Here is a 278,224-nt window from a genome sequence, read left to right as displayed (position 1 = left end):
ACATCCCACATATTTCCTGTAGTTGCTGTTAACAAATTACTACAAATCTCCTGCCTTTAAACAACACAGACTCGGGGCGCCTGGGTGGCTCTGTCGGTTAAGTGTCCGACTCTCGAGCCCGGCTCAGGTCATGATCTCACGGTTGTAAGTTCGAGGCCGGCGTGGAGCCTGCTTAAAAAAACAATAATAAAATAAAATAAAAATACACAACACAGTCTTATTCTCCTTCCATTCCGGAGACCAGAAGTCCAAAATCATCTTAAAGGAAGGAGTAAAATCAGGGTGTCAGCAGGAGATTCCTTCTGGAGTCTCTAAGTGAGTGTAGTAGGCTGGATGGTGCCCCCAAAAAGAGATGTCCATGTCCTAACCCCCGGAACCTACACAGAGAACCAGATACGGCAAAAGAGGGAATAGCAAGCACCTTTTACAGAAATGCATGTGATTAAGTTAAGGACCTCGAGAAAAGCTTCTCTTGGAAGTGCAATCCCACGTATCCTTATAAAAGAGACACACAGATAGGAAGACACAGAGAAGGGAGAAGGCACTGGGGGCACAGAGGCAGAGCCTGGAACCGTGTGGCCATAAATCAGTGTCCACAGTCACCGGAAGCTGGAAACAGCAGAGACCGGAAGCTCCCCTAGAGCCTCCAGAGGGGCTTGATCTCAACACCGTGATTTCTGACTTCTGGCCTCCAGAACTATAAGAGAAGACATTTCTGTTGTTCTATGCCACAGAGTTGCGATGATTTGTTACAGGCGCCCCAGGGAACGAATACAGCAAGAATCCGTTCCTTGTCTTTTGCTGTTTCTAGAGGCCACCTACATTCCTCGGCTTAAGGCTCCCTCCTCCCTCCTCACACACCAGTGGTGTGACATCTTGTCTCTGACCTGCCTCCCTCTTATGAGGATCTTTGTGACCGCACTGAGCCCACCCGGGTAATCCAGGAGACTCTCCCCATCTCGAGATCCTTAGCTTTATCCCATCTGTAAAGTTCCTTTTACCACGTAACATACACACAGGTTCTGGCGATTAGGACGTGGACATCTCGGGGGTCCATGGAGACATTATTCTGTCGCCCACACTCAGGTCCCCGGCTTCAAGGTGTTTTCCAAGCATGGTCTCCAGGGGTCACCGTTAGGATCTGAGAGTCCCCCGAACCTGCAGAAAGATTCAGCAGACTGTGCATGCCTTCTCTTCCTGCCGTAAGACTTGGTCTTCTCCCTGCATCTCGCGGGGCCCCTCTGGGTTGGGCGGTAGAGACGCTCATCGGCCTTCAAACCCTCCAGCTTGGAACCCACAGCCCTAAGAGGCCATTCTCCTTGGCTCCTTCCCTTCCATCTTTCTGCAGCACCACCACACTCTCATTTCCCCCAAACTCTGCTAACCCTGCCTTACCATGGTGGTGGCCATGTTTCCACAAAGCTCACTCAGAACCACTTTCAGCGGTGGCACTGAGTGAGGGCATAAGTGGCCCGCTGTCTTTGGAACAGGACAGTCAACACAGCCCTTGTCACCCTAGGCCACAGTCAGCTGGCGTCAAAGGGATGCCCAGCGAACAAGTGATTCCGGCTCAGCGGCAAGCTCCACCCTTCTTTGGAGCGCCTACCTTGTTTCTAAACACCCAGGCCACCCACTTTCTCTCCACATCATACGCTGCTGCCTGACCACCGCCTCCCGGGTCTGTGACTTTCGGCTGGCCAGACCCCAGCTTGCTCCAAGCAGCCATGATGTGCAGGGGAGGCTGCGGTCTGCCGAGCCCCACCCAACCCCTCATGAATTTTAATTGGTCCAAAGCAATCGAGGTGACTTCTCTTGCCAAATGATTGGTCAGGCAGGGGCAGGTGAAGCCATTCCAGCCAATGAACCTGCAGAGCCTGTCTGGTGAGCCCAGGGGAGGAGTCCAAGATGGCAGACAAGGGAGCGGGGCAGAGGAGACGAGCAGCCAGCCTGAGTCCTGGGGGGTGGGGGCGTAGACCTTGGAATTAGCAGCCTTGGACTCACAGGCTTCCACGTGATTGGCCCCTCTGGAGCTGGGCTTGTATTTCCCATGGCAAGCATCTCACCGGTTCTGTCTTGCAGGTGGCTTCTGCTCTCTTTTGCTCTGTCAGTGCGCACCTGTGGACCTCGGGGCCCTGTTGGTTGTCATTCTAGTAGCAGCTGCTGCTGATCCCTGTTTACAGCCCCCACCACACACACACACACACACACACACACACACACACACACACACACACCCCGCACCGCCCCCATACTGGCGTTTTTGTTTTTGTTTTTGTTTTAAGATTTATTTATTTTATTTTAGAGAAAGAAAGAGAGCAAGCACCAGCAGGAGGGGTAGAGGGAGAGAGAGAGAATCTCAAGCGGATACTGTGCTGAGCAGAAGCCCGAGGTGGGGCTGGATCCCATGACCCTGAGATCATGACTTGAGCCAAAACCAAGGGTCGGATGCTTAACCGACTGAGCCACCCAGGCATCCACCACCTCCCCTTCCTGGCTCTGACATTACAGTGAGGTTCCAGGTGTATACACCAGGCATGAAATAGTTAAGCTTGGCTGCCAGGTGGGTGGCGGGTGGGTGGGTGAACTTGGAGTTGATGGCACCCTGCACAACGGGAAGAACTTTTAGTTGTCACTCAAGTGGAAAGTCAAGGTGGTCCTCGCAGCCCCTGCTGTGGCTAGGAGTGGTGTGGAAACAAAGCAAAGAACCCACCCCCACCCCCCACACCTTCCTGCCCCATCACTGGAAGCACAGCAGGGCCTGGGAGAGAGAAAACATTTCCTGCACTCATCCATATGGGCCAGGAAGAGCAGCCCAGAGCATCAGAAGTACAGTAATGGAGCTCTGCAGATAGTGAAGTTTGGGTTATAAAAAAGTCAGTGCCCCGAGGCTAAGGGTCTGCTCTGTGCTTAGTGTGACCCGCTGGGACCAGAGAGGAGGCTCTGAGAATAACCCAGGACTGGGATAACTGCATGGAGTCTCGGGACAGCTAGGCATTTCACAGTCTCCATTCCAAACCACCAGCCTTGACTCACCTTCCTGGTCTCTCAGTTCCCATTTGTTCTACCCTTGACAGCCTTGTCCTACCTGAACCCTGGGTGGGGGGGGGGGGCACTTGTCTTGACCAGGCAGGACTTTAAGAGGCCCAAAGAGACCAAGGCCACCTCCCTTCTCAGAGGGGCTTCAGTCTGTTATTTTAAAAATCAAGGAATACCAAAACAAGCCTTCTAAAACTATGGCATATTTTGAATGTTATAGTTCTTAAATTATTACTTTTGATGCACATACATGCAAGCAATGAAATAGTTCTCTGTCCCAAAAGTATAAAAATTGATGTTATTTTGAGGGATGCAAAATGTCGGAACTTTTGCAGCAAAATTGCATCAATTTTGCATTTCCAGTAAGACAGAATATTATGCTAGTTAGGACTGAATGATGACTCTGTGCCACTGTATGACCATCCTGTCGCTGCTGTAGCAAATGACCACAGCGTGGTGGCTTCATTCAACGGAACTTCTTCTCTCTCACTCCAGAGGCCAGAAGTCTGAAATCAGTTTTTACTGCTCAAGGACCTAGGGGAGAATCCATTTCTTTTTTTTGTTTTTTTTTTAAGATTTTATTTATTTGAGAGAGAGAATGAGAGAGAGAGAGCACGAGAGGGGGGAGGGTCAGAGGGAGAAGCAGACTCCCCGCTGAGCAGGGAGCCCGATGCGGGACTCGATCCGGGGACTCCAGGATCATGACCTGAGCCGAAAGCAATCGCTTAACCAACTGAGCCACCCAGGCGCCCGGGGAGAATCCGTTTCTTGCCTCTTCTGGCTTCTGCTGGCTTCTAGCTCCCCGGCCGCATCACCCCAACCTGCCTCTGTGGCCCCATGGTCTCCTCCTCTTCTTGGGAAACATGTCCTCCTGCCTCCCTCTTATGGGAATACCTGTGGTGGTATTTTGGGCCCACCGAGATAATCCAGGATAATCTCCCCACCTCAAAATCCTGAGCTTAATCACGTTTTGTGCCACAGAAAGTAACCTTTACATGTTCCAAGGATTAGGACTTGATTTCCTGGAGACCCTTCATTCAGCCCACCACACATTGGTGAACTACAGACTTCAATCTCTTAAGACTATCCTACACTAGAACAGTGCTCTGCACAGATAGTTACAGGACTTGGAAACAGTGTTCATTCAAGCAGGTGCTGTGGTTCAGGGACAGAGCATCAATTCGAGGCTGTACGAGAATCTTCCAGTCCTGCCGGTGCCTCTCTGCTTCTGCATGGACAACCTTGCTTAGAGAGACCATCCCAAATCTTCATGTGAGGCTTTCTGGAAATATGATGGCCTAGCCAATGGCAGTCTGCCATCCCTACCCCACGTTCGCCCAATGATAGGCCCTGTGGCAGGTGCATTGTGGTGCCACAACTCCCCCAGGCAGGGAGTCCATTTGGAGCCCCACTCACATCCTCATCCCAGACTTGATGCTTTAAGCCCCCACATGTTTGTCTGAAGAAGGCCTATCCTCTTATTCTTATTGTGCCAAAATACATCTAACCTAAGTGTTACCATGTTAGCCGTGGAAAAATGTGCAAATCAGTGGCATCAAGGACATTCACAATGTTGTGCGACTACCAGCGTTAGCTAGACCCAGTCACTCCCTGTACCCCCTCCCCGGCTCCTGGCAACCCTAATCTGCCTTCTGTCTCTATGGATTTGCCTAGTCTAGATATTTCCTACAAAGGGAACTGTACCGTGTTGGTCCTTTGTGCCTGGCTTCTTTCACTTAGCGCCATGTTTTCAAGGTTCATCCAGATGGTGGCACATTTCCGTATTTCGTCCTTTTGATCCTGAATAATATCCTGTTGTTTGTATATACTACATTTTGTTTATTTCTTCATCAGTCGATGGACGTCTGGGTTGTTTTCTACATTTGGCCATTCCTGACTGGAACCCCAGAGCCCACGAGACCCTACATACATCACCCCTGAATTAGGGCAGTGGGCTGCCTCTAGGTCCGTGAGCTTCCGTGCCAAGCCAAACAGGACTTGACCTTAATCCAACACAAAGAATGTGGCCATGATAAACTGGGTTCCTTAATGAGACACACGCCCACCTTCTGGTCTCCCCACTCCCTCCTTCAGCGAACAGCCACCCTTCTTCCAACCCCGTGGTCCTCGCGGGCCTGCTGTGCTCTCCCAGAGTCCTACTGATGCGGAACTCCGAAGCTCTTCCACCCCTACTCCTCGTGTTATTTAGAGGGTAACAAAGGGGACCCTGCAATCGGTCACCATGTACCCAGAGAACCTCCCCGGCTGCTGTCCAATGTGACCTTGAAGGAGGCCCAGGCCGGGGCAGGGTGGCTTCTGAGCCAGCCGGTCTTCAGGCCCGTGGGTCCCAAATGTCGACCTCTTGGGCCCTGCTGGGTCTTGCCAGGGCCTTTCCAGGAGAAGCCAGGGCCTGAAGCTGGGTATTGACACTTCTGAGGTGGATTCTCTGCCAATGCAATTGCCTTTGATCAGAGACCCTCTCCGCCTCCCCCTCGTAACAAGTTGTGAAATCAGAAAGTATAAGTCTTCCCTTTAAAGATGAGAAGGGCAGAATGACAGTTATAGAAATTTCTTTTGTTTAGTCTGCTTTAAAAGGGAACAATGGACCAAGCAATTTCCATGGCATCACCCCAGAAAGAAGTATTGTGGTTATTAAAATAGTGTGCTTACTTTGTGCTAATGAGAAAAGCTGGAGAATATTAATGAACTCAGAGACTCTACAGAGCGCTAATTATCTGACTCATCAGGCAAAGGTCCCAAGTACCATTACAGAGACTCTTCTCTGGCCTCTATCATTAAGAAACTTTGACTGTTGTCCCACCACTCTATTTAAAAAGTTGAGAATTTTCTTGTTGTCCTTTTTTTTCTAGAGTCTGCTTTTCCTCCCTTCCTTCCTTCCTTCCTTCCTTCCTTCCTTCTTTCCTTTCAGTAGGCTCCACATGGAGCCCAATGCAGGGCTTCAACTCATGACCCCGAGATCAAGACCTGAGCTGAGATCGTGGGTGGGACACTCAACCGACTGAGCCCCTTGTTTTCCCTTTATAAATATAATTCTTTTTTTTTAAGATTTTGTTTATTTATTTGAGAGAAAGAGAATGAGAGTCAGAGAGCATGAGAGGGAGGAGGGTCAGAGGGAGAAGCAGACTCCCCGCCGAGCAGGGAGCCCGATGAGGGACTCGATCCCGGGACTCCAGGATCATGACCTGAGCCGAAGGCAGTCGCTTAACCAACGGAGTCACCCAGGCGCCCCTATAAATATAATTCTTAAAATCTCTGTACATCAGTTTCCTCATCTGTAAAATGGGAGAAGTAGGGATTCCTACTTACTCCATAGGAATATTTTGAGGATTTAAGAACCAGAAATCACTTAAGAACTGTACCTGGAACTTAGAAGCAATAAAAATGTTTGTCATTATCATTACCATCATCACCATTATAAATATCAAGATTATAAAACACATTTTAGATAATTGTCTGAAATCATAAAGCGTGGATAGGACGGGATGCAAAGATTGTTCATGAACTACACCTACTGTCCATCACTTCAGACAGAAAGAAGCTCAGGGAACTCACTAGATGCTTTTCTTTCTTTCTTTCTTTTTTTTTTTCCATCTAAACTAGCTTCCTTTGTTTCACATACTAAGAAAGATGGAGCAGAAAAGTAATTCAGTCTGCTATTGTCTGCAGATACCCGTTTTAGAATAAAGGTGTCTCTCACCATTTCTGAATGTTAGTGAAAGCAAAGCCTTTATTTCTCTCACCCAGACCCTGCCCAGGCTGCTGGGGCTGGAGCCACGGCGGGCATGGAGCTGCTGAAGGCATGGGAGCTCCGGGGAACAACATCCCTGACTCTGCTGCCAAGCTCTTCAGAGACGCCCCAGCTGCTGCCACTCAGGCTCCCTTCACCGTCCTACCAACAGAGGCCCCTTGTTCTGTTTTGACCAGTTTGAGCAGATTCTGTCAGACACCCCAACGTTTCTGGGGCTCCACAGAGACGAGAGAAACACTATCACCATTCGCACAGCCCTACGGCCCAATAGCCAGCCTCCTCAACAAGGAGAGAGGCCCGGCCTTAAGTGGCAGCCACGGGGCCCCCAGGGGGGCTGGGAAATCCGCTCACATCTGTTCACATCTGCACCCCCTGGTCTTCTCTGAGCTAGCCCCACCAAGGGTGATGTCTTTTGTGTGTTGCTGGGGATGGGACATCACAACAGGATCCAAGCACAGGTGTACCGTCACTTTGGAGACAGCTGGTCCTCAGCGAGGTCATTGTTCCAGGTACGAGGAACTCAGGCCATCTTCAGAGGGCAGACGGACCATTGTATAGGGCCCCGGCTCCCCAAGATGGTACATCAGACCACCACAGCCCAGTCACCCGAGGCACGGGACCTGGCTTGTGCCCAGTGAGATCAGCACTGTTCCCCAAACATTTCCACATCTGATAGAGGCTGGGGAGCCAAAAGTGCTGAGTCAGAATAGCTGGGGACGGAAGCTAAGAGATCTTGTGGCCTGCAAGCTTTGGGGCTCCCTGTATTCTCAGGCTAAGTTAATGCTGCAGTAAACAAGCCCGAGAATGATAATGGCATAAACAGAGTGGGGTTAGTTTCTCACTCACATAAACAGTCCCAGGCGGGCCCAGTTCTGGTGGTTGGTTGGAGGTGGAGATCTTCAAATACCTGGGCTCAGTCACCTTCCACATAGCTTCCAAGATCGCCCTGATGTTGACATCCAGTAACGAAAGGGGAAAGAGCGTGAAGAACCACACAGGTGAGGAAGACTTTTATAGTTATAGCAGGCCTAGAAAAATGGGCATATTTCAGAGGCTAGAACCCAACTGCACGGCCACATCTAACTGCAAGGGAGGTGGGATGCGGCCTGGCTGTGGGTCCAGAAGGACGAGGGTACCAATCTGGAGAGCAGCTGGCCATGCTTGTCACACCATCCAACTGTGGTGGCCATGGATCTGAGGTTCACTTGGGTGCAGCGTCCATGGTCCCGAAGTCCAGAGCCACCTGGAAGCCTCCACGGGGTGGGGGTGGGGAGCTCCTAGGGAGCGCCAGACTATAAATTCCACAAGATGTACCCCCCCAACCCCACCCTCCCGGCAAAGCTGGCTCCTCAATGCTCGGTCATCAGAGGGCAATTTTGAATGGCCCTCCTGCATTCTGGATGCTCTGCCTTTCATGCAGGACCCAGTCGAGGGCTTGTGACCCTTGACCCAAACTGAGAGCCCCTCTAGGGAACCATGGCTAAGGGTTTTCCGGTGAGACTCGCACCCACACTCCACCGCCTCTGTGCCTATGTCACCGCCCTGAGAGCACCCCCCATCCTCACCCTGACCCCCACCAACCTCCCGCCAGTACCACTTGCCCTGCAGAAGCATTTTCTCTCCATGAATGATGCAGCCACCTGAAGTCACAGTTCCTACCCCAGGTGGGACAAGCATAGTCCCCCATCCACTACTCACCACCCAATAACCAATGACCAAAGAGAACTTCTCAACCACATCCTTCAGGAGTTGGGGCAACAGTAGGATGAAGCCAAAAAGCTTTGGCTACGAGGAGTCCTGACGTCAAATGCCCTCCCTGCCACTCCCTAGCTGGGTCTCTCAGCTCAAGCTGCTTACCTCGCCGAACCTCAGCAAAATGGGGGGAATAATACTTCTGTGTGGAATTCCGGAATTCCAAGAGTCGGAGGGGATGGTGCGCACCGAGTCCTAGCATAGGGCCTGGTGCGCAGGAGGCCGGCAGGCTTGCTTGCTGTTGTAAGTGGGGGCTCCGGGCTGGTGCGGCGCGCTCTGGCCAGAGCCGAAGTCCCCAAGGAGCTGCGGCTCCCACTCGGCCTGAGAGCCCTACACTGTGGGTCTTCTTCCCCCTCCTCCGAGGGGGCGCTCCCCCCCTTCTAACGGCCATGTAAAGAAGGTTCCAGCCGCCCCCAGCCTGTGACAAGCTGGGCACTCTGACCCCCACTCTGCTCCCATCTCCCAGTTGCCAAACCCAGAGACACTTCACTTCTTACCTGACTTCTTGTGTGCGGCGTCCACTGCTGCTGACAAGCACGTCTGCCCAAACTGCCCCTTCCCGCCTTCTGAATACCTGCCTTTCTTTCCTTCCTTCTTTCTTTCCTCCCTCCCTCCCTCCCTTCCTTCCTCTCTCTCTCTCTTTCTTTCTTTCATAGGCCCCACACCCAGAGTGGAGCCCAATGCGGGGCTTGAACTTATGACCCTGAGATCAAGACCTGAGCTGAAATCAAGAGTCAGATGTTTAACCGATTGAGCCACCTGGGCGCTCCCTGAATGCCACTTCCTATCGCTTCCAGACACTCCTGCAGCCTCCTTGCCCAGCCCCTCCTCCTCTGCCTTCCCTTTCCATGCTGACATTCCTAAAGACACGTCCTTGGGCCTCTTCTCCTCTCCGTCCTTGGGCCTCTTCTCCTCTCCGTGCATCTCCCCAGATGATCCCACTCCTCCATGGGATTGATGGCCACAGGCAACACTGACGACTCCCAGATCATTCCCAGTGCCCAGCAGCTTGCCCACAGCAGCTGGGATGACCTAATTCGCAAACTGGATCTAGTCTTTAAGCCACTTCAAACCCCTGCATGCCATCCCATTGCCCGGAGAGGATTCAGACCAGACTCCAGGGTCCAGGAGTCCTCCTCATCTGGCCCCGCCTGTCTCCTCCTCCCTACCGCACCCCCCACATTACGGGCCCCGCCCCTCACTTTGGCTCTTCCAGCCTTCGGAGTGATTTGCATCCTTGAAGGCACCAGGATTCCCTGGGTCTCCACTGCTTGACTTCCAGGAGAACCCCATTCACCCCTCAGTAGTCATCCCAAAGGACAGCTCCCCACCGCTCCAAGCCTAGCTGGGGCCCCTCCCCCGGCCCTCCCTCCTAGGGGAGGGTCTGTGGTTGCCCACCTCCCTGCTCAGTGGTGTCTGCAGTTGCAGGGAAGGGGGGGGGGCTCTGAGGGGGAAGGGAGATGCCAACGTCCAGAGGGTGTTCCAGACGGGGTCTTGTTAGGGAAGGTCAAATCAGCTCATGGAGTGTGTAGGCTGAACTGTGTCCCCAAAATGATATGATGACATCTTGACTTCCAGTCCTCGGAATGTGACCTCACTTGGAAATAGGGTTGTTACAGGTGTAATACGTAAGATGAAGTCATACTGGAGTAGGGTGGCCCTTCATGCAGGATGACTGGTGTCCCTGTAAGAAGAGAAAAGAGACAGACACATGAAGGCAGAGACTGAGGTTGGTTTTTTGCTTGTTTGTTTGTTTGTTTTGCACCAAAGGCATATCCTAGCTTTATTAAAGGGCCGCACCGCAGAGTCAATATAAAAACACAAAAAGTCCCATCAGTTTAATAACAATAAAAAAACCCCAAAAATGGAAAACTGAGGGGGCAGGGAAGAAGACCCTGGGCCAGGGGCATGGGGAGCCCTGCTCACCGCCCCAGGCCTGGCAGCAGGGCCCCTCCCCACCCCCCACCGTATTGCTGTTGCTACGAGGTTGGGGGGGCAGTGATTGTCCTGTGGGAGCCACCGTTCACCTGGATCAAGGACCCTTACTTCTTCTGGGCTGTGCTCAGCTTCTGCATGGCCCGGGTCTTGTCCAGCAGGCCAGAGATGAAGGCCTCAGCAGGTTTGTAACAGTCAACCAGCAGCTCCTTGACCCTGGCAGCCCGGTGTCCTCACTCTCCATGTCCAGGAGTTCGTCCACATCAATCTCCAACTCCGGGATCTCCTCTTCCTGGCAGTCGTAGAGGCGAGTGAGCTGCTCCAGGATCCACTCCTCCAGGCTGAGACGCTTCCGTAGCTCCTTGTGGTCGTACTTGACCGTGACCTTCCCTTGGCGCCTCACTGGGCCCTCACGGTCCGCGTCGCCAGGGCCCTCGCCTGCAGCCCCAGGGAGGCTCTGAAAGTAGAGGCAGGGCCCTGGGCCACCACCGCCCGACCCCAGGGGCCGGCGCCGCCAACGCCGCGCCCCTCGAAGGGCCGCTGTGGGCCGTGGCGGCCGCCGGGGCCCCGTGTGCGCGTCGGGCCCCTCCCTGTGCCCCCGCCTCCGGGACGCCCTCCGGTTGGCTCTGGGCCACTGGCTCGGGTTAGCTCGCAGGCTTGGCTCTGCGACGAGGGGCGGTGGCGGGGGCGTCCGGCAGGGACAGCTGCAGCATGCAGAGCCACCCCCCCCCCCCCCCCGCCCCGGGCCTGGCCTGGCCGCGCCCCGCCCCCCGGGACTGAGTTTTGCTGCCAAGAGCTCAGGAACGCAAGGAGGGCCGGCAAGTCCAGAAGGGAGGAAGCGGGAAGGAAGGATGCTCCCCAGCAGGATGCAGAGGGAGCTCGGCCCTGCCAGCACTTTGACCTAGGAGTCTGGCCTCCAGAGCCGTGAGACGATACATTTCTGTTTGTTGACGCCACCCTGGGAACAAATACACAGGGCAAAGGACAGGCCTCAGATTTGGGGGAGAAGTCTATTACCTGCAGTGATTTTTTGGAACCTCTGAGGACATTCCTGTCTCCAGTTGTTTTTCTCATGAGGCCAACAGCAACAAAGGCCAAGTAACAGAATTGCCCGGCAGAGTCTGGGGACCCCCCCCCCACTCCTTGTAAGAGGAGAGGACAAAGCCAGCAGTGGGCAGCCCAGGCCAGCATCTTCTCACACCCCCAGGCCCAGTGCGGGCTCTGCCCCAGCCGCTCTCACGGACCACCAGCTGTCCCTTTAGAACTGCCCCATAGCATGGGCTTCGGATTCAGGCGGGCCAGAGCTCAGCCCTGCCCGTCTCCAAGCTTCGGTTTCTCTCCTGTGTTTGCTCCAGCACCGGAGGCCCCCAAGTCTGCTCCACCTGCTGAGTCCAGACATCCCCTCCTCCTGCATCCTCCCCGGGGCCCCCTCTCCTGGTGTCTTCACGGTGGCAATGCCTCAGACAGCTGAAGAGGCCCCACCCTGTCCTGTAAAGAGAGCAGGAGGAAGATCACAGGCACTTGCCTTCAAACCCGGGCTCTGCCATATCCAGCTGTGTGACTCTGAGCTAGTTCCTCCCCACGTGTCCCGTTCCTTCCTTGCAGAGCTGAGATGGCTGCAGGGCTGGGGGAGGTAGCTGATCGAGGGTGGTGGAGGCTCCTTCCCTGGCTCCTGGGCCAGCCTCAGGACGTCTACGAGAGCACCGAGGCTGGCGGGACAATAGTGTGTGCCTGCTGCATGCATTGCTCTGAGGGGACGGTCCTTAGCCTTTCTCTGGTTCACAGAGTGGGCCAGAAGTCGAGACCCCTGCATAAATCCCTGCACCCAAGGCCCTCAGCACACTGCCCACTTGGCGCTGAGCATCTTTCCCGGGCTCCCCGCTCCAGCCCCGCATCGTGCTCTGAGTTGTGGTGGCCTGTCTCCCACACCCTTTGAGGAGAGGGACTCGCACAGGTACATCCTGTTCACCGTGCCGGACCCAGGGCTCATTCTCTAAATAGAGTCTTAAGAGTGTCCCTTCGCTGCCCCCCACACTGCCCTCCTTCTCAGCCTCCTTTGCCGCCGCTTCCCTTTGCCCCCGCTTGGAGCACCGGTGCTCCCCAGGGTCCTGCTTCGTTCCCTGCCCGCCTCCCACCACCCCTCTCCCTAGACCAGCTCCGCAGCTTCCATCGCTTCAGCCTGATTTCAGTGGAGGGGATTCCAGCCACCCTGACACAAAACCCCAAGGTCTGACAATAGAGGTGCCTTTTTCCCCATAAAATCCTACTGGCACCGGGTCCCGCAAAGCCATCAAGGAGCAGCCCCCTCCATCTCTACTACGGGGCTTCCAAGCGGCCTTGGGCACCCGCATGCAGCAGCTCGGAGAGCACACGGAGAGGGACGAGGGAGGTTTTATGGGTCTTTATGAGACATATGTCACTCCCACCACCTCCATCCAGCCAGAACGCCGCCTGTCTTAGTCTGTTTGGGCTGCTACAAAATACCAAAGGCTGGGTGGCTTATAAACAACAGACATTTATTCTCACAGATCTGGAAACTGGCAAGGCCAAGATCAAGAGCCCCCTGGGGTCTCTCTCTAAGGGCACTAACCCCATTCACGAGGGCTCCACCCTCACGACCCAATCACCTCCCAAACGCCCCAGCTCCTGAGCCCATCACATCAGGGGTTAGGACCTCAACACATGAATCTGGGGCAGGGGAGGACACAAACATTCAGCCCACAGCTGATGGCCACATCTGACTACAGGGAAGCTAGGGGACGCAGTCGTGGGCTACAGCTGACAGCAGAGGGCTTAGGTTGGGTGAGCGGCTAGCTGCTTCCCACCCCAGGCTCCCCATCTGGTCACTGATGAGCCATCCCCCTCTCCTTCTCCTTCACAGAGCACACCCATCACTCCCCAGAGAGGCAGCCGAGTCCCCTGCCCTCACTGTCTGCTGGGACCTGCGCCCCAGGCCGGGACCCCCAGGAGGGGCGTGGTTCTCCCTCTGGGTCCTGTGTGGGTCCTTGGGATCTGGAAACTATAAAAGGACGAGTTATGCACATCCTGCCTTCCTCCCAAGGCCCCCAACACACACAGTACTGGGCCGTCGGGTTCGGACAGAGTAGCCACGATACAACGTCCCAAGGGGAATGGGGTGAGCGGAGGAAGATGTGCGCAGGTGCTGGGGGGGGCACGGGGGGAAGCCCCAAACAGGAGGTTCTTTTTTTTTTTTTAAAGATCTTATTTATTTATTTGAGAGAGAGAATGAGAGACAGAGAGCATGAGAGGGAAGAGGGTGAGAGGGAGAGGCAGACTCCCCGCCGAGCAGGGAGCCCGACGTGGGACTCGATCCTGGGACTCCGGGATCATGACCTGAGCCGAAGGCCGTCGCTTAACCAACTGAGCCACCCAGGCGCCCCCCAAACAGGAGGTTCTGCTCTCTGGGACCCCTGGCTCCACCTTCCAGAGCTTGCCATTTTGCTCCAATGGCCCATTTGAAGTAGGTGTGTCGGGGATGTGCCCCTCCTTGGGGGCGGCTCATCTTTTGCAGGCTCCGGTGCCAGTTGGTAAAGGTTGTGAGGCCTCAGGTTAGGTTGAAGGCGCAAAGGGTTAAAGGCTCGAATTTGGCTCAGGTCTCTGGCGAATGTGACAATACAGTTCCCTCAGAAGCTGAAAAGGCTTCTTATCCTGTCGTTTCCTGTCAGCGTCAGGTACCAGGGACCACGCCCAAATTCATTTTGAGACACAGTTCTCCAGGCTGATTTTTTTTTTTTTAATTGTTTTGCTCCCTGGCCTCGGGCTCTTCTCTCTCAATGTACTAATAGTGATCCTGAGACTCGGGCCGGGAAGGAGGACGCTGCCTCACCCTGACCTCGCACAAGGCGGAGGCTTAAGGGGCTTTCGCAGCTCAAAGCCTTGTTCAATATGATTTCCTTCTGTTTGGCATCTAGAAGCGGTCAACTTTCCCAACCAAGGCCCCACATTTTTGGAATCGTTCTATTTCATTTTAGTTGTGCTTGCAAATCAGCCAGTTCCGGCCGGGGTTCCTCTTAGCCTTCTCAGCCCTTCTAAATGCTGCCTGTAACAACCAAGCCTCGCTGTGACAATCTGTGTCACAGCCTCTTCCCTGGGAAAGACAGGCTCCTTGGCAGCGGTCCTGCTTACCTCAGGCCACTGCCTACGCTAGGTCTCCTCCCTTCCAGACCCCGACTCCAAACCAATACCATACATTTTAGATTTTCATTATGGCAACATCCGGCTCCTGGTACCAATTGCTGTCTTAGTTAAAGTAACGCTAACTTCTATAGAGAGAAACCCCCAAATTTCATTTGCTAAACACACTCTAGGTTTTTTTTGTTTTGTTTTGTTTTGTTTTTGTTTTTTTTTACTCACATAAAAGGCAGAATGGGGGCGGGGGGAGGGATTAGGGCCCTCTGCTCCTTACAGTCCTTTGGTGACTCAGACAAATTGAGCCTGTGCCATTTTCAGTACACGGCTTCTAAGGGATACCTGAACCTCAGGTTCCAGGGACAAAGAGACAAGAGCAGAGCAGGTGTGAGACTGATTCTGGAGCAGAACCAGACCCATCCGTGTACATATGACTTATGGCTACTTTCATGCTACAGGGGCAGAGCTGGTCCGGTGCGGGGGAGATGGTATGGCTCCCAGAGCCTCAAGTAGTTCCTTATCCAGCCCTTTGAAGGAAACATCTGCCAAGCCCTGCGGGGGTGGGGTGGGGGGGAGACTGGTGCTCTGAGGGGCCAGGGGCCAGGCCTGGAAGTGCCGTTATGATTTCACTCTTGTTCCATTGGTCAGAACTCAGCCACGTGGCCCCTCAGCCGTCAGGGAGGCTGGCAAGTGTGTTCTCAACGTGCCCCCGGAAGGCAGGGGAACGAGGCAGAGTCATCGCCTGGCCAGTCCCCGCCAGGGACACCCTGCAGGCCGTGTGGCTTCTGACTCAGCATGCTTTCCCACACTGCAGATCCATATTCCTAGCCAGGTGCCCGACACCGCACGCTCCACATCCTCCAACAGACCTTGATCCTTCCTCCTCCAAATCTGTTTCCCCTTCTGCAGTTCAGAAATCATTCACCGAAGGGCCCAAACCAGAAGCCTCAGGATTGCCTGTGACCTTCGCATTCCCTCGGCCCCATCGCCACGCTCTCCACGTGCATTTGAACTTACATCTCCCCAGTCTGCCCCCGTCTTCTCTGTAGACTGCTGTGCCACTTGCATTATAGCCTTCTGACCTGTGGCAAGGACCCCAACTACCCCAAAGCCGGCACACAATGCTCCGAGTTGGCTTCTTCAAAATCTGGTGTGCCTAAACCACTCCCCTGTATGAACTCCGTGCTGTCCCCAAAGGACACAGACATGCCACCCATCTATGCAATGGCAGAACTGAGGTGGGAACTTTGGTTTATGAATCTTCAAAGACCCGTTGCTCCACTCCCCCATTCTTTGCAGGATAAACCTCCGGGAAGCACAAAGAAAATTCTTTGCATAGCAGAAACTCTCAAACCAGCACAAGGGGAGCGGCCCCCTTTGCACACTCAGAGAAGAATTTTACCATGGTCTGAGCTGTGTTGCTCTGCAGGGATGCAGCCGTGTACCTCTTATGGGTTCTGTCCCCTTGCCTCTCACTTCCACCTGTTCTGTCTGTCAGGGATTCCTAGTTCGCATAGCCTGATACCCAGGACATGTTCACAGAGGGAAGCTGCCCCAAGAGAGGCTTCCTCGAGGGCAAAGCCCTTCCCAAAGACCCCTGAGGGTCACCGCAAGTCCACTCCTTCCTCTGCCCCTGCTCATGACCTTTTGAGGGACAAAAAGAAACCAAAGTGGGCCAGGGTCCTCCTGGAGAATCTGGGTTTGGTCCTCAGTGTGGCCTGGATGACCATTTTGTCTAATTGTGACTCCCCTGGTCACTCTCTGCCACTCTCCAGGGGTTCCCTGTGGCACCCTCCTCTGAAATGATCTTATCTTAAACATATGTGGGCTTATTCATCACCTGTCTCCCCACCAGAAAACAAGATACCAAACCAGAGTGATAACATTGTCCCTCTTTTCCGCTGCTTCCCCAGCATCCAGGAAAGTGTCTGGTTTCTCCTTGGTGCTCAATAAATTTTTGCTGATGAGTGAGTGAGTGAGTGAGTGAGTGAGTGAGTGACTGGATGGATGGATGGATGGATGGATGGTTGGATGGATGGATGGTTGGATGGTTGGATGGATGGATGGATGGATGTTTGGATGGATGGATGGATGGGTATAGTTGGATGGTTGGATGGATGGATGGTTGGATGGTTGGATGGATGGATGGATGGATGTTTGGATGGATGGATGGATGGGTATAGTTGGATGGTTGGATGGTTGGATGGTTGGATGGTTGGATGGATGGATGGATGGATGGATGGATGGATGGATGGTTGGATGGATGGATGGATGGATGGATGGATGGATGGATGGATGGGTATAGTTGGATGGTTGGATGGATGGATGGATGGATGGATGGTTGGATGGATGGATGGATGGGTATAGTTGGATGGTTGGATGGTTGGATGGATGGATGGATGGGTATAGTTGGATGGTTGGATGGATGGATGGTTGGATGGTTGGATGGATGGATGGATGGATGGATGGATGGATGGATGGGTATAGTTGGATGGTTGGATGGTTGGATGGATGGATGGATGGATGGATGGATGGATGGATGGGTATAGTTGGATGGTTGGATGGTTGGATGGATGGATGGATGGATGGATGTTTGGATGGATGGATGGATGGGTATAGTTGGATGGTTGGATGGTTGGATGGTTGGATGGTTGGATGGATGGATGGATGGATGGATGGATGGATGGTTGGATGGATGGATGGATGGATGGAGGATGGATGGGTATAGTTGGAGTAGGTGGATGGTGGAGGATGGATGGATGGTTGGATGGATGGTAGGATGGATGGGTATGTTGGATGGTTGGATGGGATGGATGGATGGCTGGTGGATGGATGGATGGATGGGTATAGTTGGATGTAATGATGATTGTTGGATGGTGGATGGATGGATGGAGGATGGATGGATGGTGAGTATAGTTGGATGGATGGATGGATGGATGGAGGATGTTGGAAGGTGGATGGATGGGAATAGTTGGAATGGATGGATGGATGGATGGTTGGATGGTTGGATGGATGGATGGATGGATGGATGGATGGATGGGTATAGTTGGATGGTTGGATGGTTGGATGGATGGATGGATGGATGGATGGGTATAGTTGGATGGTTGGATGGATGGATGGATGGATGGTTGGATGGATGGATGGATGGGTATAGTTGGATGGTTGGATGGATGGATGGTTGGATGGTTGGATGGATGGATGGATGGATGGATGGATGGATGGGTATAGTTGGATGGTTGGATGGTTGGATGGATGGATGGATGGATGGATGGTTGGATGGATGGATGGATGGATGGATGGATGGATGGGTATAGTGGCTAGTGACACTCTGATGGCCTCTTGCTTCCCCCATGGAAGGTGGGGTTCCCCCAGCCTCCCCACCTCCCCCTCTCTGTCACTCCGCATTTCCAAAGACCCTTTGCTCCTAGGGAATTTTCATATCCAAGGCTGAGCCCCTCTCCTGGCTCCCATCCAAACAACAGCGACCCCATTTACCCACCTGTTTAGCAAAATCTCCGTCCTTTTTTACTCTTGCCTCCCTTTCTGCCAACGCGATCCCGTTGGGTCTGTCTTCCAGGTATATCCTGACACCGACCACCCCCCATGGCGCCCATCACCACCACCAACTCCCCTTGACAACCGTAACAACCTCCCACAGGGCTCCCCGCTTCCCTGATGGAGTGGCCTTCAGGGAGGGTAATTTCGATGGCCTCACCCCCTGCTGGCCACCCTCTGCCAGCCCCCTTCACACCTGGAAGGTGTGTGCTGGCCAGACCCACAAAGCCCCCGGGGCCGGCCCTAGTTGACTCCATAATCTTCCTTCCTCCCTCTCTGCTTCATAGGCTCTGCTCAACTGCCTGGGCTTCTGGCTGCTCCACAAGCACGCCAAGCGCATCACGCACATTCAGCCCCCGCGCCTTTGCACCTGCTATTGCCCCGGCTTGGAACCCTCTGCCCCATACATCCCTGCAGCTCACCCTCTCACTTCGTTAAGTCCCAGCCCAAACATCTCATTAGCAAGGGCTTCTCTGGATGCTCTGTCTACAATAGCGCCCAACCCTGCTTCCCGGTTCTTCATAGCACCTCCCGGACTTTGTTTCTCCCATTTACTGTGTGTCATAACCTCTAAAGCCTAATCTCCCCAAACGCAGGAACTTTGTGTGTTGCTGTGTCCCCAGCTGCAAATGCCAAATAGACAGTTGTTAGGTGGGAACAAAACAGTGACTGAAGGAGAGATCCTTGAACTCCCTTTGCACCAGAGGGAGGAGTGGGATTCGGAGTTCGGGTCAAGTGCACAACAGCCCGCACCCGCACCTGTCTTCCCTCCTTGCCTCCTCACTGTGGGCCACCTGTGCTCCCAGTGCCCGCCCCCCTCGGACTCAGTCTCAGCCAGCAGACAAGACAGGAGCAGAGAGCCCCACATTTCCTTCTGCTTGTGCCCCCTGCTGAGCTGGGAGAGCACACCTGGGCAAGCCTGCAGGATATGAGAGGCCCCATGGGTGTGTGGAGTAGAACATTCTGGGCCGAGGGAAGAGCCAGTACAAAGGTCCCCAAGATAGGATCTCTCCCAGGGTGTCTGAGAGAGCGAAGGGCCGGCATGGCTGCAGCCCAGTGAGGAGGGGGACAGCTGCAGGAGGTCACAGGGGCCAGACCACGGAGGGCTTTGTAAGGGACTTTTGGAAGGCACAGACTATTCCTCTGGGTGAATTGAGAAACCGAGGTGCTGTGATCTGACTTATGGATCTGACCGGATTGCTTTAGTGCTGCTGGGAGGCAGATTCAAGGTGATGCAGAGCAGGGAAACCAGGGGGCCGGGGATGTCACACTGAGACCAGGGTGGCCACTGTGGAGGTGGGGAGAAGAGGCTGGATTCCAGCTATGCTGGAAGCTTTGAGCTTGCAGGGTTTGCAGAGGGACTGAAGGTGGGGGTGAGTCCATGAGATGCGGCAGGAGTTCTGAGCTGAGGACAGCCCAGAGACCCTGCCTGAACAGCCTTGAGGTCCTGCCCAGAGGTTCTCCACTCTCTCCCTTCCACTGCACTGGCCTTTTTTTTCCTTCTTCAAACACATTCAGTTCTCCCCTGCTTCAGGACCTTGGCACTTACTGTTGCATCTTTCCCCTTGGTCTTTGCCTGGCTAAATCGCATCAGGGGTCACGGCTTAAAAGCACTTCATTGCTTCTTGGGAGACTTTCTTGGGACTTCATTCCACCCCTCTTTATAGATTGTCTACCCTGTTACTCTTCTTCCTTCCTCCCTGCTCTTTCCCTTTCCGGTACTCGTTGTAATAACACACATAACCCTGTGCTTACTGGTTTGATGTCTGTCTCCACTGGACCACAGAGAGCAGGGCCCCTTCCTAGCCAAGCTCCAGAGACAGGCTGCCTGGATTCAAGTCTCTGCTCTTTCCATTTAAACCGGTGTGAATTTGGAAAAGCTACTGAACCATTCAGCCTCAGTTTCCTCCTTGAAAACATGGCAGCAAGTTTAAGGGCAAGACCCAGTGAGATCATTGACATAGAGCACTGAGGTTGGTGCTCGGGCCTTTGTTCAATAAACATTAGTTATTCTGCTAGCCCTAGAAAGAAGCCTGGTGTAAGAATTATCTAGAAGCACATAGTCTGTTTACATGATTTAACTATATTTGGCAAGCTCTCTGAGTGGCATAAACAAGCAGCACTCCAGGTATCAGACTGCCTAGATGAGGCAGGTTTGAAACTGCCTCTTGGCAAATGCACATTTGGGGAAATAAGAGAGATGTATGACATTTGTTGTTTTGGTTGCTTAGCATCCAAATACCCATGGGAGGGGCATGAATCCCTAGAAGGGCGGGAGGCGGGTTCCCCTACAGAAGCCCAGTGGGGCCAGACTCCCTCTCCCAGATCACTGCAGAGAGAGCGTGGGCACTCAACCTGGGCTCATCCCACCCAGGACTTTGTCACCAATTGAGGGTCACGGAGAAGCTGGGACCATTGAGATGTCACTCCTCTGTTGTCAGGGCACCAAGGGGCAGGGGGTGGCTGTCATTCTCATTAGTCCTTCCTGTGCTTCTGCTTCCCAGCCTTCTGCGTCCCTGCCCAAATGATGAGCCAGGCTCTCCAGCCTATCCTGTGATTCTATGGGCCACCCATCATCCTTCCAGAAAATTCCTTTCAGGCTGTCATTAAGTCGAGTTGTTTTCTGTTGTTGCAAGCAGGAACTCTGACTCGTCCACCCTCCCAAAATGGGCTGAGCACCAACCCTCAGAAAACCTCCACCATCACCCTCGACTCCACCCTACCCATTGCCAGGAGCACAAGACTCCCCTGGAGGCTCCAGGCCGTGAGTCAGTCTGTATAGTACTCAGAGTACCAGAACGCAAGGGCAGAGGTGTGGCAGGCTGATATTTGGAAATATCAATCAGACCTCTTTCCTGGTACATCATCCCACCCTGCCCTGCTGCCGACGGTAGGAAGGATGTCTCCAGGGCAGGGCTGTTCCAGGAGATGGGAGAGAAGCGAAAGCAGCTAGGTCTTGAACCTTGAGCTTCCAAGCGAGGTCCTTGCCTCAGGACATTAGTAACCCTGCAAGAGTGTTTTCACCCCACCCCCACTCCATCCCACTCTCTAGGCCGGAGTGGGGGGCAGGCAGAGGTCAGGCAGGAGAGGGGCCCGCTGCCTGGGTGAGGGCGTGGAGGTGCCACCCTCTCCGAATGCCCAACATGTATCTACAAGTAAAGCAGACGTGGTAGCGTGGCTTGCCTGGGCAGAGAGGGCCTGAGGCGGCCCCCTCCCCTGTTTCCCACAGAAGTGGCTGAGAGAAGGTTCTGGGGCCAGAAGAGGCCAGGAGTCTACAGGATACAATGACAAAGGAGGTGGGATGGAGCACAGGCCCTGGTGAATGCTGGCAGGTGTGGGCACCAACAGGGCTGGACACCAGCACGGACAGAGAGCAGCTAATACCAGCCAACGGGGCCGAAGCCCATCGTGACAGAGGCCTCGGAGTGACCTCTCCTACTGACAGCACAAGTTGGAACCCTGGGGAGGAAGGGAAACTTGAGGAAACCCAGAATTCTTTAAGAAAATGTTTCCACGGGGGGCGCCTGGGGGGCGCAGTCGGTTAAACCACCCACTCTTGGCTCAGGTCGTGATCTCAGGGTCCTGGGATCGAGCCTGGCGCGGGGCTCCACCCGGAGTGGGGCGTCTGCTGGAGATTCTCTCCCTTCCTCTGACCCTCGCCCTGCTCATGCGTGTTCTCTCTCTTTCTCTCAGATAAATAAATAAAATCTTTTTTTTTTTTTAAGTCAGTTATGGAAAATAAAAATGTCCACACATCTGACTGCAAAGTTCCCCCCCACACCCGAGGAACCCCACCACAGTCACTGCCCAAGAGAACAAAGGGTGGATAGATCTTCCCGTGGCCTATTCAAGGAGAGCTGTGGAGACATTCGATGAGCTTTGAAGTGTTGATATAAAGCCTTGCTTGTATTAAGCCCTTACTGTGTGCCAGGCACCATGCTAAGCACTGTCCATGTTATTTCTGAGCGAGGTGGGAAAGCATTCCCATTCTACAGGTGAGAAAACTGTTGGCACACGGGTCTTGAATGAAAGCCAGGATGCGTCGGGCTGATCTCCCACAGGACGGTTTTCGGCGTGGCAGCTGTGAAAGTGGGCTCCTCGGGGAACCTGGAAAACTGCTCTGGGGCTTTAAAGCCGGAGGTGTTGCTGGGAGATGGGAGGCCTGGGAGGAACGAGGTAAAGTGCAAGTTCTTGGAAGGAACTCAGGCAGGAGCGGGGCGGCCCCTGGTGGACGTAACGGGAACAGCAGCCCGGTGGCTCCGACCGCGCCCGGGGCCCGTGCGGGAGTAGAGGGAGGCTGAGAGGAGTCGCCGAGACAGGCCACATGTTGGTTGCTGTGTGGGGTCTGGACATAGTGGCTACTCCAGGGGGGCCCGGTCTGGGGAGGGGCGTTCTCTGACGACAGACAGGAGGAAGGAAAGCCACCTTTGCTGAGCGCTGACCATATGCTTAGATACACACGCACGGGCGAACCGAAAGAAAACCAAGATCATGACCTGAAGATCAAAGTTGAATTCAACTCAGAAAGAATTACAAGGGATAATGCTGAGGGGGACAAGACCCCAGAGGACGCACTGTGCACCAAATAACATAACATAAAAACGTATGTCCATCAAGATAGTGAAAGGCAACCCACAGGATGGGAGAAAATATATGCAAATCATATACCTGATAAGGGACTTGTATTCATGATGCGTACAAAAATCTCTTACGACTCAACCATGAAAGGACAACCCAATTTAAAAATGGGCAAAGGATTTGAATAGCCATGTCTCCAAAGAAGATATACAATGGCCAAGAACAGCCGATGCTCAAGGTCATTAGTCATCAGGGAAAAGCAAAATCACAAAGAAGACGACCACTTCACACCCACTAGGATGGCTCCGATCAAAAAGACAGGTATGAACAGGTATGAGCGAGGACGTGGATAAATCGGAAGCCTTTTACTTTGTTAGGAGCACCGTAAGATGGAGTGGCTGCATGGAGAACAAGCTGGCAGTTCCTCAAAATGTTAAACATATAGCGATCTTATGACCGGGCAATTCCACTGCTGTGTATACACTCAAGAGAGATTTAAAGAATATATATATTTTTAGGGGCGCCTGGGTGGCTCAGTCGTTAAGCGTCTGCCTTCGGCTCAGGTCATGATCCCAGGGTCCTGGGATGGAGCCCCACATCGGACTCCCTGCTCTGCAGGAAGCCTGCTTCTCCCTCTCCCACTCCCCCTGCTTGTGCTTCTGCTCTCACTATCTCTCTCTCTGTCAAATAAATAAATAAAATCTTTTTAAAAAATAAAAATAAAGAATATATATATTTTTTTCTGAGACAGAGCGCCCGCACATGAATGCACAGACGAAAGAGAGGGACAGGGAGAGAGAGAATCCCAAGCGGGCTCCACGCCCAGCGCGGGGCTCTGTCTCACGACCCTGATCCCCTCTCCCAGCCCTGTTTGCGCACGCACGCACGCACTCTCTAAATAAATGAATAAATAAAACCTTTCTTGAAAATTAAAATAAAATAAACGTGTCCACACAAAAACATGCACAGGAATATTCACAGCCGCACTATCCATAATAGCTGAGACCTAACAGGCGCTGGTGGTATAGTCGTGAGCATGGCTGCCTTCCAAAATAGCCAGAAAGTGGAAACAACCCAAACGTCCACCAACTGATGAATAAAATGTGTCATCTCCGCCCAGTGCAAAATTATTCAGCAATAAAAAGGAATGAGGTGCTGATACCTTCTATAATATGGATGAACTCTGAAAATATTACACTAAGGGAAAGAAGCCAACCACAAAAGGCCACATAGCACATGACTTCACTTAAAAGAAATGTCCAGAATAGGGGCAACCACAGAGATAAAAAGTAGATTAGTGGTCGCCAGGGACTGGGAGAGCGAGAAGCAACTGCTAAGGAGTCCCGGGTCTCTTTTTGTAGGATGAAAATGTTCTGAAATAAGACTACGGTGATGCTTGCACAACCTTGGGAATATACAAAAACAAAAACAAAACAAAAAAAAAACCTGAATCGTACACTTTTAAGTGGGTAAATTTTACAGTATGTGAATTATATTTTAATAAAGCTGTTACTAAAAAACATATACAAAGAAGAACTATAGAAAATGTATGGAAAATCGACAAGTGGAAACACTTCTCAACCCTTAACAGATCACATATTTGAAAAACAAAGAAAAGAACATGCCTCTCAGAAATTATATGTTGTAAATATGTTGCAAACAATGAATACCTTTACAAGGACCACCCATCCACTCCTTTTTTTTTAACTTTATTTATTTATTTTTTAGTCATCTCTACACCCAACGTGGGGCTCGAACTCACAACTCCGAGATCAAGAGTTGCCCACTCTTCCGATTGAGTCAGCCCCCCTCATCCAGTCCTTTATTCAACAAATTTATATTGAGCATCGATCATGTGCCAGGTATCAGTCAAAGCCCTGGGCAGTGCGGGAGCAGGGGTGGGGGGCAGGGGGGTGGGACGGTGGTCCCTGCTCTGGCACCGCTTAGGTTCCAGAGGTAATGTAATATTTATAAACATTTACAAAAATTGACTTGAGCTGCAAAGGAAATCTCAATCGATTCCAAAAGAAATAGTACAGACAAGCTGCATTGTTTATCACCACAACTGAATACATGAGGAATAAATAATCAGAGTAGAAATAAAATCCTCCAACTGCTTAGAAACGTTAATGCTCTCTCGTAAACAACCTTATGTTTGAAGAGAACATTAAGACCCCATTGCAGAGCGCTTGAGAAATGAGTTTATACATAAAACATGCACATACATATCTGCGGGATAACAGTTTTTCCAAGGACACTGCTAACGTCAGAGCCAAAAGGGGGCTCCTCGTGATCACTGCTGTTACTTAACATTTTCCTGGAAGGAACGATCAATATGATTCTACAAGAGAACGAAACCACAAACAGCATCAGACTGGCAAAGACTGGAAAGCTGAACTCTCACTGCTGCCGAGCACAGAGTGAAGCCTTCTCCACCTCTGGTGCCTTATCTGGCAAGGGCACAGTTTAGTGCAGGCGTGCCCTGGCTTCAGTTCAGCAATCCCACTTCTGAAAAGTTTCCTGCAGAAACACACAAGTGTTCAGGTGGGCCTCTTGCAAGGGACTGACAACTCAGCACTGTTGACAAATGAGCTAAAAAATTGCACAACCACACTCTGGAATACTCTGAGACACAGCCAAGAAAAGAAGTAGGTCTCTACATCTGTTGTTCTCCAGTGGAGGCAATTTTGCCCCCCAGGGGACATGTGATAACACCTGGAAGCCTTTATTATTATGGTATGGTAGAAGGTGTTGTACCTGCGTCTGGTGGGCGGAAACCAGGGATGCTCCTCGTCCTGCGGAGCACGGGACTGCTTCCAACAAGGACTGATTTGACTCTGAATATCCATAGTGCCAAAGCTGAGAAGGCCTGGTATAAAGTAACAGAGAGAAATACCCACAAGGAATTGTGTTCAATTTTTTTTATTTTTATTTTTTTTAAAGATTTTATTTATTTATTTGAGAGAGAGAGAATGAGAGATAGAGAGCACGAGAGGGAAGAGGGTCAGAGGGAGGAGCAGACTCCCTGCCGAGCAGGGAGCCCGATGTGGGACTCGATCCCGGGACTCCGGGATCATGACCTGAGCCGAAGGCAGTCGCTTAACCAACTGAGCCACCCAGGCGCCCGTGTTCAATTTTTTTTAAAGTTCAGAACCACACTTATATCATGATCCCATGTTTTTTCTAAGTATATTTATGCAAGTATGCACATAGAAAAAATATTGGAAAATTCATCCCAAACTGCTCATTCATTCATAATTCTGTCATTCACTCAGCAAAGATTGGGCACCGGGGGGTTCCAGGCACCGGTCTGTCCTATGGCCTGGGCACGCATCAGGGAATAAGGCGGGGGAAATGTCTGTGCGAGCCCCGGGGTTCCTGGGAAGTGCCTGGGAGGACTGAATTTTCTACTCTCCAGGCTTTCGAGGTTTTGGCTTTTTTTTTTTTTTTTTTTTTTAAACCAGGAGCGTTATATACTTTGTCAAAAAAACCAACAAATACCATAGCAACCAGCACACACACAGATGCCGAGGGAGGACAGGACTCGGGCAGGGAGAGTCCCACAATTCAGAGCAGCAGGTGGGCTGGGCAGGTGTGGGGACGCTCACCCCCAGCTTTTCCGGCTGCCTATCCAAACCTCCTGGGGTGAGGGAGACACCCACCACCCAAGAGAAATGCAACATGTGCCACAGCATGGGGAGAAGCCTGCAGAGGGCCTAGAGTTCTCTTCTGACCCGCTTAAATGTTGTCCTGTGATGGCTTTGTGATGGACAATCCTGCCTCCCCAACGAGCTAAGCTCTTGGACAGGTTCTTGTTCACTGCATCCTAAATTCAAATCCCCATGTCCTGCAACCACTCTGGGGCCTCTGCTCTTCCACCCACCCTCGGGGTTCAAGCACCACAAGGTAGCTAAACAGCCCGCATGTCTGTCCCATACAAAGTCAGCATCTTTTGAGCCTTCTTGCTGATTCCAAGACCAAAGGAAAAACCTGTATCGCCACAATCATGCCCCTTCTCCTCAAGAAGAAGACAAAACAAAACAGCTGAGGGGGAGGTGGGGCCTGCAGGTAAAAGGTCTTTGGAAACAAACCGGTCCCCGGACAAATGAAGGGCCCTGTGCCCTCCTGCCCCCTGGCAGGTACCCAAGGCCTTCATTGGAATTGGCTTAGGGCCACTAGGACGCCAGCCAGCGGTAACAATAGCCAACAACAGATATGGAAGGTATTTGTGCATATTCTATCCTTGAATTGTCCCTACAAGAGCGGGAATCATGATTAACGCCCATTGTATAAATGAAGAAACTGAGGCTCAGGGAGAAGTTAATCATCTATGCCCCCCCCCACAACTAACAATGACCCCTCCTCCCACCCCCTCCTCGGCCCTCCCTTCCCAGGGCCCACACCCTTTTTAGAGAGCCAAAATGAATTTTTAGCTGGGTCTCCAATCCTAGAAGCCAGCATGGATTTTTCCTCATTGATTTGACAGATACTTACGAGGGCCTACTAAGGGCCAAGTACTACTTAGTGGGGGCCACAGTCTTGTCCCCCAGGAGCAGGCGTGTCCTGCTGTGAGCAGCCGACCTCCGGCCCTGGATTAGTGGGCTTGGTTTCAGCCTCCCGCTCCCTGGCAGCCTCAGGTCTGTTCAGCTCCAGTGGAGGCACAACAGCCCTGGGTCTTCTGGGGTTCCCGGGAGCCCCCCACTGTCTTTTCTCCATGGCACACAGGTATGGCGGAGGGGGGGGAGAAGCTCCATGAGGAGCTTCTACTTTGATACCTTCCTCTGCCATTAAAAGTGTTTCTTCTTTTTTTTCAAAGTAATATACACAAATAATTAAAATAATAATAATAATAATAATAATAATAATAATAATAAAACAGCTTGCAAAGGAGGATCCCCAACCTCAGGGAACCAGAATCTTTTAGAGTGGTCAGCAGGCCGGCCTGACCTTTGTCCCCAAGGAGTCATTATCTTTATTATACTGGGCAGCAAACCCGCCCTTTGCTTTGGAGAGAGACACTATCTCTACCTTCCAAGATCGGTCCCTTTACAAACGTCCTTGAAAAAGTCCCGACAAAGACAGCCAACGCCCATGCTCTATCCACCGCAAGCAAGAGACCTGTGAAGACTTCCCCAACGCTGAGAAAAGCCTAGTGAATGATAAAGCCCAGACAATCGAAGAATGCAGACCTGGCAGGGTATCAAGCTCCCACACTCGGGGTCCCTCTCCACCTGCCCTAATCAACCCCAGGCTGGGGAGCAGACAATTAGGCCACCCCTCCCTCCACCCCGGAGCCCAGGGAAATGTGCAGTCCTTCACCTGCTTAGCCAGGCTTGCCATGAAACAAAGGCTCCGTCTCTGCCTCCTGACCCTGGTGCTTCTCCGTGCCGGTCCCGTGCAGCACGCCTTGCTACTCGCCTTCCTCTTGGGAGCTCTCAGTAACTCTGTCTCCTCATCTCTGGGCCTCACCTCAATAATCATAAAACCTACATTCCAGCATTCATCTCTTCCTGTCTGATTGGCAGAAATAGCAAAGCTTGACAGCCCTCTGTTTGGGAGGCCACGGGGAAGCAAGTGCTTATACAGGTGGCTGGTGGGAATGCGAAAGGATTACGTGTTCATGGAGGAAAATGCGGTCGTGTCTAACAAAACTCCGTACGCATTTACTTTTTGACCCACCAACCCTACTTCTAGGGATCTACCCAGAATATACACCTTCGCCAATAAAACATACATAGGCAGATTACTAATTACGGCATTGGTGGTAATTACAAAATATTGGAAATATGCTGAATCCCTGTATGAAGGCAGTTCGTGGACTAGGACTATCGAATGCCCACCTGGGGAGAGGGGGATCTCTACGAACTGATATAAAATGATTTCCAGGGGCGCCAGCCCAGCTCAGTCGGAAGAGCACGTGACGCCTGATTTTGGGGTCATGAGTTCGAGCCCCATGCTCGGTATAGAGACTACTTGAGAATGAAATCTTTTAAAAATAAACAGATAAATAAAATAATTTCCAGATGGATTGTTTAGTGAATAAAAAGCAAAGTAGAAAAGAATATATGTGCTACCTTTTCTGTAAGAAAAAGAAAGAGTGGGCGCCTGGGTGGCTCAGTCAGTTGAGCGTCTGCCTTCGGTTCAGAGCATGGTCCCAGGGTCCTGGGATCAAGCCCCGCATCGGGCTCCCTGCTCTGCAGGAAGCCTGCCTCTCCCTCTCCCACTCCCCCTGCTTGTGTTCCCTCTCTGTCTGTGTCTCTCTCTGTCAAATAAGTAAATGAAATCTTAAAAAAAAATTTAAAAAGAAAAAGAAATAGAAATAGTAAGAAAATAGACATCTATCTGGTTAATTCTGCAAAAAGAAACCTAGAAAGGATAGCTCAGAAACCAAGGAGATTAGTTTCCTACAGGAAATAGATGAGAGCAAAATGGAAGGGGCAGAAATGTTGGATGACACTTCTATGAATATAAACTTCTGCATAATTCTAACTTAGAACCATGTCCGTGTTGTTTTTTTTTTTAAGATTTTATTTATTTTATTTTAAAGAGAGAGAGAGAGTAGGGAGTAGGGGCAGAGGGAGAGGGAGACTCTCAAGCAAACTCCCCACTAAGCACAGAGCCCAACATGGGGCTTGATCTCACGACCCCGAGATCACAACCTGAGCCGAAACCAAGAGTCAGATGCTTAACCGACTGAGCCACCCAGGTGCCCCACCCAGAAATGCTTGTATCTTGATATGGAAGAGAATATTCTTGATACTAGAAAATACAGTCTGAAGTCCTTAGGGATAAAGGAACATGATGCCTACAACTTACTCTCAAATGGTTGAGGGGAAAAATGTGTATGTGTATATTATATATGCACATATATATGTCTGTACTATTTAGAATATTAAAGCAAATGTGGCAAAATGTGAACCATTGGTAAAGCATATAAATTCTTTCTCGCAACTTTTATGTCAGTTTGAAAGCGTGTAAAACTAAAAAGCTACCCCTCCACACAAAAAAGCTAATACATAAATAAAAGGGCCCACTAGGTGCCCAGCGTGATGAATGAAAAAGACCCCCACCAAGGCCTGTGTGGCTGCCTCCCCAACAAGCATGTTGCCTTCTTCCTAGCTAACAGGCCCTGATTTTGAGCACCATTAGACAGTTTAAACTGGAGCATGTAGGGGCGCCTGGGTGGCTCAGTCGTTAAGCATCTGCCTTTGGCTCAGGTCATGATCCCAGGGTCCTGGGATTGAGCCCCACATCAGGCTCCTTGCTCGGCAGGGAGTCTTGCTTCTCCCTCTGCCCCTCCCGCTGCTTGTGGTCTCTCTGTCTCTCTCTCTCTATTTGACAAATAAATAAAATCAACGAGAGCATGTAGTACTTTGCTTGAAAAAAGTTAAAAAATAAGAGGGGGGCGCTGGCTGGCTCAGTCAGTAGATCATGGGACTCTCAGTTTCGAGGTTGTAGATTTGAGTCCCACATTGGATGCAGAGATAACTTAAAAAATTAAAATCTTTAAAAATGAATTAATTAAAAGGAAAAAAAAGAGGGAAAGAGACCACCAAATGAGAAGAAAACTTGAGTATCGTTGAGGGACTCCACAAATGAATGAACCCGTGAATGGGGAGTGAGTGAATGAATGGGCAGAGCAGTGAGTGAGTGGAAACAGCCAGAGCCCTCTGTCCATGCCTTTTCATCTCAGCCCGATGCATCTCTAGGCCCCACGCTTTCAGGTGAGGAGGTGCCAGCCTGGCTCTTTTTATGTCTGACCACACCCTGGGGGCCCCACTGGCCAAAGGGCATTTCCTTCTCAGGAGCTGAGGCCAGGCAGGTCCGACTGCTTCCTCCTCCGCTGGAGGCCTACCTTCCTCCATTCCTGGCAGGAAGGGCACCGCCGCACGCCGGGGAGGCAGCGTCAGGCTGGCGACCAGGGGGCCCGGAGCCAGCCCCAGGCCTGCGGCCGGCCACTCAGGTGCCCATCAGTGAGCATTTGCCTTCCTTGGGTCTCCGCTCTGTTCCCCGCTCTGCCCCTGATGCAGTTTGATCAAATCAGTGGTTCTCAACTTGGGTCACACATTCAGATTCGCTGGGGACCTTTCAAAAATTCCAGGGCCCAGATGGCGCCCCAAACCAAGTATGTGGGACCCAGGCACCCACGGTTTTTAGGGTTTTCCGGGTGATTCCAATGCACAGTTAAGTTTGAGAACCTGTGAGCTGTGACCTCCTTGGCCCCCTCCAGCTTTCTGATGTCCTGTCTGTCCTGTGTTCTGTCACTGGAGGGTTAAATGAAATGTGAGAGCCATCCCCGGACCTGTGGGCTCCTATCCTCAGCACCCCCTGCGCACTCTTCACCAAACCTCCTGTTCCAGCCCCCGCCCGCCGTCTCCATTCTTAGGTTTGAAATCAAGGGATGTGGGATCATGGCCAAGGCAGAGTCTCCCAGGTATGGGTTGGGGTCTTCCTGCCTCCTTGGCGCTCGCAGCTGCTGAAGAAGGGGTTGGGAGAAAAAGGAGGTAGAACTGGGGAGGACAGAGAGCCTGTTCAATCCAAGAACCTAAGTGTTTGGCTTTTCCTCTCCCTGTTGTAGGAGCTGCTAACCTTTTCCAAGGAAAGGTCTAGCTGGGTGCCAGCGGCTGAGCCTCCTGGGGGCGCGTTCCCTTGGGTAAGCCCTCTTAGCGGCCCGTGTCACCTGCTGGACACAGCCTGAGACGGGAGGAAGGAGCCTTGGGCGAACTTCCCTTGCATCATTTGCTGAACACCCTGCGGCACCCCCGGGAGTCTTACTCTGCCCATCTGCACAATAGGCACCCCCTGGCCTCATCTCACCGGGCCAGTGACAGTCCGACCACATTGCTGTTCCACGGCACCCAGATGCACTGAGCTTTTGGAGGTGTTTCCTATGTAGTTGGGAGCTTGTGCATCCATGCAAGAGGGGTACCGATCTGACGAACAACAGAGCTGACCCATGGCCGAACCCCAACAGGACATGAGGGAGAAGCCGGCAGGTGAGTCTGGAAGACCTGTTTCCCATGTGGTCTTCAAGGATTTGGGTGGGGCCTGAGGAAGGTATGGGGAGGGGGGGGATGCTGCCGCCGGTAGGGCCAGGGGCCCTCCCCAGCTCGGCCACTGGTGGTCAGGAACAGAGCGAGCACCGAGTGTCCCGTAGGGGAGAAAGTATCCGCAGCTGTGATCAACAGGAGCAGCCCACGATTCCGGGCGCTCACTTCTTTGCTTCTTATAAACTTGCGAGGTAGAGATTATTAATCTCATTTCCCAGATCAGAAAACGGAAGCACAGAGAGGTTAAGTAACTTGTCTGAGGAGTCACTGCTACAGCGGTAGAGGAAAACCTCAAACCCAAATCTGCCTGACTTCAAAGGGCATGCTTTCTGACCTCTAACGAGACCCGGTCTGCACACAGGGGATCTTAATCCGACAGGTTCAGCAGAGGAAAGTGCTATTATCTGCGGTGGGCAGCAGGCCAAGCTGCGGAGGGTCCTGTGCTCTGTCTGCCTGCGGTGAGTGGTGGAGGGGTGCAGAAGGCATCATTTCAGGTTGGGTACCGGAGGCTCTGAGGGGCTTCCGGGGACAGGTGCTCGCTCCGTGGCCCAGAGCGCAGGGCAAAGACGGGACTGCAAGTCCTGCTGCCTTGGGAGGGGCTGGGGAGGGACTGGGCAGTGTGGCGAGAGTACTTTCTGAGCCAGAAGCAAGGCTGGCTTCTTGGGCCTGTGATCACAGCAGCTGTGCAGAGCCCCTCATTCAGAAAGGGTCCCACACTTGGGATTAAATGCTCTGTGGTCGCTGGCTTCACATTTTAAATAATTTTTTTTAAAGATTTTATTTATGGGGCGCCTGGGTGGCTCAGTCATTAAGCGTCTGTCTTCGGCTCAGGTCATGGTCCCAGGGTCCTGGGATCGGGGCTCCCTGCTCAGCAGGAAGCCTGCTTCTCGTCTCCCACTCCCCCTGCTTGTGTTCCCTCTCTCGTTGTGTCTCTCTCTGTCAAATAAATAAACAAAATATTAAAAAAATAATAAAATATTTTATTTATGAGAGAGAGGGCACGAGCAGGAGAGAGGAGTAAGGGGAGAGGGAGAAGCTGACTCCCTGCTGAGCAGGGAGCACAATGTGGGACTTGATCCCCAGGACCCTGGGCTCATGACCTGAGCTGAAGGCAGATGCTTAACCCACTGAGCCACCCAGGCGCCCCATTTTAAATAATTTTATCTTGAAGTCTATTTTGTAAGTGAAGTCAGCCGGGCCAATGGAGCGTGTGCTGGGGGGTTGGGAGCTGGGAGCCTTGACCCTGTGTGCGCGAGGCCCCACTCCCAGCCCACTGCCCCTTCCCCACCAGAGTTCCTCTGTCCCCTTCTGCCCCTGGCAGGGACTCAAGCAAGCGTTGGAGTTGAGGCAGGCAAGGCAGGGCATGTTCCGAGGGTGGTAGGCAGGGAAGAGGCAGGAAGCTCTCCCCCACCCCAATCCAGGTACAGATGGGTGCAGCTGGGAGGCTGTGGTACCTGGGGGGTCGCCCTTCTGCCCTGGGTTAGGAGTGCAGCTTTGGGGAAGCTGTTTTGCACACCTTCCTTTTGCTCCAGGCTCCACTGATGTAGCTGGCTCTGGTCACATCCCGGTCCTGCCATTTACTCATGGAGCAAGCTCAAACAAGTTACTTCACCTTTCAGCCTCAATTTTCTTGTCTGAAAATGGGAATGTCAACACCCTATAGGATTTTTTTTTTTTTTTTGAGGATAGTGAGGTTTTGTTTTGTTTTTTTCCGAAATGCAAGTCTGATTATGACAGCCTTGGGCTGAGAACAGTCTAATGGCTTGGTGTTGTTCTAGAATAAAAACCAAAAGCCACCCAGACAATCTTCACCTGTCTTTTTTAAATGTGGCTACAAGGAAATTTTTAAATATGTGGTTTACAGGGGCGCCTGGGTGGCTCAGTCGTTAAGCGTCTGCCTTCGGCTCGGGTCACGATCCCAGGGTCCTGGGATCGAGCCCCGCATCGAGCCCCGCATCGGGCTCCCTGCTCGGCGGGAAGCCTGCTTCTCCCTCTCCCACTCCCCCGGCTTGTGTTCCCTCTCTCGCTGCGTCTCTCTCTGTCAAATAAATAAATAAAATCTTTAAAAAAAGAAAAAGACAGGTGAAAATAATTTTAATATATTTACTTCACTCAATATATCAAGATTATCATTTCAACATACAACCAATATTTAAAAAGGAAATATTTTACATTTTTTCCTGTCTTAGAAATTGTATTTTATGTATTTTTATGAAATGAGTGTATCTCATTTAAAGAACTACAATTAAGGCCCTCCATGCTCGCAGCCCTGCAGCCATGTTGGATTGCCTCTCCTTCCTCCAAATCTCCACTCCATCCACACACAGTTTCCTTTTGCTGTTTCTAGCCCTGGGAAGCTCATCTGCCTTTTTTCCCTCTGGATCTAGTTAAGCCTACTCATCCTTCAGATGTCAGCTCAAATGCCCAGCCTTCAGGGCGCCCTTCCAACCCTTTCCATGCTTCCATGTTATTGTGTCTCCGGCCCTCGCCAGCCCCACGATTTAACTTCACATTTACTTGAGGCCACTTGATCAGGATCTCTCTCCTCTAGTTCGCCAGCTCTAGGACAGAGACCACTCTGGGTTTTTGCGGTGGCGGCTTGAATCCTGCCCCCAGGGCTTAGCCTGGTGCAGAGCGGGGTCTCAGGGAGCAAGGCAGATCCTGTGAGACTGGGAAAGGCCTGGCCCCTGGAAAGCACTCTAATGCTTACTCTCCTCTCACTTCCCTCTGGTGGAGAAAATGCCTTTATAAAGGGACTCTGCTAGAGAACTGGGGACACGAAGCACAGTGCCCAAAATATTTAAGTAGAAACTTGAGTTAAGCACACAGATTATAAATATTTCTTCCCCAGATTACAGACCACTTAAAAATAGCGTCTCGGCTCCTTTTCATGATTTGGGCCGTGATGACGGAAAATGACTCTTCGAGTCTGAACATAATTACTGCCCTTTTCGTGACTTGGCTTTTCCCTTGAGGAGGAGGCGGAACTGGGGAGCAGGAAGTGAAGAGGGGGCATCATTTTCCTTGTTTAACTGGCAGATCTGGCAGAGAGGCAGACGCCGAAGGGCTGCCTGCCATTTCTCAATGCTTTTTCTTTTAAGATTTGAGAGAGAGAAAGAGAGAGAGAGCACGTGCAAGAGAGCACAACCGGTGGGGCGGGGGCAGAGGGAGAGGGAGAAGCACACTCCCAGCTGAGCAGGGAGGCCCGATTTGGGACTTGATCCCAGGACCCTGGGGTCATGACCTGAGCCGAAGGCAGATGCTTAACCGACTGAGCCACCCAGGGGCCCCTACACTTTCTTGTTCTAATTCTTCACCAGGTGAATATAAACAAGGCTCCAATCCACAGCTGCCAGCTGACCCAGGGGATGCCAAACCTGAGGACACCTGTGTCGGTGAGGACTCAGTCCCGAGGCCGTGTGGGGTAAAGCCAAACACACCGCTCAGGTTCTTCTACCTTCAGTCCCTAACCCTCCTCCTTAGGACAGTGAGTGGGAAGAACTCATTTGATACCACTGTCCCCCCCGGCAAAAGATGGTACAATTATGCTGTTTCTCGGGGCCTACCTGTCACCTTGAAGTCCCAGGGAGCGGTGCAATAGGAATCACACAGAATCACCTGCACGTCTACACAACAGCTTCTCAAGGATACAGAGCCCCAGGGCTCAACATTTCCTTGAAGCTTTTCAAATAAACAAGTTCAAACACCATGTACTGCTCAAGGGTGATACATTTAAATATTAATTTTTTCAATCCTAGCCCGGCTTCTAACTGCAAGCTTTTTGGTGAGTATAATGGGGCATACATCCCAGAGCACCCCAAGAAAAGCCCATACACCAATAAAAGCCACATGTCTACCTATTATGCAGTTCTTGAGATGCCCTGTGCTGTGAGAATGGATGATGTCAATTGAAAGGCTTTAAATCCAGTATTTTTTTTTACAATTGAATTTGCAGGTGATCTAGAGCTGGTGCTTAAAGTCAGAATTCAGAGTCCCAGAGAAAATGACTTCATTGAAGTTGAACTGAACAGAGGAGAGCTGAGTTATCAGAATCTACTAAAAGTCAGTTGCTGTGAACTGGGGATTGAACCAGAGCAAGTGAAAACGATCAGAAAGCTACCAAACACACTGCTCAGAAAGGTAGGGTTTGCAAAGTGTCTAAATGCAGACGGGGTTCTAAGTGGGCAAAACTGATGTTCTGTGAAGCTGATCACTTAGCTTTTGCATTTCTAATGTGAAAACAAATTTAAGACACTGGGAAATTCCGGCTGCAGGACAGCATGGTAGCTAGGTAATTTTCAATCTGGTGCTTTTACCGATTTGCACACCTAAATTCATAAACCCTTTAAAATGGTCTGAATTACATTAATGCCCAATGGAAGACTCAGTTCAATGCATATGGCCCCTTCCACCTCTGCAAACCTGGGTTAACAATAGGCAGCATGGTCCCCGGGAAGGAAAAGACTAACCCTTTGTTTGCTTACAACAGTTCAGCGTTTGTAATTTCATGAAACAAAATTGTTTTGCATTTCTATAGATTTTCCAGATTCAAAATACAGTTCTCTAATTTCAGAAGAAAAATCTCATTTCTTTGGGCATATTATTATTTTTTAAAAGCTTTCAAAATGCCTTAACAATTCTCATTGGTGCCATGGCTAATAATAGTATATTCTTTGTAAAGGACTGGCAGGATGATCGTATTTTCTAGATTATTTTTTTTTAAGATTTTATTTATTTATTTGACAGAAAGAGACATAGCGAGAGAGGGAACACAAGCAGGGGGAGTAGGAGAGGGAGAAGCAGGCTTCCCCGAGGAGCAGGGAGCCCGATGTGGGGCTCGATCCCAGGACCTTGGGATCACGACCCAAGCCGAAGGCAGACGCTTAACAACTGAGCCACCCAAGACGCCCCGAATTTTCTAGATTTTTTTTAATGCCCTTTTCTGGATTTGAAATAATGTACATACAATTACTGGTACATGATAATTTCTTAATAAATAAGCGCTATAATTATTACTTGAAAAAAAAAGAGCCCTTTCTTCAGCAGTATCAGTTTGGGACTATAGTCGTCCCCTTAGGGACCTACAAGAGACCAAAAAAAGAAAAAAACTTCTCAACTGCTACCTTAGTTTACCAGGACAGAGAAACCAATAGAGAAATATCCTGAGTTTAGGCAAGAACCCAAGATGCTGGTCATTAAGAGTTTTTAATCTTAATAATTTCACAGGCTATCTATAAACCACTCTGTGATTTCTTTTACATATTAAGGACAAAGACATTCTAAGACTATGGGACTTTCAGGAAATAGAACTCATCCTAATGAAAAACAGAAGCTCTGAATTGGTAGAATACACACCATCCCTGACAGAGAAGCCCTGCTCCAACAGCAATGCTGCGAAACTGACCTATTAGAAAATCCCAGAAATGAAATACCGGAATCATTGTTTTGTAAATAACCAAGTCGGAATGCATGTACTGGTTTGCTAACTTCATGTGTGTACTTTGGAAAATTGTTCCCTCATCTCAAACTTCTCTGGGCAGGGAGAAATTTCAAAGTGCTTTGACAAAGAGCTATTTTTTAAAAATTGTACAGGGGCACCTGGGTGGCCTGGTCAGTGAAGTGTCTGCCTTCGGCTCAGGCATGGTCGCAGGGTCCTGGGATCGAGCCCCGCATCGGGCTCCCTGCTCGGCGGAGAGCCTGCTTCTCCCTCTCCCTCTGCCCCTTCCCACCACTCGTGCTCTCTCGCTTGCTCTCTCAAGTAAATAAAATCTTTTTTAAAAAATTGTACAGGATACTTACCATGGCAAGTTTATTTTGCAGCACTGTACCTCAATCCTGATTAGGCATAGGTACGCACTGAGGTTCAGTCAGGATGAATAGCTGAGGTCTGTTCATGTAACTTCCAAAAAGGGCAGGGTAAGCTGAGCGAACTGGGAAAGCGAGGACCCCCTTGGCACACTGGTTCAAGCAGTGCTCCATTTGATTTTTAAGATTTTAAGTAATCTCTACACCCAATGTGGGACTCACAACCCCGAAATCAAAAGTCACACGATCCACGGCCCGAGCCAGCCAGGTGCCCCAACCCCAGTGCTCCATTTTAAGGTAAAAGTATGTCACACCATAAGAGCACCTGGGTGGTGCAGTCGGTTAAGCATCTTGGTTTCAGCTCAGGTCATGACGTTAGGGTCCTGGGATTGAGCCCTGCATCAGGCTCCCTGCTTAGCGTGGAGTCTGCTTAACATTCTCTTCTCCCGGGGCGCCTGGGTGGCTCAGTTGGTTGGGCGACTGCCTTCGGCTCAGGTCATGATCCTGGCGTCCCAGGACCGAGTCCCACATCGGGCTCCCTGCTCGGCGGGGAGTCTCCTTCTCCCTCTGACCCTGTTCCCTCTTGTGCTCTCTCTCATTCTCTCTCTCTCAAATAAATAAAATCTTAAAAAAAAAAAAAAAGATTCTCTTCTCCCAGGGCACCTGGGTGGCTCAGTCGTTAAGCGCCTACCTTCGGCTCAGGTCATGATCCCAGGGTCCTGGGATCGAGCCCCCTGCTTCTCTTCTCCCTCTCTTGCTCCCCCTGCTTGGATTCCCTCTCTCGCTGTCTCTGTCAAATAAAATCTTTAAAAAAATAATAAAATCTTCAAAAAAATAAAAGCACGTCACACCATCATTTCCTATTTACACTTTTAAACTTGCCTATAAACTGGCATGCCTTAATATGACTTGAGTTACCTTTGAGGTAACTTTTTTTACTTTTTTTTTTTTTTTTTTTTTGACGGAGAGAGACACAGCGAGAGAGGGAACACAAGCAGGGGGAGTGGAAGAGAGAGAAGCAGCCCTCCCATGGTGCAGGGAGCCCAGTGTGGGGCTTGATCCCAGGACCCTGGGATCATGACCTGAGCCAAAGGCAGGCACTTGACTGAGCCACCCAGGCGCCCCTGCCTTTGAGGCCATTTATAACACTACTTGTAAAACAGCAAAGGCACAGCCCACAGCACTCAACTCTGCTAATCAGATGAAAAAAACGAAGTCAGGGGCGCCTGGGTGGCTCAGGTCATGATCCTGGAGTCTCAGGATCGAGTCCCGCATCGGGCTCCCGGCTCGGTAGGGAGTCTGCTTCTCCCTCGGACCCTCCCCCCTCTCATGCTATCATTCTCTCTCAATAAATAAATAAAAATAAAAAAAAAAAGTAGGCACCCTTCCCAACAACTAGCTCAAAGCTAGCCTCCTCCTATCACACTACCTAGAATCCTTCTGGGTCAACTCACCCAAACTTAGTTAAGAACTACTCGTACTTTGGAAGCACTCGGTAGGTTGACCTCATTTACCCACCTAACCCCACACACTGTCACTTTTCCCAGCCATTACTCCTGGACTCAAATTCATGGAACTGAGCTGTAGAACACCAGAGCTCCTTCCGCCAAGCAGTGTCTTGTCTCCCCCAGCACATTAATAGGCCACCATGACGCCTCTGAAAATTCTATCTCGGCTTTGATGAAGGGTGGGGGACAAACACTACACTACACTACATTTCACTCATAAAAATGTGAAGGGCGCCTGGGTGGCTCAGGCAATTGAGCATCCAACTCTTTGTTTCGGCTCAGGTCATCTCAGGGTCAAGATCAAGGCCTGCGTCTGCTAGTCCCTCTCCCTCCGCTCCCTGCCCGCCCCCCACCGGCCGCTGGCGAGCGCTCTCAAATATATAATCTTTAAATTAAAAAAAAAATGTGATGAGTACATGAGACTTGAACCTGCAATTTGCTTAGTAGCCATGGACCTCTTTGGGTGGGAGCATGTCTGCTCGAAATTGTAAGCTCAGCATCCACATCACAGGTCTTTAAGAGCCAGCACAGCCCCTATCACAAGCCAATTCCATGCAGCACCGTTCCAGTGCCACAGGACTGGGGAGATGACAGGGGATCAATCCCCAAGGGCCAGTTCCCCTGAGGTAGTCTCAATTTTGTTTTGAATAAGGAAAATTTGGGCAGGAGCTCAGGATTGGCTGTTAATGGCCCCAAATCACCCTTTGTGGGGAAGTGAGGTTTTAGGTGGTATTTTTTGGTGCATATGGTAGAATAAATTTGGAAAAAAATGTTGGGAGGAAAGCTTACACTATGATAACAGAACCTACAGTATGGCCTCATGATTAATTACAGTAATTCAACAAGGGCAGCAATTTATCATGAGACTGTTGAGCAAATTCAATATCCATTCCAATAGTTTGCATGAAAAAATTGTAAAAACTTAATTTCCTATAACATGAATAGTCTTAAGGACGAAGATTAATAAAAACTGAAGCCTCAAGAGTAATTTTCATTGTAATTTATCCTTCATGCAGAGATTGTGGAAACTAATTTCTGAGGAAGGTACAATTCCACTGACTTTTATGCCAACTTAACGTCATCTTAAGATTTTTAAGTGGTTGAAACAAATCAGGTACCAGGATGCCTATCCTGAAATGTTCCAGAACACATGTAGTAGGTTAAAACAAAAAGATGGAATGATCTAGAGAATTCTTAGTCGTTCACAACCTAACGTTCATTTATAATGAGGTGACTGGTCACATAGCAGCGCCCCCTTCCATCCCTCAGAGCAGAAATTCTTCCTGTACAGCTCACAGGCCTGACAGACTCCACTAGAAGGTGCTGTTCCTACTTTGCTCACTGATCTATCCGAAGTTCTCACAACAGCACCTGGCACACCAGCACTGTGGATACAGGTGAATTTTATGCAACCGCAGGTATATTTCTACTTTCAGTCATTTCCCTTTTAAAGAGTGAAAATCTAACGCTTCATGGTGCCCCTCATAAAAGTATTACAGGTCAAAATGGAACAGTCCCTCTGATTTGACAATCTAGTTTGAACAGGGGAAGCATGTGCTGACCACCAGCCAGCATTGCTCTTCTCACCCAGCAGTTCCCTTTCTGGAAGGGCGTGAATTTGCAAGAAATGTACAGCAGAACAGCAGCAGCAGCTCCCTGGCTGACACCCAAATCCCAAATGAAAAGTATGTAAAGATAAAAGTAAGCGATCACAAAGAAAACATCCACTTAGGCACTGCTTCTAAAGAGCTACAATTAAGGCCCTAAATTTGGCACTCAAGAAACCATACCTTTTATACCTGTCACTACAAGAAGGTAAATTTCATTAAATAACGGTATACTTATGTATCTATTAGTCACTACCTACACCAAGGCCTTTTCCCATTTTTTAAATTTAAATTTTATTAAGAAATACCATACATACAAAAGCACATAAACATACAGTTTAAAAAAGAAACCGCCCACCCAGCTTTAGCAACAAAGCATTGTCAGCAGTTCCTCCGAAGGCTGTTCCTTGCCCTCCACGGTCTCCTCTCCCTCCGTCCGTCCATCCCTCTGATGCAAGAGGTAACACTGAATTTCATGTTAATCATTTCCTTGCTTTTCTTTCATTTACCATAGATTTAACAGCTTGATTTTGACCTTCACAGAAATGGAACCATAGTGGATGTATTCTTCTGCAACTTGCTTTTCCAACCACCAAGATCCATCTGTGTTCACACGTGTAGCTGTAGCTCAGTCTAACTTCTGTGCAATTCCACTGTAGGAACAGGCCACGGAATCTATCCAGTGGACTGCTGAAGGACAGGCGGGGTCTTTCCAGTTTTTTGTTTTCCTTTTCTTCCTATTACAAACAACGCTGTTATGACATTTTCACATCCGCGTCCTGACACACATGTATAAGAGTTTCTCTAGGGTATGTATCTAGGAGTGCAATAGCCACATGAGAAGTTAGGGCACGGCCATTTATGCCAAACTACTTCCCAAAGCCGCTGCTTCTAAACATTCTTAAATCTGCTGACAACTGAGCTACTTGGGAGGGCTGAGAAGAAACAGATCAACTATGACTCTCAAACTGCATTTTCAAAGTAGGAAATTTAAAAATCTGATACAACAATGAAAAACACATTGACTTCTCTGCTTTGGTTTACTTGAAATGTATTTTTAAAAAACTACATGTTAAAACTTAAAAGGGCAGTCTCCTAGATCTCAAATGTTTCTAAATATACGGAGTGAAAACAGCAAGATTCAAAACATATGGTGTACTTCATATATAAAAAAACGTCTATACATATATGCTTACATCCCCCACCACCCACCTCCCTCCAGAAAGAATAGCTGTTAACAGTAGCTCCTGGAGAGGAAGAACAGAGGGACAGGAAAAGGGACAGAGAGATCACTTAACACTTCTGTTGTTTTTTGAACCATGTACAAGCATTACAATTATAACATAAAATTCTTTAAAAGTAGTCACCTGTGGTTCTTTCATAAACAACTAAAAATCAGTCTGAACTCACACGTGAAAATAGGCCCTGAACGAAGTCCCATCCCACAGAAAATATACACAATTCTCAAGTGTTTTCCTTTTGTTTCATGCACTTTAGAATAATGCTTAAAAATATTCACACAGCCCATCTAAAAGGTATTTTTAAAAGCACAGAATGGATGCAAGCTCAAAACTCCCACCCTACACTGTTCCGTTGTAACATCTCTAGAAACTAATCAGAAGGTGGCTAACAACCTGTATGTAGTCAGTTTTCTCAGGCCTTGGAAATAGGGTGGTTTGTCCTCTGTGACACTAACTATATACTGAAGAAACCAGACAGATTGCCTGCAGGTGTAATGTATAAGGAGAGAAGATAAATATCGAAGCTGAAATATGACTAGTTTATTATAACCTAAAGAAGGCAAGAAATGGGTTTTAATCCAAACTGAAAAATACAGCTGACTCTTGAACATGAATTTGAACTGCATGGGCCCACTTATACAGGGATTTTCTACAGCCAAGTACTATAAATGTATTCTCTTAGGATTTTAACTTTTTCTCTAGCTTACTCTATTGTAAGCAAGCATGCAGTATGTAATACATATGCAAAATACGTATTGACTATGTTATAGGTAAGGCTTCTGGTCAACAGTAGGCTTATTAGTTTTGGGGAAGTCAAATATAGGTGGATTTGGCTCAATGGGGGTTGGTGGGGGGAGGCTGGCACCCCTAACCTCCCTGTTTCAGGGTCAACTGTAAATATACTGTGATCTGTCTGAAGGAAAAATGTGTTAACAAAACAGGAGGTGATGCTACGCAGAAGGGAGGATGCCAGAGCAGCAGACTCATTACCTGGTCCCCTTGAGACATACAATGGAAAGTAAGCTACCAGACCAATACTACAGTTGAGGACTCCAGCCAATTAAAAGTTCATCCCATTTATTTTCATTAATGAACTTGCTTAATTTTTTTACTTTTAGAAATACATGCTGAAATATTTACAGATTAAACAGTATGTCTGAGACTTGCTTGAAAATGATAGGCAGGGGATACATACACACATGCACATACACATATAAGACTGGCCATTGAATCTTACTAGTGGTGAGTTTATTTAATAGAGGCTAATTATACTGTTGTTCTGCATTTATGTAGGTCTTAAGTTTTCCAAAATAAAAAGTTAAAAAAAACCTGATTGCTCTGATCCCATTCCAATCTTACCAAGTAATCTTCTGAGTAATAAAATCTTATGCCCCTCAAAGGCTTTTCACAGAGAAAATACACCTGACCCTCTGACAACTGTTTGTTTGGCCCTCAAGGCAACGTGTATCTCTCATAGTAAATTCAATTAGCACACAGCCTCTATATTGGGTTCTTATGAGCTCGGTAAGAATCATTTCCTCTTGAACCTGGTTAAATTTGGGGTGTTGAGGGCAACCCAACTTGGATCTCCAACTAAAACCAGACCTTAGTCATGGCGACCCTAAGATGCCAGGCCTCTCCCTCAAATCCTACAGAACTTCAATCATGATCAACCCACCGAGGTGTCTGCACAATCATGAAGATGACAACTTTTCCTGAACTTACGTACTGTACCTCACTGACATAAGTTAGCTACTGACTCTAGATGAGGCAGAACAAATCTGGCATTTTAATTCCTTAACAATTCAGTGCCTTAATACTTCAGCAAATTGTTTTCTGTTCTTCTTGATACTGAATAATAGAATATGGCAAACTAGCACTTTAAGTCCTTTTACTCTTACAACCACAATCTTGTCAAACTACACAAAGCCATGCTAGGCTGACCTTGTGTTGGATTGTTTCACATCTCAACTTAATCCTGACAAAGTCAGAGATAACCCATTCACCTCCTGCTGCAATCTCCAGGATCAACTGGTAAGCCAGGAGTGCTCTATGCTACCTCTGAGGTGGTAGTTTTCATTACTTTCCAAAGCTTGGTGGAGGGTATTTTAGTAAATTCTGTGACAGTTCATCATGTCCATTAGAATGAATACAGTGGCATAATAGTGAGGCACTGGACCAAGAGGCAGAGACCCAGGTTCCACGGCCTAGCTCTCTTATCAACATGGAGCATTGTGACCTTGTATAAGTCATTTAACCCAATTACCTGGTTTCACTACCTATAAATGGACAGCAAGATTTGAAAACTATAATTCACAAAGAATTGCTATGATACATGTAACTGGAGATACTTTTATACAGCCGCTAAAGCTGACTATAGATAGAAACATGCTGCCAAATTAGCTGTGTGTGGAAAAAAAAATTACCTGCTTAAGCATTAGTTTTTAAGATAAATCCTTATTATGTGTATTACACACCCCACACACAGAAATGAATACATCTGTAATCTGACAAGACCAGGTTAAAAGAAATCTTGATACAGGATTTAAAACAAAGACCAAAAGCTAGTTAAAAATTCCTGAATGCTCTTCTACATCATTATTTCACTGCTAGAGGATAGTGTTCATCAGAAGGATATTTTGAATTTTCTACTACTAAAGGAATCTCTCAGGGATGTAAAAATATATTCTAGTTCACTGTACACCTTTGCTATTAAAAGCAGAATTCAAATTTATTCATAACCACCCAAAATTGAAGCACCATTATTTAAAACATTTAAACTGCGAAAATTCTATAAAAGTTAGTCTTAAACAGAACAATCAGATAAAACTGTACACCAACACCTCTAGTAACAGTGCACCTCATATTTAAAACAAGGGACTAGTTCAGAGTCAATAACTTTATTAGAAAAAGATTAATACTAAAACTTTTCAATGACAGAGACAATCAAATTTGTAACAGAAAGTCAGAGATACTTTATTTTCACTTCTAAATCCAAAGGCTAGGTATAGCAGAGTTGTAAAAATGGAATCCCACTTAGTCTGATTCACACAAATACTAACGTTTAATCCTGTTTTCAAAGTCCAAGAATGAAAACTTGCAATTAAACACTGAGCAAGCCACATGTTTAGGTGATATTTCTTAAAAAGTCTTAAAGGAAAAAAAATATGATACAGGACCTAAGTATTCAGTGGCATATATATACTATCAACACATGTTCTGAAATCTGGTAAGGTCACATCAGTCCTGAATTAATTTTTAATAAAAAAAAACAAAAAAAAACAAAAAACAACTAACTGAGCATTATACTTTTTCTATGCCACTATAGTTTTCTTTCACCTCATTTTAATGTCGATCTTCACTTTATGCCGTTTTTCAGTTTTCTTCCAAAAATCTTCCAACAGTAGTCCTACAATGCAAAATTTGGGGAAAAATGATAATTAGACAACATGTAAAAGGCAAATTTTTATGACTAAGTGTTGGCCCAGTCACTAACTGCTAATTAATATATGTATATGGAATGTTTGTATTCTTCTTAATTCTCAAGGCATCAGTGTGGACTTAAAGCCTTGTGCCTGTGTATGCTTGCCTATGTGTGAATGGCTCACACACGGAACACTATATTGCTGTCCTAGGAGAAGAAAGACATTGACAAACCAACTAATTGGTACTCCCTTTCATTTATTTATTTTATCCCAAGCCACTAGCCCAAAGAATGAATAGTTTATAGGTTTTAAGAACTCTTATAAAACCTAACTTTTAATAGTTCTTTAAAAACCCAAATTCATTCTATCCGATTCATCAGTTCTTGGTGTTTCAGAGATTGAAGGTATCTGTCCCTGCTACTCACTGCTGCTTTAAACGTTATCAGCCAGTGACTATGCCTACGTACCTATGGCTGACTGCAAATGCTCCTACACCGTAGGAAATATTAAACACATACCTCTTAAAGACTTGAGAATTGCATTGAATGTAACAAGGCGAATAATATGAAGTGTTTATTGTATTTAAAATTCTTTAAAGATATCTAATTCTGGGCACCACTGCATCCCTACATACAGTTGAAAAAAAATTCCATTCTGTTAACATATGATTTATTAAGTTTTCACGCAATACACAAAAAACCCCTCTGTGCTTCTTGTAAAGAACAAAAAAGATACACAACAGTTAAGCGTAAAGATCACAGGCAATAGCATTCAAACATGGATGTGGGTAGAGAAAGGAGTACCTGGCATGAGTACCTGCTTAGTTTGACTGAATCCTTGATTTTTAATTTGGCTTTTCATGGGCCGCTCACAACACCAACGCTGTGTGAGGTATGGTAGTCAGCTGCAATAATTCATAAACCCTACACTTCCATCAATCCAATGCTACTGGCTCTCGAGTTACAGAACAAACTGCATTAGAATGCAAGGCAATAAAGCAAAAAACTAGAAACATCCTTGACAAATAAATACTAGCAGTTTAATTAAAACAAAGTAGTCCAACATGTGCCTCAGAAATATTTAAGTTTTTAAAGCATATGTCTCTGCCAATGTACCAACACAAGATGGACTTAATACCAAAAAGAAAAAAAAAAAAAACAGTTCAACCTTTTTATTAAAAAAAAGAAAAAAAAAGAAATGACAGCAAAATCCCTAAAAAAAAGGATAATTAACTTTCAATGGCGACTATATTACAAACGTGGGCAATAATTTCCAAAGAGGCACACTAATGGGGGCACGAGTCTGCTACAAAATAGCTGAGACAAAACAATGTACCTCAAAATGTTTTGCAGGACTACACTGTCTTTTCCTTCAGAAGATGCTTTTGTATGTCTTCTTACTCGGCTTAGCTCCATCTTCATCTGTGCATACTTACGCTGCACTGTCAAACAGTAACAAAAAGCCCTAATCAAAGTGAGAAACAATACACTTACCTCTGTCTGATCTGAGGTCTTATCAGATCAGTTTTAATTGGACTGAGTGTCACCTTCAGATTTAATGTCTTCACTGGTCCCATTGACCTCATTCTTAGTATCACTTTCCTTTGATTCAGTGTTTGTGTCTTCACTCTGTTTTTCTCGACTACTGGACTTCACACTACTTTTTTTATCATCAGATCCCCTCTTTTCTGCCATAAAAGAAGACATTGATCGTGGATTTTAAAGTAAAATACAATACATACATGACATTTTGAAAAGTGAAACAACTGAGAGATGAAAAGACAATTATTTCCCACAGACTGCAAGTAACACAGTTTGATGAGTTAGAGGGATAAAATTTATAATTTATGAAGGAGGGAGAGGACCGTACAAGGAATTACGAGAAAGCAAGAGGGGAAAACAGTAGGCATATTCTCTCCAACTAGTGAGAAGCTACTAAGTACGGGCCACTCCAAATCACCACAGGATCTAAGATTTAAGTAAGTTTCATTCTGGGTAAGGAACATCAAAAAGCAATGGGAAAGGTACGAAGATAGTACACAAAAACTGTGTTCACATGAAGTAAATTATGAAGATAAAAAGTAAAAACAGTAACTGCAAAGGGTGAAAAAAGCTGAACACTTAATAGGCATGTTTCTCCAACTATAGATTTTTTTAATGCAAAAGATTACTTACATATGTACATATTTGAATACCTAAGAGGAACAAGCCCAATGAAAGAAAGTAGATCTCAGATCTCAATCCAAGTACTGAACTTTGGTGCTTTGCTAAGAAAAGTAATATATATGCCATCTCAGAGTTGTTTTTCCAAAAGGAGAAAATTAAAATTCAACTCAACTGCGAATTAAGAATGGAAAAAGTAAATCTCAACTTTTTCTCCTGTTTTCCTTGGAAGGGTAAACCTCAGACTAGGGGCAAAAAGTGGTACATGGGTCAAGTATATTCCAGCTTTTTTAATTCCAAGTATTGCCTAACAAAAGATTTCTACAGAAAATGTTAATGCAAACTACAAGCTTTGTGGAAAAATTATTTTTCCCTGTAAAACTATGTTAAGAATAGCTGGTCTAGCAGAGTAGTTCATAAGACAGAAAAACATTTTAAGAGAAGCACAACCCTCTACAGATTCTGGACAAAGTTAAGACACAACAGCAAGTAACTGGGAGAGGGATGGTAATGAAAACAAAATATGGCGGTGACAGGGGCACTCATTCAAAGAATGGAACAACTGAAGATCGATCATATGTGAGCATATTCAGTCCATAAGACTTGCAAAATGCACACGAAGCAACGTCCGAGTAGCTGACTGCAGGACTTGCGCCATGTCTGTCCGTCGACTTATGAGAACTGTGCCAGTACAGTGTGCTCTAACTGACCTTGCGGGAAAGTCCTCCCTTTGTGCCTTATGGGCTTCTCCGGTGCACAGGTAGCTTCAATGAAGAAGAGTCGTCTTGTTGCCCCGTAGAGGACTAGTAGTCAGTCCAATAATCTTATCTTCTGCCCTATGTAGATATGGTAGATCTTAATAGTCCTAAGGACATCCACAAAGTGTGGTGGATTTCAGGGCTACGGATTAAAAAAGGAAACTCTCTTGACAAAGAGAGAACCCTAAATCGGTTAAGAACTATAGGTCTGTGGAAGAAACCACTTTCCACCGTGGAACTGAAGTGTTTCCACTGCAGCACGCTGAGTAGTGAACTCTGCTTACTCGTGCCATTAAATGCTGTTCCTACTCACAGTTCAGGCCTTCATTCATCTATATACCTAGGAGTGCCTGAATGGCTACATGGCATTTTCAAAAGCCAATAAATCGTATCACTTCTAGAAGAGATCCCCAAGTTTAAAACAAATCTGTAATGCATTCCCAATCTTTCAAGGTGGACCTGATGCAGCTTTCTCTGAATCAAATCTTCTCTCCTTCCTCCATACCTCACCAGGAAAATCCTGTTTGTCCATAATCCAAATACAATGCAGCTTATTTACTTAAGCAAAAGTTTTATTAAATTCTCTGATGTCATTATCACAATTAGGATTTTTTATATAGCTAAACAATTCAGGACATCTTTTTGCTCTACCCAGAAATTACACAAACATGTCCTGTTTTTAGTCAGACCATTGCTCATTGTTGATCCCAGACAGTTATGAAGGCTAGCTAGCTTTTGTCCCAAGAACCAATCCAACTATTTTAAGTGACACGAAGTATGATACAGCAAAGAGCTTTAATTCTCAAAGAGAAGTGACTAATTTGATCTCTGACAACCATTATCTGGCTCTCGAGATTGGACTTGTCCCCGCAAAGAGACACTACACAAAAAAAGTCTTGCAAAAAAGGTTGGGTGAAATTTTAAAACTAATATAAAATCAGGCAACGATCCTTTGTAACAACTGCCAGTTGAATCACAGAAGTAATTTCTGAACTTAAAGCTCATGACAGATTTAAAAAATTGTCCTTGTTTCCTACTTTTTAACATTTGCTCCATGTTGTAGGAAAAAACCCAATATATGTAAATATTTTTTAAAAGGTACACCTTTTAAAATGAAAAATGAAAGCCTAAGACCAGAAAATATGTCCATTGTTTGCAGTGCTAGTTCTCTAACTCAGTCTAACAAAACCTGAGTCTGGCCCCCAAAAAACCCACAAAAAACAAACACTACAAAATAGTTCCAAAAAAGAAAAGAAATGAGTGTCAGATAAAAGTCCAGTTTAATAAACTCAAAACACAGGAGCACATATGTTGGGTGATCAAACATGGACACAGACAGGCAGAACAGGATGGAATAAGCAGAGCCAAGAAAATTAGAAATTGGCCCTTGCTCTCATTCCTAAACACCATGCAAAGCAGAACAGCCCAGTCAATACAAAATGAGAGATGCTTGAAGAATCTAAAGAAAATACAGAAAGGAGACCCTGATGATTTAAAAGAATTATCTTTCACTAAAGAATAAGCTAAAAGATGAGAATATCCAGGTGAAAACATGCCAAAGACAAAATGAAAAAGTCCATTAACAGTGCAGTGAATAGTGCATTTCAGCCACTGGAATGCCGCTGAAAACCAACGGGAGAAGTACAGAGGAAAAGAGCATATTGTTTCAATAGAAAACATGGTTAAGACATAGGTAAGGTATTCAACTTCCGTAAACTTAGAAGTTAATTACGCAGGTAAATGAAGGCTGCACATGAGGACCAATGCAACACAGCACACTTACTCTGCAAGACATACTATGGAACACGCAGCAGATAAAAAAAAGTATTGCCAATAAACAAGCTAATAAATTCTACAGCCTAATAACCCTGAGAGGTAATGCAATACTTGGAAGAATCGAGACGATAAACCTTTAGGTGAATAACTGAAGGATGTGGTTTTAACATGTTCTAAGAAAACACCAGGTCAACTGTCATTCTCACAAATCAGAGGAAGAAAGGGGAAAATACTGCTGGTCTACTGAATGGTATTCGCAGTAAGTAAAAAAGAATAGAAACTGAAATGGAACTCTGCCTATGTCCAAAGAAATGTGAGTGGGGAGAAAAGAGTGTGAAAATACTCTCCTATTAATGAATTAAATTCTCACATAAACTAACCTTTCTCCTTGGATTTTCTATCTTGTTCTCTGTCCCGACTTTTGCTCCTGTGCTTATAGGACTTTCGATCCCGGCTTTTTGATCTTCTTCGATCCCGGCTACGAGATCTATGCTTTCTTTCTGATCTATCATGGCTTCGGCTTCTTCGTCGCTCTCTACTTCTTCACAATTGAAAACAAAAGGAAAGTAACTTCAGCTGACATTACAATGAGAAAAAAACTTGAAAAATTATACACTGTTTGGGGCGCCTGAGTGGCTCAGTCGTTAAGCCATCTGCCTCTGGCTCAGGTCATGATCCCAGGATCCTGGGATCGAGCCCCGCATCGGGCTCCCTGCTCTGTGGGAAGCCTGCTTCTCCCTCTCCCACTCGCCCTGCTTGTGTTCCCTCTCTTGCTGTGTCTGTCAAATAAATAAATAAAATCTTTAAAAAAAAAATTATACACTGTTCAACAATTAACAAGATACAAAAGGCAAATGAGTAGAATCCACTAATATCTACAGTAGAAATCTTAAGAACTGGAAATTATTGAAAATCTAACTTCCATTTTTCAAATAGTGCTAAGACAATCAACATGCTTTTTTTTTTTTTTTTTTTTGAGAGAGAGAGAGGATGAGCGAGCACACACGGGATGGGGGTGGGGGTGTTTAAGCAGGCTCCATGCCCAGCACAGAACCCAATGCGGGGCTCTATCTCATGACCCTGAGATCATGACCTGAGCTGAAATCAAGATTCGGACACTTAACCAACTGAGCCAACCAGGTGCCCCTATCATCATGCTCTTTAAGACTCCTCTTCGGGGCACCTGGGTGGCTCAGTCATTAGGCGTCCGCCTTCGGCTCAGGTCCTGATCCCAGGGTCCTGGGATCGAGCCCCATATCAGGCTCCCTGCTCAGCGGGCAGCCTGCTTCTCTCTCCCACTCCCCCTGCTTGTGTCCCTCTCTCGCTGTGTCTCTATCAAAATAAAAAAATAAAATATTAAAAAAAAAAGACTCCTCTTAAACAGAAAAACTGTTATCTTTTTTGGTATTTTTAAAGAATTAGTTATGAAACACTTTATATTCTGCATGATGTCATCCAAAGCAAAAGTAAGTAATTCTACCAAAATAACTTATAATTTAAATGTCTTCTTAAAAATCAATGAGAAGAGATGCACTAAAGAGACCATGTAATAACACGGACTTCCTAGGAAGAGTGCCTCAAACCTCCTTAGACTGGTGGGAAATAGCAAAGAAGTTGCCTTTAAGATGGACTGGCTCACTGATTCCACTCTCATAATTCATCTTAGTGCTTGATGATACTTAAGAGCTTCCCAAGGACCAAGGAAATAACACTAGCAATTGCTACTGCATACTGCACACTGCACACTGCCTCATGCTCTATACCTGCTTCGCCTCCTTTCTCTACTTCGTGATCTTTTGTGGTCCCGAGACCTGCTGCATCTTCGGTCTGAGGTTCGGCTTGAATGCCGACTTCGAGAACGACTTCTCTTTCTTCTTTCTCTGTCTCTAGCCCTTTCTTTCTCTCTTTCTTCCTCTTCTCTCCGTCTTTTCCTTTCTCTTTCTTCTCTTTCTCTCTCCCGTTCTTTTTCTCTTTCTTCCCGTTCTTGCTTCTCCTTTTTTAAACGCTCATCACGATCAGGTTCTTCGGTTCTTTTTCTTAACTTTTCCTAAAAGAAATCAAGTATGATTTTTATAGAACTATACCCTTAAAGACACTATCAAACAAACCTAATATAAAGCATGTGTAGATCAACATATGGAATTTGATGCCCTAAAAGAAAAATGTAGAAATTCCAACACCATGTCTGTATGCAAGGTAGTTACTTGACTAAGTCCTCAGGGATAGTCTTTCTCCCAAATTCCTGGCACAGAAGAGTGAAGAAAATAAAGCCCTTTGACAATTGATGAATAGAAAAATTTTATAGGGATTGTTATAGTTTCAAATAACAAACTATCAAGAAGCTAAATGTGATCAATTTTTACCCATACTAAAATAGAGTATTAGCTGTGGCTAAAGTGCATGCTTGAAAGAAGCTTACTTTTAACTCCTCTACAGTAGCTTTAATTTTGGCATAGCCCATGTGCTGCTTTCCCATCAAATGGTCATCTACCCGGGACTGGGCATCTCCTACTATCAAAAAGGCTCCACACACTTCACAAACTTCCATTTGTTTTTCTTGGGCAGCAAAACTTTCAATTGTCTGAAATGACAAATCAGTTATTATAAGAGTATTTGAGGAAGAGAGAAGAAACAAAATCCAAAAAAAAGTACTTACAATCTAGAATAGTTTTCGAATTTTGTGAATTTCTCCAAAGCCCTAATACTGAACAGCAACTGGTCAACTTTTAGAGTAGGGAAGCAAGGCAACAGCAACCAACTTTCCATATCACAAGGAAGTGACGAGACCCCATCACTCAACTATAACCAAAGAATTGTCCACATTACCTTGAAAAATGTTAACTACCTTCAGAAAGCTACCTATTCTAGTCTGAAATCATTTCTTAGTTTCAACAGGCTAAAGGTGTGGCCTCCATATTAAAAATATTTTTCAAGGGGCGTCTGCCTTCGGCTTAGGTCATGATCCCAGGGCCCTGGGATCGAGCCCTGCATTGGGCTCCCTGCTCTGTGGGAGGCCTACTTCTCCCTCTCCCACTCCCCCTGCTTGTGTTCCCTCTCTCACTGTGTCTCTGTCAAATAAATAAAATCTTAAAAAAATATGTATGTATGTTTTTTTTTCCCCCCAAGAGGTGCCTGGCTAGCAAAGTCAGTAGAGCATGTGACTCTTGATCTCAGGTTGAGTTCAAGTCTACAATGGGCATAGAGCATATTTAAAAAAAAAAAAAAAATTTTAACCCTAAAATGCTTAGGGAACTATCTTACTGAGTATAATCTGTACATATCTTATTCAGTATTTGGGAACCAAAGGCCAATTATATTCTACCACCAATATCTAAAACATGGGGGCGCCTGGGTGGCTCAGTTGGTTAAGCAACTGCCTTCAGCTCAGGTCATGATCCTGGAGTCCCAGGATCGAGTCCCACATCAGGTTCCCCACTCAGTGGGGAGTCTGCTTCTCCCTCTGACCCTCTCCCCTCTCATGCTCTCTCTCACGCTTTCTCTCAAATAAATAAAATAAAATCTTAAGAAAAAAAAAATCCAAAACATGTATGTCACATTCTCTAATTAATACAAAAAAGTAAAGAGTATACCAATTTTGAGCTAAGGTAAGTATATATGGGGTACTTTATCATAACAAGAAAGTTAAGGGGTGCCTGGGTGGCTCAGTCAGTCATGTCCCAACTTTTGATTTATATGATCTCAGGGTCACAGGATTAAGCCCTACATCGGGCTACCAACTCACTGGGGAATCTGCTTCTTTCCCTCTTTCCCCACTTGCACGCATGTTCTCTTTCTAAAAATAAAAAAATCTATGGGCACCTGGGTGGCTCAGTTAAGCGTCTGCCTTCGGCTCAGGTCATGATCCCAGGGTCCTGGAACTGAGCCCCACTTTGAGCTCCCTGCTCAACAGGAGTCTGCTTCTCCCTCTCCCTCTGCTCCCTCCCTGTCTCAAATAAACAAATAAAATTTAAAAAAAAAATAAATAGTAAGTAAATCTTAAAAAAAAAAAGGGGGGGGTAAGTAAAACCCAGGCCCCAATGAATAATCATGATCTAAGGCATGGGCTGACATGCAGAAGCCAGAAGCTTGTTTTTGTAAATAAAGTTTTATTGGAACACAGCCACATCCATTTGTTTATGCATTATCCAAAGCTGCTTTCACAATATAAAGAGAGCTTGGTAGCTGCCAGGGACCTTGTGGCCTGCAAACCTTAAGTATTTACTGTGTACCCTTTAAGATACAGTTTGCAGACTCTTGATTTAGGACATTAGGAAACTGTTTATTAAGATTCTCAAATAGGAATAGGTCCTAGTAATTCACAGTGAACAGCCTGGATAAGTCAAAACGAGGTTGCTACTCACCGAGGTTGTGGACCTAAGCAATTCTCTCTCTTCTTTTAACTGTTCAACTAATTTCATCATCCCCTGGGCTTCTTCTACTTTTCCTTCAGATCCTAATTCTTCAATCTAAGGGGGATTTAAAACAAACAAACAAACAAACAAACAGCCAAGCAGTCAAGACTCCTTTCTAACCAAACTATCCAAGTATTCTTCTGTTCTTCCCTAAGCTTCATTATCATTTCATGGTTGTTTTGGGTCTTTTGTTTGGTTTCATTTACTGAAGCCTCTTTGGGTTAAATTTACCCTATCAATTTTTTTTACAGCATTAATAAAGTATATTTTATTGCATATTTTTAAGGTGCACAATCTGAAAGTTTTGACAACCATGAAACTAACACCTTCACCTAGGTAACGAACACATCCATCACCCCAAATTTCCTTTGTAGTACCTCCTCCCCGAACAACCACTGATCTGCTGTCACTATAGATCAGTTTAAATTTTCTAGAATTGTATATAAATGGACTTATGTACTTTTTCTTTTTTTAATCTGGCTTCTTTCACTCAGCCTAATTATCTTAAGATTCACCTACAGTGTTAAATGCAGTTGATTTGTTTTATTACTGAGCAGTACTCTACTGCATGGATACATCACAGCATTTATCCGTTCACCTACTGACAGACGTCTAAGCTAGTTCCAGTGTAGGGATTTTGCCAATTACAAACAAAGCTGCTATGAACACTGGTAATACAACTCTGTAAACATATGCTTTTGTTTCTCTTGGGTCAATATCTAGGACTGGAATGACTCACAGTGGATCTTTAACTTTTTAAGAAACCTACGATTTTCCAAAGTGGTTATAATTTTACATCCCACCAGCAGTGTAGGATAGTTCCAGTTTTCCCACATCTTCATTAATACTTGGTATGGTCTTTTTAATTTTAGCCATTCTGACAGATGTACAATAAATATCTCATTGTGGTTTTAATTTATAGTTCCCTAATGATTAACAACTTTGAGCACCTTTACATATATGTATTTGCCACCCTTTTATCTTCTTTGGTTAAGTGTCTATTCCAAGTATTTCGTTATTAATGTACACAATTCTTACCTGCTGTAGGAGTACATCAATTTTATCTGTTAGAACCTGAATTTTTTCTTCATTTTTGCCTGTTGGGCCAGCTGCCTATTGAAGAGATAATAAAATGTATTATCAGTAAGTAAAAAACAAATATTCAAGCACTCACATACATAATATTTGTATTTAACAGTTAAATGTTGAGTTACAAGGATAGTAACTCAATTACCTTCAATTCTTGCTACCTAATTACATATTTGGTCAGTTACTGATAACTAGGAGAAAAATCTTAATGAGGAGCAAAATGAGTATTACTGATAAAGACTGAAAAAAATTAATGCCTTTTAAGTTTATGTCATTCTAAGAGAACACAATGAACTTGACCACAAATTTTCATACTAGGGAGATCTCTGGGTCTCCAGAGAACAAGGACACACTTTACAAAGACTACAAATTAATTTCATACTCACCCCAGAGGACTGCTGGTTTTGAGATAATGCCAAACGAGCATGGCCTCGTCTAATTCTACGTTCTACTTCTGCAAGTAAGCTCTGTAGGTATCGCAGAAAATCTCTCTCATAGCCAACCTTCATAAAACGAGAACTCTTTTCATACCTGGTTAAGAATAAAAATTAATAAGCATTACTTTCTTTCCAAATCTTTATCCATTACAACTCACATATTCTATCTTAACTAATCTTATAGATTGTTGCATTTACTCTGAAGAGTAAACTGGGTATGTAAGAAGTCAATTTCTAGTCTCTCATCCGGGTAAAGGGAAGACAAGTACTTAACATTATGTTTGCTTAAGAGAACCACCCAGGCGCCCAAAAGCATGGACTTTACAATATTGCAAAGCTAGGTGCTTGAACGCCGGCTCTACCACAATATTGGATCTGTGACCCTGGCCCCAGGACAAGTCTCATTTATAAAACCAGGACTGTTAAAAAACAAACAATACAGAAAAAAAGCTAAGGATTCAATAGTATTTACGCATAGAATACACACTCCTATATGGTGGCTGATCGTATCATTTTTGTGGCTATGACTTTCTACCATCCCACCTAATGAATAGAACCCCAACAAGACATTCATTTTATACTAATTCTAATTTTCTTCAATCTTTGTCCCCTTTAAACCAAAGAATGACCGAGCAGGTAGAAATGACTGATAAAGGTAACTTACTGTTTTCGAAGGTTTTCATCATGAATTTTTTCACATGGACCTGAAAAAAAAAAAGAGAAATATGTATAAATTGATAACCACCTTTTCTCTTGCCAAATCTAAAAGTAGCTCTTAAAAAAAAAAAGGGAAAACAAAACCCATTTTATCACAGAATAGTCTGTACACACCTAAATTGAGCCTAATGAATTACAAAGTAATGTGCCCAAGTAAACACATGAAAATTGTTCTCCTTAATCTTCAAGATCAGTATAATGGAGAGCAACTACATGCTAAGAAAAGAGAAGAAAAAAGAAGAGGGAGTTGGAGGAAAGAGAAACTGTACCCAGTGCCACCCAAGAAAACCATAATGAAGGCGAACCACTGGTCTACCCCTCATCTTTTACTAATTTGGGGGACCTGCAGATGAAGCCAGAGTTTAAGAACGCTCAAGTCCTACTCCTTCCTACCTCCAGAAGGCAGCCGATTCAACCGTGTCACCTATGCCTTCTGGAATTTATTTCCGTATTTCTAAACTATTTTGCTTTTTCTTAGTTTACCTTAGACATCAAAATTTTAGATCAAAAGAATTTTAAGTTAAATAAACACTTTATATTTTGACTATGCAAGTACTGTTACCTGCTGAGCCTAACAAAAGGGGCATTATGACGACTTAGGATATACTTCACATTTCTGTTGGAATTTTCATTTGTTTAGATTTCTGTATTTCTGAACTCTTCTCAAACACTTTAAGTCAGCTACAGAAATTCTTTCAAGATTCCAAATCTATCAGATAATCAGCTTCAGTTTTGCCCCCGAGCTTTCTGTTCTGCTTCAATCTGGGCTGCTTATTTTCTAAGCTCACTAATAAAGAGTTGTCATCCTGAGAGGTTCCTTTTCTGGTCTGGATTGGATGCAGTTTACTGGATCTCTTGTTTTTCACCTTGATTTTATACCCATGTGTCGGTGGAGTTTCCAAAGAATCGTGGAGATCAATTTGTTGAGATCTTGCATGTCTGAAAATGTCTTTTTTTCACTCTCATACTTTGAAGTTTGGCTATATAGCTAACCTAGGAAAAATATTTTTTCACTCAGAATCCTGAGGGTGTTTCTCCAGAGTCTTCAAGCTTCTGGTGTTGTTACTGACAAATCTGGGGCCATTCTGATTCATGATCCTGTGTGCCCCTGCCCCACTCCCACCATTCTGAAATTTCAGTGGTGTGCCTCTGAACGGATCTTTTCTCATCCAGTGTGCTGAGCATTTGAAGGATGCACTCAATCTGTAAGACGACCGCCCTTCAGTAGTGCAAAAATCTTTGATTTCCGCCCTTCTGCTTTCTCTAGAACTCCTTAGTACTGTATTGATACCATTTTTTCAAATTTTATTAATCTTTTCTGTCCAATCACCCAACATTCCAGCAAATTTCCTTGGTTTTATTCTCAAACCTTAACCCTGATTTTATTTCAGATTTCTTCAGTCCCAATTTCCAAGAGCTCTTTTTTGGTTTTTCAAAAGTCCCCTTTTTATATAGTACCCTATCCCTGATATCCTCTCTCATTTCTCTGAGGATACTAAATTTAGTTAAGACTTTTAGTATTTTAGGGCACCTGGATGATTCAGTGGATAGAACATGCAACTCCTGATCTCAGGGTTGGGAGTTCCCCCATTGGGTATAGAGCTTCCTACTTCAAACAACAACAACAAAGTATCTTTTCTTCTGCTTTCGCCATCATCTCTAATTCCACTAAACTCCCCCCCACCCCCCGCCCTGCTGGTTTTGGTTAATCTATCGTGTTGAAGGTTCTCCTCACGTGTCTAACTGGTATTCCTTGGCTGGCAAAACACTTCCAAAATCTAACTGGAAGTTGGTATGCACAGGCAGGGTTTGTCAACGAATGGGCTTTACCACAGGAAAACCAGGCAGCAAAATTCTTTTAGGAGATTCCCCAAGGGTCAGTACCTGTAGATCACTTCTCTGGAACTGTTCACTTTCTCTAAAGAATCCTCTTCTCTTCTGCCTGGGGAAAAACATCTGGCTGTATCCTTCTAGGAACAGGGCAGAGGAAGGGAATGGGAAAACCCCACTATTAAGAATATAGACTTAACTCTCTTAATAAGTCTCATTTTTACTCATTACTGCCCTGTGCTGTGTCTGGAATCCCAGTATCTAGATTCGTTCAGCCCTAATGTGCTTCTAAAGCTCTAGGGCAAGCATCATGCTTAAATAATTAACTTCTCTTTTATGTTTCTAGAATGATACTAATTATGTACCATCCTGAAGAAAAGTCACTCTTTTTTTTTTTTTTTTGGCATTATGTGGTTCAGATGGAACTACAGTCTCGTAGGTCCAATTTCTCCAGAAAAGAACCCCCTACTGTCTCCTGGGATACAGGGGTGGGAGACAGAGAATCACCAGATGCACAGGTTTTAAGAGTCCCTCCAGGGACATTTGGCAATGCCTTTTTAGTTGGAGATGTTTCTGGTTTTCACAGTTGAGGGGTGCTACTGGCATCCAGTGGGGAGAGGCCAGGAATGCTACTAAACATCCTACAGTGCACAGGATAGCCCCCAAAAACAAAATTATCCAGCTTAAAATATCAAATGTCACAGTTGAGAGACCCTTAACTAGACTAATCTTTCATTTTCAGCCCCATGACTCAACTCTGCCTTCTATGGTACCTGGTGCCTCCAAATGCTCAGCCTGTCCAGGGTTCTGCTGATCAAAACTTCCTTTTAATATCCCCTTCTGCAGGCTTTTAGGGTACAGGTTTCTCTGCCCTGTTGAGTTTGCTGCTACTCTTCCATCCACTTGTCATCTTCCAAAAATTTGTTGGTATCTATAACTGTTATCTCCTCTTCTGTTTATACCTTTTTTTGTTTTTAAATTTTCATTTTAGTGGAGGGTTTTGGGAGGGAGTGGAAATAGACATGTATGTTTACTTAAGCCACCATGTTTTAACTAGACTGGCATTTATTAATATGCTAAAAAATCTAAGCCAGGAAAGAAATTATCTTATCAACAAACTTTAAGAGAAAACTTCTTGGAATTTATGAAGTACCAGTTTTTATTTTAAATCATAATTTGATAAAAGCTACATAGAAAATTCACTTACCAAGATCAGAACGAGTATTGGTGAACAATTCCGCAGGACAAAAACCACAGAGATAATATTTACAAACCTAGTGAAGAAAAACAAAGGTACTTTAAAAAATTGTTCAGCTTTAAAACTATACTGGAAAAGAGTGCCAAATTACTATTTTTCTCATTTCTTAACCTTCATCTTTCAACCAAATGAGAACAATTTTATTTGTTAAACCCACATCAGTTACAGTAGTGACTTTCCAACTCCCAAATTTCAGTAAAAAATGTGCAGGAGAGAGTTACCAGTACTTCCTACTATCTACTTTTAATCACCGCTCTCCCGACATAGCAACAATATGGGAAAGATTTCTAGAAGAACAAATTTTATTAAAAAAAAAACAAAAAACTTAAAACTGTTATTATCATTCTAACTTTGTTAAAAAGACCAGAACCAATTTACAGATTAGGATTTGGGAATCACTGTCTAAATTACAAATAACATTCATTTAAAGCGATCTGGATCGGTAGCTTCCCTTAAGAAATCCTTTAACTCTAAATGTACTGGATATTTTCACATACACCAGCACTTTACTGAGCAACTGCTGATGGGCTCCTATGGTATGAACAAAGACTATTACAGGAAACACTTTTAATTCTCTCCATCAGTACTTTAGTAACTCCTTCAGATATATTTCAAGACTGCTCTAGCTGATACTTATTCTATACACTGCAAACCAAAACCTGTTGAGCAATATTCCAAAGTGTCTTTCTTACTTCATTGTTATTGCATAATCAATGTAAAACTAAGACATATGAGAAGAAAACATGTTAAATTTAAGATTGAATGAGAGTTCTTTGTCGATACTTAGGACTGGATGTTAAATCTGCAATCAATTATTTTCTTCCTTAAAAGTCTTTTTTTTTTCCTTTTTTCTTTTTTAAGATTTTATTTATTTATTTGTCAGAGAGTGAGAGACAGCACAGGTAGGGGAATCAGCAGGCAGAGCAGGCAGAGAGATAAGCAGGCTCCCCGCTGAGCAAGGAGGCCGGGCGGGACTCTGGGGTTGATCCCAGGATCCTGGGATCATGACGTGAGCCAAAAGCAGACACTAAACCAACTAAGCCCCCCAGACGTCCCTCAACTTTTAAAAAGCAGTACCTATGGGGCACTTGGCTGGCTTGGTAGAGCATGCAACTCTTAATCTTGAGGTTTTGAGTCTGAGCCCCACGTTGGGAGTAAAGGTTACAAATAATCTGTACAACCATTGTGGAGCTCAAACTCACAACCCTGAGATCAAGAGTCACATGCTCTTACCGAATGAGCCAGCCAGGTACCCCAAAGATCAGCTGTTTCACACTTGAAGTAATATAGTTCCATAAACATTGTCCAGAAGAATTAAGGTCATAAAGAACAATTAAGATTAAAAAATCATAAAGATTTAGTTTTATATCAATATTAACCTGTTATACATAGAGTATCTCTGTATAATTTTCTTTAGAAGTACTGCTAAATACTGGATTTTTAAAATTATTCTTTGCAATTTAAACATTCTTACAAATAAAGTATTAAGAAAACTCCTATATGCTCACAGTTAGTGTTTTTTCAAATTATTTCCAAATTCTCAGTGCTCATGTGATATTTTAAAATGCTATATACTTTTCTAATTATCAAAAAGTCTGATTTGTTTCACTTGGCATCCACAGTAAGTGTATCACAATAAAATACCAATGCCAACACTCAATCTTAAAAATAACTAGGAATCTTTTATTTGAGGGAAGGAGAAGAGAGACAAGTATGCCATTTATCTTTCAGACCATTAACCCTGGTTCCCAAGGCTCAAAATTTAACAAATTTCCAATAACTGTAATAATTACATATAATAGCTTAGTAAGTTATTGGCAGCATTTACATCGAAAAATTGTACAGTTATATAATTTAAAAATAAATTTAGTACGTGGCGCTCATAGATATGAAACTTTACTATTGTGCATCTTACTTTGATTTTATTATTTTTAATATAATTTCTATTTATCATCTTAACTAATAAAACATAAGACTGGGGTGTCTGGGTGGCTCAGTCGTTAAGTGTCTGCCTTCAGCTCAGGTCATGATCCCAGAGTCCTGGGATGGAGCCCCGCCATCGGGCTCCCTGCTTGGCAGGAAGCCTGCTTCTCCGTCAACCACTCCCCATGCTGTGTTCCTCTCTCGCTGTGTCTCTCTCTGTCAAATAAATAAATAAAATCTTAAAAAAATAAAACAAAAAACCCCATAACACTACTGTTCCTTTGTTTAAACTGGGTCAATCTCTATGATCCTCAAAAAAGGCTCATCATTAAAACAAAATAGGGGTGGCTGGCTGGCTCTGCCAGTAGAACATGTGACTCCTGATCTCGGTTGTGAGTTTGAGTCCCACATTGGCTGTAGAGGTTACTTAAAAAAAAAAAAAAAAAAAAATCTTTAAAAGAACAAAAGGAATAAACATTTCCATGGTCCCTCTCCTGACTCTAAAACATAAGCCAATACAAACTTTCTCTAAGAAGGAAATCATATAATTCTTTTTGGTAATGAAATATCAATATAGTACTTATTGAATCTTAGTTTTAATAGTATTTTTCACTGAAATCAAACTCACCCAGATCTGAGTTTGGGCTTTACCATATATCGCACGGCTTTCTGTAAGACTGGTGATTACTACTAGCTTCAAGGTTTGTCATAAACTGTCTGTTTTATTTTATTTTAAAACTAAAATACTTGTGATTTTCCACAGCTATGTAGTTTTACTCTAAAACCTAAGCCTTATTCATATAAATTAGACTTTCTAAAAAACAGATTCTTGGGGCACCTGGCTGACTCGGTGGAACATGGGACTCTATATCTCAGGACCATGAGGAGTTCAAGTCCCACGTTAAAAAAAAATAAATAAATAGACAAACACAGATTTTAAGTGGTCAAAACTTTAAATGTACTATGTCAGTTTTTAAATAAAATACAATTTCAAAACAGTATTTTCAATTAAAAATAAAATGAACACACTCTCAAATCTAGTATGTACTGCATGGGATTTTAATATAAACTGGCACTTAGGGGGTGCCTGGGTGGCTCACTCGGTTAAGCATCTGCCTTAGGCTCACCTCATGATCTCAGGGTCCTGGGATGGAGCCCAGCATCGGGCCCCCTACTGAACAGTGAGTCTGCTTCTCCCTCTCCCTCTGCCTCCCACCCCCGCTCATTATCTCTCTCAAATAAAAAATATTTTAAATCAATCAATCAATCAAAAAAATAGAGTGGCACTTAGGGGCACCTGGCTGGCTCAGTCAGTGGAGTCTGCAACTCTTTCTTGACCTTGGGGTGGTGAATTTAAGCCCCACGCTGGGTGTAGATTACTTAAATGAGTTTTTAAAAGAACCTTAAAAATTAAAGTGGCATTTAATTTTAAGTGACATTTTAATTTTAAAAGGTAGAAAATGGCACTTCAACAATCACTTAACACTTAACATGTGCTAAAACAGTGCAGGAAATCCAAGAATGAGTAAGACCCACTCCTCAAGAAGATCACAGTCTAATAGAAGACAGTCAAAAGCAAAAAACAGAGTGTACTAGAATATACATGCAACACTAGATACAGAAGTGATTTTAGTCAGGAATGTCAGGTCATCACAGGTGATGAAGCTTGAACTGGTTCTTAAATTCAGAAGTAGAAAGCCTGCAAGACGTTCTAGGCATAAGGAAAACAACATGTGAAAAAGACCTAACAATATGAAATGGGCTAGTGTAAACAGGTATGCTTGGAGAGAGAATACAGTGCAGTCTGAATCTTGGCTGACACCCACTGTGAACTACAGACTTTAACTCTGCCTTGGTTTCCGCATATAAAAAAAAGGAGACACTATTTCACAGTGAGATTTTTTTTTTTTAAGATTTTATTTCTTTATTTGACAGAGACACAGCGAGAGAGGGAACACAAGCAGGGGGAGTTGGAAGGGGAGGGGGAGAAGCAGGCTTCCCGCCAAGCAGGGAGCCGGATATGGGGCTCAATCCCAGGACCCTGGGACCATGACCTGGGCCAAAGGTAGAAGGTAGACCCGCAGTGACTGAGCCACCCAGGCGCACCCACAGTGAGATTTTAACACTTAAATTATATGTTTGTTACATTGGGAGAGAGGGGCGAATTTGTCTGACTTTTACAATACTAGTTATTTTTTTTTTAAATGGTTTTAGGCACTATGTATGCCAAGTAAGACATGCCTGCCAGTGGGCTAACCAGGTGCTTCTTACAATTCAGTCCAATCATCCCATGTAAGACAAGGGAGAGCAACCACATGACCTGCCCTAAAGGTATCTAGTTATTTACAGAATCCAGATTAGAACCCCCTTTCTTAATCTGGTTCTGTATGTTCTTTCCACTCTTCAACTCTCCTTAAGATACACTGTAACACAATGGCACATCAAAATGTTACTCTACCCATTAATCCCCAGGGACTAAGGATCTTTAAAAATACTATCAGTCTGATAACCAAAGGTGGGAGGGGTAGGTACCAAGACAGTAGGGTGGCCAGAATTATTGTGATTTATCCTCTTGATAAAACTAAGGCAACACGACTGGCCAGAAGAGTTCAATCTCAATATCATCCTTTATTGAAGTCACCACCAGTGAAGAGAAAGCAGAAATACAATCTTGGAAATCTGACTCAAATATTTTAATTGCAAGTTTCTATCATATTAAACAAAGGCAAATTGTCAAAAATTAAAACAATTATCTGACCTGTGATATAGTGCTGGGAAAATGACACTCCAAACAATCCTAGAGGGCTGTGAGACAATTTGGCAGCATCATCAAAATGTAAAACGTGCATTCACCTTAGCCATTATCCTTCTAGGAACCCATCCTACAAGTGACCCAGCTTTGTGTACTAGAATGTTCACTGCAGCTTGGCTGGTAATGGGAAAAGAATTAGATATAATCTATATACCCACTACAGAACAAAAAGTTAAAAAAAATTAAGGTAGATTTATTATCTTTTTTTATTTTATTTTTTTAAAAAGATTTTATTTATTTATTTGAGAGAATGAGAGAGAGCGAGCACATGAGAGGGGGGAAGGTCAGAGGGAGAAGCAGACTCCCCGCTGAGCAGGGAGCCCAATGCGGGACTCGATCCTGGGACTCCAGGATCATGACCTGAGCTGAAGGCAGTCGCTTAACCAACTGAGCCACCCAGGCGCCCCTATCTTTTATTTTTTAAAAGATTTATTTGAGAGAATGTGAGGGCACAAGTGGGGGGTGGGGGCAAAGGAGGAGAGAGAAGCAGGCTCCCTGCTGATCAGGGAGCTCAACGTGGAGCAGGACCCTGGGATCATGACCCACACTGAAGGCAGATGCTTAACTGTCTGAGCCACCCAAACGCCCCTTTATTTTTTTTTTAAGATTTTTTATTTAAAAAAAATTTTTTTAAGATTTTATTTAAGCCAGCACGTGAGAGAGCACAAGGAGGGAGAGGGGCAGAGGGAGCAGCAGACTCCCCACTGAGCAGGGAGCCTGATGTGGGGCTTGATTCCAGGACCCTGGGATCATGACCTGAGTTGAAGGCAGATGCTTAACTGGCTGAGCGATCCAGGCACCCTTACATTTTTTTTTTTATTTTAAAGTAATCTCTATACCCAATGTGGGGCTCGAACTCACAACCCGAGATCAAGAGTCACATGCTCTACCAAATGAGCCAGCCAGGCACCCCAACTAAGGTAGATTTACATGTACCCAAGGAAAGATGCCAGAACAGAAATGAAAGTTGTTAAATATGTATTTACACATTATGTAATATTACATTAAGCTATCTATAACTTTCACTTGTGTATGTGTATATGTCTGTAAGATATTAGGAAAAAGGCTCAGAAACATACCAATTTTTAAATTTTCTAGAGGGATTTGGCAATGGGGAGGGGAGGCAAGCACAGACTTTCATTATTTCTAAGTTAAATTTTAATTTTTTATAGCAAGCATGTCTCTTTTGGTAAAAAAAATAATAATTTTAATGGTGCTAAACTCAGAGGGAAAACATAAAATAGTAAAATCAATCCCAATATATTAATGGAATCAATCTTTAAGGGAAAGAAATATTTAATGCAAAGAAGACAACACACACTGGGAGACTTTAGCAAGCATGTAACTCAAAATATGCTGAGACTTCCACCTTAACAAAAACAGTCCTGTTTTTTTTTTTTTTTTTTTTAGCATTCAGTATTCGCTCCTTCAAGGCACAGTCAATTCTGGTCATTGATTTAGATCATTTCTGATCACAAAAGTACATTAAGAATACCTTACTGATTTTTGTCTTTCTACACCCACTCGAATCAGTTAAGAGAATTCCCCCTTGAGCTAATCAAATATTTTCAAAGCCATCTGCATTATTTGTTAAACTGCTTTCCCTAAGTCAGTGTATTCCTAGTTGTTTCTCACCCCAACAGTCAGGCCAGCTAGTTATTATTTACAGATAGTAAAGCCCTCAAATCATTAAAGGACATATAAACGTCTTTACAGACAACTATGAGTTTTTTTGGTTTTCTAAGTTACTAACAACCTTGGATACATTTTTGGTTCCATGAGATAACATGTTCCATTTTATAAACAAATCATAAAAAGAATGTATTTATTCAATTTCTATTTCTGGTCATCTAAATACTGGCATTTAAAATTCATCATGTTGGCAACAATCTGATATTCGATCTGCTTAGAATTGTTTCCCAATGTAATTTTAGTCCCAACTTTTCTTTCTTTTTTTAAGATTTTGTTTGTCAGACCGAGAGAGCGAGAAAGCACAAGCAGAGGGAGTGGCAGGCAAGGGGGAGAAGCAGGCCTCCCCGCTGAGCAAGGCGCCCGACCTGGGACTTGATCCCAGGACTCTGGGATCATGACCTGAGCCAAAGGCAGGTGCTTAATGGACTGAGCCACCCAGGCATCCCTAGTCCCAACTTTTAACAAGGTTTATAAAAACCATTCAAAACCAGATTCCTGCCCACCTATCCACATGTCCCCTTCCCCAACAAAAACAAACAAGAGCTCCAGCTCTAACATTATTCACAATTTTTCAGGCCTAAGATTTTCTCCAACCCCTAGTAACATGTCTTCTCTCCCATTCCCTCAGGCCAATTCCTACTAATCCTTCAGGTCCCAGTATTTAAGGGCCACTTTAAGAGGCCTTTCCCAAGTACCCCAGTCTAGGTTATTAGATGCTCCTCTCACGTGTGCTTTTCTAGACCCTATACATTTCCTACTGTGGCACGTACCAAATTGTGTTACAAAAGCACGTTTACTCCTTTACATCTGCCACCAGACTGATGGTTCTCTCAGGCCACGTGCCATATCCACACTATTACGGTGCTACATTTTTGTTGAATAAATGAATACAGGAAATTTCCCCAAGTTACAACTAAGAAATGATGAGAAAATTGGGGCACCTGGATGGTGTAGTCCGTTAAGCAGCCGACTCTTGGCTCCCACTCAGGTGGTGATCTCAGGGTCGTGAGATGGAGCCCCGCGACAGGCTCAGCACGGAGTCTGATTAAGACTCTCTCTCCCTCCCCCCAAAATAAATAAATAAATCTTAAAAAAAAAGAGAGAAATGATGAGAAAATTAAGCATATTTCATAAAACAATGAAGCACTATTACTAAAAGTTTCTCCCTCTGTGAAGAAATCAACTCTAATGATACACATTTTTCCCAAAGCAAACAAATACTAAAGAAATACCTTAGTATTTTCAATGTGATGGTAATATTGTGGTTATGCCTTCTTGAAGTCCTTATATTTTAAAGATATATAATGATGTCTTTAAAGCTTAAATGATAGAATTACTTCAAAATAAAAGAAAGGATAGGAAACATAGAAGCAGTAATACTGGCAACGTGTTGGTAATGTTGCATTACCTCTTATGTAGAGAATTCACTCTATTTCTGTATATGTTTTGGGAAGAAGCAAACAGCAGTTATGTGCACATACAACACACAGACTGCTGCCAATTTGGAGAAGCCCAACATTTAGCACGTACTACAGAGTAGGACCGGAAATGCCTACATTTCTGACAGAAAAAACATTTTGGTGACACTGAACTAAAACTATCCAGTAAAATACTTAGATATCATGCACTATAAGTACTAATTTTTGTTTCCAAAGTTCACAAATAAAAATGTGGTTTTAACTTTTCTTTTCCAAACAGCTTTCAGTGTCAATGAAAATATTTGTTAACATTCTGAAGATTTTAGAAAAGAGCATTTAGTTCAATTCCCTCCATAAATTATTAAACATTCACTGAACAGGGGGCATACCTGAACTTGATAAATGATCAAAGAAATCCCATTTTGGGTATTATTAGAATCAGAGTTAGGCCAACAGTTAAGTAATTTCACTTCTGGGTTCAGATCTACAACGTAAAAATCTCAATTTGGAAATATAAAGTTCCTGTTATAGTATACAAAAGATAATGAAAACTCTAGACCAAAGCTTAAAATCCCCTACAAAAAAAATTTAAAAAATAGGGGGCGGCTGGGTGGCTCAGTCGGTTAAGGGTCCGACTCTTGATTTTAGCTCAGGCCATGATCTTAGGGTTCTGAGATGGAGCTCTGTGCTGTGCTCCATGCTGGGAGTTCTAGAACCTGCTTAAGATTTTCTTCTCTCCCCCTCTGCCCCTCCCCCTTCTCTTAAATAATTAATCAATGGGGAGGGGAGATCCCCTACAATCTTTTCAGATAATTAGAAAGCTATTCATGCCATCTCTAGCAAAGACTGAAATCTCCCCATGTGCACACTAAATGAAAGGTGCTCATGCTAGGCAGTCGCAAATCATATGCTTTCCTCGTCTCTGGTAGTTGTTTAGAATTAACAGAGCAGAGCAAACAAACTGCTTAATGCAAAAATACTAACCTCAAGGAAATGTAAAATATTAATAAACGAGGCAGTAGGATATATGAATGAATGCTTGGAATGGTATTAAAACTAATTTGACTTTAGCTGAAAACTACTTTCTCTCAGATTGAGATAGCAATCTACAAAGAAGTTGGAAATGCTGTAAAACCTCAGTAAGGCACTTTCCAAGATTCAACCGGGATAGTGGTTACACATACACCACTAAAAACAAAGGAAAGGTCGATAATTTACATCACCAATGCATCCTTCACTTAAAAAGGAGCTTCAAGTGCTACTGGTTCACAATTAAAAACCCGACTAATCAGGTGGGTCAAGAAGCTATAGTTCACAAGCTTTACAATTTGTAAGAGGCCATTTAAAGAAAACCCAGATTTCTGGGGCTTTCCCTCAGACCTACAGATCAGAATCTCTTCGGGGGAAGTACAGAAATCTGCATTTAAAACAAATTCCACAGGTCTGTCAGATACAGACATCCAAAAACTACCTTTACCATTAAGGTAAAGTTTCCATTTCAATTGTTAAACAAAAGAACCCCACCTGGCTGAAATAGCTTTTCCCATCTAGTGCAAAGGTAGCAAAGAAAATTTTCCAGATAGAATGGGAATGTAAAAATATTTTGAAATATCAGGTTGCAGTGATCCTGGAACCCTCAGAGTACATGCTGGGGCTGTCCATTTTTTCCAGGATTTTACCACTAACAACCAACAGCATAAGAATATGCAAATAACCCGGAAGTGATGCCGTGAGCTTCCACAGCTTTATTTTACCCCAGAGTAATTCACTCTTATTTAGTAGAAGAGGCCATGTGCTTTGTTCCAGGTCAACACCAACCTTCCCCCCCCCCATATGAATCTGAAATACCAGTAACTGACTTTTTCAAATCCCTGGATTCCGAATGAAGTGCAATCTGTCATTAAAGGCATAAAGAATCCTGGTGACAAGCACCGAGAGTTTAAATCAATGAGAAACACTGTAAGTGAAAGATTATAGCTGAGATGACATAAAACCTAAGTTGCAATTCCCAGAGCCCCATTGCTAACTATAAGCCCATGGTATAGAAAGCAATGTGGCAATATACCAGCACCAGGAAAACAAAGTTTCTTCACAACACGTGTTCAAAAACAAGGAGGCAGTAGACTGCTCCAGTTGATAAGCAGGCAATGAAAAGCAATTTTCTCTTTAATCCAAAATACATTATGTCCAAAATGTCCTATTTGCACATCAACTAAATCGTAATGTTTTTTGTGTTTTTTTTGCAAGGCAAGACGGAAAGATTCTTAAGTAGTTTAAGAAAAAGTGACTTCACTATGACAAATGCCTAGAAAGAAAGAGGGTCAAAACAAGCGACCAAGTTACTCAGCTTCCTATTTAACAAGCAGGGGAAAAACCGCAACGTCTAGAAGAGAAGAGAAAGAAGAGACAAGGCTTTCAAAAAGCTTCCCCTCTCTTGAGGTCAATGACAAATGTGTGAATCTGACCCCACACAATAAATTCTACCATAACCCTTCATACTACTTTGGAATAAAGCAACACCCCAATACAGCTTTCCACTTACTTGTTAAGATACCGAAAGGACTCATCTAGAACATGCTTATTTTCCTGCATTGCAAAAGAGAAATTTTACTCTGACCAAAGCCTACCTTAAAAAAAAAAAAGCGCAACTAACTTTTTTAGAAAGCGTATTTGTTCAACTATACCTATTTTGATTAGTAACTGCCTTTAAATTATCATGTTGTTTGGTTATAACTGCAAGCTAAGTAAAATTAAAATCTACATCTGTTCTTCAGGTTAAGACCTAACATAACACTGCATGTTCAAAACACTTGAAATACACTAGTATCTGCAGAGTCAGTTTGATAGGATTGTGGAAAGTGACCAGGACTACAAAGATTAGGTTTAGTTTCGCCACTTAACTTGCCAAGAGACCTTGGGTAGCCTCTCAAGTCTCATCTGTGAAACTGGGGTTGTATTTACCCTTACGCATAAGGTAAAAAGGACCAAATGAGTTTTGTTTTATTCAGGTATAATCAACAGTGTTTTATTAGTTTCAGGTGTACAATATGATTCAACAATTCTGTGTTTCTCAGTGCTCATCAAGATACCTGTACTCTTATCAAAGTCTTTTGTGAAAGAAAAAAACCCTGACAACCATCTACATGAAGGGCTTACTAAAACGTACTGCTATCAAACATATCTGTAAATCATCACGGGAAATCCTACCAAGTTATGACCTCTTAAAATTTTATTTCCTCATATAAGCGTCGAAATTGAACCATTCTTGAAGTAATACAGTGCCACGATTTTTACCACTAACCCTGGCCAGAAATTTCAGTCTAAATACGACGCTCAACCCAAATAACGGAAAAATTTGCCTTTTTCCCTATCTCATAATGAGGTGAAAACTCCAAAGCCTCTAGATGTAATAAAATCCTTTCCCGCGTTTCCCTGCCTTATTAAGGTGCTTTTCAATTCGGCCAAGGGCCCTCTCAGACTTACTCGATACTACAACAACAAAAACAAATCCCTCATCCCCGGACCCGGGCGGGCTCCTCCCTCCCGCCACAGAATCAGACACTCGACCCTGACGCGGCCCGCGCCCCAAATCGCGCCGCGGGCCGGATGGGCCCCAGCCCGCGCCGCTCCCCTCCCCCACGGCACCCGGGCACAGACCCAAGGCCCGCGGGACTTACGCTCTCGTGGTCCCACCGCACGTTGCTGCGCTTCTCGTCCGGGGCGAGGTTTCGGTCCCGGCCCATTAACTCATCCAACAATTGCGCGGCCGAAATCATGGTGCTTTTCTCGGGCTGCTGCTGCCACCAGCCCTGGCACCCGCCAAAGAAAACGCCGGCGACACAGTCGCCAACCCCTTCGGCCCACTCGCAGGCCGAAAAGCCTCCTCTAAAGAGGAGCCGACAAGACAAAATGGCCGCCGCGCGGGCGCCTTCCCATCATGCCGTGCGCGCGCGTGCGCCCGGGGGGACACGCCCAGGTCTGGGAGGTGAGGAAGAGCCGGCTTCCGCCGGCCCGGGGGCGGAGCCTGCCGAGGCTGGGCTCGGATCCAGCCAGGGTCGGGCGGCCCCGCCCTACTCTGAGCTTGACGGAACCGATGGGCACGCGGGTCGGTAACGCTGCACGCTTTCCTGCCCAGGCACCGGTCTTTCCCGAGCTCTTTCACTGGGAGCCTTCGTGTTGAAGCTTGGACTCCTCTCCGAAATGAAGAAGGGGGTAGCGTAACTCCGCACCACGCGGTGCAGTCGGTACCATCTTCCAGTGGAGGAAGCTGAAGATCTGCACTCCCAATTTTGTGTTCCGACCCCCTCCCTGTTCCTAGTCATTTGCGCTAGCCTCCTTTTCTACCCGCCGGTCCTCCCACCCCAATTCCCCTGATTCACTGGGTGGGAAGTCAAGCAGGGAGAGAGAGAACATGGTTTCTACAAGGTCAGGCAGAGAGTGAGGAGATTTTTTTTTTTTAATCGAATTAGTCGAATTTTTTAAAAATTATTCATCTATTCAACAACTGAGTATTTACCGTGTGCCTGGTAAGCCCTTGAAGTTTGAAGCTAAGTCTTTGCTCCCCGAGACCCTGAGGATTATTGAGGGAGACAGTCACTAAAGAAATGAAATGTATCAATATAAATTGTGGTAAAGTTCTCCATCACAATTAAGGGTATGGACTCTAAAGCCAGATCAACCTGGTTTGGTAATCCCCGGCTCTGCCGCTCGGTGCCTTCTTTTTTTTTTTTTTAAGATTTTATTTATTTATTTGAGAGAGAGAATGAGAGAGAGAGAGAGAGCATGAGAGGGGAGAAGGTCAGAGGGAGAAGCAGACTCCCTGCCGAGCAGGGAGCCCGATGCGGGACTCGATCCTGGGACTCCAGGATCATGACCTGAGCCGAAGGCAGTCGCTTAACCAACTGAGCCACCCAGGCGCCCCAACTCGGTGCCTTCTTTACCCCATCGGAAAAATGGGATTCATGATAACGGTCCTGTTAAAAAGAAATAATAGGCCCCACATTGGAGTCACTGTTGATAAATTAACCTAAGACTTAATATGTAACCTAATTGCAGTTTTAGCCTATCTCAGGAGTAGAATTTAAACCAAAAAATCTGGAATTTCCTGATCAGCTCTAGTGAGCTGCATGTTAAGACCCCTGTCTTACCCTGTGGGAAGGTAACCTTGCTTGAAACAGTGCACGCTTACCTTCCTTGTCCCAAGGGCCTTCTACCTATAAAATCCTTCCATTTTGTACAGCTCCTCAGAGCTCCTGTCTACTTGCTGGATGGGATGCTGCCCCATTCATGAATTCTTGTCATACAGCCAATTAGATCTTTAAATTTACTAGTTGAATTTTTTTTTCACGGTCCCCTACACACAGGATGTTATTGTGAAGGTTAAATGGATTGGTACAATGCAAGACATGTAGAACAGACCCAACACATTTTAAGTTCCATTAATCATTAGCTATTATCATGATAAGGGGGAAAAGGAGGTATGGGTTAAGGGAGGCTTTTTTAAAATGGGAAATTAGGATATGTTTAACGTCCGAGGAAGAGGTGGAAGATAAAAGTTGTAAGTTCTTTTTTTTTTAAGTTTTATTTTTATTTAAATAATCTCTACACCCGGTGTGGGGCTTGAACTCGCAACCCTGAGATCGAGAGTCACATGCTTTGCCAACTGAGGCAGCCAGGGGCCCCAAAAGTTGTAAGTTCTTAAGAAGGTGGTAGTAGATGGGGCTCCTGGGTGGCTCAATTATTAAGTGTCTGCCTTCGGCTCAGGTCATGATCTCAGGGTCCTGGGATCGAGCCCTACATCAGGCTCCCTGCTCGTCAGGAAGCCTGCTTCTCCCTCTCCCACTGCCCCCTGCTTGTGTTCTCTCTCTGTCAAATAAATAAATAAAATCGTTAAAAAAATAAAAAGGTGGTAGTAGATCCTCTCTGTCTGCTAGATGGGATGCTGCCCAATTCACGAATCATTTAATAAAGCTGATGAGATCTTCAAATTTAAAAAAGAAGAAGGATGTGAGGGTGCTCTGTCTGTGACATCTGTCACCGCATTGATCGCCAGGGTTGATTTAGTTGATCTGGCTGGCTAGGCGAGTGTCCCCTACCCCCCTCACCCTCACCACTCCATGTGCATCCCTCTCCCCACCCCCCCAAGTTATGCACTTGGTCAAAGAGGACGACCTTCCCTGATAGAGGAGGACCTTGCTTCGGTCAAGGTTATACGAGTAGCTGTGTTCTCCCGCTAGAACCTCCAAACAAGCTCTCAAGGTCCGTTTGTAGGAGAATGTAGGGTAGGTAGTCAAACTTTATTATTATTATTATTTAAGATTTATTTGAGAGAGAGAGTAAGAGCAGGCGATCAGGGGAAGGGGCAGAGGGAGAAGGAGAAGCAGATTCCTGGCAGAGCAGGGAACCCGACTTGGGGCTCGATCCCAGGACCCCGAGATCATGAGCTGAGCCGAAGGCAGACACTTAACCGACTGAGCCATCCAGGTGCCCCAAGCTTTATTACTTTTTTATTTTATTTATTTTTTTAATTACTTTTTTAAAAAGAAAAAGGAGAAGATGGTAATGGTGGTATAGGCTTCAGGGCATATTTGTAGCTATTGGCCTTTGCTACAAGAAAGGACCTTTCTCTACTGAAACAAGAAAGAAAAAAAGACATCAGTTTGTAGATGTAGCAGTGAGATGAAAGAGTTCTCAGCTGATGACTACTCTGCTCAATGAAGCACTTTTTGAAGGTTCACCAGTGCCACTATCACCAAAAAGGGAGAAAACTTACACATCTTGAACTGCAAAGAGTTCTTATAAAACCTGAATGCAAAGTTACAGCTTCTACTCGCTAAAACTTTTAAATCTAATTCCCTCATTCATTCCACAAACGGGTATATGTGCTCCATGCCAGGATCTGTGCTCTGTGCCAAGAACTGGATTAGTGGCTGGGAATGCTAAGACAGTTGTAGAAGACCGTTTTCCCAGGGAACTCCTGATCAATAGAAGACCAAAAAAAAAAAAAAAAAAAGGAACAATAACTTGAAATGAAAATACTAAATGCCTTTGGATCTTACCCAGTCACACCCTCAGTAAGTCTTATGCTACAACTCTCCTTTCCCTAGACTCTAAGGGCAGACAAAATTCCATGTGCATTACAAGTACAGATAATGGATTCATTCATCTCTCCTACATTAATTCAACAAGCACCAGTATCATCTGCTTCAGACTCTGCTGGACGTCAGAGACTCAGAAATAAAAGTAGTCTTTATTAACATCACAATGTCCAGTTTACCGTTACCTTCTACAGATTATATGAATTGGTTGTTTCCTAATGATGAGAAGGGAAGCGACTTAATCTTAGCAGCCAGCAGTCTCCAGACCCTGTTCCATACATGTCACTAATGGAAAGTATTAATGGACTGAATTGTGTCCCCTCCCCTGTCAAATTCATATGTTGAAATTCTAATCCCCAGTATCTCAGAATGTGCCTATATTTGGAGATAGGGCCTTTAAAGAGGTGATTAATTACCTGGGTGGCTCAGTTGGTTAAGCATCTAACTCTTTGATCTCAGCTCAGATCTTGATCTCTCAAGTCTTAAACTGGGTGTAGAGCCTACTTGAAAAAAAAACTGATGATTAAGTTGGAATGAGGCTGTTGGGGGATGGAGGGGTGGGCAATCTGATATAACTGGTGTCCTTGTAAGAAAAGGAGATTTGGACACACAGACAGTAGGGAGGCACACACACACAGGGAAGACAGCCATCTGCAAGCCAAAGAGAGAGGCCTCAGGAGAAGCCAAACCTGCTGATACCTTGATCTTGGACTTTTCACTTCCAGAACTATAAGAAAATAAATTTCTGTTGTTTAAACCACCTAATCTGTGGTATTTCGTTATGGCAGCTCTACCGAGCTAATATAGAAAAGAAACCATAGTTATTATGGATCTCCTAACTGCTTCCCAGTTTCCAGCGTGGTCCCCATGACTCCGTCCTCCATCTGCATGCTGCCTCAGTCATCTTGATAAATGTAAATACGGTCGTGTCTCTTTCCTGTTTGAAATCCTTCAATGGCTCCCCATCACCCCCACCCTAAAATTCAAAAGCCACAAGGTCACCCATGATCTGACCTGCCTAACTTTGTCTGCTACTGGTCCCCCACACCCTCTAAGCCCGTTTCCCACCACATTACACTATGTTCCACTACTCCAGGCTTGGGATGCTCTTCAGCAACGACCAGCAACTACCACCCCCATCTTTCTCAGCTCACGGCCCAAGCATCATCAGCTCTATGAAGCCAGCCTGGACCCTCACCGTCCACCTGCCACACACAACTGATCACCCTCTTTCTGTGCCACGATTTTACCTTAAACAAACTTGCATATTTTGGGAGTGGTCACACAATATTGCAAATATGAATCTTTACCTTTAAAATGAAAGTTCTTGGGGCACCTGGGTGGCTCACTTGATTGAGCATCTGCCTTCGGCTCAGGTCATGATCCCTGGGTCCTGGGATCAAGCCCTGTGTCCGGCTCCTTGCTCAGCGGAGAGTCTGCTTCTCCCTTTCCCTCTGCAACACCCCGCCCCCCGCAACCGCTCTTGTTCTCTCTCTTGCGCTTTCTTTCTCACGTGTGCTCTCTCTCAATAAATACAATCTTTAAAAATAAATAAATAAATAAATAAATAAATAAAATGAAAGTTCTTTTCGGTCATATGCCATCTCTTATTCATCCCTGTATTCCCAGATTCCCACACAGTATATAATATGTAGGAGGTAGTTTCTCTTCACTCCTAACCCCATGACAGCCTGGCTACCATCCCTATGGGTCCACTGCCACTTCCTTCTCCAAGGTCACCAGCACCACCACCTGTGGCTAAATCCATTCCACACTTTTCAGTCCTTTCTTGCCCTTTCTACAGCATTTGACCCTGTGGGTCATGCTCTTTTCTCCAAATTTTCCCGTTCCTTGCTTTTCCTTCTACTGTTCCAGCTGCTTCTCTTCAGTCTCATTTGTGGATTTCTCTTCTGTCCATCGTTAAAACGTTGGGTGTTCTTTAGGGTTCTGTATCTGACTGGCTTCTCTCAGCACTCAACACTCTGTTGGGGCTTTCCCTGCTATTCCCATGACTGCAGCTAGCACCTCTTACTGACGACTACCAAATCCCAATCACCAGCCCAGAACTCCTTTCTAAATGCCACACCCATTGACACAACTCTTTATGGGCATCTCTACTTACACGAAAATCAGAAAAGAAAGCACGGGCTCTGTAGTAAAACTGCTCTAGTTCAAAGCCTTGCTCTATCACTAATTAAGCTGTATGGTGTTGGGCAAGTTACCTCTCTGTGCCTCAGATAGTAATGATGGTTCTACCTTATGGGGTTGTCGTGAGAATTAAATGAGATAATCCGGGTATGGCCCTTAGGGTAGTGCCTGGCAGTGAATAAATGTTGGTAGAAACAGTAATTAAAGATCTTCAGAAGGCTCAACTCAGCAGATTCAAAAGTCAATTCATCGCCATACCTGCAATCTTTTCTTCCTTCTTTGACTTAAATGCCAGTAAATGGCACCATTATCTCCCCAGCCAGAAACCTGGGTGTTTTCCTTTCCTGACCACCGCTGCCTTCCCATTCTATCAGGGGCTCTTCCTTTTTTTTTTTTTTTAAAGATTTTATTTATTTATTTGAGAGCGAGAGGAAGAGCAAGCGTGAGAGAGCGGGAGGGTCAGAGGGAGAAGCAAACGCCCTGCTGAGCAGGGAGCCCGCTGCGATGCAGCACTTGATCCTTGGACTCCAGGATCATGACCTGAGCCGAAAGCAGTCGCTTAACCAACTGAGCCACCCAGGTGCCCTCAGGGGCTCTTTCTTGACTCGACTTTGCCATCACATACCTAGGATCTCCTGAGCCTTTCCAATGTCCAGACTTTACACATTCATCCAATCGGTAGAACAATCCTGCAGAGTAGGTGCTATTATTATCACCTCCATTTTGCGGATGCAGAATTTGAGAATTTGAGGCACAGAAAGGTTAAGTAACTCATCTAAGATTATATGAGTGGCAAAAGCTGGGATGCAAATCCATGCAGTCTGCTTTTAATCTTCATGCTCACAAACACTGTGCCATGTGCCCTACTGCTTCTATTGTAATACTTAGCACATTCTATTGTTTGTCTCCTCTCCCCTGCCAGACTGTGTTCTTTGAAATCGGGGACTCTTGATTTGTTTGCAGCAACACCTTCAGTGACTAGAATAGTGCCTGGCAAACAATGCACGCTTAATACACTCAGTGAGTTAGAGACAAAACAAAGTATAAACAAATAGAGGTAAAAGAATAGCCATCAGATCGCATTCAGTTATGGCCAGGGTTAGAGGTTTTGTTTGTGGAGAAAGTTTTTTCTTTTTTCTTTTCTTTTCTCTTTCTTTCTTTCCTTCTTTTTAATGTGAGGATAACAAGAAGATTGGAGTCAAAGATGAGCAGAGGTTGAGTTTAAGAAGATAATAAGATCCACTGATTTAAGAGTTATTGCAGGGCACATGCTATAATCCTTTTAAGGAAGGATTCACAGACACTACCAATTGTTTTAAAAATGCTTTTTTATTTATTTTTATTTTTTAAAAAAGATTTTATTTACTTATTTGAGCGAGAGAGTGAGAGAGAGAATGAGCAGGAAGAGTGGCAGAGGGAGGAGAAGCAGACTCCCCACTGAGCAGGGAGCCTGATACGGGGCTGATCCCAGGACACTGGGATCATGACCCGAGCAGAAGGCAGATGCTTAACCAACTGGGCCACCCAGGCGCCCCTAGAACTGCTTTTTAAAAAAAGAGGCCACTACCTACTCCCATGTCACTCAAAGTATGTTAAAGGACCCAATTCCAGTGCTGTGCAAGTCAGCTTCGGATGGAGTATCATGCTGGATCTGAGAATTAAAATTTAAATCGGGGACACATAAAAATGTAAGCTCAAGCTGAGTTCCAATTTGCCTTGGGGTCAATTGAAGTGAGCAGTTTATATTCAGCACCACCCGGTGTGCACTGAGTACTGTGTGAATTACTGCGTCATAATAAACAAACAGACATGGGTATTTCTTAAACAGTAGCAAGAAAAATGCTTGCTGTGCAGACCCTGGGCAAGCCCCCAGAGAGGGAAATGAAAACCCCATGCCTACATTTGTCCCTTCCTATTTCATCTCCTCTCTTTGTTCAGGCCTTCCTCCTTTCCACCCCAGGGTTATTTCCTTAATCCTCCTGACCCCATCTGCAAGGTTCCATCCTGTGCCACTTTGGAAGATCTCTCGGAGACACCTGGGCTCAGCAAAACAGTATTCTGTTTTTCTCCCCCTGGGTAGTAAACCAGTGCCAACCCAGGCTCTGAGCCTGGTTAGGTTGATCAGGCAAGAGTCAGGCAAAATGCTGTGCACATACACACCATAGCTCTCCCCAGAGATCCTAGCATCAGGGCCAAGATAACGCCACAGCCTCTGTGGTGTTCTTCCTTGCTCTCTTTTATCCTTGCATGGCCTTCATGAAGAGTAATCATGATTTATAAGCAGTAATAAATTACAGTTTAGAGACTCCAGGCACAATATAAATATTTTCCCTGAAGGCCAAGAAATCTCTAAAATGAGATGTAAAACAACAGCGATTGAAATAAATATGCGAACCGGATGGTCCCAAGCACTGTCGAAAGAACAGCGCAATCTACCTCTGCAATTATGGGCATATAATAGTAGGATCGTTTTCAGCCCGTCTCCCCCACCCTGCTGGGCAAGCGTTGGCTCAGATAAGGAAAAAGAGCCAAACAGACTTGGGTGGTGGTGATGAAGAAACACCAATTATTTTTGAGGCCTGGTAAACAGCCTGCGCCAGAGGATAAGGCTTTTCTGGCTCTCAGCTATGCTTTCTTCTCTTTCCATGTGTCTGCCCTCCTCCCCTGAAGCCGCCGGGCGGGGAGGTCTAAAAATAGTCCGTGAATCACCGCGGATCACGTCGTGCGGCAGTTACATAAACAGCCAGCCGGGCGCCCGGGCCGAGGGTAGGAACGGAAAATATCTGGGTCAGGGTTGTCACTCCGAATAGGGTCCCCCGGAGTCGGCCCGCGGGAGGCGCGGCCGGGGCGGAGGCTGGGGCCTGCGGCCGGGCGCAGCCGGGGAGCGGCGGGCGGCGGCGGGCGGAAGCAGCAGCCCCGGGCCGGGCGCGAGCAGGCCGGGCGAGCCCCGCGCTCTCCCCATGGCGGGGAGCGGGCCGCGGCGGCGGCGGCGCTGACGGGCCCGGGGCGGGGCGGGCGGGGCAGGCCGGGCGGGGGCCTGGGCCCGAGGGGAAGATGAGCGCTCTCCTAGAGCAGAAGGAGCAGCAGGAGAGGCTGCGGGAGGCCGCGGCCTTGGGGGACATTCGGGAGGTGCAGAAACTGGTGGAGAGCGGGGTGGATGTGAACTCCCAAAATGAGGTCAACGGCTGGTAAGTGGGGAGCGGGGGAGGCCTAGGTCAGAGCAGCCGGCCGGGGCCCGGGGCGCGGGGCGGGCGCCCGCGACCGAGGCCCGGCGCTGCCCGCGGACGCCCGCCAAGGCGTGGCCCGGCGCCGGGGCCTCGGAGGCCTAGCGCTCGCCAGGCCAGCCCGGGCCCCCCCCACCCCCCTCTGCGCCGTGCAGTCGGGAGCGCGGCCTGCCCCAATCCCCGCCCACGTGGGCCTCCCGGGGCAGCGCCCACCCGAGCCCTGGCCCCCCTCCCGCCCCGCCGAGCCCCGCACCCCCCACCCTGGCTCCGCTGGGGCCGGAACCCTGGCGGCTACGAATTGATCACGCAAGCTCGTATGGAGCTCACCCCAGTTCGAGTGTTGAATTATTTTGCCCTAGGAGCTTTTGGAGAACACACCTGTGCAGAGCAAAAAGCATAAGCAACCGAGCAAATACGAATCTTATAAATTAGCAATTTCCCAAGACCGGGGGAAAAAAAATCACTCGCATCACTATTCTGTCTGTTGTCTCACTGCCCCAGTGATTTGCTGCTGCCTACGGCTGCCTGTTGAGGGAAGACTTACTCGTTTATCCCATGCAGTGTTTTTGCTTTATTCATTTACTTTTTTTAAAAGATTTTATTTATTTATTTGACAGAGAGACACAGCGAGAGAGGGAACACAAGCAGGGGGAGTGGGAGAGGGAGAAGCAGGCTTCCTGCCAAGCGGGGCTCGATCCCAGGACCCTGGGATCATGACCGGAGCCAAAGGCAGACGCTTGACGACTGAGCCACCCAGGCGCCCCATGTTTTTTTATTACAATCTTAAATATAGAATTTGAATCAAGACTCTAGATGCCTGCCAGCAGACTGAGCCCTTCCCAATTAGATAGGGAGTCTCATTTTAGCATGTGCTGGTCAAATCTTTAGTGTCAAGTTCCCGAATGTGGTGTTATTCTGTCCTCTTCACACTTACATTTAAATTTTTATTTGATCCAAGGAATGCTTAACCCGCCTGTTTTGCTAGCTTAGACTTAAAGTGAGCTTGGAAAGATTTTATTTTTTAAAATGGAATCATACATTTTGGAACTGAGAGGGACATTGGAGATGGATGGGTCCAACCACAGACTAACCCTAGGTCACACAGCTATTAATATGATAGCTGGGACCACAACCCCAGTGGTTTTCTGACTCCCCCGCAAAGTTATCTGTCTCCTAAAGGAAACAGCCTGGATAGCTGTCCAGAAGGCCAGGAAACAGTAGCTACTGCCTTTCTGTTTTGTTTTTCCTTTAAAAGTGTTTGCAAACAAGCTTCCTGTTCTGTGTGTACCTTCTCTGTGGTTCCACAAGCTGGGACTCACTGTTTTGGCAGTGGGAGGCAGTGTTGTGTAGAAGAAGGAGCCTGGCCTTTCCCGCAGGTTCTTCTCCCTTCCTGCTTTAGCTAATACCACCTTGCCTGAGTCACTTCATTTTCCAGTTGTTTAAAAAGAGTGTTGTGACCACTGAAGGATATGAAGCATAGTATGAATCGCTAACATTTACTGAGTTCGTGACATAAACAAGGCTCTAAGAGCTTTGCCTCATTATCTCCTTCACAACTACTCCAGAACGTCGATGTTCCTCTCTCTGTTTTACAGATGAGGAAACTGAGGCCCAGCCAGATTAATTTTCCCCAAGGTCATAGAATTTACTAGAAAGGAAGCCAGCATCTGACTCCAGACCCTACTTTCCTAACTATGATGCCTGCCCCAAAGTAGGCTCGGTCTATAGTAGTTGAATCTGAAGCAACATGAAGAGGCTGCTCATCAATCAGGGAGGCTGTCTATTAGGCACCTCATGTTGGAGGTTCAAGGTTGCATTCCTGATCTCCCCTCATCCCCCAGGCCTGCTCCTCTGAGTCCTACTCAGCTTGGCGTCTGAGGTGCTCAGGCCAGAACTCTTGGTGCCCTCCTTGCCTCCTGTCTTTCCCTCATATTCCACATCTGGCCAGTCGGCTAATTCTGCCGACTTTACCTACAGCTGTGGTCAGAATCGGACCACTTCTCAGTAGCTCTACCTCTACACCTCTGGTACCCAGCCACCATCATCCTGTTGCCCGGATTCTCGCTGCAGCCCCCCAGCTCGTCTCCTTGCTTCCATCCTTAATACCCTGCAGTCTTTTCTCGGCGCACCAGCCAAAGGGATCCTGTTGTAAAAAGTAAGTCGTAAGTCGGATCGTTTCACTCTGCTCAGAACACTCTGATGGCCACCATCCCACTCTGAGTAAAAGCCTGTGGTCCTAGAGTTTCTACTTCCTGTCTGCACCGTCCTCTCTCCTTACCTCTATGCCTCATCTCTGGATTTGCCCCCTTGCTCCCCTGGCCTGCTGGCTTTTCCTGAAACACCAGGCACGGCCCTGATGCAAGGCCTTTGTGTTTTTTCTTCCAAGTCTACTCCAGAACATCGATGTTCTTCTCTCCATTTTACAGATGAGGAAACTGAGGCCCAGTAAGATTAAGTAATTTGTGCTTTTGCTCCCTCGCCTCCTTCAGGTATTAGCGTAGATGCCACCTCGGTGAGCCTCTCCTCGGCCCTCGATTTAAAATGGCACCTTGCCCCTCCCCTGCCTCTGGCACTCCCTAGTCCCTTCCCTTGTTTTATCATCCCTGTAACGCTTCACCACCACCTAGGGTACTGTTTGGCTCATTTATTTGCTGACTGCCTCTATTTCCTTTTCTGGAAAATGGGGGGAATGTTGATAACAGCACTTAACTCATGGGTTGTTCAGAGATCGAATGAGTTAATACACGAGAAGACTTTAGAACAGTGTCCCCCCATGTAAAAAGCATTATATCTGTGTTAACTATTGTTTTCTTCTTATTAAGCAGTGTGCTGGGTAATGGATATAAATCTTACCCTCAAAAAACGTAGTCTCTAGCATAGAAAAGCAGAATGATTACTGCTTTCAATTTGTAGTTGCTCAATAACTACAATTTCAGCACCGATGAATGATGGCCAGTGCTTCTGGTCTGAAATACTTCCCCGGACTAACCAGATATTCTCACTGCAAATTTAAAGCCTAAAGAGTTGAAGTTCAGAGATAGAGTTCCCACATCAATTGTAATTCAAGCATGTGCATACCCCTTGGCTTTAAGGAACAAGTATAATGGCTTGTGAAGAAGTTGAAAATACTCCCTGGCTGAGTTATGGCTGTCCAGAGCCACACAGGTCTGGGCTGTAAATGATTATCACTCAGGGCACGGGGTTGTGGGGACCATGCCATGTTGACTTAACCCCACATTACATGGTGATGCTTTAGCTAGTTGGTTTTCCCGGAGTGTCTCAGACCCACTGGCAGTAAATTAGCTTCTTCAGTCTCAAGCTTGTCATGAACAAGTGATTTACTACCAGCAAGTGAGTACTTTATTTCCAAAAGGGAATATATTTTTCTCATCATGCTCCATTCATTTTTGAATGCTTGCTTATCATTATAATTATTCACTTTTCAAGCCTGTGCCATAGATACACACACACACACACACACACACACACACACACTCAGCTGCAATTTGCCCACAATCAAGGATGTGTTGGATCCTTCCACTCTGAGCAATGTTCACCTTGTTCTTGGTTCATTTGTTTGGTGATTAAGTACCTGTATGTCCAAGCAGACACTTCCTTATCTTCATGAGCTTATGTTTCAGGAGCCGAGATCGAGCCTCTTCCTTATTTCTCCCAAATTGACAATCTTTTCTTCATAGAGAGTATCTTAAAAGTACCCAGATAATCTAATTCTAATGAATAATAGTGCAGGATATCACTCTGAAATATCAGTGGAGTGGCTCCCAGCCAGCCAGACAAGCTCGCTTTCTGTAAGTCAGAAATATTTAGGAGGCCAGGGCAAAGCAACGTCTCCCTTGAACCAAAGGAACTTTCTGGATAGTTACACTTCCAGGTTAGTGACCTACCCCTCAGTACTGAACATATTGTTCTGTTCTTTACCATATTGTATTTGGCTATAAGCTCTGAAGATATTTACCTCTGTTCCATTAGAGAATTGGTGATTGAGGACATTTCAGAACGGAGAGGAAAAAATATTTTCCTTCTTTAATATCAGTCAGCTTTGGCAACTGGGGATGAATTTAGTTACTCTGAATCCTTTCATTTCTGTTAAGATGGAGTTTTTAACCAGCATGCTAATTATATTTCTATGCAGTGTTAAAATAATAACCCTTCAGAGTATGCATAATCCTCTCCTATATGTACAATGGTAAATAATCAGTTTTACTTAAATGAGTCTAATATGTTAGAAGAGTTTGTTCTTGAAAATTTTGGTCGTTGGTGTACATTTTTAAAGTGCCTTAGGAATTAAAGTGTGCAGCGCTGTACGTTTAAGCAGATGAGCCTTATGGAGAGAACTAGAGAAGCCAACTTTTTAAGAAATGGAAATTCAAAACCGTGTGTGTGTGTGTGTGTGTGTGTGTGTGTGTGTGTGTGTGTGTGTGAAGGAAGGAAAAGGAAAAGAGGGAGCAGCTGAGATTCAGCTGGGAATATCTATAGCAATAATAATTTTAGCAGCAGAGCTGTAGATGATTATTAGCCTGATAATATTTAATCTTCATGTGTCATTTAGTGCATATGAAGCAAGTTGCCATTACCCCTGAAAAGGAATGTGGCACTATAAAAACATTTTAAAGAGACTGGGACAATCTAATGAGCATTACTGATGGAAGACCACTCAGCAGTACCATTAGAGTTAGCCAGCCAGCCAGCTTCGTGGAAGACATTGAAATGAAAGCCCCTAGAATAAATTGGTTTTTCCCAAGGGCCCATAATGAAATTTAGAAATAAATTTCAAGCATACTAAACATTTTGATCACCTGCTTTCTGAAAAGGAAAGTTGAGGTTGCCAGCCTGGCTTCCTTGTTCTAGGCTGAACTTTTTTTTTTTTTTTAAGATTTTATTTATTTATTTGACAGAGACACAGAGAAAGAGGGAACACAAGCAGGGGGAGTGGGAGAGGGAGAAGCAGGCTTCTCGCTGAGCAGGGAGCCCGATGCAGGCTCGGTCCCAGGACCCTGGGATCATGACCTGAGCCGAAGGCAGACGCTTAACGACTGAGCCACCCAGGTGCCCCATCTAGCTGAACTCTTAATGGGCTTGCATATATTTCTTGATTAGCATGTGGAATTTGAAATCCCAAACTACCTCTCCTCTTTTAACTCACTCTTTTTTCCTTTTCTTGGGACAGGACCTGTTTACACTGGGCATGTAAGCGCAATCATGGTCAGGTGGTCTCTTACTTATTACAATCAGGAGCTGACAAAGAAATTCTTACGACAAAAGGAGAAATGCCAGTGCAATTGACATCAAGGAGGGAAATCAGGAAGATCATGGGAGGTGAGTCTGTGTTTGGGGGCAACCTTTGATTTTGTCAAACTAAATTGAGACTTGTGGGGTTATTGGCCACATTCTTGATGTCAGTCAAACCACAAATCTGTTTTTAAAAGCAAAGGTAATATTACTGTGCCAAGATAGTAATTCCACGTGGTTTCCAGACAAGTCGGCATTATCAGGTTTTATTTTTTAAAATTTATTTATTTATTTTTATTATTTTTTTAAGATTTTATTTATTCATTTGAGACAAAGAGATAGAGAGAGCATGAGCAGGAGAGAGGCAGAGGGAGAGGGAGAAGCAGGCTCTCCGCTGAGCCAGGAGCCAGACATGGGGCTCCATCCCAGGACCCTGGGATCATGACCTGAGCTGAAGGCAGACTCTTAACCACCTGAGCCACCCAGGCGCCCCCAGGTTTTATTTTTTTAATCTGTAAAATTTAAGGTGATAAAAATGGTGATCATAAACCTAATGAAACGCTCTTTGCTCTTCTGATTGGAAGAGGCAGTGAACACTGAACAAAATATGTCACATACCAAAGGACACTAGCTTTCACAAGACACTCTTCCTGGTGATTTTTAAAGGGCTGTGTAAATGTTATTCGTTTTCTTCTTTGTAAGTGGAAGAAGATGATGGTGCCGACAGCCTCCCCCAGCTGAAGAAGGAGTCAGAACTGCCCTTTGTTCCCAACTATTTGGCCAACCCAGCCTTCCCTTTCATCTACACCCCTGCGGCAGAGGATCCAGGCCAGCTACAGAACGGGGGCCCCTCCACACCTCCGGCATCGCCCCCTGCGGATGGCTCTCCTCCCTTGCTCCCTACGGAGGAGCCTCCCCTGGCTGGGGCCTTTCCACGGGACCACACCTCTTTGGCATTGGTTCAGAACCGGGACGTGTCTGCCCCCTCTGCCATTCTCCGAACACCAGAAAGCACAAAACCAGGTCCTGTCTGTCAGCCGCCAGTGAGTCAGAGCCGCTCACTGCTCTCTTCTGTCCCGCCCAAGCCACCAGTGTCTCTGGAGCCTCAAAATGGGACATATGCAGGACCAACGCCAGCATTCCAGCCGTTCTTCTTCACGGGGGCATTTCCATTTAATATGCAAGGTAAGCCTGCAGTGGGAAGCAGCTGCCACTGCAGGGCAACCTGTGTCCAGGGGTCAAGTGATGCCCTTCCTGGTTGTGGGGGCGTGGAGGGGTGCGATGGGGGGTGCGGAGAGGGGTAGGGTGGGCGCGCAGGCTTTATGTGTGTATTGAGACTCTAATCACAGACTTAGGGAAATTTTGCCAGACTAGTATAAGGAGCTGTCTTTACTCAGATTCACGAATTTTTACCTTCTGCCCTTTTGAAATAGTTAAGTGTGTATTTTCCAAGAACAAGGATGGTCTCTTACATAACCACAGTCCAGTGATCACGTTTAGGAAATGGAACCTTACTATAATACCATTTTCTAATCCGGGCCATATTTAGATGTTGTCAGTTATCTCCCTGGTACCCTCTGCAGCTCTGTGCGCTCCTTCTACCCTGCTCCCATGCCCCCCCGCCCCCCCGCCCGGGGTCACCCGTCGCGTTTGGTTATCCTATGTTTCCGTTTTCCTTTCACCCGGAAGGTTCCTCAGCCTTTCTCTTATCATTTTGGACCTCAATAGTTTTGAAGAGTCCAGGCCAGGTATTGTGTAGAATGTGATCCCCCACCTTTCTCTACATACTAGTTGCTATTCTGCTGTAAAGAAGGACCTTCCCTTCTCCTCCATACTTTATATCAGTATGAATTCGTAGATTCTTTACATTAGGTTATAATTCATTACTGTCATCATCTTGATGTTCAAATTACACCAGTCCAGAGGAGCCCCTTCAAGCCAGTTCTCGTGTCACTTGGACATGTCCCATCATTCTTGGAGCGTGTCCTTACTTTCTGGGGCTGCAAGAAGGTCCAGGCTCCCAGTGTAATGTTCCCGGCCCCAGCCCCGGAGGCAGCCGTTTCTCCAAGTTCTCCTGGTTCTTTCTGGCGGAGAGTGGTGGTCAGACACAGGGCTGTGGACACTGCGTACACTTAAGACTCCAGCTGTGTCATACCTTCTAGGTCTGCATGGAGGACAGAGCCAGGAAAGAAATATATTTAGGTGCTGATAACCTTGGCCTTGGAGTGCCATGAAGGATTCATATGTAAGGAGCAAAGCAGAACCCCCAAACCCACATCGGTGCTGGCGTGGGCCATCTTGGCAGCCAGGCTCAGAATTTAGGGGCAGACGGCTCAGATCCCAGACCCTTGAATAATAGCGGTTATTTACGCCCAAAGCCCAGACTCCTCCCGTGCTGAGGTATACTGCGTTCAGATCACAGTTAGACTGTCTTTTTTTCTTAGTAGCTTATCTTTCTGCTGTCGCACTGTGTTTATTACAAGGAATTTCATCATTCACAGATACCTTTCGATTCATAGATTCACAGTTATTAAGTCCTTTTGGAGTCACACCCATCCCATACCTTGCCTGTGCCTTCCTTTCATCTCTCTTCCCCTGCCCTGCTCGTGTGTGGTTTGATACCCAAACCCGCTCATATACCTTGACCTCCTCAGCTCCAGCAGCAGAAGTAAATCGTCCTTCTGCACACTGGATGGTTGTCTCTCCCGACACACCTCCCTTTTACTTTGTGAACCCCCGTCTTCGATGTAGGGAAGACAGTGCAGGAAAGTGTCAGCAGGGCCAGCAGTGGGGCTGAGCTAACGCTGCTGACAGGGCGGGTTTTCTTGGGGGCGGGGGGGACCGTGCAGGCCTTTGGCACAGGGCATGATTATGTAGACCGGTCTTCTGGAAAAGATCTTAAATTACATCGGCTGCCGGTGCAGGCCCCATCCATTAACGTTTCTCCCTCTTTATTTCTAGAGCTGGTACTCAAGGTGAGGATTCAGAACCCATCTCTTCGAGAAAATGATTTCATCGAGATTGAACTGGACCGACAGGAGCTCACCTATCAAGAATTGCTCAGAGTGAGTTGCTGTGAGCTGGGTGTGGATCCAGATCAAGTGGAGAAGATCAGAAAGTTACCCAATACTCTGGTGAGAAAGGTAAGAAAGGTCGGCTAAGCATGAGTGGTTGGCGGCTTTTTGCATTTGGAAAATACGCAGCTTCCTCCTTGGCTGTATGAGTCATAGTAGAGAACCGAAAAGAGACTAGAAAAAGGAGCAAAGGGTGGTTTTCCAGACATTGTCATTGAGCTTTCTTCCCTCTACTGCGTCTACAGGGACATGACATTTTTGAAATTTGTAGGATACCAGAGAGAATGTTCTGAATTACCAGTCACATGTACCTATTTTTGGTTGTTTGTGTAGTGATATGTAAGGATCACGTCAGTGTACTATCAGATACGGCCTGTGTTAAGAACCAGGTTAAATGATAGGGCAAATCCGCATGGATACGTGTGTGGTCCTCCCAGCATCCGTGGCTTCTCAGGGCACCTGGGGAGAATGGATCTGAGTAGCCTCTCGCTTCAGGGGGTGCTCATCCTGGAGCAGCTGCTGTTAAGGGCTTCCTTCCGCCTCTGTGCCAACCCCGCTCACGCCCCGGGGGACTGCCCTGCACTGTCACTCCGACAGCCTGCCACCGGGGTCTTCCTCCTCTCTTCCTCCTCCTCCTGCTTCTCCTCCTCCTTTTTCTTCCTTGCCTTAAAATGAGCTGAGATACTGGTATGGACACAACACACCAAACATATAGAGACAAGTTACTCCCCTTAATGCGTTCGATCTGTTTTGTTTTAGGACAAAGACGTTGCTCGACTCCAAGACTTCCAGGAGCTGGAACTGGTTCTAATGATAAGTGAGAACAATTTTCTGTTCAGAAATGCTGCATCCACACTGACTGAAAGACCTTGCTACAACAGGAGAGCTTCCAAACTGACTTACTAATGCAGCAGGGACTTTTATTGCTGAGTGTTGTGACAGTGCGCATCCCCTCTGGGCCAAGGACAAGCCATGGATCGAAATGCCTTGGGCGCCACCGTGTAGTATACACTAACATCGTTCTGCCAAGGTAGGAAGCCCCTGACCCCCCCCCCCCTCCCCAGCAGCGGTGCCACTCTTCCAAGCCTCTTGGTGCACAATAAACCTATTGCTTGAAGCTGTGAACAGCTGAGAAGTGGTCTGGAGAGGCAGAAGCCGGCCGTTCTGTGTTCGTGTGCCCCATGTCAGTGAGCTGTCCAAGCAGACGCGGAGAGTGCGGAGCCTGTTTGCAGCCACTCCTGCGGGTGGTGCACCTGCAGGGCGGACATGCTCTCTTGGTGTCGCCTGCTCCCGCCCCCCCCCACCTCTCCTGAAGCAGGAGCTGGTGACAGAGGAAATTGGGGAAAGCACAGGTACTGGGCAAAAGAATTTTAGCGTGACTAGTGGCTGTGAGGTTTCACATACCATATTTATAAATGTTACTCAGGTTCAAAGTATTTAAGAATACAGTTACCTAGTTGTAAGTATGCTGTTAACCAAAAGAGCTGCCCCTCCTCCCCCCTTTCTCTTTTGTGAGCCCCCAAGCCTGCTTCTGTCTCTAGTCCGCCATTGCCTGGACAGTCATTGCTGCATTAACTCTGTGGCCACTAGAGGGCTCTCTGATGCCTTCCAAAAGAGCAATGCTTTTTTTTTGTTTTCTTGCTTTTTTTTTTTCCACACTTTTTAAATCTCCAAAGCGATTCCTGTCCTCTCCATGTTTAATTGCACCGTCTGAGAAGAGCACAAACATTGCCGGCCCGTGTTCTCCACTTTCATTTCCCACTAGAAAAGAAAAGCAATTTTTGAAACCGAATCTGTTGCTATTTTAAAGGTTATCGTGGGAAACTGAGCTAAAGGAGTTAGCATCTTTATTTTTGTATCAAAGATAAGGGTTATTTTGAAATTATTAGGATTTTTACACAACTCTGAAATCTGTTGCTTTTTGTATAAACAAATTGTTTGATCCTAGGGCTCCCCGACTACCACCACCAGTCCACTTAACAAAGCCAGTTGTGAGTTTCCCAGGCTTTGTTCTGGAAGACACTGATTAAACTCTTGAGCATGGCATACAAATGTTTTTAAAGAGCGCATTCAAGAATTCTTTTCCTTTCCTTCCGTGTCATTAATGTTCAAAGAGCCACTGTCTTGTTGAGACAAACAGCGTAACTTTAGAAATAAGAACGAGCACAGACAAACAGGAGGGCAGGGGTTTGAAGCTGGCTGTTGAAGAGCGTCCCTGCTGTCTTAAGAAGCTTTTTCCCCATAGTGCCTATAGTTTCCAAAGAAACTGAACTTCCTAACTGTGTTAATTTTATTGGAACACTGCGACGACTGAGCGAGAACATGCAGAAGCTGTCAGTGGAAGAGAGTGTTGTGCTGAGCTAATGGTCTCCTGCTGCTGCTTGGTGCTGAGCTGAGGTTGAGGTGTTTTCAAGGCCAGCTTCATGGGGTCACTCCGTTTGGTGACTTAACCGTCTCCCACCAGTTATTGATGGTGACTTACTCATCCTTGTACAGTGTTTGCATCACTGAGTAAAGGTTACTTATTATCCCTTCTCTGAAGTGCTTGAAAGGAAACCTCCCTGTGTTTCAACCAATCAGAAGCTAGTTTACCTAGACCTACTAACCTTTTTTCCTTCCCTTTGGGAAAAGTTACAATTTACTGATAACACGAAGGCTAGTTGTATCCCGGAGGAAGTAAGTCCAGTATTAATTTTTGTCTAAATCACTGGGGTAAAAACTCTTCTAGCCATCTAGATCAATTAGAGACTCAGAGGCAGTGGAGGTCCCCAGCCCGGAGGTGGCCTATGGAGGAGTCGCTCCAGGGCATTCCCCTGCCCCCGCCCCCGGCTTAGAGACGGAAGTTATAGGTGGAGGTTGGAGCGGACGCTCGGGCGAGGGAGGGGCTGGGCATCTCAGGGGAGGGCTGAGCCCTCCATGGGCCTCTCTTCTCCTTTCTCAAGTCTTCTGTAGTCAACTGACTCCTGCATCTGGCGGTGGGATGAGCCCGCACAGTTGATGGTAGGTGAGTTTAAAGTCTTAATCTATGCATTCAGAGAAATATTTTTATATGCTTTGTGTAATTTATAACAAGGACTTTTTTTTTTAGCTTTGTTAACTGTGAATTCACCCCTCCTCCACTGCATATTTAAAGCATGTGTTCACACGGTGTGTAAACATTCACTGAAGACTTTTTTCTTTGTGCATTGCCGACTGTTCAGACATAACGAGTATTATTAAAATCAAATATTAACGGACTGAGCCCATCTTCTTTCGTTTTGGCCTCCTAAGCAGCACGGCACTTCTAATCCCAGGGGGTTCAAGTTCCTGGACGGTCCTAGGGACACAATGCTCCGGAGGAAAAATAGCAGGGAATGTCCTCCCGACCTGAGCCGCCTCCCTCCTGCAGCTGCTGCCCATGGCCTGTCAGTGGCACCTGGAGACATATTTTGTGCAGTGCCTTTCCTCCCGGTTCACAGCAGTGAGCTTCATCTCCTTGGAGTTGCTGAGCCAGCTAGATGGAGGTCATCCTCTATTAACCGCAGCTTTTGATTATCCTATTTACTTTACACAACTGAACCTCTCCTTTGGGCTGTCAGCACCTGTCAGGGCCTCAGTGAGCTCAGAAAGCAAACTCCCAAGGCAGGAGAGGAAATACAGCCTCACACCGTCAGATCTTTAGCTGAGCACGCTGCTGAGTGAATCTGCGTTTCTGTTAGTTTAGGGTGGCTGCAGCCTCACAGAGCAGACGTCATGCCAAATTGGCCTAATAAATCAGGGAGCACAGTAGAGACCTTTTCTTAGCACCAAGGAGAGGCAGAATAATTTGGGCATTTGTGCCTTCATACTCGCTTTATCACAAGAATGGAAGTCGTCTTCCATACACTCATAAACATCCTGGGCAGAAACAGGCTGCCAAAAAAAAAATGTGATTAACCTTTAACAAATGGCCCTGCAGCACAGGCCGACCTGATACATAGAGGAGAACCAGATCAAAGGAGCCATCTCCGCACCTACCACAGACCGTTTAGGGAAGAAAGACACACCATCACCTCCAACCAGTCCCATCAGAGTAGAAAGGTCAAGGATGTGAGAGAGTCAGAGACCAAAAAACTCTGTAAGGTAACAAAGAAGAGAGCCATTCCAAATAGAAGGCCTTATGCCAGATGGACTCTGACCTGTAGAAAATGAACGCTCTGTTGGTTTGCTTGGGACCAAATTTAATTTATCACCTCAAGATGTGTTTACCAGCCCAGGACTGGCGGGGGAGGGGGTGCAGACCCCGGGCTGCTCTTTGCTCCCACTTTCAGCTTTGGCCAGACGGAGGAAGAGGAATGGCTCAGAGGCCTCGCTGGTTATGGGGACCTGTCTGGAACATTGTAAAGGAGCAAGGAAATGAAGCACCATGCCTGTCTCAGCCCCTAGGGGAACAGGCTTGGAGGTCTGAGGGATGACATAAACGTGAAGGTGTTCACGGCAGCCTTCCCAGGAGGCGTCGGGTCAAATTTCAGGGCCTTTCTCGCCTTTTTACAGTATCTGCACAGCAGAGCAGGAACTCCCCAGTGAATTTTGGCTGTGAAGATGACATTTCTAGCCAAAAGCTCTCAAGTCTGAAGTTTTCAGATAATTCCAGCCATGTGGATATGTATAAAGTCTACCTCCACCCCTCCCCTTGCCTCCCCCAAAGGTCCTAACACCCAAACCTTGTGAACAGGCAGAGAAAGGCTACATTGGGGCATACATATTGTTGACCATGTAGCTTTATTTCATCAGTGCCCCGTTTTTAATGGATTCAGGCCAGCACCCCAGAGTACAGGACTCCGTTCCTGAGGACGGCCTGACCCGGCAGTCAGCTGTTTCAGGAGGAAAAAGCTTTACTTTAAAAAAAAATACTTCACAGTAGAAAATATGAAAAATCTAGAGTAGAGAGGTCATTCCATGAGATGATTGAAAACAGCACAGTGTGGAAATAACACTAGGTTGGGAATCAGGAGACCCGGGCACCAGTCTGGGCTCTGCCTTAAACCAGCTGTGACCTCAGGCACGTCAGTCACCTCTCGGGCCTGCTTCCTCATATAAAGCATTTAGCACAATTATTCCGGGAGGCACCTGACAGGGCATAACGCCCAACAAACGCCCCCGGCATCTGCCATCAAGTCCATCCTGCAGACGTACATGGTGTCTTTTTCTTTCCCAATGAAAACCAGGAAGGGCCAGGAGGAAGTCCCAGGAATCTATTCTAGGCAAGTCCGGCGTCTCTGGCCATCCCGTAGAAGATGCCCCTGGCTGCAATGAGGTTGGCCGGAGAATCAAATTCAGCTACCATCCCTTTATCCAGGACAAGGACCCTAGCCAAAGAGAAGAAGTGGTCAGGGCTCCATCAGCCTCAACCTGGCCTTTGAGTCCACCCCTCCCCTTCCGGGGACCGCTCTGGTCCTGTGGTGACATGGCAAGCCTCCTGCTTCAGGTGACCCACCCAACACAGCCCTAAGCCACACGTGCGTGCGTGCTTACAAGGCTGCCTATTTTAGCCGTTCCCTTTGCTCTCCTGGCAGATGAGGCAGTTTCTGGGATCAAACACAAGGTTGCTATTCATCTCTGCTAGTCGGGGCCCCGAGAATCTTCCCTAATGAGCCCTTCCCTCGCCAGGGTCGCAGGACCGTGCCCAGGGAGCCATGGGCCTGTGCGCTGGGCCCTGTGCGCTTCCATCTGCTTTGTGCCAACTCACAAAGGCACACGGCAGGAAACCAGGCTGCGCTGAGGCCTGACACTGGAATCTGGGACTTTCGCTGTAAGTCTGGTTGCTGCTGATGGGTGGATCTACACACACGCACGCACGCACGCACGCACGCACGCGCGCCTGGGCTGGGGCGGAGCAGCCTGGCTTCCAGGGGGAGGCAGGAGCGGAAAGGGCTCTCCTGAGCCCTGGGGAGATGCCCTTCGATGGGACCACGTGGCCATACTCTGTTTCCTTACCTACAGGGCTCCTGGAAATGTGTCCTGGGGAGGAGTGTGTCTGTGCACATCTTTGCCTAGCCAGTGCCCGAACTGGAGCCCAGGAGACTGCCCCTTCTCCTTTCAGTGGTTTCTCACTGTTCTTAGGGTAAGGACGGACTGCTTTACCACTGTCCTCGAAGCACAACATAGTGGGGCCTGTCCCTCTCTCCTTCTCATCTTGGTTCTACTGCCCCTTTCACCCTGTGCACTCCAGCCTCTTGTGCCCTCCTACCTCAGGGCCTTTGCATGTGTTGCATCCATTGCCTAAAATGTGTGTCCGTACCCCATCTCCTCACTCACTCCCCAACTCTTACTCATCCTTTAGGGCCTGGCTGATACTTTCTCTTCTTAGGGGAGATAGTGTCCTGGCTGCCCTGTGTGGATTGGCTTCACCAGTCGACACACATGGACCCCTGCTTCCTCCTTCCAGTCTCTGATTACACGTTCAATACATGATTATCTGATTCATTTCCACTGGTCCCACTAGAATGAATGAACTCCCAACCTCCAAGGCTGGTTTGAGCCTTCTACTCTCAAGGCTGCTGTGAATACCATTTTCAGTTAGGCCTGGGAATAGATCCTCTCAGCCCATCCTGACCCTTGTCTGGACCCCGGGCCTAGCACCTCCTGTCCACCCGCTCTTCTCTCAGTGGGGTGCTGGATGGGAGTGGGGGAGAGATGGAACAGACAGATGGTGGCATCGGGCACTCTCAGCTTGGTTCTCAAGCCCCTGGGGGCCAGGTGGGGTCGCTTCTGAGACAGGGCCAAGGTCTGCCCCATCGTCCCGTCTGTCCGTGGTGTCCTCCCCATGCCCCCCTGATGTGGGTGTTTATGTTGTGAATGAAGGCCTGTTGATGAGCTCCCCCCACACTCCTTCAACAGAGATTGGCTGCAGCTTCCTCCCCCTCATCCCTCTGAGCTTCTAGTCTCTGAGGGGGCCAGTCTGCCAGGCCAGCGCCGGGTCACTTCCATGAGGCTTCTGACCCCCCCAGCCCCTCACCCTGTCCTCCAGCACCTCACCTTAACACTGGACACAATGAGGGAATAGGTCCCAGGTTTTCCTTTTGGCTGAGTGGCTGCCTCCCTAGGGAAGGCGTAAGATCTCGAGGGCAAGGCCCCTTCCCTAATCCTTAGAGGGTTACAGAAAGGGGCTGGGGAGGAAACACTTCCCAGGCTCACCTGCACTTGAAACGCTTCATTTTATAGACTTGTTACAACAACCCCAAGAGAGAGGTTTGGCCCACGGGCCAAGGTCACAGGGCCGCCAGTGGCTGCGGGGGCTGGGACTCAGCCCTCTGCTCTCTCATCACAGAGCATCTGCTCCTCACGGTGCTGTCAGGGCCCGGCCCCCCACGGGAGGGACCTGAGCATCACGCACTTCTCTCAGCGGCTTCCTCGTCTGTACGCCCGGCTCAGACTGCGGGAGCGAGGTACGAAGGGCTGGCCTCTAAACTCCGGGGCCCCGGGACTGAGCATGTTCACGAAGGACCCAGCTCCACCTCCTAGCATTCACAGAAGGCTGGAGGAAGGTGGCCTGGGCACAATTCGCAATGCCTAGGGAGCCCCAGTGTGCCCCTTCCCTGCACGTTGGTAACCTGAAAGTGTCCCCTGTCTCAGAAAACGTCGCTGGGCCCCCCGAATGCAGATGACTCCCTTAACTTGGGAATCCCTTCCCCTCCCCGGGCCCTAGACAATCCCATGAGCTCTCCTGTGTCCAGATCACCTTAATCTGCCTTCCCAGTGGCCTAGGTGACCACACCAGGTTCCCCCTGGCTGGGTTCCGGTGCCCCACCTGGTGTAGTCCATGATGGTGTTGAGCCGGTGGGCGATGGTCAGCACCGTGCAGCTCTCAAACTCAGTGCGGATGATGGCCTGGATGAAGTTGTCAGTCTCCAGGTCGATGGCTGCCGTGGCCTCGTCTAAAACCAGGATTCGGCTCTTGCGGAGCAGGGCTCGGGCCAGGCACACGAGCTGGCGCTGGCCCACGCTGGGAACGGGGAAGGCAGGCATCTTGAGCCCAGCACCCCCACCTGTCCCCACCCCGCCCAGGCCTCGATCCCTGAACTGCTTCTGTCTCTATTCCTTCCCAGTGGCCCAGGACTGGCTTTCTGTCTAACTGCTCCCATTTCTGCCTCAGCCCAGTCCTCCCAGAACATGGAGTCATCGAGATCTGGACCCCACAGGGATGATGAGGGGCCTGGGGTAGAGGCAGTGTTCAACAACATTGTGAAATCCAGTCTGTCACTGGCACCCTCAGCCTCCTCTTTCTGTGCCTTTTTCCCCTGTCCTCGGCTCCTCAGCTAGTTCCATGATGTTTCTCTGCTTTACTCCATCAGTCATTTACACTCTAGAAAGAACACACTTAAATGGCACTTCCTGGATATAAGCACGCGTTATGCCATCTTGCTGAGTTTAATATCACACAATTCAGACAGGCATCTCCCAGCCCCATGGGAGGAATGCAGGCCAGGGCTCTGCTGTGGGAACAGGAAGGGGCAGGGCAAGGGAGGTCATGGGGACTCCTGTGTCTGGTCACTGGGGAGGTGGAGGAGAGGTTGGGCCGCATACCTTCAACCTCTTGCCTTGGAAGCCAGAGCCGGTGAACAAAGCAAGGCTGTGTTCCCAACTACAGAGGCTGTTGTACCCCCACACCCAAGGACAAATACCTCAGCCTTTCCCAAAGGGGTGAGTCACCACAGCCCAAGTGAAGGCCAGGCTCTCTCCCTGGCCCATTCCCGCAGCTAATGAAGGTTTTGGCAGCAGAGTGAGCTTCCAGCCAGAACTCAGGGCTGATTTATGGTAGGACTGGCACAGGATGCAGTTTATGCTTATTAAAGTGGCTACAAGCTCAGTGAAGGAGGAGGGGAACCGACCTGGATCAGAGCCTGGCATATATGGAGATAGAGGAAATGCTCTAGAAGAGGTGCAGATAGCAAGCAGGGGTAGGAAAATGGAGAAAAATCAGCTATGGAGTGTAGGGTCTGGAAGCTTGTGCTTGTCCACCAGCCACCCCAACATGGCTGTGTAAGTGAAATCCAGCTGAAGGGCATACTCAGTCTCCCAGGACTGCCTGGCAGTTGGGGCGGGTGTGTGGCGGCGTCCCGACCAAGGTTGTGATACAGTGAGGAAGGGTTTGGGGCAAAACCCCCTGCTCCCCTGAGCCCTTGCCCCTCCCTTTGCTAGCTGAGTGGCTTTGGACAATAATTTTATACTTCGGAGCTTCGTTTCTGGCCCACAGGACCGCAGCAAAGATTAAACAAGATAGTGGATGCCAAAGTGCTTTGAACACTATTAAGTGCTGAGCAAATGTAAAGGTTTTGTTTTTGTTTCTGAGGTCTGGAGAGAGTCCATGGGTGTGGACTGAGCAGAATAATACAAATACAAATAAGAATAAGAATAGCTAAATATCACAGGAGTGTGTTCAGGCTAAGTGCTTTCTATTTCATCACAATGACCTAAAGACTGTTCTGTCCAAACGACAACCACTGGCCATATGTGGCTATTGAACACTTGAAATACAGCTAGTCTAAATTGGGAGGTACCGTAAATGTGAAAATACACATGGGAGCTCAAGCTTAGTATGAAAAAAAACGCAAAATATCCCTAATAATTTTTATATCAATTACTTGTAGAAATGATAATATTTTAGATATATTGGGATAAATAAAATACACTATTTAAGTTTACTTCACCTGTTTCTTTTTCTTTTTTTAATGTGGCTACTGGAAAAAACTTCAATTACATATATGTGGCTCACGTTATATTTTTAGTGGGCAGCATGGTGCAAAGAGGTATGGGACTGTTATTGTCCCCATTTTAAAGTGAAGGAAGAGGTAGAACAGAGAGATCAAGCAACTTGCCCCAAGTCACACAGCTAACACACGTAGGGGAATCTCAAGCCTTTGGACTTAGTAAGAAGCGACTTCTGGCCCTCCCTGTTGAACAGCCCAGTGGCTGGGGATGTAACACTGGGGCTGTAAGAAAGCAAAGAAGGCCTTGGAGAGCTTACTTTGCTCACTCCTAAGCTACAGATGAGATTGCAGAGCCATTTTGGGAAATATCTCTGATGTCCCTAACGCAGCACAGATTTCCTCTTACCTGATCCACAGGCACAGTACAGACCCCCTACCCCCACCCCAGGCCAAGCACAGCGCTGACAACCTCACAGGATAGGACTAAATAGGGCTTTGGAAGCTCCTGGACCTGACTCAAATCCCAGGCATGCCTTCCCCCAGCTAGGTGACTTTGGCTCTGCCTCAGTTTCTTCCTCTGCCAAGTGGGGCCATCACCGCGTCTGGGGCTTGTGTGAGGAGTCAGTGAAATAGTGCACCGCGCCTGGCACACAGCATATGTTCAAAACGAATCGACGCTCCCTAAGCACACCCAGGCTAGGATGGGAGTGGGGAGGGCCAGAGGGGGCTGGCCTGGACTCTGTGCATCTGATGCTAGATCCTCTAGCTCCTCAGGGTGCGGTTCCCGACCCACCGAATCCCAGCGGTTACCTGAGATTCTCCCCTCCCTCAGAGCACTGGAAGTCCAGGCCTGCCGGCTGTGAGCTCACGAAGGTGTGCAGGTGGGATAGCTCCAAGGCCCGCCATATGTCTTCCTCCGAGTAACGCCCAAAGGGGTCCAGGTTCATACGCAGGGACGCAGAGAACAGGATGGGGTCCTGGGGACACGACAAGGCCTCGGAGGAGGGCAGCTCAGGCCCCAAGAGGAGCCATGGGCCCCCCAGGGCCAGGGGAAAAGCAGGGGATTAGGTGGCAGCACTCCCATTCTGTCCCCGGCCCTCCAGGAGGGAGGCCACCGCCAGATACATGCCTGTGGGGAAGTGCTAAACCTCAGCTTTGCCAATCACGAAGTCCTCCACCAAAGCAGAAAGCAGAGCGGCTAATCTGACTCCAAAGGGTCCAGTCAGCAGGAAAAAAAAAAAAAAAAAAACTCCAGAGAAGCCAGAAAGAGTGATAGGTAATTCCGAGCTGTGCAACAGGGAGACCACGGCAGAGCCTCTCAGGGGGTGGGGTGCTTGAAGGGTCCCGAAATCCAGGTCTCAAGTGGTGGCCCTGGAGGTCGGAGCGCAGAGGCTGACTGGGCCAGGACACGTTGGACCCTTTCGGATCCATGACAGATGGCCGCTCTGTGGCTCTGCGCCTGCTGTGGTCAGGGGTTCCAGGCCTGGACCCCAAGCTCCAGAGCAGGGTTGGTCAGCGTGGCCAGCCCACGTCAGGCTCGTACCTGCGGGATGATGGTCAGCTGGGAACGCAGGTCATGGAGGCCGATGTCTGCCACATTGACGCCGTCGATGCGGATTTCACCCTCCGCCGCCTCCAGGATGCGGAACAGGCAGAGGGTCATGGACGATTTGCCGGCCCCCGTGCGGCCCACGATCCCCACCTGGAGGGAGGAAGGAGGGCCGTGAGGGGGGGGGGGGAGGAGTCGGCGTGGGCAGCGCCAGGGCTTGCACCTGCTCGCCCCCGGCTGCTGGCCACCGTCCACGCGCACCCCCAGCCCACGCACACCTTCTCGCCACCGCGCACGCGCAGACTCAGGTTCCTCAACACCAGCTCCAGGCCCGGACGGTAGCGCGCGGAGTAATTCCGGAACTCCACCTCGCCCTGCAGGGGCCAGCCCGCCGGAGGGCGGCTGCCCTCCACCACCCAAGGGGCCTGGTCGGGAGGGGAAGATGGGCCTGCGTCAGGGTGGCACCTCTTCCCCAGCCTGGCCCTCTCCCAGCTTTCAGTCTGCCTCTCTCTTGAGGCCCCCTCCATCCTCACCCTCATCATCAGGGTCCCTGGGGGAGAGCCCCTGATGTCCCCTGTGGCCCAACCCTGTGGTTCAGTGAATCCTTTCTGTCTCTGCCTTTATTCCCTACAGAGCTCCGAAACCTTCCCATCCTGCCCTCTCCCACTCTCTCCTCGGAGCTTGAGCTGCCCTTCCCTGCCTGCCCTAGCCCCCTCTTTCACCGTTCATTGACCGGCTACTCTGTGACAGGTACTGGGATCACAGTGGTGAACAAGACAAGGTCTTTGCCTCCCTGTGAGGCTTACATTTAGTATGGCGGGGGTGGGGGTGCATACCATCAACAAATAAGCAAATCTATGTAATACAAGAAAGTGATGAGTGCTGAGAAATGCTTGGTGTTGTAGAAGTACAGGGTGGTCAGGGAAAGCTTCGTGGAGGAGGCGATATTTAAAGAAAGACCCTTAGGAGGTGAGGCAACAAGCCAAGTAAATATCTGGGGAATGGGCATGCCAGGCGGAGGGAACAGAAACTGGAAATGCCTGCCCAGATGTGTTTGGAGCACGATGACAAAGGGGAGAAGTAGGAGACAGATAATGGGTAGCCCCATCATGAAGGGCTTTGCCGGCCATTTTAAGGACTACGGGTTTTTTACTCTAAGATGCAGAGCCATCAGAGCAATGACGTGATTTGATGTGTTTTTAAAGGGTCCCTCTGGCTGCTATGAGGGAGAAGGGAGCGGGGGTGATGGAAAACAGGGAAGCTAGTGAGGAGGTTCTTAAAATAAGGGCATAAGATGATGGTGGCTTTGAGACAGGACCAGCCACCATTTGGGAGGCCCGGTGCAAAATGGAAATGTGGGGTCTCTTGTTCAATAATTATGAAGAAGGTCCAAGTGGTGACAGCAGAACATTAAACCAAATGTAAGGCCCTTCTAAGTGTGGGGACCTATGTGACCATGCGGATTGTGTGAAGCCGGCCTGCTTTGAGACAGGGGAAGCCAGACTGCCACCAGTCAAAAAGCAAAGCAGCCAGTATAGACCATTCTCTCGAGGAGGTGTCACACGACGGGCAGCAGGATTGGGGGCAGAACTTCTCAGGCTATGGCGACAGGATCTGGTGTCTGGATGGGGGAAATGGGAATGCTAGATGCGAAGAGGGAGAATTTGAAGATCCAGACAGTGGAGGTGAGGGGGGTGATAGGAGATGCCCAGAGAAGGCAGGGGGAGGTAAAGGGGGGGGCCAGACTGGGAGGAACAGGGAGGCCAGGGACTCAATGTAGACTGACAGAGGGAGAGCCCAGGTCACAGAAGCCAGGAGGGAGGGCCTTCCAAGAAGAAGGCAGGGGTCATTCTGTCTGAATGTCGCTGAGAGGCTGAATTAGATGAGAACAGAAATGTGTCCCCTGGGTTTGGAACTGGGCAGGTCATCGGAGGAGTGACAGGGCCAGAAACCAGACCGTGGGAGGCAGATGTGATAAAGGGTGATAGGGAAGTGGGGAGAGCATGTGGGTTTTAAAACAGGCTTCATGACAAAGAAGAGCAGAGAAATGTAGGGGGAAGAGCGGTTGGTTTGTGTGTCTAGAATGGAAGCTACGAGAGCTTATGTTTGCCGGTGGATGGGAATCATCCAACACAGGGAGCAGGCTGTAGGAGTGGGAGGGTGTAGTTAGGGAGGAGAAGTCTGAAGAGGTGGATTTTGATTGGAGGAGAGACACTTCCTGCTAAAAGAGGAAGGAAGAAGGTGAACGGGCCACAAGCACGATGGAAAGTCTGGAGGCAGGAAGGTTGAGGGAGTTTATATCTCATACCCTGTTTTCTCACTGGCAAGTCATGCAAGGTCCATGGCTGAGCCAAGGGGAGGAGATGGGGGGGTCGGAGGAAAGACGGTTCAAAACAGATCTTTCTGGAAGTGGGAACACATGCTTCTTGGGGAAGCAAAATGGGAATACGCAGCAGTGGTGTGTGGTCATAAACGTGAAGTAAAATTAGTGATTCTTCTCCAGCAGTGTCTTAGCTGCTGAATGCTAGCATGTAGAAGGCAGACAGAGGGGCTCGACTGGGGAGGGGTTTTGTAGGTGAGGACTGCTGAGAGAAGGCAGGGCAAGGGAGGCGGGAGCACTGGCACCAGTGGGGCACGGAATCCAGGCTAGGTGAGCTAGTGGGCAGAGGGGCAAAGGTAGGTCACGGGACTGGGGGTCCCAACGAGGACAAAGTTCTGGAAGACAGAGGGTTTGGGGCATGTGAGCTGGGAGGGCTGGGAAGGGTGGTCTAAAAGCTTGGCTTGAGATCTCAGAGATGGTGCAGTTTCTGGGCTTGAAGAGGTCTGGGCTGTGACTAGGGGAAGAAGTAAGTGGACAAAAGTCTGCACCCCCCTCCCCGTAGGGAACACTCCCTTTCCCCAACAAAGGGCACACTACCCCACTGCTGTTCCTTCAACCAGGCTGATCTCTGGCTGGAATTCTCACCCTCCAGCTGATCACCCCAGCTGAATGACTCTCCCCTGTCTGCCTTGTCTGGGGCGTCACCCCAGAGTTCTTGTCTTGTAGTGCAGAGCACTCGTCTTACCTCACCCACCACATCAGAGTCTGCGTGAGGATAGACCCTGCCTTGCTCAACTCTGGACCCTCTATACCTGCTGGCACAGACCTCTGGCTGACGCTCAATAAGGCCATGAGTGGATGAATGAATGAATGAATGAAGAGCCCCCCAAGTGAAGAGCTGGCCTTGGAATGTAGGGATGATGGGTCACCAAGCACCCTTCCCCAGCTCTTCCAGAATCACCCTGCCCCAGGCTCATCCCAGTACCCACCTCGGTCTCTGTCTTGGAGTACTCCTTGACTCTCTCCACGGCCACAATGTTAGACTCCAAGTCTGACATCATTCGGACCATCCAATTCAGAGTCAATGTTATCTGGCCAAAGGGACTAGGTCATGGATACGGTGATCTCCGCTCCCCCCACAATAGCTGTGGGAGGAGTTCTGATTCCCTGATGAGACTCCTTGCCTCTACAAAGCAGGAGGACCCCGCCAAACCCATAGGTGTGCCACTTGGGGCTCTAATCACAACTGTATCTCAAGCAGTGACCTTGCAGACTTGACCCCGGGCCACCTGGCCCCCATATCTCTCAAATTTTACTATATTATGAAAGACTTCTTAGGGAATCTTGTTAAAATGTGGTTTCTGATTTAGTAGGTCTGTGGTGGGACTTGAGATTCTGCATTTTTTTTTTTTAAGATTTTATTTGTCAGAGAGCGAGAGACCGCGAGCCTAAGCAGGGGGAGTGGAAGGCAGAGGGAGAAGCAGGCTCCCTGCTGAGCAAGGAGCCTCAGATGCTTAATCGACTGAGCCACTCAGGCGTCCCTGAGATTCTGCGTTTTTATTTTTTTTTTTTTAAGATTTTATTTATTTATTTGACAGAGAGATACACAGAGTCAGAGAGCACATGCAGGGGGAGCGGCAGAGGGAGAGGGAGAAGCAGGCTCTGCACCAAGCAGGGAGCCGACGCAGGGCTCGATCCCAGGATCCTGGGACCATGACTGGAGCCAAAGGCAGACGCTCAACCATCTGAGCCACCCAGGCACCTGAGATTCTGCATTTTTAACAAGCTTCTAGGTGATGCTGATGCAACCCATCCCTGGACCACACTGTGTACCAAGGGGTCCTGATAGACATGCAGAACGCTGAGCCCCATCCTAGCCCTGCTGTATCAGAAACCACATTTTCACAAGATCTCCAGTTGATTCAGTAACAGGAAAGTTTGAGAAGACTCCTTTGTCTAGATTGTCCTTTGTTTACCAAAGCATTCAAGGCTTGAGCCCTCTGTGGCATTGAAAATGCGATCTGAGTCACAAAAACGCCATGTGTAGTTATTTAAGCCTTTGACAATACAGGCTGATATCGGGGTGACCGGCCTGCCCTCCAGCCCAGGCTCCAATCACCTTCTCTGTGTACTTTCTCTGCTGGCCTGTGAAATGAGGTGTATTCCAGCCCTACACTTCCCTGTCCCAGGACCACTGTCAGAGTTGACCTTCTATATCCTGCACACAGGCAGGACGAGTTCTGTTTATCTTTTGGGGCCAAGCGCCAAGATAATTTCTCCAACACCAAAACCCAAGGTAGAGACTCTCCTCTGGATTCTTACCACATTTTGGTCCTTCCTCCACAAAGACCTGTTCACCCTGCATTATAATCCCGTTGGTGGGACTGTCTTCTCTGTGCTCGACTGTGAGCTCACAGTCCTGGTAAGCAGAACCTGTGGCTGGTCCCCAACTGGGCAGAGCAAACGCTCAGGAGAGGCTTGTGACACCTGTGTGTCTCTGCCCCAGTTGCGGCCCTGTCCTGGGGGCCCAGACCCCTGTGTACCTGTAGGGCGTAGGACACAGAAAGGCCCACCAGCCCCGGACTCAGGCTGTTTCTGCCAATCACAGCAAAGAGTGCAGCAAAGAACACAACACAGTTGCCCACGAAATCCACTTGGACCCCCAGCCACCTGTGGAGACAAGACAAGGAGGAGGTGGGGCAGGTGCAGGAAGGAGGCAATTCCCTATATAGGGGGAGAGAGGAAGTGGGACCCCGAACTTCAGGGTCTCTCCTGCAGAGATCCTGGTAGGAACTCCCGGAGGGGGAGGGGGTGAAGAAGGAGGCTTCTGACCTGTTGGAGGCAATGTAGGCATAACAGCTCCTCTGGTTGGTGTCCACCTTAGCATCACTGATGGCCTTGAAGTCCTGGCTGCGGCCGTAGGCCCGAATGACGCTGGAGCCAGTCACCATCTCCGAAAAGTGGGAGTAAATGGGCGAGCGGCTGATGGATTCTAGCCTCTTCAGTTGCCGTGATGTCGCCACATAGAAGCGCTGGCAGAGGATGGAGAAAGAGCTTGAGGTCAGCACCGTGGGACCCCTAACTCAGTCCTGCATTCCCTTTGAACCTATACGGGCCTCCTCCCAGCCACCCCACTCCTCCATAAGACTCTGCTTCCTTTCTCTACCTGATGTGGCTCCATGAACTCATCCCACCCTTTCCCCCTGGTCAGCTCTGCTGGGTCTTCCAGGCCACTTCCTCCATGAAGCCTTTCCTGATTCCCTCTCAGCTCCTGATCCTCTCACCCCCTGGAGGGGCCTGGATTACAGTACTCACTTTGCTAGGCCTCCTAAATCAGTGACTATGCCTTTCTCCTCTGAGGTGCCCCAGCAATGTTCTTATACAGTCAGAATACCACAAAATTTGCAAAAATAAGATAATTTTGCATTCTTGTTCTTAAAGAGCCTCTCCCCCACCTCACCCCCAGTTTTCTAAACTTCAGCGCCACAAAAACACAGTCCTGCCTCCAGCTTCCAACCTCTAGCCCATGGGCCCCAAGATGGCCGGGGCCGTACCAGATGGGTATCTGAGAGTCCCCTGTCCCTGCACAGAGCACAGCCCAGATCACCTGAGCTCTCAGCCACTTTGTGGATTACCTTCCGCAACTGATTAAACTCCTGGCCGGACAGGGGCTCAGCAACACAAGTACCCTTTACCATTAGCTGTATCTGAATGTTACCAAGTCATCTATGTTAAAAACATGTATGCACATGTATGTTTAGATATGTGTAAAGGAAGGGAAGGATAATGTCTCGCACTGTTAACAATATTTTATTTAAAAGTAGGCAGCAAGGGGTGCCTGGGTGGCTCAGTCGATTAAGCATCTGCCTTCAGCTCAGGTCATGATCCCAGGGTCCTGGGATCCAGCCCTGCATCAGGCTCCCTGCTCAGTGGGGAGCCTGCTTCTCCCTCTCCCTCTGCCACTCCCCCTGCTTGTGCTCTCTGGCTCTCTCTCTCTGTCAAATAAATAAATTAATTAAATTTAAAAAAATAGGCGGCAAGAAGGAGTTCCAAGGTCAGCCACAATTTACAAGGATTTCATTTTATCCTAGCAACAACCTACCAAGTAGATTCAATGATTATATTTTACAGGTGGGGAAAATGAGTTTCAAAGACGTGAAGTAACTGACTACTGTCCCTAACCAAATCCAGCGGCGAACTGCGGTCTGACCTCCCTAGGTCCCAACCCAGGTCGACTGTTCACGGGAGAGCCCCGCCCACAGAGAGCCCCGCCCACACAAGCCCCTCGCCTACAGCGAGCCACGCCCACGCCAGCCCCCCGCCCACACGAGAGCCACGCCCACACCAGCGCCTCACCTACAGAGAGCACCGCCCACACCAGACCCCGCCCACACCACTGCCGGCCGACCTGCATCAAGACATAGAAGACCGCCAGGGGCAGGGCGACCACAGTGAAGAGCGGCGTGCTGGCCACGATGACCACGAGGGTGGCGAGGGAGCTGTAGAAGGAATTCATCAGCATGAGGATAGTGGGGGCCAGAACCTCATCGATGACGTAGACGTCTTTGGAGAAGCGGTTGAGGATACGGCCTGAGGGCGTCGTGTCGAAGAAGGACTGTGGCGAGTGCATCTTGTTGTGCAGCAGCGCCTGGTGAAGCAAGCGTGCAGCATGGACACTGCCCACCGCCTGCGTGATGGCTGCCAGCATCACCAGGAAACCTGTTGGAGGAGGCAGAAGGGTGTTCATTCACGGCGGGGTGGGGGCATGCAGGGCTCAGGGCGGACAGGTTAGGAGATAGGGGATGGCCGCGGTGGCTAGGAGGTTCAGAGACAGAGCGCCGCTGGGATGAGCTCAAGATGCCCAGAGGCAGGTGGACTCCTAGGGTGGCTTCGGGAGGCACTGGGGCAGGGCAATGGCTGTGATGATGGAGGAAAACTCAGAGGCAAGGGCATGGTTTTGGGGATCCAGCGGCCCAGATGTGAGGAAAATACCTTCCAGCTATCTCTGCCGCTCACCTTGCAGAATTCCCAAGGCAGCGTAGACACCCAGCCTCATGGAGGTGTTATTCTGCCGGCTGTCCACCATAGCCTCATTGGTCCAGGCACTGAGCCACACATTGGCCCCAGTGGCAGCCGCGGTTTGACTCGGGTATAGGACACAGATGGCTACTGTGGTATAGAGCCCCATGGCCTTGGCATAATCCCAGAACACACTCAGCTTCACCTGCATGCCACGGCGGTCAAGGACAGAGGACTCTCGTGAGCCCTGGGAATGCTGGGGGGCCTGCCCACCCTCTCCAGCCTTCCTTGTCCATCCTACTCACAGTGCCCATCTCCGCCTTCTCCTCCTGGATCAGCGCCCCCCTTGCCTTCGCCTCTGCCGCCTGCACTACCTTCTCTGCTGAGCCCAGGTGTCTCCGGGACACAGGCCGGCCCTGGCCCTCGCCTTCCGAAGACATGACGCTGAGCTGTCTGTGGAGGCAGCTGGTCAGGCCCAGCGAGGTAGTCTCCAACAAACCCACAGGACAGAGCCCCAGGGGGTTCAGGCTGTAGCTGGAGGCCCAGGCTGTGAACGGCAGGGAGATTGCCCACCCATGCCCCCACCTGGCAGGGCTTAGGGAGGGCGCCGAGAGCTCTCAGAAGCTCACCTCATAAACTGCTTCTGGACCTCATACATGACTGGCTCGTTATCCGTCAGGTCTGTGTGATTGCTCAGTGTGTCTTCAGTCAGCAGCACCTCATCCTCTGTGTCCTCCAAGGCTGCAGCAGGGTGGGAGAAAGGAGAAAGGGTAGGCTAGCTCGCCCTGCAAGCCGCTGGTGTTCCCCAGTCCCCACACCCGGGAAGACGCCCCAGTGGACATGCAGGAGAGAACATGAGAGGCATGAAAGAACAGCAAGAACAAGAACAAAAATAAATGACCAGTTTTTTGCTGGGGGAAAAAAAGGGGGCAGCAAGAAAGACTTAGGTTAGACAAGGAGAAAAACTTCCCATCAGGGACTATGGAGAAGGTCTCAAATATAAGGGTCAGGAGCTTGGGCTCTGGAGGCACACTGGCTGAACTCAAATGCCACTTCCTCACTGCATGACTTTAGGCGGGCATGTAAAATGGGGATAATAATAGTACCCACTTCATGGTGTCATTGTCATTGCGAGGATTAAAGGAAAGAATATGTGTCAAGTGCTTAGCAAGGGGCGCAGCACTTGGTACATATTCAACACACGACAGCCGTATATGCAACAGTGGGCCAGAGAACTCAGAAAAAGGTCTGTGAGCCAGAGTTTGGGGTTGGGGAGCCAGGACTGGACAACAAGGGGGATCTTAGGGGCCCAGAGACTTCAAAACACTCCCTGAGGACATGGAATTTTCCACTTGTTCACTGCCATCTCTCAGTGCCGAGAGCAGTGCTACGACATAGTAATTACTCAATCTTTGCTGATGACTAAATGACCTTTCCAAGCACTGGCATATTTACCAAATGACTTATCTGTGAAACAGTCTTGCCGTACAGACTGGGCCTGGGCCCTTACGCCCTTTGGATACACGGGAAGAGTGGGGCTCTGAGGCCTGAGCTGCCGATAAGTTCCCACATTTAGGGAAGAGGAGGGAGCAGCACTTGATGACGAGTTCCTCGGAACCTCCCTTATATGACCCTGGGCCCATCCAGAGACACTCAGAGACCCCCAAGACAGGGGAGATTCTGGGAGGGCATGGGGATGTGGAGGGTCAGCGACGGTGGATACCGGTCCTGTTGTCCTCCTTCAGGCTCTCCTTGTCCTCATCGCGACCACAGTTGCAGAGGAAGTTGGCAAAGGAGTCACTGTGCTGCAGCAGGGCTGGGTAGGAGCCCACCTCAGACACCTGCCCATCAGCCAGCACTATGATGAAGTCCACCTGGGGCAGGAAGCTGATGCTGTGTGTCACCAACACCCGTGTCTGGGGAGAAGACAGCCGGCTACCATTTCCACCATCCTTGGCACATACCCCTGGCACGGGTACAGGGCCATGGAGTGAGTGTGAGGTGCCCATATCCATGGAGCGTGGACAAACACGTCAGTGACTCACCCCATGCTCACCGCCACTGGCTCAGTGTCTCTGGGGTGGGTCCCCCCTGCCACCCAACCGATATTCCTTCTTCTCAGGCCTCCTACTCCTCCAGGTCTCCTCCGAACCCCTTGGCCTCCCACCAGCTCTCTCCTAGGGTCCTAGGTCTCACCTTAGCCCCCTTCCCCAACCTCCTGGAGGCCTCACCTTGCCTGCCAGCACACCTTCTGGCCCGATGACTCGATCAAAGATATGCTTGGCCACATGAGAGTCCACGGCTGACAGTGGGTCATCCAGCAAAAAGAGGTCAGCTTCACTGTAAACAGCGCGGGCCAGACTGACCCGCTGCCGTTGGCCCCCAGACAGGTTAATGCCCTGGATGGAGGAGAGAGGTGGGAGGTGCGTATTGGGTAGAAGGGAGTCAGACCGGCACCAGGGGACAAGGGCCCTGTCACCGTCATTCAACAAAGCAGACCTCAAAATTCTCCCTTGATATGCCTGGGCTTGTCCCTGTGAAGCGCTGAGGCCACAGAGCAAGAGGTGGTGGCTCTCAAGAGTCCACGTGGGGCAGGTGAGGACATCCTGCCCCCTTTGCTCCACTACCCTTCCCAACTGGTTTCCCTGCCTGCTGCCTTTATGCTCTGAAAGCCTGGAAATCCCCAGGGAATCCTTAATAGACCTTTTTTTAAAATTTTTTTATTGTTATGTTAATCACCATATATTACATCATTAGTTTTTGGTGCAGTGTTCCATGATTCATTGTTTGTTCATAACACCCAGTGCTCCAGGCAGAACGTGCCCTCCTCAATACCCATCACCAGGCTAACCCATCCCCCTACCCCCCTCCCCTCTAGAACCCTCAGTTTGTTTTTCAGAGTCCATCATCTCTCATGGTTCGTCTCCCCCTCTGACATACTCCCCTTTTCTTCCTCTCCTGTTATCTTCTTCTTTTTCTTTTTTCTTAAAATATGTTGCGTTATTTGTTTCAGAAGTACAGATCTGTGATTCAACAGTCTTGCACAATTCACAGCGCTCACCGTAGCACATACCCTCCCCAATGTCTATCACCCAGCCACCCCATCCCTCCCACCTTAATAGACCTTTTAATCTCCCACCGCCCATCCAGTTTGCAGATGACTTTCATAACACTGGTCCCATTTGATCCTCATAACACTGGTACCATGGGATTTAGCAATTCCATATCTGGGTATATGCTCAAAAGAAATGAAAGTAGAGTCCCTTCAGGGAGGTATCATCGGCCCCACTTTCTAGGTGAAGACATTAAAGCCCAAGTTGTTAGTGGCTTTGTCCAAGGTCCTGAACTATTCAGGGCAGAAGCAAGAATGGAAACCCAGCACCAATTCCCAAAATCGACTCTGAGATTGTTCAGGAGCCAGAAGAGAGGTAAGATCTCTCCCTAAACCCATCATGGGGAAACTAAGGCACCTAGCAGCAGGGCTGGGTCTAGAAAGCAGACCCCAGAGTTGTACCCTGCTTTCCTACCTGCAGCTTTCCTCATTCCCTCTGGAACAGGGCCCAGCTTTTTCAGGTACCCCGAGCAACTGAGCCTGGGGTGGGGTGGGGTGGGGTAGCAAGTGTGGGATGGGAGTGGAGCTGCTGGGAAAAACCAGGGGGTGGATGTGCAGCTGTAGTGACCGAGGCACGTGAGCATGTCTGCATTCAACCAAACAGTCCTGAGTGCCTACTATGTGCTCAGCATAGTACTGTGTTCATATCGAGAGACATTCTACAAAATAGCTGGCCTGTACTCTTCAAAAGTGTCAAGGTCCTGATAGACAAAGCCTAAAGAATTATCCAGATTGACAGAGAATAAAGAAATGTGACAAGTAACTCCAACTCAGAATCCTGGATTGGATCCTCGCCCAGAAAAGAAAAGAGTGAAAAAAGACATTTACTGGAACAAACGATGACATGTGAATACAAACAGCGAATTAAATAATAATAGTGTATCGATGTTAAGTTTCCTGATTTTGATTATTTGACTATAGTTACATTAGAGAATGCCTGTTTTGAGGGACTATGCCCCAAAGTCATTAGTATAAAAAAAAAAAAACCCAAAGACTTAAAACTATAAAACTCTTAGAAGAAAACACATGGGAAAAGTTTTCATTGGATTTGGCAATGATTTTTTTCGATATGACATTAAATGGACAGGCAACAAAAGTAAAAAATGATATACCGGATCACGTCACAATTGAAAGCTTGCTTTTTAAAAGATTTTATTTTTAGGTAATCTCTACACCCAATGTGGGGCTCGAACTCACAACCCTGAGATCAAGAGTCACGTGCTCTTCCGACTGAGCCAGCCAGGTGCCCCAAATTTGAAAACTTTTGTGCGTCAGAGGACACTATCAACAGAGTGAAAAGGCAACCTTCAGAATAGGAGAAAATATTTGCAACTCGTATACTTGAATAAGGGGTTAATATCCAGTATATATAAGGAACTCCTACAAGTCAACAACAAAAAACAAAAACAGCTGGATTAAAAATGAGCAAAGGGCTTGAATAGATATTTCTCCAAAGAAAATACACAAATAGCCAACAAACCCAAGAAAAGACGCTCAGCATCATTCCTAGTTAGGGAAATGCAGACCAAACCCTCAATGAAATATCACCTCACACACATTAGAATGGTTGCTATCAAAATCCAAAACCAACCCCCTCCCCCGAGAAAAGAACTGTGTTGGCGAGGATGTGTAGACGGTGGAAGCCTTGTGCACTGTCAGTGGGAATTTAAAATGGTGCAGCCATTATGGAAAACAGCATGGCATCGCCTCAAAAAAAAAATAGAATTACCATGGGATTTAGTAATTCCATTTCTGGGTATATGCTCAAGAGGAATGAAAGTAGAGTCTCCAAGAGATATTTGCACACCCATGTTCATAGCAGTATTATCCACAATAGCTAACATGTTGGAAGCAACCCAAGTGTCCACTGACAGGTGAGTGGATAAACAAAATGTGATCTATACACATAATAAAATATTATTCAACTTTAAAAAGGAAAGAAATTCTGACACATGCTGGAACATGGATGAACCTTGAAGATATGATACTAAGTGAAATAAACCAGTCACAAAACAACCCAGATACTGTCTGATGCCATTTATATGAAGTACCTGGAGTAGGTCAACTTCCTAGGGAAAAGAAGGAGAATGGCAGTTGCCAGGGCCCTTAGGGGGAGCAGGGGGGTAATGGGGAGTTGTTTAATGGGTACAAGGTTTCAGTTTTGCAAGATGAAAAGAGTTCTGGAGATTGATTACACAACAGTGTGAATACACTTAACACTACTGACCTTTACAATTACAAATGGTTAAGATGGTAAATTTTATGGCATCTGTGTTTGGCAACAATTACAAATAAATTAATTTAAAAACAAAAACTTTCACTGATGCCCCATGGTTCTCAGGGCAAAGGCAAAACCTTAACCAAGGTCTTTAAGGCTCTGCCTTGTCCTGTACCCACCTCTTCCTAACCTCCAGTTACACCAAATTGCACCAGAATGCCCGTCCACTCACTGTTCCTTGGCTCACGCCTTCCAAGCCTTTCCATCGCTGTTGGTAAAAGCCTGTAAGGCCCTACATGACCAGGCTGCCTAAACACCTCACTGGCCTCATTGACTCCTCCTCACCCCTGCTCACTCCACTCTGGCCGCACTGGCCTCCTTGCTGGTCCTGACTGCTTCAACACATTCCTGTCTCAGGGCCTTTGCACTTACTGCTCGCTCTGCCTCAAATGTCCCCAGATAGGGACCACTTCCTCACTTTGTTCAGGTCTCCGATTCTCAGTGAGGCTTTCCCAAGGCCCCTTAACAATACAGCCTTGCACATATTCCTCTACTTCCCTGTTTCATTCTTTCCCCTTAACATTTATCTAATCTACTATATATGTCACATATTTATCTTGTTTATCATCTCTTTCCCCCACTAGAATGTAAGTGATATGAAGGCAGAGAGTTTAGTCTGGTGTATTTGCTGCTGTTTATAAGATTGCCTGGCATATAGTAGGCATGTAATAAAATCTGATAATGAATGAATGAATGATGAGCTCTCTTTCCTCAGCAGTTAAGATTCAGCTGAAAAGTGATGCCTTTCCTTATGCAGCCCTGCCTTCATCGCCCTCCTTGCCCCCTTGTCCCGGCTTCCAGCTGGCCCCCAGGGCATTCTACACCCCCTACCTGTTCATAAGTCGGCCTCCCCCAGTCATAGATCTATTTGACCAGTGCCGAGCGCAGAGCTGAGTGATTCACATGAATGTGGGAAGGGAGGGAAGGAGGGAGGGAGGGAGGGAGGGGGGAGGGAGGAGGGATGAAGGAAGGAAGAAGGAAGGAAGGAAGGAATAAGAAAGAAAGGGGCGCATCTATAGACCTCAGCTGGGCCGAGGTGGGCAGCTGTATGTGCTGACCCCCTAGAGGATGGGAGGGGGCCCTGTACCTTCTCTCCAATCTCTGTCTGGTCCCCGCCAGGGAGCATCTCCAGGTCGGCTAGCATGGCACAGGCTTCCAGAGCCCGTTGGTACCGCGTGGGGTCCAGGGCTCGGCCAAACAGTACGTTTTCCTGAAGTGTGCAGTTCTGGATCCATGCCTGCTGGGGCACATAGGCCACGGAGCCCTGGCCAGAGGAGAAGTTACCTCGGGGTCCACCCAGGGCCTGGCCGAGCAGCCCTTCCCTGGAGTTCTGCCCTCTCTCACCTTCACACACACCGTGCCTTCCAGTTTCTCCATCTCTCCCAGCAGGGCAGACACCAGCGAGGACTTCCCACAGCCCACGGGCCCCACCACGGCCACCAGTGCCCCTTTTGGCACCTGGATGTCTAGGCTGAGGGCAAGGAGGCCAGGAGCCCAGTCAGAGGTGGGGATTGGGATTTTGGTCCCCCAATCTTCCACCTAGAGAGCCAAGCCCTCCTCCCTTTCAGACACTACCCTGACAAGCGGAGGCTCTCCCTGCTTTCCAGGCCAAAGATGGGGGCTGCGGGTGTGGGGGGGGGACAGGGTTCTGCTACCGATCCGAACTTTGGCCCACTTCAGGCAGCTGAGAAGGGACAGGAGAAACTGGTACCTGTGCAGGGTCGGGGGCAGGTTCTGGGCCCAGGTGAAGGTGCCATTGTGTATGGTGACAGCGTAGCCTGGGAGGACCAAGGTGTACAGGGTCAGGGTCAGGGGGTGCAGGGCAAGGTGGGGAGGATTCCTGGGGGGAGGGGCCCAAGGGAGAAGGCAGGGAAGCTTGGGGTGGGGGAGGGGCGGGGAGCCCTGGGGCAGAGGCAGGGAGCCCTAGGAAAGGAAGAAAAGCGGGGGAGGCTTGGGGGAGGGAGGAAGTAGACTGCAGGAAAAGCCCGGAAGAGGGAGAAGGTGGCACTGGCGGGGAAAGAGGAAAAAGAAAAGGCAGTCACAAGAGACGAGTCAGAAGCTTAGAACAGAAGATTTTCTAGAGCAGGGGCCGGGGCAAGGGCGGCCCAGGTAGAGGGTGTCTGGACCTGGGGTGATGGTCTTTCTTTCCACACACTGGGGGTCAAGTTCATCTTGGTTCAGGAAATGCTGGATCCGTTTCAGAGACACACTGGTCTGCAGGAAAGTGAGTCAGCCCTGAAAGCTGTGCTCCTCCCCTCCTCTCCCCACTTCCTACAGCCTCCCCCACCCCTCCCTGACTTCCTGGGAGAGGCAGGGCATCCTAAGGGCCCAGATGGGGTGCTGGGGCCCCTCCCATGACTGAGTCTTCTCTGGTTCCCACTGCCAAAGTTAGGGTCTAGGTTGGTAGGAGGAGGTTGTCTTCAGAGCTCAGGTTTCTGGGGACCTCACCTGTCCCCCTCTGACTCCAAATGACCTCTGATTCTAATGGCCTCGTGCCAAATACCTACCCCCTCAATTCCAGGCACCCTCTTTGATTATCCCCTGACCCCAACAACCTGCCAGAACTCCAGCAGAACGCCCAGTTCTACCCAAGCTTACCTGGATCAGGTTGCTGATTAACTGGGGCAGCATGTTGAGGGGAATCTTTAAAATATTGAACAGGGACACGGACACAAAGGCCTTCTCAGCATCTAGCACGTTGTTTTGGTCCACAGACACATACACCCCAAGGGTGGTCAGGGTCACCTGGGGAGGGGGTGGAGGGTGGGTGTCAGAATGGAGTCTGTTGGGCCCAGAGGGCTGGGCTGGCCAGGCGGGAGGCAGAAGACCAGCCCTGAGGTGGAGAGCCTCACCAGGAAGGGGGTGCAGACCCAGGTGAAGGTGGAGATGGCTTGGAGGTAGGCAGACTTGCGCAGCAGCTGGAGCTCGTCCTCCCGGATGCCCTCCACCTTCTCCGAGAAACTGGGCTCCCAGGCATACAGCTTTAGCACCTTGATGCCAGCCAGGATCTCGCTCATCAGCTTGATGCGTGAGTCCTTGAACTTCATTTGCTCTACCTGTGGAAAGAGTGGCAGTGGGGTGCCCTGCTCCCCTTCCCAGACCTCTACCCACAGGGGCTCCCCCCTTCCATACACTCACAATGCACTGCAGCGACTCAGAAGGCTCCCGTGCCTCCTCCCGCCTCCTCCCACCTCCTGCAGGGCCGGTGCTGCCCCTCAGCCCCGGGTGCCCCTTCTCCTCTGCGCACGGAGTCCAGCTCCAACTTCCGTGCCTCCATCACCGACCCTCCCAGGCTGCATCCTCTTGTCACCTTTCCTGGGTTTCTAAGCCATGTTGTTCTTTCCTATCATTCCCGTGGAGATCCCCGTGCATGCCTGACTCCACCATGAGACCGGGAGCCTGCTGAGGGTGCAGATCCCTTACTTGTCTCTGTTTCCCCAGACCCTCACCCAGGGCACAGCACACCAAATTGATGATCCATTCAACCCGATTTAGTGAATGCCTACCATATGCCCGGCCACTATTAGACAGGCAGCACATAATGATGAAGAACTCAAGCAAGGCCCCAGCCATCATGAAGCTGACAGTCTGAGGGGGGAGGCAGATAGGAAGCAGTTATCTGAATAAATGCTTAGTAAATCCATGTGTGTATTCTTTTTTTTTTTAAGATTTATTTATTTGAGAGAGAGAGAGCTCGGGGGGGCGGTGGGGAAGGACAGAGGGAGAGGGAGAGAGAGAGAATCTTTAGCAGACTCCCTGCTGAGTGAGCAAAGAGCCCGATGATGCAGGGCTCCATCCCATGACCCGGAGACCATGACCTGAGCCGAAATCAAGAGTCAGATGCTTAACCAAGTGAGCCACGCATATTCTGAAGGGAAACAACAGGATTCTGTGAGAGAGTAATGGGGTGGGGACTGGGAAATCAGAGATTATGCTGGGGAAGGAAGGGGAGGAGTGAGCAAGCAAGGAAGGGCTGAGGTGCGTTCCAGGGAACAGTGTGTGGGGTGGCCCAGAGATACACATAGCTTGGCGTTTTGGAGAGAAGAAAGAAGGCCAGAGTGGCTGCCACTTGGCCATACTCCAGGGGTTGAGGGCTGGCAGGGGAGCAGGGGCCTGGTGGATGGTCACAGGGAGTTTGTCATTTATTCTACACACAGTGGGAAGCTACTGAAGACTCCGATAAATATTTGCAAATAAAGGTCTGGATGACTGGCTCTTCACACTGGGCACAGTGTGGTGGGAGGAGGCTCTCATGAGACCAGAAGCCCCAGGTTTGAGTCCCCACTGGGCCTGACTCTGGACTGTCTTCATCTCTTTGGGCTTTGGTTGCTCAGCTGCAAAGTGAGAATGTTGCTAAAACCCTCTCGGGTGTTGTGAGGATAGAGTGAGCTAAGGCTTGTGGAAGCGGCTTACAGCCATCCTTACTCAGTAAGCAAGGCAACTGAAGGGCCCAAGGTTAATGAACGGCCTTCCCCCGCCCCCCACCCCGCCCTCCAAGCAGGCGACGAGGTGCTCCAGGCAGGATCAGCAAACCCATGAGAGCCCTTACCTGGAAAGCACGCATCTTCATGGCCACAGCTCCATTGAGTGGGATCAGCAAGACCATGAGAGCCACCCCAGCCAAGATGGAGGGACCCAGGTTCTGAGGAGGCATGGGTGGGTTGATAAGACAGGTAACTAAAATATGTGCACAGAATCCCACAGACAGACAGAAGCCTATTGCTCAGAAACACGGAGTTGGGAAGGAAGCAAAAGATGGTAGTCAGCCAAACGGATAGCGAAAAGCAGGCATACAGAGAAAGCCCAAATGCTGAGAACACGGCCAGAAGCTGCCAGCCAACAGATAATGACAACAGACAGGGACAAACGGGCAAACATAGAAGGGTGTCCAGACACACAGGAAGGCCAATACAGACCGACTGACAATGACAGCCAGACTCGCACCCACCCTGCCTCCAAGTCCCTCTTTCCTCCCCTGGCATCTGAGAAGGCTAACCACAGAGGCTGGAAAGACTCAGTTGCAGACACCAGCATCCTCGCAGTCCTGTCCTTGACCCAAATATCTAGGGAAGCTCTTGTGTCCATTATGCAGCCCTCTGTTGACCCCAGATTTGCCCTCTCTTGTCCTTTCTCAGCAGGGTCAAAGTCAGAGGAAGGGGGCAGAGGCCAGAGCTCAAGAGTCACCTGCCAGAGGAAGTAGATGGCCAGGATGATCTGCAGGGGTGCGGACCACAGCAGGTGGAGGAAGGGAGCAAGGTCCATGAAGCGCTGGGCGTCCACAGACATGAGGTTGATAATTTCTCCCACAGACGACTCCCGCTTGGCTGAACTGGTGATAACCAGAGCCTGCAGGTGGACAGCAGGGTGATGCACTGGACCCGCGAGCCTCTCCAATGCTCCCCCCGAGCTGGCCTCTAGAGCCCCCCGCTGCCCTGTTCCAGCTGACCTTCCTATAGATGACACCTATGATCGCCATCCGAAGTTTCACCCCCATCACAAAGATGAGGTGGAAATACTGCTGTAAGATCACAGTCTGCATCATGGAGCACACGAACATCAGCCCGGCCACCAGGAAGCCCCACCAGGTGGGGGCCATGGGGTTGGAGATAAACCTGATCAGGATGCTGCAAGGAAGGGAGAGAGGCATGAGGGTGGGGAGGCTCCCCCAGGCTGCTCCCTCTACGACCACTCTCCCCTTCCGCCTTCAGCCTCCACTCTGAGCTGCCTCCGAAACCTTCCAGGCGGGGGCTGCTGGCCCCCCACACCCCCACCCAGACCCCACCCCCCACAGCCAGACTCAGCCCAGTGCTGCCTCAAGACCATGACCCTCCAACTTTCCTCCCTTCTGTCCTGCCCTCTTTCCCTACCCTCCATGGCCCCAGTGCCCGCCCCCATTGCTCTCACTGCCAGCCTACCTGCCTGCCTTTCTTGCCTCTTGGACCACACGGTGGGAAGAAATGCCACATGTCCACAGATTAGACTTTCCTGCATCTTCTCCTTGGCCGCTGAGGGCCCTAGAGCCTACCACGTGACCCCACAGACTCTCCCCGCCTCAAATCCAAAATCCACCCTCTCCAACATCAGTGGCCCCCAGGGCCGCCTGGTGACCTTCCCCAGGGTCCTAACCCACCTCTTGTGCCCCAGCTCCCTTCACCTCTGTTCTCGTGCCTTCCTACTGCCCCCACTCCCCACCCTGCTCGGTAGCTGCCCACTTATGTCTTGCCACTGAGCCACCCACTGAGAACTCCCTGCCAACCACAGCCTTCCCTCCAAGCCCTTGCTCTCTTTCTCCTCTGCCTCAGGAGAGCAGGTGTCCCTCTGGCTTTCCAAGCCCGGTCTGTCCTGCTGAGCCTTGACCCCCATCCACCTGCTCAGGAACATGCTCCATCAATGCCCCCCTTTCTCCTGATCATCGATTTAGCCATCTCTGCCGGCAGCTCTGTACCTTCACCCATTGGCATGACCAAGTCTCTTCCGTGTTGGGACAAACCTCCCCTTGACCCCATGGAGCTACCCCCATAGTTGTAGCCAGGCCTCTCCTCCTGCTGTGTGTTGACTGCATCTCCCCCAAAAATGTTCAAGTGCTAACGTCTGGCACCTGTGAATGTGACCTTATTCGAAGACAGGGTCTTTGCAGATGCAATCAAGTTAAAATGAGGTCATACGGGAGTAGGGTGAGCTTTAAGCCAGTGACTGGTGTCTTTATGAGAGAAGAAAGGGATTTGCACACAGAGATACAGATGTAAGTGCATGCACACACACACACACACACACAAACACACACACACACACACACACACCGGGGAGAATGCTGGAGGCAGAGATTGAAGTGATATGTCTACAAGCCTAGGAATGCCAAGGATTGCCAGCAACCACTAGGAACTAGGAGGCCTGGTACAGATTCTCATTCAGAACCTCTAGAAGGAGCCAACCCGCCAACAACTTGATTTCAGACTTCTGGCCTCCAGAACTGTGAGAGAATAAATTTCTGTGGTTTTAAGCCCCCCAGTTTGTGTCAATTTGTTACGGCAGCCACAGAAAATGAATACATTTCAGCTACAGGAAGTTTCTAGATCTCCATGGCCCCTGCTCTCCAAGGCAGACCCCCTGCTCTAGGCCCTTCCCCTCTGTCTCAGCCTCCAGTCTTGGCGCTCACTAACAAACTCCATGTTGCCTTCCTCAGGCTCTGTTTTACTGGTCAGCTTGCTGCACTGGAGGCCTGCCTCATCCCAGAAGCATTCTCTGTGCTTGCTCCACGATCCGTTCTTTCCCCAGCTCTGGCCCTTCCAAGCCAGCCTTCTGCTCACCCCTTGCCTGTCACAGTTCCCTAGGGCTCTGGCCGGGGCCCCTACATGAGCCCTCTGGGAGAGCCCAGCCACAGATACGGGACTCTGGGCTTCTACCTGATGGCTCTGAAAACGCGGTCTCCAGCTAGCTGGAAATGTCCCCTTGGGGGCTTCCGGCACCTCGGCCCCAACAGTAGCCAAGTCTCAACTCACCACCTTGCCCGGTGCCCAGCCCCTTCTTTCCACTGCATTCATAATCTCAGTGAAAGAGATCCGTCGCCCTCCAGTTATCCAAGTCAGAACCCAGGTGGCGCCCGACCCCTCCCTCACCCTGCCACACACCCATTCCCCAGCAGTGCCCGAGTCCTATGTCATTCCTGGCCTGGACCCTCCCCTGACTTGATCAGCCCCTTTCCATCCATCAAGCCCCTCCTCACCCCCCCACCCCCGCAGGACTGGCAGGGAGATCCTTCTGAAATGCCAACCAGATGCCCCTGCCTGGCTTCAAATCTTTCAAGGATTTCCTTAGCTCTCCCTCTCTCCCCCTCTCTCTGGTCACCCTTTCCTCCAGAATTCAGAAATACCTGGACCTCTTGAGTCATGTCGGTTGAAGTCTTAGTGATTTTGCATGGGCTGCACTCTCCCCTCCTTCCTCACCTAGTCAACTAACACCTACCTGTCCTTCCAAACTTGATGACCTCCCCAGCTAGCAGGGACGTCCCTGCTCCTGCTCCTTCCCAGGCTGGCTTCCCTGCCCCTCCTGGGGATTGCAGGACACCTGACTACACCTCGGCCTGCACGCCACTCTGATGGGTTTACATGTCCGTTTCTCCTGCAAGACTGTAAGACCCTATCTTATTTATCTCCGGATGCCTCGTGTCTGGCTCCGTTCCGGTTCACTGGGGGCTCAGTAAGTATTTTTTGAGTGAGAATGCAGACACGCACGAATGGAGGGGCAAGGCATTGGGGGGGCTCAGCTGCTAGGCAGCTCTCCTTCTTACCCCCTCACTTGAGAGCTCCTCCCAGTCCAAGCCACCCACACAACAGATCACAGAGCCTATCAACGGGAAAGCACCACAGCTGGAGTTCAGAGCCCTGGACTCCAATCCATCCCAACCAGCTGTGTGCCCTGGAACCAGCTCGCCTCTCTGAGTTTCTGCTTCCTTGTGTGTTTGTTTTGCTTTGAGGCTTCCTGCTTCCTGCTTCCTCTCTTGTAAGATGGGAAGAGGGTCACCTCTCTGTAGGATCGTTGGGGGGATTTAAAGACAGCTTTTTTTTTTTTTAATGTGAATCGGGAAACTGAGGTGCAGGGACATTGTCACTTGCCAAAGGTCACACGGCGAGCAGGGACAGGCCCCTCGGTCCTGGTCTAGGATTGATTTCACTACGTGTTGTCCCTCTGGGCTCAGTCCTCGGGGACATCCAGCCGCCCCCCGCCCACCACCCAGGGGAGCGTGGCAGCCAGAGCGCGTGTGGTCAGACCTGAGCAGCTGTGGATTGACGAAGGAGAGCAGGTCCTGGATCACCTTGAGGCACATGCTGATGAGGATGCTGGAACAGAAGGTGGCCAGCAGGGCCCACAGGAAGGAGGGCTGCTGGGGCCTGGGCTGGCCCCCCAGCAGCACCTCATCCTCACCGGACACTCTCTTCCCGGATGCCGCCGCAGCCTTGCGTCTGGTTCAGGGAGGAAGGAGCCGTGGGTAGAAACAGCACGTATGCCCCAGGAGCCGAGCCCCAGCTGGGGCTGGCGAGGAGCGGGGGCGGGGGGCGGCTTTCTGGGCTCTCAGGACTGGGAGAGGGATGAATTCCCACGAGAGACTCTATCTTCAGGTGCCCGGGCTGCCCTAACTGCTAGCCCAAGGGTTCTAACTCCAGCAAGTCCCAGCCCTCTCCCTACCTCTGCAGGGTGGCTCCAGGGACGCTGACAGAGAAGGGAGACAGGGGCGGGGATGGAGAGTGATCAAGTCAGTGGGGAGCCGAGCAGCGAGGGGGGAAACCTGGCGTGGAGAGGAAGCGAGGGGGTGCAGCCTACAGACGGGGTCTCTATGTCTTCTCCGAGGCTCCAAGCCAGGGAAGCCGAGGCACTGAGGACCAAGCCCAGGACCCCGGCTCCTCCACCAGCCAGGCGCCAACTAGGGGCTCTGGGCTGAGCAAGCACTGAAGTCCTAGGCCCCCCGGTTATGGGTGGGAGGGGAGGGGGTTCAGTCCTGGGGTCAGAAATGGGGAGGGAAGGAGGACCCTGAGCTCCAGCTCTCGGGTTGAGCAGTTGGCCAGACAGGTTCCTTGTCCTCAGTGCAAAGCTGCCAGGGGGGAGACCCTTCAGCAAGAGGGTCATTTCCTTCAGCCCCTGCTCCAAACAGGAAGAGGCAGGATTGAGAGGAGAGACTGGCCTCAACCTTCTTCCCCTGGCCCCTTTCCTTTCTGCGGGAAGTCCCTGGGAACCACCTTTCAGGCTGGGCAGGGTAGTGCAGCGGGACGAGCCAGGGGCCCAGACACCTGGGTGTGATGGCAGCTCTGCCACCAGCCACTAGGGGACGGTGGGTGCATTGTGCAACCTTCATTCCTCCGTGTCCGCATCTGTAACCTGGAGAAAACTGAGCCTCCCCTGCAGGGCTGTTAGAGATTGACTTCATCTACACATTTAGGGCCATGCCTGGGACAGACTAAGGGCCACAAAAGTGTCAGCCACTCTCTGGAGTCAGTAGAGCTGGGGAGAGCTGGCCCCATTCCGGCCTGAGTGTTCCACCTCGGGACCCCCTGCACCTGCTCTTCTCCCCACCCCCACCCCTGTGATCACCTCAGGGCTAGCAGCCTTCCCTGCAGGAGACGTGGGGTGTGTGTAGTGGGGTGGGGAGGGGATTGGGGACCCCTGGGAGGGTCTCACCCCGCGTCCTGCTTCTGAAGCTTCTTCCAGGCCTCCAGCAGCCTGCACACCACCTTCTGCGAACAGTCCTCCTCCTTCAGGGACCAGAGGTCCTGCTCCTCCAGGGGTCTCCGGTAGCCAAGGATGGCCATCCTGGGGCAGGCAGCAGCCCCACACAGGGGCAGAGCTTAGCAGCCTCGAGCTGGGGACCAGGGTCTCCAGAGGAGGGTCTCCCTAAGGTGCTCTGGCCAAGGGCTGTGTGTGTCCTTTATTCCCCTAGGCAATAGGCGGGAGGTCACTGCCTCCCATGTCAAGTTCTTACCTCGGGCCCTTCTCCCCCTCCTCCCCAGGTGCCCCGTTGACCCTCGGGGCCTGGTGATGAAATTCACACTGACTGGGGCCCCGGGAGAAGACAAGACCCGGTGGATGGAGTCTCAGACCCAGGTGCCTCCTCAGTGCGGTGTGGCTAATTAGCTGTCACCCAGATCACAGACACAATTATCCTGCCCAAGCCACTCGGAGGGGCAGCCAAGAAAATGACAAGCTGCTAGCTCATCCCAGACCAAAGAGTTGGGTACTCATTCCAGCTCCCCTCTAGCTCCCTGGGCCTGTTCCTGTGATGTGACAGATGCAGGGCTGGCCTACAGCCTGGGATGGGAGCCGGGCCAACCCAGCCTCTGCACTCAGCCCCCAGCCCAAACAGACAGGTGTGCCCAACCTCGCCTGCCCGCAGGGCCCTATGGGGCCAGGGTTTGGGGGAGGGGGAAAAAGCCAGGCTCAACTTCTGGCCTGCTCCCCCTTCCTCCCTACCTCCCATGTCCTCCTCCCTCAGGCCCAGGCTGGAGGAAGAGCCAACTCACTTTGTGAACCACCAGAAAGATAGGCGGGAGAGGAAGCCAGCGCTGAGTTCTGGACAGGGATTCTAGAAGATGAGAGGGTAGGACAGAAAAAATCCTCTCCAAGCAGAGCAGAGGGAGGAGGAACCCTTGTTCCTTCCTGCCCCAAGCCCCAGCTGTGCGGATGACATGGGGGTGGAAGGAACTAGAAGGGATGGGGGCTGCTGGTAAGGGCTGGGCTGAGGCGTGGGCTGTGGAACCCCCCTACCACCCAGCCTCCATGGAAAACTCACAGGGTTGACATTCTTTGGGGAGAAAAATGGTGGCTTCTCCCTGAAGCAGGACAGGATGAGAGCAAAGAGCACCAGGGCGAAGTAGATGTAGAAGGTGGTGAAGCGGAAGGGGTCTGAGATCTTGCCCTAGGGGGAGAGTGGGGAGGGACATCAGAGGCGTGGGGAGCTCTGGGCCTGCAGTTCTGCCCCGAGGGGTCCTCTGGGGCATCAGAAGTCTCTGGGGTAGGAGGCAGCAGCACCCAGGCGGCACCTGGGTCTCCCACCCAGAGGGTTCTGAGAGATGGGGAAAGGTCACAAGGGGGCCACTGTTCAGTGAGGACTTGCTAAGCACCCCACCTCCATCACCTTGTCCAACCCTCCCTATGAGGTAGGAAATCTTAGGATACCCTGTTTACAAGAGAGGAAATGAGCCTCCCAAAGGCTAAGCACCTTGCCCAGGATCACAGACACAGTAAGCGGAGCATCCGGAGCCTGCCCTTTTGACTTTCATATTTGACTGCCTCCCCTTGACATGGAGAAATACCCCACCCCATCACCGCAGCGAAGGTCAAGACGAAGCCCAGACAATTGAAGGGGAAGGGAAGAAAGGGGAGAGCGGGATAATGGGACTTTCAGGTAGGACGCAACTCTTCATGCGTGTCTGCACCCATGTGTTCCTTACCCAGACGCTGGCCGACACCCCGTCAGACGCCGCACTCGGTGGTGGCAGCTGGGGCTGAGAACGGCCCCTTGCAGGCCCATGAACATCCCACAGGGGCTGTGTCTGGCCCCATTTCCCCCTATTACACGGGCCCTCACTGCCAGGTTCCCAGCCTGCTTCCCGGCAGAGATGCAGCAAGTAGGGGACGACGCAGAAAGAACGGAACAGAAGGGGAGGTCCTGGGAGCAGGGGAGGGGCAGACCGGGACCCAGCAGTGACCTTGAGCCCGGAGGCCATCCTCCAGACAGCGTTGCCCCCGCGCAGGTTCCCCTCCCTCTCCTTACCTTTGCCATGGCCGAAAGGATCTTGGAGCGGAAGGGGACGATGGCACAGACCACACATAGAAACCAGAAGATGATGAGGACCCACGAGGACTGTACCCCCCGTAGCCGGTCATACTGGATTAGCAGGGTGGCCAGCAGCTGTGTAGGGAAGGCAAGGAAGGCTGGGCCAGAGCACCCACATCTGGACCTGCCTCTGTCTTCCCCACCCCCACGGCCAGATGTTTTTGCAGTCACCCCATCCGCTTCTCGCTGCTACGGTGTCCAGCCCTCCCCCATCACAGTCCCACAGCCTGTGGGACTCTCCCCACTGGAGACCCTCCCACATCCGCTTCCTGGGCCCCACACTGACCATGGTGATCCCCACCACCAAGGGGGTGACAAAGAAGATGGGGGCAGGGGCCCAGCCGTGGGCCAGGCCGTGGAAGGAGTAGAAGAGGTCAGCCCAGGAGACGCACCACAGCAGGACGCCCAAGGCCTACAAACAGGGCACGTATTGGAGACTCCATCTCCAAAAGCAGGGACAGTTCCCACCAGAGAAGGGCCTTTTATTCTGAAACCACCAGGCCTGCCCTGGGTCTGGCCCCGGAAGCTAGGCTGGGCACCGGCCAGAAGCTTCCCAAGGGTGGGGAGAATGTTGCCGGAGAACTTTCTTGAACTTCCACAAGCAGAGACTGTCTCATTTGACCGTAGACCCAGTTGGCAGGGTGCCACGGCCCTGAGCTGCAGGGCAGGTGTAGCTAGGAAATCCTGTCCAGCCACTGACGGTGGTTTTGGCGGTGGGGGTGGGGGGGTGAGGGGGGAGGGTATGTGAAAAGGAGAACCTTCCAGGTCAGTCCCGCCCGCAGAAGATCCCTGAGCCCCTGACCGTCTTGAGCCTGGAGAGTTGGGAGAGGACGATGTAGCCTCGGTCATGGTGCTGAAGGTAGAGCAGGTAGCAGGGCAGGGCGGCCCACAGGTAGATGCAGGGCGCCCAGGCCAGTAGAGAGTTCTGGAAGCAGAGAGTGAGGTCCGGGTTGTTGGTGTGCACAGACAGATTGGAGTCCTGGGAACAGAGAGGACAGTTCAGTGGTGTGGCAGTCGGCTGGAGAATGGAGCCCCTCCCTCCAGGAAGGTGGCGGGGCGGAGAGGTGCTCCCCGAGCTCTGGGGGTCAGAAGGCGTGAGGATGACGAACTGTCAGCGAGCAAACGAGCAGGTGCTGGTGGAGTGCACACTCGCCTATGGGGCCCTGGTCGTCCCTGTTTCTGCATTTTCCTCCCTCTCTGATGGAGGCATAATTTAAGTACAGTAAACTGCACCCGTGTAAAGTGCACGATCCGAGGGGTTTGGTGCTTGTAGGCACTGGCAAAGCCTCTGCTACAGGACAGATACAGAATATTTCCCCCAACCCACGAGCTCCCTTGTGCCCCTTTGCAGCCCGTTCCTCCCAGGCAACCACTGCTCCGCTTTCTGTCATTCCAGATTTCCACTCTTTTTTTTTAACCGATGTTTTATTTTCTCCAGATAATCAACTGATGCATATGGTGGGAGAGCCCACTTCTCTAAGCCTCTCCCAGGGAAGGGCTAGGGAGCCTCTCTGAGCTTTCTTTGCTTCTCCTTTAAATTCAGGAAGGCCGTCTATCACCCCACCTACCTCACCGAGCAAAAGGAGCTCAAAGGAACAAAGGGATAGAGGGCGAGCTTTGTAAATCACAAAGCCTCAGGTGACCGACCAACCATCCCCGGTCGGCACTGTCCTGGTTTGAGTGCTGAATATCGTCTCCTGTCTTGGGGAACCACTGGTCTGGACAAGACCCCCTCCCATCTTTGAACATAACTCCACCTACCAAGCCTCTCAGAAGGAGATGGGGGAATACATTCAAACACGCATTTTAGTGAGATTCTGTCTTCCACGGCCCCAAACGAACGGATCTTTTTTTTTCTTTTAAGATTTTTATTTATTTATTTGACAGAGAGAGACACAGCGAGAGAGGGAACACAAGCAGGGGGAGTGGGAGAGGGAGAAGCAGGCTTCCCGCGGAGCAGGGAGCCCGATGCGGGGCTCGATCCCGGGACCCTGGGATCATGACCTGAGCCGAAGGCAGACGCTTAACAACTGAGCCACCCAGGCGCCCCCAAACTGATCTTTTATTCCCCTCTCACAAAGCATTAGCCGTCCTTCCCAGAAAACTCAGAAAATATAAGCAAGTAACAACAACAACCGAAAAAACCACCCACAATCTCACCCACGCGGGACAACGGTTAACTCAGGAGAGTATAAAACTCCCTACTTCCTAACTGCCCGTTTAAATCATCGCCATTTTTTATTTTTGTCCACGTTATACCTTCAAAACTTAAAAGTCAAACCACAGAAAAGAAAACGGTACCCCGCCTCATCACTCCCTACCCCAAGTTCAATTTCCAAGGGTAAATATGTCCACATTTGTTAACTCTGTCCCGGCATCTGTTTCCAAAGTTTAAAGCAATTTGTTCTTACTATTTTTGTTTGATTTATTGTTTGATAATGAGGCCGCACCCGTCCTTTCCTCCCCATTTGAGTGTCTTCATCTTCCCGGGGTAGAAACACCACAGGCTTTTGTTAAACAAATATTCAGAGTTGACACTTTTTTTACTCTGTCCATGTTTTGTGTGACATCGGGCAACATGCTTAACCTCTGCCTCTCTGGGCCTTGGTTTCTTTGAGGGCAGCGTTGGGATGATACCATCTCCCTCTGGTCCCTCCCATCCTGGCCCTGCAACCGTCGTTCTAGCCCAGGCCCTCACCTCTTCCTGAGCAATTTCCTTGGGTTCTGGTCCCTTCCCTTCTGCATCCTAGGAGCCCAGAGCCCTGCCCACACAAGGAGTCTTTCCCTTCTTCCTGGCTGATTCCCCCTCTTGGCATGGGAGTACCCCAGGGCTGTTCCTCCCTCTTCTGCATCTGCCCCCCCGCCCCCCCTTCTGCCTCCCTGTCCCAGCCACCCATCCAGTCCCTCCTACACGTCAGTGACTCTCCTTACCTTCTCCGCTTTTCTCGATAGCACCTGTCACCTCTAACATGTGATATGAGTTACTGGCCTATGATGTTTTCTCTCATCCTTTCCTGCTGACATGTAATCTTTACTTCATTTATTGATGTGTCCTAAGTACTTAGAACAATGCCAAGCACATTGCAGGTGCTCAGAACAAAACGTGGTTAAATGAGTTAAATGAAATATTTGTTGAATAAATGAATGAACAAAAGGATGATCTTGTATCTTCCTCTTAAACCTTCAGTGGTGCCCTAAAGCCTAGAAGACAAAGTACAACCATGTTACTAAGGTCCTCGAGGCCCCCAGCTGGCCTTGAATCATCTGTCCATGCGAACTACTGAACTATCTAGGTGCTTCAGTTCTCCCATCTTCAGAAAATATTCACGGAGCGGTCTGCACACCCTGCCTCCCCTACCTCAGCTCCCCTTCCACTCTTTTTCTTTTTTTAAAAAAGATTTTATTCATTTATTTGAGAGATAGAGAGGTAGAGAGCACAGAGGGAGAGGGAGAGGGAGAAGCAGACTCCCCTTCTACTATTTTATTATTTTTTAAAGATTTTATTTATTTATTTGACAGAGAGAGACACAGCGAGAGAGGGAACACAAGCAGGGGCAGTGGGAGAGGGAGAAGCAGGCTTCCCGCTGAGCAGGGAGCCCGATGCAGGGCTCGATCCCAGGACTCTGGGATCATGACCTGAGCCAAAGGTAGACGCTTAACGACTGAGCCACCCAGATGCCCCTCCCCTTCTACTCCTGAATTCCATCTGGGTCAGCCCTCTGCCCCATGATGTCCCTGGCCATAGCCGAGAGAGGACTCTTCCTGAAAGGAAGCTTTGTGTCTCTTGCTTCATGCCCACGAACCTGCAGTGCTTCAGACTGCTCATGGAGCCAAGTCCAAGCACCCCACGGGCTTTTCTTCCCACTGCCCCTTTCCCCTGCTGCCAACTCACCTCACTCTAAATCTGCTCCGAGGGTCCCACTCCTACACCTTTGCTCAACCTGCTTTCTCTCTCTCCCACCTGTCAAAATCCCAATAACTACAGGGAAGGGGTTGGGGGGGGGTCAGGCTTAGGAGCCATGTCTCCCATCTGGTACGCCCTTCTTCTGAAGTCAGCCCCTAATGCAGGACCCACCTTTCTGGAGCATCGGTTTTCCACTCAATGAGGCTTTGTTGAGAGTATGCTATGAGTCAGACACCGGGCTAGGTGCACCCATGGCAGACCGGTCCCTGCCTTTGGAGAGCATGAGGTGCAGGGACATGCTGCCTGGGGGTATTATATTCAAGCCGCTGTAGGCAAAGTTCATCTCACATACATCTTGTACTCTAGAGCCCAACATTCCATAGTCCCTCGAGCAATGTGAGCTAAGGACCCATGAACTCTTGCTGAGCAGCGGGCGTGCTGGCCCAGGGCTGGGTACTGGGTCACAGAGCTGGGCCCCCCGTTGGCCTGGTCAGTCACCCCAGGGGGAAGGGAGGCAGACACATCTAATCTAGCCCTTTTCTCTTTTAAAAACACTTCTTGGGGCACCTGGGTGGCTCAGGTGGTTCTGGGTCTGACTCTTGCTTTTGGCTCAGGTCATGATCTCAGGGTCGAGAGATCGAGCCCCGCATTCGGGCTCCGTGCGCAGCAAGGAGTCTGCTTCTCTCCCCGCCTCTCTCCCTCTCCCCCTGCCCCTCCCCAAGCTCGCATGTGCACTCTCTCTCTCTCAAATAGATAAATCTTTAAAACACTTATTCAGGGCGCCTGGGTGACTCAGATGGTTAAGCGTCTGCCTTTGGCTCAGGTCATGATCCCAGGGTCCTGGGATCGAGTCCCGCATCGGGCTCCCTGCTCCTTGGGAGCCTGCTTCTCCCTCTGCTTCTCTCTCTCTCTCTCTCTCTCTCTCTCTCCCCACCTCTGTCGCTCATGAATAAATAAATAAAATCATTAAAAAAAAAAGACTGCAACATCCTTTAAAAAAAATAAAAAATAAAACACTTATTCAACTTACAGAACACTCATTATAAAATTACAGAAAAGTGCACACATTTTAAATATATACTTCGATGGATTTTCACACACTGAACACACCTGTACAAGCAGCACCCAAATCAAGAAACAAGACATTGCTGGCACCTAGCTGCCCCCTCCTCGGGCCCCCTCCCAGCTGCTGCTCCCCGCAGGGGAATGCTGTCCTGGCTTCTAACACATGGACTACTTTTGCCCATTTGGGGTCTTCCTATAAAGGAAATGATACAGTTTGGATCTTTCATGGCTTGCTTCTTTGTGGGTGTCATCCTCAGGGTGGAGTGTGAGTGGGGATTCTCCCTCCTCATCTCTGCACGGTGGCCCGTTCGGACAATGGGTGTATCCATTCTGTGGCCCATGGGCAGCCCCCACCCTGTTTTAAACTTAGTAAGTCCATTAAACCCATCCACTCAGTCACTATCCAGATAGCCTGCCCCATGCCCCCCCTAACTCAGGCAGTCAGGTGTCCGGACGTGGAGTGCGTTTCCCACCTCGCTGGGTCCAGCCTGAGCTTCCCTTCCTACAGGAAGCCTTTCTGGGGCACCCCTGCCTCTGACAGGACTTTCCCTTGCTTTATTCTGCATGACCTTTGCAGCCAGGTAAGTGACTGTTACCTGAGAGTGATTAAGGCACCTTATGTCCCAGCGGCCTTTTATTACCGCACTTACGTGGTCATTATCTGATCGTTGTTTCAGAACAACTTCCAGAAGCAGAGAGGGGGAACAGTCTCGGGCCTGGCTCATGAAACAGGAAGCAGGCTTCACCTGCTCTGGCGACAGGTCCAAGGACCTGGCCATGGAGAGCTGGGACAGACACCCAGGCCTCGTGACACCCAGCCTGGGTTTCTCCCTACCTCCGCCACCTGCACCTGTGAACACATCCCACCCTCTGTTCTTTTCCTTGCTGGTCCCAGCCCCTTCGGCCCCCATACCCAGCACAAGGCTGGGTACACAGGAGCTGCCCGGATATGGGCTGGGTGGGGACTGACAAGGGAGTGTGTATGTAGCCAGGATGGAGCCCGAGTTCGAGGCCCCGACAGGGAATCGCTGTATGAGTGGGCAAGTGGGTGGCATGACTTTCTGAGGCAGGTGGGGGTATGCTTCATGCCCTCAACCCCTGTGAGTGCTCCTTCTCATGGAGGTCCGCCCTGACCTTCCTAATGAAGACTGAACTCACCCCCGCCCCCACACTGTTCCTGCACCCCATCCCTCTTAGCCTGTCCCATTTCCCCCGTAGCCCTGATTCCCTTGCGGCATCCTATAGAATCGAGTGATGTATTGTGTCTATTGCTTTCCTGTCTGCTCCCCCTGGAACATGTACTCTGTGAGGACCAGGGTATTCCCCACAGCCCGGAACAGTGCTTGGCACAGAGAAGGTGACTGTCAGACGCCTTCGGTAAACACAAGAATGAGTGAGAGGACAAAGAAGGAAGGGCGCCCTCTGAAGCTCAGTTTCTGCCGCTGGGTGCCCGGGAGTACAGTATGCTCTCTCCCTGACACCAAGGCCCACAGCTCTTGGCACCCAAACAAAGTCAAGTGCGAAGGACAGGGTTGGGGGAGGTCATTCCTGGACTCCATGATGCTCCCTGCGGTCCTGCTGGGCGGGATGCACGACCCCCTCTCCAACTACTACCACTCAGCCATTCCCGTGGGGAAGACGAGCGCCGGCTGGGCTGGGCTGGGCTGGGAGCGCGGCCCCACAGCCCCTCCCTCGCTGTGACCACACAGTTTCCACGGTGACAGCAGCTTCCTTAATAATGCGATTCAACAGCTGGACGGGGCTGATAATTCTGACACCCAGAATGGACCGCACAGAGGAAGGCCCTCTGTGGGCATGGAGGCTGAAATCCCTGGGGACCCAAGCAGGGGACAGGTGGGTGGGAGGATGGCCCCAGCTAGGTCACAGCCCTGTCAGGGACTTTCCAGCACTCCCCCAACTCCCCCCCACCCCTCCCTCTCGGGGCCCCAGGCTTGTTGACAGCCTCTGTGGTGGGAAGAGTAATTACTTCCTTAATCCTGTGCAGGAGGGAGAAGCGGGTAGGAAGGGATCAACGGACAAGTTCATTCATCTCCGCAGAAATGGAGGTGCAGAAGGGGCAAGGGCCTGCTCCGACCCCAGTTCTCGCTCACTGCCCTACTGTGGCTGCAAGAGCAAGCTTTGCAAGGGCCTCGGGGTGGGAGAGAAGCCCGCCGCGGGGCGGTGGGGGAGGCCGTGGCCCCCCTGTGCCGGAGGATTATCACCTCATGTTCACAACAGCTGAGGCCCACGGCTGGCTGGGGAGTGACTGCCCCGGTTCCCATGGGCTGGCCGCGGGGCTTGGACTCCGGCAGCCTGGCTTCCGAGTCCCCATCCCAGCTCTAGGGCACTTCCTCTACACCCTGTAGGGCTCTGACATGACATCCCACAGGCATCCAGAGCCGCTGAACGTTAAAAAATCTCCTTTCCACTAGTGCAGCCCACCCCCCAAATCACTCCCTTGCTGCAGTTTCTTCTCACTGAGCTGAGGGGGCGGGGCTGCCATCACAGGGTCTCAGACCGACGGCGGTTCTGGGAGCCACTGGCCTGGCAAGCTGAACGCCCAGTGAGAAGGAGAGAGATCCAATCCAAGGGTTAGGCCCTTCTTAGCACCCCCCAATGCTACCTCCTGGCCCTGGCCCTGGAAACAGGAACAGCTCCAGGCGGAGCAAGGGAGAGGCCCAGCCAGCCAGCAGGGGCACCTAAGTGTCACCCCCCCCTCAGGGATCCTGCTCCACCTGTTGCCCCCGGGACAGCCCCACCAGGGAGACAAGCCCCAGGCACTCTGATCCTGTTTCCTGTATGGGTCCACTGGCAGGCCCTGCGGGGCCCTCTCTCCCTAGGGAGGCCAGCCCTGGGCTCTAAGGCCATTTCTCAGTCTGGGGGCCAGCAGACAGTGTGGCAAAGTTCCCTCCCAAATGCTACTTCTGACTCACTTCCTTCCCTAAATCTCTGGCCCTCAAGACCCAGGTCCAGGGGCTGTCAGGGACTAGCAGGGCTGGGGAGAAGGCAGCCTATGATCAGAAAGGACCGCAGATCCTCCCACAGGAGCCAGGAGCTCAGGGGCTCAAAGTGGCCCAGCCCCAGCTTTGCTGTCCCACAGCTGAGATGGAGGGAGGGGATTCTAGAGGCCCTCACCTGGCAGGGAGGACTGGGTTCTTAAGGGGAAATGCTGGTGCTCAGTAGGCTGAGGGGTACCCACCTCCCACCCACCTGCCTACCTCACAGCTTTGCAAGTCACTACCATCATTTGAGAGTCAAAGTACATTGAAATCAGAGTCCATTACTCCTGTGCTCTGGTAATCGCCTACTCGGTTGGGCAAAGACCCAAGAAGAAGCCTGAGACTCTAATACCCTAATGGGCTATTTGGAAGGCTCTAATCATGGCCAAGGCCCTGAGCCTAAGGATCAGCCTCCCAGAACCAGCATTGTGAAACTGGACGTGAAGGGGGCCCCGGAGCCTGCGTGAGCTCAGCTGGAGCCCAGAGAGGGTGAGCGATTTGCCAAAAGTCACAGAGCTAGTGAGTGACAGGATGGAACTAGATGGACCAGAGCAGGAGACACAGGATGAGGGCTTTGCCTCTCCCTTGGGTGGGAGACAGCCAAGGGAACAGTGCAGGTGCCGGTGCCTGACCAGTGGCAGACTCATAGGTCTCTACCAAGAGCTGCTGCTGGGCAAACTCCATGTCTGAAGTAGAGAGAGAGCCAGGAAATCTCAGAGAAGGAACCTGTGAATCTTCCCTTGGCCACATCTTCCCTCGTCCTAGTCGGTCACAGAATTTCAGAGTGGGACACCAACTCCTTCCTTGGCTTGAATCTTCTCTCCAGCATCCCTACAAAGGGGTCACTCACCATATGCTTGCATACCCTCAGTGTTGGGGAGCTCACTCCTTTCTGGCACTCAGTGCCATTTTTGGGCCGTTCTCATGGTCAGGACCTTCAGATTTCTGAGTCCACATCAGCTTCCCCAGCACTTCCTGGGACATCAGATCAAGACTAATTCTGTAAACAGGTCGAGACCTCCTGAGGCACTTGTACTCTGCTTTACCACTTGAGTGCGCTCTTGTTTCCACTGCTCATCACAGAAGGTAATTCTCCAGTAGGAGGCAATGGGCCAGCAAAGAAAGGGACACTACCACCTCTATTCTAGAAGCATCTTTGCTTTGACCTCATTAGCCCTGGGCCCTTTGGTTACAGTTCATTCATTTGGAATTTATTTCCTCAAAAACTCCCAAGGCACACTCGGAGATGCTGGAGATCTACCCCAACGTGGCAGACGTGAGAGAGTGATAGAGAGGGATTGTTCACCCAGTGAATTGTGTGTGTGAGCGCCCAGGCATGTGTGCACAAGTCCAGGGGCTCATGGACCTCCTGGACTCTCCTGCCTTCTGACTTAGCTGGGGCTGAGGCCGATGGATTTAGCCACAAAATCCCAGCAAAGAGCTAAAATAGGAGCTCCTGGCCCCTCTCTTCTAGGCCTTCCCAGACCGAACTCCCGCTTCGAACCTCATTTCTCTTTTGCTCCCCTCATTTCCAGGAATATCAGGACCTGTCAGTCACCCACGGAAAGTTTTGTAGTTCTCAAAATTGTTTTCCCTTCCCTACTCATGTGACCTCCTCAGCAATCTTGGGAGGTGCTTAGGAGATGGGTTATTCTCCCATTTCACAGGTAGAGTAACTGAGGCTGTGTGGGTAAGCTAAAAAAGGCTTGGAAAACAAGCGGCCCGACAGGCCTGAACCATGCCAAGTCCCTCCACCCTCACCTCTTCACTTCCGGCTCAGGGACTGCCCTGAACCACTTCCCACAAGGTGGGTCACCCGCAGGCCCCTGAGATAAAAGATTCGGGGACAAGTCTACCTGAATAAGATACAGTCCAAATGAGATGCAAACTAGCCCACCATGAATGGAGGCACTCAGTGCTCTGGGGCCTCAGGCCCTCCCTGCCTCCTCCCCACCCCACCTCCTGACTCCAACCACGCTGGGTTGGGTGCAGCCCGACACGACTTTCAGGAGCCAGAAGGTCATGTGGAAGACGGAAGGTGTTTAGACTGGGAGGAGGAAGAGGAGTGATTTCCCTGTCCTTTGAGGTATCAAAGCAGAAACCACAACAACGGGTTCATCCCTTGGACCTAAAATAGATAAACGGACTCCCATGGACCCCGAGGTCCCCAGAGGAAGTACATAAAGCTCATGAGCAGCAAGGAATCTCTGGGACAAGGGGCCTACTAGAAGGCCAAGAACACACAGTCAGACAATGGCCAAGTTGGAACCATATCTCAGGGGTCCTGCTTCCCAGTCCAGCACTCAGCCACTTACTGTTACGTGACCTTGATGAGTCCAATCCCTGCCTGGCTCTCAGCTTCCCAAGCTCTGCAGGAAGGGGCTGGGCTAGCTGCTTCAAGCCCACAAGTTCTGTGGAATCTCTTAGATTCTGCAATATCATGTAAAGGTAGAGCCAAAGGATCTCTAAGCGTGGAACAAGAAGGCGGTCAGGAGTTCCTCACCTCCACTTCCTCAAAGCCTGTCTCTGGGCAGTCCTAGGCTCTTGGGATTAGCTGTCCATCCAGGCACAGGGCGCCTTTGGCACTTGCGGCTTGGGCCTATTTGCCCCTTTGATTTGCATGTCCTCTGCCTGGCTATCTGAGACATTGTGACCTTGCTATGGCCATGCCAGCTAGGCTCCAGTGAGCTATGAAACAAGTAGACTCATGAGCCAGAGGCACAACCTCTGGACTTGGCCATCAGTCATCAGTCCAAGCTAAATGACGGATGTGGGTTTCTGTGCGAATGGGCAAGACGGTTGCACCATCTTTGATTAGTGACCCAGGGGGAAAAAGAGATCCTCAAAGATACTGTTTTATAAGTACTCCATTTTATAGGTCCCAAGTTTCAAACAGCCTGAGAACACTATGTACACACACATGCATGCATACCCACACAGAACACACCCACAGGTTACACACACTGGGCCCACAAACATCGGGCATATAGGTACAGATACTTAAAATGAGAAAAAGATTTAGATATTGAAAAATCATAGGCCCTCGGGGAGCCTGGGTGGCTTAGTCGGTTAAGCCTCTGCCTTCAGCTCAGGTCATGATTCCAGGGTCCTGGGATCGAACCCTGCATCAGTCTCCTTGCTCAGCGGGGAGCCTGCTTCTCTCTCTCCCTCTGCCTCTTCACCCCCCCACCCTGCTTGTGTTCTTTCTCTCTGTCTCTCAAATAAATAAACAAAATCTTTTTTATTTATTTATTTGACAGAGAGAGAGAGAGACAGCGAGAGAGGGAACACAAGCAGGGGGAGTGGGAGAGGGAGAAGCAGGCTTCCCGCAGAGCAGGGAGCCCGACACGCGGCTTGATCCCAGGACCCAGGGATCACGACCTGAGCCGAAGGCAGACGCTTAACGACTGAGCCACCCAGGCGCCCTAAATAAACAACGTCTTAAAAAAACAATCAGAGGCCCTGGATTTGAGGCCAGCCTATGCTGGGCATCCTTGCATGACCATGGACAAGCCCCTTGAATCTGAGACTGTTTTCTGAGCTCTGTTTTCTTCTAACTGGGTGACTTCGAGCAAGTCCCTTCCTCTCTCTGGGCCTCCCTTTCCCCATCCATGAAAGAAGAGGGTTGGGACACCCAGGTGGCTCAGTCGGTTAGGCATCTGCTTTCGGCTCAGGTCATCCTCCCAGGGTCCTGGGATCGAGCCCTGCATGGGCCTCCCTGCACAGCAGGGAGTCTGCTTCTCCTGCCCCTCACTCTCTTGCTCTCTCTCCCTCTCTCTCTCTCAAATAAATAAATAACATAAAAAAAAAAAAAAAGGAGAGGGTTGGAGAGGGACTCCCTGCTTCCTAGCAGCTCTTAACACCAGAGGAAAGAAGGTGGCAGGATTGCTTTCCAAGAAGAGCAGAGCCAGCTTCCCGAACTACCTGCGTGCTTGAACGGGCAGGTACTCTGGATGCGGAAGAGAGGGAGGGGGCAGGTGTAAAAGTGGACAAGGGAGCCCTAGTCCATGTGGGAGCATCTTCTGATTCGTGCCTCGTTTTCCCAAACTCTTTCTGCGTCGGGGAGGGCAGGACAGGTCCCGGAGGACCCCAGGATCCTGGCTCAGGGCGGCTATGGCCAGACCTCCTCCCGCCGTCGCATCGCCCCGCCCCCAGGGCCCTCGCAGGAGCTCGCCGGTGTGCGCCCTCGGTCCCGGGACACCTCCTTACCCAGAACTTGGAGCCGCACAGGGCGTCCATGGGGTCGAGGCGCCGCGGCCAGGAAGGCGAGTGAGGCGGCCTGCCCAGGTGGGACCCAGCTGCGCCCCAGCCGCCTCCGCCCCCTCGAGCCCCCACCCCCCCGCGCTCCGCTCCGCCCCGCCCGCCCGCCCCGCCAGGCCCCGCCTTTGTCTCTTTGGGTGGATTCTCTTGTCCTGGCGAATTACGACAGAGCTGCCCCGAGGCTGCGGCTCCGGGAGGGACTTTGGGTTGGGGCGGGGGCGGAGTGGGGGCCATTGATACAGTGACAACTCCTTCGAGTGGCCAGTGGGCGGCGCCGGAGAGATGCCCCTCCAGACACCGAGGCTGGTGGGACTGGAGCAGGGTCTGTGTCCAAGGGGCATAACTCGGCCGGGCCAATAAGTCATAGAGACGTGGAAAGTAACATAGCAAGACGTCCTCCGTGAGTATATCCCCGATGAGGTCCAGGTCATCTCTGGACCTCAGTCTTCTCATCCGTGAAATGGGAATGCTTACAGGCCCAGCCCATCAGGAAGTCTACCTCTGCCCCACCAGTTACCTGAGAAAGAGCAGAAATCAGCACATGAGGAGCTGGTTGTGCGGTGTGCCTAAGTACAGGGGGTGGGAGGGGGGCCTAGCATCATACAGATGGTGGCTTCCCATAGTTCTCTTAAATTGCGGCCTTCCTGAGCATCTGTGGCTCCCTGATCTTGTGCCTGTTGCTGCAGCACCACTCCAGGCCTCTGCTTCTGCTTCTGAAAAACAGGGATAATCCGAGTTCCTAGGCTTACTACTCTGAGGAGTAACCGGCATCAGGCGTGTTGCCTGGCACACTTCGTAGGCGCCCCACACGGGTTAATTTCCCCCACCCTGGCCCCGTCGGGGTGAGGGATGGGCAGGCAAGGCCCCAGAAAGAGCTCCACATTAGCACACTGCTAAGGCTGAGTCTTCACATTCTCCATCTGTAAAACGGATTTGGCGTCAGTGGGCTTCTCCTGCTTGCCCCAGCTTGGCCATGTTGTGTCCCTCCATCCTTCTATCTCTCACTCCCCCAACAGGATCACAGGCCCAATTCACCGCCCCTTCTTGGGGCTGAGAAGGAATTCCCCCCACCACCACCCCCCACCCCGCCCTGACCCCACCTCCCCCACCCCTGCCCCATCTCTCTCCTGCCCTCCACATCCCCAACCCTGCGGGCTTGGCTCTGTCTTCTGGGTCTGCCAGGTTCACCCCGGCGATCCCTTCCCTGGCACCTGTTCTCAGGAGGTGTTTTCTTCCTTGGCTGCTTAGCAGCAGACGTGGGTGGGCCAGCAAGATAACGCAGATGCAGCCAGCCATGGCCTGTCCCTCTGGGCTGGGAGGAAGTGACTAGAAGGAAGTCTATGTCACGAGCTATGGGAACAGAGATCTGTGCTGCACTGGACAGAACAGGGTGGACAAGGCTCCCCCTTCCCAGGCAGAGGGATGGGGGTGGGGGTCCACTTCCCCTCCACTGGGCAAGCCCTCTCTGCCTTTTGTCTGCCCCCCTCCCCTCTACTGACATAGTCACCCTGCACCCCGGCCCCCATCTCTGAGCCCAAGACTTTCCAGAGCTTTCACATCTTGTCACAGAGTGCCTTGGGTTATATTTAGTTATGAAGAGTCTGTCTTCCCTGCCGGTCTGAGAGGTCCCCAAGGGAAGGGATCGACTAAGTCACCTCCAACCCCCCCTTCCCGCCTTGGGCAGTAACTTTGTATACCGCAAGGCCCTTGCGGTCTCTGGGACATGGTTTCTTGAACAACTTGGACAAAATGCCATCTAAGGTCTCTTCCAGCGCTGGTGATCCAGGCTTCTATGGTGAACGACTGGGGCTCCTCCTCCAGCCCTTCCTCTAGTTCGGGGCCAGGACCCTTGGGACTGAAGCACTCTCCCTTTGGCACCATCCCATCCTGCCATTGGGGAGCCCTTCCCGGGCTCACGGCATTGGGTGGGAGCCTCCGGGATCATGGGAGGGGACCGTAGCAAACCTCAGCCTCTCCCATCTCTCTTGAGGTATTCACTGGGGTTTTGCTGTTTTTGGTCCCTCTTGGAATGTGAACCTTTCCCGCACAGCCCTTGAATAATAACCATAAAACTCCTAGGACATGATTGTTTTTGCTCCACCAGAGCAAGAAAACTGAGGCCCTGAGTTGTCTTATCCTGGCAGGGGTGGGAGGAGCTCCCCGTCGTCTGAGTGCGGGACTGTTTCCATGCAGCTCCTTTGGGCAGGATGCATTTCCGGTGTCCAGAGCTGTTGCATTCATGTCCCCCGGCCCACCCTCCAGATTGCTCAGCATAATCCCCTCCCTACACCTCACCTCCCTTTCTGCACCTGGCAAACTCTACCCGTCCTTGAAGATTTCGCTCAAGCCCCACAGCCCCCCCCAAAGCCCTCCATAAAACTCCCTTGCCCCCATCCTGGGCTAAGCACCCTTCCTCTGCACTGTCTCCCCGCCCCTATTGTACTCACTGATTGTCTTGCTCACCTCCCCCAGGAGACTGTGTACTCCTGCAGAAGAGGGACCGAGCACACTTGTTTATTATCCTCAGCACCTGGGACAGTGCCTGGCAAAGTAGAGCCTCGGGAAATATTTGTTGACTGACTAAACAAGTATCTCATGTCCTTAGAAGAGGTTGTAAGTAGTGACGCTACTGTGCTCTCAGCCACAGTCCCAGCAGTAGGCACTGTCCACTCTGCTTTCACCTTTCCAGAACCAAGATGTTTCCAGCTGGAGGCTCCTGAGACCTGCTGGGCTGCAGCAGAGACAGGGGCTGCACCCGCCCCCCAGCTTTGGGGCCCCAGCCCCATCCTCCCCTCCAGCTGGGGATGGACAGCTCCAGGAGGGACAGACAGAGTGTGTGCTCTGCCTCCCCCACCGGTGAGCATCCCAGGGGAACTCAGCGGAGATTTTCTGGCAGGGAGATGGAAAGATAAGATAATTGCAAGGTACAGCTCTGAGCGGGAATGACAGCGGAGAGAAGAAAGGAGAGCAAGGCAGGGGCAGGGAGACCCAGGGACAGGAAATGCTTCGAATCAGGAGAGTCAGGTCGGAACCAGGGCAGGGAGGGGTGTGGAGTAGCAAAGGCTACTCTAGTTCTCCCCTTCACTCATTGCCGGAGTCTTTTGAGCCCCTTGTGGTTCCTTGAAGCCCTGGAGCACCCCCAAACCAGATCCAGCCCAAACTCCAGCCTCCCCACTCTGTCCTCCCAAGTGGTGGGGCGGAACTTGTTTTGTCCAGATTCCAGACTGGTGAGGGCCGCACAGAGCCCCCTCGTGGCCTCCGAAACCTGCACTTGATCTGATTTGGCATGCATGTGACCCCTGGCTGCCTCGCCCCGTTCAGTTCTCAGAGCAAGAAGAATTAACTGGCTCCGTGCGCCGCAGGCAGCAGCTCCCACACCTGGACTGGGGCTCAGACAGAGTCCTGACGTTCTTAGCAGATTTCCCTCCTGGGTGTTTACCGGAGCTGCCACTCCTTGGCCTGCCTTGCTGTGTCCTCAGAGTAGGGAGCCAGCCTACAACTAAACTGCTCCTGGCAGTCACTGTCTTGGATTAGTCCTGGGTCCCCTGGCCTTAGGCAGGGATCACTGGGTACTGTGGGCTCTGCACTCCCATGCCTGGAATTCTCTGTGCACAAATGAGTCCTTCATTGGGCCTGTGAGCGTGTTTCCTCCTTTGGAGGGCTATGCAGAGCATCCATCTGTGGAAGGTGTCCATCAGTGTGGTGTCCTCTCCCTGGCTAGGTCCCTCTACAGAAGGGTCATCGTGGGTGGGGGGCACGGCGAGCAGGTGAAGGCGCTTTGTGCTGCCACCTGGTGTCTGATGTCCTCGCTGCACTATGGTGCCCAGCCCCCCAGGTCCGAGCTGGCCCAAGCAAAGGGAGGAGAGGAGGCCGTGGGGCACCAGAGTGTGATGGGTGGGGACTAAGGGTGCCGATGGATGTGAAAGCTGTTTGGAAAGTGGGAGAGGCCTGGGTGGGGCACGGGGAGAGGACAGGAAGGACAAGCGGGTGGGAGGAGGGGGACGGTGCTCTGTGGTTCAAGGGCAGCATTATGCCAGGGAAAGGTGATGCCTGGGAAACTGGGTGATCACAGAGCCAGCCTTGGCCAGCTCTTGGATGAGCATCTGGAGCTGAGGGATGCCTTGTGATTAAACATCTCTCTCTCCTCCACACAAGGTGAAGGGCTGTGGGTTCCTTCAAGCTTCTGAGTATGCCCAGCGGGGAGCCCATTTCTATGAACACAAATGTGACTGCCTTGGAAAAGGCCTCCCCAGTAAGTCATTTCATGAGCAGGATTCCTTGCACCATGCCCCATTTTCTCCACAAGGAGAAGAGGCTGGGCTGTATGAAGCCAGTGGGCTAGAGGTTGGCCAGACCGAGAATGAAATCCCAACTCTGCCATTTCCTGCCTGTGTGGTCTTGGGCAGGTCACTAAACCTCTCTGAACCCACTGCCTCGTGAAAAAATGAAAGCCATGCTATCCTCCTTGTTAGGGTGCTGTGAAGAGTAAGTGAGATTGCAGAAGAGCCTCAGATTTGTTTTTAGCACCAGCTCAGCTCTCTCTTCTTCCTAGTCCCCACCCCCCACCCCCAGGCAGACCTTTTCCTGGAGTCTTGGGCGGGAGGAAGCAGAAGCAGACAAGCCCGAGGTGGGGGACCGTCGCTGTTGACACAATTTCCTTTGAAGCCCCCAGGAGAAGGCTGAGAGCAGAAGTGCCAGGGTAGATGTTCTTATCTCTAAAGGCCCCCACTCCCCTGAAGCTCTTGGCCAGTTCCAACCCTGCCCCCCTCCCCAGGGGGCCTTAATCCAAGGCCTACTTTGCAGCCACCAGCCCCTCCCCATTCCAGCCTCCTTCAGGCTCCTCCACTTCCCTATGTACCCTAGAGCAGATAACAGCCATCCAGAGAAACATCGTGAGGTTTGCAGCATCTTATCATTACTGTTAATAAGAATCAGCAGTGTTGGGGCATCTGGGTGGACCAGTTGGTTAAGCATCTGCCTTCTTTGGCTCAGGTCATGGTCCCAGGGTCCTGGGATTGAGCCCTGCATCGGGCTCCCTGCTCCGCGGGAAGCCTGCTTCTCCCTCTCCCACTCCTCCTGCTTGTGTTCCCTCTCTCACTGTGTCTCTTTCTGTCAAATAAATAAAATAAAATCTTTTTAAAAAAAATTTTAAAAAAGAATCAACAGTGTTATTATTTCCACTTTTTTATTTTTTAAGATTTATTTATTTGGGAGGGTAGAGAGAGAGAGAGAGAGAGAGACTTTGTGTGAGTGGAGGGGAGGGACGGAGGGAGAGGGAGAATCTCCAGCAGACTGCCTGCTGAGCACAGAGCCGACCTGGTGCTTGATCCCATGACCCTGAGATCATGACCTGAGCAGAAACCAAGAGTCAGATGCTTAACCAACTGAGCCACCCAGGCACCCCTATTTCCACCTTTAATGAGATACAACAGTTTCCATCACCGATAAAGATTTTACATTGTTGGGGCATGATTGTTGGGGGAAGATAGTTAGGGGAGAGGCCACAATTCTGTTCACGAAAATATCTACTTTGACTCTAGGGGTTCCTGGGGGCAGGGGTAGGGGGGAGCCTGGATTTGAGGAGAAGGGGTTATAGCCAAGCTTCCTGGCTTCATCTTCACCCAGAATTGTCCAACCATTAGAAGAAAAAAGACCCCAGAGCCCCCTCCCCAACTGTCACACCCTCATTAGGGAATAGACAGCTATAGAATTCTACAAAAATATAAAAGCTTAATCTGCAGACCCAGGTGGACAAAACTCTTGGAATTTTGTTCAGTTTTGCTTTTTTTTTTTTTTTTTTTTTAAGGCAGCTCCTACAAGCGCACCCAAGGAGGTCCGAGGAAAGAGTTCCACACTATTGCACACCCCAAGAGGATAAAGCCAGGTGTTTTCTTCAAGAAGAAGTATATTTCTGTCCAGAAGAGCAATTAGAAAAACTTTCACCAGCTTAGAAAACGGGATGGAACCAAGCCTCCGGGTCCATCTGCCCTGCAGCCTGGCACCCCCCCATCCCAGGCTCATCGCAAGTTCAGAGAGAGGCTGATGAGGGGCTGGCCAGCCCACTGGAGCTGCCTTTGAGGTTTCAAGGGTCCTGGGGTTTGAAGGTGCTGGAGATGAGGGGGTAGGGATGTTCAAAGGAGTGGGGTTGGGGTGGATGTTTGGGGTGGCTGGCAGGAGAGAGGCTGACTGAGCCTGTGGTTGGTGCCTGTGGCACTGCCTCTTGGCACCGGGGTTTCAGACAAGAGAGTGTTGCCAAGGTAGCACCAGAAAGGAGGTTCTGGGCCACCCCAACGGCCCCTCCTCTTCTCCCGCGCCTCCCCTCCCCCTCCCCCTCCTCCTCCTCGCTGCCCTCCAGCCCTCCCTCGCCGCCTTCACTCCCGTCCGCCTCCGCCGGCTCCCACTGGGCGGGCAGCAGCAGACCATGTAAACACCTTGATGGAGTTCATTCATCTCCCCCCCGGGGGCCGGCTCCACACTGCGCAGCCCGCTGCCCAGCCAGACCTGCTCCACTGGGAGGTCGCCTTTGGACTTGGGGGTGGGGGGCCTCGGTCTCAGGAGCGAGCAGCCCGCTCTGTTTGTGCAGCTTAATCCCATGGCCAGCTTGACGGAACAGTGCCCACAGCGCCGGCCAGCAGGACCCCCAAGGCGGGAGGCCAAAGCCCAGCCGTCCCAGGTCACAGGGGCTGAAGGCTGGGGAAGGAAAACCCAGAAGCGCTGCCCCCACCCCCAGCAGCCCGCAGATCCCGTCGGCAGCAGCTGAGGCTGCCTCCCCCAGTCTCCATCAGCCCCATTAACCAAAACAGCTTCATCATGCCAATTTCCAGCTTTCAATGTGCGGCTGATAGCTGTCAGCAGAAATAAGAGTTAATCTGGAATTACTCACATTCACAGAGCTGCCTGGCGTGGAGGAAGCGAGAAAGCTTTGGTAGAAGCAGTAGACCCTGCTGGCCTAGACTTCCAACTCCGCCCTCCCCCCCCCCACCCCGCCAGGTGAGGCTGTAAGGTGGCAGCCCTCCCAGGAGAGGGTTACGTTCTCTCCCCCCCAGACAGACAGACAGACACGCACGCGCGCACACACTCATGCACAGAGAGGCAGCTCCGACCCACTCCCTGCCCGCTGCCCACTCCCCAGCTCCAGGGACGGTCTTTCTCCAGTGCCCCCTGGAAATGCCTAACTCTGTCCCTTTTGCTTTTACTCTGGATCGGGATTAACTTTTATTTTGGAAAATTACTTTATTATAGATATAGATATAGATATGTATGTATGTATATATATAAAAAGGTTCCATTTCATTTGTAAAATCTTATTTTTCTCTTTTTCTCTTTTTTTTTCCTACAGAAAATGATGGCGAGGTTAAAGGAGAAAATAAGTTACATTACAGTTTCCAAAGTGGTTCTCACTCTCCGCTGAAGATGGGCCACCGGCAGGGCTGAAATGCACTCTCGGTCCCAGCTTGTGCTTTGCAAGAAGAGGGAATATAACTAGACTGGTTATTTTAGGTTAAAATAGCCAAGAGACAGACGCCTTCGCCTCAAAAATATTCTGAGACACATACAAGTAGAAGGAAACAAGTCTCTTCAGTCACAAAATGTCGTACATCCCGCATATACTAGATTCAATTAATTTAATAAAATAGAATATACATAGAGATTCTGCACAAACGTATTGCTTTCTCCCAGTAGCTCCTGGTGTTGGGAACCTCAGCTGCACTGGGCCTCTCTCTCTCTGCCTGGGCCCAGGGTGGCCAGGGCCGCTGCTCTGAGCGTTCTGGAAATTCTGCTTGTGGGTTCCCAGCGCCACTGAGGCGGGGAGGAGCGCCTCCTTGGAGTCCATATGGAACATTTTTCAGGAGCATAGCCCAGGAGGAGGAGCTAGGATTTGGCACCCAGTGGAGAAAGGTGAGTGGGGGCGTGGGGCAGGACTCAGGGCTCCAGGTCGGCTGGGTCAGAGGCTAAACCGGAGAGACTCAGCACGTCTTTCTTTGGGGGGGGCGAGGCAGCCATGCTGTCAGGGGGGCCGGAGGCCGAGGGATCCTTGGAGTCGCTGGACGGAGCCCTCCGCCGGAGGCAGACGCCGGGGCTGGGCGGTGGCCGAGGGCCCTGACTCTCTGGGGGGTCTATGGAGATACTAGGTGGGCTGAGTTTTTTCTTGGGCCGGCTTCCAGGCCCCCCAAGAGGCTGGCCCCCAAGGCTAGAGGGGTCAGGGCCCAGGCCGGGTTGGGAGGCGCTGTCCAGGCAGCTGACCGCAATGGAGTGCCTTCTCTGCTCATCCAGCCAGGACGCAGGCCTGCGCTGGCAGCTCCGGGCCTCCACGCTGTAACACTTCTTCAAGTCCCGTGCGCACGGGGGCACCTCCTGGCTGCCCACGGTCAGGAGGTCTCCTGAAATCCAGCTCAGCTCCGTGTCCAGCTCTAAGCTGCTTCTGGTCTCTGGGGGGCCTTTGCTCCAAGTGGGTTCTGAGCCTGGGCAGGGGGCCGGCGGGGGCCTGTGCTTCGAGATCGTGCTCTGACGGCGGGGATGCTGCTGCACCTGGGTGCCCAGGTGGCCCCAGAAGGAGGAGGCGCGGACCAGAGGCGGGGAGGGCCCACTCACCTCGGACAGCAGGTCTTCCCGGCTGCCCAGGCCCTGCACGTCCAGGGAATCAGTCCTTATTGCTGCCTGTGTGAGGTAGGAGGAGCGCTCAGCCCAGGGGCTTCCATGCCCCCGCCCTCCCTCCGTGTCCCCCGCCCCCCATCCCTGTCAAGCCAGATAACCCCGTCCTCCCCCTGCAGGCCCACCCTAGGCAGGAGGGTCAGTGTTTGGTCTTGTTGGGAGACGGGGGCCACGTGCACCCTGTTCCCCCTGCCCGCCCCGTCCTTCCCCGACGCCGGCAGCAATGGCTGTCTGGAGCTCCCAGCCCCTGGGGCACAAGAAAGCACTGGGCCAGCTCTGCTCCCAGCGCTTTGCACAGGCTATTTCTTTGGCCTTGAAAACCCTTCTCGAATGACAAGCACCCCTCAACTTTATGGGCTCGGGTTCTCTGTGACACAGTGCCTGACAACTTTTACCCCCACGTGAGAACGAACCCCTTCCTCCTCTTTGCTCCCCACTGCACCACACACACGCACATCCCAGCAGCTGCGTCCTACTGCCGCAGGGGTCTGATGGCATTTATGTCTCTGGTTGGCCTGTGAGCTCCACGGGGCAGGGGCTGCCTCCCCCGGGCCCGGCACACAGAAGCTGCTCTGTGAATCTTTGGGAAATGGACGAGGACCGGGCCTGCGTCCTCAAGTGTGCGGCATTGAGCAGATTCTCATGTGGCCATGATCACATGTAAGGGCACACGCGGCGCGGGCTGTGGCCTTGTCACTCTGGGGACAGGTAAGCCTCCCCTGGCTGCCTGAGCCTCAGCTCTGTGCCCCTGGAAGGTGGGCCCTGGGCTTGGCCAAAGGCGGAGGTCCTTAAAAACGTGCCTTATGTCCCTTAGCTTAGTTTAGAAGTACAGAGAATAACTGGGAGGCGCCTCTGGGCCAGGGAAAGGGAGTCCAGAGACGTGGGTTCTGCTGCCAAGTTGACCTGCGTCCCTAAGCCACCTGGTCTCCAGGCCTCCTCAGGGAAAGAAGGGAGAGGAATATAAACACCGGAAGGGCCCAGACCACTTCCGCTCCATCCGGGACTGTGTCCCGGTACCCAGAACTGCCTCTGGCACATGGTCAGCACGCAATGCACGTTTGCTGGAAGCATGGACGTGGCAACCTGGTCATCACCAACAGCTTAGGGGTCCCAGCAGAGGAGCCAGGCATGCCAGGCCCCGGGCCACCTCCCCATACCTGCTCACCTGGCGCCTGAGGGGTCTCTGAGCCAAAGGGGAGCGGCCTGGTGGGGGCAGTTTGGGGATGGTGCCCCAGGGGGGCGCACCGTGGGGCCGGAGCAGGTGGGGTGTGTCTTTGGGAAGCTGCAGGATGTAGCTGGTGTCTGCTGGCTGGGAGTGGACGGACAAGACAGAGCCTGTGGGCAGAGGGGCGAGGAGGAGAGAGAAGAGCTGGAAGGTCAGTGGCCTGGCTCTCACCTATCCCCTCCCCTCCCCTCTCCTCCCCCCCCCCCGCCTCTACCCGCCCCAGACCTCTCATCCTGGATTGAAAGCCACTCTTCGTGGGCTGGGGGTCCCTTGGAGGTCAGAGAGACCTCTCTTGCTGCCTCAGTGTCCCCCCCACCCCCAGGTAAGGACTGGGCTGAGGCAAAGATGGGGTCTCCCTGTGTGAGCCAAGGCGGCCTGCCTGAGCCCTGCTACCTGACTTAGCTTTGGGGAGCCCCCAGCTTCTGCGACCTAGGGACCCCTCAGCGCTGCTTCCATCCCGGCACATGTAGCTGTCATTGGGTAGGGAGTGCGTCCGGCTGACCCCAGACTTCCGTACTGTCAGCAGGTCTGGTCCCAATGCCAGGGGCATCTCCTTGGGGTGGGGCTCCATCTGCAAAAGGAACAGGGGAGGGAGGGAGGAAAAAGAGGGGGCATCCGGATTGGCTAACTGAGGCAGAGCTGGACAACAGAAACCAGAAGCCACCCCCCACCCCCCACTTGGGCCCCATCCCCTCCCCCGACAAGGCGGTAATGGGATGAGTTAGTTGGTGGGAGAAAAAGGGGGCAGACACATGGATGAGCCCTCCAGCACAGCAAGGAAGCAGGTGGGGGGAGTCCCTGCCCCAGAAAGCTATCCAATACTGCCATACTGCATCACCTCCCCGGAGCCTCCTGGTGGGGATGGCGGAGGAGTGAGAAGGTGTCCAAAAAAGGGAGAGCAGCTCCCAGGCCCAGCCTGGCAGGTGGTTCAAGAGGTGGTTCCCGGGGCCCCATTAAGAGGCTCTGAAGCTGCACAGCGGAGGATGGAGGACAAAAAGCTAAAAGCACCCCCCTATCCCTGTGCTGGGGCTATGGGGGTGGGGTGGGGAATGGGGGGACCCACCCAGTGAGCAGGGCCTGCTTACAGAGCAGAGACCGCCTCACTGCCCAGGGCTTTAAGACAGCGCCGGGGGCCCAGCACTGGGCGTGAGCTGAGTTAATGTGGGTTCAGTGACAGGTGACCACTGGGGAATGTCAGCTGGCTCCCCTACCTGGCTCCCCCCTCCTTTTGATTACTCAATGACCCTGGCAGGTGGCAAATGGGAGATGGGGGGGGCAAGGTCTGAATACCTTGAAAACCATGGACTCGGCCTCCCTTACTGGGCAGATTGGGGTTGGGAGTGAGTTTTTTTAATTTGTTTCAAAGAAAAGCAGTAATCAGCCTTTGACCCCAGCTGGAGGGAGCCAAGGTTTGTTCCCAAAAGATTTCTCCATCTCCCCGTGATCCCCTTCCTCCTTGGGGGTCCCCTGTACCCTTCATTCCTAGTTCTCAGAGAGGCTGGAAGGGCCATGTCCCGACACAGGCCCAGCAGGTTAAGGAGCCCCAGTAGGGGCTGTTGGAAGAGTCTGGAGTCTTTGCTCCCCCCTCTCAGCCCCAGGCTCCACTTCTGCCAGTCACCCCAAGACCCCTAGGGACCCCCAGCCTGTGGTCAAAGCTGGACCCCAGCTGAGTCCTGCTGTGAGGAAGGGGCCCCTGTCTCTTAAGTCAGCAGAGGAGGGGGCAGGCAGGGCGGAGGGAGCTGCTAGCAGTTGGAAGGGGAAGGGGAGCTGGGCAGGGGTGAAGAAGCTGTCCCAAACACAAAGACCGCCCCCCCAGGACATGGGGACACACAGGGACAGCGACAGAGGAGACAGGGACAGCTCCCCAGGCAGAAGGGCTGGTTGGTAGCAGCAGAGATGGAGGTTTCACCCACTAGGAGGAGGGGGGAATGGCTCATGTGGCGAGGAGGGGGGAGGGAGGGGAGCGGGGAGGGGAAGGGCTGGCTTGCACAGGCTCCAAATACAGAGAGTGACTCCGCATCCAGGCAGGCCCCTTGGTTAGCTGCCTGATGCCACCTCTGTTTTGGGCTGTGTTACTCCTGGATGTCTGGGTTAACTCTTTCACAACTGTGCCCCTGGGCCCTTGAGACCCCAATTTAATCTCATCTAATTTCTTTGTCCACAGTGGGGAACTGGAAAGACCTAGGGATGCCAGGGGCACGGAGCGCGCCTGCTGGGGAATGCCTCTGGGTGGGGCTTGGTGGCAGAGAGAGGGAGAGAGAGGAGGGGAGGGACCTGGAGCCCTGCAGCCAGCCCAGCCCCTGGGGAGGCTGGGGGAGCAGTAAGGGTCCGTGTGTAAGTACATTGCTCTCCAGGGCACTAAGTAAGAGTGTGTGAGTGTCATCAGGCAAAGAGTCATCCGTCAGAGCTAGAGAGCAGGATGGTTCAGACACAATCTCTGACGTCAGAGACAGAGCCTCCATCTCAGCTAGAGGGATCTAGACAGGGAGAGAGATGATCAGGCATAAGAAACCAGGACAGCGCGCGCGCGCGCGCGCACACACACACACACACACACACACACACACACACACACACAGCTCCCCCACCCCCGTTCCCCCTTACCAGGAAGCACGGGGGGGGGGAAAAAGCCTCTCTTCTCTCTCCCCACCCCTCTCCCAAGTCAACTGACAGCACCTCCCCCCCTTTCAAGCCCCTCCTCTGATCTGAGACCCTGCGGCAGGCACCAAAGAGTGAACCCCAAACCCCGACAAAGCAGAAGCAGAAACTTATTCTAAAGATACCCCAAGAACCTGAACGGCCCCCTCCCACACTACCACCACCCAGGGAGGAAGCGGGGAGCAGGGAGCACTTTCAACTCTCAGAAAGATGAGACCAGAAAGAAAAAAAATGAAGAAAGGCCAGCAGAGCACCTCTCTACTCTCCGCACAGACAGAGCAGCGTGGGGGGCGCTGGGGACAAAGCCGCCAATCTGATGACTGTTTTCTGCCTATTCTGTCTGCTTCCAAAAGCCTGGCAGGACTTGGCCTGCCCCCAGATTCTGGCTTCTCCCCTCCTGGGCCCTCCTCCGCCTGCCGGCAGCTTGCCCGCCCTCTTTAGCTTGGGTTCTGGGAGATGCTCTCCTCCTGCCGCCATTCTGAATTGAGTGCACTGGGGTGGGCCGCCACGCAAACTGGCTGGCTCACCAGGGATCTGCGGGGGGGATTTCAGTGCCTACAGCACCCCGGGGGAGGGGAGGGCCATCCCTCCCAGATGAGCCATCTGCCTGATCAGCCCATCATGTCCTCTTCTCTCCCTGCACCTCCCCCTCTCCCCGCCCCCCCCCCCCACCGCCATGAGCCTCCTTCAGGATGGGAGGCATCGGGAAGGGATGTGTTCTCTCACGGATCATTCTAGGTCATTGCCAGGTTGAAGTCCCTACAGCCCATCTGAGACTGAATTCCAAGAGGGGATTCAAGAGGTCAGGAACCCTAGAGGCAGGGTCCCTTCCTATGTGAGGATAACTGTTTATTTCTTTGGAACTACAGGTGTCCCAGGTACTGGGAAGCTGCCTTCCTTCCCCTCCACCCAACAGGGCCTGTGGAACAGCAGGCTTTTCTATCTCCCACTAACACCTTTTTCTTGCCTCCACTCCAGGCCTACTGGGGGCTTCCCCGCAGCGCCTGACCCAGGAGAGATGGCAGGGCGCTCTGCTAAACAGAGGGGGTCACAAGGGGGGAAGAGGTTGGTAGGAGAACCCCAGGAAGCCGAAGAGCCGTGTTTAGATGGGACTGGGAGAGAAAAACACAGAGCTGTGGAAAGAGACCGGGCTTATGGGGGACACCTGGTCTTATTTCACAGCGAGGTCCCCAGAATCCACTCTCAGCCGAAACCTTCCATTTCCTCCCAGGACCAGGTCAGAAAGCACTGGCTGCTGAGAGCACTCATCATGTCTAGTGGGCTCCATGGCTAAAAACGCCACCGAACAGAGGCTTTGGGGATGGGCGCTGGACAGAGGGAAGAAGCAGATGGTGGCCTAAGACATAGCCCTCCATGGGTCCCCTGGCCACCTGCACTATCCTCAAAAGCCCTTCTCCCCTGGATTTGGCGCCTCACTCCCTCTGCCCACTAAGGTCCCACTGCCAACTTGTCTTCTGCGTGCCCCCCCCCTTCTTGTCCAGGTTCTTTCTGACAAATGCCCTCTGTAAACCCCTCCTCCATCCGTCCTTCCTCCCTGGAAGTGCAATCTCAGTGTCCCCACCACCTTCCAATTATGTGTTCCAAGGGTTGATCTCCGCTTGTAAGAATCCCCGGCGGCCTCCTGCCAAGCCCAAAGCTCAACTGAGGCCCTGAGGCTGTTCTTTCTCCAGGTACCCAGTGGGCAGGAGACACCCCCGCCCCCCCGCCTCCCCAGAAGCACGGCGCAGCATGGCACAGCCCGGCACAGCACGGGGCACAGTAACCTGTGGGTCGGAGCCGCCCAGGCTGCGGGCGGGAGGGAAGGCAGAGGGCTGGCCCCCGGGGCCTGCCAGCTCGTCCATCAGCTTCAGCTCCCCTTCCAGGGAGCTCTGGATCAGCAGGGATATGGTGTCAAACAGCTGTCTGTCCTGGGGAGGACCAGCCCAGGAGGAGCCGGAGAGTCAGGGGAGCGGGGTTCAGAGGGGCAACGGCGGGAAGTGTCGTGGTGGCAGGGGATTGACAAAGAGACACAGAGGGAGAAAGAGGAGGAGGTCACACGCGCACGCACACACACACACACACACACACACGCACACACACGCACACCAGCAACAAAGACACAAGAGAAGGAGGAGGAGAGAGGACAGAGGAGAGAGAGGTGTGGGAGGGAGGAGAACAGGAGCCGGAGATGAGAAGAGCTCACAGGGAGGGAGGGAGAGGGAAAATGAAGGTAAGGAAAGGATTGAGAGATGGAATCAGGCAGGTTGAAGGGCGGGAAGGAAAGAGGTTTGGTAACCGGGCAAGGGTAAGAAAGAAACAGGAAGGAAACAGAAAACTTAGCCTTGAACCTAAGAGCCAAGAAGGGGAGGCCGGCCGACTGGGCTGGAGGCGCAGGGCGTGGATGAGACAGCGCACGTGCCCGTGGCTTGCTGGGGTGGCCCCTGTGCTTCGAGGGCAGGGAGCCATCTCTGGGGACGGGCAGGGGACTGCTCACCCCTCAGCATCCAGGCAGGAGGGGCAGAAGGATCCAGGCGGGGCCCTGGGGTCTGCCACGCTGCCTGCTCCCTGTACACCACCCACCCAGCCACTGGCCACAGGTCCCACGCCCCTTTCGGCAGGGGTGGCCCTCTGCTCACCGTGGGGTGCTCCAGGGAGAAGCGTGAGGCTGCTCCAGCATGGGCCGCAGTGTGCGGGACCCCAGGCTTGGGGCTGTCAGGGCTGTCGGGGCCCTCGACCCCCGGCCAGAGGAAGGGGCTGCCCAGCGGCGAGTGGGGCTGTGGGCTGAGCGTCTTCATCTCCAGCTCCAGCTCAGCCTCCAGCTCAGCCTCCTCTTTGGCCTCCTTGTTGCTTTCCTCCAAATGCTTCATCAGCACGGCGATCACCACGTTGACCAGCACAAACTGGGCCGTCAGCACGAAGGACACGAAGTAGATGGGGGAGATGACCGTATTGTAGCAGGTGGATTCCTGGTCACAGTCCCGGAGGGTGTCCTGCGGGCAGCAAAAGCATTACACGCTGTCCCGGGGAGCGGGAGTTCTGGAGTGTTCCTGCATAGGGGAATCCCCTGCTTTTATTCACAGCCCCTCATCTTGCCCAGGAATCTGGGCTCAAGGAGTGGGACTGCCTCCCCGGGGCCAGGGCCGGCCCTGGCAGGGCCCCCGCGGCTGTGGGCGCTCACCTTCATGATGCCGTTCCAGTTGTCACCCGTGGAGACTCGGAAGAGGGTCAGGAAGGCCATGCCAAAGTTCCGAAAGGTGGCATGCCGGCCCAGGCCCTCGCAGGGGTGCGTCTCGTCACACTCTAGGGAGGAGGGCAGGAGAGAGAGGCCCGAGTTAGTGCGGGAGCCCCTGGGCCTCAAGCCCTGGCTCCTCTACCCTCCCCACCCCGACTCACCCAGGTCTCCAAAGAGTTCCACACCCAGAGCTGCAAAGATGAAAAACAACAACATGAAGAGAAGTCCCAGGTTCCCCACCTGGAAGAGAGGAAAAGAAATGGGAAAGGTGCCACTGGGTCTCCCAGCCAGCTTCCCTGAGTTCCCTACTGCCCGTCCCTCCGGAAAGCACCCCCTCCCCCCAAGAGGGCCCCTCCCCCCCACGCCCCCTCCAGCTACCTGGGGCAGGGCCTGCATGACCGTGTCCAGCAGCGCCCGCATGCCCACAGCCATCTTCAGTAGCTTTAGCACTGCAGAACAGGACAGAGCGGTGAGCCCCTCCCGCTCTCCGCCGGCTCCACCCCTGCCCTCGGCTCCACCCCTGCCCTCGGCGCAGCCCCCAGCCCTCCCCTTTGGCCGAGGCCGGGGCCGGGAGAGAGACCCGTGGGAACACACGTGCGTGAAGTCCCTGGCCAGCCACAGAGCCACCCCCGGCCGTTTCCCCCCTGGGCCAGTCACCCAGGGCAGGTGGGTGGTGGGCGAGTAGCCGGGCACTGACCTCGGGCAATGCGCAGCACCCTCATGATGCGGATGATGGTGGGGTTGATGGGCAGCGAGGCATTGACCTCGATCTCCTCCAGTGTGATGCCCATGATGGACAGCAGCACGATGGCCAAGTCCAGCTGGTTCCACCTGGAAAGAGGACACAGCTCCCTGAGGGGGGGAGCACGGCAGAGGAGGGGGCAGGCGTGGCTATCCAAGTGACTACAGAAAGGAGGGTGGAGGTCAGCCAGTCCCGCCTCTCCATCCTGTGGAGAAGGCGTGGCTTGACTCGGGTCACAAAGGCACAGGTCGGACTAAGACTTGAGCTCAAGGACCTCTGCTTTTCATTTGGTGTATTCATCCTTTTTTTTTTTTTTTAATTTGGCACTTATATGCTGTTTACTAGAGGCCAAGCACTGTTTTAAAGGCTTTACAAATAGGAACTCATAATCTTCACAGTATTGTTTCTCCTTTTATAGATAAGGAAACCAACATACAGAGAAGTTTAGTAACTTACCCTAGGTCACCAGCTTCTAAGCGGTGGCGCCAGGATCCGAATCTGGTCCGGGCAGTCTGGCTCCAGGCTCTGTGCTCTTAAGCCCCAGTCTGGGCCACATCGATTTCCAGCTGCCTGTTGTTCCCCCAGGCCCTGGATGCCCCTCCACTCCCCCTTGCTATCAGCCCTTGGTGGGTCCGAGAGTGGAGGCTGAACCTCAGGAGTCCAGAAAGGTTTTTCAGGCATTTCCCTGGGAGACATGTCCTTTCCCCCACTCTCCTACACCCCACCGCTCTGTTACCTGTCCTGGAAGAACCGACGGAAGCCAAAGGCCACGAGTTTAAAAACTGACTCCAAGACAAAGATGACGGTGAAGATGTAGTTGCAGATCTTCAAGGCCTCATCCAGGATCTGGCAGGGATGGGGGGCAGTCTATGCAGGGTCTCCTAAGGCCCAGGGGGGATGCCTGCCCCTCCCCCTCCATCAAAATCCCGGATCTGGAGACAGGGGAGTCTAAGGGGACCTTTCTTTTCTGTCCCTGCCATGATGGTCGACCATTGGTCACCACACCAGGATAGAAGAGTGTCCTTAGGCATGATCCGAACTTTGTGCTAAAGGCTCTCTCTCCTTGACGGATGGGGACGAGACCCCATGAGAATGTGCTGGAAGGCACAGAAGGCTACAGCCTGGAAAGGGCCTTGTGCATTACTAATTTGACACCCCCATTTTACAGATGGGGAGCCTGAGGCCTGGAGGACAGTGACGGTGGCTGATCTGAGGAGCGGCAAGATCGTTGGTGAGTTTGGAGATGGACATTCACTAGAGTCGAAACCCTGAAAGGGCAGACACTGGTCTTCACTGGTCTGCCTTCTTTACCCTCAAAGGGTAAAGAAGCCCATGGCAGGCACTCAATAAATATTTGCTGGGTGAAGAAGTCAGGTCCTCCATTTCCTAGCTATATGACCTTGGTCTAGTCATGGAACCGCTCTGAGCCTCAGCGTCCTCATCCGTAAAGCTAAGATGATACCCACTTCCAAGAGTCGCCGCAAAGTGTATGCAAGGAACTCCCGTAGAGTGCCCAGGAGTTGCCCGACGTACCCCAGCACAGGTGGGGTTAGCTTCACCCTGCAGTCCCACGGCTGGACACAGGGCCTGGAGGGCCGGTCGATCGCTCCTACCTGGGGCTGCTGGTAGTGCTCCATGGCCATGGTGACCACATTCAGCCCAATGACACCCGTGATGAAGAGGTCCAGATAATGGCTGGTACACAAGTGGTGGACGAGGAGCCGGAAGCGGGAGTAGTCTGAGTAGTAGGGCTTGCACTGGGCCTCTGGTGGGGCAGGGGGGAGAGCAGAGCAGCCGTCGGGCCCCTGCCCACGGCGCCCCCGCCACCCGAGTCCCTCACAGCCGCCAGCCTCTAATGCCAGAGCCGCAACATTCCAGTATCCTCTTGCATCCTCACCCTCCACACACTGCCTTTCTTGGGGGGGGGGCCGGGGGGCTCCCTCGGCGTCTGCCCTCCAAGCATCTGTTCTACTGGCTACAGTTGGGTGCAGAAGGGGTCAGGACATGCAGAGCTCCCTACCCACATTAGACACCAGGTGAGCCCCGTCCCCAAGGCAGCCTCCAAAATCCACCAGCCCCTCATAATGCCCTTGACTTGGTGTCCCTCAGTAAGTCCAGATCAATAAGATGGAAAACAGCCGGTCTTATCAGGCTCAGAGGAAACTCCGCCAACAGAGAGGCAAAGGTCCTTGCTCCTTTACCACACTCAGCCGCTCGCGGGGAGCAGAGCAGATTACCCAGAGCTGGGATTTGGGGATAACACCGGAGATTGAGGACATCTTCTTGGCTGGCCGCACTGACCCCCCCTGAGGGCCTCCGGAGGGCCCTCATGGGGTGGGGAGGGCGGGGTGCAGAGGGGAGGCCACAGGGCTCTGCGCTTCCCAGACTCATCTGGGGGGGGGGCTCCACCTGAAGGACTCACCCAGTTTCTAATGAGGCCATGCCCCGCCTGCTCCTGGGTGTCAGGGCAGCGTCAGACTACAGGCTAGGCTGGAAGCACTGTCTGAGATCTGTCAGAGGCATATTTCTCTTGTAATTAGTGAACCACTTAGTTATAAAATCATGGGGCCAGAAGGTTGGGCTGCTAAGCAGGCAGAATGAATCTGGGGGCAGGAGATGGCAGGGGGCCCCTCCTCCGGGTGCTGAGGAAAGGCCAGGCCAAGTTGGGGATGGATGTCAACTGGAGGCGGTTGACAGATTGCCACAAAGAAAGAAGAGGCTCCCCACGGGGAGGCTTGGGGCAGCCTCAGGTCCCAGACAGCCCTTCTCCCTCGGAAAGTCTAGGGCAGAAGCCAGCCAGCAAGGGCTGCCGCCTCTGAGGCCCGTGCCAGGGGTGGCTGGCTCAGGGGCAGCAGGAAGCTTCGGGTCCAGGCCAGCTCAGATATAAGTGTCCTTCCCCATGCAGAGGACTATGGAACAGAGAGGTAAACCGAGGCAGGGAGTGGCCTGGGGTGGGCCCCCACCGAAGGCCGAAGGAAGAAGAGCGCCCAAGAACTGCATGTGCAGCCTCACCGGATGCCACTCTCCAGCATCGGCCTTGATGTATGGATAACCAAGAGGCAGAAAGTCCCGAATGTTCTGGTGCACCATGGAGTGCGTTAGGCCATCATTTGTTTTCAGAGCTGGGCCAGCCAACTCTGGCTTTGTTAGCTCAGATGGCCCTCTGCTCCCCAGGGCGGGGGCAGGTAGAGAGGCTCGGGAAAGGGGACAACATGAGGCCACAGGTCATCCACACTGCGATTGTGGAGGGCGGACCAGGCGAGCCGGGTCTCTTCCTTCCTTCCTTCAGTACCCACGAGAGCCAGAGGGCGCTAGTCGCCCTGCGTTGCCTTAGCAGCTGAACACTGTCTCTGCATTAATCTCCGTAAGTGCTGAGAGCACCCGATCCCATTATGCTAAAATATGAATGGAGAATTAACTAAAATGCTTGAATACAATTAGGTTAGAAAAAGTGGCTCCTTATTAGCCCCGTTATTAGCTGAGATAATGCAGGGGAGGGGTGGGGAGAGCCCCCCCTTCCCTGTCCCCCTAGTCTGACTGCGTAGGCGGGCCCCAGGCCAAAGGGAGCTGCTGCTACTGCTACCACCTCTGTCTTCTGGCCTGGCTCTAGCTGTCTGAAGGCAGGCGGGCTGGGATTAGCCTGCGACCCTCCTCCAGGCAGCCCGGAGCAAAGGGGGCGACAGGGCAGAGGCAGGGCATGTTGCTCAGAGTGACAGGTGCTGGGCCCCTGAGGTCTGCCCCTCCAGCCCCGGCCCCCACCCCAGACCAGCGGGTGCCGAGGCTGCCAGAAATCCCAAGGGTCCCAGCGCCAGTCTGATCGGCATGCCCTTGGCCAACCCCTTTGTTTTACACAGGGAGGGAACTGAGGCCCCGCACAAGGGACTTGTCGCAACATTGTGAGGCTGTGACGGAGCCAGGACCGGAACTCCCAGCCCGCATCTCCCGCCAGCCACCTGGTGGGTTTAGACACGAGGCCTTGAGGCCTTGTGGCCTTGCGGCCTTGCGGCCTCGCCCCAGAGAGGCCCTTCGGAGAATTTGCCCAAAGGCTCTCGCTCTTAGGCTTTGGATGATGCCACCCCCCTGTGGCTCCTCAGGCCTGGGTTCTCCAGGCAAGCCCCTGAGCTCAGAGAAGTCGAGACCTCCCGGAGTAGCCTTGGACGGGGCTGCTCCTCCGAGGGCTCCGGCCATAGCCCATCTCCCCGGCACCCACCCGTAGGACCTGCCTTAGGCAGAGCTGGAGAGTCGGGGGAGGGGCACCCCCAGGACTGCCCAGCCCCCAGCCAGGGCAGGAGCCGGGAGAGGAGAGGGGACCGCACAGCTGTGAGTGAGGACAACAGGCGCAGGCAGTTAGTGGAGCCCAAGGCACAGCCAGGGCAGAGGGTTTGCAAAGAAGAGTGGCAAGGAATAGGCGGAAGGCAGGGGTCGCTCCCAGGGACGCAGGCCCCCTTGGCAGAGGCCACACCTTCAGCTGCCGTGGCCAGGCCTGATCACGGGGTCCGGGTGGAATGAGAGAGGGTGAGGGGACGTAAGCGCCACAGGGGGCCGACAGGGGCGCACCTGATCAGCCAGTGACCCCGGTCCCTCCCTTCGCCTGGAAGCTGGGCTGGACCCAGGTGTCCTGTCAGGCCCATTCCCCTGATAATCAGTGAGTCTTTGCTTCTCTCTTTCCCCGGGGTCTGGCTGGCCCCCTCCACTGGGAGCAGTACCGAGTGGGAGTAGAGCTGGCCGGGAGGTGTGGTGCACGGGGTGGGGGTGGGGGGTTCATTCTAGCTGCCCCAGACTAGGGGGTGCGACTTCATACCCATCACACAGCTGGGTAGACCACGCATCATCATCACCATCCCCTGGCAACGGATTGGAAATGCAGATGTTCAGGTCCTCCCCTAGACACTCCAGGAGAATTTCTAGGGCGGTGCTCAGGAATCTGTGTTTTAATATGTCCTTCAGGTGGTTCTTAGGCACACAGCAGTGTGAAAAGCTCTACTAGAGACCACACAGAGCACCAGGTTTGGGAAAGAGGGTTCTGGGAGTGGTCCAAGCCCCTGCGAGGGGTCTCTGAGTCTTCATCACCAGCTGGAAAGGTAAGACACACTATTGTCATCAGGGGACGTGCCTGTAGGTGCCAATGGGAGCATGGTGGAATGTGCCCAGAATGGGGGTGCAGCGTGAGGATAGCACAGATGTGGGGCATTGAGTGGGTGTCTTGGGAGGAGACCTTGGGGCCAAGAGAAACCGAGTGTGTTAATTCCTGGTGAAGAAGCTTCTGTGGACTAGCCCTACGCTAGGGTAGTATCGGGATAAATGAGCAAGTGTGGACACTCCAGTCTTCAGATCAGGTGACCCCATAAGGGAAAAGCTGAAGCTACTTCCTCCTCCCCTCCCCGCCCCCCTAACACATCAGGAATTTGCGTACAGCCTGACACAAAGACGTGGGACCCAGGCAAGACAGACACGAACCTGCAGGAACCTCCTGAACCCCCAGACAGATAGATGGTCTCTCAGTGCCAAACACCAGAGCTCGGCACCATGGGGACAGGAGACATCAATCCTCAGGGATGACCTCCCAAATCAAGGCTCAGGGATTCCCCGAGCCCCCACAGATCAGGCAGCCCCACACCTAGAGGGCAGCGTCCGCCAGAGTCTGGCTTCTGGGGGAGCGCAGAATAGTGGGGAAAGGTGCAGCCCAGTGGTTCCCAGCCTGAAGTCCCAAGTGCTCCGCAGCCCAAGAAGGGCAGCCACATGGGGGTCCTTATGTCCTTTTCAATACTTCTAAAAGCTTAAAAGAACTCATATCTAGACCTACGTTAAGACCCCACAGACCAGCTTAATGGCAAAAGGGTCTTTCTTTGCTATTGTTCCGTGTGAAACCTTCCACAGCTCAGAAGCTCTGGTGAGCAATTAGATGTGCCTTTGATTAGCAAACGCAGTGAAACAAAGTCATTACTGAGGTGCACCTAACTGCAAAGGCAGGCTCTTAGAACATGGGGTCTGCTGGAGGAGATGCTAAGGGGTGCCCTTGGGGATGAACAGATTGGGAACCACCGGGCAAAGACATCAGATGGTGGAACGAGGCTCCACAGCCCTGTCCCAGGCACCCCCGAGCCTCTGACCCTCTGCCCGGGGGCTGTGTTGGGGGAGCAGTGGCCTGAGGACCAGGAGAGGGCGAGCAGGACCAGAGCCTTCCCAGGGACACGGCTCTCAAAGACAAGGACCCAACTCACCCCCGAATCTTTGGCTTTCTTGGGGGGAGAAGCTTGTGGCTAACTCAGGCCTTCGATTCCCAATCCTGCTGTTTGTAGCGATGACGTGGCCACCGCGATTACTTGACTATTAATGAGTCTGTTCAATTATTCATTGTTACATTTTTAAAACAAATCCTTTCCCTCTCTGCTCCTCTCATCCCGCTTGTTTGGATCAAAGTCTCCCCTTCAGACAAAAGGAGACGGGTGAGATTTGCAGCTCTAATAATCTAACGGTGTGACACGGGGGAGGAGCAGGAGTGGGAAGGGGCCACAGGGGGCTGGGCAGCTGGGCCCTTGGAAGCCCTGCAGGGAGAAGGTGCGTCCTCCAAGAGGTGTGGGAGGAAGGAACGTGCAAGACCCTCCCCTTCCAGTCCGGCGTAGCACAGGCCTAGAGGATGATGCAGAGCCCGGCGCCCCAGGGACCCTCACTCCCTCACCCCAAGAAGATGGAATCAATGAGCCAAGGAGGGGGGAGCAGAGAGGACATCGCGGCACGCATGAGGCGGGCCTGGGGGCAGGTAGGGCCTGACTGCCCCCGGGCCTCGCCCTGGAACCCACAACCCCAGACGCAGTACCTGGCGCCGCGCTGGATGAGCTGCCGGAAGCAATTACATCGTCCAGCATTAGATCTAAAAGAACGAAACACGACATTGGTCACTGGCTGGACCAGGTGGGCTGGGCAGGGCCCCCTCTAAGCAGCTTGCTCCCCCTCCGTTCCAACCCTCGCTCCGCCTATAAATGGGATGCCCCGAGCATGGGTGGCTGGTCCTGAGTGTCCAGCCCCAAACTCTGGGCCCAGGGCACTTGAGGAAGATGAGCCATTGGGCCAGCTCCTCAGGGTCACAGGGGCAGGGAGACGGAGTCATAGGGAGGGGCAGGCAGCCTGTCATCAGAACAGATGTCCACTCCTACCCGCACCTCGGCCTGGGCAGCACCTGAGATAGCTCCAGACCCCAGAAGGGGAGCCAGCTGGTCAGGCAGGGCCACAAGTGCCTCCTGCCAAAAGAATTCCATCTGGAGAGGCTCCGCCACTGAGAAGGCAGACTGCAAGGAGGGGCGGGGTGGATGGAGCAGGGGTGCTGGCGTGGCTGCTGGGGTGGTGCACCTGCTCAGCTTCAGACATCCATTGGGAGAGCCCGGATGGGGCCCCTACCCCAGAGTCAAGCAGGGGGCGTGGGGCGTGGGCGTTGAGGAGGTGGGACATGGAGAACTGCACCACCCACCACTGCCCAGAGGCTAGTATCTCCTCGCCATCGCCATGGGTCCTGAGGTCCTGCCCCACCTCCCCCGGCACAGGGAGCTCTGGATCTGTCCCCCCCATACCAGCCCCAGCCCCTCCCCACCCCCTCCCCTCGGTCCAGGTGCCCCCCACAGGTAGCAGGAGATAGGGCCAGGGGCAGAGTGGAGGGAGAGGCACTGCACCCCCTAACCCCTTTGTTGGTACTCACATTTCAACAAACCAAAGGGAAAACTCAGAGTACTGCACACATCTTATCGGCGTGAGGAAGACAATTTTTGAAAGGGCAGAGAGAAGGGAACCCCGTGGACCAAACAGACAGACACACAAAGCCTTAGAGAAACCCACGCACGAAGATACTCAGCGAGACGTGGGCCGTGACTGAGGGAGAGTCGCAGAGATTATGGAGTACCAGACAGACGGACAGGGACCCGAAGACGGGGAGACAGGTGCAGACACACCTGGAGAAACAAAGGGGCTCCCGCGCCTGTTCCTTCTCTCGAATTCTTCCTGGAATCTGTGTCTTTTCCCTTAGTCTTGGCCTACCCCTGGCCTAAGAGCATGAGGAGGGATGGGAGGGGGCCTCCCCCAACCAATGCCAAGAGATGTTGGAGATCCCAGGTGAGGGGGCTGAGGGGTCTAAGGCCAGAGAGTCGTGAGCTTAGAGTTCCTATAACCTCATACCTTCCCTGAGAGATTTTTCCCCACCCTGGCTTGGCAAAAAAAAAAAAAAAAAAAAAGACAGCCAGGAACCAGAAAGCCAGGGGCTTTTGCTGGAGATAGGGAGAGAGAGTGGGTCTGGGGTTCTCTCACGCATTGTCCATTTGTCGGTTCTGCTGAGGCCTTGCTCAGCAAGTACAGACCCTAGGCAGGCACAGGTTCGAGGTGCTTGCTCCCCAACCCGGGGGCAAGCGAGTCTGGCACGTGGGCCAGTCCCTGGGTCTCTGGACACCGGCAGGCAGCAAAGTAGCAGGATTCTCATCCCATGAGGCTCCTCTGAGAGGCTAGCTGGGAGAGGTCGTGCATCACCTTCCGCCTGGCATCCTCTGAGGAGTATGATGCTGAGACCCGGGGAGCCCCGCAGGGTGGGGGTCGCTCCCCCTCTCCCATGGGGCTGAACTGGTCTGCTTCATGCGTGCTCTAAAGGCTGACATGCTCTTGAGGGGAAGGAGGTGAGGAGGGGGGTGGGAGCACCTTCTCCCGGCCCCCCGCCCCAGCCCCTGGTCCCCTGCAGTCACAAGGCCAAGGTCAAGCACGACTCAGAGAGATGTGGAAAGACTACCGACCAGCCATCTGCTTCTCCTTACTCCTTCTCTTTTTTTCCAGTCTCCGTAGACGCTTCTCCTCCCGCCGCCGGGCCTCCTCCTCCTCCTGGTGCTGCCGACACTTGTGGAAGTTCTCCACCACCACGCCCACAAACATATTCAGGACAAAGAAGGCCACAATGAGCAGGAACGAGATGAAGTACAGCAGCATCCAGGGGTTGTGGTTCATGATGGGCTGGTGGGGATCAGGAAGGACAGGGGGAAGCATCAGCCTGAGGATGCGTCAGACCCGGCTGCCTCAGGTGCTGCCCCACAGCCTGGGTTCATTAAGACGCGGTCTGCAGACTTAGCTACAGGGCCCCAGCAGGTGATCTGAATGAGTGATGTGGCTTCGGTGTTAGACAGTAGGGAGGGGTGGGGACTGTGGCAAAGTAGAGGGGTAGGTATTCTATCCAAAAGGGGAAGCTGCTTCCTTGTTCCAGGTAACTCCTGCCCTAAGGAAGGCAAACCCTATCCCATATCCTTAGACTAATCCTGCACAGGCCCAATTCTGCATTTTCGTGTGAAATCCACCAATTTTTAGATGTTTGCTACTATTCAAAAAAGCGTAAGCATGTTGCAATCTAATAAAGCACGCCGGGATTTGGCCCGCAGGCTACCAGTCAAAGCCTCTGCTGTAAGGGGTGAGGTCTCTTTGATGGCATTTTGCCAATCAACCTCCCTCTTTCTGTCCAGGGCCTGCACCCCATCATGCCTAGAGCAGCCTGAGCCCAAAGGTGGATCCTGCCCACCCCAGCCCTACCTGTTGGTCCACACCCACAGCATCCAGCCCGTCGTACATGATGTCCACCCAGCCATCCTTGGAGGCCAGCACGAACAGGGACATCAGGGCCTTGGGGGAGGCGAGGAGGAGAAACCATCTGAAAACCTGGAATGTGTGGCCAAACCAACCACCACCTGTCCCCAGAGCACCTCCTGGCTGAGCACCTCAGGGGACCCTTGCCCTTCAGAGGTCAGGCCTGAGGCACACTCTGGGCCCTACGAGAGCTCTCTGTCCCAGGGCTCCGTGGCTGGTGTGAAGCCACAGAAGCCCTGGGAGATGATCAAATCCTCTGACGTGGGCCAGGTGGAGCAAGGGACACCGGAGCCCTGGAAATCCAGAAAGCAACACCAGGCCGGGTCTGGGAAGCAAACCAGCAAAAGTGAATGAGCAATTTCATCTTCTACATGGCTCTGTGTTTTCGAACACCGAAGAAGAGAAGGCGTTGCCTCGACAATGTAAGTGTGCCCCGTCCCACGCTAAGCAGACACATACATCATCTCCGTTGCACCCTTCCCGTGGCCCTCCACGGAAACATCAGGATGACCCACACACCCGCTGACGATGCTGAGGCCCCGGCAAGTCAATTGCCCGGTGCGCATCGTGACGCGTGGACTCCTGTCCTCTCCGGATGCCTGCTACCGCGACCGCCACCCCCACCTCGGAGCGTGGAGCTCACCTGGCCGAGGTTGTCAAAGTTGTACTTGTGCCGGACCCACCGGTAACTGGCCTCGGCACAGTCAGACTTGTTGGTGATGTTCCTAGTGTCCTCGCCTTGGCATACGAAGAACTTGCCTTTGAAGAGCTAGACACGCACACGCGGGGAGACGGAGCCGAGTGAGCTGTGGCCACAGGAAGCCCTGAGCTCCCCAGCCCCACCCCTCCCACATAAGCCCTGGGGCCCAAGAGCTCCCAGCACACCCTGCTAGAGGACCCGGTGCACGGTCGAGTCAGGGGAACACCGACAGGAGCCTCCCCTGCAGGTACCCCTTCCTCTGGGCTCCTGGGAGCAGAGACCCGAGAGAAGGAGAAAAGGCCAGTGGGGCAGGTGCCGGGGCAGGACGGGGTGGGGGGGGTAGGGAGGAACAGCCACTGGTTTTCCACAAAGGGTGAAGCCAGTGGTTCTCCGAGTGGGGTCCCTGGACCAGCAGCATCGGCATCATCTGGGAACATGCTAGAAATGCAAACTCTCAGGCCCACCCTAGACCCACTGAATCCGACACTCCGGGGGGGGCGGGCAAGAGACCGGGTTTAATGGTGGGGGCAGCCTAGGTGTTATTGACTCCACTGGACAGGTGAGGAAAACCTAGGCTCAGAGAAGTAAATTCACACTCAGCTAAGGTTGAATACCCCGGAGGTGGCAGAAAAGGGGCTTGCACTCAGGCATTTCTGACTGGAAAGCTCCCTCTCGTCCCCGAGCAGATCAGGCTATGACTACGGGTGGGGAAGGGAAGGGCGGCCAGGAGGCCTGGGCGAGCCACTGAGAATGGACCTAAGTCCACTGGAAGAGCCCAGGATTGGGCTCACAGCGGTTCCCTCTGCTCATCCAGGCCGGCTGGAAGTGAAGGAAGGGAAAGAGGCGCTGGGTGTGCCAAGAGGCACCACACAGCGTTGGCGAATGTACCCCAGCCTGGCCCCTGGGGTTAGAGGATTCTAGGAAACCAGGGACAGCCCTCTCCCTAGGGCAAAGAGAACACCCCGGGAAGCCAAAGGACGGGAACAGGAGGGGCAGTAGCCACCCGGGCGCTCCCCCGCCGCCGCCGCCCAGACAGCTGGCTGTCTACCCTGAAGCCGAAACAGCTGGAGCCAGGGGGTTCTGGAAGGCTGGGAGTGGAGGGGCTCCCCGGCTCCTGGGGGCGCCTGCTGACTCCTGCAGGCGGCTCCTGATCTTTTTCTCCTCCGAAGCCGGTTTCCTCCCCGGGCCAGAGGCCCAGTTTCCCCAGCAGCCCCCACTTCCTGCCTCGTCTGGGGTCTGCACCCTCCTGCCTGCCAGCTAGCCACTAACCTGGCCCAGCTGTCTGGGCCCTGGATCCCCAGGCCTGGCCTGCAGCCCGCTCCGCTCAAGCAGCGGGGGAGGGGTGGGGACCCCGGAGCAGACCGGGGCCAGGGCAGCGTCTGTTCTCCAGAGTGCAGTGTGGGAGGGGGGCAGCAAAAGCAATCTGCAGCTGCCCCAGGTCAGCGGCCTCTCTGAGGCCCTCGTCCCCTTCGGGGACCTCTTCTAGGCTCCTAGTTTTCTGCAAAACGCCCAGGAGGCAAAGGGGCCTGAGGCCTAGGGCCTCGAGGGAAGGGTCCCTGTTTATTCCTTTCTGGAATAAAGGCAGCAGCAGTAGCTCAAGCCTCACATCCAAGGCCACACCTCGGGTTTCCACTGCCCCCCTGGCCCCCAGACCCCCACAAACCTGCACCCCCAGGATGCCAAAAATGATGAAGAAGGCACAACAGATGACCACGATGTTGCCGATGGGTTTCAGCGAGGACATCAGCGTTTCCACTACCAGCTTCAGCCCCTGGGCCCGGCTAATGACCCTGGGGAGGGACAGAGGGGAATTAGGGGGTTCCCTCAGCTCGGAAGCTCCCTTGTCCCTTGCCCTGCTGCCCCCCCCCCCCACTGGTCTGGGCTCACTGGTCCCCATCCTGGACTCTGGCTTTCTGGGCTCCACGTGCAGAGCACTTCTCTTTGCACAGGATCCCTGCCATGGGGACTCCCACCCTCAATCTTTCCAAATGGGATGCAGACACCCCCACCTCCCCCTGCTCCCCCTCCACTCCCAGATGTCAAAGTATGACCTGATGGGGCTGGGGTGGGGACTCAACTCAAGGGAGGCGGGACCCAGGGACACAGTGTGTCGGGAGGACAGGGAGACCGACTTGCAGGGGGCATGGAGGGTGAAGGCAAGGAGGGGGTGAGGGCGGGTCAGTCAGTATTGTCCCCATCCGTGGAAAGTTCTGACATGGGAGTGGGGGGGTGGCGGAGAGTGATGGTGGGAGGGTCTCCCGAGAGAGCAGATTCCCCGCTAGCAGGGTTAGCTGATGGGTGGTCCCTGAGAGGCGTGTGAAGGCAGGGAAAGGAGTTTGTTACCTCACCCGGGAGGACGGTCACCCCCAACGGTGCCACCCAGGGGAGACCTCCAGCTGAAAGATATGAGGGCCCTGCCTGTGGCCTCTTACATTGGGGCCTGTCCAAGGTCAGGGGCGTGGTAGCCCTGAGCCGTCTGTCCTGTGGGGAGGGTCACGGTGGGGGCGTGCTCAAGGAGGGAAACTGGCTCCCTGTGGGGGTCACAAGCAGGAAGCAGGGGCTCGTGGGGCTCTCGGTCCCCTGCGGGGTTGTTGGCGCTGTCCCTGAGGAGGGCGCTGGTCTGGGGGCGCACCTGAGTGGGCGCAGCGTCCGCAGTAGCCGCAGCACCCTCAACATGCCCAGGATCTTGGTGCCGCTGTCGGAGACCATGGACACCAGGATGTCGATGATGGAGATGAGCACCAGCAGCCCGTCGAGAACGTTCCAGCTGCTACGCAGGTACGCCTGCTCCCCGAAGCACCAGCCCAGCGCTACCACCTGGGGACGCCCGCTGCATCACTGTCGCCGCCGCCTCCCTGTGGTCCCCAGCCCCGTCCTCCGATTGTGGTCAATCTCTCCAACCCCTCGCCCTGCCCCCCCGCGCCAGGAACCAGAGAGCCCCAAAGCAACACCGACCCCCCATCACCTTCACGGTCATCTCTGCCAGAAAGACTGCGGTAAAGATGTAATTGGAGAGGGTCAGGAAGATGCGTTCCTGCAAGAGACAGCAAGCAGGTCTCGCCCACTAGGACCCCCCCTTTGTGGGCCAGGGCTGCTCTGCATACAGAAGCCAGGAACTGCCTCCAACATTTGACTCAGGAAAATGGCCCCCACCTTCCCCAACAAGGCAGACAACATCTTCTCCCCAGACCTCTCCCTCTCCCTCTCTCTCTCACGCACGCGCACACACACAGCAAGCCCCAGGCCCCCTGACTCACTTGCAGCTCTGTGGACAGTCTGAACAGCACTGCCTCCCGCCCCCCGAATGGCCTGGAAGGAGAAATGTTCCCCCAACAGTGCTGTCATCTGAGCCCCATATCTCAGAAACCCTCCAAACTGGAGCAGGGTTTACCTTGACCTCTGACCCCACCTCATCCGGCTCTCTGCCCTTCTCCCCGTATCTGCTTTCCCGCCGTGTGGCCCAGAAATGGAGCCACAGGGCAAGCAAGGAGCCTGACTACAGCCTGTGCGTCCCCTGGCACCACATTTATGGGGGCATGGGTGGGGGCGGGGCGGGAAAGCAGGTGACCGGGTCCCCTGATAGCTGTAGGCGGAGTCCATCCCTGGGGTGGCCGGGAGAGGGCTGGGGAGGTCTGGAGAGGCAGTAGGCCGAGTGTGAGTGTCAGAGAGAGAAACGGAGGAAGGAAACGGGAGAGGCGGGCACAAGACAGAGTGAGAGGTGGAGGCGCAGAGGGGAAGAGGGGGGCTGGGATGTGGTGACAGAGGCAGGGGGCCCTGCAACAAGGCCTTGGGCAGGTGGCAGACACGGGGGCCATGTGACGAGCCGCCCTTGCTGCAGCCCACACAAGCCCCAGGGGTGGGGGTCCCCTCAGCCACCTATTCCCAGCCCGGCCCTCCATTCAAAAGGGTCCCTCTGTTCCCACCCTGGCCCTGCTAGAGCTCATCCCAAAGGAGATTAGGAGCCCAGGAGTGCTGAAATCTGAATGGCAGTGTGGGGGAACAGTGAGGAGGGGTGGGGGACCACTCTGAGCGAGTGGGGCAAGATGCCGTGAGGGGCAAACACTGTCTGGGGGTAGGGGCCTATGATGCCCGGCTGGGGAGAGACAGCTTCCGGAACCAGCTGGGCCCGTCCCGAAGAGCTTGGGCCCCTGGGCGTATGTCCAGATACTCAGGCCTCTGGCCCTTCCTCTCCTTCTGAGGAGGACTAACAGGTTCACAGCCAAGCAGAAGTGACCAGTGTCCCCACTAACGTGCCTCAAAACCTACTTGTGACCTGGCAGGACCAAGGGGATCGAAGGGCATCTCCCTCTCCCCCACTCTACATTGCCCGTGGGGTAGGCTGGGCAGGACGTCTCCCCCCATCAGGGCAGAGGTCATGGGCAAAACCCCGACCTTCTGTAGGGAGGAGGGGAAGAAAGACCACTCAGCCCAGCCGGGGCCTCTCCTGCTGTTCGCATCACCCCAACACTCGCCAACTCCCACCTGGGCCCCACAGGTCTCTGGCTCCCGAGCACGTGCTATCTGCTAATAGCTGGGATGCAGCGGGGCTCCCCGGTAAGGAGCAGGCCCCTCCCGCCCCCCCAGTTAGGCTGCTGTATCACAGAAGGGAAATGGAGGCAGGGGCAGGAGAGGCACACGGGGGGCAGCCCCTGGTGCCAGGTGCCAGGGAGGCCTAAAGGAGACTCCTGGTTCCCTCCCTCCGTGTCGCTCTGGGCCTCCCCGCCCGCCTCGCTGGCTCCGTGGGCGCTAACCCAGGAGGCGGCTAGCACCGAGCAGGCACTCAAACAGCCACCGAGCTTAGTCTTTGGTGACTCACAGCACTGTGGGGGTCGATCTTGGGACGCTCCATGGCGATGGTGATGCAGTTGAGGAAGATGATGACAAGGACCACATGGTCGAACATCTTGTGGGTGATGATTCGGTGACATAGGAGGCGGAACCTGCTGGAAGACAGGCAAATGCTGGGCAGGAGGCGAGCAAGGCAGCCGTGAGAGGCCTTGCTCGGCAGCACCCGCCCCCCTCCTGGGCTCTCCCAGCCCGGGGCCCTTCCCTCACTTGCCCCTAGGCCAGGGGACCCTTCTAGCCTCCCTGGGATGGTGTCACAGGGTCATTCCCTAGGAGGAGAGGTCAGGGACCCCCTGCTCACCTTGACTGAGGAGGGAAGATGTACGCGGACCAGGAGTCTCGCTCGCGGCAACAGGCAGGCAGCCGGGCTCGGACCCACGCTCTCATCCGCTCCCCTCTGCTCTGTAGAAGGATCACAGGACTCGTGTGCAGGCCCGGGCCCCCAAGTCCCCCGAGCCCACCTTGCTCTTTGTCAGCAGTTCCATGGCCCTCACACCCTGTCTAGCTTCTCCCACATGGCTCAGCCCTCTGCCGTGCTTCTCTTCCTTTATTCCTAAGACCCCCCCTCTCCCTGTTAGCCCCTTCTCGTCCCCTGAGCATCGCTCACTTCGCTCATCTCCTCCCTCCTCCCCTGCACCCCCTCTCCCAGGCTCTCTGCCTCCAGCCCAGCCCCACCTGCCCTCCCTGTTTCCCGCCCCACTGGGCTTGGAAGCCGCATCAATTATCAAACATTGTCCCCATCACAGCTGCCTGTTCAAAGACACACCTGGGACCAGGAGACACTGGCCCCTTCTCCTCACGTGCTAACCCTGAGGTCCTGGGTTTCTGTGCCCCATCCCCAGGGTTAAAGGTGGTGGTGAGGGGCCCGGGGGAGGGGTGAATGGGTAAGGGCCAGTATGAAGTCAAGGCTTGTGATGAGGTCCAGATGAGAGAGGGGGATGGGGAGGGCATCAGTTTGGAGAGATGAGTGATGGGTATTTCTGAGTCACAGGGGGAGGGCCATGAAAGATTCATACACATCTGCCCAAGACCATTCATATCCACCAAGGACCGCAGCGCTGCAGCCCCACGGGTGACGAGGATTTGGGGCTCAGCAGGGCGGGCATCGGGAAGAAAGGGGCTGTTTGGAGCTCAGTTTCAGGGCCGGCACCCCTTGAGATCCCTGGGGCGTGATGGGGCGTGATGGTAACTCCCTGAATGCCACAGAATCAGGAGGGTGTTGTCCAGCCTGGCGCCCGCTCGGGCACAGCTCCCCTCGCCTCAAGGTCAGGGGTGAGAGCTCACTGTGCCCACAGGGGCCTCACCAGGTTGCCCTCGTCATCGGCATCGTCCCCATCCAGCGGGGGGTCGTCGGGCCGCAGGGCCCGGGCCAGGCGCCCCAAGGCCGACTTGCCGTTGCAGTCCTGGTGCTCGGAGGCTGAGCTGCGGCCGCTGGCCGTGCGGTGCAGTGCAGGCACCTGCAGCGTGTCCGGCAGGTCGAAGGAGTTCTTGGCCTCCCGCTCCAGGGAGCCCCCGTGGCGCCGGTCGCCGCCCGCCGGGCTGGCCCTCTCCTCTTCAGAGCTCTCCTCCTCGTCCTGGCTCTCTTGGCCCTCGCCCGACAACAGGGACCGCCGCTCCCCACTCGGGCTCCTCCGCTTCAGGCTGGGGGCACGGCCCAGGCTGTTCCGGCTGGAGCGCCTGCTGGCCCAGCTGCTTGCTGCGCTCCAGGGGCTGTGTGGAGAGCTGCGGGCGCTCGGCTGGGGGGTGGGGGAGCCAAGAAGAGGGCGGTCGCCACCAAGACCTCCCAGCCCTGCACCGCCCCCCCCATGCATGCTGTCTCCCGTGAGCACCCCCAGCATCACATCAGGTATAGAGATGTGAGCGGGAGCCCTGGAGCAGACGCCTGGGTTCAGATTTTTTACTCCAACCAGCTGTGTGACCTTGGCAAGTTACTAAACCTCTCTGTGCCTCAGTTCCTTGTCTGTATATGAGATATGACACTAGGACCTATTCTTCATTTAGTTGACTGGCAGTATAAAAAGATGGCAGGAGCATGGGCCCTGACGTCGGCTCCTGGATTAAAGTGCTGGCTCAGTCACCTGCTCACTGCAGAGCTTCCCACAAATCAGTTTGGCAATCTGAGACCCAGATCCCCATCTCTAAAATGGGGGTAATAACGACACCTACGTCAGAGGGTTGCAATGAGGATTCAATGCATTTAGAATATTTATGAGCAGTATCTAGAACAGTGCCTGGTCCAGAATTACTAACTGCATGGGGTTTGCTGTTCTTACGATGAAGTATTAAGAAGGTAAGGACTGCCCCCCTTTCCAAAACGCAACTCAGAGGTTGAGCTTCACACAAGGTCCCCGAGTTAAGGGACCAAAGAATAGGATTAGAACACGGCTCTTCTGTCCCCTGAGGCCAGAGCTCTACGCCTGCCTGCTTTACTAGACCTGCTGACTTCCCTGGGGCTGGTCCAGCCTATGGCTCAGAGGCTGTCCCCTTGGGCCTGTCCACTTCCTTCCTCTTTTCCCTCCTGACATCTGCGCATCTCCCACCGTCCGGCACCCACATGCACCCCATACCGGTGACTTCATCTCATGGGCCGCCCCTGGCTCAGCAGACCCGCTGCTGCTGGTGCGGCGGGAGGCGGGGCCCAGCACCTCGGCCAGGCCGGTGCTGGAACTCTTGGGGAGTGACATGGGTGTGGCGGCCGTGTGGATGATAAGAGGCGGCAGCAGGTTCCTCCGCAGCTCCGGGTGCTCCCCCAGGGACACCACTGCCGGGGGAGAGAGGGAGAGACCCTGAGTCCACTCGAGGCTAGCCCAGGGCCAGGGGCAGCACCCGCAGGACAGATACTCACAGGCCAAGGGCTTCTTCCTGTCCCCATTGCCGTCCAGGCTGGGTGAGAAGAAATCGGGCTCCGATTCGGACTTGGTGGCATCTCCCTAGGATGGGGGAGCAGCAGGCCATTAGGGTCCCAGCCGGGCAGGGGTTAGTGGGATGGACTGAGGTCTCCCTGTCTCCACACGCACACACCACATATAGGCTACGGGAACCAGCAACCACGGCACGAGGCATGCACTGGCGCAGGCCAGATCACGCAGGCGTGGGGCCCAGAGCTCCCCAGGGCCCCCGACACCTCTGCCTCCCACCAGCCACACTTCTGAGAAGGCCACGGCTCACCCCACAGCCCACAGCACAACCAGCCAGGCTGGAACTGGCTCCAGGAGGGGCTGAGAGAAGGGAGAGTGAGCCGGGCAGGGGGGTGGCAGAGGCCAGAGGGAGCTGGGGACCTAAGTGAAAGGGTCACTAGAGCCTAAATTCCAATTTGTGCCCTCTGCTTTCCTTCCAAGGCTGCCCTCCCCTGGGCCTCAGAGCTGAGGACCCCAGGAGGCAATTGAAAGACCCCAGACAGAGCAGCTCAGCCCAAGTAGGTCACCGCGGGCCGGCTGCTTCATGCCCTGGTCTCCCCCCAGACCCCGCCCCTTTCCCTGGCCCCATTTGTACCTCTGTCCCCGTCTCTGGGGCAGTTTTTCCTTCTTAGCAGGTCAGTAGGTTCCCCAGTAATTACACACTTCTCCTTAAGAAGTTATTAAGAAATACTTGATTGCTACTTTTGATAAGGACATAAATATTGTGTAATTGGCATCTCAGGGGATCATTTTCATTAACTCAGTTTACATCCCTAACGAGGCCTTTAATTATCGAGCAGGAACTCCAGGGGGCTGCTCGGGATGCACAGCACGGTAGGGTCCCGCGGGGATCCTGGCTCCGGCCCCCCATTCCAGTGCCAGTGCAGGAAACGGCAGAGCACAGGCTTGGTGTGAGGGCCAGAGGAGGAGCATGTCCCCGAATACCTGCTGGCCCTCCCAGGCGGCCAGGGGGCCAGAGACGCGGAAGTGGATTTAAAATTCTGGTACCTTCCGGCAAGAAGCACCTCCACCCTCACATCCTCCCAAAGACTTGTCCTGAGCTGAGGCAGCTGGTGGGGTCTCCAATAGGGGCTCGGGGCAAGGGGGAGGGGAGAGAGATGGGGGAACACGGTCTGCGGCCATGGATCCCGAGTCCACAGAGGCCCGACGACTCGGACTCCTTGGGGACCTCAGCGTCGGCACGCACACGCGGTGTCCCCGACACGTGCACACAGAGGATTCTAAGTCCCTTCCTTCTCCCGCCCCTCCACCGGTCCGGCGGGGGACGGGAATGGTGCCCTTTGCAGGTGGATGGGGGCAGAGGCAAGGAGGCTCCTCCTCTCAATGTCCTCGGCGGGGGAGGGAAGGGACTTGAAATCGAAGCAAACCTCACGACACCAATGACCACCACGGCTACTACAGTTGCACAGCAGCTGAGCGTGAACACGAGCACAGAGACGCGGAGGCAGAGTGGAGGGCGCACAGGGCACGGGGAGGGGGGCATGCCGACTCATGATCGCGTACCTACCCCCTGGGAGTCGACAGGCAGCTGAATACAGCTTAACTGTCCACTCGCATCTTCCCGTTTGCTGATTTCCTACAGGGAGACGGGGAGGCAGGGGACGGGCGCTGGTCACAGGCGCTCGGGCTTTCAGACATCAGCAGTGTCGAAAGAGGATGAAGGAAAGGATGGTGCAAACCGGGCAGGGGCCGGAGGGGGGCTGAGACACCCGGGTACGGGAGGAGGAGAGAAGGGACAGAATGGCCTTCCAGAATTTAACCACAGGCCCTCGGGCCAGAGTGAATCTGAAGGGTGAGGGCAGAGGCCACGAAGATGGGGAAAAGGGCAAGGAGGGAGACCGAGCCCTCCCCCCGGTTAATCCTAATAGCGACGGCTACGGTTCACTGGGGTGCCAGCCCTCCCGAAACTGCCTTATGAATACCAGCTCGCCTCTCGCCAGGTGGGAAGGAAGTACCACCAATGTCATCTTAGAGGAGGCACCTGAGGTTTGGAGAGGCTAAGACAACTGCCCCAAGGCACGCAGAGAGTGAGAGGTACATCTGGGCCTCGCACCTGAAACTCCAGCTCACCTTTTACTGGTCCCGCACTGGCAGGGGGCTGGGGGAATGGGCAGGGAGGGTGGGAAGGAGGAGGGGGTGGAGCCCAAGGCTGGCAGGAGGCTGAAGGCCGGGAGCTGGAACAGGCCTCCCCACTCCCCCAGGCTCAGCCTGCATCCCTCCAAATCAGACCAGGTCCAGCTGCTCCCACTGGGATGGGATGTGACAAGTAACACTGGGATGACAGCTATGATGTTGTTTAATATCAATTAATGGCCTCACACAGGGCCTGCCGCCTGTTCATTTAATTAAGTGTGTGGATGATAAATATACAGGGATTCAGGGCACTGCCCCCCCGCAAGTCAGGAAATCAACAGCTGAGCCAGCCCAGCCCCCTGGGGCTCCTTCCTCTTACCTCTTGGCAGGGTGGCAAGGCCAGCCAGGGGCTACCCTTGAGCCCTCCTGCTAGAGACGCCCCACAAAATGGGGGCGGCCGCTTCCTCTACTGAGGTGGGTTGCCTCGTTTGTGAGAAAGCCGGCCATCATAATAGCAAAAAGCAGCCTCTCCTGCCAGATCGCGGGGCTCCCTCAAAGCGACATGCGCAACCCCCTGAAACTCGTACCCGAGAGGGCAGGTGCTTCTGGAAGCGTCCAGGTCACCGGCATTGAGTGACTGACCCTCCCCTCCCCCACCCAGGTGTTGGCCCACCACAGGCAGGACAGCGGGCAGCTGGTCCAGCCCCTCCCGTGGGCACTCCAGGGCCATGCCCTGCCTTCCCCACCCTCACCCCCCAAGAGGGGGTTGACCTGGACCTCCTTTCTCCATCCCACCCCAGACCTGAAGCGCCAAGCCCTGAGTGGGACCCTCCCCTACAGGCACCTGTGCTCTGCGGGTTGAGGAGGCTGTGGCCCCAGGCCCTACCCCGCCCTGCTCAGGCTGGGGCAACCACAGCCCCCAGCAGGGCCAGAGTGGCCTGCCTTATTCCCAGCAGCTCACTTCGCTGCTGCCTAGCAACCAGGCTGGCTCCGCAGCTCTCCATTTAACCAGGTGTTTGCTGAAAGGGGCGGCGGCGGGGAGGGGGCTGTCTGCGTGGGGCACCTCCACGCCAGCTGAGGGGAGGGGGACAGGCTCGGGGTGTTTTCCCTCTCCCTCCATGCAGTAACTCAGGAACTTTTCTGAGGACATCTTAACCGTCGGGAACGGTGGTTGGGAAGGGGCTGCAGGACCCCCATCCCCACTCAGCATCTCTTCCCGGAGGCTGAGAGTGGTGGGTATCCACGGGGACCCTGGCTCTCATGGGAGCACGGTGGCACCCCTTAACTTTCCAGGACCCAGATAAGTGCCTTGTGCCTCCCCGCACGAGAGGCCCCGCCATCCCCAAAGGCAGGGCGCGCCTCCGCCACCAGCTGCCCTCGCGGCCAGCCTGCGGGAGGAAATGCCATCATGGATCACTACAGAATTTGCATGGCTGGCAGCAGGCGAAGGCCGGTGTGGGACGGATGCCCCCGCACCCCACTAGCCCAGCCGGCCTACGGGGAACGGCCCTCCCTCGCAAGGCTGGGAAAAGAGTCGGAAAATAGATTTTTGTTTTTCCACCGTGTGCCGAGTATTTATAGACCAGGCCGCAGCGGGAGTTTCCATCCGGGTCACCCGGAGAGAACTGGACCAAGAGCTTCTCTACGCCCAACCTGGAGCATTTCTAGGTTGGGTCAACCTGCCCGTGAATGATGCCCGGAAGCCGGGCCGGCCCGGAGCTCGGGGGAGAGGGGCAGAGCCGAGGGAGAGGAGCGGCATGCCACCCTTCAGGCAGAGGCTGAGCCCTGGCACAGCAAGGGCAGGATCAATGCAAATCAATATTAATTGATGACGCTGCCTGTGACGAAGGTGATGGAGCCTGGGCTGGAAATAGGACGCTCATCTCTGCCATACCGGCAGCTAATTGGGCTCATTTCTCACCCTGGGCAGCTTAGCCCTGCCCGGGTCCTGGTGGCATCTTCATCAGCTCAGCTGGAGCTCAGATGACTTGCACACACGCTTCCCCCACCCCTCGGCTCAGACGGGTCTCCTCCGGATGTCCCCGAGAGCACCTGTGCTCGGGATCCAGCTGCACCTTCTGCCAACTTCTCCAGCTCCCTGGGGAGGGTCTAGCCAACTTCGATGCTGAAGCCCACTTAGCAGCTAACCTTGGCCCCAGGGATCCCCCACAACTACCCTGTCTCCCCAGGGCTGAGGGGCTGCCTGAGACCTGGAGCCTTCTGCCCTAGCCCCCCACCCCCACCCCAACGCCCAGCCTGATGGCATTTTTTGCAAGACCTCCCAGGCCACCACAGCACACTGCTGCAGGCAGGGGGTTACCTCTGCCTGGAAGCCCTCCACCAGAATGGCGACGAGCAGATTAAAGAGCACATAGTTGCCAAAGGTCATGAGAGCAATGAAATAAAGAGCAGCCCAGGATGACGTGGAGGCCATTCCATTGTAGAGCACCTTGTTCCAGTCCTCCTGGGTCAGGATCTGCGGGCAGAGGCTGGGTATCAGCGCCTTCGCCAGGGGGCACCTCCCTCACCCCCGTCCACCCCTGCCTGGTTACCCTGGCACCTGAAAGACGGTGACGATGGCCCAGAGCAGGGAGTCAAAATTCTTCCGGTCCGGCAGCGTGTCCCCGTCCCGCTCTGATGCAAATTTGCAGCCAAAGAGATGCATGCCCAGGATGCTGAAGACACAGGAGCCACAAGATGGTGGTCAGGGCAGCAGCACCCCCTGCCCCTCAAACCCTCCTCCCAGCCGGCACGGATGCCGCACCTGCCCTCACCTGAAGATGAAGATGAAGAGCATGAGCAGCATGCAGAAGGTGGCCACGTTGTCCATGGTCTTCATGAGCACCACGAGCTGCCGCTGCAGTGCCGGCAGGAAGCGCACCAGCTTCAGCACCCGCATCAGGCGGAAGGTCCGCAGCACCGACAGGCCACCCCCCTGCTGGCCCACGATCTCCCACACGCTGCAAGGAGGGCAGGGAGCCTGAGCCCCTGCGTGCTCTCCCTCCCCCTGCCCCTCCCTTCGAGAGGGCCTGGCAGCATCTGAGGGCCTGGACAAGCCGGCACAGCATGAGGAAGTGGGGCACAGGTGGGCCCCTGGGCCTGCAGACAGGAGCCCCTGAAATGGATGTAGGTGACAGCTCCAGCCCTCTCCACCCCTCCAGGGCCGAGATCACACCCTGGCAGCTGAGAACTCTCTCCCGAATTCCAGCCAATGCAACAGCATCCAGTTATGGAATATTTGCTTTATTCTTGTCTAATGAAATCTAAAGCCAATTCCAGAAAGCAATAAAGCAGCTCTCCTGGCCCCAGGCCTAGGGGGACGGAGCACTTTCCCAGGGTCTTGGAAACCCTAAAGCAAGTTGCGGGTGTCTGAGATGGTTTCCAAGCACTTTGCAAGCAGGGACAGCAGGCTGGGCCTCACATCTCCTTCAACTCCTCAGCAAAGCCAACTCCCCAGTCCTCACTCACCCCGAGCCTGCATGGGGTCAAGGGCAAGAAGTAGAGAGAGGAGAGAGGAGGCTGCACAGGGGTCTGGCCAAAGGAGACGCAAGGCCAAGTTCGGCCTGAGCAAGGTAGGGCCAAGAGAGGCTGGAGAGGATCACCCTCCACTGGGGGGGGGCAGGGGGAGCAGCAGGGCCTGGGGGCCGGGGGGGTCTGGCTCCAGACCTCTCCACCCCGGAGGCACAGGTTGCATGGCTTCTCGCCCCAGCCGCCCCACGGGCAATCCGCCAGATGAGAGGTGGTGGAGGGGCAGTCATACCTGATGACAACAATGACGCCGTCGAAGATGTTGTAGGGGTTCTTGATGTAGCCAAAGGGACCATACACCAGCAGCTTCAGCAGCATCTCCAGGGCAAAGAGGCTGGTGAAGACGATGTTGCTGATTTCCAGAGCGTTGGTCAGCTCCTCGGGCTGGAGGGTGGGGCAGGGGATGAAGCAGCTGAGGCTCATCCCCGAGCCCCTCATCCCTGTCCTCCTTAGCAGAGGGCCACCAGGAGATGAGCAGCAGGACTAGCAAGCTGGGGCTGAGTGGGCGGGCAGGGAGGGGGGGCATGATGGTGAGGGATGCTCAGGCATCGGAGAAGGACCCTCCCCCAAAGGGCCCATGAAGAAATGCACTCAGGGGAAGCCGCCACACCAAATCCCACCTCTGGGTCTCAGATCCCGGGGCCACAGACTGGTGGGAAGCCTGAATGGGAGGTCCTGCCCACCTCCCGCTAGGGCCCCCGAGACCCACCTTGTCCTGTGCTGCCTGCCATGTCAGCTCGGCAGGCCGTGGCCGGCAGCCCAGCGACGCTGACCAATATCAGAGGGTGATTGTCAAGGCCCCACCCGCGTCCCCAGACACACAGCCACACGCAAAGGCACACGTGCTCTACGATTACTCCGTGGACTTGGCAGCCTTCTCCTGGACAACTGTTGGCTACGGCTGCTTCCTTCCAGACACATGCACACACTGCACACCCCCACACACTGCACACACACACACGTGCGCTCACAAACACACGAACAAGCAGGCACACACACGGGCGTGCAAACATGCTGAGGGGCAGAAGGGAGACTCCTAGAAGGGTTGTCATAGACAAGGCGGCACCTGGAGCAGCTACCTGAGACTAGGGCACCTGGGTTAATTCCCAGCCTATTCCCCGTCAACTCACGGTGTGACCTGCAGCAAGATTCTCAGCCTCTCTGGCCAGATGTAAAACACCCTCGGTAATTACTTCTATGCTTCTGCCCAGGGGCTGAGATTAGGACCAAGGACACATCCTAGAGAGGTCATCAGAAATGACAAACTTGGGGCGCCTGGGTGGCTCAGTCGGTTAAGTGTCTGCCTTCAGCTCAGGTCATGATCCCAGGGGTCTGGGATGGAGCCCTGCGCCAGGCTCCTTGCTCAGTGGGGAGTCTGCTTCTCCCTCTGCCCCGCCCCCTGGCTTGTGCTCTCTCTCGCTCGCTCGCTCGCTCACTCTCTCTCTCTCTCCCTCTCAAATAAATAAAGTCTTTAAAAAAAAGAAGAAAAGAAATGACAAACTTGTGCTATTCCAGCTCACTAGTCACCTCCCCACCTTCCTTCTGTCAATATTAAGTGTCTACTGTATGCCCAGTATGCATCAGATTTTAAAGGAGCTACAAAAACATGCCCACTATGCTTTCTGCCTCCCAGGAGCCCAGAGTCTCGCTGGAAACAGGTTGTACACAAAATAGCTGAATAACCACAAGAAGCTTTAGATACTTAGATGCCAAAATAAATTATCCAGACAGTAAATCCAAGAGTCTAGGGGAGAGACTGTGAGGGAGGAACACACTAGGAAAGCCTTAGTCAGGAGGCTGCACTTGAAATGGACTCTGAAGGGTAAGTGGGGTCTCTCCAGGGAGAAGGGCGCAGAAAGCATCACAGGGTAGGTCACAAGGAATGAGCCATGTCTGGGGACAAAGAGAGGGGCAGGGCTGGGCTGGGGGCTGGAGATGCAGGGGGAGACATGGTTGGCTCAGTGGAGCCCACTGCCTACCTAATGGGGTGTCTCCATCCCCCAAAAGCCCAAGCTTCAAAGCAGCTCAAGAAGTTTGAGTTAAAATAAATAAGCAGATGAAGCCCTTAGTCCATCAGCCACCTCCCCCCCTGTTTACCCAGCTGCCTCACCTGGCGGGCGGCCCAGGGAGACCACCCAAGCATGGAGCCGGGCCTGGGCACCACCAAATGTATCTTAATGGTCTTTGTGTGGCCAGCCTGGGTAGGAGATGGGGAGACCTGGAAAAAAGAGCCTTCTGACTGGCAGGTGAGGAGTGTTTGGGGGTCAATAGCTACTCAGAAGGAGAGAAGCTCTCAGCCTGTGCTTGGGTTCTTTCCAAAGGCAGGCCTGGAGGGCAGAACCAGGGTCAGCAGGCAGGGCTGAGAGCCAGCTGTGGGGGCCAGTGTGGCAAGGAGCCCATGGGTCCAGCAGATCTCAAGCAAGTCCTTGCTCCCCAGACTGCAAGTGGGGTTGGAGGGGGCACTACCACCCGACCTAGTGAATGGGGTCACAGAGACATAGGACCTTGGATCCCTCCAGCATTAGCACAATGCAGGTGGCAGGGAAGGGGTCACTGTCAGGGCAGACAAAGCTCAGGGCTCAGACCCCTCCTGACTAAGTGGATCTCCACTCTGTGCTCCCAAGTGCCATCTGCCAGGGAGCCATGGTCAGCGAGCCTGCCTCTCTGTCACCCTGCCACCTGCACTGACTTTGGGTTGGATAAAGGTGATAAGCACAGACCGCACAGGTGCAGCACTTGGTGGGTTCCCAGGCTCACCCTGTGTCTTCCCTCATGCCGTCCACACAGCGGCCCTGGCACCTTCGCTTTACAGATGAGCAGAAAGGTCAAAAGATGGTGAATGACTGGTTCAAAGTCACAGAGCAGGGACAACCAGGGAGTGGGACCCAATCCCAGCTCATTCTGACCCTGATAATACTAGGCAGTCAGGATTCAAACCCACCCCAGGTGACAGCAAGAGGCATGTGAATCCCGACACACGGATGGACTGACTTCATAATGTGCTTTCCAAAGTATATAAAATTATATTTCGCATGAACTTAGGTGTATGAATAAAGAACACACTGACTTGAAAACACAGCCGAGGTGCACTTACAAATGGGTGAATTTTACGGCATGTAAATGATGCCTCAAAAAAAAGGGGCCAAAAATAAAAATTAATAAAATGTTTTTTAAAAAGTAGCTGAAAGCACGGTAGCTTTTGGTATCTCGAATTGACTCCATCAGTGACTCTTAAAAGCACACCCAGCACTGGGCCTGCGCGGGGGGCGGGGGGCGGGTATTCCCAGCATTTCCTGATGTCATCCAAGGGGGTCGCAACAGTCTGTTCCTGATTGCCCTTGGCTCATGGACACCTGCTCACCGACTGGGAGCCTCATCAGAAAGATAGCACAGGGCTCCCCCAAGGTTTGCCTCATCAGTCCTGGTTGAGGGGGTGGCAGCAAAGGCTGGGCCCCCCCATCTCACCCCTCCAGGCAGCTTTGGGACTGGAGGAGCAGGGGGAAGGGAGAACCGAGCGCTGTCCCTCAGACTGCCCTCCGCCTCCCCCCCCCCACACTCTCCCTGCACACACCTAAGGGCAATGCCTATTTCCTCCCAGGGCCCCGGTATCCCCTCATAATCCATGGGAAAAGGCACTCCTCCCGGAGACAGGTCTGCCCAAGTTACTAAATTGGAGGCTGGGAATTTTCTGCATACGCAGGACAAGGGCACAGAGACACAATCTTAGCAACACGGTTGCCCCAGGGACCAGGGCCATGATCACAGCCACTGCAGCAGCAAAGGGGAGGGAGGCAACTTCTGCAAGGCCCCTCCCCGGGTGCGCCACTGGCTGATCCCTCCCTCCCAGCATTTCATTTCCTCCCGGCTTCAGAGACAGCCAGGTAAACTGAGGCTCCGAGAGTTGTGGTAACCTGATGGAGCTGCTTAGGAAGGTACGAGCAAGGCCTGCTCTTTCCCTTGCATCTTCCCACGATGCGCACCGCCCCCTCACCCCAAGAGAGAACCCATGCAGCTGCACACAGACCCTACAGCTGGGCACGAGCCCCCTCCCCGACTTGTTCGGGCTGCCAGCAAGTCCCTTCTCAGGTCTGGACCGTATCCTCCCTTCTGTTCACCGACCCCAAGGCCCCTGAGCTTCTCCCACCCGGGAGACCCAGGCTCTTCTCTGGGAGGATGCTAACTGTAAATGCCCCATCTCCCAACACTCCCCCCTCCCCTCAGCCTGTCACCTTGGAGCAACTGTAGCCCCCCATAAGCTGCTCCAGACTTCTCAGCGCCAGGACTCCCCTGAAACCCATCGCACCTCCAACAACCAACCCTTAACGGGCCCACTGTGCGCAGCACACTGGCGATCAAAGCATGGGGTTAAACCAGAGTGTGGGAGGCCTGCCAACTCTGAGACTCTCTACCTGTGTGACCTTGGACAGGTCTCTTAACCTCTCTGATCCCCAGTGGCCTCTTCTGCTAAACAGGGTAGCATCACCTCAGGGCCAGGCTGCTCTGCAGAACACAGCAGTTAAAGACCATGAAAACACCCAGCCCAGAGCCACACTCAGGCAGCTCCGTGGGCACTGACAGCAGAAGCGGACCGCACACGTGGCAGGATGGAACACCTGCAAGGCTGCACCAAGCACCACACGGGGGGCAAACCCCGGGGAGCACCCCAAGAGCTCAAACCCAGCTGAGACCAGTGTCAGTAAGAAGAGCCCCGTGGAGGGCATCCCCAGCAGAGGGCAGCATGAGCAGAGGTGCAGAGGAAGGAATGCACAGGCACCAAGAATCCAGTGGTTCTCCCGGATCAGAGGGTAGGAGGGGTCCATGGGGGACGCGGCTGCAAGGTGGGCAGGGCCCAGGCAGGATGGCCTTGACTCTGCTCCACCACCCGGGCTGGACTGGCCTCTGCTCATGATGCCGCTACTGGGGCTTCTAGGGCTTGGGAAGGGATGTGCAGAGCAGTGTATTAAGATTAATCTGGCTGCAGAGGCGGCAGCATCCTGACAGTGTGGGGAGACGGCGAGATGGAGACCGACTGGGGGCAGACTGCAGTGGTCCAGGCAGGAGGCCTGGGAGCCGGCTCCGGCACACAAAGAAGGCGAGAGGGGCGGACGAGCCAGGCGACAGCAGAGCAGAGGCTCGTACGGGCACCCCAGCCCTGCCCGAGCACCCCTGCACCCTCGTCTCCTCAGCTCCCACAGCTCTGCTGACCTGGAAATCTCTGCTCCCCACTTCTGACTCCTTGGCTCACTTCACCTCAGCTTTTGACAGTCCTGCCTGCTGCACCCTCACACCCCGGAGGGGGTGTCCAGGCTGGGCCACAGCGATGGGGTAAGGGTCACTGGGACCTCTTCCCTCCTTCTCCTCCTCCGAGGGCAGTCAGGAGACACCTGGGGGGCAGGTGGTTTCCAGGAAAGCCCACAGGCTTCCCCATACAGATCATGGCCTCGTTCTTCGGAGCAAGGGAACGCTCCAGTTTGGAACTCTGCCTCTCCGGGCAGATCTCCTTCCAGCCCCTCATGCCCCCTGGGCCCCAGTGCCCCCTAACCAGGGGTGGCTTTAGTCCCGCCCCACAATCTCCTTTCAGCTCCTCAAAGCCGCCCCAAGTAAACACACAGGCGGAGTATACAAGGCACCCCCAGGGCTCACTCAGCGGGGAGACAGCCAGCCTGAAGCCCCTGCGACTTCGACCTCTGGAGCTGGGGCGCCTGCCCCTTCCCTGCCAGAACCACCTCTCGGCCTGGAGCCCACGGTGGGCCACCGCAAGGCTGCCCTCCCGCCCCAGCCCAGGTAAGTCCCCAGTCGCTGGGCCTCTGCCGCAGCTGAGGAATGGTGTTGAGCATTGCTCTGGACAAGGCAAGGCCAGCTGGGGGCCTCAGGGCAGCTCTCCACCTTCCCTCACCACCCTCTGCTGCTGGGGCTCCCCCTCTCCCCAGCGGGAGCTGCTCCAGACCCTTTCCATCTCCCCGCCCCCGGCCTCGTCCCCACTCCCAACCTGGCCCCCGTTGCAGGGGGCTCCACTGCCCTCCCCACAAACAGCTCTGCGACCTGCAGCCTACTCTGCTCCCCTCCTCCACCTGCACCTCCATCTCCCTCCACACACACCCCACTGCCCCAGGCCCCGGGCCCCAGCCCATCCATCACTTATCCCTGTTTCCCTCACTCCTCCAATCTCCTTTCCTGGCCTCAGAGCAGAACCCTCCCTGTGAGTGCAGGCCTAGTCCCCCCCAAATCCGGGGCCCCAGCACCCCAGCTCTCTCCAGGCTTTCTTCCAAGCCCCCCTCTTTGCCGAGGCCAGGGCAGCCCCTGAGCCTGCTGCCCGCCACCCCGCCCCCCGCCAGTGCCCCTGACTTCCCTGACCCATGTGGGCACCAACCCCAGCCTGGCTAGGGTTCCTCTCCCGCTGCCTTCCCCCCTGAGCTCAGAGCCGCTCCCTCCCCTTGCGCCCCAGCTCCCCGACTCCCACCCCACAGCTGTCACTGGGGTGTGGACGACACTAAACACTCTCCCTCCGAGCCTTGGCTCCTCACCCAGAGAGCCAACCTGCCTGATAGCCTTGCCCAGATGGCCTGCGTCCAAGACAAACCGTCTCACCCCCTCTTCCAAACCTGACCCTTCCCCGACGGCTAGCTCCATCACCCTCCAGAGTTCTGTCTTGGAACCTGGGCGTTATCTAGGATTCATGTGGGCCCTCATCCCAACGGCAGGTGCCGGGCCCACAGACCCTGCCAATAGAATTGCTGCGCCCACCCCTGTTCTTTCCACCACCACCACACTCGGGGCCCTCACAGCCTCTGATCTGAAGGACAGAAATAGCCTCTGGGCCCCTCCCTCAACCGAGCCCGCACCCACTGGAATCTCAAGCTTCCTTCGACACCGCTGGACTCACATTGCTCCTGCTCAGACACCTCCGGTGGGGGTGGGGGAGGCAAAGACTGCCCTTCAGAGTGTCCCGTGTCCCCCCCATGCCCTTCCAGGCAGGCTGCCTGAATTCCCCTTCATCCTTCCACCGAGACCTCTCGGCCCCTTGCCCCGGCTGCCAACCCACCTATCTTTCAAGGGCCCTCTCAAAAGCCACCTCCTTTGCGAAGCCCTTTCAAGCCCCCACCTGGGTGTGAGCCTCTCTCTTCTGTCCCCAGGAGCCTCCCTTAAGACATTTGGCATAACTGTCCACGAAGCAGAACTTTTCAGCTAGAACCTACGTTTCTCCAGTGCTTCCGGCTCCGTCCCCCGCCCCTGCCATTCTGTTATTCTCTTCTAGCGTGCTGTGCACAGGAGGAGCTGTTGACTGAACAGGAGGAGCCTAGAACCAGAGGACGCCTGCAGGAATGTGAGCACCCCGTTAGCCAGCCAGCTCCAAATCAGCACCCATTTCCCCCCCTACATCTGGAGAGACTTTGGAAATCTGGGGCCAGGGCAGCTTTAGAAGGATCTTCCCCCAATGTCCTGCTTGGCCGCAGCGTCAGTGCCTGAGCCAGGGCTCCTCTGTCTGGAGGCCAAGAACTCCTGGAAGGCCCAAGAGATAGGCTTGGGGTGGGAGGTGTCCATAAACCCTTGTCTTCAAAGGCTGCATGTGGGGTGTCCGTGCCTGTGTGTGTTTTCTGGGGAGAGATCCCCCAGTTTTCAGCAGGATCCCAAGGGAGTCTGTGAGGGTCCTCAAAGGTAAGACCTGCCACATCTGGATTCTCCCCCACCCCCCACCCCACTCCACCCCCAGCTTCCCCCGCCTTGAACAGCTGACCTCACTCACTTATAAATAGAAACCCTCCCTGGAGATGTATCTACAATGACAGGATGGGTCCAGAGTCTGAGCAACGAGCAGAATCATCACCTGCCCTGTCCTCTGCTGGCCTGAGCAGCAGTCCACTTGGGACTCTGCCTCTCTCTCGTCAGCAGCCCAGAAGACCACGGGGCCACATGCCCCTCCTCCACCTCTCTCTGTTGTCCCTCTTCTAGAAGATCAAGTTAGCCTCCGTCCTCAGCGCCCCAGAGCCAGGAAGGGGGTGATTAGGAAGCCCCTGCGTCCCCAGGACCCTTTCCCCGCAATCCCTTTCCTCCTGGAGCCACCTGGCCCCAGGGCAGACCCAGGCAGAGGCAGCCTCTCTTCTGAGCTCCAGCCAGCGGCTAGCCAAGCCCCGGGACGTCCCACGGGTGCCCTGTCTCAAGCCTCCTGCAGCCCCGACCTGCTCAAGGCCCGCTGCTCCCACCCCAAGCAGGAACCTGGTCTCGTCCTTGTTGCGTCCTTCCCTCACACCTCCAACTGGTGTGGAGTCCTGCAGACCCAGCCTCCCGTCAGCTCTCCCCGGCCCTCTTCCCTCCACTTCCAGGGACAGAGATGTGGAGACTGTCCGGACCACTGCAGCGGCCCTCCTGTTGGCCTCCCCGCTTCCTGCCTCCCCTCCTTGGCCCTAGAGGACTTTTGATAGAACACAAACCTGCTCGTATCACTGACCTGCTTAAAACCTCTTTGGGGAAACTATCACCTTCAGGAAAAAAAAAATCCAGACTCCTTCCTGTGCCTTTCAGGACCTGGCCCTGAACTTTTTTCCAAACTGGTCTCTTATTGTCCATCCCAGCCCCCACCCAGGGCCCCACTCATTCGGAACTCCTTACAAATCTCTCAGTTTTGGTGTTCGGTGGTTGGTGCCTTTGACCCTCCCCCATCTTGTGCCCCCCCCCCACCCTTCACTAGCTACACCTCACTCTTCCTTCAGACTCAACTCCCAGATCACGTCCTGCATGGGGCTCTCCCAGAATCCCTTCCCCACAGGCCGGATCCCGGACTACTCCGCACATCCCTCTCTGAGGGCCTACCGCATCAAGTGAATGTGACCGTCCACTTGTTGGTGACCTCTCTGAAAGGAAGAACACAGTGTCCTAGGCCAGGTGTGTGCACACGTCTCTTCCCAACCCCACATTCAGTGACATCACGTTGTTAGCTTGACAACAGCATTTACACCATGGTAGTTGGCAAACATTATAAACACTGCAAATCAGGATGTTTTCCCCCAACTCTGATGTGCAGGCAATGTGGTGTGTGGGCTGAATGGGTGATGGATGGATGGATGGACGGAAGGTGAGAGAGAGGGATGGATAAATCACAGTAAGTTCCTTGCTCCATGTTCTGCTCCCTCACGGATGGGGGGGCACACACGTGCTTGCCCCCCATCAGACCACACCTCCGTCCTCAAGTCACACAACCTCAGGTTTGCTCCCTCCTCCGTCTCCTGTCTTTGTCCTCCTCACTAGTCTTTCTGGGAGGAACAGTTCTCACCAGCCAGTGGGTTAAGGGGTGGGGGAAACAAGAGGGTGTGGGCAGCATGGGACCTACCAGGGGTAGGGCAGGGTATGACAAGACGGGGGTTTCCTCTGCTGGTAGAGAGGGGCGGGAGGGGTGTCATCATCCCCGGCAGGGAAACTGAGGGGTAAGGTAGGTGACAGTGGGAGAGGTCAGGCCTGGGAGGGCAGCAGGACGGGGCGGGAAAGAGGGCTGGGCTCCTTGCTGGGAAGGACACACAGCACCAGGACTGATGGACCCCATCTCCTCGTTCGGGGCGCTGCGGGGACAACTCCTCACCTGTCGGCATGACGGGCCGCTCTCCCTCGGGTCTCCCCTGGCTCTCTTCCTCCCCTGTCTGGGAGGCCCCATTCGAGCCTGTGTCCCCAGCCCTGCCGGGCATGTCCCCATCTGCATCTGGGTCTCATCCTCTGTCTTCAGTTCCCTTTCTACATCTCTCTGTCTCTGTCACCCCTCTGTCTCTATGCCTCCGTCTGTCTCCATCTCCCCCACCCTATCTCTGTCGCTCCTGTCCCTGCCTCTCGGTCCTCCCGTCTTTATGCCAGCCTCTCTCAAGGTCCTCGCCTCGCCCTCTGGGACCCCATCTCCTGGTCTCCCTCTCCCTCGGCGCCTCCCTCTCCCCCCTGTGTCTCTGTCTCTCAGCGCCCGCATCTCCCATCTCCGCACTCCCCGGCCTGCCCCCCTCAGCCTGCTCAGATTCCAAGGCGCAGATGGCAGGACGTTCACGCCGCAGTGCCTGCGAGCACAGGGCCACGGCTGCTTCTGGGACTTCTTAGCACCCCTGCCCCTGAGGCTGCTGGGCAGCAGTCAGTCACCTGCCGGCCTGCTGGGGACTCCCGCTCAGCCCTGCGTGGCCTGCAGCCACCAGGGACTGGGATGAACTACCCCCTGGAGCAGACACTGTAGCACCACGGAGTGGGGACTCCCTGCTGCTGAGGGTTTGGTGGCCGGTGTCCCCTGCTTTCCTCAGGAACTTGGGCCAGGGGACGCTGCAGGCACCCCTGACCGATCCCCTTTACTTCCTCCCCGAGGGGGTGTCCTTCTTGACGTCTAACTGAAAGGCTTCTTGCTGCCGCCTCAGCGGCCCTCAGTCTCTGTGACTCAGCTTCTTCCCATCACAGCCGAAGCCTCCACCAGCAGCCTCCGCCAGGGCAGATTGCGGGGTACAGCCCCCCCCGGGGGGAGGGGCATCTGACCTGGGCCAGAACTGGGCCGAGGGAGAGGAGGCTCAGGTTCAGGGTGATGGGAGGTTAGAGCTGCCACCGCCTGGGTCCCCGCAGCGGAACAGGCTGCCCCCACCAGCCTGGCAGAGTGGAGCACCTCTCCCCAGGAGGCTGGCTGGGCGGGCGTGTGCACACACACCCACGCCCCAGGCGCCCAGACACAACACGCTCACCACAGTGCCATAGTCCCCACCTGCGGGCCCTGCAGCTGGTGTCCTGCCCCCTCCCTGCGCCTCACCTCCAAGAAGAGGGAATCGGGCAGAGCCACCTGGTGGGGGGGAGCATTGAGGCGAGAGGAAGGTGTGCCCACATGGGGTGATGGTGATGGAGGAGGGGCTGGGGCTGGGGTGCATCTGGCTGGACAGGGCAGCTGAGTGTGCACGACATGAAAGGCACAGAGGTCAGCGGGGTGGGGGAGGGGGCTCTGATCCGCCTGAAAAGTGAACATCTCACATCAGCTCCGGGCCTGGCTTGGACCTATGCTCCCCAGCCTCGCCCCAGACCCTCCCCCCGCCCCCGCCACGAGGACCACCTTGCCGCTATGGCCAGCCCCTTCCCCCCAGCTCCTCCACATAACTGTCCCACCAGGGGCTGGGGAAGTGCATCACCTCAGCTCTCTACCGGGAGAGGTCGGGTTTTGGCAGCCCAGTCCCCTGCCTGAGCCTCAGGGAGGCAGGAACACCCAGGAAAGAACACAGAACGGTCTGTGGTGGCAGTACCTGCTGACTGCACCCCCCTCCCAGCTTTTCCAAGAATCAGCCAAGAGGGTGACCTAGAAGACCAAACTGGGGCAAGCGGCTACCTTCTGGAAGGAACCCTGTTGGGAGGCCCCATGGGACCTGCTCTCACCCCCCAATCAGTTTGGGGGGTTGGGGGCAGTGGGGTCCCCAGGCCACCCTTCGTGTCCTCAGACAGCTCCGGGAGTGAGAACAGCCTCCTCCCGCTCAGCCCAGATCCCGTTGCTTACAGCCATCGGCCCCACAGAACAAGCCTGCTCCCTCTTCCACATGACAGCCCTTCAAATATTTGAAGACAGCTCGCCTGTCCCCGCTGAGCCTCCTCTTCTCCTGACTAAACATCCCAGTTCTTAGAACGATTCCTCAAACGCGATGGTTTCAAGTCTCTTCACCATGCTGGGCGTTCTCATCCACCCAGCCGCCCCACTCACAGCAAGGCTCCCGGAACGGAGGCTGGGAGCAGATGGCCTCCCTTCCTACCGGACAGGCCTCAGCTCCACCCAGGCGCAGCCACCAACCCTCTCTTCCTCGCCCCCACCCCCCACCTCCAGTCAGGCCCACCTCCAATTACTGAATCAGATGAAGGCTGGGGGGGGCCCAGTGCTGGGCTGGGGGGATCCCCCAACACCTTCTCTCCCCTCTGTATCTTCTCCAAAGACCTGAATCTCTTCCAATGACTTGTCCCTCCAGAGAGGCCCTATCCACGTCTGATGCTCACCACTCACTCATCCTTCAAAGCCCACCTCCTCTGAGAAGCCTTCCCAGATAGAACACACCCAGCTCAGATGCTGCGCCTGCCTCGGGCAACCTCCATACCGAGAGACTGCGTGACACTCACCGGTTTTCACCCTCCAGAGTCCCTACACATTGTTGCGTCTCCCTCCTGTCCTCCCTGCCATCAGGCTAGCGGCATGCAGAGGAAACTGGAAATGGGGGTGGGAGGGCAGGAAGGCAGAGGGTCCCCAGCCCCAGGGACCGTGCCCTTGCACACGCCCCTACCTGTTCATGGTACTCGATGCCCATGCTGAGTGTGTTGACCAGGATAGCAATCATGATTCCCCGGCCAAAGTACTTGCTGTCCACAATCTTCCGGAAAGTGTCACAGATCAGCCTCCAGAAGGCCAGCACGGAGCTGGGCTCCACGTCCAGCCCCAGGCTCCGTCGGTGCCGGTTGTGGGGGTCCCGGGGATCACCGTGCTGGGCGTCTTGTGTGAGCTCATACACAGCCTCACTGTCTGAATCAGGCATCTCATGGCCGGCGAGCTCCCCCTGCCCTACCCCTGCCCGGGCGCAGTAGGGGCAGCTGTCTGGGCCACGGGCTCCATTGTCTGCCTTCAGGCAAGGGCTGGAGATCTTGCAAGAGCTTTGGCAGGCGCCTAGGACAGGAGGGGAGAGGTTAGAGGCTCCAAGGTTTCCTACTTGAGGCGGCCCTTCCCTCAAAGTGTCTATAAAATGAGTAGGGGAGTATGGGGTTCTTTTAATGACAGGGGTGCGAGGCACTTAGCAGGCCAGGGGCACTGAATGCCCTGCAGCGTGGGCAGTCCTGAGCAACAGAATGGCCCCAAATGCCAATAGCATTCCACTGGCAGTCACTGCCAGGGGTCCTAGGGTTTGGCAGGTGGCCTTGATGTCCCCTGAGGTCCTGGGCAGCTCCCCTGTCCGAGGAGCCTTTAGCAAGGAGCCTAGACCAGCTCTCCTTCCCAGGAAAGCCAGGCCTGCACCAATGCTGCTGTGAGTAGCATTTCCCAAGGGATCCTTAAGAAACACACGCACAGATCTGTGCTCATGTACATCCACACCCAGGCACGTACACACGTGCAGTGAACACACGCTCACATGCACACATGTACTATGCACATATACGTACCATTTGCAAACCGCTCAGACCTCCACAGCCAAACACGCATGTGCACAGACACGCGCACGTTATATAACGCCCATGTGCCAGGCATGGGCACACGTGGGTGTGCGTATGGACCAGAGCACCACCCCAGCGTGTACACACACGCAACTGCACATATCAGACACATGTGTGCACATACACACATGAACACTAAACATGTGCCTGCACGTGCATCCGGACACACACTGGACACCTTCGTGCACACACCAGGCTGCACGCACTCATGCACACAGTGACCTATCCCAAGATACCATGGCCATTGAAATCTGGCTCGGATCGTAGAGTCTGAGCACTGGAGGGAAGCTCAGAGAGCGCCCGGGAAAGCACATCAGGTGAGGTGCAGGCATCTTGCTCAGGGTCTGGCCCCCAGGAAGCACCCAACAAGGTTTCCCCTTCTGATTGCACACGGGAGGGCTAGCCAGCAATGACCACAGCCCCAGCCCTGCCTTCCACACAAGGGGGGACTGAAACATGCGTGTACATGACTGGCTTCCAACGCACAGCAGGGTGGCCAGAAAGCGGGCGCGGGAGCCCTCCCCAGGGCGTTCTGTGACGGCGCCTTCCTGTCCCGGCCCACGTTCTCACACGACATCCCACACATGTCCCACTGCCCCCACGTGCCACATCCTTCCTGAAACCCTGGGCTTCGGCTACAGTGAGTCTGCCTTCGGGGGAGGGCTTGCCACCCTTGTCTGACAGGGGGTAGGGAGGACACCCACAGGCAGCGAGTGTCTCACTTCTCCTGTGACACCGGGTGTTCCTCCCACCAGACTAGCAGCCCCCTGAGGACTTGCTGCTCTAGGCCCCCAGTCTCCCTGTGGGGAGCCAATGAAACTCATGTTCACAAGAGTCTCCTTAGTGTGGGGCTCGGGGCTGGCCGTGGTCACACACCATTTCCCCTGGGGGCCTCGGAGCCAGATGGCCCTGAGTTCACACCTAACAAATGGCACAACCTTGAGCTGGCAAGTCAAGCAACCTCTCCAGGCCTCCTTTTCCTCACCGGTACAATAGGGACGGTAAGAAAGCTTATCATCTAAACCGTTGAGAGGATCCAGTGGGATTCCGCCTGCAAAGCACGTGACAGGCACAGAACAGTTGGTCAACAACTGTTAGGTCTTCTTGCAAACAGCGTAGAGCAGAGCATATAGCAGGTGTTCATCCCATGATGGTTATTATTCTCATTACAACACAAGAATTAAGATTCCCACTTGAAGGGATGAGAAACTCAGGGCTCAAAGAAGCGGCGGGACTGATTGAAGGTCCCAAGGCCTCAAGTGGCAGAATGGGAATCAGGGGCCCCCAGTCCTCTCTGGGACACCACCCGGCCCCTAGGCCAGGGCCCCAGCATGCCCCACCCCACCCCCCAGAGTACTCACCTGTGCTCTGTGTCTCCAGCAGCTTGTGCATGGAGCTGTAGGGCCCGGGCGGGATGTTGAGGCTGGTGAGCGTGGGCGGTCCAGAGGTGGGGGCCACCTCCACTAGTGCTTTCTCCTTCAGCATCTCCGGGGGTGGGCTGGTGTGCACAGTGGGGTACACCTTCCCGCTGCCCACAGTCCTGCCCGATGCCTCAGATGGTGACCTGGGAGGCGGTGCCTGGCAGCGGACTGGCTCCAGGTGGCAGTCGGCATGGTAGAAGCTGTGCACAGACTCTGAGCCCCCCGGAGGGCCCCCCGAGAGGGCGGGCGTCGAGGGCGGTGGCAGCATGAGCCGGCGGGACCCACTGGCATCCCGGTCCTGAATTTCCGGGCTGGCCCGGGGGGCCCGCAGCGTCCCATTGCCCAGGTGGTAGTGGTGGTGGTGATGGTGGTGATGATGCACCAGGTGGTGGACGGATGGACGGCGGTGGGAGCGAGAGCAGCTCCCGCCAGGCTGGGGCTCCTGGCCTGCACGGGGCACTGGGCTGCTCAGCAGCCCAGCCCGCACGCCCACCGCCCGGGAGACCTGGGCCAGCCTGCGGGCCGCCTTCCGGAGGATGTACACCAGGTACTTGAGCAGCTCCTCGTAGCAGCTGCCTGGCTCGGAGAAGCTGGCCAGGGTGCTCGCATTGGACAGGAACCGCACGCGCTGCTCCCGCATCAGCTGGCTTTCTCGCTGCTTGGTCTCTGAGAACTGCGTGGCGATCACCACCAGGCACAGGTTGATCATGAAGAAGGAGCCCACCTGTTGGGGTGGGGACAGCAAGAGGAGATGTCCTGAAGAAAAGGGAACTGCAAGGCGAATCGCCGCATCCCAAGCACGTCCTACACGCCAGGCGCTGGGCTCAGTTACCATCCAAGCATGATCTCATTTTATTCTCGTGACAGTCTCAAGAGGTGACACTTTTATAACCTCTGTCTGACAGGTGAGGAAACGGGCTCAGAGAGGTCAAGGCATTTGCCCAAGATCATTCAGCTAACACACACGAAGCTGAGACTTGGACCAAGCTCTATGGAATTCCAAGGCATTGTTATTGATTGCGATGGTATCCTGCAAGGATTTCTCCCAAATTCCCTGCCCCTATCCATGGCCAGCCATGGAGATTCTGAGCACCCCTCCCCAGTTCCTGTTAGGAGCAGAGAAGGCTGTAGAGATAAATGCAATCTTGGGGACATGGGGTTCTCACGTTGGGTTGAGCCTTCGAGGTCTTGGCAAAAACAGTTTCCAAGACCTCTGCATTTAGTCCCACTTCCAGCTGCACGCCCTGGGGTGAGACCCTCAGCCATGGGGCCTCACTATCCTCCTGATCGTTGACCTTCTGTATCTTCCTTCCCTGCGCCTCTCCCCTCCCCAAGCAGGGTGATGGGCTGAACCCCGATCCCTGCAGACTAGCCAAGCTGCCGCCCTGACTTGCCCACACTCCCTCATCCCTGTCCCCGTGCCTCAGTTTCTCCAGAACTCCAGGATGGCCATCGCAGGGACAACAAACCAGAATGAAGGAAATGAATATTTATGGTGACAAAGCGGATTTTTTTTCTAGATTGTGTCCTAGTAATTATGATAATTAACTTCATTAATATGACTCCGGAGAGCTGTTTGGAAGATTTTTCACGGGGTGTGTGGGTGGAAAATAGGCCCCTTACCACCCTGTCTGCTTCCTTCCCCTCCTCCAAGCCCAAGGAGAGAAGCATACTGAAAAGACCATGCTTCCCAGAGATGCTGGCTTTGCCACCCCCCAGGTGATGGTGGGGGTCGGGAACAGGTCCCAAACCTGACCCGCTTCCATATGCAGGGGCAGGAGGGGGTGGCCTGGAGGACTGGTTCTTTCCCAGGACCCACCCTCTGCCTCTCGCCAAGAGCGCCCTTTGTCTGTCTCCACCTCTCTCCGGAGTTTGCCCTAGGTCCCGAGTAGATCTTAACCTCTGTCTTAATCTCTCTCTCTCAATATCTGTCCCTCTCTCTGGTTCTGTCACTGGCCTCTTGGTGACCTGGAGAAGGGCTGGACTTGGAGACCATAGCCTGGGGTTGAATTCTCGGCCCCTGCCACTTCCTCAGCCCAGTGACGGGGCCCTCTAAAGCTCAGGGTTCTCGTTTAAGAGATGGGGCCACTTCCCCGCCGGCCCCGCCCCACCGCCCGGGGGACTGTGAGGACTAAGCAGGCAGCAGATGTCACAGCACACATCGGCAACAACGTCCACCCAGCCAGATCAATCCACGGCACACGCAGAGCCCATGACGGGGTCGGACGAACGAGGAAACGTGGGTTTCCACTCGGTAAAATGGAGATGATGATGGGATCGTGGTGAGGATTAAAGGCACCAGCACATAAAAAGTGCTGAGAGCAGGACTGGTGCATCGTAAGTGCTCAATAAATATTAGCTGTAAGTAGTAGCAGTTCAGTTATGAGCTAGGAATGGTAGGGATGACAACTATTAAACATTGCTTCTCTTGCCTCTGTCTTCTGTCCTCATGAAGCCTTGGAGCTTCTGAGCTGGAAGGAACAAGAGGTCGTGCAGTGTTTCTCAACACTGAATGCCAGGGAGTCTGAGTGGCACAATTCTGCGTTTGCGGGACTGTCATGTCAGGATGTTTACCATCTCTCCCCTGCTCCCCAACCGAATGCCAGGAGTGGTCCCCTAGACCTCATGAAAAACAGGACCACCCTTTGCTATTTCTAAATGCCCCCTGGGTCGAGAATCACCCATTTTACTGATGAAGAAGCAGAGGCCTGGGGTGGGGCTGGAGGGCTCATGGGGAATGACTTGCCCAAGGTACTAAGTGATAGAACCAAGCCTTGACCTTGGATTTCCACCTGACCCCTCACGACCGGTGCCCTCTCTGCCTGAGTCTCTGTGGGACCTGTCCCTGAGACCAAGCTAGTCCCTCTCTGAGTTCCCCCCACCTGTTTCCCCAGGACTCCCCCGCCCACAGGGGCCCAAGGAATCACTCACGATGATGAGGAGGATGAAGTAGATGAAATTGTAGAAGGAATGAGCATCCATCACAAAGTACATGATGTCGACCCAGCCCTCCAGTGTGATGACCTGGGGAGGGTGCAGAGGGACAGGCTGACTCGGGGGGGCCCCCCTAAAGCCTCCTGTGGTCTCCTCAGAGGCCCCGGCCCCCTCCCAGCCCTGAGGACGACCGCTCTGAGGCCGGACTGCGTCCTGGTGCTTGCATTCTGGGGAACGTCTCAGTACCCGGGCTGTCCCACCTGGAAGATGGCAATCCAGGCATAGCCGATGTTGTCGAAGTTGATGGCGCCCTTGAAGGGGTTGTGCTCCCCTGCGGAGCAGTTGGTGTAGTACTGGTTCCAGTTGACGCAGGTGGTGTTGCTGGAGCTGTTATACGCCTCATAGTCCAGGCCGCAGGGGGGGCCACCGCCTCCCTCGCCGCGCAGCGTGGGCACACTCCTGCACGAGCGCATGCCATTCTCCCGCGGCTGGGAGCAGATGAAGGGGTTTTCGTCCTCATTCTCCGTCTGGTAATAGCGCTCCAGGTCCACGCTCAGGGGGCTGCAGGGGGAACAGGGAGGAGCTGGGAGCAGGGGTCTCCGGGGAGAGGTCCCAGGAAGGATGAGCTGCATGGGTGCAGTGAGACCTGCAGGGTAGGCAGGGCAGGGACGAGAGTCGGGCACGCATCGGGCAGGGGCGGGATTTGTGGGTGTGGGTTGGAGGGCACCAGGAGTGTGCGGACTGAGTGTGAAATTCCAGAGTGGGGACGAGGAAAGGTTATGTCCCAGGGTGATGGTTTTCTAACGTGGCTGCATATCAGGCTCACGGCAGAGCTTGTAAGGCTCCCCAAGGCCATGCCGAATGCCACGCCGATGAAATCAGAGCCTGTAGGGGACCCAGGCCTCAGGAATTTGTTTTTAATTCCCCAGGTGACTCCAATGTGTAGCCGAGTTTGAGAAACAGACATGTCACCGATGTGAAAACAGCAATGTCAATGGCAACAGGGACTGAGGTGGGTCCCAGCCCCATACCCACTCCCAGGTCACCCCCATCCCGGGCGACACTCACAGGCTGAAATTCTCCGGCAGGAAGCATCGGTTACGAAGCAGCCCTGCCCACAGCTGGACGCCAACGATGCCGAAGATGAAGAAGACGAAGAAGCAGAGCAGCAGGACGTTGCCCAGCATGGGCAGTGTGTCCAGCAGCAGCGTGACGAGGATGCGCATGCCTGTGGGGGCAGAAGCCACGCTGGGGGTGCCAGGCTGGCTGGGCTAGGCTGGCTGCCACAGGCCTGGCAACACTCCCAGAGGGGGCCCATCAGGGTTTCCGGGGCTGAGAGGCCCGGCTCAAGCTGGAGGGGAGACCAACAGACACCTCTAACTTCACAAGCAGGCCGGGCAGCCCCTAGTCCCTGCCCACTATCCCTCTTGGCGTGTCCATATTAATCAGGGCATAATACCGCCAAGGATGAGCCAGAGTGATCAAGTTTTCCAAAGCTCCTGTCTCCTGCACCGCACCCCACCTAACTCCCCACATCATCTCGGTTTACGGATGAGGACCAAAGAGGCTCAGAGGACCGACATGACTTGTCCAGTATCACAGAGCTGCCCAGCATTCTGCTTCTGGATCCCGCCTCCCAACACACACACACACACACACACACACACACACACACACACACACACACTCGCTTCCTACCTCCTTCTCTCACCTGACACAGTCACCTGACCTTTCTAAGTCATCAGTTATCACCATTGCAGTCACTGGGGAAACTGAGGCAGAGAACTCCAGGAGGAACGTCAGCAAGGAAGGAATCTCACTTTGAGAGCCAGACCCTCAGCAAGGGTCCAGATGCCCTGAGCTTCACTATGGTTCTGAGCCCCCTGCCGAGTTCATTCTCTGTTGATGCAGATCCCCACATCGGGGGCGAGGAGACATAAGTCCATCTTCTCAATGAACAAGTCCCTCTGCAGGGAAAGCCACCACAGCTTCCCCACCCCGCCAAGCCCTGTTGGAGATACTGCCCTCCCTCCTCACTCTAGGCCCAGGACCCCATTGCCCCACATGGTCTGAGCCACCCCCAGGCCACCAAGCCCTTGTTAAGCACACAGACCTCTAATGGCTTGTCTTGACCCTTGAAGTGCCACTCATGGCCCCCTGCCCCTCCAGGGCAAAAGTGTCTAAGCAGCAGCTAATTAACCCTCCTGGTGCCTGCAGCCGTCCTGCCTGGCCTTTCCAGCCTGGCCTTCTCACTCAGTCCCTCACCCCCTCCTCCAGCCCCATCCTCCTTCAGCTCCTCTGTGCTCCAAGTGAGATCAATTCCTCGGGGTTTGCATTAAGGGAATTACACTGCTGGTTAGACAGAGGCCTATAAATCTACCAGCCATCACCTGGGGTGGGAGAGGAGGTGACAGCATGCATGCCCCTCGTCTGCAGCTCCTGTTAGCACTAACGCCCCAAAGCCCGGAGGACACATTGAGCAGCTCTGCCCACCCAAAGGCAGCTGCATCTCATACACACGCGCGCACGCACACACACACACACACACACACACACACACACACACACAGCACAGGGGGCTGCCGCTACGTTAGGCACAGAGCCCCAGAAACATGCCCCGGCCCCCCCAACTCCTGGGATTGCAGTGGAGACCATTTGCTGTCTCTGTAGGTTGGGGACTTGCAAAGGGGGCCTGAGCAAGGGTGGGGGGGCAGGATGTAGGGGGAGCTGGAGCTGCCAAAGCTTGGCTGGCTCGGGAAACCAATGCGGTTTAATTTAGATAATGGTCCCGCAGTCAGTTGCGGCAGCGGGTTGGAAGGGGGTGGGAAGGAGGAAGGGGACACAGGCACAGGGTGAGACACGGAGTGGCCTTGTCTGGAGAGAAGTCATGCTCACTGTGGCTAGTATGGTCTCACCGACGAGAGCCCGACTGCGTGAGAGGCCGTTCTAGGTAGAAAAGGCCATTCCACATTGTACCCAGCCCCCCTGGCCTACCGGCTTCTCTACCCTGTTCCCACTCACCCCTATCCCCCTGCAGGGAACAGTCTTCTAGCTGAAGGGAAGGGGTATTCTGACACATGTCTGAGACTCTGACCCCAAATCAGGCTAAAATAAGGGTGACGGTCTTTCCAGGTGACCCTCACAGGGCCACAGGCAGGTGGGTGGGTGGGGGAGGCTCCACTTAGTTCCAGTGGCCCCGGCTCCCCACTGAGCCCTTCTGTGATGAGGTCTGCCTCGGACTGCCAGGCCCTGATGAAGCCGGTGAGTGGTCAAGAGGTAGGGGTGGGATCTGGGATTTCCATATTTCCTCTGGGGGCTCTCCATCCAGGGGCTGAGGGCCAAGGGGTCACTCACTGGGCACCCGGTTAATGGCCCTGAGCGGTCGCAGCACACGGACTGTCCTGACAGCTGAGAAGCTGACGTTCTGCAGGTCCAGCGAATACTCCAGCATCCTGCAGGGAGGGGCCCAAAGGGAGGCCCTTTGAGTCTGAGGCCGCCGTGGGGGTCAAAAGAGGTCAATGAGGAACCCTGCTGCAGTGGGGCAGCAAACCTCTGACTCCTCCCCCTCCTCCACCAAGGGACCCCGAAGAGCCGGCTCCCTGGGGGCAAGGCCACCCCCAAGCCAAGGACAGATTCCCATCGGGAAATGAACAGAGGATGGTGTGGATGCAGGGACTTGAGCGCTCCAGGCAGGACAGCCTCGGACCCGGAGTGGACAGCCGGGGAGAAAGCATGGCCGAAAGTGGGCTGGGCAGGGGGGCGGGGGGGGCGGCAGTGCTGGGGCCTGGAACCCTGGCCCTGGGGCGCGCACTGATCTGGTTGTTGCTCTCCCACCTCCAGCCCCTGCGCTCACCCTGCAATGACGATGAAGAAGTCAAGCCGGTTCCAAGTGTCTCCCAGGTAACACTTTTTCCCGAAGATGCCCAAGGCCACCATCTTCACCACCATCTCCACCGCGAAGAAGGCAAAGATGAAGTCATCAAAGGCCTGATGTGGGGACGAGAGGCTTTTGAAACTGGGGGGGGAGGACACCCCCCACTCCCTCCCCCACCATCGAGGTCAGGGCCTCCCCCAGAGACGGTGTCCGCACTTACTCAGCTCAGGAGCTGCCCTCCCCCCGCACTCCGCCACACACCCACCCACACACACGCACACACGCGCGCGCACGCACACACACCCACACACGCGTGTGCACACATGCGCCCGCGCACACACACCCACGCGCACACATGCACCCCCACACACGCGCGCACATGCCCCCCCACACGCGCACACTCACACCCACACACGCACACACACACACACCTGCAGGATCCGGCAGCGCTGGGAGTCACAGGCGATGTCCTCACATGGCCGGAACATGCCCAGGGTCACACAGTTGAGAAGGATGACCAACATGCTGATGCGCTCAAACCAGGTATCCGGGGGGAGGGGTCAAGGAAACTGCTGGCCAGGGCTGAAGCCATGCCCGTGCCCCCCTGCCTTCCCCCCACCAAGCCTCCTGCTTCTTGTCCTTCCCCCACCCCCATCTGAGACGGGGCCAGGTGCAAAGGGTGGGCCCGTGTGTCTGAGCGAGCCCGGCCCAGGCCCAGGCCCACCTTGGCCATCCCCTCTCCGGGCCCAGCCTCCTCAGCTGTAAGGTAGGAAAAGCCACAAATACCCTGACTATTTGCACAAGCCATTTGGGGGATAAAATCAATCGTGCCGGCGGAAATGCCAGACACCAGGAGTGTGCTGCTGAATCTGAATCCTATGCTCCCTACCTCACAGGGAAGATGTGAGAAGCAAATGAGAGAATGTAGTGAATGTGTGACACAAACCTAAAGTCGGATTATGCCTGCCTTACAGTTTACCAAGCGCTTTCACGCCATGCCACATCTGATGCTCACAACAGCCCCGCAAGCTCTCCGGGGTAGATCATGTTCTTCCCCGGAACCCAAGCACACTAAGGCCCAGGAGAGCCAAAGTCCTGCGCTGAAGGTCATGGGAGAGGCCGGGAGGAGACTGAGGCGTCCAAGCTCCTGATCTGGGGCAGTTCTTTCTGCAGTCGCTCCGGCGCGCAGGGGAGGGCCATCAGGGCGCCCTGGCACCAGACAGACGGGCAGAAGCGGGCAAGAGGGTCCATGGCGGTAGCTCTCCTTCACCACAGTACAGGAGCCAGACGCTCCCACCACCCACCTGCCCCCCGGCCTCTCGGAGCCCTCAGATGGCCTCCAGACACACTCCCACATTTAAATAACGAGGACCCACTGCCCTGGGCCAGATGTGAGTCCCCAGCCCACGCAGAGTAGACAGTACTCTGCACACACGGACCCCAAGTCTTTCCACGTAGTGGATTTTATTAAGGGGCTCACTTCCAGTCCATCAATAGGAGAATGTACAAAGTGGCCTCTGGACCTTAGAAGGTTCTGGATGCTGGACTCACAGATAAGTGACCCAGCATTCTTTTTTTCCTCAAAGAAAATACGGGGCGGGGAGAACAAAGAGGGTAGAAAAGAGCAGAAAGTGGAGACCGGGCAAAGGAGGGACCTCAGGGATGAAGGTGGGGAGGGTGTCCTGGCAGCCCACGACACGACCCGCCAAGCCAGAGTGTGGGGCGCAGAGGGCCTAGAGCAGGCGGAATCTTCCTGTCATAACCTCACTTCTGCAGTGAGAAGGCTCAGTCCGGGGACCCTAGGACTTTCCTCCCAGCTGGTCCCAGCCACCCCCCCATCTCTGTCCTGAACCTTAGGCCACCCTGCAGCTCAGCACACCCTCAATCCCCTCCCAGGCCCCTCTGCCACCTAGGCCCTTTGCTCTCACCTCCCTTCCCACCATCAGGCACCCAAACAGGCCAAGATACTGCAATTTCCCATGCCTCCGCCTCTTCCTCACAAGAATAAGAGTAAAAAAAAAAAAAAACCAAACAAAAAAAAAACAGTTCTAGGTTTTTGGGGTAAGTAGATGGAAGGGGGAAATAAAGAGAGTGCTCTGTTTCCATGGAGCTATTTTCCAGAGTGGAGCCTGAGCCCAATGGATGTCTCCCCAGAAGGGGGGTCAGCCAGGGGTCACCCTGGAAAAAGGAGGATGGGAAGGGAGATCCCTCGGGGTGATTCTCTGGAAAGGGAAGGACACAATTACCCTCAAGACTTGGTCTGCTTTCCCAAGCTAGTCCCCTCCTCTCCTCTGCAGGGAAGGGACCCACATGAGCAGATATCTCTGCAAGGGGGACTGTGGGTAGTTCTCTTGGGAAGAGGGGCTCCCGGAACACCTGTTTGGACCCCTCGAATGGCAGTGATTCCGTCATGCCATCTGTGTGCACGGGTCTCATCTCCCTTGCTGCGGCAGGGACACTCTGACACGCGTCCACATCCCTTACAAAGCTGACAGTGGGGCCTGGCATGTAGCAGATGATCAATACGTGCGGGAAACGAACGAACAAATGAATTGATCAATCATCAGTCTCCCTGCTTAGAAGCCAGTGTATCTCCCCATTCATGTTTTCCTGCCTTGTTTGCCTCAACAGTGATCAATTGATAACTAGGGGAGGGGGCAGAAGTGACACCACAGAGGAGCTGGGACTCCTTCTGTCTTCAGCTTCTACATGCTCACACTGGGGCCTCTTATAGCTAGATTCTGCCTCCACATAACCCCATCTCCAGCTCTTAACCATGGAAACCCCTTCTCAAGGGGCCCCCTTGGCAATTTAGCACACTCCCAGGTACGTTCTATCTGCTCTCTACCTTTCCCCTTTCCCTACCGGTAAAGTTAATGGACAGGGAAGACACTAAGGCACAGGGAAATTTGGGACAATCTGAAATGAGAAATAATTAATGAGGACGGGGGTCTTTCACCCTTCTCAGGGTAGGGCTCGTTTCCTTGGGAACATGGCCTTATGTCACTGTGTGATGTTCCTCTGTTACCATAACAACAGGAGGATGTGTCACCAGGTGGTGTGGATCTGTTGCTATGGCAATTAAAGGGACCCCTCACACATGAACTCCCCTTCACCAGACTGCTGTCTTGTCCTCATGCAGGGAAGGGAAAACAGGAGACCCACAGGTTATCAGGTTGGGGGGAAACCATGTGACAAATCCCCATGGCAACCAAGGGAACGGGGGACACTGGTTGCCATAGAGACTATGAGAGACCTGTGCAGTCACATGTCTACTGTTGCTATGGCAACTGTCCGGGCTGGAGTGGATCCCAAAGGGGGAGGTGGGTAGGAGAGGGGAGGCTCTTTCTTCTCCCCACAACCCACCATCAAAAGCAGAGAAAAAGGAAATGGCAGGGCGAGGAAACCCACTTCCATCCCTCCTCCTCTTCTCCCTCCAGGAGAGAGAACTAGAGCATGTTATATGTACAACCGAGTCCTCTCCGTGGGGCTTTATCTAGAGCCCTTGCCCAGCCTGGCAGCTGTAAGAGAGAGGGAGGTGGGGAGAGGAGGGAGGAGGCCTGGGGCACCTCCAGGGGCACGGGGGCTCAGGCGTGACTGAGAACGGAAGCAGGCCGCCCAGCTGCCCCACTCCCCAACTGGAGCCTGGAAATCTGAGACTAAGGAGCACTGAGGAGGAAATGGGCCTGGACCCAGGAATCCTGGCCTCCTAGTATGAGTTGGGAAGGTGGGATTCTTGTCTCGCCCGCCTCACAGAGAGGCTGGCATCTATGGGGGCATTCAGCATTCCGGGGGTGGGGTGGAATATAGGGGCTCAGCAGTGTGGCCGGCACTGGGGAGGCGGAAAGGGGGATTCCCCCAGCCAAGCCCCCACTCCCACAGCCTGTTTCCCAGTGGTCTCCTCTGCTCCAGCCTGTGGGCGTGTGGGGAGAGAGGTTTCCAGCTGAACTGAAAACTGAAGCCTGAAGAAAGGCAGCCGGCCCCACCCAGAGACAGAGACGTGAGACCCAGAGACACAAGAGAGCCGGCCTGTTGGAATCTTTGGAAGGGGAAATAGGCCAGAAATCTGATTCAAACGTCTGTGACTGTGTGTGTGTGAGTGAGTGCGCGCGCACACACACACACACACACATACACGTGAGCAGTTGTGTCTGTCGCCACCCTGGCTGAGGCAGGCAGGGTGGGGTGAGGGCTGGGGCGGGAGCGAGGGAGGGGTAAGGGGGGGTTGAGTGGCGGGGGTAATCCCAGGAATGGCTCCGGTTGGCACTATGGGTGATGGGGAGCCCCCCAACAGTTCCGCGGGGTAGAGTGGGTGTGTGACCCAGCAGGAAGGTGGGCCTGGGGCAGAAGGAGTGCCAGAGGGTGCTCTGCTCCCCCAGTCCTGTTCAATTCCCCAGTCCCCCTCCCCAGAACCCCCTCTGGAGAGTCTTGGGTTTTAAAATGAGAGGAGGGAATTGGTGAGGAGACAGGAAGAACACCCCCGTCCCACTTCCTCTGAGGACCAAAATGGAGATTTCTCCCTAGGTAAGAGAAACAGGCAAACTTGGGGCACTGGGACAGTGGCAAGGAAAACTCCAGAAATTCCTGGTGCCCCCTCCCCTCCGGACGCACACACAGTGACGCATTCACACGCTTACACTCACTTCTGGAAGCCATTAGGGCTCCTGCCTTTCGGGCCTCCCCCTTCTCCTCCCCCTACTCCTGGCAGGCTCCCTTCTCCCCCTCTGGCCCCCCTCCCACTCCCCCTCTCGGCATCCCAAATGCCAGCCTGTGATTTCCAAATGAGAAAAAGCTGTGCTGGGCTCTGAGCTTGGAGAAACTCCTACACAAACTTCCAGATGTGACACAACAGCCGGAGAGGGAATGCTCAGGATCTCCTTCCCGGGAGAGGCGAAGCGCTCCCTCACACTTCAAGAAACACATACTGGAAAGTCTAACTCGCTCCCCCTATAACCGGGGAGGAGGGGGGCCCTACTGATGTGAGTACCCCTGGTCTTCCCAGTACCAGCACATGCACTTCTGAGCCTCTCTTCCTTTTGCTGCCCTCCCTTCCCCCATACACACACACACACACACACACACACACACACACACACACGCACGCACACATTCACACATGCACACTACTTCCTACCTGGGTCTAGATCTCCTCTCCAGGAAACCTGGTGTGTTAGCGGCTAAAGGAGGAGGGACTGAGAAAAATGCCATCAAAAATCTAACTAGCTTCAGTTAGTGGGGGAGGGGTCCCTATGTCCCTCAGACTCAGAGGTGCAGAGAACCTTGTGGAGCCAAGCGAAGCTTCACTGATACCAAAAGGAGAGAAAGGGAAAGACTGAAGTCCAAGAGTCAGCTCAGTGCCCCTCTGGCAATGACAATACAGGTTTCCCTTGATGCTCAGGGGTGATGGGATTCGTGGGGCACAGCTTAGGCAGCCCCTTGGCCAAGGAATTGTTCTCAACCCATCCTCAGCCAACCCAGGCTTAGTGACTTGTCTAGATCTAGTGATGCCAATGCCCCACACCCCAGATGTAAGCCTGCTCCTCCATCCTCAAGAGGAGCACTGGGGTCCCACCTCTCTTTCCTCATTCCAGCCCTCTCCACTTGCTTCCTCCCAGAGCCCCTCAAGGAAGGAATCTGCCCCCAGACCGTCTACTAGCACCTAGAGATAGGGCAGGTGGGGAGATGCTGGCTGAGAGGTCTGGTTGTTTTAGAGGGGGAGGGAAAGGGGAGAGAAGGTCTCTCTACCTCCCCTAAGCTCCCGAGGAGGAGGGGAGGGGGATGGGGCTTTTCACCATTCATGGAGAGGGCAGGTGGTTAGGGGTAGAGAGGAGGGATGCCCAGAGCCCATCTTCTCAGACATTAGTTCCCCATGTCCATCTCAACCGTGGAGAAAGGGGCCTGGGGGTAGGGTTGCGGAGGTAGGGGAGTCAGAGCCCTCTGAGACCCCCTACCTCTCTCTTTCTGAAGCTCAGAGAGAAAGGAAGAAGGGGTAAGGGATGGAGAGAGGGTGTAATGGGGGGGGGAGCTTCCTAAAGACCTGCGGGGTGTAGAGGGGGGACCCAAGTTCACATCCCTGCTTTGCCCACTAGAGGCAGAGAGCTGCGGAGAGTGAGGGCGGCGCCAAGCCCCCCCCCCCCAACCTCCCTCAAAGCAGAGTCCCGGTTGGGCTCTTAGGGTTTACAAGGGAAACCTGAGGTCTCCCACCCCGGTCCAAAAGAGCCTCTGAGCTGAGAGGAAGGAGTCAGGAGAAGCTGTCAAGCCTGGGGATGGCAGCGCACCCCCCCTTTCCTTCCTGCAGTGACGGGACCCACCCGGAGCCTGGGAGCCCTGCATTAGTTAAGCGGCGCTTTGTGCTAGGGGCTGAAGGGGAGAGGCCAGGGGGCTGAGGGGGCTGGGGTCTCCCCTATCACTCCAGACCAGGAGGAGGATAGAGAGCAGTGCCAAATCGATCTCCCCGGAATGTGGGGCTTGCATTCCACAAACCCAGCCGAGGGGGAGACCCTGGGATGCTGAACCCGAGTCTTCCTTAGCCAACCAGCTCACAGCCTCACTGTTCCCCCAATACTTTCTCCGAGGCTGCGGTCTCCCATACCTGCTCTGCCGACAGGCGGGAGCACTCTGTATTTGTGACAGGGTAATAACTTGGACCGGCTTAATCCCATCCCCCGCTGGCCAAAGCTCTCGCCACAGTCTTTCGCTCCACAAGACAAAAATCTAGCACAAAACTCCCCAACCCCAACACAAAGCACCCGGCGCTGAATGAAGAATTGGGAAGAAGGGAGGCACCGGGCAGTGGGCTCCAGCTGAAAGGGTCTCTACTCCAGCTCTGGGGGCAGACAGCTTCCCCTTCACCACCACATCTTGTTCTCATTCTGCGCCCCTGACATCAGCCGCCGCCGGAATCTCCTTGTTGTGCCTCCAACCCGCGGGTGGGGGTGGGGGAGTTAGGACCTGGTCCCCGCCCCCCAACATCTCCCTCTGGGTCAGTAAAAACCCCAGCCTCAAGGACCAGGTTGAGGGTGGGGATCAGACCCTAGAATCCACCTCAAACTTTGGAGCGGGGGCAGGAGGGAAACCCAGGAGATCGCAGTCCCCCCTCCCCCGTCCCCGCAGCTTCCTCCCCACCCCACCCCCCCAAACTCGGAAACCCAACCCAGCTCGCTAACGGGCGGCGGGCGGAGTAGAGCTCCCAGGCTCCCGAAGCTTCCCACATCTGGAGGATGACGACCCTCCCCTGCCCACATCTGGAGAGCATCCAGCTACAAACCAGCGGGGCACGTCTCCTCTCTTTTCCTGGCCTGGATCCCAGCCCCCCAAGGAGGACTGAGGTGTGTGTACCGAGGTGGGGCTCGTCTGGGGTATCAGCCAAACCTGCTCGCGTCTCCGCTCCCACTCTGAAGCCCCCTCCCTCCCTCAGCAGCCCCCCTCTCATCTGCCCACCTTCGAGGCTCACTTCTCCGACTCACCTGGCTTTCGGTCCCCTCCGGCGGCGCGGCCCGCCCCCCTGCGGACCCCCCAGCCCGGCCGTCGTGCCCTGGAGGATATGGGTTACAGACCGTGCGGAGACACCAGCTCCGCGGGCGGCTGTCCTGGCTCAAGTAGAAGAAAACCACCGGGGCCAGCGCCGGGTACGGCAGCCCCTCCGCCTCGGAGTCCGCGCTGCCCGGGTCCTTTTCCGCCGACCCCGGCCCCGGCCGGCCCCCGGCCCCCGACAGGTCGTTGAGCCGCGTGAAGCTCCGGGGCTGTCCTGACTCCTCGGTGCCCGCTCCATCCTCCTCGTCCATCCTCTGGCCAGCCGGGGCCCCGGGCGGTCTCGAGAGGGGCGAGCGGCGCCCCTCGGAGGAGGTGTCCTCACGCCACCGGGGGGCCCCGGCGGGGGCGCATCTGGGGGGCTCTAGGGCGCAGGCTGAGCCCCCGGGAGGGCCAGTTCAGCCCAGCTCCCCCTGCCCGCAGGGGCATGCTGCCCGCGGGGCGCCGGGTCGCAGGGAAGCCCCGCCCGGCGCGAGTCCCGCTTCCCCAGGGCTCCTGGGGCCCCCGGGCCAGCCGGCCGGCTCCCCCTCACTTTGTTCCGGCTTCTTCGCTTCGCGCCCAGGCTCCGGTCGCCCGATTCGGCGCTACCTTCGGCGAAGCGGCCGGGAGAGGGGGAGAGAGAAGGGGGTCAGAGCGCGGGGGATACGGGGGAGGGGCGCTCCCTCTTCCCGCGGCGCAGCTGGAGCAGGATCTAAGGGGTCAGCATCGCCCCGGCTCGGCGCCAGCGGCGGCGGGGGGAGGGGAGGAGGGATCTCTTTGGGGGTGGGTTTGGAGGGGGTGGGGGGCGGCTCCTTCCTCCGCCCCGCGGCGGGCTCACGGTCCGGGAGGGGCGGGGAGACGGTGGGGGGCCGTCCCGGGCGGGGGTGGAGGCGGAGATGCCGCCGCCGCAGCCGCCGCGGTGGCTGCCGCTGCCGTAGCTGTCGCCGGCGCCACTGCCTCCTCCTCCGGCCGAGACGCGGAGCGAGCAAGCGAAAGCGGCGGCGAGGAGCCCGGCGCACACCACAGCTGGATCCCTCACTCCAACTTCAAGCCTCGGCCCCGCCTCTCCCCAGCCAGCCTCGCGGCCAATCCCCGCGCGCCGCCGGCCCAGAGCCGCGCGCCCATTGGCGGGCCGCCGTGGCAGAGCGGGCGGGGGCGCCGGGGGAGAGAACCACAGCTGGAATCCGGTTCCCACCCCGAAGCCCGGGACCGCCCCTCTCCCCTCCCCTTGCCCCTGGGTCCCCTCCCCTTGCCCCTGGGTCCGCTCCCGAAGGCCAGAGCCAATTAGACGGCTACCCAGACCGAACCCACTTTCCTATTGGCCGCTGGGGTCTCTGGGACTCCCCTGGAGGGAGCCCCGGGGAATCAGAGTATTCGGCGCCGGGTCCTGGGATAGCGCTGCGGGCCCCGGGGCATCCTTTGTCCACGACCCCTAAAAATTGGACCACAGCCGGAGGGTGGGGCTCAGCTCTGGGCGGGCCTGGAGAAGAGAGGTTGGCAGCCGGGCTGTGGGGTGTGACCAGGATCCCAGGGCGAAATCCTGGGTCTCCACCTGATCAGTCGCCCACCCTGGAATCGAACCTGGGAGAAGGACCGAAGAAGGGGAGGAGCGGAGCAGGACGTCCCCGGGGTAGGGCTTCAGGTTGGAGGGCGGGCGGTCTCGGGGGAAATGGGCGGAGCCAAGGGAAGTCCGGGGCGAGCAAGGTCTGGGCGTGCTTTCCAGCAACCTCTTGGCCTTGTAGACCCCTCTCCTAGGTCCGCTGCTGAGACTTTGACCCTGACCTTCTAACCCTGACCCGCCGACCCTGACCTCACGTCAACACTCCCGAGCTTCATCCCCTCTGCCCCTAGAGGTCCTTCGAAGGCTGTGGATCTCCCGCGGGGGGCTTCGCGCTTGAACACGTGGCCTCAGACAGGTCATGCCGGTCCCAGGGCCCAGGGCCCCCAGAGCAGCCGAGGAGCAGAGAGAGGCTCCCGCGAAGGGACCTGCGGGGGCCTCGAGTGTGTGAGAGGGGGTGGAAGCATGGAGCTGGGCTTTCTGAGTCTTGACCTGCAAAGTCTCACCACCACCCCCGCCCACTCCGTGCCTCAGTTTTCCCCTCTGGAGTTCCAGTATGGCTGGGAGGCTGTCCGCACACCTCCGCTCTACCCGGAGCGGGTCCTCCAGGGTCGGAGGCTCTCCGCGAGCGCACACGCACGTGCACGGCCGGGTCTCGGCGCGCCCCACCTCCCCGAGTCCCCGGGCTCAGTCAGCTCCAGCCCTCTCCCACCGGCGCCCCGCAGGCTGCAGGTGCCCGGGAGCAGAGCGCCGCGGGAGTGCTGGGCGCTGGAGTGAAGTGGGGCGCGGAGGGCATCGAGCCTTAGATGTCAGGAAGCGCTTCCCACCTCTGGGAAGGTAGACACGGCGGCGGAACCAAGCAGGTCAGTCAATTCTTTGTGCTGAGACTCGCGGGGCGCTGACGCCACTGCGGAGAGGCGGAGGCAGGGACCGGGTGACCTCCCGCCCCCGCCCCCCCCCCAACTTCCAAGGCTGAGCCACCCGCGCAGCCCCCGCGCGCCTCGGGCCGCCTGGGGTGGGTGTCTCAGCTCCCTCGAGGGCGCGTTGCAGGGAGTGCAGAGGGGAGGGCCACGCCGCTGCAGCCTCCCGGGTTGCCCTTTCGCCGAATCCGGGCACCGAGTTGTGCAAATGAGGCCGAGCTCATTTGCATTTCATGCTAATGAGCCGATCCCTTAAGTGCCTTTCCCTCCTGGCGGGAGTCTCTGCTCTCATTCCGCGTGTGCCCTGCCAGGCTTGAACTCTCAGCGGTCTTCTGGGAGAGGGGCCTATTTCTGGTTCACTCCACGTGTCTGACACCTTCGTCCCTCCCGCAGGTGGCAGTCTGCCTAGTGGGCCTGCCCTTCCCCAACAGGGTCAAAAAGCCCCAGGGCTGACACCAGGAGGTAGTGACTTTAATCATACCCTCTTTGCAGAGGGGAGGACGAGCTCAGAAAGGCTCGCCCAGCCCAGTGGTCAGGTTTCCTGGTGGTCAGCTGGCCCTACACCTCCATCCATCATCCAGGCCACCTCTGTCTCTGAGCTGAACTCTGTTCTAGAACATACCCAGAGAGGGAGCGGAGTATGGGGCAGACACACATTTACTTCCCTGGCCTTGGGACCCGGGGTGACCTGCCACCTAAGGCATCCCGATCCCTGGGCTGGGGCACGGGAGGACTCTGACATCCAGTCAGAGATGCTCTCTTCGCCTGAGGGGGGATGGGGAGGAGGGAGGCAGGACCTACAGAGAAGGCAAAAGGAGGCGTGAAACCATCTTTAACTCCCACCCTCCAAGCCTCGGCTCTGCCATCACCCCCTCAGAGTGCCCCTTTTTCAGCAAGTACTGTGGTGCCTACTATGTGTCAACATGCTGAGGACACCGTCCTGAGCCAGACAAGAATCTGGACCCTCATAGCACTTGATGTTAAGGTGTGTAGTCATGAAATGATTTTCTGCCCCTCTAGGCTCTCTGTTCCCTCAGGACAACGGTTACGTCCCTTTTGCTCACCAGAGCCTAGTCCGGTCCAGCTTGGCACGTAGCCCATACTTCATAAATCTCTTTAGATGAATGAGTAACCTCAGGCAGGGAGGAGAATGAGGCACAGGAAGTTCCTTGGGCCTCAGTTTCCTAACAAAGAAGTCAGGCCTAAGTGTTCTCTAAGATGATTTTGGGGTTTGAGGGAGAGCCTTCATATAGGACCTGCTCTGCCAGCCCCTTCAGCCCCCTCCAACCCTCTCCCCTTTACACCTCCTGCACAGCCTGGCTGGCTCCCTCAGGAACTGAGACGATCTTCCCATCTGTGAGCCTTCTCTGCTCAGCGATGATACATCATCCCATGTCGTCACCTCGCAGCCTTGGGAGTTGTGTGGTGGCTGTCCCATTTTTTAGATAAGATGACTGAGGCTCAGACAGATGAACTTAGTGAAGTGACTTCTCCAACTGTGAGGTCCCATCTCCCCTGGCGCTGGCCCCCAGCTCCTCTGGGACAGCCCTGCCAAGGGAAGAGAGGCAGCAGACGTAAGAGCCCGTATCTGAGCAAGCCAGATATTCAGCCTTGCCCTAGTCAGAAAATGCTAGCTCTCCCGGAAGCCTAACCCGTTAAGGCCCTAACTCTAACTCCTTCCTTTGAACTTACAGTGTCCCTTTGTCGAATGCACGCCTGGTACCAGGGGAATGGAAGGAGGACACAGAGCAGAGGGAAGACTGGCTAGAGAGGGGTGGGAGACACCAAATGCACCCCCTTTCACAGCCGCACTATACCTCCTGGGCGGGCGGGGAGAGGAAGGCTCAATATCTCCTTGGGGCAGGGGTGGGGGGAGAGGAAGGCTCAGCGGTTTTTATTGTCCCCTGAAGACCGTGGAAAGAACCAGATGTGCTGAGTGGTCTCGGGCCAGTCTCTGACCCTCTCTGGGCCTTGAGTATCTACCCATAGGTGGCCAGAGGTACCTGCCTTGTCACCTCATTCGTGAGGGTCAGTGAGACGGAGACAGAGGGTTTTGCAAACTGCCTAGACTTTCCAGAGCCAGGGCTGGCGCTGCCAAAAAGGCCACCTGTGCTTCACCACCTCCCCCCTCTCCGCTCACTGCCCCCCAGACCCGGCTCCACTCGCCCAAGCCTCAGACTTCCTGCCCGAGGCTGAGCAGGCTCCAGCCAGAAAAGGGCCACCTGACCTTGTTGGCCGGAGCCCTAATCCCCTCCAGATGGGACGGTGCCTTGCACCGAGGGCCCAGCTGCCTAGTCAAAGCTGGGCCTGGTCCCATTGACCGTGTGTGGCTGGGTGTGACCATGTGCAGACCCTGCAGTGACAGTCCAGTCTCCCACTCCTCCCCCCTGCTGTCGTCCTCACAAGCAGTGGCCCCATTCGACTCTCATTTCTAGCAGCCTCTTCTGGCTGTCTGTACTGCTTGGCTCTGGGGCTGTGAGGGTGCCCGGGCCCAGCAGACCCTTGAAGGCTGTGGGGAGGGAGACAGCTCCTTCCCCATTCCCCACCGGTCAGCCCCAGCCCACTACACCCGCCCTCCCCAAAGCACGCTTCCCAGTGCCTTCCCCGAGGTGGAAGCTAGATGGGGTTTCTGGGGTCCGTGAAGATGCGAATGCCAAGGGCAGGACTTGCGAGCATCCGAAGGGACAGGAGCCGGTCACAGAAAAGTACTAGCTTTCCCTTGCAGCAGGAAGGACTCAGATTTGGAGAAGGACTTCCAACCCAACAGATGTTGCAAATGACAGAGAACCGTCCTTGGACTGGTTTGTGTGAAAGCTGGTGGTCATTATGGGCCCCCTGCCCTGAGTTTCACTTGAGCTGCAATGACCACGGACTGGGGCAGCGTCCCTGGAGAAGGCGGAGGGGTCAGCAAGCGGCGCACCCCTCCCACAAGCAAGGCAGAGGCCCCGAGGTTCCCGCGGGATGCTGTTAGGTTTATTCCAGGGTGAGTGGGTGCCCATGGGGGAAGCGGCAAGGATGGCCAAGGGCACCCGGTGACAGGGTGCCCAGGGATGGCCACAGCGTGCTCAGGGCTCTACCGGGCCTGGGTCTCCGGCCAGCTGGGAAGCTGGGCCTCCTGCCCCTGCCTGAGGTGGCCGAGGCAGTCACGGATGTAACAGTTTCCGTAAGTCGCAGGGCTCCGTGACGGGCATCGAGCAGGCTTGGTCCTCACACACGTAGGCCGTGGCCCGGTCTTCCAGCCGCCGCAGGGTGCTGAGGAAGGGCAGCTGGCGGGACAGGAAGCTGGACGGGTCCCCATTGGCCAGGATCAGCACCTGTGGGAGCAGCAGAGTAGACGGTCACCGGGGGCTGGGGGGTGCTGCGACGCTGGCGGGGCCCACGCGGCTTTCCTTTCCTCTCCCAGGCCTCCAGAGGAGGGGATGGTGGAGAGGTGCGGGGCGGGGGGGGGGGGGGCGGCGGCGCTGGGCAGGGGAGTTGGAGGCAGGGGCTGGGCTCGCAGACTCTAACCTTGTTAGGGATGTAGATGGAGTGGACACACTGCAACAGAGCCTTGGTGTCCTTGGCCTGGGGGTCTCCGCAGATCACGATCTGGCCAGAGCAGAAGGGTAACTCCAGGGTCAGGTGCAGGGAGCTGGACCAGACCCCCCAGGGGTTCCCCATCCTCCCTCCACTCTGCACTATAGCCCCAGGAAGGAACACAGACTTGGCTCAGCCTCCTCCAGACCAGCTGCCAGGAGGCTGCCTCAGGTGCAAGCTCAGCAAGTGGGGACGTGGACACACATACCCGGGAACACACAAAGTGATGGTGTCCCACACAGTGGCACAGACACGAACACAGGGAGACGTACCCATAGGCGCAGACACCAGCACACAACACACACACATACACACAGAGATATGCAGGCAAACATGCAAATATAACCTGAACACGGGGCATGCACATGCAGGCAGGCAAATGCAGACCGGTGAACGCTCACCCGCACACGCTCAGCAGACCTGCTCACACACAGTCACACACCCCCAGGGCCACACATATCTAGATGTGCACATGCAGCAATAACGCAAATAGGGACTGGCACGCAGGTAAGCATATAGCCACACACACACTGGCAGACCCAGCTACACAGACACACAGAGACCTACAGAGAAATGCTTCACCAGCCACAGGGACCCATATCTAATCCCTGCCTCCCGCCCTCCCTGCACTGAGAACCCCAGCAACAGGTGCTCATACAGCCACTTGCCCATGCCAGAGGCCTGGCCCCTCAGATGCGCACTCACTCAGGTACCTCTGCTGAGTAGAGCAGCTCAGACGGACATCCCCATGAAGACACCTGCACACATACTCCTAGACGGCCACACACTCACAGACCTGAGCTCTGGGGGACGGCTCCAGGAGTACCACCCATGTCCCCATCCCCTACTGCAGCCCCAGATCCCCTTCCACCCAGGGTCCGAGCGCCAGTGCCCTTGCCCCCGCCCCACCCACCTGCTTGAGGGTCTGCTGATGGGCTGAGAGGGCACGGACCATCTCGGGCAAAGCCACGGGGACACGGCGCATGCGCTCAGAGAAGGCGGTCAACAGGCGCACACACTTGTCCATCCAGTCTTTGTGCCCCGTAAAGCCGTGCAGCCGAAGCAGGTTGTGGGCTGACACAGAGTTGGCACTGGGCTCCGCGCCATCCTGGTCTGCAGGGGGAAGCGGAGCAGTGAAGGAGGCTCACTGGGTCCCGGGACCCCGCCCCAGGATTGTGGCCACAGTTGTGGGGGATGGGGATGGGATGGAAAAAAGTACCCCCCCACCCCGCCCACTCCTGCTCCAGCTCGGATGGTAAGGCCAGCACCAACAGTTGCTGATCTTTTGTTCTCTCAGCCATTTGCCCCAGGGTGAACTTTTGGTCCCCCAGGTCCCCCATCTCACTGTGGATTCCTCAATCCAGCCACCCAGCTGCTGGAACCAGAGTGCCACCATCCTTGTCCCTCCCCCCTCCCCAACTTCTAATCCACCCAGAATCTACTGGGTCTGTTGCCAGAGTAGACCTAAATCCCACCACTTCTCCCCATCGCATACTTCTAGCTTGTCTGTGGCCAGCCCTCGCCCCGACTGAATGCCACTAACGGCCTCCTAACGGGTCACCCAGTTTCCTCTGCTCGCTTCGGAAGGTCCCTTGTCCACCTTCAGTCAGAATGATATTCCTAGACCTAACTGGACCAGATTACAACCTACTTAAAACCCGTCAGAGATTTCCACTCCTTGCCATGCCTGTAAGACACTGCAGAGATCCAGCTTTGCCCTCATGGGCGGCTCCCCTCCTCTGGCCTCGGCCCCATCCTCCGTCCTCCAGGCTCCTCCTAACCCTTGGGGCTAAATGACGCCTGTCCTCGGTTTGATCGGATCTCCCCCTGGCTGAGTTGGGCCCCGCAGTTGTTCTCTCTCAAGGTCCTTTCATTCCTTCACCTAACATTTATGGAGCACCTGCTATGTGCTGGGCCTACGCTAGACTCTGGGAATGTAGAAGGAAAAGGAAGTCTTGCTCCTGAGATGCTTACATTTGAGTTGGGGGAGGGAGACCATGAACAGACCAGACGCGTCAGGTGATGGTGAGCCGTACTAAAACAGAAGTGGCCCGGCGTCTACTTCCTGATGGCACTCACATTGCAAGTATGCATCTGTGCATGCACTCGTGCATTAGTCACTACTGTTTATTAGCTGTTTCCCCTGCTACACTGTATTTCGTGAGGGTTAGCCTTGTGTGATATGTGACTCCAGGCACGCCAGTTACTGCTACCCCCCATGTTCCGCCAAATAGCTAAATTCGTTTCTATGTCTACCCTGTGAGTTAGTACCAACATTAGCTCTGTTAGCTCATATTAAGAAACTGAGGATCTGGAATATAAAGAGACCAACTCCGAGTCAATTGGTTATAAGCAGTGGCGATGCAAACCCATGCTGGCTCTTTACCCATTACGCTTCACTTATGCCTCCCCCAGGGAAAACCAAGCCCTAACTGGGTCCACGTCAGCTCCAACCCACCACTGACCGTCCTTCAGACGCAGGGGCAGACCAGCCCCCAGCTCGGCCTCACTGCTGAAGTAGCCGCCACCTCGGGAGTCCCAGAAAAGCCTATCCTGCGTGTCCTGCAGCCGCAGAGCCCACTCGAGCCAGGAGCTTTCCTGCGAGGCCTCGTACAGATCCAGTAGGCCCCGCACTACGAAGGCATAGTCCTCCAGGAAGCCCCAGCAGGGCGGGTTGCTGGGGGGACAGGCATTAGAGAAGGAGCTGGAGACAGGCCCCGGGAGAGAGCGGCTTTCCCAGAGGAGGCCCGTTGCCGGTACTCTTCGGTGGGTGCACTTAGCCCATTTCCCGGGTGGGTAACCGGGCCCAGGGAAGTTAAGAGCTCACAGTGAGCGGACAGCAGAGCTGGGATTGGAGCCTACCAGGAGGTAGGGAGAGGGGCAGACATGGGCCTGGGATGCCCAGGGAGACAAGCCTTCCAGGGCCGCCCCGCCCCTGACCTGTGCTCTATGGTTCCCCCGGGGCCCGCATAGCACGTCCGCATCAGGCGGCCACTGGCCACGTCAAACATATGCCTCTTCAGGAACTTGGCACCATTGACGGCATAGGTGATCAGCCTCTCCAGACCCAGGACAGCCCCAGTCACAGCGTAGCCAGACACCATCAGTCCTGGAGGGAGGAGACACTGGTGGTCGTGAGAAGCTAGCCGGGCCCTTCCAGGCATGTCCGCCTTGCCAACCACCCCCCCCCCAAGCCCTGACACCTCTCTGGAGCAATGGGGTGAGAGCTTCTGCCCCCTGTGTGTGACCTGGGGTGGGTCACTTAAGCTCTTTAAGCCTCGGTTGGTTCATCTGTAAATTGGGGATGATAAACCAGATAAAGGGAGAATTGATATCTAGCAGCTGCCTGACGTATAGAAGGGGCCTCTTGAAGGGTAAATCTAAACAGGATCAGGCGTCAGGCCTGGCCGCCCCACCGTTCCAGGCGGCCAGCATCTTGCTGTCCAGGTGTGGCTTCGGCCGATGTTTCCGGGCCTGAAAGAGCTTGTCCAGCCCAGCGTTGAGCAAGGTCCGGACAGCGTCCACGTCCAGGCCAAAGCGGGCAGCGGTCAGTTCCAGCGAATACCGGACAGTCAGCACATTCTGGCCCTGCAGCTCCCCCTTGGGGTCCTGAGGAAAACAGCCCTTTGTAAGAGGAAGTCCCTTCACTTGCTGGGCCTCAGGACCCCTCCCGTCCCCGAGCATCCTCACCTGACTGGGGCTGATATTGCCGGCCTCCGTGAGTCCGTAGTGCTTCATGAGGAGCTGGCCCGAGGTCAGGGGCTCAGTGGCACCCAGCACAGGCTCAGGAAGGAGCTGCTGGACCTCTTTGACCGTCCACACATAGAAGGCACCCTCTTTGGGCCGCATGCCCCGCTCTGGGGGTGAGTCTGCGTCCTCTGCGCTATAGAAGCCTCCAGACTGTGGGGAGAGGAGAGTTGGCTGGCCCCAGCTTTAAGGGCAGCGGAGGACCCAAGCCCTCCTGCAACCAGGCCCGCCTGCCTCAGTAGACACACACCCGATGACTCAGGTTCCGAGCCACGTACTGCAGGATGCCTTTGGCAACGTCGGAGTAGAACTCGTCACCAGAGATCTGAGGCGGGAGGAAGGAGACTGTAAACAGAGGTCTCTGGGGTGGCCTAGGTACAGAGAGGGCAGTCAGCATTCTCCCAGGAGGGTGGGGAGGGAGCCTGAGCATATAGGAGGGAATCAGGGGTGAAGTTAAGGGGGGGGCCACAAGTCCCCAAGAAAGCCCTAGAGAGGCAGCCAGAGGTAGGTGGACAGGCTAAGTGTCTGCCCTGGGCCGGGTTCAGGGGTCACCTGGAAGGCCTGTGTATAGGCCACTGCGAGCTGTGCCTGGTCGTACAGCATCTTCTCGAAGTGGGGGATGTGCCACTGGCGGTCCGTGGAGTAGCGGTGGAAACCCTGTGCCAGGCAGGACATGAGGCTAGAGGCCGACCCCAGCCTCTGTCCCCACCCCCCTGCCTCCGGCTGCCCCCTCCAGGGAATGCCTAATCCCTCTCACCTGTCCCACATGGTCTCGGATGCCCCCGTTAGCCATCATTTTCAGGGTGTGCAAGGCCATCTGTTGGGCCCGAGAGCCATCCTGGGTCAGTCGATGGCTGAGCCCGTAGGAGAACAGGAAGTTCAGGATCACTGTGGGCACCAAGAGCACTTGGGTGAGAGCGTGCGGGAGACAGGGGGCAGAGATCTGGGTGATCGGGAGGCCTTTGGCCAGGCTGGGGTTAGGGGTTCACTCAACAAGCTGTCTCCCGGGACACCCTGGAGGTTAGGAGGTCAACGGTCAACATGGAAGACAGAACATCATTACCCAGGTCAGTGTCATGGGGTTGCCGCTCAGATCAGAAGTCAGGTCTTCACGAGCGAGCTACTGGCAGGTGGGGGGAAGGAGCTCACTGGCCAGTCAGGAGAGCAGGTGCTTAATGACCCAGCCAGCGGTCAGAAAAGATGGGCCAGACAGGCATCAGAGGGCTGGGATGGGGGGTGGCACACGCGTGGCGGGGGGGGGCACAGACCCGGCGTGGGGAACTTGGGGGCCTCCGCAAAGCCACCATACTCTTCATCATAGCCCTCGTCCAGCTGCTGGAAGCAGCGGCTGTTCATGGTGGCGGCGGAGGGGGGCACCTGTCGGTCACCCATGCTGATCTCCGAGCGGGCCAGCAGGGCTGTGGTGACACGCTGGCTGTTCTCCAGCAAGGTGTTCCTGTTCTGTTTCCACTGTGGGAGGCAGGGGCAGACCCGGAGGTCAGCCTACAGTGGGGGCCCCTCGCCCTTGACCTCCCCCCCCAGTCCCCACCCCTCTCCACTCCCCAGGAGCACACCAACCTGCTCCCGTATCCTCAGCAACACCGTGCGGAAGCCAACTCGGGTCAAGCCATCCTCAGGGGGAAAATAGGTGCCCCCCACAATGGGCTGGAGGTTGGGAGTCAACCACACGTTCATGGGCCAGCCCCCACCACTGCTGGTGGCCTGGCAGAGAGAGGGCGAGGGTGAGGGGAGCGGCCCCCTGTGCACAGATGACCCCCTGCCCAATACACGGGAAGACTGCTTACTTGCACGAAGGTCATATACACCTTGTCCACATCCGGCCGCTCCTCCCGGTCAACCTTCACGCTGACGAAGTCCTCACTGAGCAGGCGGCCGATCTCCTCATTCTGGAAGGATTCTTCCTCCATCATGTGGCACCAGTGGCAGGTGGAGTACCCCACTGGAATGGGGCCACGGTGGGCCGGGAGGGGTACCAGTGACTGGTTGGAGGTTTCCTGGGAGGCCCCAGGCCCAGAGGACGCTTCCCCTATCCACTACCGCTCCCTTCCTCCCATCCCAGGGAAGGTGGCTACTGTACCTGAAAGGAAAATTGGCTTGTTTTCTTTCCTGGCCTTGTCAAAGGCTTCCTGTCCCCAGAGGTACCTAGGCCCGGCAGGGTTAGGCATCACTCACTAGCCCCAGGATGGGGGTGGGTGCAGGGGCGGGGGGTGGTACAGGAGGGGCTGAGAGCCCAGCTGCTCCCCCCCCCGCCCTGCAGGGGAAAGGGCATCAGGAGTGGTCCTCACCAGTCCACAGGGTTGTAAGCATGTTGCAGGAGGTACGGTGACTTCTCATTGATCAGGCGGTTGGGAACCTTCTGGAGTGTGGATGGGGAGCAGCTGGTCCGGCTTCCCTTCCCTCCAACAGGCATGGGCACTGTACTGTTGACCGTCACACTTCGGTCCTTGTCCCGGGCGGAGCTACCCCTGGCATGGGCAGGTGGGTCAAGTGAGGGGTTCCCCCCTCCCCGGGCCTACCCCAGAGGCCCATACTAGCCGCCCGCCCCTGCCCTCTGGCCCCTCTCCTGGAACCTCCTGCTCCCAGCCCAACCCACCTTTCTGAACCACGGGGGAGACCGTGGCCTTTGTGCTCCCCCTTGTGTTTTTGGGGGGGTGAAGGAAGGTGGCTCATGGGGGGCTCCCTGCCAGGTTAGTCTCCCCCAACCTCTCAGACCTGGCCGTGGGAAGGATGATGACTGTGAGGTCAAGGTGAGTCACAATGGGCAGAATGGCCCTTCAGTCTCCATTCTTTCCCCCACAACAGGGCCCCTCCCCATGATGGCTGTGCTGGAGATATCTCTCTGGCAGGCCTGGGCTGGTGATCTGGGCAGGAGGCTGCCTGCTGCTGGTGGCTGGACAGGGCAAGAACTGGATCTGGGACTGGACTGGGAGGGGGGCAACGAGAGGAAAATCGACAATGGGGATCTTCTCACTCAACATCCACCCCTGGGCACTTCCATGAGGCCAGACCCGCAGGCCGCCCAGGGAGTCAGAAACTGGCTCAGATCTCAGGGGCGGGGGCGGGGGCTCAGCCTGGGAGCCTGGCGCCGCAGGGCAGACCTAAATGACAGGCCTCTGCAGCCATAGAGCTGTGACAGGTCAGTCCAGGGTGCCGCTGGATAAGGACCCTAGGCCCAGCATTGGGGTTCAAGGAAGGCTTCCTGCAGGTGGTGTCAGGAGAGTCCCCGGGGAGCTAGCCCTGCAGCAGGAAGGGACGGGGAGACGGGAGACGGGGGGGGGGGGGGGGGGGGGCAGGGGCGCGTTACTGCCTGGGCCAGGTCTGGAGCAGACTGGCGTGGGGAGGAGGCAGGAGGGGTGGCCGGGCAGGCACTGGGGACCAGCGCAGTGGACCGGTCCCGGGACCCCTTGGGCGCAAGGCGCGCCGCAGCAGCCCACTCACGCGCCCGTACCTGCGGCTCGCGGCGAAGCCGGACCCGGCGCGGGGCAGCAGGAGGCCACGGCCCAGCCAGGCCCGTGCGCCGAGCATGGCTGCCGGCGGCCGAGGCCGGGACGCTGCGGCCGGGGGAGGGAGGCCTGCAGGCTGCGAGGGGCGGACCAGGGCACCCCCCCCCCGCCCCGCCCCGAGCCTCGGGCGGGTCTTCGCCGAGACTCCCGGCCGCCGCGTGGCTGGTCTCCTCGCGCCGCCCGCTGGCCGAGCATGGGATGGCAACCCGGGCAGCCCGGGCTTGGGAGGACGCGCGTCTGTGCACAAAATCGGGCCGACTCAGCTGCCCGCGGGAGGATCACCCTCATGGGAAGAACATGGAGGGTTGTGAGGCTGTCAGAGCCGTGGGATGCCAGAGCCTCAGGTCATTTTGTCCAACCTGGTCCAGACCCACCTGGCCAAATACGCTCCATCTCAAGGTTCTGCGCAAATCCCACCCACTCCCAAGAAGGCTTCCCTGAATAATAACGATGAGCCAACGTCGTGTCCTATCGTGTACTTTACACACTTGTCTCATTTGCTACATTCAGCCAATATTTCTTGAGTGCCTACTGCCTGCCAGGCACTCTGCTTAGGTACAGTGGTGGGCGGAGAGAGACCGGGCTCCTGCCCCTGGGTTGCTCAGTCTGTTGAAGGAGCCAGAAGTTAATCTGACAGCCACACACATGAATGTAGGACCACCCACTTTGAGAAGTGCCATGACTTCTCATATAAAAAGGAGCCTGGTCTGGTGGGAGAGTCGAGGCAGGAGAGGCTTCCCCGAGGAAATCACATTTGTGTAGCAGCCATGGAAGAACAACAAGAGGATGGGGTCCAGAGAGGGTGTGGGGGGAGTGCTGGGGAAACAGTAGAAACCGATGTGCAAAGGCCCTGTGGCATAGCAGTGAGTCAGAGCTGAGGAACTGGGGAAGGCAGGCATGGCTGCAGGGCAGAGAGCCAAGGGAAGAGAGAGAGGAGAGATGACGTTGTGAGTTTGGAGGAAGGCAAGCCTCCAGGTCCTGGTGGGACTCAAGAGCTGTGAGTTAGGAGTTTTGGTTATGAGAGAAGAACGATATTGAAGGGCTCTGGTCAGGGGAGTGACCCTGCGCATTGGAAAGGTCCCTCTGGCTTCCTAGTGGAGAATGGACTGGAAAGGGGCACGAGTGGAAACAGGATTGGTTAGGAGACCCTGGCAGGACCCAGGGGAGATGGTGGAGGTCCGCACCTGTGGAGGTGGAGGTCATGAGAAGGTCTTGAGGCCTGTAGAGGAGGAGACATCCTCAGGATTGGCAGTGAGGGAGAGGGAGGTGTCAAGACTGGTTTGCAGAGCAGGGCTTATGCTGGAGGGTGAGGCCATTTGCTGAGGAGGGGGCACGGAAAGGCTCAGGCAGGATTTTGTGAGGTCAGTTTTGGACATGTTGGTTGGAGGTGCCCTTGAGATGCATGTGTGGAGAGAGTGTGGAGAGGAGAGGTTGGTGGGAGGAATCAGGGGGTTCAGTGTGCAGACAGTGCAGGCCTGGAAGCAGCACGAGGAGAGGAGCAGGCTCAGGGAACTCAGGGGTGCACCCATGGAAGATACAGAGAGAACCACTGGAGGGTCAAGGGAACACCAGGAGAGGGTGGTGTCCCAAAGGCAACGGGACAGAGAGTTGCAAGGAGGAAGGATCCTCATGGTTGGATTCTGGAAAAGCCAACTGGGATGGGACAGAACAAGGCCTACTGGCCTTAGCAACATGGGTCACTGGGTGGGCTTGGCTGACAACAAAAGCCGACTGGAGTGGGTCAGGAGGAGGGAAAAGAAAGGAGGCAGAGAAGTAGCATGGGTGCTTCATCTGAGGGGAAAGATGGAAAGACTTTCAAGATGGATGAGGCTAATTATGGCAAATATCAAGGGGAAGGATTTGGTTGAGAGAAGGCAACTGACATCAAGGAGAGAAGCGATCTCTGAGAAGGTTGGAGTGGTGGCGGAAAGGTTGGCAGGTGGAGGGTCTGGTGGGTGCTCCCTGGAAGAAATGAGATTAAGATCAGAGAGCAGGAAGCCTGCCTTGAATGTGAAGGAATTTAGGGTGATGACAAGCCCAAAAGAGTGACCATGGGTAAGGGTAGCTGAGAGGTCAAGGCCATCCTCCTGAATAATGGAGTCACGCAGAGTTAAGCAAGATCTGGGTGAGAAGATTGTGAGCCAAGACCGAAGCATGGTGAGAATGAGGTGGAGCACAGCCCCAGGTGGAGAGCAGGCAGGACGGCCAAGTGGCTCCAGCCTCCAAGAAGGAAGGCTCTTATAGGAGGCAAATGGTCCAGAAGGAGTTACGGGGAGCAAGGCTACCAACCTCTTCTTTGTGGGGGTCAGGCAGCACCCCTTGGGAATCCTCAGGAAAGTCAAGTCCACAAGGGAGAGCCAGTTTAGAAGAGGAGGGCCCAGGTAGGGGAGAGGCGATGGGTAAGGCAGCAACCAAGGATGGAGACCTCCCAGGTGTGTGTGGCCGAAGACAGATGGGGGCTGGACTCTGGGCACTGCCTGGCAAGACCAGGAATGAGGGGTATGATGGACTCATTGCTCACGGGTAGTGTCTCTGAAGAGGGTGGGCCGGGGGCCAAATGAACACTGGCCTGGGAGGAGCCACATAGCAACCTCATAGGGAAGAAACTCTTGTTCCCATTTAACAAATAAGGAAATGGAGGCACAGAGTCATAGAGAGGTTAAGTAATTTACTCAAGGTCAGGGAGCATAACCACTTATTACTAAGTGATTATTATTATTAAGTGCAAATCTTGGAGCAGAGTTTTGAACTTTGTCGGTCTGACTCCTAGGTATGTGCTCTTGTCCATCCTGCCTGTAACAGCCATGGTAGGACTCCCTCCCTCCCTCCCAAACAAAGAACAAACAAACAAAAAAAAGCAGCTCCTTTCCCCAGTCCCCCTTCCACTTAAGAAAGAGAGCAGCATTGTTCCCCACCCCCAAATAAACACACTTTTGTGTTTCTGGTCTATGGAAGGCTGTTTTCCCTCAGTGACCTAAAAGGGGGTGGGGGCTGCTAGTAGGGCCAGACCCTGAGCACTGAGGACAAATCAGTGTCGGGTGGTCCAGTGGTGGGAGAGCATTGAGGAGAAAAGGAATGGGGGTGACCATGGTGGACTTCAGAAGGTACCAGGCCCTGCCTGATACCAAGAAACCTCCCCTTGGTTTCTTAGACCCGACATAAGCCCTCAGGAGGGGTCAGGCTCTCTCAGCAGGGCTGAGATTGAATTTCTTGTCCGGGAAGGGGGGTGGGGTGGGTGGGAAGGAAGGTGGGGGAGGGTAGAGCCAGATTTAAGGTGACTCAGTAAAACAAAGCCGGAGGGCTCCAGGACCAGGCTTGTCTCCCCACTGAGTTCCGAGCTCCTGGAGGCCGTGGGCTTAGCAATTCTTGGATCCCTCCCAGGTGAGCCCGGCACTTTGTTCACGGTAGGTCATTATTTGCAAATGAAACCTGGGGTACAGCCTGGGAGCTCAGGGATGTGGAGCCAGACAGTCAGGAATCCCAGCCCCGGTCCGGGATAGCTTTGTGACTTTGAGCATGCCGCTTAACCTCTCTGAGCCTGTTCACTCACCTATAAAATGAGAGCAGGACCAAGGGTTATGCACTTGGTTTAACGCTTTGCTGCCCCCATTTTGAAATTCTTAATTTGGAAAAAGGGCCCCACCTCTTCATTTTGCACTGGGCCCCACAAATTATGTAGCCAGCCATGAGTGGGAATAGTATGATCTACCTCAGAGGATCGTTGTAAGGATTAAATTAAATAATCTGTCTAAAGTGCTTAGCAGAGAACGAGTGCGCAGCGAATGGGAACACCTGCCTATTGTTCCCTGCCATGAGATCATCCCCAGTGCTGATCTGTGGTAAATGAATGAAATGAGAGAATGAGTGGGAGCCTGGGGAGCATCTGGAAGCGAAGGTGCCAGGCTGTGGGGGTTGCACGGAAAGTGGGAGCATTTTTGCGCCCCACACTGCGGGGCACTTGTTCCCACGGCAGCCGGAGATTCGCGCTGTGGCCCTGACCCAGCCGCTACGCCTCGCAAAGGGTGCACTTGGTGGGAGGGGAGTCGGCGGGCTCCAGTCTTTACCACGCGGGCGTGGTCTCAGCCCCGGGAAGTCGTCAGTCTCAAGTTCCAGGAGCCGCGGAGTGCTGCGGAGGCCCGGACGAGCGCCGAGGCGGGCCGCGGGGCGAAGTCCCAGCCTTTCCGGGCTTCCCGGGGCGGGACCTGGGGGGGTGGGGGGGTGACAGCCCGCTCCGCCCCCGCCCCGCCCCGCCGCCCGCCGGGGGCGGGCCCTCGCGCGCGCATGCGCCGGGCGGCGGGGGCGGGGCGGGGCTGCGCTCAAAGGAAGGGGTTGGTGCCCGCCTGCGGAGGCTGCTGCAAGGGCCCGGCAGAGCCCGACGTGGGCAGCAGCGGCTGCGGCAGGCTCGCGAGCGGCGGTGTGAAGGCGCCCGCCTGCGGGAAGACGCTGACCGAGGCGGGGAGGGTCACGCCGGCTGGCACGCTGCTGAGCGGGAGGGGCAGGGAGGCGCTGTAGGTCATGGAGCCCAAGGGCGCCCCGACCGGCCCGCTGGCCGCCAAGCCCAGCTTCGGCGACCCGGTGCGCATCTGGTCCAGGGTGGGCCTGCCCTGCTCGCCTGCACCGAACGGGTTGGTGGGAGATGGAGCGCTGAGACCTGCGGAACGAGAGTGGGTGGGGGGCTTGGAGCGCGCCAAGGGACGCAGCCCTAAATGGGGGGAGGGGAGGCAAGATCTGGGGTCTCAGAAATAGGGAAGAAGAGTAAGATTTTTAGGGCAGGGGCCGGGCTCTGAAAAGAGTGATGGAGAGAGCAGGCGGCCCCTAGTGTTGAGACCCGGCGGGGACAAGGGGTATCCTACCTGTCAGGAAGGGGTTTCGGGTCTTTGCAGCCTGGGGCGCCTTGACTAATGAATCAAGGTTGACCAAAGAGGAGGCTGAAGGGCCCAGGAAAGACTCTGGAGTCCGGCATGTTCGGGCCTCCTTGCTGCGGCGCTGGGTTAGCGCTTCCCCCAGTACCCCCAGGTCAAACGCATCTGGCTCCTTGGTGCCATTTTGCTTGGAACTGGGGATGGGGTCTCCAAACAGGTCCAGCTCTGGAACAGAGATGATAGAACTCATTGGTAGGGAGAGGGAATGGTCACTCTGTGGGAAGAAGAGGAGGGAGGTCACCTCTGGGTGGGCCTCATCATTCCCCAGAGCTGTATCATCCCCTGCCTCCTGCTTACCCACAGGACTGCTGGGCTTCCCCGAGGGCAGGGCCTGGGCACACTCTGGCCCCTCCTTGGTCTCTGTGGATACTGGAGGTTTGGCAAATGGGTCAAAGGGCGAGGTACCACCTAGAGCTGGCCAAGGAGGAAGAGGGAGAGGAGGTAGGTTGGCAAAAAGGGCAGGCACTGGTCTGACCCCTTTCAGGCAAGCAGCCCTCTTAACACAGACAGAATGTGCTGCCCCTTGGCACTGGAGGGAGGAGACCCAGAAGTCCTCCAGCCCCTCACCCACACCCTCTGGCCCTCTGCTTACCAGGTGCATTGGAGGTCTCCACTGAGGCCCCCCAAGGGTCAGCCCCAGTATCGGGGAGTTTGTGCTGGGGGGAGTTCTGTGCCCAGAGGTCTGTGGAAGGGGGTCTGGCGGGCAGTACTGGGGTCCGGCCCCAGGGCTCAGAGGAGGAGAGCATAGGGGGCAAGTCCCAGGGCTGGCTTCTGGACAGGGCACTTCCTGAGGGAATAGGAGACCAGGGGTCTGCAGAAGGCCCCCAGGAGGAGCCACTAGGCTCTGTGTTCGGCCTGAGACCTAAAACAGGAACAGCACAGCCATGACCTCAGGCCCACCTTTACACCCAGTCCAGGGCCCTTCCCAGTTACCCAGGCCGAGTTGGGAGGCCAAGGGTCCCATCTCACAGATGGGATGCTGACTCAGGACCCACCCAGCAAGCTGGAACCCATATTGAGCGAGTTATGCCAGGAGCCTGGACTCCCAGGCACAGGCAGCTCAGGCCACCTTCCCAGTCAGGGATGGGCTGGGACAGGAAAGGCAGAGTGACCAGGGGAAACAAGAGAACATTTCTGAGTTTTCCATGAGCGGGTCTCTTCCATACGTGCTCTCCCATCCCTCACTACAACCCCATGTCCCAGAGGAAACTGAGGCTCAGAAGGGTGAGTGACTTGCCCAGTGGTCCTCAGCTATGGGGAGTGGGTGCCAGCAAGTGGCCTGGGAAGGAAGGGGCTTTCTGGGGCCAGCGTGGGAACCTCTTGCAGCCCTGCATGCCCACCTGGGATGTCCCATGGGTCAGCGGAGCAGTGAGTGGAGGGCAGGGCCGGGGTGGGTGCGAAGATGTCTGCCAAGTCCAGGATGGAGGACTGTGGAGTGGGAGAGGCAGCCATGGCTCAGAAGTGGGCAAGACCAGAGGAGGGCAGTCCCTGGCCCGTCTCCCTCAGTCCAGCTCATTCTCTCCTTTATTCATTTCACAAACATCTACTAATGATCTCTCACCTCTGTACAGTGCTTTGCAGTTTATAAAATGTTTACTCATCCACTTAGTGCCTGATGTTCATAACAACCCTGTGCAGTAGGTAATGCGGGTAGTGGTGCGCCCATTTTACAGATGCACCAGCTGAGGCCCAGAGAGGGGAGAAGCTTTGCATGAAGTCACACAGCTGGGGAGAGGCAGAGCTGGGATAAAACCCGGGCCTGCCTGACCCCTTCCTCAACTGTCGTGATCCCCAGCCCATTGGTGGTAAAAGATCTTATGACAAGTCTGCCTTCCTAAGTCAGAAACTAGCCACCGTGAACATGGGCAGAAAGGGGACAGAGACACCCTAGGGGTAGCATGCACTGCTTTGGAGGGTGGCTTTGTTCCCAGCAGCTACCCACTCCCCTATTCTTGGAAAGTATGTGTATGAACCCAAGATATTGTCAGTACCATGTGCCTGAGCCCGCCCTCCCAGCTGCATCCACAGCATCACATAATCCTAGAACACCAGAGGTGGAGCTGTCCAACAAAAGGGGGAAACTGAGGCCACAACAGTGATGTGCCCCAAGTCAGAGTGGCAGCAAATCTAGAACCCAAATCCTGGGGCCTCAGATCAGGATTCTTTGTATCCCACTTCGCTCTCAGCTCAGTCATCAGCCCGTGCGGTCTGGGTCTGGGGGCTACCACACCCCTCCACTCTCATTTTCATTGAATAAATGCTTTAACAGTGTTTACTGTATATGAAGCGTGGTTCTAAACTCTACAAATATCAACTCAGTTCATGTCGCAGGCTCAGTCAGCCCATGCACCGCAGCCTCTCCCTACCTGGCTGGTTTCCAGCTTCTCCTCCTCCTTTCTCTCTTCTCTCTCCAGCTTTTTATCTTGCCAACGGCGGACCGCAGCCCCAGCGCCATTGGCCACAGGGGAGTCATCTCCCGGCCAGGACCTCACCTCCTGCAGAAGGCAAGAGGAGTGAGGACAGCATGAGCAGTCCAGGCTGGACTGGAGGGGACTGGAGCTGGAGTTGAGAAGGGTGCAGTGAGAGAGAGGTTAGGCACAGCAGGACCGCCGGGCAGAGCGGGAGGAGCCTGGTTAGTGCCTATGCAGCACCTGCACCAGCACGTGCACCTGCTCTTGCTCCTACACCAGCACCTGCACCAGCACCTGCACCTGCTCCTACACCAGCACCTGCACCTGCACCTGCACCAGCATCTGCACCTGCTCCTACACCAGCACCTGCACCAGCATCTGCACCTGCACCAGCATCTGCACCTGCACCAGCACAGGAGGCTCGGCCCACTACCTTCTCATGCTCCTGCCGGCTCAGACGCAGAGCCAGCTGCAGTTGCAGATCCTCATCCCTGTGGGAGGCTGGGGGGACTGGCTGTGAGGGAGGAAGAGAGGGGTGAATAGGGCCCAGTGCTCCGTGCACTCCCAGGCCACATAGCCCTGCAGGGGGAAAGGGATGGAGAGAGAAGTGCCCACTCTGAGTGGGTGCGAGCGGCCAGCTCCCAGGCAGCAAGGTGGGTGTGGCCTCCTCCCTGCCTGGATCTGCTACCAGTTTCAAAATCCAGAAGCTTGATCCTTTTCTTCTGGGTTCCCTGAGTGCCCCCAAGCCCAACCCCAGCTGCTTCCCTCCCAGTCTACCTGGATCCACAGAGGCAGAGCGGATGATATCGGGGGTGGTTCCCTGTCCCCCCAAAAGGACAGCTGATGGCAGGGGTTGTGGGGTCAGCACATCTCTGTGTCTCCCAGCACACTCACTGTTTCCCTTCCACGGGACTGCAGCAGGCGCGGAAGACACACACGTACCCTCAACCCACTAGGTACTCACTGCCCTTTCTAGGCCCAGCCAGAGGGGACTGGAGGCAGGGAGGCAGTCCCTGCCAGAACAATCGCAGGGACAAGGACAGGCCCGGTGCTGTCCTTGGGAGCTGGACTGGGGTCTCGGGGCCCAGAGTAGAGGATCCTAGGAGTCAAGGGTGTGGGGCATCGGGGTACCCTTCCTTCCTCCTTCTAGTCCCCCCCATGCCACCCCCAGCCCAGCTGTGGGGCCTCCCAGGCTGCCCCAGGGGACTCACCTTCTCAGCCTCCTCACGGCTCATGGCCAGGGCCAGCTGGAGCTGCAGCTCCTCTTCTCCTGACGTCTGGGGCCGGGCCTGCTCCAAGTCAGAGGTGTAGCGGGGCGACGAGGAGGAGGCTGCAATGACCAGCAGCAGCCATCGTGGCTTCTGTAACCACAGAGGTGCCCGAGCCACTCCCCCCCACTTCCCCCCATCAGAAAGTTAAGGCTCAGAGAAGGAAACTGAGGAGGAAGGAAACGGCCGGCAGTAGAGGGCTCCAGGGGCCCAGGCGGCATGCCTGGCCCTTGGTGTACGGTTCCCCATTCCACCCCCGCCAGAGACTCCAATCCCTCCTTTACAGAGGTGCCACTAGCTCAGGGTTGCCTGGCCGGGCTCCTGATGTAAGACTCAAAGCCAGGTCCCCTCCTCCGGCTCCTGCACTCTTCCCGTGGGAGGGTCCCATCCTGCTGGGGTCCAGTGACGAGGGAGGTTTCAAGGGCTGTCAGTCAAGGCCACGTCATCAAGGGCTTTACGAAAGGAGGGCCCTCCTGAATACCCCTCAGATCCAGGAAGCCCACAGCAGGGCAGGGAGGAGAGTCAAGAACGGCTCTGCAGCCACCCCTGTTTTCAAGGACAGTGCCCTCGAGCAAGGGGTCATGAGGAATGCCACTGATGGAACGCCCTGTGCCATGTGTCTGGGCACAAGGCCAAGGGCATTCCTGGGCCTGGTCTCACTTAATTCTCACATCCAGCAACTGGAGTAGATAAGATTTTCCCTACTTCACAGATGAGGAAGCAGAGATTCAGAGAGGCGGCTGTCTAGATCACTCAGCCGGAAGGGGGCACAAGACCGCCTGCTACCGGATCGGGCGGCGGCCACACTGTCCCACCCTGGACAGCTCCCGGCCCCCGCTGTGCATTAACCTGTGGGCCACCTGCTGTGCCTGGCGGCTGTCTTCCGCGCCCCATTCCTCATCCCTGTGAATGCTCGTGACATCCCTCGGAACTCAGGCTGCCCCCCGGCCCCAGCCCCGGGGCTCACTCACAGTTGTAGGAGGACGGGGAACCGCGAGAGCGACCGAGGCCCGGCTGCCCGCTGCCAATGCCCGTGCCCTCCAGCGCCATGCGCTCCTTGGTCTTAAGGGCATGGGTCCGCTCCTGCCGGAGGCGCTCCTCGTCCTTGAGCAAGGCCATCACCTGCTTGACCTTCTCGCGCACGTTGACGCCCTGGTCCTTGCCGTCGCGGTCGATGTACTGGAAGTCCTTGAGCGTCTGGATGGTGTAGAGGTTCTCGCGGCACTGATGGGCCACCCGCTCGGAGCCCGTCTTGAGCAGGTAGTCCAGCAGCGTCAGCGCCTTGTACACGTGCCGCCAGTTCTTGCCACTGTCGTTGAGCCGCCGCCACAGCATGCCCATGACCTCGGCGAAGGCCACTGTGTTGAAGGTCAGGTCGGCGATCTCCGACATGAGCGAGCTGGGCGGGCCCCACGGGTCATTGCTGGTGGCCTCGCGCACCTTGATCTCAGCCTCCGAGTAGTTGTGCACGATGTTCTTCACCTGGCGCCGCAGCGCGGAGGTCGTCATGGCTGGGGACTTGGAGATGGGCGGCCCCTGCCCCAGCTGGAGGTGGAGGGCCGAGGGCCACCGTCTTGAGGTCACGGTCTCCAGAGATGGGCCGCCGTGCTCTCAGCAGAGCGGCTGCGTCCTTGGGTTCCACATGGGTCTGAGGAAGAGAGGGACGGAACTCAGGGGCGATGGCCTGCCTCAGCGGCCACTCAGCCACAGACTGAAGGCCTGGCCAGGGGTCCCCGCGGCCAGGAGCCGCCGTTGGCAGGCACTTCTAGCTTCGCGTGCTCATTGCTCATCACAGCCGCACTACAAAGTTGAGATTATTATTACCTCCATTCACAGACCAAGAAGTGAGGTTCATGGAGCTGGTGTGAGCCAGGAACTACCCTGGCAGACAACCCCCCCCAGCCCTTGCCCTGAGCGAGAGACACAAAAGTCACCCCAGGAATGCCTGCCCGCCCTGTTCCTGCCTGGCTATGGCTTCCATTTCTGCCAGGATCTAGCTTAGGACCAATCCTTTCCAGCTCCTCGGTCCCCAATCTCATTTCTCATGGCTTTAGTTTGTACACCTTAATTCATTCAATGCCTAGTTCCTGGGGCCTTCTCTGAGCCCAACACTGTGCCAGGCACAGAGCATAAGTCCTGGCCCACACACATCCAGTTGCAGGGGCACAGACGATTCAGTCGAGCGTGGGCATGCCCAGGAGCACCCAAGCTAGGAAAATCAGGGGGGACTTCCCAGTGGAGGTGATGGCCGGAGATCTGAAGGTAAGGTGAAGCTGCAGGGTGAGGAAGGGTAGCTCAGAGGGAATACTTGAGCTGGGCCAGAAGCCCAGAGAGGAGTATGAGGCAGGAAGGTGGCCCTGCCTCTCAAAGTGACCTAGCCACAGCCACCCCTGTGGTACACACAAGAGCACTGAGGTCAGGGAGGGGACGTGGCCTGCCCACAGTGGCACGGCGTATAGGCGGCAGAGCTGGGACTAACCCCTAGGTCTCTAGAAGATGAATCCGATACTTATTGCCAGGGTTGTAATTTGTAATCAATTCATCTGATTGCTTTATTGTTTCAGTTCCATCTCAATCAGAGTGTAAGCTCCCTGAAGGCAAGGCTGGTCTGAGCACCCCAAATCTGAGGCCCTGGGTGCGTGGCAGACCCCTGACACCCCAGCTGAGGGGGAAACAGGTTCAGCCTGCTGTCCTCCCCCCAGCTTCAGGACCAGGCCATCTGGGGAAAGCAAACCCAGGCTCAAGAAAAAGGTTCTCCCAGGGCCCTACCAGAAACCCAAACCAGAATCCCCCTGCCACAGCCGTTCCTCTGGTATGGGTACACACACACACACACACACACACACACACACACACACACACACACACAGGCTGGACCCGCAGAACGTCCACACCACCTGTGAACCCCCACCAATACCACCACCCATGGATTTTGCCCCTCTCAGCTCTACCCTGGGACTCGGCAGGAGTCAGAGGCTGCCTGTCCTGCCCTCCCCCCATCTGGACTTTCCCTCCACCCAGCCCTGCCAACCTTGGGCTCAGTTCAAAGCAGCCAGCAGGTCTTGGCAGGCTTCTTCAGGACCCAGGTGCCTGGGAGAGCTTGGTCCCAGAGGAGGGGATCCAGTGGGACAGCGGGGCGGATGGAATGCTGACTGAAAGGCTGCCTACCTTCTGTCTGCTGTCTGTCCGTCCAGCCTGGCAGGGCTTCTGTGGGGATGCCACTAATGCTTGTTTAACTCCTGGCCTCCCCCTCACTCGTGACTCAGACCCGTCTTTACCTCCCTAACCGGTGGGCTGGAGGGTGGCAAGAGTCAAGATGAGAAATAATTGTGCCCCACAGCCCGCCCTGAGTGCACACCCCTCCCAGTGCTGGCCAGGGAAACCCGCAGAACCAGTCAGGCATCCTGACTCCACCAGCAGCCCTACCAGAGCCTGGCTTCCCCAGCCCTCCAGCCCAGCCTGGGGTACTGGGAGGGGCCCTCAGCATGGACCCTGCAGGCCTGCCTGGACTCTCCTTCTAGAAGGGGGGGAACGGAGGAGCCTTCTCTGTGCACCTTGGCTGGAGCTGGGGGGAAGGGAGGGATCGGAAGCCCCGGGGAGGTTCCTGGACTTCCCTCCCCTAAAGTTAGAAGGGACAAAGTGGGGAGGAAGAGGGGGGCAGGGTGAGGCCCAGGGAAGACGGAAGGGAGGGAGGAGGAAAGGAAGGAACGCGGGAGGGAGCAGCTGGGAGCCCTGCCAGCAGTGTTACAAGCCCAGCGTTTTACCGAACACAATATGCCCAGAAATAAAAGGGAGTGAAACAGAAACCCGGCAGCCTGTGGCGGCAGCGGCAGGCCCAGGCGGGCGGGTATGGAATTACTGCAGTGACCTTGAGCCAGACCCTGTCAGGTGGAGGGGAGGACACTGAGAAGGCAGAGCCTGAGAGGCTCGTGCAGGGATGGGGTGGGGGGGCCGGAGGCAGGAAGGTAGGGAGCAGAGTGGGGAGGGGCAGGCTGGGGGGGGGCAGGCCATGGGGCATAAGTCCCTGCTCTCTCCTTTATATAGGGTGCCAAGGAGAACTTTACAGGGGAGAGCGGGGTTCCTTCCTCAGGACTGGGGAAACTGTCAGGGCTAAGGAAGTAGAGGGCATCCCCAGAGCGGGAGAATGAAAGAGCTGAGATATGTTGAGTCACGTGCAAGAGTTTGTCCAAAGTGTGTGTGTGTGTGCGTGCGTGTGTGTGTGTGTGTGTGCGTGTGTGTGTGTGTGTGTGTGTGTGTGTGTGTGTGTGTGTGTCCCACCGGCCGGGAGTGCCTCCCATGCCCGAGCCCCTGCCCTGCACACACCTGCACCAGGTCAGCAGGAGCCATGGGGTGGGGGGTGGGGGGGAGGGAGTGAGTAACTCTTGCCAGCGGAAGGACGGCTGTGAGCTAGAGCTCTAAGCTTAAGTCCGCCCTGAGGTGGCTGTGTCTTGGGACCCTGGACAGTGGTGGGGGCTGCCCTGAGGCTGGAGGTCCGCCAGGGGCTGAGGAGGAGGGGTGGGCAGAGGAGAATGGGAGTCTGTGGGGAGTGCCACCAAAGATGCTGGCCTCAGGATGGGGAGCTAGCCCTTGAGTCCTGCTTCCTGGGGGCTGCAGGGGGGGAGGAGGGAGGAGCAGCCGGCAGGAAGCCTCCAGGATCCTCTCTGGCCCTGTCCTCCTCACCCCTCTCCCTGGGACCTGGAGGAAGACAAAGCCCCAAGCCTTCCATGACAGGCACCACCCCTGCCAGGGAGGGGCCAGCTTACCTCTGGTGCAGGCTCCCTTGGCCCCCGCCCCGGGACCACGAGCAGCCTCTGCAGTGACCTTCCGACCCGCGCGGCAGGGGGACAGCACAGCCTCGAGGTCGTCCCCAGAGCCATCCACCGTGGACCCTCGTCCTGGCGATGCGCCCCCCCCTCCCAGGAGGCGCAGACCCCTTGGAAGGGTGGCGGCAGGGTCCCCAGAACGGGCTGCAGCTCTGCCTCTTGGCCGCTGGTGTTTTAGACGCCCAGCCGGCAGGCGGCCCTCGGAGGAAAGTTGCTCAGCCGGCCGGGCAGGTCTGCCTCAGCAGTAACAGGACACAGGAGGACGCGCAGGGCTTGTTAACCCCTTCCTGCTGGCTGGGCAGGCGGCACCTTCGAGGTGGGAAGCCGGCCCGCTGGCTGTCCCCAGGAGGTACAGATCCAGAGCCAGGGCTGCTGGCCCACTCCCGCCCGGCAGTGAGTTAACCCTTCCCCCGCCTCAGCAGGAAATAGGGCGGGGGGTGGGGGGCTCCAACACCCACCCCACTCCTACCCATCTCTGCTGGGCTAGGAAGACCGCTCCCGGGGGTGGCTGGCCCTTTGGTGGATTTGTTTTCTGTGGGCTCCAGCTGGCCCCGTCAGCCACCCTGAAGGGAGCATCCAGGCTCCAGGCATAGCCCCTCTTGGCCTGAGGAACAGAGTGACCTGCTCTCTCCAAAACTCCTCCCACTCTCACCTGGAGGATGCTGCGGCCCATGAGGTTTTTATCCGAAGCACCAAATGCAAAACCAAGCAGGTGGGAGACCGCGGCCACCTCCCCATCTCCCGTCCCCACCTCTGCTCCACCAGCACTTAAGGCAGTTGAGGCCAGCCTCAGTCAAGTTGCTCTTCAAACTCTGGGAGCCTGGAGCCCACTCGGCACAGGAGGCCTGGCCCTGAATGATGATTTTGGCCAGAAAGCCATTCAGGTGCTGAGTCGAGCTGACAGCCGACTTTCCTTTCCAGGAGCCACCTCTTGTCCACTTCCCATTGCTCTGAGCGAGGGGGCGAACGTAATGTCCCGCGGCTGTTTTTAAGGCAAAAAGTGGCTCAAGGGGGCCACCTGGCCTGACACGAGGAGGGGATGAGACAGGCTGCCGAGGACACAGGGACCTGGTCTCTAGGGTCTGACAGTGCGGTAAGCATGATCCCCAGGGACTGAGACCGGGCCCTTGGCCGAGTGGAAGTGGGAGGATCTCAGGGAGCCAGGCCCCATGCGGTCCAGTTCTCCTGGTCTCACACTTGGTCATGCTGGGTGATGACACTTGGGGAAGCCCTGGTTCCAGGAAGCGTGACCCCAAAAGTGTGGGCCAAGGAAGGTCAGAGGCAGGGATTTCAAGGGGTGATGCTGTCTGTCCTGTCACCTGATTCATTCCTTGTCCTGGTAGCAACCTGCTCTTCTGCTCATCATCCCACACATCATCTTCCAGGTGTGTTTCTCCTTCCTCCTGCTGGATGGCTCCAGGAACTAGGAGGAGGGGAATCTGAGGCAGGTGGAACACGGGAGACCCCAGCCATGAGCTGCCCTCATCAAGATCCGACATTCAAGACATGAAGGCCTAAAGGAAGTGGTGGGAACCCAAAAGTTCTTTATTGATTTATTTGTGAACCAGTTTCCCAGAAGACCCTGGGGCACATGAGTCAGGTGCAAAGACGCAAAGTCTCCTCGACATCCTTTACGGGTCTGAGCTCGTCAGCCAAGACCATCAGGTCAGTCACTAGGGTGTCCAGCAGCCCGTAGACCTGGAAGAATGGGGTGAAATCACAGGCAGAGGGTTGCTCTGTGGAAGGCACCCCCACAAGCGAGCACCCAGCATGCCATGAGGGCGGACAGGTCTGCACCAGGGTGGGAGAGCGGCAGCAGGGGTAAAACCAAACCTGCGGAGATTCTGTAGAACTGTTGTTTTTGCAGATAGTTTTATTTTTCAAACCGTCTGGGGGAAGTAATCCTGCACCAGGCCCTTGGGACATATGGGGGCCCAAGAGCCTGGAGTGGTTAAAGGGGTAATTCCAGGGAATGGCGCCCATTTACCCCCAGGGGTGGTCCAGCTCCACCCCCGCCACCCAGAGGCCGGCTTTACTTCTGGTAAGATCACAGATCCTCAGACTGAAATGTCTCCAGGACCGTGCCCTCCCGTGGGACTGGGCCACATGAGCCTTGCCAAGCTGATTCTTCATTGCAGAGAGCCCTCGGATTCCGTTCTAAACCCCATCAACCTTCAGAAATCGCCATGATGTCACCAGCAGCAAACGGAACTTCTGCTCAAACTCGGTCCAGAGCGTTACCCCAATGTACATGATACAATCCCATCTAGCCGTCCGCACCGGAGGCCGACAAAGCACCGCCATTAGACACAGTGACAATCGAGGGTGGCTTTGTGGGCCTCTCCTCCGAGACAGTAACAATGAACGGAACACAAGACCAGGGCGAGTCTCTAAGGACTCGCCGCCTAAGAATGTACCAGCATCAAGTCTCTCCAGTGTGTCACAACCCTTACGCTTGCTGGAAATTCACTCTACGACGTGCTGTTCCCCCAAGGGACACCTCTGCCAAGATGCACCTCACGCAGAGAGGAAGTGGGAGCAGCAGAAAGGGAGGGGCGTCTGCTCTGTTCCTCTAGTGTGTTTTCCTAACTGCAGCCAGAATGATCTTCCAAGTCAGACTGTGTCACTCACTCCTCCATTCAAACCCTTGTGGACTTCTCATTTCACTCAGGAAAACCCCAAGTCCCCACAATGGCCTGCAGAACCCCACCTGACCTGTGACTTGTTCCCTCTCAGTGGCCTCTCCGTCCTCTGTCCTCCCAGCCCCCTCCCTCCCCTATGTTAGCTGCCCCCCTCTGCCCAGGGCACTCTTCCTCGATGGCCACAGGGCCACCCCTCACCTCCCTTTGAGTCTGTTCGATGTCACCTTCTCAGGGAGGCTCCCCCACCGCACCCTGGCCTTCCCCACCCCCTGGCCCTGGGTTATCTCTCTCTCTCCCAGGGTGCTTGCCACCTAACGTACGGGGCGTGTCGCTTATGCACGAGGTCTGTCTTGCACACCGGGATGCCCTTCACAAGGGCAGCTCTGCTTCCATCTTCCAGCATGGACACACTAGGTGTTGACTGTTCGCGGAATAAACGGGACGCACGAGGAGGGAGGGGAGGAAGGCCCAAAGAGCAGGTGTGAGCAAGGGGAGGGCTGGGCGCAGGGCTCGTGCCCTCACCTCCGTGTGCAGCCTCTTGGTGTACTTCTCCATGACCAGAGGATCTATGGGTTCCTGAGAAGTGGTTGTGCCGTCAGGGGCAGGTTCTTCCAAGGAAAGCCTGTCCCAACTTGAAGATTTCATTGGTTTCTTGTCCTCCTTTGCCTTGTGCTTCTTGCTGTTTGAATGGTCCTGCTTGGAGAGACGGAGACACACACAGCCTTCAGGAACTCCCGGGGGAGGTCCAGGGCTTTCTCAAAAGCAGCTCACTGGGAGAGCCAGGGCTTCATGCTAGAGCGAGCGCCCACCTGCCGCAGCCCTTCCGACTCCTCCCCTGCCCCCCCGCCCCGGCCCACCCTCTATGTCCCGGCATGCCTCTTTCCCTAGCAACTTGGCTGCTTTTCTGTCCTCTTTGATTCCCAGCTGCTTCTTTTCCTGGGCTGCCCCTTTCCGGTCCTCCTTCCCAAATTTCGTGGTAGTTACTTTCACTTCCGTACCAAGAGGAGACTTTCGATCTAAGGGAGGTGAGTGGAAGACAGCGTGACCTGGCCTCCCAGGGCCCACAGGCAGGGTCGGAAAAGCCAAGGGTCCTGAGCCCTTCATGCTCCCAGACAGGAGCAGAGCGCCCAGTTCAGGTGCGTGACCTGCAGGGCAGGGGCGGGAGGCCTGGTTCCAGTCCCAGCTCCACCACTGCCCCATCTACGGCATGAGCAAGTCATTCAACCTCTCTGGAACTCCGCCTGTAAAACCAGGGGACTGAATGAAGGTGGTCACTCAGGTCGCTTCTAGGTCCCAAATCCTGGCAGTAGACAGGAGGGTGACGGGGCCTACTCCATGGATCAACCTGACGGAGGTCCCACCAGAAGGGCGACCATGGCTGAGGCATGGGAGGGGTGGGGAGGCTCCACGGGGCGGGACTGCAGTCTGACCTTGCTCTTCTGGAATGTCCAAATAGATGGTGTCCTTCTCGGGCAGGCCCAGCAGAGCCCTCAGCCATAAGGAATGGCTCACCAGGCCATCGATCATATCCCGCCACAGCTGCAAACTAGACAGCAAAGCATACCGGAGAAAGCCATCACCCCTCATCTGCCCTTGAAAGTGTGGAGGCATGGGTCCTTCCCTTCTAGGACAGGGGTGCCCGGGGCTACCAGGGAGGGGGCTGGCAGCCTCACCAGCACCTGTGCCCGCACTTAGACAGGGATCTGGCTTCCCTCGGGCGGCAGCTGGGGAAGAGGAGCCAGGGACAACAGTTAGGTCAATCTAGGCTCCAGCTTGAGACCCTGGCTAGACTTGGGTCTGGCCCGAAGGGAGCGGGGGGACCTTGCGTGAGATTTCCTAAGGGCGCCAGCGAAGGCGCCCAGCAAGTTCCACACAGAAGTGAGGCTTTCCATGTCCTCACTCTGCCCCTCTCGTCTTTGACCTCCGGTTCCTCCTCGGCACAGTCCTCTGCTCACTGAGAAGGAACCGGGCGAGAGGGTGGGAAAGAGACCGGGCGCTCGCTCTGTTCTACCTGCTCCGGGGGGGCGCAGGCGGCTAGGGGGCTGCTGCGGCAGGTGCCAGAGCAGGGAGTGTCTGCGGCACCTTTCCGCAGCAGCTGGGCTCGAGCAGAGTCCTAGGACTGCGCGCCCAGAACCACAGTGGGGAGGCGGGGCCGCTCTCTAGCGGGGAGAGGGACACTTACCACACCTGGTGCAGGAGGTCAGACTGCAGGGGCCTCTGCTCCTGGCACAGCTCCAGGGCTGCTTTGTTGAGCCTGATGAGGGCGTCCTCTCTCTGGTTCTCCTCGGCGAGTGTCATCACTGCCTGGCAGGGTTGTAGGTACATGGGCAACCGTCCCACCCAGGACACCAAGGGTCCCTGCGTCCTCTAGTGATGGGCCTGGTGCAGTGAGGACAGATGGCCAGGAGCAGATGCAGCCATGGAGCGCGGACCTCCCCCAGAACTATGCACCCATGAGCCCCTTCTCCGAGGTGTGCCTGGGTCAGAGAGGGCACCCCCCCAGCCCCACTGCACCATGGTGGCCTAGGCACCCGAGACAGAAAGAGATGACCCGAGAGACTGCTTCCTCTGGGTCCTCAGAAGAGTTTGCCCATGGGGGCCGGGGGACTGCCGGGGCCCTCCCTCAGTGCCCTGGCACCTACCCCCAGACTGCCATCCTACCCACCCCTGCCGAGTCAGGGGAGCACCTTTCTGAAATCCTCCAAGCAGAGATTCCACTCAGGGTGGGTAAGGCCATGTAGCTCCCAGGGGCTCTTGGTGTTCCCCAGGTCTGGGCTCTCCTCCACCGGGACGTCCTCCATAATGCTCTTCCGGTGAGAAGCCTGGGCCCCTGCTCCAGGCTTCTGGGACCCAAAAGCATCTCGGGCCTCATTCTCCTGCCGGGTCAGTTGGGATTCTGAGACTGGGCTCTTAAAGTGGGCCGAAGGCTCCCTGTTCACAGAGGGCTTCTCCAGGGAGGCTGGCAGGGGCGCGGCAGCCCGGGCCCTGGGGCTGAGGTGCTCCTCCTTGCGGGGCCCGGCCTCCTCAGCCTTGGGGGGCAAGTTCAAGTACTGGTGCCACAGGCCGTGCAGGCTTTGCACCACTTGGTGCTGGTAATGCAGCTGCAGCAAAGGCAAGAAAAGTCACGTGACGGGGAGGTGGGGGGAGGGGTCCCCAGAGTCCCAGGGAGCCTGCTCCAGTTTCCCCGTTCCCTCAAGAGCAAGATGGAGGCTACAGGGAAGAAGCTAGCAGAAGCCGCTGCGGCCAGAGCAGCTCCTCACTTCCCCTGCCTCCTGAGTATATCCAGCTTGGAGCTTTTTTTGCATTGCACTTCCAAGTAAGATGGGGTTTTTGTTTTTTTAAAGATTTTATTTATTTATTTGACAGAGACACAGCGAGAGAGGGAACACAAGCAAGGGAGTGGGAGAGGAAGAAGCAGACTTCCCGCTGAGCGAGGAGCCCGATGTGGGACTCGATCCCAGGACCCTGGGATCGTGACCTGAGTCGGAGGCAGATGCCTAACGACTGAGCCACCCAGGCGCCCCGAAGGATGGGGTTTGAATGAAGGAGTTTGTGAAGCTCTATTCTGACCAAGCATCCACTTACTTGCTAAGTTATCTGAGGCAAATTACTTAACCACCCTGGGCCTCAGTTTCCTCACTGTAAAGCGAGGATATAAAGAGTCCCCCAGTCAGCGGGCTGCTGTGAGGAGAAAGTGAGTTACTCATGGAAGATGCTCAGAGCGGGCACGGGCGCGTGTGAGGGCGCAGGGGCCGGCGCTGGGCCTGTACCCGAGGATTCCTATGATGGAACAAGTCCTCTTCAGTGAGATAGGCGTCCACAGGGGACTGTACACGCTCCGGGGTCAGGATCCCACTCAGCAGTTCCTGCAGCACGCTCTCCACGACGGTGACTGCTTCGTGGGCAGCCAGCTTGCACTGGGGAAAGGAAGATGGGACAAGATGGCGGCTCAGCCTTTCGAAACCCATGCTGCATCCTTGAGGGAAGCCAGAGCCCTCAGGACTGTGTGCCTTCCCAGGGGTTGAACTCCTGCCACCGTCTGTCTGTCATCTGTCTGTCTGTCTGTGTCTGTCTCTCTCTCTCTCACACACACACACACACACACACACACACACACACACACACACACTCCTGTTCTCAGACTCAACTGCCACCGTCTGTCTGTCATCTGTCTGTCTGTCTGTCTCTCTCTCTCTCTCTCACACACACACACACACACACACACACACACACACACACACTCCTGTTCTCAGACTCAAACCTGCTGGGTATCCCCAAATATCCTTGTTCCCTAAAAGACACTGGAAGGATGTAGTGGGGAAGCCAGTTCCAGAGATGTTGCTCCCTCATGGGGTCCGAAGGTCACACAGTCAACATTTCCCCCAGGTTAGGAAGAAGGGCAAGGAGCAGGGACCACTGTTTGTGGACATGGCTTGGCCACACTGCTGGTGTCACAGAACAGTGAGTGGAGGGGCGTCTCATGTGAGAGGTAGGTCCTACCGACAGCAAGTAAAGCAGACGTGGCACTTGTCCACAGGACATGACCTGTGCTCATGGCGGGCTGAGCCCCAGCTAACCGAGTTGGCTCATATCTGGGGGCCGCAGTAGAAAGAGGCGGCTTTCCCCAGAGCGCCTGGAAGCACCGCCCCAGCTGACCAGCTCCGGAATTGACAATGATGTGGGGCCCAGTGCCCACCTCACTCTCTCTCTGGGTGTCAGCCCCACCAGTTAGGTTTTTTCTCTCTGGTTTTGAAGGCTTGCCAGTTAAATAGGACCCCTAGGGATAGCGTCAGACAACGGTAGTCGTTCTGGGGCCCTCCAGGCAGGGTGGGGCAGCAAGCTGTTCCTCCTCTCCGTGCCCACCCACCTTTTACATCACAAAGTGCTAGGGAGCGTTGAGCAAAAACAGCTGCCTGCTTGTGGAACATTCCCCCCTGGGGCTGGGAGAAGCAGGGTGCCTGTAGGCAGCACCAGGAAGAAGTCCAGGGGAACCTATCTGCTGTCCATGGGGCCAAGGTCCTGGGTCTCTTACCTTCAGTAACTTCCTTTCTTCCCTAAAAATGTCCTGGGTCAGGGAGACTGCGTAGAGATTGACCTGCAGGGGAGCCCCTCCTAATAGGGTGGGGTGGGTTCCAAACTCCCAATATTCCCTGAAGATGCCAGCATGCGAAGACTTGAAGAAGAAGGTAAAGGTTTTCGTTTCTCCAGGCAGAATCACACCTGAGAGGGACCGAGACAGAAGTTTTCACCACACAGGAGCTAGCCGGGCCCCAAGCCTGCACGTATACAATTCACTGAGCCCTAAGCCTAGGCATATACAGTTAACTGAGCCCCAGGCAGGGTGACGGATCATCCCAGTTTGCCCAGAACTGATGGGTCTCCTGGGACGTAGGACTTTCGGCTTTCCATGCAAAAACCGGGGAAGTCCCAGGCAAACAGGGATTGGGGGGGGGGGGTCGTCCCAGCCTCAGGCCTGAACATAGAGGTCACTGAACCCCTAGAAAGTTTCTGCTCTCTGGTGATTCACTTCTTGGTGTTCTCAAGAGTTTGCTCCCCTAGCTGACATGAACAGTTAGGGACAGGACACAATTCACAGAAGAAGTGAGGCAGGGGAGAGCGGCTCAACCTTACGGGAGCATCAGCCAAACTGTGGCTCCTCACGGACTGAGGACGGGAGGCAGGGAGCAGGGCAGCCAGGTACCTTCCCGATTGTCGAAATAAAACCGCTGCATCCTGTTTCTCTTCAGGCCTTGGAAGGAGTCCAGCTGGGCACGCCGCCGCCAGTCGTACCAAATGGCCACTGTGCCGTTATTGACCGTGGTCAGTTCCGAAGATGTCTTCTCCCCTTCTAGAGTTTCAAAGGTCAAGCGGACGGCAATTCCGACGTGCTTCTAGGGAAGGAGGAGGTATGAGAAACGTCTTTGAGGAAGGCTCTGGCCTACGGTGACCAATTCGTCCTGGTTTGCCAGGGACTTTTCTGGGTTTGGCACCGAAAGTCCCGTGTCCCTGTCTTCCAGGGCCTGGGTGCTCTGTGTGGTATCATGGTACCCCGATGGTGGCCATCTCTGCCATCCCCAGCAAGAAGGGGAGAGAAAACAGATTTTGTATCTGATGAACTGTTCTGCTCCTTAGATCGGAAATCTTTTATTTATTATTTTTTTTAAAGAGAAAGAGAGCTGGGCATGCATGCAAGCAGGGGTGGGCTGAGGGGGTTGGGGGAGGGGCAGAGGAAGAAGGAGAGAGAGAATCTTTTTTTAGTTTTTTTTTTTTTAAAGACTTTATTTATGGGCGCCTGGGTGGCTCAGTTGGTTGAGCGACTGCCTCCGGCTCAGGTTATGATCCTGGAGTCCCAGGATCGAGTCCCGCATGGGGGGGGGGGGGTGGTCCCGGGGTGGTCCCGGGGTGGTCCCGGGGTGGTCCCTGCTCAGCGGGGGTCTGCTTCTCCCTCTGACCCTCCCCCCTCTCATGCTCTATCTCATTTTCTTAAATAAATAAATAAAATCTTAAAAAAAATAGACTTTATTTATTTGAGAGAGAGGAGGGAGAGAGAGAGCGCGTGCGCGTGCACCCGCGCGCGAGCGCATGAGCAGGGGGGAGGGGCAGAGGGAGAGGGAGAAGCCCCACTGTGCAGGGAGCCCAATGTGGGGCTCCATCCCAGGACCCTGGGATCATGACCTGAGCCGAAGGCAGACACTTAACCGACTGAACCACCCAGGTGCCCAGGAGAGAGAGAATCTTAAGCAGGTTTCATGTCCAGCATGGAGGCCGACATGGGGCTCAATCTCATGACCCTGAGATCATGACCTGAGCTGAAATCAAGAGTCGGAAGCTTAACCGATGAGCCACCCAGGCGCCCCCTAAAGAATATTTTAGAACTTTCTTGAAGCCATACCTGTTTGAGAAGGTTTGCTTATTTACATGCTTGGGGGCTAGGTACAAACTAGGTGGCTTGTGACAGTCTCTTTTCAGCCTTGTGATTTTATTCTGGTGCAAGTTAGCACTGCTGTTACCATTTTCAGACATGCCGAACGCATGACCAGATAAAAATGCAAATAGGTGACTGTCCAGGCTCCTTGTGACTGCCACAGTCACCCTGCGACTGCACCTGAGGGAGGCCCTTCCAGCAGGTGGGCGAGGGTGGAAGCAGTTTTACCTTGTCCTGTGGGTTACTGCCTCTGATCCAGCAAGCTGGCTTCCCACAGAACAGCAGAGAAGGGCCAAGAATAGGCATGGGGACCACATCAGGGTAACTGGCCAAGTCTCTGTAAGAAAAACCAATGACTTATTTTCTCCGAAGCTACCACAGTCTTGCCCCACGGAGCCCAGGGAAATGGCTGCCAGGAGGTCTGGAGAGGTGCCTGGCTCTGCCCTCTGATGAAGTACCCTCAGCTCCACTCGGGCTTCACTTCGTCCTGCTCTGTTCCTACAGGTGGGCACGTCCTGGACTCACAGAGACTCTTCACACGCGGCACTTACCACCAAAGGAATGGCCAGGAAATCCCCATTAGGGGCTGGTTGCTAGAAGGGAGCTGGTGCAGGTGTTGGAAGGGGCCCAGAGAGAGGCTGGGATGGAAGCACCTGGATTTCAGAGGGGGGAGTCTGCCCTTCATACTGTGGGTGCCAGGGGAGGCCACTCTTTCCAACCTCTCTCCCTAGGGCCCAGGCCGACTCACAAGGGCACCACGTCTTCAGAGGAGCTTTCCTGGTTCCTATCAAATACTGAATAGTCTTCCACCTTAACAGTCGTGAAAGGCTGCCCTCTGCCCACCACCTCCAGGCCATCAATATCCTCAGAGAGACCGAGAAAGGGAAGATTAGCTGACTGAAGACAGGCGCTTCTTGAGGGGCTTTGGACCCGGCACAGAGGCGTACTGACCTGCTGGCTAAAATCCAGCTCTGCCATGACCTTCCGCAGCTCCGTGCGTCGGTAGATCAGAAACAGACTCCGATCCCAGGTGTAGCGGTACGGAGCCTCCTTCTGGGCCAGCAGTCCTAGAGCAGCAGGGTCCAGGGGCCCTCAGCACAGTCGGCTGCGGTGGCCTCTCCCCGCCCACCCTCAAGGGCTCCATGAGCACTCACCCAGCACCATTTCTGGGAAAGGGGAGAATACAGCTACAGCTTCCCAGTGCAGCTGGACTCCGGTCCTCCCGCCCTGTACCTACTGCCTCAGGGGCCCTATGCAGGACTCTTGCAAGATCAGCTTGCAACCCTGCAGACCTTCGGATTATCATCACAATAACAGCTACATTTGACTGAGTGCTTAACAGCCCCGCCCAAACCTCTCACTACACACCCTGTCTCCTTTAACACTCTCACGTCCCACGTCCCACGGTACTTTACAGATGGGGAAACTGAGGACCAGAGAGCTTAAGTAACTCGCTGGAGTTCGCAAACCCAACACAGCCAGGGCCTGAACCCAGCATAGAAATAGCATGCAAACCACAAATGCAAGCCATGGACGTCATTTAAAATTCCCTAGATGCCACACTGGAGAAGGTGAAAAGAAACAGATAAAATTCACTTTAGTAATATAGTTTAACCCAACAGATCAAAAATAGTACCATTTCAACATGTAATCAACGTAAAAATGATTAATAAAGTATATTTTTTAGTACAGTCTTCGAAACCCAGCGTGTAGTTCACACTTACAGCACACCTGAGTCCACGCTAGCCACATTCCAGGTGCTCAGTGCCCACAAGCCACGGCGGCCGTGTGGACAGAGCAGCCCCACAGCCCCTACTCCCACTCGCCCCCCTCCCCCTCCTTTCTCCGTCTTACTGCAGGGGGGCTGGACCTCGGCAGTTATGGGCCTCCATGCCAGGCCGTTCTCACTCCAGAGCCACGCTGTCCCCCCTCCTAGGCCAGCCAGCGTTTCCAGCCCGCTCCTCACCCATCTCTGCCTGGATGCACTGGGGCTTCCTGACGGAAGTGATCGGTTCCAGGAGGCCGCGCTGAGCTTTTGTCTTGGTCATTACCAGACCCGTCATTTCATCTCCCAGGTACTCCAGGCGACTCCAGAACCCACTGGTCTCCTCGCAGCTCTGGCAAGGAAGGACGTGGGAGTCAGATCGCCTGGGCTCTTTGGAGAGAGGCTGGTGGAGGGGGGGGGGGGGGCCCGGGGGCACAAGAGTGCCACAGACTTCAGAGGCTTCCCCTGGGGGGATTCGCTGCCGCCCTGAGAGCAGGACAGAAGCATCCCCACTTTGTTTTTTGGATGCCCTGCTGTAGCCCCAGACGGACGGCACTGCACCGACAAACCACAGCGCAGGATGGTGCCCCGAGTCACCGGAAAGCTGGAGCCTCAGCCTTTTAGGAGAACACTGAGGCTATTCTAACCACCCAGCACCGGTGATATCTTTCCCCTCAAACTGACTACCACTGACCACCACGGGCTGAGTAACCTAGCTAGCCGGGCGGCCGGAATGCCCGATAAGGACCAATGATAGGATTTAGTAAAGGCCTTGAGGGCTTAACAATGCCTTGCAATGAGCAGATTCTTTTGTTCCTAACTGCAACCTGAGGCAGCCATCGCTGGGCCCAGACCCGCTCCTCACAAGAGCACTTGGGAACTCCGTCCCTACCTTCCCATCATGCTGTGTTGAAAGTGTTCGGTCAATGAGCTCCCGCTCCTCCTGGATGTGTCTGTAGGTCTCCCCAGTGTGCATCAGCAGCTCACTCGCTGGCTTCTTCAGGCGTTCTAGAGAGCACGAGAACCAAGAACGCAAACCCTCCCTCAAGTCAGAACAGGGGCCCTAGCACTGCGCACGGGTCAGCCCCATGGCTGGGCTGATTTCAGGACCCACTAAGAGCAAGAAGCACTTGGGAGTGGATGGCACAATGTGACCAGCCAGAATCCAGGCTTCGGTGAGGTGGAGGGACAGAAAAACACAGCAGTGGAGCCCCGGTGGTGGCCAAGGCCCAGCAGGAACCCTGTCCCCTTTGCTCACCACTGAGGGCTTCCTGCTGCTTCTTCCGCAAGGCGACGTGGCGCTGCCAGTTTTTGAGAAAGTTGTGCTGAGGAGGTGGGGCCCAGGGATGTGCCTTCTCTTCTTTTGGGGCTTTCTGCTTTGGCTCTTCTTTAGCAGAGATGAGGGTCACCAGACCCGGCGGGGTGCGTATCAGCTCAGCCAGCTGAAAAGTACAGGGAGAGCATGTGGAGGGCAGCTAGCGGACGTGGAGCCAGGGCTGAGCAGAGACATCTCCAGGCCTCACCCCCTGCTGTGCTCCCCCTCTGCTCAGAGTCCCTCCTCTTCTGGACCCTAATATAGCAAGTGACGGAACCAGGGGAGCCTTGGAAGCCCCCGTCAGAGCCCTCTCTTTCAGATGGGAATCTTTGTTCTGAGACGGTGGTCAGCCATTCTGTCTCTCTGTCCCCCTCACAACTGATGCTAATTGACACCTTCACCTGCAGGGCGACAGAGTCATTTTTATATGACCCCAGGCCTCTTAGCACCAGACCCGTCAGAGATGTTCTGCCTGGAGCCAGGGAAGCAAAGGAGCGGAGAGCGAGCAAAGCACTGCACGCCGGGAAAGTCAGACAGACAGACAGACAGAGAGACAGACAGACATGCGGCCCCGGGAGCTGCGGGAAGCCACCCTCCTTCCCCGTGTGCACGGAAGAGGAGAGCAGGCCAGGCACTGAAGAAGGCATAATGAAGCCGGTGCACAGAGGAGTGGAGGGCAGTGGGGGAGCGGGAGCCCCGAGCCCTGCTGCCTCTCCGGGTCCAGTCTGGAGTCGGACACCCTCTGGCTTTGGGGGTCCTTGAGGTGCCTCTGTATCCTTATAGTGAATTGCTGACTTCAGCTGAAGCTAGTTTAAGTGGCTTCACTCTTTCGGGGGAGGGTCACGAGCACTTCAGATTCCAGGGCCCAGAGACTGGTACTATCTCTGTAACTCCAGTCCCCCAGTCCTGCTTGACTCCGTCAGGTGGCTAAGACCCAAATGGCTTCAGTGACTTCTCCCCCCCGACTCCCCCCACCCCAGCAGCTCTGTACAAACCAACCTGGGTGTTCCCTTGAGCAACTGCAATTCTCTTAAAGTCTTGGAGACTCCCCAAGATGTGGTGAGGCAGGATCTGGTCACAGTCATGGAAGCTGTCACCTGGGCCTGGGTGGAGGGGAGCGGGGGGGGGAAGGACTAGCTCATGTCAACATTTCGAGGGGGTTACTTTCTGAGGGTGACCCAGCTTCCTCTCAAGGCCGGCCCATGAACTCAGAGGCCAGGGCCAAGGCGGGGCCATACCAGAGTAGTCCAGGGGCTTCGTGGCTGCATCTGGAGTAGCAGGATGTGCTACTAAGTGGCAGACCTTCCTCTTTGGATCCTTGGGTTTGAGTTTACGGATGATAAATTTCTGGGTAATGGCAGGTCTATCTTGTGTCTCAATAAAGCAAGGAATGTGTTGCTAAAACAAAACAAAACAGAGGAGAGTTCCACTTGAGATCAGGAGGAGGGAAAAACACCACCCATCTCCTCTGTCCCAATTCTTGGTGGAATTCCTGAAGGCTGACAAATCTGTTGCTCCAGCTCTGTCCATATGCTCTGTGGAGGAAATGCCTATGCCACAGACATAAGGCTCAGTAATATCCGGGAGGAAAAAAGTAACATTTAAATCCTCCAGACAGTGCAGGTGAGAAGTGGCTGACTCTTCCAGGTAAAGCATGGGGGTAGGGTTTAGCAGCTGTATCCACATCTGTAACGTACTTCTCAGACTCATTTTCCCTTCTGTGAAATGGGGATGACGGGCACTTGCCTCCAGGAGAAGCAAGACACCTCAACATCTCATTTCCCTATGGTTCTATAGGACTCTCAGCAATGTTAAAACAAACAACATAGTAAATTCCTTTAGATGCAAAAGTGCAAAGAATCCGTGTTCAGTTTTTCTGTGGAATTAGACACTCCCTCTGAGTAGGGAGGCGGTGGAGAGACAGGGGACATGGTTGATGTTCTAGACCACACAGACTGACCTGGAAATGCTCCTGCAGTAAGGGATCCCTGGACTTTATCCTTACCTTCTTCAGGTCTTCCTTCTTAATGGCTAAGGCAAGAATATCATCCCCTTGTAGGATATTGCTAACAGGTTCAGGTTCTTCCTGAATGGGGGGTGTGGGCTGTTCAGCTACCTTTGCCCGCTTCCTTTCTAAAGAGAAGCAGAAAGATACAAGTGCTGAAATATATATATATATATTTCTATTCTATACATATTTCTAATATACAGGATATATTCTAATATAGATATATAATATATTCTAATATATAATAGCTAATATCTATCTACATTAGATTTCATGGTAGAAGGCAGAGCTCAACACCTAGACAGACAGCAGAGGCTGCCAAGATAGCCTGGAGTTCTCTCTGGAAGGTCCCCCTGCCTGTCCCCCTTGGCCTGCTACAGTGACTGGAACTTTTGGAGCTGGAGTTGAGATCCGAAGACAGTCCATTCCAGGCTGTGCTACTTAAGAGCTATACAACCTTGGGTCTATCACCTACCCTCTCCTGGTCTCCGTCGAGAAAGCTGGATTAAAGCAATGGCTCCCAAATATTAGTCAGATGTCTGCCTGAGGGTCTTCTGAAGAGTCTTACTAATACAGCTTCCTGGCTACTTTGTGGGGCCAGGGCCAGGGCCAGGGAAACTGTATTTTTTTAAACCCCCCTAGGTGGTTCTGATGCACAGGAGTTTGGGACAACTGGACTAGATGCTTTCTCAGCCTTCCCCATTGCTGGCATTGATGCATTGTCCTAGGGGAAGACTTCAGGTTTCTTAGGACATTGGCTAAAATGCAGATGCTCTGGGGGAAGCAGAGCATTCACCCCTGAGCATTTATTTCACATTCTTTCATGTAATAAATACTGTTTAAGCATCTAGCCAGGCACTGTGCTAGGCTCTGGGGACATAAGGCAGAGTCTCAGGCCTCTAAGAGCACAAGCCTGGGAGACTAGACTGTCAAACAGGGTCACTGAACTAGGGTCACTATGGGGGCATCCAGCGGGACCCCAGCCCCCTGTGCGGGGCAGTCAGGGAGGGCTTCCTGAGGAGGTGATGTTTAAACTATGAGCTGAAGATGACGGAACTTAGACACAGGAAACACACTGGGGAACAGGCATGCCAAAGGGAAGAGCACGAAGAGGCCTAGAGGCAACAGAACAGAATGGGCATCTGGAACTCCAAGCACATTTTTTAAATAGCTGGAGTGCAGCAAGGTGGGGGGTAGGAAGCAGTGCTTAGGGAGGGAAGTAGGCACCACATGGCCAAGAACTTGGTGAGCTGTGTAAAGGACTTCAGTCTTTACCCTGAGGGTCACAACACGGCAAGGAATGGATTCGGGGGTGCAAGACGGAGTAGCGGGGGACTCTTTAGGAGTCTCCTGGGGGAATGAAGGGTTTGACAAAAGTGGCTCATGGGACTGGAGGAAAGTGGAGAGATCTGAGCCTATTTCTCACACGAGCCGTCAGGAGCCCAGCACTGAGAACTCGGGGACAGAGCAAGTCACTCCCCAGTGAGGACACCCTCCCTGACTTCCTTCCACAGACGTGGGTTTATGGTTTCAAATGCATCTTGTTGCTCTGCCTAGGGTCCTCCTGTCTGCTGCCCCCTGGTTTAGAGTGATTGGACGTAAGGCCCGACACAGAATCATCAAAAGAAAGCCCAAGTCCTGCCTTCAGGGGCTTTAAAACAAAACTTGGTTTTGTCCGCTGCTACTCCCAGTGCTCTAATTTGTAAGGGCCCATATCATTAAAACATCAAAGCAGGGGTTTGGATGACCCAAATCAAATGTTTTTAGGAAATGCCCACATGGTGGCCAAAAAACCCATGACACAATCATCCCAACGTAACTCTAAACGCAGCCTATCGGTCAGAGTCCGCTCCTCAGCAAAGGGGTCACCAGACACCCAGGATATCCGTCAGTTAAACCACATGGCACACACGCAAACAGGGCCGACTGGCTTGACCCCGAGTTCTGGTCCCATTCGGCACCATATGTGGAGGTGCAGCCTTAGGTTTTCGTTTCCACTTCCTCTCTCCCTTCAACACAAAGTTGCCAACATTGGTGGTCATTCAAGAGAACTGGTAGCAGTTGAAGGCCCGCTTTTATACACATGTTGGGCACCTGGCTGGCTCAGTTGGAGGAACATGTGACTCTTGATCTCGGGGTCATGAATTCAAGCCCCACACTGGATGTAGGGGTTAAATAAATAAATAAATAAACGAACGAACGAACGAACGAATGAATAAATAGATTTTACTTAAGTAAATACTTTGGAATTATTTCTATTTTCCAGGACATGTGCTTCCTCCATCTGTCACCTCGGCTGGGTCTACAGCTTTCTAAGGGATTACACATCTCCAGATGTGTGCTTTTTACTGGTGGGTGTGTAATTACCATGTGTAAATTTATAAACCTTCAACATTGCTAAAGGTTTCCAAAATCGTGAAACTCTGCTCTGAGGTTTTTCTGAGGTTATCTTGAATGCAGTTCAAAGCTCTGATATAGCATACAGTGAGGGAGGAGTGTGCTCTAGTTAAGGGGACATCTTTAGAAAAATGATATATACATTTTAAACTTCAACTCACCCTAGAGAATATTTACCAAGTACCCTGAGGAGCTGAAAACTGCAGCAGACACTGACACACACCAGCATCACATAAGGGCCTGGGTTAGTGGCACAGACAAGGTGTTTGGTTACACACCAAAGAAGGAACAAATGGATGTGGATCATACAGGTTAGGGCTGTAAAGAAAGGTTCAGAAGAGCAGGTGCAGGGGTCAGAGGCTGAGTTAGGCCCTGAGGGACCGGAAGCCTTCGGACAGGCAGAGCAGCAAACAGAGGTGTTTCAGGTGAGGTCACAGAGCAAAGGTGAAGGCAGGGCAGAGCATGGCATATGTGGGGCATGGTGACACAGGAGGCTTGTTGGGGAGGTGGGGGTGCTATTGGGGATGATAGAAAAACCAGGGCATGACAGCCTGGTAAAGTAAGGCTGAAGCATCTGTCTTCTTGCCGGCAGGAAGGAAGTTTGGTCCAGGAGAGTGCACTGGTAAAAGCAGCATTTCAGAGTGATTCATCCAATAAGGGTAAGCCAGGTGGACTGGGGGCTGGGCGGGGGAGGGTGGTGGTATGGAGAGGCTTGTTGGGAAGAGCAGGGAGGAAGGACTATTGTGTGGGGGGGTCATTTCAGGACCTGTGGGAGAACTCAGCAGGGTCCAAGATATGTCTCACTACTCTAAACCTATGGAGGCTCAGCTATTTCCTGTTGTTTGATCTGGAAACCCAAGCTGAGTCGGGCTTCCGGTAAGCGTCATAGCTGGCATTTCTCCCTTGATCCTGGCAGCTGTGAGGGGGTCAGAGACCAGCCCCCTTGCACGGGGCAGTGGGGTGATATTTCAGCTGGAGCTAGGCCAGGCAGCTGGAAGCAAGGTGCTCAGATGGGGTAGGGGTGGGGGAAGAGGGGGAAGCTTTGGAGGGAGAAGAAACCTGGCCTCGAGTTTTCTGTGTCTTGTGTTATCTAACGTTATCTTTTTTCAGTGTTGATCAAGGTCTTTGGGAAATCCTGACTTCAGGGGATTGCATGGGGGAACCAAGGGAGAGGCTGTCCCTACCAGGGCTGAGCTCTACTTATCAGGGAGGGGCATCTGGGACTGCTGGGAGTCTTCCCGGTTTCTTAACCAAAGCAGAGAGAAACCTGGAAGTCAAAAGGGCTCACGTCCCTAAACAGATTTAGAGTCACAATATTTGCTTGCCTTTTTGCTTGTAATTCAGAGACCCTGGAAAAACAGAGCATGAGATTATATTTGTTGATTAGCTGTGTTATATGGGGGGGGGGAATAAAAGTATTGTGCTACTACATTACTGACACCCCCTGAGATATCAGGGGGGAGAAAAGGGAGGAAAAAGGCATCTTGCATGCTAAACACTGGGTTTTTTTTTTTCCCTCCTCACCCTGGTGCGTGTTCTCAACTCAAATGGCTATTTAACAAACTACATTTCCCTTTCTTAAAAATAAATATGTAGTGATAAATCTTTCCTTGAGTTGTTTACAGCAGAAAGTTCAAATCTGGTAAGATCCAGAAACTAGGTATGCAGGAGGCAATAGCTAGGAAAGCCCTTGACGGCCCTTGGGAAAAAGGCCCAGCTATTTCTCTTTCTCTCTCGACTGTTAAGAATTATATCATGAGGGGTGCCTGGGTGGGTCCTGGGATCGAGCCCCATGTCCTCGGTGGGCTCCCTGCTCAGCAGGGAGTCTGCTTCTCCCTCTCCCTCAGCCCCTCCCCCCCCCACCGGCTCATGCTCAGTCTCTCTCACTCTCTCAAATAAAAATAAATCTTAAAAAAATTATATCATGAAACAGCCTCTCAACCCAGCCTAAACTGGACTTTTATACTATGAAGAGGGATTAAAGCCAGCCATACTAACGAAGCAGTCCTCCCAGGGGCCCCGGCAGACCTGCCCCTCTCCTCACACTGAGCTTTCACCGCTGCTCTGAGGCCGGCTTTGGGTCTCCCCAGGGCCTGCAAGAGCATGCCCAGACCTTCTGACCTAGCAAGTAAAGCCCTTGTTTGGTCTGGCCCCTGCCTACCTGTGCAGCCCTACCTGGCTCCCTCCCTCTCCTCCACACCCACCACCTCTGCCCTGGCCACCAATGTCCTAGTTCCATGCCTCAGCTCATGCTGCTCCCTGCTCCCTAGACCTGGAGAAGCAAACTGCCTTTTGGGGGGTGAGGGGGAGAGGGAGGGGAGGAAGAAGGCCAGCCACAGATGTCACCTACTTCAGAAAACCTTCCCCCCAGATTCTAGCATCTAAGGCCTGGGTCAGGTGCTCTGAGCCCCCTTAACCACTTAGGGATCCCTATATGACAGCATTGATATTTGTCTGGTTCCCCTTCTGGTAGTTCACTAGACTCTGTTTCTTGTGGGCCGGGGTCACACAGTGAATACTGACACCGTTGCTGCCCAGCACGGTACCCACACACAGCAGGCCCTCAACAAATGGAAACAGCAAAAAATGGAGACGGGGTGAGCTGCAAATGGGAACATGTCCATGGGGGTCAGTCTGCAGTCAGACACCCTGGGACTCTGCCACCTGCAACCAGAGGGTGGCTGAGGTGGCCAGGACGTAGTCATGTCTGCAACGGGCTCCAGGTTAAACAAGTGGGACAGGTGTCATCCATCCGGAAAGGATATACGGGGTGGGAGACAGAACTGGCCGAGTTAGGCCTTACTTCTGGGATTTTCCAGCAGAGTGCTCGCTTCGGCAGCACATATACTAAAATTGGGATTTTCCAGCAGGCCTCTTAGGTGGACACCCTCAAAGAATCCCCCCGCGGTGTTGGTTTCACCACCTCAACATGTTTCTTGCATTCTTTCCTGAATTTCTTTTCCCAAGGGCTCCGGGTCCCGAGCCTTCTGAAACTCTTTCCCGACTCTTCTGCACCCCACCCAGTGGAGGGCTCTTGCCTTCAGAGTCCCACCCTACGATATGGTTAGAGGTAGAAGTCTCCTGTGCCTTCCTGCCCAAGGCCATCTCCCCAGCAGTTGATCCCTGAGGCCTCTGTCAGTCTTCCTGTGTCCCCATCCCCAAGGCCCAGTGCACTGGACCCTCTCCCTTCGGGGGTCGCTGCCTTGTACATCATCCCTGAGGCATGGGGTACGCCTTGTTCCGTACCCCATTCCCCCGTGATCTTTACCTCCATCCTGGTGTCACCCCCGTCCTCCAGGCCCCGTGTCGTGAATCCCATCCAAGAACCCCAACCCCTGTCGGCTTCTCCTGAGTTCCCAAGGAGCCAGCGCCAACCTTTAATGACTTCTGCGGCCTCCAAAAATTTGTTTGCAGGTATTCTGAGGCGGGAGTCCTTCTTTAGAGACTTCATGATGTCGCCACGCTTCATGTGAGCGTGGCCCTGCGCCGCGGGGACCTGGGATAACGAGGCTGTGCGGCACCCCGGCGACCCCGCGCGCGCGCCCTCCCGCCAGCGGCCGCCAACGCGTCCATAGCAACCAGCGTCCCGCGCACCCACCGATCAACTTGGGCGGAGACTGCTTGGCAGCCATCTTTTTCATCCGGCCACGCCCACGTGCCCGCGGCGGGCCGCTCCTCCCGCGCGCGGATCCCGAGCACAGCGCCCGGCTGGGGGCGTGACGTCACAGGGGGCGCCGGCGAGCGCCGTGACGTCAGCGGCCAGCAGGGGCGGGGCGAGGCCCCCCAGCGCTGGGGGAGGTGGGCGGAAGGCCTGGGTACGGGCGGCCCCGGCTCTGGCCTTCGCTCTGCGCCTCCAGACAGTCGCGGCCCGATCGTTCCTTTCACGCCATGCCGAAACCCCCTGCGTGGCTTCCCGTGGGTTTCAGTGACCTGGTGGCCCCTGCCTGTCCCCTCCGGCCACCTGTGTCCTTCCCCACCGCCCGCGCTCGCTACAGGCCTTCCGTCACTTCCCAGATACTCCAGGCTTTTACCCCGACTTGGGCCCTTCTCATACTGCTGGTTTCAGCCCTTGGATATGCTGCCCTTGACCCCTGAATTTAAAGTAGCTCCTCCGTGGTCTCAACTTTATAATTGCACCCAGTTTATTTTTTTCCTAGAGCCCTAACGCATTCTCGAGTTACCCTGTTTGTTGAGGGGGTTGCCCGTTGTCGAGTTCGTTGTGAGAATGTAAACTCCATAAGAACATGGCAGGCCTGTCACTTGTCCCCACCCTAACCCAAGTTTAGCACATAGTAGTCACTCAAACTGTGTGGAGTAATAAAGGGGGTTTAGAGCCAGACTTCCTACTTGCTAGCTGTGTGTTCTTGGACCAGCCCCTTGACCTCTCTGAGCCACACTTTTCTCACTTATAAAATGGAGGTCACAATGCCTCTCACACAGGCCACTGTCAGGATTAACTGAGAGTATGCATTTAAACTACTCCCTACAGGGCCCTCCGTAAGCTGGAGAATCTTCTCAGTTCTCAAAATGATGCTAGGGTTGGGGAGCTGCACTCTATACCCATTTTACAGATGAAAAAACTGAGGTCTACAGAAGAAGGGGATATAAAATCACCTGACTAGCAAGAAGTACAATTTGAACCTGGTTCTCCCAAATCCAAGGCCAGGACGCTTTTTGTCCTGTCCTCTGGGCCAGGTCCGAGCTTTGCTGCAGTCTACCCTAGACAGGGGAAGAAGTAGGGAGGATGCTTGTAAGGGTGGTTAGTCTCCGGGCTCTCTGTGTTTTCCTCATTACTGGGCCTCTCCCAGGGTGCACAGTCTCTTCATGCCCCTCTACATGGTCACTCCTCTTATGACTGAGACAACCTCCATGGGCAGCCTCTCTTTTGCTCTCGGAGGCCCAAGCACCGGCTTCCTTCCACCCCTCCCCCCAGCCCTCCCAGGGAGTCCTCAGTTCAGTTCACTCCATGAACATTTATGGAGCACTTATGATACACCAAGCTGATCACTGAGTCATCTGGGCTGGCCAGGAAGCAGACACCGAGATGGGGGTAGGAGTGCAAGATGTTTATTGCCTGGAGGAGCGGGGGTGTGGTAGGGCCTATGAAAGATGAAGGGGGGGGGGCAGCAGGATAGAGCCTGGGCTGGGAGAGCCTCAGACTGTTTTGCATATCCAACAAAGTGGTGGGCCTCTGGGGCAAAGAATGTTCATCAAAGGCTGTCTGCTAACTGCACTCCTTGCAGGTGAACAGTAAGTTCTTTCTTGAAGAAAGAAACCTGGAGCTCTGTGACATATGAAGGAAAATAAGAAACATTCTCTCTTGCCCTCTGGGTGCTCAGAGTCCACTCTGGAGCTAAAGACAAACGCTCATGAAACTCATTCCAAGAGCCCAGCTTCTGGAAGGCCTTTTAACTTCGGGAGCTTGCACAGCTTGTGGGTAGCCTGGCAAGGGGGAGGATAGAGGCCTGGGGGCCATTCAGGGAGAGTTCCGCAGAGGCTAAAAGACAACGGAAGAAGGGGGTGGGAGAGGTGCTTGGTTAGGCGGGTACACAAACTGGCTGGGGCTCTGCTGCTGTCCGCTGAGGACCTTGGACAGGTCCCATCCCCTCTCTGTGCTTCAGTTTCACCATCTGCTTCGTGAAGGTGTCAGACCAGATCAGAGCTGATTAACCTTTGGAAAATCTAAGCAAAACTAGGAAGTTTCTCCCCTAATGTGTGCATTTGGATTTTTAAAAATTATTATGGTAAAATACATGTAACATTCACCATTTTAATAAGAGGCATTTAGTGCACCCGCAATGTTGTGCAACCATCACCAATATCTGGTTCTAGAACTTTTTCATCATCCCAAAAAGAAACCTTGTACCCACCAAGCAATCACTCCCCATTGCCCTCTCTCCTGAGCCCCAGGCAACCTCTGATCTCCTTTCTGACTTTATTGATTTGCCTACTCACCCACTATTGGGCCTCTTGTGTCGGCCTGCTTTCACTCAGCGTAATGTTTCTGGGCTCATCCATGTCGTAGCACGTGTCAGTGCTCCAGTCCTTTCTACAGCCGAATATTCCCCAGTGTGCTCTGCCACATTCTGTTTTTCCACCATCTGTGCATTTGATTTTGCGCATGATTTTGCATTCGATTCCAGGGACTCCCTGGACTTCACTCATGTGTCTCTGGGGTGGGCTGAGGTCAGTTTGCCTTAGACACAGAGCTGAGTCATCTCAAAGTGGATTTCCAACTCTAATGTATGTGCTCAAGGGGTAGTGATTAATCACAACTTGGGAACGGCAGAATGCATATCAGGGGAGCCTTCCTGGAGGAGGTTTCATCTGAGGTGGGCTGCTGAAGGTAAGAAGGCAACAGGCAGGTCAGGCGGCAGGCTCTCCTTGTGGGGACACGGCAGGAGCTGAGGTCCCAATAGGAGAAAGCTCTGGGGGCGGAGGGTGGGGCAGGGACCAGCATCATTTAACTGGAGCATCCCCCGCCCCCCACCCCCAGCAACCTTATGGAGCCCAGGGAAGAGGCGGTGGCTGGGTTGACAGAGGGCACAACCTCAATTACTGCCTTATGTCTCAGTTTATTTCCACCCAGCCAGGTGCCGGGCATGTCGTCAGCCACTCTTTGCAGAGGCTAAATAGCCTCCCCAAATAGAAACTGTTTCCTCCACAGGCTGCACCGTCCCCTCCCAGGGACAGCCACCCTCCCAAGGCCCAAGGCGGGGGCAGCCTGTTCTCCAGCCCCTCACATCTTGCTACCCACCCTCACCTCCGGCTCTCTCCCCGCAGGTCAGGCCACTGCCTCTGCCTCACCTCCATAGACGCACCTGGCTCACTCCCCTCTCGCCCCGCCACCGGCCTCTAAAACAACAAATCACACTACTGCCTCCTCACGGAACGGAACGTGGCTTAGCTAGCGCTCACCTGGCGTCTCAGCTCCTTCAGGGCCCTGAAGTCGGGCCACAGCCCGACTCTGTCCCCAGGAGGGACTGAATGCAGCCTCGGGGATGATGCGCAGACTCCAGGCACCACCCCCAGGCTCAAAGTGCCCTTAGTCTCCCTGGAGAAGGACACAAGGAGAGACTTTTAGGAGGCTGCACAGAGTAGAGGTGAGGAGCAAGGAGCTCTGGAGTAAACCTCGGATTTGCATCTCAATGTTGCCCTTCCTAAACCCTCTCTCTCCTCTTTGGAGTGGGGATAGCCCTGGCCCCCGAGTTGCTGTCCCCCTCTGTCGTCTCCTCCTGTTTCGCTATCCTCAGAATCCTTACCCCATCCTTCTGTACAGTCTGTTGGTCTGCCCCCACCGAAGCGGGAGGGCCAGGAGAGCCGGCACTTTGCCCGTCAGACTCGCAGCTGTATCCCAGTTCCTGGAATGGTGTCTGGCACATGTAAGCCATCGACAGTGGGTGGGGCTGGAGGGAAGCCTGGAGAAGCATCAGTAGGTTCCCGGTAGCTGCCTTCCAATATCTGTGGGGCGGGGAGAGAGGCTGGCCCCCTGTCCAACAGCACTCAAAGGCAAAACCATAAACCACAGTGACATTCCCAGGAAGTGTGCTGTAAGACTTTTCTAAGAACCAGAGCTTGCCTCTGGTGTGGAAATCGCTGGGACCATCTGCCTGGACTGCTGTCAAGGACATGCCCGAGGTGAACGGACATTGAGGTCTGGGGCTCCGTGCTGAGGTTGGAGGTTCTCTGCCTGCTTCCTCCTTCTCTTGCTCCCTCCCTCCTTGTCCTGGTCGGGAGAAGGCGGCTTGCTGGGGGAAGAATCAGGGCTGAGGGAGCTGGCTCACCCTGAGGGCTTCCTCCACTAGATTGGTGGGTTACCTGAGGAGTTGCCCCAGACCACCGGTGAGAACACTGTTCTAGTGGCGCATGGCCTGGATCTGGGAGAGAAGATGCTGATGAAAGGCTCTGGGCCTGAGTCTCTCTCTGGCTGTGTGACTCAGGCACTGGGCCTCCCCTCCTCGGCTTCCCTTACAGAATGGGCTCCATGCTGCCTTCCTCCATCCACTTCCCAGGATCAGTGCAGGGAGAAAAACAAAAGTACGCTGTCTGTAAGTCCTCTGAAAACTGCAGAGGAAAGGGATTGTAGTCAAGGCCCAGAGCACGCCAATCCACTCATTTCTCTCTTAGACTGTGCAGTAGGCAGAACAACGGTCCCCCAAAGATTTCCACATCCTCATCACCAGAAGCTGTGAATTTGTCACCTTAACGCAGCAAAAAAGGACTTCGCAGATGTGATTTGCAGAAGGGGAGAGGAGGGGAGATTCCCCTGGATTATCCCATGGGCCCAGTGTAATCACCAGGTCCTTATAAGAGAGAGGCGGGGGGGGGGGGGTGTGAGAGTCAAAGAAGATGAAGGCAGGAGGCAGAGTCGGAACGATGCAGGCCACGAGCCAAGAAACGCCACAGCCGGGGCACCTGGGTGGCTCAGTTGGTTAAGCGACTGCCTTCGGCTCAGGTCATGATCCTGGAGTCCTGGGATCGAGTCCCACATCGGGCTCCCTGCTCAGCAGGGAGTCTGCTTCTCCCTCTGACCCTCTTCCCTCTCATGCTCTCTATCTCTCATTCTCCCTCTCTCAAATAAATAAATAAAAAATCTTTAAAAAAAAAAAAAAAAAAAAAGAAACGCCACAGCCTTTAGTCGCTGGAAAAGCCAAGGAGCAGCTTCTTCCCTAGAGCCCCAGGAGGAACACAGCTCTGTGGACACCTGGATTTTAGCCATTTCCGACTTGTGACCTCTGGGACTGTCAGATACGAAATTTGTGTTGTTTTGAGCCACCAAGTTTGTGGCAATGTGTTATGGCGCAGGAGGAGATTCTTATAGACGGAGCCATATAGACACTGCCTTGAATTTGATTCTCTAATACTTTTTTTCAATATTCTTCTTCTGTCAATGAAAACTTCTGTCATTCCCAAGTTAGTTCATGACTCCCATGTTATCACTAAGTGGATCACGGCTTATTGGTCTTGAGTTCCATTTTAGCAGAGCATCCAAATTCCACACAACCAAGTTCAAATCCCAGCTCAGTAATTTTCTGGCTGGGTGACCTTGAGCTAGGTCACTTAACCTCTTGGAGCCAGTCTGTTCTGTGGCAAAAACAGGGAGTTGTAAGAATTAAATAGGATTCGGGGCACCTGGGTGGCTTAGCCGTTAAGCGTCTGCCTTCGGCTCAGGTCATGATCCCAGGGTCCTGGGATGGAGCCCCGCATCGGGCTCCCTGCTCAGCGGGGAGCCTGCTTCTCCCTCTCCCACTCCCCCTGTTTGTGTTCCCTCTCTCGCTGTGTCTCTCTCTGTCAAATAAATAAAATCTTTAAAAAAAAAAAGAATTAACTAGGATTCTGTTCAAAAACTCTTTCCTTTCACAGGTAATAAGGGTCATGTTCAAGGTTGCTAGAGAAAATACAGAATGCTCAGTTAAATTAGAATTTCAGATAAAACAAATATATACAGGGCACCTGGGTGACTCAGTCGGTTAAGCGTCTGCCTTTGGCTGAGGTCATGATCCCAGGGTCCAGGGACTGAGTCCTGCATCCGGCTCCCTGCTCAGCGAGGAGTCTGCTTCTCCCTCTGCACTTCACCCCACTTGTGCTCTCTCTCTCTCTCTCTCTCTCTCAAATAAATAAAATCTTAAAAAAAACAAATATATACACATATTTTTTAGTATAAGTATGCCCCATGCAATACTTGGAACATACACTAAAAATGTATTGTTTTATCTGAAATTCAAATGTAACTTGGTGTCTGTATTTTTATTTGCTAAATCTGGCAACCTTAGTCTTGTCCCAGGTCACATAGCTTGTAAGTGATAGAGTGAAGGGCCTGGCCTGGAGCAGATTGGCTCAGCCACACAGCAGCCCTGGACCCACAACTCAATGGAGGCTTCAAAAACAAATGCAGTCTGAGCCTTGGAAGCCCATCTCATATCTTAAAAATATCTAAAATGGTCGTGAAAATCAAATTTTATTTTATTTTTTTAAAGTAATCTCCATGCGCAAGCGTGGGACTTGAACTGATGGCCCCGAGACCAAGAGTCACATGCTGTGCTGACTGGGCCAGCCAGGAGCACCATGAAAATCAAATTTTAAAACACCCCACAAATAAATGTTTCTATTACATGTATACATAAACATGTGTATAAAGTATATAAAATCGAAACTGAGTACAAAAATAAGTGGAAGAAGAAACTGTATGCCAAGAATTGCTTAACTTTTTTTAAGATTTTATTCATTTAAGAGAGAGAGAGAGAGAGAGAGAGAGCACATGAGCAGGGGGAGGGGCAGAGGGGGAGGGGGACAAGCAGACCTCCCGCTGAGTGGGGAGCCCAACACACAGAGCTCATTCCCAGGACCCCGAGATCATGACCTGAACCAAAGTCAAGAGTCAGATGTCTAACCGACTGAGCCACCAGGTGCCCCAAGAAATGATTAACATACATTAAGTATGTGAATTCAATCTCTAAAGGTCACATGCCTTTTAGGAATTTTTTTTTTTATCAGCTCGATCTGGACCACCCTACAAGTCCCAGGGAGTTTAAGCTAAATGGCAACTAAACTCCCTGAGGGCTCACCATGGCCTGGGTAGCCTTCTAAGTACTTCAGCTGTACTGACTTTTTTTTTAAAAATTGAGATAAAATTCACATGGCACTTCACGTAACATAGAGTTCACCATTAAGGGGCGCCGGGCTGGCTCAGTCAGTGGAGCATGTGACCCTTGATCTCAGGGTTGTGAGTTCAGGCCCCACAATGGGCATAGAGATCCCTTGAAGGAACGTAAAATCTTTTTTTTTTTTTTTAAGATATTATTTATTTACTTGAAAGAGAGAGAGAGCAAGCGAAAGAGCACAAGGGAGAAGGGGCAGAGGGAGAAGGAGAAGCAGACTCCCCCACTAAGCAGGGAGCCCTATGCGGGGCTCAATCCCAGGACTCCAGGATCATGACCTGAGCCAAAGGCAGACGCTTAACCGACCAAGCAACCCAGGTGCCCCAAAATCTCTCTCTCTCTTTTTTTTAGATTTATTTATTTATTTGAGAGAGAGAGAGAGAGAGAGAGCAGGGGAGGAGGGGCAGAGGGAGAGGGAGAGAGAGAATCTCAAGCAGACTCCCCAGTGAGCTCGGGGCCCAACTGGGGGCTTAATCTCACGACCCTGAAATCATGACCTGAGCTGAAACCAAGAGTTGGATGCTTAGCCGGCTGAGCCACCCAGGCCCCCCAAAGAAAAATAAAATCTTAAAAAAAAAAGAGTTCACAATTTAAAATGTACAATTCAGTGGTTTTTACTATATTCATAAGGTTATGCAACCATCACCACTATCTAGTTCCAGAATATTTCTGGCACCCTGGAAAGAAACCTTGTATCCATTAGCAGCCACTCTTCGACCACCCCCACCCTCCATCCCTGGCAAACATCTACTTTCTATCTGAATGAATGTGCCTATTCTGGACATTTCATATATATGAAATCATATACTATGTGGCCTTTTGTGTCTGGTTTCCTTCACTTAGCATGATATTATCAAGGTTCATCCATGTAGTACGTATCCGCATGTCATCTCTTTTTATTGGCGAATAATATTCACCATATGGACGTACCACATTTTCTTTACCCATTCATCAGTTCATGGGCATTTGCGTTGCTTCCACTTTGTGGCTATTGTGAATAATGCTGCTGCAAACATTTGTGTATGAGCTTTTGTGTGAACTTGTTTTCAGCTCTCTTAGATACGTGCCCAGGAGTGGAATTGCTGGGTCCTGTGGTAGCTCTATATTTAACTTTTTGAGGAAACAAACATTTTTGTTCTCGATGAGATGCACCATTTTACATTCCCACCAACTGGGTATGAGGGTTCCAGTTTCTCCACAAACTCACCAACGCTTGTTATTTCCTTTTCAAAAATAATTATAACCGTCCTTGTGGATGTGAGGCAGCATCTCACAGTGGTTTTGATTTGCATTTCCTTAACGGCTATAATGATGTCAAGCAGCTTTTCATGTACTTACTGGCCATTTGTATATCTTCTTTGGAGAAAAGGCTATTTACATCCTTTGCCTGCTTTTTAATTGGGTTGTCGTTTTTGTTGTTGAGTTATAGGAATTATTTATATATGCTGGATGTCAAATCCTGGTCAGATGTATGATTTGCAAATACTTTCTTCCCTTCTGTGGGTTTTCCTTTCACTTTCTTGACGGTGTCCTTCGACACACAAAAAATTTTAATTTGATGAAATCCAACTTATATATTTTTCTCTGGTTGTTTTAGTTATGTATGCTAACTTCTTCAATGTTTACAATAGTCAAATGAGGTGGAGAATCTTATTAGCATCCCCATTTTACAGATGAAGAAACTGAGGCACAGAAAGGTAAAGTCCCTTGCCTGAGATTAAGCACCGGAGCTGGAATCTGAAGCTTTCACACACCAGGGCCCAAGAAGGGAACCATTCAGGCTGTGCTCAAGCTGGGGGTGCATGAGTAGATCGTTAAAATGTCCCTGGACCTTCAGACTTTGTTCAAGATTAGGGTTGCCTGCTCGACAGTTTACATCGCTCATTTGTATTGTTCATGAATTACCCTGAAGGGTCAGTCGGGAGAAGGGGCACCTGGAGGAAGGGCATTTGCTTCCTCAGTGATCTAAAGCAGCCTCCAGGAGCCGAGACCTTGCCCACCTTATTCCCCATTGGTGCTTCCAAGAGCCTCCGAAAGGCATTTGGCCTCTTACTGGGGTCTTGATCACAATAAGAAGGGTCATCAAAGAAAGTGAGGCCTGTGTAAGTTGGTCAAATTCAACAGAAGCCCCAGGCTGAGTCAGGAACAGTAGGAATGGAGGTAAGGAGGCCCAAAGTCTAGGGAAGAATGAGGGTCAATGGGCACCACGAGAGACCTACTAATCAGGAGGTGGGAAAAGGCAAGGCACACTCTGGGAGTGCGCCCCAGGTGTCAGGGGTCTGGGAGGCAAGTGCATATCCCTGCCTGCATAGCTGAGCCACCTGAAGAATGGGGCCATTCCTGTCTCACCTGCTGGGGAAGAGCAAGGAACACTGGTATAAAAAGTATGGGTGATGCTGCCTGGAGGTTGTCACTCTGCCTGTGGCACACGCCCTCCCAGCCACCGGGGAGGTGGCAAGTTCTATAGTGGGATGGGAGGAAAATGTTTCCAAGGCTACCTACTGGCAAGGCCTTGTCAGCCACCAGGAATTCCTGTTCAGGACCTGTCTTCCTTAGGGCTAGCATGCCCCGGGCACTGTAAATCACAATGAAAATGCTGATAGTAATAACTACTGCATTTGTCAAATGTGCATTTTGGCCGGGAATTATACTAGGGCTCTTCCCATCCATCCATCCATCCATCCATCCATCCAACCATCCATCCATCCATCCATCCATCCATCCATCCAACCATCCATCCATCCATCCATCCATCCATCCATCCATCCATCCATCCAACCATCCATCCATCCAACCATCCATCCATCCAACCATCCATCCATCCATCCATCCATCCATCCATCCATCCATCCATCATTGCCAACCTTATAATAACCTTGAAAAAGGCACAGTCCTGCCTTCAGAGGTGAGGAAATGGAATCTCACAGAGTGGCTTAATTCAGGTCACCCAGCTAGTAAGTGACACTGGCTTCCTCCCAGGGGCATTACTATGACAGCCACTTAGGCCACATCCCAGGAGCCTGACTACCATCTTACCATCCCCTGCCCCAAAGAAGGGAGAAGAGGCTGCTGATCAGGCTGGATGTGAATTGGGAGCTGTTGATCCAAGAGGAAGAGGCAAGACCTGCTGGCTGCAGCAGTGACTGTAGCCAAGGGCTGCTGCAGCCCCCAACCCAACTCCCTACTCAGACCACGGTGCAGGAAGCAATCTCGGACCTGGGCTGACCCAGTGGTCCTGAAGTATGGCTGCGCATCAGGTTCACCCGGGGAGCATTTAAAAATACAGAGCCCCTGGGGCGCCTGCGTGGCTCAAGTCGTTAAGCGTCTGCCTTCGGCTCACGTCATGATCCCAGGGTCCTGGGATTGAGCCCCGCATGGGGATCCCTGCTCGGCGGGAAGCCTGCTTCTCCCTCTCCCACTCCCCCTGCTTGTGTTCCCTCTCTTGCTGTGTCTCTCTCTGTCAAATAAATAAATAAAATCTTAAAAAAAGAAATACAGAGCCCTGGGGAGCCTGGGTGGCTCAGTGGGTTAAGCGTCTGCCTTCAGCTCAGGTCATGATCTCAGGGTCCTAGGATTGAGCCCCACGTCGGGCTCCCTGCTCAGCACGGTGTCTGCTTCTGCTTCTCCCTCTGCCCCTTCCCCCTGCTCCTGTTCTCTTTCTCTCTAATAGGTAAAATGCTTTAAAAAAAAATGTAGTGAAACCCAAGTTTTAAATAAATAAATAAAAAATACAGATTCCTGGATACAGAGATTTGGATTCTGTAAATCTCAGAGGGGCCCAGGAAGGTGCATTTTACCACCCATCTGGTGGTTCTGACGCAGAGCCAGCTTTGATAACCCAGGGCTGGTGTAGCCCCTTCACTACACCCCGTCACGAAACACTAGATCTCAGATGAAGGAACTTTCCTGCCTCCGGTCATGCAGGTGGGAAGCAGCAGAGTGGAGATTCGGACCCAGGTGGGCCTAGCCACCAACATTAGACTGCGTCTCCTGGCGGGAGCAGACAACTTGGAAGTTGACCCCCTCTCTGGTGCCTCGAACTGACAGGAAAGTCACAGGGAAAAAGATGGACTCAATATGTGAATATCTGACAGGTATAGAAAACTTGTTTCCAAAAATAAGGAGAGAGAGGATGGGTATACTGGGTAAAAGGGTGGTATACTTGAAGCAATTCTGACAGCAAATAAGACGAAAAGTCATCATAGTTATAATACCTATTCTGTTCTAGTCTATTCTATCTAGACAGTTCGTTCAACTCGATCAGGAAATATGCATACAACACAATAACTAGTAAATAAATATTTAATAGAAAATGTTTAATCTGGTTGGGAAATTTTAATATGTAAACTAAAACAAGGTACCACTTACACAATATTTTAAAACTATATTTATATGTATGTACATACATACATACATATATAAATTTGTAGAAAAGGACAGGGAGGGATACACATGGTGGTAGAGCTGACTGCCTCTTAATAGCTATTCTGCCCCCCACCCCAGTTTTCTAAATTAACCAAGCCCTTCTTTTATGGGGGATGGTGGGGAAGCAGCAACATGCTCAGTTTAAAAATCACACTTCCCAGCCTCCTTTGTGGATAAGGGGGGCCAATTAGAAGCAAGCCGAGGTCATGGGGCAGGGGGACCCTGGAGGAAGCTCTTTAGAGGGGGCTGATTCAGCTGGAGGAAACACCATTGCTCCTTCAGCCTCCCCCCTTTCTATTGCCTGGAATGCAGACATGATGGCTGGAACTCCAGGGACCATATTAGACCATGTGGAGGCTTTAAGGGACAGAAGTTAGGAACTGAGAAGATAGAGCATAAAGTTAGAAGCTTGGGTTCTTCATGGCCAGAGATCACAGGCCCACCATACCAGCCCTGAAATGCTCTGTCCAGACCTCTTCTATGTGGAAGAAAAAGAAATATATTCATTTCCTTAAGCTTATGTTACTTTGGTTTTCTGTCATACGCACTTGAACCTAAACTTAACTGACTCACACGTCAAACCCTTTGTGGAGTGTAAAGGGGGACTTTCACACTTTACTTTCTATGCTATGGTACTGCTTGTAGGATTATTACTTTTTACAGTAAGAATGTATTCATGTGTTATTTATATACACATCTGTTTCGGAGCCCCCGAGAATGCAAACTGAGTGCTAGCCCCACCACTTCCTACCTAGGTGACCCTGGGCAGTCAATTAACTCCCTGAGCCTGTTCCCTCATCTATAAAATGGGCATGATAATAATAGAACTTATCTCACTGGGTTGGTGTGGAGCTTAAATGAGCTAATGCAGGAAAATTCTTGGCACTGCGCCTGGTTCACAGCTATGACTTTGATGCATAATGCTATAGCACACAGGCACTGTGGCTGGCAGAACCGATGAAAAAACCCAGGACATGTTGAGTAAAAAAACAGCTTGCAAAATTGGCACACGAATGTGATCCTTTGGTGAGAAATTATTTTTATTTCTACATCTATATGTATACGTATGCATCAAGAGACGTCTGGAGGGATGGTTGTCCAAATGTTAGTAGTGGTAACTTCTGGGTAGTAGAATTTTTGCTTTCTTCTCTACGGTTGAAAAAGAGCATTATTTTTTTGAGCAGGAAAAGAAAAGAAGAAAAATCTTCTTGAAAACCATAACAGTTTATACCAAGTATTATTCGAGCACTCCCACCACCCTTTAACCTTAAACTCTCTCATTCTTGGGAATTGACCTGAGGAAATAATTGCAATGAGGGAAGAAGCTAAATGCATAAAAGCATGTGCCACAGCATGATTTATAGTAGAGGAAAACGGGTAACCACTTAAGTGACTTACATCAGGATAATAATTATTAAATTATTCACCCATTGAAACATTGTGCAACAAAATGAGACAGAGGACAACCATGTAACAACATGGAACAATGCTTCTGACCCAACTAGCGGCCAAAGGGACAGATGCAAAATGAGATCTGTGCTGGAGCCCAGCTGGGCAAAAATCTTGCATGCATTTGGATGAGGACTGCAAGGGAACACAGGCCAATAAAAACCACCGAATTTGTTGGGACCACCGATGGGTGGGGAGTTGTGTTTTTTTTTTTTCTTTTTCATTTAGAATTCTAATGTTTCCGTAATGTTGTTTAATAATTTTTTTTAAAGTGGCTTTAAAAAGCCCCTTAGGAAAAGACGGGGAAGCAAGGAGAGAAAGATAGGAGGGAGGAGCTCTGCGTAAGAAAAATCCAGAGGGGATCTAGAATACAGGGCAACAGTTCCTGCTTGGCCTTCTACCTGGGTGGGCCCAGAGGCTGTGCCCACTTGGCTCCCTGACTTGAGAGGGATCAGATGGATGGAAGAGTTGCCAAAGTTAGGAAGGCAGTCCATGAGCTGATCATAAACCTAGGATTGAGTGCTCTTTGGATTGGGATCATCTGGATAAGTCGATCATGCCTGCTATTAACGAGATTACAGAGAAATGAGCGCTAGTGAGCTGGCCAGAGGGGGGATCCAGGCAGGCTTCCTGGCGGGTAGTTTGGCACTGCGTATCCAAAGGATGTGCATATCCTCAGAGTCAGCAACCCCACTTCTTAGGACTTATCCTAAACCTAAGGAAATGGTCAAGCCAGGGCGTAAAAATATTTACCTAAGACGCTCCTCATGGAGCTTATAAAAATAACATTTAAACCTCCAGTTTCACCAAAAAGGAACTGGAAACCCAAATTTTGGCATAACCACACAGTGGTATGCTATGGAGCTACACAAACAGGGTATAGACACAAATCTGACGTGGAAAGACACTCACACACATTAGGTATGAGAAGGCTCCACAGCAAGAGCTAGATGATCCCATTTTTGTAGGACTGTGTAAACATGCTCATTTGCATATAAGAATTTCTACAGTTACATACCAGAATCCTGATGGTGATTCATCTTTGAATGGTGGGATTATAGACTGTATCAGCCAGGGAGGTCTCAATTATGTCGCAGTAACACCCTGAAAACCTACCAGTTTCCGACAAATGGTAATTTCTCACTCCTGCTTGTCTGTTGGGGTCAGCCGCTCCTCTGCCCCCATCTTCACTCCGGGCCCCAAACTGACAGTCTGTCTCTACCTGAACATGTCAGGCCTCTGTGGCTGAGGGAGGAGACAGGGGCCCACCTGTGGGCTCTTACAGAGCCAACAGGGCAGGCATATCCTCTCCCAAGGGTGCTCAGGGAGGGGCACTCGAGGAGGGCTAGTAGACATTTCAAACAATTAACGCAATCTACCAGGCAGGTTATTTCCCCCTTATCTTAGTCTGTTCGGGCTGCTGTAACAAAAACACCATAGACTGGGTGGCTTAAACAATAACCATTTACTTTTCAGTTCTGGAGGCGGGGAAGTCCAAGATCAAGGTGCTGGCAGCTCTGGGGTCTGCTGAGGGTCCACTTCCTGGTTTGCAGACGTCCATCTTCTCTCCATGTCCTCATGTGGCGGAAGGGGCCAGGGGTCCTCTGGGGCCTCTTTTAGAAAGGCACTAAGGCTCCACCCCCGTGACCTAGTCACCGCCCAAAGGTTCCGCCTCCTAATACCACCACCTTGGGGATTCGGTTTCCAGGTATGAATTCTTGGGGGTGGGGGCCACAAACACTGATTCCACAGCAATCCTATTATTTCAAGTCCTTGGCTTTGCAGCATGTAGTCCTGTCCCAGGAAGTGGATGGCCTCACTGCCGGAGCCTCTTTGGGAGGGAAAACGGAGATACCAAGTCCATCTACCTGGCACTGGGCAGACACAGCAGCTTCAAGCCTGAGGGAGAGAGGCCAGAAAGCCGTCAGGAATCTGCCTAATTTAAGAGACAGGTTAACCGACCTGTTATAAAATGACAATGTAACAGAAAGTTCTGGATGTCCAGAAGCATCACACCAGGTGTGCTACTTACTCCTCATAGGACTTGAGTCGAGAATCTCAATGGCCCCAGTGTAAAATGGAAATTAAAATAGCCACCCCAGGGGCACCTGGCTGGCTCAGTCAGCAGAGCATGTGGCTCTCGATGTTGGGGTCTCGAGGTCGAGCCCCATGTTGGGTGTAGAGCCTACTGAAAAAAAAATGATAATAATAAAATAAAATAGCTGTCCTGCCTACTTCACACTGCCTGGTGGGGGATGGGGACGGCTCAGTTTAAGGCTTAAAATTGTAATGTTCTTGCACGTGGAAGGCTTGGTCCTTCGTGTTGTAACCACACACTCACATATTCCATTTCCCCAGCTCCTCTCATCACTTTGTCCCCAAAGTGGCTTCTTGTCCCCTTTTATTTGTGCTCCTGTGCTTTCAGCAGGGCGGGTGAAAAGATGACAACCAAAACCTCACAAGTGAGAAGAACCCCTCTGATGAATGAGCCACGGAATGCCCAGGACTCAGTGGGAGGGGCCCCACTCCACTGTGTCCTGTCGAAAAGTAGCCCTGCCCCCCTTGGTCCTCCTGACCTCAGCCCCTCAGGATGGAAGGCAGGAGATGTCAGGGCTTCCCACACTGGCCTGCTCATTAGAGCTGCTTAGGAAGCATTTTTAAAGCTAGCTGCCTGGGCTTCACCTCCCAGAGATTCTGATTCAGTTGCTGAGGGTGGGATGAGGCTGAGTCACAGAAGGTGATCCGTGCTGCTTGCGCTGGGCTCTGGCTCCTGTCCAAGCCCTTTGCGCCGGCCTCGGGAGGTGCCCCAGCAGGGAGGGCCCAGACATCTCGGGTGGCACGAGCCCCGGCAGCTGGGAGAAACCCGAGTGCACCTAGGTTATCTGATGCTGCACCTGCCCTGAACCCATGCTCACTTCTTGAATATCAAGATCAGGGGAAGGCTGGGGAAGAAAGGCTCCCCCCCCAGCAGTAGCACAGCTCACCCTTCCAGCAGCCCCAGGGCCAGAGGAGGCAGGAAAAAACCATATACGCCCTTCCCAGCTCCCAGCCCTTCAGAACCACATATGTGGCCGCTGCCGGCTTCTGCTTCCCTAGCCTGCCTGCCCATCTTTACCGATAACCTTGGAGTTTATCTCTTGACACATCTATCAATAGGGCAGTGAGTTCCAGGGCTGGGATGGGTCTCATTCATCTCTGCATATGCCCTGCGCCAAGCCGAGCACACCCCTAGTGCTTGTTGAATATTTCATGACTGAAGGACAGGTAGTAACAGTAACCAGGTTACCACAAGGTCAAAGAAGGACCCACTAGGTCCTTCTTTGGATAGGATACACCCACTAGGCCCCCAGGGACCGCACGTGCTCCCATATCTGCGGGGTGGAGGGAACCCCATCCTGAGTCACCCAGCCAGAGGCTGAGCTTAGCATGCCCGGATGAGCCCAGGAACTAAATTACTTTTGACATCACAGGACCCTTTGATATGATAAGGTATGAAAGTTACAGAACCTCTGCACAGGAAAATGCCCCTTTCTTTTCTCTCTCTCTCTCCCTCAGCCATCTGTCTCTCTCACATACACACACATCCTGCCTACAATTTCTAGGTTAAGGGTTTCAGCCCTTTAAAAAACAAAGGGGGGGGGCGCCTGGGTGGCTCAGTCACTTAAGCGTCTGCCTTGGGCTCAGGTCATGATCCCAGGGTCCTGAGATCGAGCCCCGCATCGGGCTCCCTCCCTGCTCAGCCGGGAGCCTGCTTCTCTTCTCCCTCTGCCTGCCGCCCCCTCTCCTTGTGCTCTCTCTCTCTCTCTCGGTCGAATAAATGAATAAAAATCTTTATAAACAATAGTAAAAAAAAGTTAAAAAAAAAAAAGGGAAAGCTCTTTTTTTTATGGATGAACGCCAGTTACAAACGTAGACAGGATGTTAAGAGTCAGGAATGAACATTCTGCACCTCCCAATGTAGTCACTGATTTCAGCAAGAATCAGCAGTGAATGCTAACATCACTGCAGCAATGACTGTCAGGGAACAGGGCATTCGTTTGTTCTCAAGGTATCACCCCTACTGATAATCTATTCATCTCCAAGGAAAAAATGTACTTGTATGATGGGCAGGCTGGGCATCCACCCCCTTAGTCAGGGGCCTGACCTGGCATTATGTACCTTGAGCTACACGATATCTATATGTACTCTTGCCAAAAATATTTTACCTAAACCCAATCATTAGCAAACAGATATACCCAGAATATGGGACATTCTGTAAGACGAGTGGCTTTGACTCTGAAAAATCTACTGTCATAAAAATAAACAAAAAAAGAAAGGAGCGTTTTTAAAAAAAAAGACCAAACAGATGTAATACCCAAAAGTAAAGCATAAAACATCACTGGCACCTGTGTCTCCGCCCCCCTCCCCCGCCCCCAGCCAAGGAACTTTATGGTGTTTTGGAGACATTTGGGGAAATATGAGAAAGGACTGCACACTACTGCATGAAAGTACCCTTTCTCAGGTTGACAGCAGTGCCGTGGCTATATAGGAGAATGTTCTTTTTCTCAGGAGATACAAGCTAAAATGTTTGATGTCTACACCTTTCTTTCAAATGGTGCAGCAAAGAAAAAGAAAGAAAGCGAGCTAGCTAGCTATTCAAAGGCAAAGTAAATGTGGCCAAAATTTAGCAATCAGTAACTCTACAGGCTGAGCACAAAGTCTGGAAACATGGCTATTTTCTTTTTTTTTTACAGGTCGAAGATGTCCTTGGTGACATTACAAATACTTGCTCTTTCCAGATGCACAAACACCCTGCGGCGAAGGCTATGTGCTTTACATTGAACTATGCTTTTAACTTTTCCGTAGGCTTGAAATCTTTCAAAATGGAATGTACAGTGGAGGAAGGAGCCCTCAGCCCTACACTAAGGCTCGAGTCCCCAAATCAGGATTCTACCCTCCAGGGAAGGAGGCTGGACAAAAGAGAAGACCAAGGTCAAGGCGGGCTCACTGGGTTTGTTCGGCTGTTTAAATAAAACCAGGCAAATGTTTCTGTAGGTAAAAGGCCAGGGGAAAATTACCAGGCTCTGGGTGTTTCCTGAATTCTTCTCCCCTCCCTTTCCCTGCTTAGCTCCCCCCACCTTCATTCTCTCGAGGCAAGGGCTGTAGAGGGGAAGGGAGCAGGGGACGCAGGAAGGTCTGTGAGGCTCTAGCACCCCAGACATAACCTGGTTGCCCAAAGAGAAAGAGTAAGGCCTGCTCTGATCCTTCCCATGGTCCTCAGAGTCCTGCAGGCCACTGCACTGGATGGAGGCACGGGTCCACCAGCACATGTCAGGCTCTCTCTGTCCCTGCCCTGTGTCGTAGGGGCTAGAAGCCTGAGAGCTAGAGTTCTCAGAATCTCTTGCCAGCCAGGATTTGCTTTAGAGCCCACTAACGAGAGGCACTTGCAGAAACCATTACTCCTTCTCTGGTGGTGGTGGGTGGCCCTGATTCAAGTTCCCAAACCAGAAATGTCCTCGCATGCACCTCGCTGTTGCCATGCCCCTGAGGATGCCAAGGCTGAGCAGTGACTGGTGCTGAGATGGCAGCTGCCAGTGGAAAGCGTCAGTCCCGCCCCTGAAGCCCACCTGGCATGGTCCTGGGACACAGAAGGGTCTGGTCATCCTCCTTGCACAGGGGAGGGGGTTCTCTGCTGCCAGGCCTCTTGGAGTCGAGGCAGGAGGGTCAGCAACAGAGAGTCCAGCACAGCCAGACCCTCCCAGGAACACCGAAGACCCCTGGAAAACCAAGAGGCCTGGGCGTGAGTGCCTGGTCTTACCAATTTCAATCCTTGCCTTCCAGCGGTACAAAGCACCCAGCACCCACCGGCCCCTCGTCGTTGGTCCTTTTCCCTCCTGGGCCTGTGGATCTGTAGTCAGGGCTCCCTGGGCCTCCTGGCACGAGCCCCCCCCGCCACCACGACACACCTGTGATCCAGCAGCAACAGGCCCTGAGCCAGCAGTGCCTTCACCTCCTGGCTTGCTCCAAACACGTCCCAGAGGCTCAGCTGGGGCTCAAACTGCTGCCAGTGCTGGGAAACCAGAAGGGTGAGGGGTGCAGAGACCATGGTGGGTAGCTGGCCAGGCTACTCTGATCCCATGTCTGTGGGTGTGGTAAGGGCAAGGGAGGGTCCGGCCTGCACAGGGATCTCCGCAATGACTCATGCACATCTAGAGCCGGGGGTGGGGGTGGGGGCGGGCGGGCTCTAGTGTGGCCCTAGTCCAGGGTCCTCACCACAGCCCCACCCTGCCCACTGTTTCTACCCATCAGGCCTTGGCTGGGCCAAGGCCAATCTCCAGTTACCCGCCCCAGAGAACTAGGTGTGTGTGCCCATGTGCATGCACAGAAGGGACAGTGATTCTGCAGGACTTAGGAGAAGGAAGTGGTGTGCCACAGCGCCCTGCAGCCCCCCTTACCTGGTGAGTGATCCCCACGTCTGTACGTAGCCCCATGGCCAAAACTTCCTCTAGCCTGAGAGAACAACCATCACGGTGTCCTGGAGAGAGCTGGGCCTCCCCCCGTTCTTAACACACATATAAGGACATGCAGGATGGGGAGGGAGGGGGCAGGGCAAGGCAGGAAGCAAAGGTGCGCCCGTGGGGAGGGCTCTGGGGGTGCAGGCCCCCCTCAGATGCTCACAGCTCCAGCTGGCCCAAGGGGACGCGCCGCCGGGTGCCGTGCCCAAACAGCATCACCTCTTTCATCCAGTTGTCCGGCTCCAGGGTCTGGATCCGAGCCTCCCGGGTGTGGCCCCCAGCCCCCTGGGGCACAAATCGCCCGTGGGCCCCTGGCAACATCAAGCACCACCCCCACTTCAGTAGCAGCGAATGCTGGGTGCTCGCCAGATGTTGAATCAGTGGTTCTCAAAATGTGGTCCCTGGACAAATGGCATCTAATATGCTAGAAATGTAAATCCTTGGGCCCTACACCAACCAAGCCCGTCCAGTCAGAAATTCTGGACGCAGGGCCCAGCGATCTGCATTTTAACAAGCCCTCCAGGTAATTCTGGTACACGCTAACAACTGAGAACCACGGTGCCAGGCGCTATACCCAGCATCTCAAAATATATATCGAACAGCTATACAAAGTAGGTATTATTTGTTGCTGCACTTTATGCAGAAGGAAACAGAGGCTTGGAGAGGTTAACAAGTGGCCCAAGATCACACAGCCGTGACATTCTGCTCCTGAGTCATCCCTTCTTCGGTTCACAGGGGACTCACCAGGCCCAATGCCAAGGTACTGACCGCACTGCCAGTAAGTCCAATTGTGGGTACTGAGCGCCCCCTGCGGGGAGGGAGGGAATAGTCCGTTCAGAGTGAGGAAGGTGGGCCAGTTTCTGCACCTGGTTAGAAGGTCCTAGCTCAAGGCCTCGAGAGCAGCCAGCAGAAACCCCCTTCCCCAGAGGGCCACAGTTCTCCAGTCCCAGCTTAGCCTGCCTGTTCCCCAACTTCAGCCGTGGGTCCCAGGACTTACATTCCGGGCGAAGTTGGAGACCTCATACTGGCGGAAGCCGGCCTCCCGGAGCACGGCCCGTCCCTCCTGGTACATCTCAGCAGCAAGCTCAGGGTCAGGGGCAGGAAGGGTGCCCCGCTGCACCTGGGTGAAGAGTGCGGTGCCCCGCTCCAGGGTCAGCTGGTAGAGGGAGAGGTGGTCGTCACAGCGGCCCAGCAGCATCCGCAGCTGCCCGAGCCACGGCCCCACCTGCTGGGCTGGCAGCCCCAGCATCAGGTCCACAGACACGCGGCCGGGGAAGAGGCGCCGCGCCTCTGCCAGTGTCTGGAGAGCATCTCTGGCCGAGTGTGTCCGCCCCAGCAGCTGGAGCTCGGTGTCATCCAGGGACTGAGGAGAGAGGGTCAGGTGTAAGCACGGAGGCCAGCTCAGAGGCAGACAGGAACATGTGACCGACCTCACTGAGGACAGGTACACAGGACACGGCAGGGAGCTGGAACAAGCCACAACCAAGGGTTATGGCTCACTGTGCGCAAAGCATTTTTTTTTTTAAAGATTTTGTTTATTTATTTGACAGAGAGAGACACAGCGAGAGAGGGAACACAAGCAGGGGGAGGGGGAGAGGGAGAAGCAGGCTTCCCGCTGAGCAGGGAGCCCGATGCGGGGCTTGATCCCAGGACCCTGGGATCATGACCTGAGCTGAAGGCAGACGCTTAACTGACTGAGCCACCCAGGCGCCCCTGCACAAAGCATTTTTAAACAACGTGTAATGTATCCTTATAATCCTCTGACATTAGCTCTATTTTATAGATAAGAAAACTAAGGTTTAGAAGTGTTAAGTGGGGCACCTGGGTGGCTCAGTCAGTTAAGCGTCTGCCTTGGGCTCAGGTCATGGTCCCAGGGTCCTGGGATCCACCACCCACCCCCTCCACCCATGCTCTCTTGCTTGCGCTCTCTCTCAAATAAATAAAGTCTTAAAAAAAAAAAAAAAAGAAATGCCAAGTAACTTGCCCAACGTCATACAAAGTCAGACCTGGAATTTAGGACTGTCTGACTCCAAAGCCGAGAGTGTTTTTAAGTTTTCCTTTTTGAAAAATACTTTAAACCTCTACAAAAATTGAAAGAAGAGTACAATAAACACCTTCATTTAGATTCACCGAATAACATTTTGCCACACTTGCTTTGTCTCTAAATATACACATATGTGATTACAGTGTTGAATCATTTGGCAGTAAGTTATAGGCCAGCACTGACCAAAAGAACTTTCTGGGATGACAGAGATGTCCTCTATCTGCACTGTCCAATACAGTCGACACTAACCACATGTGGCTATTTAAAGTTAGTTAAATTTCAATAATCATATTCCAAGCGTTTACTGACATGTGGTCAGTAGCTACTGTACTGGTCACTGCAGACACAGAACATTTTAGCAGAATATGCTAGCCACTGACCGCACGCTAGTGAGCACTTGCAATGTGGTTGCTTTAACGTAATTAACTTAAACACCATACCCCTGTACCCCTAAATACTAAAGTGCACATTTCCTAAGAACAAGGACAATCTCTTACATAACCACAATCCAATTATAGAGTTCAGGAAATGTCACACTGACACGACACCATTATCTAATACAGTGTCATATTCAAAGTTGTCCCAATACTGTTCACTGGAGTAACTTCCCCTTGCCACCCGAATCCAGGATCCAACTGGGTCACACATTGCAGTCAGCTCTCATTGTTCCTTTCCTCTCTCTGAGTCTAGATACTCAGCCTTTGTCTTTCATGACATGACATTTTTGAAGAATACAGGCCAGTGTTTAAAACATCTCTTAATAAGTTCTAGAGACTTACTGTACAACACTGTGCTTATAATTATTAATACCATACTGTACACTAAAAAAATTTGTTAAGAGGGTATACTGATCTCAGGTTATCTGTTCTTACCACAAAAAAAGTCTTTTTTTTTTTTTAAAGCTTATTTATTTAATTATTTATTTAAGTAATCTCTACTGTGGGGCCTGAACTCACGGCCCTGAGACCAAGAGTCACACACTTCGCTGACAGAGCCAGCCAGGTGCCCCCCAAAAACTAGTATGATGCTCAAGGCTTTTGGGCCCTACGTTGCAGCCTTGCCTCCCGCCTCTCCAGTGACAGAATGACTCATAGCTCCCCAGAACGTGCAAGACTCTTCCATATCCTGTGTCTTTTCCTCCCACACCCTCTCTCCTGTGGAAGTCCTCCTCCTCATCAAAGATCACCTCCTCCAGGAAGGTGTCCAGGATTTCATCAGCCTGAGATGCCCTTCGGGCTGTACTCTGAAAGGCTTTTGTTGGGACCCCTTTATTGGCAGCCCTCACCATGCTGCAATGATCTGATGACCTGTCTGCCTCTTCCTGTGTCTCCAATCATGTAACAAAAATTTTTGACTGTCTACTCTGTGCCATGCACTATGGTGGGTACTTGGAATATTGCGATTAAAAAATAAAAAAAGGCATGTATGATCCCAGCCTCATGAAGCCTGGGGGCTAACACAGCAGCAATTAAGCACAAGTGTCACCATACACTTTCCAGGGCCTACTGGGCCCTGACACCCAGAGGAGCTCAATAAATGTTTGCCCAATTAATGAATGTGACCAGAGGAGAGACAGCACTGAAGGTCTGGGTGCCCTGGGATGCGGTGGGTGAGATGGGCTACCTGGAGGCCGATGGACAACCGGTTGACCCCTGCAGCCCCAAAAGCTGCCAGCCTGGCGCCGGAGGGCGAAGTGGGGTTGGCCTCCAATGTGACTTCGGAGTCTGCAGGCAAGTGAGCTGCCTGGTCCACCGCCTCCAGGACAGCAGCCACAGTGCTGGGACTGGCCAGACTGGGGGTGCCCCCACCAAAGAACACAGATTCCACCCTGGGGAAAGAGGGTGGAGAAGATGAGACCTGGGGGAGCCCTCCCGGACGCCTGCACCGGTCCTAGCTACTCCCTCCAAACAACTTCCAAGACCCCGCCTACAGCCCCAGTACCGACCTCCGCACCCCGCTGAGTCGCAACAGCGTCTGAGCCTCGGTCACCAGACAGCTCCGCATGGCTGCCTCATCCACGCCGCGGGGGACGTATTTGTTGAAATTGCAGTAACTGCAGCGCTTCTCACAGTACGGCCACTGGGGGGCAGGGGTGGATGAGCGAGGGGCAGGGGTGGATGAGCGGGGCGCGGGGTGACCCCAGCGGCCCTCGCCGTTTGCAGGGTTCCGTCGCACACATCCCCATCCCAAAGTCCTCAACAACGGCTACACCATCTAAGCCACACAACTCCCCAAGGCAGGTGAGACAGGGAATATTATGCCCACTTCATTAGGAGAAAACTGAGGCTCAGAAGGAAATCACTCGGTCAAGGTCACCGAACTGGCGAGCACCAGCGACTTCAGGTCTCCGATCTAGGTCATTTCCTTGCCCGGGCACCGCGTCCCGTACCAGACCTCGTCTGCGGGCCGGGACAGACGGAGGTGGCTTCACCGCGCGACCAGACGCCACGTGGGCCCCGGCCCGCCGCCCCCGCCCCACTCACGTGCACGTAAAGCGCCGCGCGCGAGCTCGGGGGCGCACGACTCGAGGATCCTCTCGCGCCCTCCGCGTGGCGGCGCCTCTGGGCAATTTTGGCCGCTGCCGCCCAGCCGCGGGCCCGGGTCCCGGGGAGCGCCATGGCGCACGCTGCGGCGGGGAGCAGCCCGGTGCGCCGGGAGATCCGGCCGACACGCGCCCGGGGCGCACGGGAGTGCGCGGAGCCAGGCCAGCTGGGCCGCCCCGGCGGAAGGAAGAGGGGCTGCGTGACTGCCGGCCGCGTCTCCGGACGGGCCGCCTGGGCCCGGGGGCCTCGCTGCTGCGGCGCCACCTGCTGGGCACCGACGCGCTCTCCGCAGCCGCCTGTCGGTCCCTTGCGGGGAGGGGCGTAGGGAGGGGAGGGGCGTAGGGAGGGGCGGGGCGGGGGCCGGGTTGTGGGCTGAGGCGCCGTCCTTTTTTCACCCTGTCCGAGGGCGAGTTCCTCTACCCGTCCAGGAATTCTTAGACCGTTCCCTCACTTCCTTCACATTTTACGTGCCTGGCTCAGAGCTGGGCACTGGGGACATCTAGATGCATGAAACCAGGTCTCAGTACAGGTGCTTAAGACAGGAGAAAGAGAAACCAGTAAGAGACAGCGGGCGACAGATATTAATTCAGCACCTGCTGGATACCAGGGCAGTGTGCTCTGTGCTGTGTGGCGGGTCTGTTACAAGGGCCGTGGAGTCAGTGGGGTTAGGAGAGGGCACCTTGGGCTGGATGTTGAAGGTGTAGAAATTCCCAGGGGGCAGCCGGCTTGGCCAGGAGAGTAAG

The 278,224-nt window shown here is 53.2% G+C and overlaps 9 protein-coding genes, 1 long non-coding RNA gene and 1 pseudogene across 61 annotated transcripts; 3 read left to right on the top strand and 8 right to left on the bottom strand.

The window, feature by feature from the left end:
* Positions 1–10,599: 10,599 nt before the first annotated feature.
* LOC114199475 (protein phosphatase 1 regulatory subunit 14B pseudogene) lies at positions 10,600–12,843 on the bottom strand (annotated as a pseudogene).
* Positions 12,844–31,730: 18,887 nt separating this feature from the next.
* On the top strand, positions 31,731–37,235 carry ANKRD40CL (ANKRD40 C-terminal like). Of its 4 annotated transcripts, none has more exons than XM_088027321.1 (4): positions 31,731–31,770; positions 35,145–35,219; positions 35,804–35,964; positions 37,092–37,235. In XM_088027321.1, exons 1-4 carry the CDS (start codon positions 31,731–31,733, stop codon positions 37,233–37,235), a joined length of 420 nt encoding a protein of 139 aa, XP_087883447.1. The 4 variants fall into 4 exon arrangements, with proteins under 4 accessions (XP_087883447.1, XP_087883446.1, XP_087883445.1 ...); XM_088027320.1 differs by having other exon boundaries at positions 35,789–35,964; XM_088027319.1 differs by having other exon boundaries at positions 35,780–35,964.
* A 3,789-nt stretch (positions 37,236–41,024) lies between these two features.
* LUC7L3 (LUC7 like 3 pre-mRNA splicing factor) lies at positions 41,025–71,618 on the bottom strand. Of its 11 annotated transcripts, none has more exons than XM_088028327.1 (13): positions 71,372–71,617; positions 59,799–59,865; positions 56,709–56,748; positions 55,994–56,138; positions 55,557–55,631; positions 54,468–54,572; positions 52,526–52,687; positions 51,870–52,153; positions 50,487–50,647; positions 46,957–47,097; positions 46,746–46,851; positions 45,325–45,394; positions 41,025–41,561 (listed from the first exon to the last, which is right to left on the bottom strand). In XM_088028327.1, exons 1-12 carry the CDS (start codon positions 71,468–71,470, stop codon positions 45,361–45,363), a joined length of 1,419 nt encoding a protein of 472 aa, XP_087884453.1. In that variant the 5' UTR covers positions 71,471–71,617; the 3' UTR covers positions 41,025–41,561; positions 45,325–45,360. The 11 variants fall into 11 exon arrangements, 8 of the variants coding, with proteins under 8 accessions (XP_087884453.1, XP_087884454.1, XP_027947163.1 ...); XM_088028328.1 differs by having other exon boundaries at positions 41,025–41,481; XM_028091362.2 differs by lacking the exon at positions 41,025–41,561 and adding exons at positions 58,646–58,731; positions 67,218–67,362 and having other exon boundaries at positions 44,937–46,851; positions 71,372–71,452.
* An 8,347-nt stretch (positions 71,619–79,965) lies between these two features.
* ANKRD40 (ankyrin repeat domain 40) lies at positions 79,966–91,723 on the top strand. 2 transcript variants are annotated; one of them, XM_028091371.2, is made up of 5 exons: positions 79,966–80,127; positions 85,352–85,500; positions 86,116–86,598; positions 88,375–88,556; positions 89,247–91,723. In XM_028091371.2, the coding sequence occupies exons 1-5, from the start codon at positions 79,994–79,996 to the stop codon at positions 89,391–89,393; spliced, it is 1,095 nt and encodes a 364-aa protein (XP_027947172.1). In that variant the 5' UTR covers positions 79,966–79,993; the 3' UTR covers positions 89,394–91,723. The 2 variants fall into 2 exon arrangements, with proteins under 2 accessions (XP_027947172.1, XP_027947171.1); XM_028091370.2 differs by lacking the exon at positions 79,966–80,127 and adding an exon at positions 80,464–84,055.
* Positions 91,724–93,193: 1,470 nt separating this feature from the next.
* On the bottom strand, positions 93,194–137,033 carry ABCC3 (ATP binding cassette subfamily C member 3). Of its 2 annotated transcripts, XM_088028323.1 has the most exons (31): positions 136,936–137,033; positions 125,561–125,737; positions 125,045–125,170; positions 124,696–124,833; positions 123,712–123,837; positions 123,443–123,504; positions 122,604–122,735; positions 121,202–121,393; positions 117,880–118,057; positions 117,618–117,779; positions 116,983–117,075; positions 115,286–115,489; positions 115,032–115,178; positions 114,560–114,647; positions 114,145–114,211; positions 113,778–113,904; positions 113,521–113,697; positions 109,275–109,442; positions 108,767–108,959; positions 107,673–107,784; positions 107,349–107,496; positions 107,041–107,248; positions 106,433–106,743; positions 104,857–105,056; positions 104,568–104,694; positions 103,014–103,115; positions 99,983–100,129; positions 99,699–99,857; positions 98,966–99,132; positions 96,256–96,450; positions 93,194–93,814 (listed from the first exon to the last, which is right to left on the bottom strand). In XM_088028323.1, the coding sequence occupies exons 1-31, from the start codon at positions 136,963–136,965 to the stop codon at positions 93,706–93,708; spliced, it is 4,572 nt and encodes a 1,523-aa protein (XP_087884449.1). In that variant the 5' UTR covers positions 136,966–137,033; the 3' UTR covers positions 93,194–93,705. The 2 variants fall into 2 exon arrangements, with proteins under 2 accessions (XP_087884449.1, XP_087884450.1); XM_088028324.1 differs by lacking the exon at positions 125,045–125,170.
* A 198-nt stretch (positions 137,034–137,231) lies between these two features.
* LOC114202824 (uncharacterized) lies at positions 137,232–144,594 on the top strand. Its single transcript, XR_003607870.2, has 3 exons — positions 137,232–137,386; positions 142,793–143,090; positions 144,326–144,594. It is a non-coding gene; the product is annotated as an uncharacterized LOC114202824 (long non-coding RNA).
* A 315-nt stretch (positions 144,595–144,909) lies between these two features.
* CACNA1G (calcium voltage-gated channel subunit alpha1 G) lies at positions 144,910–206,342 on the bottom strand. 31 transcript variants are annotated; one of them, XM_088027315.1, is made up of 38 exons: positions 206,104–206,342; positions 198,990–199,101; positions 198,538–198,671; positions 198,039–198,136; positions 195,753–195,912; positions 194,945–195,245; positions 194,682–194,774; positions 191,691–192,474; positions 189,411–189,787; positions 177,392–177,543; positions 176,406–176,591; positions 176,192–176,306; positions 175,952–176,107; positions 173,066–173,134; positions 171,486–171,570; positions 171,208–171,401; positions 169,945–170,376; positions 168,942–169,042; positions 168,612–168,735; positions 166,761–166,829; positions 166,428–166,612; positions 165,459–165,585; positions 163,739–163,864; positions 163,042–163,131; positions 162,261–162,474; positions 160,313–160,366; positions 155,109–155,260; positions 154,232–154,341; positions 153,451–153,584; positions 153,132–153,202; positions 152,915–152,993; positions 152,700–152,821; positions 152,156–152,511; positions 151,306–151,474; positions 149,206–149,340; positions 147,257–147,434; positions 146,804–146,973; positions 144,910–145,644 (listed from the first exon to the last, which is right to left on the bottom strand). In XM_088027315.1, the coding sequence occupies exons 1-38, from the start codon at positions 206,340–206,342 to the stop codon at positions 144,910–144,912; spliced, it is 7,188 nt and encodes a 2,395-aa protein (XP_087883441.1). The 31 variants fall into 31 exon arrangements, with proteins under 31 accessions (XP_087883441.1, XP_087883442.1, XP_027951957.2 ...); XM_088027316.1 differs by having other exon boundaries at positions 151,306–151,449; positions 152,158–152,511; XM_028096156.2 differs by having other exon boundaries at positions 151,306–151,449; positions 152,158–152,511; positions 162,282–162,474.
* Positions 206,343–211,688: 5,346 nt separating this feature from the next.
* Positions 211,689–219,414, bottom strand: SPATA20 (spermatogenesis associated 20). 2 transcript variants are annotated; one of them, XM_028096223.2, is made up of 16 exons: positions 219,338–219,414; positions 218,175–218,354; positions 217,967–218,031; positions 217,674–217,828; positions 217,447–217,590; positions 217,137–217,338; positions 216,626–216,756; positions 216,421–216,525; positions 216,119–216,193; positions 215,812–216,021; positions 215,538–215,730; positions 215,062–215,230; positions 214,587–214,798; positions 213,035–213,234; positions 212,053–212,133; positions 211,689–211,859 (listed from the first exon to the last, which is right to left on the bottom strand). In XM_028096223.2, exons 1-16 carry the CDS (start codon positions 219,412–219,414, stop codon positions 211,689–211,691), a joined length of 2,370 nt encoding a protein of 789 aa, XP_027952024.2. The 2 variants fall into 2 exon arrangements, with proteins under 2 accessions (XP_027952024.2, XP_027952025.2); XM_028096224.2 differs by lacking the exon at positions 219,338–219,414 and adding an exon at positions 218,483–218,559.
* Positions 219,415–223,708: 4,294 nt separating this feature from the next.
* Positions 223,709–229,502, bottom strand: EPN3 (epsin 3). Of its 4 annotated transcripts, none has more exons than XM_088027312.1 (9): positions 228,965–229,502; positions 227,937–228,055; positions 227,159–227,239; positions 226,681–226,809; positions 225,655–225,742; positions 224,882–225,176; positions 224,612–224,784; positions 224,246–224,479; positions 223,709–224,043 (listed from the first exon to the last, which is right to left on the bottom strand). In XM_088027312.1, the coding sequence occupies exons 1-9, from the start codon at positions 229,500–229,502 to the stop codon at positions 223,709–223,711; spliced, it is 1,992 nt and encodes a 663-aa protein (XP_087883438.1). The 4 variants fall into 4 exon arrangements, with proteins under 4 accessions (XP_087883438.1, XP_087883439.1, XP_027951990.1 ...); XM_088027313.1 differs by having other exon boundaries at positions 224,612–224,728; positions 224,907–225,176; XM_028096189.1 differs by having other exon boundaries at positions 224,612–224,722; positions 224,907–225,176.
* Positions 229,503–234,412: 4,910 nt separating this feature from the next.
* Positions 234,413–253,388, bottom strand: MYCBPAP (MYCBP associated protein). Its single transcript, XM_088027311.1, has 20 exons — positions 253,244–253,388; positions 247,469–247,596; positions 246,702–246,861; positions 246,463–246,566; positions 245,407–245,590; positions 245,041–245,156; positions 244,350–244,500; positions 243,335–243,450; positions 243,132–243,247; positions 242,612–242,720; positions 241,160–241,349; positions 240,491–240,678; positions 239,229–239,375; positions 238,146–238,559; positions 237,641–237,762; positions 236,889–237,004; positions 236,672–236,699; positions 236,335–236,509; positions 235,981–236,151; positions 234,413–234,514 (listed from the first exon to the last, which is right to left on the bottom strand). The coding sequence occupies exons 1-20, from the start codon at positions 253,335–253,337 to the stop codon at positions 234,413–234,415; spliced, it is 2,931 nt and encodes a 976-aa protein (XP_087883437.1). The 5' UTR covers positions 253,338–253,388.
* A 14,458-nt stretch (positions 253,389–267,846) lies between these two features.
* Positions 267,847–277,700, bottom strand: RSAD1 (radical S-adenosyl methionine domain containing 1). Of its 3 annotated transcripts, none has more exons than XR_003607595.1 (11): positions 277,422–277,700; positions 276,884–277,017; positions 276,562–276,766; positions 273,892–274,257; positions 273,639–273,702; positions 273,058–273,205; positions 272,835–272,889; positions 272,346–272,449; positions 272,007–272,156; positions 268,433–268,588; positions 267,847–268,299 (listed from the first exon to the last, which is right to left on the bottom strand). XR_003607595.1 is itself a non-coding variant. In XM_028093728.1 (10 exons), the coding sequence occupies exons 1-9, from the start codon at positions 277,554–277,556 to the stop codon at positions 272,039–272,041; spliced, it is 1,329 nt and encodes a 442-aa protein (XP_027949529.1). In that variant the 5' UTR covers positions 277,557–277,699; the 3' UTR covers positions 267,847–268,299; positions 272,007–272,038. The 3 variants fall into 3 exon arrangements, 1 of the variants encoding a protein (XP_027949529.1); XR_003607594.1 differs by having other exon boundaries at positions 268,433–268,585; XM_028093728.1 differs by lacking the exon at positions 268,433–268,588 and having other exon boundaries at positions 277,422–277,699.
* Between the last annotated feature and the right edge of the window lie 524 nt (positions 277,701–278,224).

Source organism: Eumetopias jubatus, unplaced genomic scaffold, assembly GCF_037043125.1.
Source record: "Eumetopias jubatus isolate StellerSeaLion01/CBP00866 unplaced genomic scaffold, mEumJub1_p1.0 scaffold_10, whole genome shotgun sequence".
Classification (NCBI taxonomy): Eukaryota; Metazoa; Chordata; class Mammalia; order Carnivora; family Otariidae; genus Eumetopias; species Eumetopias jubatus.
The sequence above is the reverse complement of the archived record's forward strand: the minus strand, read 5'-3'. Positions and strand labels throughout refer to the sequence as shown.

Excerpts from the sequence above, each read along its gene's own strand:
- ABCC3 (XM_088028323.1), bottom strand. The coding sequence starts at position 136,965 with ATGGACGCCCTGTGCGGCTCCAAGTTCTGG. Across the intron at positions 105,057-106,432 it reads TCTTCTATGTCTTGATGCAG|CGCTTCTATGTGGCGACATC; the intron begins GTCGGCCGGCAG and ends ATCCTCTGCCAG. Across the intron at positions 103,116-104,567 it reads CTGTGTCCTACGCCCTACAG|ATAACATTGACTCTGAATTG; the intron begins GTACACAGGGGT and ends CCCTTTGGCCAG.
- EPN3 (XM_088027312.1), bottom strand. The coding sequence starts at position 229,502 with ATGACGACCTCCGCGCTGCGGCGCCAGGTGAAGAACATCGTGCACAAC. Across the intron at positions 227,240-227,936 it reads GCCGTGAGGAGGCTGAGAAG|CCAGTCCCCCCAGCCTCCCA; the intron begins GTGAGTCCCCTG and ends CCTCCCTCACAG. Across the intron at positions 225,177-225,654 it reads TGACCCATGGGACATCCCAG|GTCTCAGGCCGAACACAGAG; the intron begins GTGGGCATGCAG and ends TTCCTGTTTTAG.
- CACNA1G (XM_088027315.1), bottom strand. The coding sequence starts at position 206,342 with ATGGACGAGGAGGATGGAGCGGGCACCGAGGAGTCAGGACAGCCCCGG. Across the intron at positions 198,137-198,537 it reads TTCTTCATCGTCATTGCAGG|GATGCTGGAGTATTCGCTGG; the intron begins GTGAGCGCAGGG and ends CCCTCCCTGCAG. Across the intron at positions 152,994-153,131 it reads TCATGCAGGCCCTGCCCCAG|GTGGGGAACCTGGGACTTCT; the intron begins GTAGCTGGAGGG and ends CCTCTCTTCCAG.
- MYCBPAP (XM_088027311.1), bottom strand. The coding sequence starts at position 253,337 with ATGAAGCGTGGCGACATCATGAAGTCTCTAAAGAAGGACTCCCGCCTC. Across the intron at positions 243,248-243,334 it reads AGCTGGATTTTAGCCAGCAG|GATATTGATGGCCTGGAGGT; the intron begins GTCAGTACGCCT and ends GGTCTCTCTGAG. Across the intron at positions 241,350-242,611 it reads GCAGTAACCCACAGGACAAG|AAGCACGTCGGAATTGCCGT; the intron begins GTAAAACTGCTT and ends CTCCTTCCCTAG.
- LUC7L3 (XM_028091357.2), bottom strand. The coding sequence starts at position 71,470 with ATGATTTCGGCCGCGCAATTGTTGGATGAGTTAATGGGCCGGGACCGA. Across the intron at positions 59,866-71,371 it reads TGCGGTGGGACCACGAGAGC|GTTTGTAAATATTATCTCTG; the intron begins GTAAGTCCCGCG and ends TTTCTTCACTAG. Across the intron at positions 56,749-59,798 it reads CAATACTCGTTCTGATCTTG|GTCCATGTGAAAAAATTCAT; the intron begins GTAAGTGAATTT and ends TTTTTTTTTCAG.
- RSAD1 (XM_028093728.1), bottom strand. The coding sequence starts at position 277,556 with ATGGCGCTCCCCGGGACCCGGGCCCGCGGCTGGGCGGCAGCGGCCAAA. Across the intron at positions 276,767-276,883 it reads CGACTCAGCGGGGTGCGGAG|GGTGGAATCTGTGTTCTTTG; the intron begins GTCGGTACTGGG and ends CTCTTTCCCCAG. Across the intron at positions 272,157-272,345 it reads CTGTTGCTGCTGGATCACAG|GGGTCTTCGGTGTTCCTGGG; the intron begins GTGTGTCGTGGT and ends TTGGTTTTCCAG.
- ANKRD40 (XM_028091370.2), top strand. The coding sequence starts at position 83,898 with ATGAATAATAGTGCAGGATATCACTCTGAAATATCAGTGGAGTGGCTC. Across the intron at positions 84,056-85,351 it reads CTGGATAGTTACACTTCCAG|GACCTGTTTACACTGGGCAT; the intron begins GTTAGTGACCTA and ends TTCTTGGGACAG. Across the intron at positions 86,599-88,374 it reads ATTTCCATTTAATATGCAAG|AGCTGGTACTCAAGGTGAGG; the intron begins GTAAGCCTGCAG and ends CTTTATTTCTAG.
- SPATA20 (XM_028096223.2), bottom strand. The coding sequence starts at position 219,414 with ATGCTCGGCGCACGGGCCTGGCTGGGCCGTGGCCTCCTGCTGCCCCGC. Across the intron at positions 217,591-217,673 it reads TGTATATGACCTTCGTGCAA|GCCACCAGCAGTGGTGGGGG; the intron begins GTAAGCAGTCTT and ends TCTCTCTGCCAG. Across the intron at positions 216,526-216,625 it reads TCCGAGACCATGTGGGACAG|GGTTTCCACCGCTACTCCAC; the intron begins GTGAGAGGGATT and ends TGCCTGGCACAG.
- ANKRD40CL (XM_088027319.1), top strand. The coding sequence starts at position 31,731 with ATGGCCGAACCCCAACAGGACATGAGGGAGAAGCCGGCAG. Across the intron at positions 35,220-35,779 it reads ACCTGAGGACACCTGTGTCG|GTGATCTAGAGCTGGTGCTT; the intron begins GTGAGGACTCAG and ends TTGAATTTGCAG. Across the intron at positions 35,965-37,091 it reads CAAACACACTGCTCAGAAAG|GACAAAGACATTCTAAGACT; the intron begins GTAGGGTTTGCA and ends TTACATATTAAG.